Below are 288,358 nucleotides of genomic sequence, written 5' to 3'. Positions count from 1 at the left end.
CTGTGCCCATGTGTTGTAGAGTACTTCCCACTTTCTCTTCTATCAGGTTCAGTGTGTTCGGACTGATATTGAGGTCTTTAATCCACTTGGACTTGAGTTTTGTGCCTGGCGATAGATATGGATCTATTTTCATTCTTCTACAGGTTGACATCCAGTTTTGCCAGCACAATTTGTTGAAGATGCTCTCTTTTTTCCATTGTATATTTTTAGCTCCTTTATCAAAAATCAGGTGTTCATAGGTTTGTGGGTTAATGTCAGGGTCTTCTATTCGATTCCATTGGTCGACTTCTCTGTTTTTATGCCAATACCAAGCTGTTTTTAATACTGTATCTCTGTAATAGAGTTTGTAGTCAGGGATGGTAATGCCTCCAGATGATCTGACTGGGAGAAGATCTTCACCAACCCCGCAACTGACAAAGGTCTGATCTCCAAAATATATAAAGAACTCAAGAAACTAGACCGTAAAAATCTAATCAACCCAATTATAAAATGGGGCACTGAGCTGAACAGAGAATTCTCAACAGAAGAAGTCCAAATGGCCAAAAGACACTTAAGGTCATGCTCAACTTCCTTAGCGATCAGGGAAATGCAAATCAAGACAACTTTAAGATACTATCTTACACCTGTCAGAATGGCTAAAATAAAAAACACCAATGAGAGCCTTTGCTGGAGAGGTTGTGGAGAAAGGGGTACACTTATTCATTGCTGGTGGGAATGCAAACTTGTGCAACCACTCTGGAAAGCAGTGTTTCGGTTTCTCAGGAAATTCGGGATCACCCTACCCCTGGACCCAGCAATACCACTCTTGGGAATATACCCAAGAGAGGCCTTATCATACAACAAAAATATATGCTCTACTATGTTCATAGCAGCATTGTTTGTAATAGCCAGAACCTGGAAACAACCTAGATGCCCTTCAATGGAAGAATGGATGAAGAAAGTATGGAATATATACATATTAGAGTACTACTCGGCAGTAAAAAACAAGGGCTTCTTGAATTTTGCATGCAAATGGATGGAAGTAGAAAACACTATCCTGAGTGAGGTAAGCCAGACCCAAAAAAGGAACATGGGATGTACTCACTCATATTTGGTTTCTAGCCATAAACAAAGGACATTGAGCCTATAATTAGTGATCCTAGAGAAGCTAAATAAGGAGAACCCAAAGAAAAACATATAGGCATCCTCCTGAATATTAACCTTCATCAAGCGATGAAAGGAGACAGAGAGAGAGACCCACATTGGAGAACCGGACAGAAATCTCAAGGTCCAAATCAGGAGCAGAAGGAGAGAGAGCACGAGCAAGGAATTCAGGATCGCGAGGGGTGCACCCACACACTGAGACAATGGGGATGATCTATCGGGAACTCACCAAGGCCAGCTGGCCTGGGTCTGAAAAAACCTGGGATAAAACCGGACTCGCTGAACATAGCAGACAATGAGGACTACTGACAACTCAAGAACAATGGCAATGGGTTTTTGATCCTACTGCACTTACTGGCTTTATGGGAGCCTAGGCAGTTTGGATGCTCACCTTACTAGACCTGGATGGAGGTGGGTGGTCCTTGGACTTCCCACAGGGCAGGGAACCCTGATTGCTCTATGGGCTGACAAGGGAGGGGACCTTGATTGGGGGAGGGGGAGGGAAATGGGAGGCGGTGGCGGGGGAGAGACAGAAATCTTTAATAAATAAATAAACAGAAAAAATTCAAATAAATAAATAAATAAATATACGAAACAAAAAAAAGAAGAAGAAAAGGGAAAATGATGTGAGATTTCCCCTCTGTATGCTGTGAATATGTTTTATTCTAATATGTTAATAATCTGTTTTAATCTATGATAGGACAGAATATACCCAGGTGGGAAATCTGAACAGAGATAGAAAGAAAGAGTAGGCAAAGTCAAGGAGATGCCATATAGCTGCTGAAGGAGAAAGACACCAGGCCGGAAACTTACCAGTAAGCCACAGCCTTGTGGCAATGTATAGATTAAAAGAAATGGGTGAATTTAAGATATAAGAGCTAACTATAAAGATGCCTAAGCTGTTGGCCAAGCAGTGTTGTAATTAATATAGTTTCTGTGTGGTTATCCGGGTTTGGGTGGCTGGGAAACAAAGAGCAGCCTCCATTTACACCAATCAGAATGGCCAAGACCAATAAAATAAATGATATCTCAGGATGTGGACTAAGAAGACTCACATATTGCTGGTGGGAGTGCAAACTTGTACAGCCATTATGGAAATCAGTGTAACAATTCCTCAGAAGCTTTACAATGAAATATTACTCAACCATTTTTTAAAAAATGAAGCCACAATAAGTGGCTAGAACTAGAAAAAAACATTTTGAATGAGGTAACAGACACAGAAAGACAAATATGGTATGTATCTGCTTATATGTGAATGTTAGCTGATAAGTCATTGATAAGCAAACTACAATCCAAATAACCACAGAGGTTAGATATATAGTAAGGACTAGAGGGAGGGTTGGATCTCCCTAGAAAAGAGAAATAAAATAGATAGTTACAGATAGATGGATAAGAGGGTAGGGACTGGAATAGGAGGATCAAACAAGGAGGGTGAGGAAAGGGGACAGTGTAGGACATATGGTGCGGAACATATATAATAAGGCCATTTAAGGAGTAGTATGGAAACATAATATGGTAGATATATACCTACACACACACACACACACACACACATATACATATATATATATATATATATATATATATATATACATACATACATACAGGTGATTTAAATGAAACTGCCAAATAACAAAGAAACAAGATCCAGATCCGAATTAACCATCACTTGTCACCAAATGAAGCTTCTAGTATCAGGAATGGGTTACATCTAATGCAGTTCTTGACCAAAGGGGACTCATGGGAACCCCCCTCAAACAACCCAGGTTGTTGCCAAGGCTTTCTTGTGGCTCTCCACAAATTGACAATAAGGCCATGTTGCTAAAGGCAACACCTACACAAGTCATTGAACATGGAGAAGCCAAACTCATTCAAACCACTACAGCAGATGCTGACTACAAATTTAACATTTAACATTGAATGCTGGTAAAGACCAGACGCTGGAGAGGGCATTAGAGTGAGGGTAGAAGGAAAGCAGCCTTAAGGGAGAGGGGATAGAAGAACCCATACAGCATGAAAGTAGAGAGCAAGAAAATTGGGAGGGGCTGGGGAGGTTTAAGCAGAAAGGTCTGTGGAAGAATAGGGAAGAGGAACAGGGAGGAGGGGAAGGTAACTAACACTAATGACATATGAAAAAGTCATATGGAAATCTACTGTTTTATAATCTTATTTAAAAATATAAGAGACTTTGGACTGGAGAGGGAGGGGGAGGAGGATGGGGGAGAGGAGGGAAATGGGAGGAGAGGAGGAGGTGAAAATTTGTAATAATAATAAAATAAAAAATATACATATAAGAGAGTTTGGATGGAGGTGCCTTCTATGGATGGATAATGCTCATCCCAGAAGCCAGAGGCTATTAAACAAAATTCCTAGTACCAGATGTTGGATACTTCCCTGCGAGCTATTGTCTAAAGAGTCCCCACATACTCCCAGACAAGATATTGCCATTGCTCTTGGACACTCACCAGAATTTGATGGTAAGATTGTTTTGCTTAAGACCCTGCATACTTTGGTCACAGGACATAAAGAAATCAAACATGAACTGAGCTGGAAGCATCTTCCCTATTGGTTAGGCTACATGATCTGAGTTGGAAGCTTCTTCCCTATTGGTTAAGCTTCATAGTGCCATAAGGTGCTGTGCAGGCTGCTAGAGGAGAAAAGTGGCCAACAGGCTTCCCCAACCTGAGTCCTGCAAGTTACAAGTGAACTCCCAGACAACGTGTGCCCTCTGGTCCAACAGTCACATGACTGTTATGGAGATAACCAGCAACTTTTTGATTGGATTTGAGTTTTGCTCCACAGAAGGGAGCTCATGCCTCTTCCTACAAACCTGACACAGAGTCCATGATTTTGGAGGTCCTGGTCCCTGGGGGAGGCCACTACTAATGTTTTGCCAGATGGTCGTACTGTCAAGCTGCCTTCTAAGTACTCATGTTTCATAACCATAGAGTATCGCTGTGTCCAGCCTTCATCCAAGAAGCTTACTTCAGGAGGTAGCACTTAGGGAAGAAACCTGGGACAGGCTGGAGTCATGGTGGCGTCATCAGTCCTAAATGCGATAGCTGTATCACCCCCATCACGACTCAGGGAATGGTCTAGAGGAGAGTCAAAGGATGGGCGTTGCAGAGCAGAGATGTTCCAGACACTCACGAACTCGCTGCGGTTGTGGCTATCTTCACACAACCCGCACAAGATTGAGCCCCTCGACATCCCCTCACAGATGCGGGAGGGGCTGTGAGCTTCCCGCAATGGACAGTTGGCGGTTAATGGCTACTGGGGAGGGAGTGTCATTTCCTTCAGTGTGCCTCTGCTGATAAGTTACCCTTGCTCCAGCAAATAACCTTCCACCCACGCTTAGGCAAGAAGCTATAATTAAGCCCAGTGAGCCTCCCACAAGAAGACATGACTGGACGAGATGATTCGCTGAGAGGGGGCCCCAGCGGGAGAAGGCAGCGGAGGCGGGGGAAGGGGGGGGGGATGGGAGGAGGAAAGGATTCTAAGAGTCATTACATACGTTCATGACACTGTCAAACAGTAAAAACCATCTTAAAAGAAAAAAAACTATTTCAATTCTATTTCCATTACTCCCTAACCTTGGCCCATTCACTGAAATTTACAAACCTCCATTTTGTACTCTGTAAGGCAAGCAAACTCACAAAAACCTCCAATAACTTTGGACAAAAATAAAATAAAATAAAATATTCAAGGGAGCTGAGCGAAGGACAATATTTAGGATAACCACTAGACAGGAGATACAAACTAGAACTTAGTGAGAGCTTTTATAGGCCGTTATATGCATCCCAGACACTGAGATAGAGGTGTGCATTTTTTTTAATATAGTTATCACAACTTCGAGGATTTGACTATTGTTTTGATGATGCTGATGGGGAATTGAGACTTTACAGAGATTTTTTAAAAAATCACGAAGGTATCTACCTATGAAGTGAGGAAATGTGGGTTTTAATCCAGATTGTGCAGTTCTCAAACAATACTTTAAACCCTGCCCTGCTCTTTGGATAACTCATTTTGCTGTCAGAGTCCTTAACTAGTCACACTTCTGGAATTTTTTTTTCTTTGAGAACAAACTCTGTGACTCCTGATAAAATTCAATTCCTGGCGCTGTGGGCAGCCATTCACTCCATTTCCGTTCCTGCTGGCATCAGTAAATTAGCCTCCGGTGATTATCTTCGTAGGAAGCTGCCGGCAGCATACAGAACAATATAGCCGCTGGTCAGATTCCAGTATGGGAATTTAGCATTCCTGAGTCATAAATCAACCAAGCATGGCCCAACTTAAGGCTGTGTTTGCTCAAGCTTGAAAAATAGGCTGAACATCCCTGGCTATCAGCAAATACACTCCCTACACCTCAAACAGCAAAGCTTCATCTAAAGAAAAGCACAGGATGTTCGCCCCTTGCCCTCAGAGGCAACGGTTGGATGGGTGGTGAGTACCGGTCCAAGGTGTCTGTCATTCCTGGAGGATGTCTTGTCTCCGTTGCTAGGACGTATTTACGGGCTGGAAATGCAGCCCTCAGAATCACCTTAAGTGGCCAAGAAGTCAAGATATAAATACGAGAGCGGGAGAATGGTTTCCTAATGGACTTCCAACATCACTGTGATAATTCACTGAGCTCCCACACTGAGAAACAGCCAGGGTTCTGTTTCTGTTGCTTACTGTATTGTTTTCTCAAACCCAGGGCAAATGGAAGATGTAGAACTAAAATGATCCAAGAGTCATGGGCAGAGGTTCCGTGAAATGTGAAGCTCAAAATGAGTACGCTATGGCCCCTCAACATGAAAAGTTTCTGGCCGCCAGCTACCCAACAGCGATTTGGAAATCCTGAAGTGCGTAAGGCCTGGAAGTTTCTGATAAGACTTCTCCTTTAAATGAGAAAGCCAGATACATCCAGACCATGGTACCCATTTCATCTCATTGAAGACACTGAATCTCAGAACCCAGGACCCGGAGGTTAGATGGGCCTAGAGGGAGAGAAGAAACTACTCTTCCAAACAGCAGCAGGTCTGGTAACAGATGGTAACAAGCCTAGCCCCAGAGAGCACAAAGCTCCAAATGCCAGCACTGAAATGGCTCAGTGCTCCTGGCAGAGGTTTCTCCTAATACCCCCACACTTCCTGAGACAAAGGCAGAAGAGAAAGGACAAGGGTCAGTCCCTGTGGAAACTGCACGACACTGAAGACACATTTCACCACTGTTCCTAGGCCCACTGTCGATTAGATTTCTGCTGTGGTGATAAAAATTATTCCAATAAAAAGCATCTTAGGAGAGAAAGGGTGGGTGTTAGTTCACAATTCCTTCTTACAGTCTGTCGCTGTGAAGAAATCACCGCAGCTGGAGACAGCTGGTCGCAACGCGACTTCCGTCAGGAACAAAAAGAAATGAACGCATGCATGTCTGACACTCAGCTAGCTTTCTCTCCTATTCAGTCCACGGCCCCAAACCAAGGAGTGGTGACCCCCACTTTCACTCTGGCTCTTGGCATCCTAGTTAAGGGCACCCAAGTCAAACCCAGCAGGCCAGCCTGGTCTAGATAGTGCCTCATTGAGGCGTCTTCCCAGGTGCTTCTAGCCTGTGTCCGTCCCGTTACCAGTTTAACAGTCACATCTGATCACAATAGTCTCTTTAAAGAGTGTGAAAAGTAAGAGATCGTATGCACCAAACCTCCTCTGAGGCCTGAGATCAGACCCTAAAAGCAGTGAACAGCAAATATGACCCTTTGGTCTGAGTGAAAACCAGACAGAAATGAAACAGAACCCAAATGGACCCGAATGGACCTGAATGGATCATCTTCTGGGAGCAAAAATGGTTACAACTTTCTACTGAGATACTTTATTATTTATTAATCTTTCAAATTACCCCAGTCTCTTATACTCCCAAACAACAATGGGATTATTATTACACTGACAGATAATTAAGGGAAAAAGCAGAATAATATTTGCATTTCAAAATAATGCTCTCAAGATTCCCAAATTTAAATATCTACCTAACTATGAGGTGGCACACCACACATTGTGAAGTTGGTGAACAGAAATGAGCCATGGACACCACACATTGTGAAGTTGGTGAACAGAAATGAGCCATGGACACCACACATTGTGAAGTTGGTGAACAGAAATGAGCCATGGACACCACACATTGTGAAGTTGGTGAACAGAAATGAGCCATGAACACAGCCAACAATCCACGTTTTCATCTCAAAATAGCTTCTTGGTTCTCTCTTCACCTTCAATATGAAGCAATAGGAAAGTGGTACCACCCAAGGAGAGCCACGCACTAAGACTAGCAGAAAGAAATTAAGGGCTAGAAAAATGATAGTCCTCCAAAGCCACAAAATAAGGGGTATAATGTTGGAACATGGTCCAGGAATAGAGTCAGATGATAATTCTGAGTGCTTGTAAGAACACTCCAAGAAAATAAGGCAAGGATCCTATGAACTCGGTCTCTTCAAAATGCAGAATTACTCTTGGAATGTGTTCTCATGTTCCACCCAAGGAGTAGCAAATGGGTGAGTTTACTTCTTATTATTCATTATTGTTTATTGATGCTGCCGAATTATTTACCCATCCTTTATTGAACTCTATGGACAGACATGTTTGCCACATGCAGCTTGTCCTTGGGTTTGTCTACTTTGAGTTTGAACTCATGAGAACTTTGCTCAGGTGACCTTTCTTAACCCTCACTATAAATTGTCTAAAGCTCTGAATAAAGTTGGTGATTGCATGAGATTTCAATCCACGTCATTTATGGGCTCCATTCTTCCAGCTCCCACTGCCTCAAGAGCAGTGACAGGAAAAGACCTAAGATTATGTGCATTAGAGAATATCGTGACTGTGAGGACATCAATGTTCTACTTGCTCGCTGAGCTCTGCATGCGTGTCACAGGAAGAGGTAGGATAGAATGAATGGGCAAAAAGATTATACATCCGGCTGTGGGACTGCTCATCCTGGGGCTTGAAGGGTGCTCTGCATATATGCCTAACGTATCAAAGGGTTTAGCAGTGGTCTATGATGCCTCTTGGCAGAAAACCAGTTATGGATATCTTGGCTCCTAGGGGGATTCTATCCATAAACCAAGGGGGCAAGAGCCATCTTCACATACTATCATGTTGCTATAGAATAGATCTAAAGGGATTTGAAGAAATTTTACAGGGGAAAAAAAGGCAAGGAGGTGCTGGGGAAAAGTAAAGCAAGACCATAAAAGAGATTTTGCCTTGGAAGGGCCAAGATAAGGTCAGATATGTGAAAGTCACCCACTACAGGGTTCAGGAGGCAACTTCAGTAATTGTTGGAGTCTCAAGTTTAAGTTTTTGATTTCTGCCATAAGACAAGAAACACAACTACTCTCTGAAAGGACAGATCATAACAAAAAAAATTAAGGTGTGGTATAATAGTAAAACTGTAATAAGTTTTGAAATGGAAGTTCAAAGAGGAGCACATAGAGGAGCTGGGTATGTTGGGCGGTGGTGGTCCACTCAGAATTCAAACATCTTATCTACTCACTGATTTCCCATGATTATTGTTATTTTCCTGTCTTTAGAGGAAAATGTGTGCGCATTTTGGGGTATATACCAATTACTGTCATGGGACACAAACATATTGTTTAAGTAAATACTTTCAAACAATTTCCACAGTGGACGGTACCAATTACATTCCCATTAGCATTGTACAAGTGTTTTGTTGGCCCTATCCTTGACAGCGCTTGACCTAAATGGACTTTTTCAATTTAGCAATTCTAATATGTGTGTTAGCATCATTTGACATCTTCATCTGCATTTCTCTGAGGGCTAACGCTGTGGCTTGAATATGGTGAATGTCCTCCAACTGCCTGTGTTCTGAAGGTTGGCAGTGCTAGGGTGTGCTGTCTAATTTTAAGAACTGGAGCCTTCTGGGAAGACTTTAGGTCACTAGGGGTAAGTTTAAGGGAGCACAAGGAATTTAGGTCTCTCAGTAGCTCTGTTTCCCAGTTAATGGTGTGAATAAAGGTTCCCCTGAGAGGAATTAAGCTGGAACTGACCTGGAACCCTCCTCCCTGGGGACTAACTTCTGGAGTATCAGAAAAATAATCAAATAGTACATTAGTAAAGTCTATGAGCCACAACAGTGACCACCATGGCAAGATATTTCCAACAGCAACAGTGACAGTTACATCTTAGGGGTAACCCATGGCTGTCTAACTGGACTTCAAGTCCACTCCAAAGGAGTGAATTCACGTTTTTATTGTTAAGAACTACCTACATCAGAACTGAGCCCGACTCTCTTCCCTCCTTGAGTAACCACAGGTGATGTGCAGTGATTGAATACAGTTTCTGTGCGGTTATTTTTGGAGTCTAGGCGGCCGAGAAACAAACAAGCAGCCTCCCTACTACACACAGGCAAAGATATATCTCCTGCCTTCCATCCTCCTACTGTGAGATTATCTAGTGTATTCGTTACTTGTCTGATTTCTGGGACAAAACTGCCCAGAGCAACTTAAGGAAGGAAAATTTAAGGCTGTAAACCGTCATTGCAGAGAAATCGTGGAACCAAAAGAATGAGTCAGATAATCACGTTGTACCCACAGCGAGAAAGTAGAAAGTGAGGAATACTAATGCTGTTTACTTTCTCCTTTGTTCTAGATAGAGAACCTCAGTCCAGGTTATGCCTGGGAGCTAATCTAATACACAATTCTGCACAGGTGTGCCTGGAAGCTTTTCTCCAAGGTGAATCTAGATCATGTCAGATTATCAAGTGAAGTTTTGCCCCCCTCATCTCGTACTCACCATTCTGGAGACTTCAGCAGCTTCATCCTCCCAGACACGTGTCCTGTCACGTCAACGGTCTCCATCACTGTTGGTCCCACTGCGGGCACACTACATCGAACACATAACAGCTCTCTGAGGACCTCTCCTCACAGTAGTCTTGGGATTTTCAACGGTGCTCTCCTGTGTTGAGCCTTTTGTTTGCTGTTTTCTGTGTTCTTTCTTTATAAAAGAGATGATGACTCTGCCAAGTACTACTGGAAAGAATGCAAGAAATGTTTGAGGCCTTGTGTGACTTGCATCATATAACGTTGCTTTCATGTTTAATGAGTAAGTAGGGAAGTACGTGTTGAAATAATTTTCATCCATATTAAAACACTGACTCTTCTTTTTTTTAGTTTCCCCTCTCACCTTATGAATATTTTCCACATTTTTTTCTAAAAATATTGTTTTTCCTTAGATATCAAGTTCTGTGATTTGTCCGGAACCTAATATTCTACATCATTTGAAATGACAACCAAAATCCATTTTTCTATATTTCTATGTAACTAAATCAACTTATTAACTAAAAGGGTCTTTTTATCACCAAAATAGCCACCAATCAAGAAGCCACATATATATGGGCTATAATGGACATATTTATGATATTGAGTCTTCTTCTACACTGGTTCTGATGTAAGGCTACATGGACCTAAAACACACTTATCCAACCTCATGTCAAAGTGAGAGTTTAGGGAAAGCAGGTGCCAGGTTATGGTCTAAGTCTGCCGTCTGGTCAGTCTATTGGGATGCTGAACCTATTCTAGAAATGCCTTACTTGTTTCTTTGTGTATGACTGGAATACACACGAATCTACTACATCCCTCCTGGGCTAGTTCCAGAAATCCGATTATGGTGGCGAGATAATGAAGAAAGGACAGACACACAGACATTCATACAGAAAACCTGGGGTCAGGTGGGCCATGCACACTCCAACGTTCAGCGTCCCAGAACCTTATCACGTATGTATAGCATAAACGAGAGGAGTCTTAGTAGAGTATCTATATTTGAGCAGCCTCAGGTTATAACTATCAGGAGGAGGAGGAGGCTGAAGGTGTTACTTCCTGCACACACTGCCAGTAATGAACACTCTTACCAGAGGGAGGCTTTGCCATCCCTCTGAACCTCATCCCTGGGATGGGGGCGGCGCACTTTGCCAAATTCCCATCAGCCATGCTCATGTCAATAATACTCACTCAGGCCTTCATCTGCTCTTTACACATCCACTCATGGGTTCCTTACCTCCCTACTGGAATCAACCGACAGAATACCCACCATGGCTTCCTGATCCATTTGATAAAAGTTCTTATAAGAATAAGGATTACCTAGAAGCTTCCAGGGCTCCCTCTCCTCACCAAAACATTAAACCAACAATTGGTGTCTGATTTAGGATGTCTATTGCTGTGATGAAACATCCTGACAGAAAAACAACTTGGGGAGGAAAGGGGTTATGTGGCTTACACTTCCACATTGTAGTTCATCACTAAAGGAAGTCAAGACAGTAAATCAAACAGGGCAGGAACCTGGAGGCAGAAGCTGATATCGAGGCCATGGAGGGGTGCTGCTTACTGGATTCCTCCTAATGACTTGCTCATACTGCTTTCTTATAGAATCTATTACCACCAGTCCACAATAGGCAGAGCCTTATCCCATCAATCACTAACTAAGAAAATGCCCTAAGGTCCAATCTTATAGAAGCATTTTCTCAACTAGGGTTCCCTCCTCTCAGATGACTCTGGTCATCTAAAACTAGCTAGCACTAGTAGAATCCTGTATTTACATAAAAGCATGGACTTGATGCTGCCATTAACAACTTGAAAGATACAGGACTGGGGACTCCTGTTACACTTGTTTGATTCACCACTTGATGTATGCCAGAAGACAACTGGAGCGTAGAGATGGCACTAAATCACTGATAACTCAATCAGGTGATGACTTTAATTGGAGAGGCTATTGCACATGTGTCTCTTTATTTAAAATCAAATCACAGTTAAAAAGGAACAAAGTTATTGCCAGTGACAAACACTGTTCTGGGAACGACTTTTTAATCTATCCACAAGACTGAAGACACTACAAGTTTTTCTGTGCATTTGGCAGGGTCCGGAGCCCAACTTTCCAAAATTTGGACACATTGACATTTCACATCTCTAAACGCAACAGCTTCAGCACACTTGATATCTTGATAGGTAGCTACAGTGACGTCATGCTCACTGGACCTCCCAGGCAGGGATTCCATAGCAAATACTCAGAGGTATGCATGCCAGTCAAGAAAACGTAAAAACAAAGCCTAGTTCAGTAAGGTTTCTGGGGTCCACTGGTCTGTGACATACTAGACTATTCCTTCAATATGATAAGTCGATTCACATTGTGTCACCAATGCAGCTTGGGTAATTTTGTGTGTGTGTGTGTGTGTGTGTGTGTGTGTGTGTGTGTGTGTTAGTTAGTTTTTAATGAAAAGTATATGCCATATTTGGGTGAACTGTGTTGGTATTTTATGGTGGGTTTTAATGTCAACGAGCCACAAATTAGAACCATCACCTGAGGAAGTGTCCTGACTACCTTGATTGATGCGGGAAGCCTCACCCTGACTGTGGGTGTTATGTTCTGGTAGCAGCACATATACAAGAGAGCATGGCAGAAGAAAGATCATTTTGCCTTTCATTTGCTCAGCCTTTGGGATGGCTATTCTTGGTTGTCATCCTGACTATATCTGGGATGAACTACAATCCAAAAATGGAGGGCACACCTGTGAGAGACTTTCTGCTTGGTTTGAAGAGGATGAATCCACTTCTAGTCCGGACCTTTGAGGCAGGAAGACGTATGCCTCTGATCCGGATCTTAAGGCTAAGAGAGATAGGCCATTGATCCAGAACTTGAGGTGGGAAGACACACCTTTAATCTGGACCACACCTTCTGCTGGAAGTCTGTATAAGGACATGGAAGAAGGAAGCTTTGATCTTTACCTTCTTGCCCTCACCTTGCTACCACATCTATTCCTTCACTGGCATCAGAGCCTACTTCTTCGGGATACTAGCATATACAGAAGACCACTTGAAACATCCAGCTCATGAGACTGAACAGCTACTAGATTCTTGAACTTGCCATTGACAGCTAGCCACTGCTGGGTTTGCTGGACTGCAGACTATAAGTCATTCCAATAAATTCTAAATGTGTGTGTGTGTGTGTGTGTGTGTGTGTGTGTGTGTGTGTGTGTCAGAGAGACAGACAGACAGACAAACAGACAGAGCTATTGTGGGACTACTATGACTGTTGGGTACCAGCCTCAAGGACCAAGTAGCTATCAGTTTCCCAGTTTCTCCAGTAAAACTAACAATAAATTCGGGTTTATGTGTTGTACATTCATCCCCTTGGTTCTGTTCCTCTAGAAAATCCTGAATAAACAGTTGCCTTACTTTAAATGGACTCAAATGATTCTCAAACATGAACAGGTTCAGAGTAAAGACAGAATCCCCAGCTGTGCACTGGCAAACAAATAATGCTGATGTTTGAACTTCAGGACTAAACAATTTCTTTTTTAATCTTTGTTTTGAGAATTCCATACACGAATACTATATTTAGATCATTTTTACCATTTCTTCTCCCTCTCCAGTTCCTCCCATACCCCCCACCCCATCTTGAACCTCTTGTTTATGACTGTTACATCTGTATGTGTTCAACCCTTTGAGTCTAACAAGCATCAGCCATACACATGTGCTTAAGGTTAACCAGCTAGAATTATATAAACCATTAGGAGGCCTGTCCCTTGAGAAAACTGAATCTCCCTCAGGATCCACTGATTGCCTACAGCTCTTCATCTAAGGGTGAGGTGTTGTGAAGATCCCACCCCTGTTCACACGGGAAAGCTGACTGGTGTTGTCATTGTTCAGGTCTTTAGGCAACCGTGCAGTTGAGATTTCACGGATACAGCTTTCCTGTCGTGTCTAGAAGATACTATCTAGAAGCCAGTATCTTGGTCCTCTGGTTCTTATTGCTTTCTGCTGCCCTCTTCCACAATGCTCTCTAAGCCTTATGTAGAGGGGTAATGTTGTAGATGTACCAAATTAAGGATTTGGACATTTATTCTCTACCTTCTGACAAATTATGAAACTCTGGAACAGACTCCATCTTCTGAAGAAGAAAAAATAAGCTTCTTTAATGAGGGGTGAGAGCCACACTTATTTGTGGGTACAAAGATAAATATTTAAAACATAGCTGGAAGGCATATTAATTTAGTAAAATGGCAAAAGCAGGTTCTCCTTTAGGATCTATGACCTCCTCAAGCTACAGGTTCTTGGTTATGTTAACAGTACCAGACATGAGCTGCGTCCTATTGAGTGGACCTTAAATATAATTAGACAACTATTGGTTACCCCCCAGGACATTGGTGCCACTATTGTACCAGTGGAGATCTTTTGCCGAGGTGGTCATTGTTTTCAGGCTTTACAGCTGTGTAAAACAATTGATTAGTTTTCTTCCTTGGTAATTTGCATAACATCTTCAAATAATGATAACCAGCCCTCAGGGAGGAGGCTGCCAATACCAGCTTGATCCCTGCAAGTCTTGTATCCAAAGGATGTGATATCTTCAGCAATAAAGTCTTAGTCATGTTCAAAGCAGGATCCATGTGCCTATCTCCTCTCAAACTGTTATCATTTCTTCAAGGTGAAAGAACTGGCAATCCTTCCTCCCTCCTTCTTTGAAATAGACAATACCTTATCATTGTCTATAGAGGCTTTCAACCTTCCTAATGCTGCGGCCCTTTAATACAGTTCCTCCAGTTGTGCTGACCCCCAACCATAAGATTATTTGTGTTGCTGCTTCTTAACTGTAAGTTTGCTATTGTGATGAATCGTAATGTAAGTATCTGTGTTTCTTGATGGTCTTAAGTGAACCCTGAGAAAGGGTCATTCAGCCCCCAAAGGGGTCATGACCCACTGCTCTATAATCCCTACTGTCCACAGGAACACCAGAACTTATTTCTGCTAGCTACGACTTAGAATCTGTGGGTTGACGTTTCCCCACCTCTGCCTCTCAACTCTCCCAGTCATTTCTGCCCCACCTCCATGTTCCCTTCTCCTACACCATCCTTTTATAGACAGTACAATAGATTAAGCCAGGAATTAGCATAAGCTAATATACCAAATTTGTAACATTTGACTGTAATGTAAACAAATATTTAACACTTCCCCCATTAGAAGTACACAAAGCATGATTCTGATTACATTTTTCTTACATAATTTTTTTTAGTATCTCAGTTGGAGTTTCTATTGCTGTGACAAAACGCCATGATCAAAAGGGGAGGATTTATTTCCCCTTATATCTTATAGCCTATCACCCTGGAAATTCAGGGCAGGAACTAAATACACGAGCCTAGAGGCAGGAGCTGATACAGATGTCATAGAAGAATGCAACTTACTAACTTACTTCTTTTTTGTTGTTGTTGTTTAAAATCTTTTATTCTCGATGGTATCACCATTCTTTTATTTCTTGGTATTTTATTGAGACTGAAAAATGCAAGTTCTTCTTGCTACCCTCATTTTTCCTTCCCCCCAACCTCGGTCTTTCTTCTCTTCCCTGTATTTCTTCCTAGACTTCTTCCTCCAGCTCTCTCAGTCCTGATGTTTTTCATTTTGCTGTTTAGGGACTAACTTACTTCTAATGGCTTTCTCTGCCTGCTCTCTCATGGAACCCAGGACCACCAGCCCAGGGATGACAGGACTCACAATGGGCTGAGCCTGCCCACATCCATCACTAATTAAGGAAATGCACTACAGGCTTTGCTACACACCAATCTAATTTTCTTAATTGAGAGTTCCTCCTCCCAAATAATTCTAGCTCATGTAAAATTTACATAAAACTAGTAAAATTGACTCCTTGTCAACTTGCCTTGCAAACACATCCGTATTAAACTAGAACCTTTCTTTTCTCATTTGTCCCCAAGATAGTATGTTAATATTAATATAACAGTATAAAGCAATTTTTAAATGTCAAATTTTAAATCCTACAGTCTTTAAAAATTCAAACACCTTAAAGGTTGAACCTCTTAAAAAACATCCAAAATCTCTTTAGAAGTTCAGACTCTAAAATATCCAATGCCTCTCTAAAATTCCAAAGTCTCTCTAAAACTCCAAAATCATTTTAAAAGTTCAAAGTCTCTTAACTGTGGACTCGTGTAAAGCCAATTATAAATAAGATACTCTTTTGCCCAAGAGGCACTAACCTGGGCATAGTCACAATCATTTCGAAGAAAACCAAAGTCTAACAGTGCAAAGAGTTAAGTACTTGACATCTGGGACTCACTCCTGATGTCCAAGGAGCTTGGCAGTGGCACTTCTCCAACTCTGCCATCCTCAGCACACACAGCTCATCTCCAAGGTTCACATCAGCTCTACTCTATAGCTGCTATGACTTTGTCTTGATCTCACTGATTATTTAGGTTGATATCCCTTCTAATTAAGAATTTAAAGCCTGGCTTGGTGGCATATGCCTCTAATCCTAGCAATTAAAGGAGGCAGAAGACAGTCTGCTCTGTATAGTGAGTTCCAGGACAGCCAGAGCTACAGAGATGCTGTCTCAAAAAAGAAGAAAAGGAAGGAGGAGAAGAAGGAAGAAGCAGGAGCAGGAGAAAAAGAATTTGAGGGGGGAACTCTGAACAGCTAATGGGCACTGTGAGTTGACTCTTTGTACCCATACAGACCATTCGCCACCGTTAAATTTGGAGGCATCACAGCCACCCCTCGGTAAGATGCTTTCACCAGGTGTTTTGTCAAAGTGACAGGAAAAGCTCTGCCATTCCCAGATAATTCTGCATTTTTAGCATGAAGAGATAAAACTGGGTTGTGTCCAGTTGACAAGGAGAACCAACCATCATTGTTAGTGTACTATGACTTTGCCGATCGTGTTTATCTTTTCAAAGAACAAACTCCTTGCTTCACTGGTTCTTGTATTGTTATTGTTATATGCGTTTTCTTTTCATTAATTTTTGCCCTGATCTTTATTATTTCTTCTGTGTAATGAATTTTAGTTTGTCCTGTTCTTGGTCTACTAAAACCTTGAGTACACCATGGAGTTATTTACTTGAATTTCTCTGGTTTTTAATGTAAGCATTTATACCTAAAAACTTTCAGAAAAGCTTCCACTGTCGCTCACAGGTAATGAAACGTTGTGTTTTTATTTCACTAGATTCTGGGAGTTTTTAGTTTTTCCCTCCTGATTTACTCAATGGCCCAATCATCACTCAGTATGGTGTTATCCAACCTTCATATGATCGTGTATATTATGTAGTTTCTTTTGCTGTTGATTTCTAGTTTTATTCCTCTGTGAGCTGGTAAAATTATTTCTGCTTTCCTGTATCTGGTGAGATTTGCATTGTGTCCTAAAATGTGACTTATTTTGGAAAACATTCATCTGGTTGCTGGGAAGAGTGTGTATTCTGCAATGCTAGAGTGGAAAATTCTAGATAAGTCTGTTACATCTTTTTCATTTATAATGTCATTTGATTCTGGGTATTTCTGTTAAGTTTTTTGCCCAGATAACCTCTCCGCTGGTGGGAGCAGGATATTGAAAACATCCATTATTGCATTGATATCAGTCTGTGCACTTAGCCCCAGTACCATTTGACTTATGAAATTAGATGCATCACTGCTTGATTGATACACATGTGTGGAATTGCAACAGCAACTTAATGGATTGTCCCTTTAATCAAAATAAATTTATCTCTTATCACTAAATTCAGCTTAAGGACTATTTGGTCAAATATTAGTACCATCACACCTGCTTTCTTTCCTGGTCCTTTCTGCTTGAAATGCCTTTTCCTATCTGCTCTCGCCCCAAAGCTGTGCTTGTCCTTGTGTTGGGGAAAGTTTCTTATACACAGCAAACAGATGGGTACTTTCACCATCCATCCTCCTTGTAGTCTATGTCTGTTGGTAACTGAGGCCGCTAACATTTGGAGTTATTGGTGAAATGTGTTATAATTGCTTTCGTTTGGTCCTTCTCTAGTCTTTATTTGCTTATACACAGTTCTACTGGTGTTTCTTCTTTCCTGTGGTTCTCGTGGGTGTGTTTCTCTTTCTCTTCAGCGTGGAGGATTCTGCAGGTGTCTTCTACAGTGATGGCTTCATGGTCATGGATTCCTTTAGTTTGTGTATATCATGGGAAATCTATTGTTCACTTAGGAGAGATAGCTTTGCTGTAAATAGTAATCTGTGTTAGTTGCTACAATATTACAGAGTTTGAGATGAATCGTCCCATGCCCTCCTGGATTTGGGAATCTCTGTTGAGGAATCTGCTGTCATTCTTCTGAGTGTGCCTTTATATGTGACGTGGTGCTTCTTAATGGCAATATTCAGTATTTTGCTGTTGTGTATGATTTTTGTTTTAACATGATGTGAAGTTCTCCTCTAGTTTTATCTGTCGACACTCCCAATGCCTCCTTATTTAAATAACCAGCCCTTTTCCTAGAAGTTGGATATTTTGCTTTATTATTTATTTGTTTGTTTGTTTTCTACAGTCAGTTTGAACTTATTCTCCATTTTCAATGTCTATGATTTGTGGATCCCATCCTTCAACCATCATGCCCCATGGTTTTTAGATGTTATGTGCAGATGTTCTTATTTTATGTTTGTCATTGTCTGAATGCTCTAGCTCTTCTGCTTTATCTTCATGCCCTGATATCATTTCTTCCACTTTACCTAGCCTATTGGTGAGGCTTTCTGTGCATGTTTTTATTTTGTTAGCTTTTCAGCTACAAAATTTCAGTTTGATCTTTTTCAGTATTTTTATCTCTTTATTAAGTTCTTTCATATTCTGTACTGACTAAGAATATCTCACTGATAAAGGTACCAAGCCACAAGGCTAACAAAGACAAGAATTATGGGTTAAAATGTAAGATATAAGAATTATTGGGGCTGGAGAGATGGCTCAGAGGTTAAGAGCATTGCCTGCTCTTCCAAAGGTCCTGAGTTCAATTCCCGGTAACCACATGGGGGCTTACAACCATCTGTAATGGAGTCTGGTGCCCTCTTCTGGCCTGCAGGCATACACACAGAATATTGTATAAATAAAGAAATAAATAAATATAAAAAAAAGAATTATTAAGAAGCCTGAGCTAATAGGTCAACCAGTTTATAATTAATGTAGATCTCTGTGTATTTCTTTGGGACTGAATGGCTGCAGGACCAGGCAGGACAGAAAACTTTGTCAACAAATAGCATCAACATGGTCAGATAAATCCACTTAAAACCTGAGAGAGTCTGGAAAGGAATTCTAGACACAAAAAGTACAAAGTTAAGCATGGCTTCTTGGTAGCAGCATTTTCTCAGGTGGGCTCTCTTTGCTAGAGGCAAGTGTGTCTCATTTAAGAGAGGCTTCTTGACTCGCATTAGCTGAAAAATCTTTGTAGCCCTGTTAAGAGACCCTGCCACAAAACACTTAAATGGTGTTTATGAATAGCCTACATCTTGCTTCTTGGTGGCAGCACAGACCCTGAAACTTCACAGAGTTGTGGCAATAAACATGGCTCCAGGTGGTACCTCTGCCATGAGGCTAGACACTAAGAAAGCTAAGGAATGGGGTGGATCCAGCCATCAAAGCCACAGTTTTAATCCTAGTCCTATTGCTTAGCAAATTAAAGACTCATGTAGTCAGAAAAAGAGAGCTATACAGTAAATTTAGATTCAGTTGAAGAAAACCTCTAAATGGTTTACAGTGTATTTAAAAATATATGCTGGCTTGGGAGAGAAAAGAAAAAGGTTAAAGTCCTTAAAATAAAAAAGAAAGAGAGAGAGAGTAGTTGGGTGTGGTGGCACACACCATTAATCCCAACACTTGGGAGGCAGAGGCAGGTGGATCTCTGTGAGTTCATGGACAACCTAATCTATAGAGCGAGTGCCAGGACAGCCAAAGATATACAGAAAAACCTACTCTCAAAAAAAAACAAAAATTAAAAATAAAAATAAAAGAAATAGAGTTTAAAATAAAGTCACTTAAAGATGGAAAGTACACAGAAGAGTCTGGATATTGTATCTTATTGTGTTATCTTTAAATGGTTTGATGGCTGAGAATGGAACAACAGTTGCTAAAAGACACTTGATTACAAATGCTGCTTGACTAATACAACACGTATATTTTACAAATGCTTTGACTTCAAAATTTAAGTCAAAAGATATATTACTTTGGAGAAGAGGGTTTTGCTTTGTTTCCACAGGTAATGAGAGACTGTGGGTTCATTCTGGGCTAAGAAGAATCAAGTTTGATCAAGGAAGACCCTCTGAGAAATCTCCATTAGGAGCGGATCGCCCAGATGTCTGAGTTCTACATCCAGAACAGTTTTGACGGTACTGGCTGAGATGATCAAGCCTCACAGGATATTCCAGCCAAGACTTGATCATAATTCTAAATTTTCCTTAGGTCCCCATAAGATTATCATCACCACCAATCAGCAGGAAGTAGCCTAGAAAACTACTGGATTAGAGGATTGGATCGTTCAGCACCCACTGCACCCCAGCACCTGGGCTGACTGAGACTGATCACATATGGCCAAGGGTTTAATCATATACACACTCTGGAGCCTCCACTGAGAACAAAAAGACAGACCTGGAGAACTTCCGGGCTGGTGAATTTGTCCACAGCTCCAGGGGGGTTGTGCACTCAGACTCCATGGAGACCAAGGCTCTGGTGCTGAACACTCTTCATCTAGTTGATCATTTTGTATTCTTTTAAATCCATAATCAACTGGAAATGTAAGGAAAGTATTTCCTGGAGCTCTGTGGGCTTCTCTGGACAGTGACCAAGGACAAGAATGATTAGCATTGTCTTCATTAGAGCATCTATTGCTGTGGTAAAAACCATGACCAAAAAAACACAGGGAGGAGACGGTTCATTTTGTCTTACAGCTGTGTAGTCCTGTCAGGGCAGGAACTCAAGGCAGAGACCTGGAGGCAGGAGCTGATGCAGGGGCCATGGAGGAACACTACTTCTTGACATGCCTCTCATGGCTTGCTCAGTCTGCTTTCTTATACACCCCAAGACCACGCCTGCAGGGGCATCACTACCTACAATTGGCTGAGCTCCCACATTAATCCCTAAGAAAATGCACTATAGACTTGCCTGCAGGCCAATCTTGGGGAGGCGTTTTCTCAACCAAGATTCTCTCGTCTCAGTTAACTCTAGCTTGTGCCAAGTTGATTCGTAAAACAACAGCTTACCAGGATACATGTAAACCCTCAATTTAGCCACTTGTCTCTAATTCTTGAGATTCAGATTTGCAGCTGGCATCTGAAATAAGGACAGCCTAGGGAGATGGTGGAGCCCTTGCCCTGTAGTGTCTGACCTAATTGCAGGTTGTGTCAGAATTGAGTTAAGTTGTAGATAACCCCGGGTGTAAGAGAGGAACCTGCATATCTGGCCACAGGAGTGTTCTGTGTTATGTTGAAAGGAAAAGCAGGAAAAGATTATGTGATTTTTCTACCTCTCAGACATCTTCCTGGATTGGTAGCCTCAAAGACCAAAGTCTGTCCATGGGGATGTCTTGACTGACACAATTTTACCTGAATGTGAAACTCATTGCAAAGAGGTAAAATAATAAATCTTACCATAAAAATCACATGACAGACTTCTCTCCAAAATTAGTAGACAGAGGAAGACTGGTCCAGGAGTGATGGATTATCAGGCTGAGTGTGGTGGTGTACACCTTTAATCCCAGTACTCAGGAGGCAGAGGCAGGTGGATCTCTGTGAGTTCCAGGACAGCCTGAAGTACAGAACAAACTCCAAGACAGCCAGAACTACATAGGACCTATCACACACACAAAAAAAATTAATGCTATAGTTCTCAACCCATAGGTCTCCGCCCTTTGGGTGGGACAAACGACCCTTTCACAGGGGTCGCCTAAGACAATTAAAATCACAGATGCTTACATTCAATTCATAATAGCAAAATTATAGTTATGTAGTAGCAACAAAAGTAATTTTATGGTTGAGGATCACCACAACTTGAGAAACTGTGTTAAAGGGTCGCAGCGTTAGAAAGGTTGAGAACCACTGCCTTAATTCATTGTCAGGAGTAAGCTGCCTTCTCTCCATTATTGCCAACGACCAGAATGTTTGCTGCACTGTGCGGTCTCCTCTGCTCTTCTGGGAAAAGCTCTTTCGTTGCCTGAGGCAGAGCGGACGTGAGCTGGCAAAGCTTCGGACTCTAGTCAGCTTGCACTGCTGAGCAACCGAGAGCCTAGAGTATACTTCTATTTCTTGACGCTGTGGAGCATCACTAATAGAATTTGCCAACAGTGGGATCCACCTAATGCTTTAAAGCCTCTAATCTCTGAAAGCCAGCCGTGTTGACAGAGTCTAAAACACTACACTGAGAGGTCAGAGAGAACTGATCATGTGCTTGCTCAGTCCGCAACATCTAGGAATAAGCAGTTGGCTGCCACACTGCATGATAGCTATTGCTCCACCCACTCCATTTAAGTGTTGAATGCTAATCATGGATCTAAGAGGGTAGCTCAATCAGTAACATGATTGTCATATAATCACAAGGTTCTAAATTTGAATACCAGAAAAAAGCAGGTGTGAGGTGTGGCAGTACATTCTTATATTGCTAGAACTGGAAAGTTAGAGACAGGAAAAACTCTAGGGCTTCCTGTCCATTAAATCTACATGAATCTATGTCTCAAAACATAAAGTAGAAAGTAATGGAAGAGGATACTACACCAGTTTCTGGTCTCCACAAGTGTGCACACACATACCCATGTAGCTGTGCACATAAGCGCATGTGTGCACGATCAAGCGTGACACACACTACAAAAGCTATCTTGTTAAATCCACTTCAAGTGTGAATGTACTTAGAAAAGCGTACAGGAGAGTGATCCCTCCACTCAAGGGAGATCATCCCTGGTCCCAAAGGGTACTACAACATTAAGATGCCAGAGGTTCATAACTATGTCACGTGGTATCATCAAATGACCATTGAACTTGGAGCAACCCTGCATCCAGATAGACAAGAAGTATCTTGACCAAAGAAAACATAATTTTATAGCTCCACTGGGAATTTAACTAAGGACAGACAAGGCAAGACTTGAATCAGTCAAGCTAGACCCCTTAGTGAGAATAAGTCAAAATGGTGACGACTTTCCTTTCTAGAGAAGTATGGAAAAAATCTGAATTCTTGACCCTGATAAGAAATATAATCTTTTGTACTAATATACTTTAAATTCAAAGTGTCAGGACCGTAAATAGTAATGATCAACAGAGGAATCCTCATCACAGAGGTCATGTAGGCATGTTCGATAGCCTTTCTTCTTCAGGAGCACTGGCCTTGGCCAAAGCAAGTAGAAGGAAATGAACAATGGAAAGGTGGCCTCGGGAAATCAGACAATGTGCTGAGATAAGAATCTCAGGTTCTTAATACTGGATAGTCTCCAATAATGATAAGATAAACCATCTCACTGGAGCCTTGTGGGAATGAGGTAATCAAAATTTTGCTATGGTCTATTATGCATAGAACGATGAACAGATGTTTCCAATCCCCTCTGAGGAGCCAGCAAGCAGGAGAGGGCACATGCTGTGGCATAAAGTGTGCGGCGGTACTTCTGTGACTCTAACTGCATCGGCCTCCCCTACTGAGTCAGTCTCTCGTGGCGGGGCCAGGAATTAGCTTTTTTACAAGTGTTGTAAGCGAGGCAAATGAAAGCGGTCTGTGAAGCACGGAGAATAGACATAAACCCAACAGCAGAACTTCCTGGAAGCTCCAGGGAAATGATGGTGGGATTTGCTGAGTCTTAGAGACTTATGCAAATAGGTCAGGAATGCTTTCCTGAGACCTGCATGTGAAGTTCTAGAAACAGAATGAAGGGGGTTTGGAGGCAAGGAGGCACTAGTCAGTTGTTTGCTGTGTGTTTGTTTGTTGTCTGGGATGAAACCCAACTGGTTACATTACAAGAGGCTGATAAGTCAATTTAATGAGGAAAGTTTATTCGGGCTGATGGGTTCAAAGGTCACTTGGCTCCATTGTGGTCCTGCAATGAGATAGAATACTGTGGAAGGAGCACATAGCTGAACAAAACTGTTAACTTCATATCAACCAGAAAGCAGAGATGGGAGGACAATGGGAGAGAAGAAGGAGGAGGGAGAGATTGAGAAAGAATGGGAACGAAGGAGAGATGAGGGGAAACGTTCAAGAGAACATCTCCAGGGACCTGCTTTCCCTAACAGGACCCTTTCCCCCAGAAGTTCCCACTTCCTCCCATTACCCCAACAAGCCAGGATTCTATCAACAGATGGGATCACAGATGAGCCCCCTCTGATGGCCCCACCTCTCAACATCGCTGCCCTGAAAAGGAAATCTTCCACATACGAGCTTTAGGGGGACATTCCGAATCCAAACCATAACAGTAGTCCTGCCTTTTGTGACTTTGGCTTGCTTGTTTGTTTGTTGTTGTTGTTCTCAGACATAGGTCCCAATGGCAGTTTCCCCTCCTTCCACTCCTCCCTGTTTCCCTTCAAAATAAGGAACAGGTCTCCCAAGGATATCAACAGAACACTGTATAACCAGACACAGTAAGACAAGGCACAAATCCTCATATCAAGGCTGGACAAGGCAACCCAGTAGGAGGAAAAGGGTCCCCAGGGTGGGTAAAAGAGTCAGAGACACCCCACTCCCACAAAAACTCCGAACTAACAACTGTAACATATATGCAGAGGACCTAGCACAGACTATGCAGGCTCCCTGATTGCCTCTTTAGAGCCCCTATGAGCCCTGCTTGGTTGATTCTGTGGGCCATGTTCTCCTGGGATCCTTGACCTCTCTGGCTTCCACAGGGTTCCCCCGATCTCCAAGAGGAGGAACCTGATTGAGATCTCCAATTCTAGTTATGGCACTCTGAGCAAACTATTTCATCTCCCAAGCTCCCGTATGCTTTGTCGGAGTTCAGTTACTTACAGCTGTGGGAATAACATTTGTTTCCCTGCCGGTAATCAGTCAGGGATTGTTTTCATCTCCTCATGCTCACACTTCTTCTCACACCGTCTCTTTCATCTTCAAGTCAGTAACTAAGAAATTCTCATTTCAATTATTTTCTTCCTACCTCTGATCAAGATTCAAAGGGTTCAGGTTAATAGGTGAGACCCAGCAATATAGTCTATTTTGAGGTCAACTGCTTAGAAAATTTAATTATATTTTTTTTAAAAAATATCCAAGTAGTGGTTACCCTGGTGATTACTTGAATAATGGGGGGAATTATGGATGCACCACAGTCTATGAAATTTGGGGACCATATTAGATTTTTTCTTACCACACCCTTCCAAACATCAGCTAAATCCTAATGTTCTATATTCTATAAAAAAAATTGGGGTTTTTTGAGACAGGTCTTCTCTGCATAATAGTCTTGGAACTCACTTTATAGATCAGGCTGGCCTCGAACTCACTGACATCTGCCTACCTCTGCCTCCCAAGTGCTAAGATAAAAGGTGTGCACTACCATCACCCAGAATTGTTCTATAATTTTTTGGTGTACATAAAGTTCTTTATTCATCATTTTACTTTTCTTTATAATTTCATATCCTAGAAAAACTGGTCACATTACAGTTTGCCAGGTCATTATTCTTATTTGAAGAGGTTATGTAAGACAATGATTGCTGCTTTTTTTCAAAAAATTAAAATTAAAAAAAAATACATTTGAATATTAACTCCCATCTATAAAAGAATAAAACTGGAAATATTGAAAATATATTTTGGCTAAAGAATAATTATGAAGAATGTCAAAGAGCAAGTTATTCTGCTTAGGTCGATGCCATCAGATCCATAGCAAACACAGAAGCAGACCATATTGGCAGGGTCTGAGAAGTCAGATTTATCCCTACTCATTCTCTGTGCTGTGACTTTACACTTAGAGATAGATGGGCCTTGTTCCATTTTATATATTGGACAGTGGTAAAGTGGCTTAGAATTTATTTCCCAGGTTTTAGCTGAATGTTCTTTACAGTCAACATATTAGGAAGGTTACAGTTCTATCCTTGAAATTCTTACGCCTACTCAGCAAAGAGCTGCAAAGGAGCCTCTTTGCCGCAAATCCTCCTCCCTCTGTTTTTTTTACGATTTTGTACAGGCCTCATCAAAGCACCCTGGTCTATTTGCTAAGGTCTCTGAGACTCAGTGGTTCCTCTCATCATTTCACTCCAGCTTGTAGGAAGTTGTTTTTATTGTGAGTTTGTTGAAGTGGATCCAGCCTCTAGCCCCAGAAGTGGGTCCACTACACCTTGACTGAAGGTCAGAGAGCTTGAACCTACTGTTTCTCTTTCAAAGTTATTAACAAGAGGTCTGACTTAAGAAGTGGCTACAAAGAAGATATCCTGACCTAGGGTGTGGTTACTTGGTGTTTTGGATATTAAGATGGCCCATAGAGGTTATATACAATTATACAATAAAAATGTAATTATTTAAGGTGTCTATCCTCTCACTTCTGGACACAATCTTTGGCATCTATAACAATTTCCTCCCTGTGTTTGTGTATTTCTGTGAACTAGGCCTGCCATCTAGTGGCTAAGGTAGGAACTTCAGCAACAGACAAGTGCACAGTTGCTATTCACAAGAAATTATCCAGAAACTTCAGCTTGCCTTTAACTTTCTCAGTTGAGACGAGCAGAGAAGGTGGATGCAGAGTGGGACTGGTGAGTAGAACTGTAGCTTGGTGGGCTTGGTGGGCCACCTTTGCTTCCTTTTTTGCCCTGTCGTCCTTATCAGGTGCCTGCAAGGTCCCAAAACTCCCCACCTGCGGCCAGCCTCCACCGCCACCGCTACTACGGGACCTGCTGAGCATCTGCCTCTCAGCCAGCCTGCCTCCTTCAAAACACACAGGGAGTATTAGTTCCCAAACCCATATTTCCCTAAAAGCGTTCTTTCTCTGGTACGTGTTCGCCCAGGAACGCAATTCATCTTCTGGGCAGACACATTGTCCAGGCATGGGCCCACACGGCACTCATATCTTAAGTCCACCCAGATCACCACTGGAGTGTGACTCCTGTATTTCCAGTCCTCACTGTGGCCACTGCCACTACAGCCCTAGCTGATTTCTCTGTTCCTCTTCTTTTCCATCTGCATTTCTCCACTCTACTCTCTATGTTTTCTTACACGTATTTTTAAAGTGTATTCTCTCTGACTCGCTCGCTCGCTCATTTTGTGTGTGTGCCTGCCTCTCTGTCTCTTGTGTGTCTGTCTCTCTCTGTCTCTCTGTATGTTTCTATGTAGTGTGTGTATGTGTGTGAGTGAGAGTGTGTGTGTATGAGAGTGTGTGTGGTGTGTGTGTGTGTGTGTGATGTGATGTGTGTGTATGTGTGTGTGGTGTGTGTGTGTGATGTGATGTGTGTGTGTGATGTGATGTGTGTGTGTGATGTGATGTGTGTGTGTGTGATGTGATGTGTGTGTGTGATGTGATGAGTGTGTGTGTGGTATGTGTGTGTGTATGTGTGTGTGTGGTGTGTGTGTATGTGTGTGTGTGGTGTGTGTGTGGTGTGTGTGTGGTGTGTGTATGTGTGTGTGTGGTGTGTGTGGTGTGTGTGTGGTGTGTGTGTGGTGTGTGTGTGATGTGATGTGTGTGTGTGATGTGATGTGTGTGTGTGTATGTGTGTGTGGTGTGTGTGTGTGTGGTGTGTGTGTGGTGTGTGTGTGTGTGGTGTGTGTATGTGTGTGTGTGTGTGGTGTGTGTGTGTGGTGTGTGTGTGTGATGTGATGTGTGTGTGATGTGATGTGTGTGTGGTGTGTGTGTGGTGTGTGTGTGTGTGTGGTGTGTGTGTGTGTGTGGTGTGTATGTGTGTGGTGTGTGTGTGGTGTGTGTGTGTGTGTGGTGTGTGTGTGTGATGTGATGTGTGTGTATGTGTGTGTGGTGTGTGTGTGTGATGTGTGTGTGATGTGATGTGTGTGTGTGATGTGATGTGTGTGTGGTGTGTGTGTGTGTGGTGTGTGTGTGTGGTGTGTGTGGTGTGTGTGTGTGGTGTGTGTGTGTGGTGTGTGTGTGTGGTGTGTGTGTGTGGTGTGTGTGTGGTGTGTGTGTGTGATGTGATGTGTGTGTGTGTGTGGTGTGTGTGTGTGTGTGGTGTGTGTGTGTGTGATGTGATGTGTGTGTGATGTGATGTGTGTGTGGTGTGTGTATGTGTGTGTGGTGTGTGTGTGTGTGTGGTGTGTGTGTGTGGTGTGTGTATGTGTGTGTGGTGTGTGTGTGTGGTGTGTGTGTGGTGTGTGTATGTGTGTGTGTGTGGTGTGTGTGTGTGGTGTGTATGTGTGTGTGTGGTGTGTGTGTGTGTGTGGTGTGTGTATGTGTGTGTGTGTGGTGTGTGTGTGTGTGTGTGTGTGTGTGTGTGTGTGTGTGTGTGTGTGTGTGTGTGTGATGTGTATCCCACAGCAACTCATGTGGAGGTCAGAGGGCAGCTCTATGGAGTCAGTCATCTCCCCTACCTTTATGTGGGCCCTGGAGTCTGAACTCAGTTCACTAGGCTTGCAGCAAGTGACTTCCTGCCAAGTCGTTTGGGCCACCTCTTTCAAGCATTTTTAGCGAGCTACTTTAGATGGACACTTGGTATAGTTTGAGGTAGAAACTTACCAGAAGTATAAGTTGGACCAAAGATCAGAATGAAGCCATAGATGTAAATACCCATGACGTGAGCCTGTGTGCATGTGAGGGCAATGTGTGTCAACACAGAGACACATACAGACATGTGAGTGAGGACAGGCCTCTCTAGAGTAATATAAGTACTGAAGATAAAATGTGAGGATAATTTGACAAGAAGATACATTTCAAATTTAGTAAGCAATGTAATAAAGTTATTTGTGTAATTTTGTGGCCAAAGACCAGGGCCTATTTTTTTTTTTTAATAATTTTTTTTATTAAGAAAAGAAGAAAAAAAAACATAAACAAAAAACAAGTTTCCACCTCCTCCCAGCCTCCCATTTCCCTCCCCCTCCTCCCACCCTTCTCCCCCTCCTCCCACCCTTCTACCCCTCCCCCCACTCCTCTCCCCCTCCCTCTCCAGTCCACAGAGCAGTCCAGGTTCCCTGCCCTGTGGTAAGTCCTAGGTCCTCCCCCCTCCGTCCATATCTAGGAAGGTGAACATCCAAACTGGCTAGGCTTCCACACAGCCAGCACACAAATATATGAACATGAGAAAAGTCAGAACTCGAAGACAGCGGTGAAAACCTGCCATCCCAATGATTGTTAGCTTCTCTAGTTATCATGAAGTAATAATCGGGTTGCATAAGAACTGCTTCCTGAGGCCTCCTCCTATGAGGTCCTGTATTTTCATACACATGTTTGAACAGCAGAAACCTCCTGCCAACCTTGAGAAGGACCAACAGAGCAGTTTGTCTGCCATTGAAGTGCCAAGAACAGGAACTGCTTCTCACCCAAGAGGAAGCCACCTGTTGCCACCTTATACCCAGATTTGCAAGGATGAGGTAACTTAAAACTGGCCAATAGGAAGTCACCTGTCACCAGATTCCTGAGTGAGGTCACTTAAAAACTGACCAATAGGAAGTCACCTGTCACCAGATTCCTAAGAGTGATGTCACCTAAATCTGGCCAATAGGAAGTCACCTGCCACTAGATTCCTAAGAGTGATGTCACTTAAAACTGGCCAATAGAAAGTTACCTGTCACCAGATTCCTAAGAGTGATGTCACATAAAACTGACCAATAGGGCTGGGTGGTGGTGGCGCATGCCTTTAATCCCAGCACTCGGGAGACAGAGGCAGGTGGATCTCTGTGAGTTCAAGGCCAGCCTGGTCTACAAGAGCCAGTTTCAGGACAGGAACCAAAAGCTACGGAGAAACCTTGTCTCAAAAATCCAAAAAAAAAAAAAAATTGACCAATAGGAAGTCCCCTGTCACCAGGTTCCTAAGAGTGAGATCACTTAAAGCTGGCCAATAGAAAGTCACCTGTCACCAGATTCCTGAGTGAGGTCACTTAAAACTGGCCAATAGGAAGTCACCTGTCACCAGATTCCTAAGAGTGAGGTCACTTAAAGCTAGCCAATAGGAAATCGCCTGTTGCCAGATTCCTGAGTGGGCTAGCAATGCTAGTCTTCCTCTGTTTTCTAGTAGCTGCAGAGAATCACCACTAGACAGAGCAAATGACTTGGGGGGCATGGGCTGCATTTCATCCTTGTGTTTCTTCTAGAGCTTTCTGGAGTGCGCCTGCTCAGGTCTTGCTTTGTGAGCAAAGACAGCAACCTGTTAAGCCATACTTCTTTAGGGCTGGGAAAACTCTAAAAGGCAAAACAATGGTCCTGGCCTGGCCCTGTGCTACTTATAGAAAGTCTCGTGACACAGAACCAAACAGTCAACACAATATTTTATGTCACTCTGTAGCCCAGGACTTCTCCAATCTTGTGATCCTTCTTCCTCAGCCTCCCAAGCACTGAAGTTAAAGACATGTATCACCACACCTAGCTAAATTATTAGCTATAATAATTTAACCTCTACACAACCCATGAAAGTCATGGCAGAGACCTGACCTGACTCAACTACCTACTATGTGAACACTGAGAAACTGGAGAGCCAGGGCCACCTGCCGTGAGCACAAATCTGAGACGCACCAAGTCTAACCGGATGGCATATGGAAAGAGACGCAAACCATACCAGGTCCACACAACAGCCTCCAGCAGATGAATCCTTCCTGACAGAAAAGCTGGGTACACCTAACATATGAGCCCTCCCTAAAAGGAAGAAAAATGGAGAGAAGCTCACTTCACAACAGCAAAAATAAAATGGCTTCTGTTTACCTTACACACCCAAAATACCTCTCTATAGACACTGTACTGGCTACATGTTTTTCTTTTTGGTTTTTCTTGGTGTTGTCAAGTTGATATCCCTGGGGTCATCTGGGCAAAGGAATTCTCCATTGAGAAAAAGGTTTCATAAAACTGTCCTACAGGCAGTCTTCGGGGAGCCTTTTCTTGATTGGTTGAGGTGAGAGGGCCAAGCTCATGGAGGACAGGACCACACCTGGACAGATGGTCCTGGGTTGTATAAACAAATAAGCTGAGCAATCAATGAGGAGAGAGCAGTAAACAGGACTCCTCCACAGCTTCTGCTGCAGTTCCCGCTTCCAGGCTCCTGCCTTGGCATCCCTCAGTGGCCTATGATCTGGAATGTGTAAGACAAGGAAATCCTTTCTTCTCCAGGTTGCTTTTGTTCCTGGTGTTTACCACAGCAATAGAAATCAAGCTAAGATACACACACACACACAGAGACACACACACACAAACACACACACCCTTTAATATTACCTCCAAGCTCTAAGTTTGCTGTGAATCAATATATATATGGCTGCCTCTCTCAAGAGAAGAAGCCTAGACTATCAGGAAGTCGGGCTGCCTTTTTCATGAGCTTCCCATGGTTATTTATCATTATGTCTCCTATATACTTCTTGGACTCATGTGGGTAAGACTTTTATGCCCAAAGGCTCTGAAGTAGCCGAAACTGAACATTTACTAAAATAACTTCAAGCTCAAACTACACCCTGAGCCAACATTCACTCTCTATCCAGCTCCAATTATGCCCAGTCATACAATGTAATACACCTGGCAGAATAAAAAAAATGTTCAAGGAACACAAAGGACATTTTTGAATCCCCAAATCCTTCGGCAGCAATAGAAAAATGCACTAAATTGCAGAAGTATGAATAGTAACTGTCCAGGGAAAAATTAGACTCCAGAAATAAAATACTCTCCTATAACACAGATGAGTGACTGAGCCTAAACTGTTGAGTCTCTCCAGAGTTCTCACAATCCCTGCTTTTAGACTGAGCATTTCATGAAAATACTAGATGAAGTCCAGTCCCTCCTTCCGTAGCTACAGCATGAAATCCCAAGAATAAGTTCTTCATCACCTCCGAGATAAATCACCCACCCAAGACTCTGCTGACACCATTACCCAAAGGTCACCCCACGTAAGCAAAAGGTACCAGCCTGGGCACATTTAGAAAACGTAAAGAGCTGGCCCTTCTTAAAGGTGCGCCAAACAAATGACCTTCTCTAAACCTTACATTTAAAATCCATCCTGAGTTACATCAGGAGAAATAATGCATCAAAAACCTAACTATAAGCAGGCAGAGAAGCACATGTCTGTAATCCTAATATATGGGCAGTCATGAGTTCAGGTCTGGGCTGCATAGGGAGGCCTTGCCTAAAAAGAAAGAGGGGGAAAAGCTAATGTGTCTTTGTCTTTGCCATTGTCTTTGCCAAGAAAAATACTAAGTGTATCAGACATGCTCCCAGGTCAACTTGAAGTGCTTCTGTATGCCTTATAATAAAGACAGGGATTAGTAGGGGCCATGGTCCAGTCCTCACATCTTACCCGTACCTCCCTCCCTGCATGCATTCTATAGCTGTTAAAGGCTTTGATGTCCAGTTTCCCTCTGTCTTAGTTGTGGTTTCCTATTGCTGTGAAGCAAAGCGACACTATGGCCACTGCAACTCTTAAAAAGAAAGCATTTGATTGATGAAGGTGGCTCGCTTACAGTTTTAGATGTTCGGTCCATTATAACCATGACGAGCATGGCAGTGTGAAGACAGATACGGTGCTGGAGCTGAGAGTGCTACATCTTATAGGCAATAGGAAGTGGACTGACTGTCACACTGAGGGAAGCTTGAGCAAAAGAGACCTCAAAGCCCACCCCTAAAGTGACACTCTTCCTCCAACCAGGCCACACCTCCTTATCGTGCCACTCCCTTTGGGGACCATTTTATTTTAAACCACCATACCCTCTGACCTTCTTCTCTGGCATCTTTTTGCCTAACTTATTCAAAAATCAAACAAAAACAATGTATAGACTGGCTGTTCTCACCAGAATCTATTATGAGTCCTAAGTGTCTCTTCTTTCCTGGCTATTTTCTGCCAGCCTGACACGAGCCATAGTCCTTTGGGGAGAGGGACTTTCAACTGAGAAAACTTCCATAAGGTTGGCCCATAGGTCTGTCTGGCAATGTCTTGATGAATGACTGATATGGGGGTGGGCACAGCCCACTGTGGGTGCCATCAACCCTGAAACGTGGTCCTGGGTTGTTTAAGAAAGCAGGCTGAGCAAGTTATGGAGAACAAGCCAGTAAGCAATGTTCCCCCATGGCCTCTGCTTCAGTTCCTGCTTTCAGGTTCCATTCTCTTCAGGATGGACTATCCTGAAAACTGTAAGTTAAAATAAACCCTTCCCTCCGGGAATCACTTTGGGCCATGGTCTTCACCACAGCAATAGTAAACAGACCAGGACACCTCCCAAGCCCCATTCCTAAGGGAATATGAATGAAATGTATTCCATATGCGTCTAATTGAGCCCTAAGATCCCAACCTTTCTCCGTTAAGAAAAATCTCTTCCCTTTGCATAACTGGCAGCCATTCTTTGTTTTTCCCTTCACATCTCTATAGTGTAAGGTCACGCCTAAAACCAATTTTTAAGCCCTTCTGCTCTTCCTTGAGTTTTGGGACAAATGTGATGAAGTCACCTAAATCCCACATGTGAGCCTGTGGTGGTTTGATAGGAATGTCTCCCGTGGGTTTTTTTTTTTAAACAGGGTCACACACATAAACCAGAATAGGCTCAAACTCATAATTCTCATCCTTCACATTGCTGAGATTATAAACACATGCTATCACACTACAAATCAACTTTTTAAAAAAACGAAAGCTCTATTTGGGCTCACAGCTTTGAATGTTGTGTTCCTCTGTCTACTGGACCAGTTGCACACTGGGTCCCGTGGGAAGCTCAGTACATAATGATCTGCTTACCTTATGCATCTTGCTCCAGGACACACACAAAGAGAGAGGAAGGGACCAGTGTCCCACAATCTCCCTCAAGGGGATGCCCCTAATGATGTAAGATCTGCCACCAGACTCCACCTCTTTTAGATTTCTACTACCTTCTAATAACACTAAAATCAATGCAAAGCATTTAGCAGCTGGGCCTTTGGTAGATGTTCCAGGTCCAAACCAAAACAGAACAATAATTCTTTCATAGCTGTGCTTTTCGGTCTTGGGATCATTCACTTCATTAGATCAGTTACCTTTGGTACCATCCTTTCCCTCCACAGTTCAGCCCAGAGGGCATAACTTCACATAACCAGATTATTTCTATGTATTCCACACATGGATGCATTAATGTCTTCATATCACCTCAAGCCACAATGTTTCTTTGACCTTCCCAGTTCCCCTACCTTGGTGAGAATACTCACTCCTCTGATGAAGGACTAGGTATCACTAAACTACTCACAGTACACAACAGACACAGACACACATTTTCTTACACACATAGCTGTGACACACTTAAACACTACCAGTAATTTCATTTTTATACTTCCATTATAGCAATTGGCATTTTAGCCTCTGATAATTATGCAAACCTGTTTTGGGTTTTGTGGCGAGGGGCAATGAGATTTTTTACTCTATTTCTTTTGTAACATTTTGATTACCGGTTTTGTTAACCTCGATGAATGTTCAAGTCAGTTTTCTGTTCATCTATAAATCAGGGCAAATTCTTTCATGTAACCAATATTTCTTCAATTCCATGTCCTAGATTGTTTCTTTGCCAGTCTAAAAATATCGCAACCAGAAAAGATTTCCATTAGCTTTGAACATCTTTCATCATTTCCCTGGACCTCCCACAGGAACTCCAAGACAGGCATAATAGTCTCCTCCATATGGGATGAAGTCATTGGTAAGGACAACTGTTAGAACAGGGGTCAAATGGAAGCTTGTCCTCTGAGACATAGGACAATAAAAATGCAGATCACTTCTCGGAGCATGAGAAGCATAGAGAGCCAAGACTGATGTAAAAATAACCCTCTACCTCACCGAATAGCAGCCTTATCAACACCTTTCCTATCACTTGTTCAATAGCAAGGGAGCAACTGTTATATCTACAGAGTAGTAACTGTGATCTACCTTTTGCCTGCTACCTTCTTACAATTGTGCTCTTCCCACGTTTTCCACGATGGATATGCAGATATCAGTGGAATCCTGCCAGCCACTTGAAGATAACACTTCTGTGATAGTTGATCTCCATTGTCAACTAGAGTTAATTTAAAATTGCCTAGAATACACATGGTGACGTCAGTGAGGGTATTTATAGAGAGAGCTTTAACTGGGGTGAAGAGATCCACACTGAATACAGATGGCTCTATACTTTTGGAAATCTTTCAGAGTAATTAAATGTATTTTGCATTAATGTGGGGGCAATAAGCATTTGACAAAGAGCAGAGTTAAGTTATAGTTAAAAGTGCCATATGTGGATGTCAAGTCGACACTGGGTGGCTGTGGAATAATCCTTTTGTACACTGTAAAGATGAATTACTCCCATTGGTTTAATAAAGAGCTAACTGGCCAATAGCTAGACAGGAAGAGATTAGGTAGGAGAGCATGGAGGAAGAAGGAGGGCGGAGCCACCAACCAAATGCAGAGGAAACAGGAGATGAACATGCCATGCTAGAAAAAGGTACTACCATGAGATAGAGTGTAGATAAGAAATATGGGTTAACTTAAGATGTAAGAGCTAGTTAGTAATATCATCCTCAGGATCCTCAGAGCTTTGAATTTGCTCTCAGGGAAAAATCTTATGGGTTTGTTTTTTTTTTTTTTTTAAGATGTAAGAAAATACAAGAAACTCTGCTCCTTACAACTAAGACTACAATAAGCAGTTACTCTGGAGAGTTTCCTCGGGGCTCCTGCTGTGTTGGAATATGGCCTGTCTCTCTGAAACTCAAGTTCAACCTCTGTATTTTGATGCATCAAGAGTGTGGAAACAATATGGCTATGATGTTGAGGGCGGAATCCTTGGGAAGAAATTAGAATTAGATAAAGTCATTCAACTGGAGCCTCATGACCAAGTACCAGTGGCTTCAAAAGACCATGAAAAGACATACATGCATGTTCTCTGTTTCTCACCAAGTGATGCTCTGTGCCACCTTGGGGTGGTGCCAGAAAAGTTATCGCCAAATATCATCCACCTGGTCTTGGTCTTGGACCATAACAGTGAGTCAACTGAGCCTCCTTATAAATTACCTGTGGTATAAAATACCATGCTACAGTATTATTAGCAACAGTAGAAGCCCTAAGGCAATAACACTTCATGAGAAGAAATGCCAGGGAGAAATCATGGCAGGCATGAAGGATAGAATACCACCTGTTGCTGGAAAAGGAGAGGCAGGAAGGCCTGAGACTGCCTATTTTCTTATTACTTTCTGTAATTTCTTCAAAACAAGATCCTTGGGAAGTTTGTCCAGCATAAGCTTTTGAATCGCTAATGTTATTTTGAGCTATTTTAAATCACTGTCATGAGGGACAAGCTCCTGCTTTCGTTATTGCTACCACTGCTAGTGATCTAGACAAACAGGGCAACTGAAGGTGACCTCAAACCACACGTGGTTACAGACCATAAAGTCTCATTCTACAAGGTGAGGTGCACACCGAAACTGAAAGCAGATGGCCCAAGGAGCATGACATCTGGCCCAGGCCTTTCTAGTAAATCAATTCAGAAACTGCAGTGTAGGTCCGAGGAGAGAAAAGTCCCAAAATCCTTGGGCAATGAGACTTCTGGTGGTCCCGGGAGGCACGCTGAAGGATTTTGTTCTGCAGACAGGCTCTCCTCTCCTTCTTTTCTTTGTGGCTTTCCTTGGGGAGCATTAGAAGATTAGACTGGAACAAGCAGGCTTTTGAACAATGGGTGGGTTTGATAGATGGAGAAGCTGGCTACCTACCAAGACCCGCAAGAATGTTAGACCAGCTTCTTAAGAGTCCTGGCAAACTGGAGAAATCCATGCACAACCCCCAAAAACAACGCTTAAACAAGCAGAGGGCTGCTGTCCCCCAGGAAGTGGGAACTCACTGAAAAGAGTGAGTGATTCGGAAATAAAGATGGATTTCACTGGGGGCCAGGCTAGCATGATGGTCCCTCCAGAAAGTTCAGTTTCTTCCTGGGAAAGAGGAGTGCGTCATTCATTTCACAGCTTGAGCACAGGCAAAACACTGGCAGGCACCATTTACCCAGACAAAAGGCAGAAAAGACCAGGCTAATTACAGCCCTAGAAAGAGAGAGGGCCAGCGCTTCGCTGCCTGTCCAAGTGTGTGACATATTTGGAACCCGCGGCTGTGGTCATTGTGGGGAGCAGCAAGGCCAGCTCCAGATACTGCATTTTTAAGAAATAATCATCTGGGCCAAACCAAGGACAAAGTGTGACCCAAAGTAACCCCCTAACTATTCTCCCAAAGCATCCTTTCTGAGCAGAAGCAGAATGGTGATTTCCTTCATCTTATAACCACGTAAGCAAGGGCATGCATGGTGAAATTACAGAACTGGGCTACTCCATAGGCAGAAAGAGAGGTTTACTGGGAGGTCTAACTTCTATCAGTTGGGATAGAGGGCAGAGAGAAGCAACCTAGTGGAAAAGCAAGCAGATTTTATGTAATAGTCATCAGGAGTGGGGATAGGGGAATAGGGGTTGTGTTTAAACTGACGCTGTCTGTTCCATTGACCAGAAACTAGATGCTCTAGGCTTAGTGGGTGGATTAAGGGAAGTTCCTGGAAAACATAAATCTGCCTTTTTAGGCTTCTGTTTCTGGACCAGAGTCCTTCTGTTTAGGATGTTTTCACCAGCAGAGCCATTTGTGGTGGGGTGGAGCAGTAGGGTAGCACATGGGTCCTAACAGTCCATGATTCTTCCAACTTGTCTTATTGCTGGGATAGACAATTTAGCTTAATCTCCTCTTCTGTCCACTTCACAAAGAATAACTTGGAGCCTCAATTGCCTTCCCTAGATTAGAATTCTCTCCTGTGATGTGGGATTCTCCTCTGTATGCTTTGAATATGTATTATTACTATTGTTAATAAAGAAGCTGCTTTGACCTATGGCAGGGCAGAATGTAGGTAGGCAGGGAAAACTAATCTGAATGCAGGGAAAAAGAAGGTGGAGTCAGGCAGATGCCATGTAGCTGCCGAAGAAGAAAGATGCCAGAACCCTACCTGTAAGCCACAGACTCATGACGATACACAGATTAATAGATATGAGTTAATTTAAGATTTAAGAACTAGCTAGGAATACACTTAAGACATTGGCCAAATGGTGTTGTAATTAATACAGTTTCTGTGTGATTATTTGGGTCTGGGCAACTGAGAAACAAAAGTACAGTGTCTGTTTACACTCCTGGGTTTCCAATGCCTTTCTCCTACATCTATAAAGCAGCCTCCTTGCACTGCAGTCAGGATGTCTCAGCTCAGTGTGGACCCAGCTGGGCATCTTCTCAACCCCTCCCACAATACCTTGAGCAGTCTCTTTCTTGGCTACAGCATTACCATCCAACCTCTTACCCCAGCGAGAAATAAGGCACAATCCCAGTTTCTTCCCCTCAATCTGGCTTCATTTATAACATTTATAACATCTAAATCTCCAAAACCTTTTGTTAGAGTAGCAAGAAAGCACTAGTAAAGGAAAACTCCTGGAGAAAGAAAGAAAGAAAGAAAGAAAGAAAGAAAGAAAGAAAGAGAACTGCCCTGGGTAGAGACTTAACATTCCAGTTGGGTGGGCCAATTCCCTGACCTAAAGTCCACCTCTCAGGAAGGAGGGACCACCCCTAGGAAGGCAACTGTGCTAGAGAGATGGGTGAGATATTTGTTCCTTTAATAAAGTACTGTACCTTCCTTCCCAGAAACCTGTTGTCCTGCCACAGTTATACAGGCTAAATAGCTGTGCTCACCCTTCTGAGTACTCAGAAAGTCAGACCTTTCCTTTTTGTTGTTCTATCCTTCGTGTGTGTGTGCATGAGTGTGTATATTTGTATGTATGAGTGTGTTATGTGTGTATGCTTGAGTGTGTGTGTGTATGTTTGTGTGTGAGCCTGTATATGTGTGTGTCTATGTGTGAGGGTGTGTGTCTGTGTGTATGTATATGTGTGTGAGTGAATGTGTGTGTATATGTGTGTGCATGTGTGTGTGTGAGTGTCTGTGTGTGTGTGCGGCTTTGTTTTCTCTCCCCTGTTCTCTTCCTCCAGGTAGCCACTGAGGTTTACAGCTTTCCTGTCCAAGTAGATTCTCCTTTAAACTCTAATAAAATTATCCTCAAACCTCTGCTTGAGTTCATTCTGAAATTCTCTTATTAATGAGACTAACAAACTTAAGAGGGACCCAAATCCTCCAGTGTCCTCTGGTAACCACAAAGACACTCCCCAAAATTCTGGTAACATTGTCTCACCTAAAATCTCATTGATAGGAGATGTGATGCAGGAACGCACGGAGCAAAGGACACCATCCACCCATCTCCACCCCAAGCACCATTTGAGAGATACAAATATCAATGCATCAGCTTCCTCTGAGAAAAAAGGCGGAATTATTGGTCACTAGCCGGGCGATGGTGGCGCACGCCTTTAATCCCAGCACTTGGGAGGCACAGGCAGGAGGATCTCTGTGAGTTCGAGACCAGCCTGGTCTACAGAGCTAGTTCCAGGACAGGCTCCAAAGCCACAGAGAAACCCTGTCTCGAAAAAAACCAAAAAAAAAAAAAAAAATGGCGGAATTATTGGTCACTAATAGAGATTACTGTTATACAGGAGGTATATTTTAAATACTATAACAGAAAACCAAGCTGCTTGTTACACATTTTTCATGCACTGACTTTCAGTGGCTGAGTTAAACCGACACACAAGCATTGATCTTTTGGTAAGAGACACACGCTACTTACAAGGTTAAAGATAAAATAAAGGGCTTTAAACTGCCCTCAACAAAATAAATAAATAAATAAATAAACAAACAAACAAACTGCCCTCAAACTGCAGAAGAAGATAAACTGACAAGAATAAATGCAGTCAGTTGTCATTACAATACATTGGAAGTCCACTGAGGGAAGCTATTATCAACACGCTCAGCTACCTAAAACATAAAAGTTAATCCAACTGGGCTGGTCAGTCACCTGGCTAAGAGATTATACCTCAGGAACACCGATTCATTGTAATCCATGCCAAAGAGATAGGAGGAATAATTACCCTTTAATGGAAAATGGGCCTTTTTTTCCCATAAAGTTCAGGCCTGGTGCAGTCCCTAAGGACTCTGGTGGGCTTGCCTAGCTTTCTGAATCATGGGAAAGCATAACTTTTTTTAAGGTTTTTTTCAGATACTAGCCTCAGCCTGGGCATGGCCTCCCTAGTACTTCAGGCTTTCTTTATTCGAAGCCCCCACCACTACCACCACAGGCTGCTTGTCCATCATGTGGCAGAGTCCATGCCAGCTTAATTCAAACCACATGACTTTCCTCTTCCTCTATTCCAGCTCCCAGGGTGCTGGCTAATTTATGTCAACTTAACACAGTCTAGAGTCATCAGAGAGGAGGGAACCCTAATTGAGAAAATGCCTCCATAAGATTGGGCTATAGCCAGGCAGTGGTGGTGTATGCCTTTAATCCAAGCACTCGGGAGGCAGAGGCAGGCAGATCTCTGTGAGTTCAAGGCCAGCCTGGTCTACAGAGCTTGGTCTACAGGACAGGCTCAAAAGCTTCACAGAGAAACCCTGTATGAAAAAACAAACAAATAAAAACTGGGCTATCAGCAAGCCATTTTCTTAACTAGTGATCGATGTGGGCAGGTTCAGCCCATTGTAGGTTGTGTTATCCTTGGTCTGATGGTCCTGGGCTTTATAAGAAAGCATGGGGAGCAAGCCAGTAAGAAACATCCCTGCCCCATGGCTTCTGCATCAGCTCCTGCCTCCAGGTTCTGGCCCTGTTTGAGTCCCTACCCTGACTTCCTTTGATGATGAACAGCAATGTAGAAGTGTAAACCAAATAAACCTTTTTCTCGCCAACTTGGTTTTGGTCATAGTGTTGTGTCATTCCGATAGCGGCTCTAACTAGGGTGCCTGTCTTCTGGCCATTGCCAACATTTACAGCCCTGTTGTTTTTATCTTAATCTCTAGAAAATATTATCTCCTGTGGGTTTCCTTAAGCCTTGCTCACACCTTATAAATTTCGTTTTAAAAACTAATCTGAAAATACCAACTCTCTCTTTGGTAAGACCCCCACTGACACAGTAATTGCTGCCTGAAGTGGATCCAGGAAAATCACCTTCCAAAGGGCTTCTGAGTTCACCTTATCATATAGCTGAAACATCCACAGACAACCTCACTGTGGTGAAAAAGTGGGGCATTAATATTACAAGGGAAGAATATGAAGATATTGCTATGAAAAGGATAGTACCCACAGCGGTTTGAAAGAAAATGGCCCCCAAAGGTATTGGCACTATTAGGAGATGTGGCTTGGTTGGAGTCAGTACGGCCTTCTTGGAGGAAGTGTGTCACTATGTAGGTGGGCTTTGAGGTCTCATAAATGCTTAAGTCATGCCCAGTGTCTCAGACCACTTCCTGTTGCCTGCATATCAAGATGTAAAAATCTCAGCTCCTTCTCCAGCACCATGTCTGCCTTCATGTTGCCTGCTTCCCACTATGAAGACAGTAGACTAAACCTCTGAACTATAAGCCAGCCCAGTTAAATGTTTTCTTTTATAAGAGTTGCCATGGTCATGGTGTCTCTTCACAGCAATAGAACCCTAACTAAGACAGTGTGCAGAACAGTAAAAGGTGGATCATAAAGATTGTGCAGGCAGTTGGTTTCTTCTGATTCCCTAGCTGGTATGCTCATGAAAAAGAAATTAAAGCTTGTAACTACCTGACTCAAAACACAAGTAGAAAACTAGAAAAATTCTATGGCAGAGCTTAAACAGTGCTTCAGCTTGCGCAGTGCCAGAAAAGCAAAGGCTAAGGACCAAGGGCAAATCCCACTTTAAGAAATGTGGCAGTGGGCTGGAGAGGTGACTCAGAGGTTAACAGCACTGCTTGCTCTTGCAGATGATCCAGGTTGGATTCCTAGCACCTACGTGGCAAGTCATAATTATCTGCTGTTGGGACCATTTGAAGTCCTGGCCTCCAGCTGCTCTTCCCTGCTAGAGATCTTTACTTTCCTTCTGATTTGAGTTACTAAAAGCTGTGTCAAAGTTGTTTACCAGCTCTGCTTCACGAGCACGTGGCCTTGAGGATCAGAGGATAAGGTTTTCACATGTTGGCCCACCTGACTGTTGGGTATATAAGCGTCCATGGTGCTATTGACTAAAAGGCTTCTTACCAGTGACTAGAGGTCTATGTTTCTGTCTCTCTGTCTGTGTGTGTGTGTTTCAACCTCCAGCCCTTTGCACGAAGCTCAGGAACTATATGGTAGCGCATAGAATGCAGACAGGCAGTGTGCGCGGCAATCTGTAACTCTAGTTCCAAGGGATCTCATGCCCTTTTCTATCCTCCTAAGTACCAGGCACACATGGTATTCATGCACACATGCAGAAAAATATTATATATATACTTTGTTTTATGTATATATATGTATATATATAGTACATTTTTTTTTAAATTACAGAACTGCAAAACCTTATCAAGTTCCCATCTCCCTCTTATCTCTTCACTGAGATAAGAGCATTGGCCAGCAATGGAGAAAGGGCAACCCAAGTTTGGGAGTAGTTCATTTGAGCAGGCACAATGAGATTTTTACACCCCAAAACTCATTTAAAACCTTCCATGAAACGGAACCAATATTTCCTCTCTCTCCTTCTGAGGGAAACATACTTTTCTTGGACAGACAAAACAAAAAGAATAAGAAATAAGAAACAAAACAATAACTTTCCTCTGACCATACCTGGTGCAATTGTCTCAAAACTTGATGCTGATTCTCCTTGGGTTCTGTGTGTCCCTCAACCTTTTCTTGTCTCCAAGGTCCCGAAGGAAGGTTGATGCTGGCAGCCAAATAAAGAAATGCTAGGTCTGCTCCAGGACTTTAAGGAGTACGTGTGTGTAGGATGTGACACCAGGCAAGGTGCAAACAGAGTTTAATCAGACTGAAGGCATTGTTATGGATTCACTGGTGCACAGGAATTAGGAGTTAATGAACTGGCTTTGGCATCAGGGGATAATGTTAATAGGATACTGGACTGGTTAGCTGAAACCTGAATCCTACAGTAAGAAGCAGTTCACCTGTGAACCCACGATGAAAACTACACAAGCGGCCGTGGACAGTATTTTTCAAAGAAACAAGGAAAGGTTATGGTGGAGATTAAGCAAGCAGATTTCGCTGGACCTTGAGCAATTATCAAAGAAACGGAGGAGAAAATGAAAAGAAAGATGGATGTATACGCAGAGGGTGTTGAAGGCTCTTTTACATTTAAAGTGAATTATAAATATTACATAGGACTGGCCAAAATCCCTAGCTGAGAATCGAAATTTGTCATGACATTTGAATGGAATGGGCCTGACCAATGGAAGATGAGGGGAAATGCATCTTCAGAGGAGATAATAGTAGCTATAGTGTCATTGATTAAGTTAGTGCTACCAGCTCAAAATGTTAATTTCTTCATTTTTCTAAAAATACCATGCTTCTACTCGCGGTAGAGTGTGCAGGAATCAGGAGACGCTAGGCGAGGCCGTGATGCTAAGTTCCAATATGCCTGTAACAAAAAGATTCATTTCTTTTGTCAAAAGTCCAAAGTGTGTCAGGAGTGAGGAGCGGTCACACCACAAGGAACAAATGGCTGCCAGGATCTATGCAGAAAGGTAAGGGCTGGACAAGGCAAAAGAAGTTCTGTGTTGTCAAACCTGAAGTTGGTCACATCACTTCCCTTCTGCAGCTGGTACCCCCTGACCTACCTAGAAGGGAAGGTGGGAGGTACGGTCTGCCTGAGAGTACAGACAGACATATGGGCTCCATGTGCCTCAAGTCAGCTGTGGCAATGACGTTATGAAAGACAGTGTTCACGATGGCATCAAACCACGTTCTCTGTAAGTATCAACTGATCTCCCCTCAAGACATGCGCAGTTTAGGATAGTTCTACTCCAGGATTCCTCTTCCCGCCTTTCATTGACCAAGTTGGAATCAACTTGAACAGCTGGTACCCCAAATCTATTTTTTTCCTACCTTTCTCTTTCCTTTTTTATTACCTACTATTTATTTCTGAGCACTCATTACTCACCTCTCCACCTTGGTACAGTTTTCTTGCGGGGGTACCTCACATACTCCATTGTATATCTGCCCATACTTCTGTGTCTTTTGGGGTACACCTGTTGTTCCCACGTTGTGGTGACACCAAAGGGAGAATGGGAAGTATGCAGAGGGAGAACAGGAAGTACCCAGAGGGAGAAGAGGAAATAACCAAGTAAGAATGTTGAAAAAGAGACCAAAGAGAAACCAGAGCATGTGTTCCAGAGCAGAGAGTCGGAGACATGAGGCCTAACCTTTGTACTGAATTACAGAACAGCAAATACCGACCTGAGAAGAGTGAAAAGAATACGGCCTCAGCAACATCTGGAAAACACCTGTCACCACATTAAGGTGTTTGCTTTATGTCCAACTTCTGCCAGCAGGCTCTAAGCAAGCATAGCTTATGTTCTCCAGTTCTTAAAGATGCAAACTTAACTGGTGATCGTGAGGACATAAAGCTTAGCCCTACAAGCAATGAAAATTAAATATCAGTCCGTGTAGAGAAGGGATGGCTACAGTGCCATCTCACGACCATGTGCCCAGTGGGAGTGTTGGCATGGTAGGTTTGCAGTGAAGATGAGTGAGTCCATAGTGAGGAATGGCCTCTGCTGACATTTCCTGCCGTGATAAACATGGGAAGAAATAGTTTGGCTAAGTTATGAAGGTCAGGGCTGTATAACTACCTTGGTGCTTTTCATAGCTAAAAATTAAACTAGGGCTGAAGGTATGGATCTGTGGTAACTCCTTAAAGAGTTATCCATGAAAAACAAACATCAATGAAGAAATTGATTACATCAGATTGCCTGTAGGCAAATCTATAGGTATTTTCTTGATTAATGATTGATATAGATAGGAGGCCCTGGCTCACTGAGGACAGTGACACCCTAGGTAGGCGTCCTGAGTGATACAAAAAAGCAGGCTGAGCAAGCCAATAAGCAACCTTCCTCCCTGGTCTCTGATTCAGTTCCTACCTGCCAGTTTCTACCTTCAGTTCCTGCCTTGGCTTCCCTGATGATACACTATATCCCAAAGCCAAATAAATCCTCTCCTCTGCGGGTTGCTTTTGGTCATGTTGTTTTATCATAGCAATATGTCTAAGACAATTGCCTAGCATGTATAAGGCCTTAAAGAAAGAGGGAGAGAAGACTTTGGAAGGGAGAAAAAGGAAGGAAAGAAGGAAGGGGTGGAGGGAGGGAGGGAGGGAGGGAGGGACCTCTCTAATGACTTGTAATTCAATGGGGATATAGCTATCACAGCTGGAAGGAAGCAGCCTGCATATAGGTTGTATCTAAGCAGAATGATATTTAAGGACATAAATGCACTTCTTCCTTCAAGGCAGTAGATTTGGACACTAGAAATAATCATACAATTAACCAAGGATGAGCATCACTCTCATTCTGTCTGTGAGGCTTTGGGCTGTGGTGGGGACAGCAGGGAAGAAAATTCAAGAAGTCCCTAAGAACTGTGCTTAGCCATGGGACTGTCTCACTATGAGTGAGATTTATGAGTGAAATCTAAGGAAGATTTCCACATGAAGGCAGAGAAGTACGCGCAATTCCACTCTGCCCAAAGGACCAGCTGAGTTAGATTTAGATTCCCGCTGCCCAATAAATGAATCAATGGTTTCAGCTTCACTGTGGCTCAAGGAACTTGGCCCAGAGTAAACAACACTCCTCTCCCCATGAATGTGGGCACAATGGTAATTACCTGAAGCTTACAGCCTCCTAAAGCCCTGGGGTGCTCTGTCATGCAAAGAAGGCACGTTAAGCAGAACAATGGGCCAAAGAAAATCCGTAAGAGCACACTGCTTTAAATTCCCTCTAGTTATTCTCAGAAATAAAATCAATTATTGGCAAGCCAAGGGCAGCCTTAGAACCAGAAGCGTTCACTTTTTATTTCTCCACAAATCAATAATTACCTCTATCTTGTTCTGATTTTTTTTTCTACAGGTGAGCACTGCAGTAAATTCTCAATAAAGACAGAGTCTGAATTCTTGAATCTTAATAGGCAGAGACACCAGCCTAAGTCCAGGATGTACTTTTATTTGTGTGTCTTTGAGTGTGTGTGTGTGTGTGTGTGTGTGTGTGTGTGTAGGGGGGGTAAATACACGCACAAAAAGCCAACCACTAAAGAATTCTACCACAAGGAATTCAAATACTGATTCAATTTTACCCTAGTCTGAGGTTATCAAGATTATTTGGCATAAGAATAAAGCCAGTACTCAAAAGGAAAGGTACAATTAATGTTTTTTTTTCTTTTCTTCTAAAGGGATTGTGTAGTTTTTCATAATAGCAGGTAAGTTTTTTTTCCTTCCTTTTAAAAATTAATTTAGGCGTAATTATAAAACCACACATGGTTCCTACAGCGCCCTATGATAACATGGACTATGGGCATCAACACAATTCCCAGCTGCAGTAGGACAACAGACCCTTAGCAGCAACCCGGGCCTGGATGTCACCATAGCCCTTTCTTTCCTTTCTTTCTTTCTTTTTGTTTTCGTTACAAAAAAAGTCATATATTATATTCTGATCACACTTTGCCCCTTCCCAACTCTTCCCAAATTTTCCTACCTTCCTCCATGCCCCTTGTTTCTCTTTAAAAGACAGGAACAAATAACAAGAAACTCATGTACACACACACACACACACACACACACACACACACACCACAAAACTGGAAACCAAAATATACGAGTAAAAGATCAACAAGACAAAAACTGCCCAAGCAAAGCAATATAAGACAAAGGGTCTACAGAAATACCCTTGTTAATTTTGTGTTTGTCGCCTAAGCACGGGTTACCCCTGAGCACAGGGTCTGCCCTAAAGTATGGTTAGTACACTCAATGAGATTCTATTGAAGAAGACTAGTTTTTCCTTTGCTAGCAGGTACCAAACTGCCAATTGTTTCTTGGTTGGGGGTGGAGTTCATGTCAACCCCACCCCACCCCCATCTCAGTGCTGGAACCCTTAAGTTATAAGGTAGTGGGTTTCATTGTAGCATCTGCCTTTTTTTTTTTTTTTTTTTTTTTTTTTGCTTAATAGGAAACTGCAAACTCCATGACTTAATTGATGTGGGAAGACTCCCCCACTGTGGGCAGCACCATTCCCTAGGCAAGGGAGTCCTAAACTGTAGAAGAGCGAAGAAGTCAAGCTGAGGGCAGGTAAGCAAGTGAGCAAGTGAGCAGGCTGCATGTGCTCACTGCTCTTGACCATGGGTGTGATGGGACTGTCTCAAGTTCCTGCCACCTCCCTTCTCTCCTGTGATGGATGACGATCTGGAATTGTAAACCAAAATGAAGCCTTTCTCCTGTAAGCTGCTTTTGTTGGAGTGTTTATTGCAGCAACAGAAATGACTGGGGAATAGAACAAATAGAGCTAAAACCCTCTGAAACCACGAGACAGTAAAATTTTCCTTGTTAAACTGTGCTTTACATTTTTTTCTATTTTATTCATTTGGGGGAGGAGGGGAGCACAATGCCATAGTTACGCGTGGAGGTCAGATGATAACCTACAGAAGCCAGTTCTCTCCTTCCAGGAATTAAACTCAGGTTATTAGGTTTGACAACAGGCAATCTGAGCCATCTCAGCATACCCGAACCATGATTTGAAGAACAGAGAGACATGCTGCTGGTGGACTAAAACCCCACGACCAATGTAACTTAGAAAATGAAGGGTTTATTGGGGACTTAAAGCTCCGAAAGGATAATATATTATTCCATGACGGCGGAGCAGAGTCACCAGGCACCTAGAGCAGCAAAGAGCTCGCAAAAATGGCGGGAGTCTTTTGAACCCTCAAAGCCCGCCCTCAGTGGCGCCCACTATCCAGGAATGCCATGTCTCCTAAGCCTCCCAGGCACCAAGGATTCAAATGCCTGGGACTTAATGGGGGGCATCTCCTTCAAAGCATCTCAGAGGGCTTTCAGTGAGTAAAAGAAATCGTCAAAACAGTGGAGGGAAAAGAAAACGGGCGAAAGAGCGGCTGGAGCCAGTTCCCTGACCCAGCACACCCAGGGTTTGCTTGCCGGTTGTCAACCAGGCACAACCCACCTTACACTTCTGTTTCTTGTCACTCCCAATAACGTCCTGTGTGTGGACTGGCTGGCTGTTCCTGAAATGCCCCCTAGTTCACACTTGGACAGTCCTTACCTCTTCAGACGGGACAGATCTCTCTCTCTCTCTCTCTCTCTCTCTCTCTCTCTCTCTCTCTCTCTCCCAGAACCACTATTACTGTGAACAAGTTGTCTACTCTTTGTATGTTTTTTGCATTTACGTCCTATTCAGTCAAGATTCTGAGAGCTTCCATGTTTCTCGACTCCATTTCCATAACCAAATGACCCAGCCCAGGTACAGAGCACAGACAGGGTTTCTCTGTGCTGGCTGTCACATTTGCTCTTCATTGAGTGTTGAACTGCCTACGGCAGGCTATAAATTTAAAATTTTTGAGTCCCCATTGTTCCAGGACAGAAAGGTATATATACACCATGCCCATCTTTCCCTCTTGATTTTCAGTTTTGTACTAGATAAGTGATTACATTGCTAAGTGGATCCACCCAAACCAATTAAAACCCTATCAACCTATTACCTGAAATTGCCAGTTTTGACCAGCAGATGGTAGCCTTGAACCAGTGTGGTAAAATGCTAGATCGTTTTGCCAGTGTGAAAATAAGCCAAAGCAAATAAATAACGCAACATGGGCTCACATGCTCTTAACAGATGCCTAAAATAGTATAAAACGCAAGTGAGTCAACGAAAATTATAAATTACTCCTTCCAAAACTAAGAGCATTTGGGGGTGGGGGTGTTTCAAGACCCTCTCCTCCTCTCTTAGTCAACATTCTCTCTTAGTTTAAATATCCATAATCAGCTAGGATAAGCCTTGGGAGAATTAAATGTATACTTCAGACTGAGAACTCATGGAGATCCACTTCATCAACCAGAATATTCCATGAAAACCAATTACTGATTATTCTGATAACTCCTTCCACAATATCCATCCCTCTCTCTTTTCTGTTGTTATGGTTAAACAGAAACATTACCTAGGTACTCTGAGAAATTGAGCCAAGTGCCCCTAAGTGTCCAAACTGTCTGACTGACCCACCTACATCAAGCTGTTAGGCGGCCTCCTGATTGTTTTCTCCTGCAGCTTGCCTGTAGGAAGAGTGACAATAGCTACTGTTCACTGGTCACAAGCACATTCTGTTCTCCAAATGGTCCAAGCCTGCTTCCTCTTTTATATGGTAATTGTAAGAGTCTTATGGTGGATCGATGTGCTTAAGGTTGGAATCACAAGTCCCAGTCAATTCTCACGGCTCTGTAGCATCTCCCTTCGCCCACTATGCTCTTACCCGCCCCACAACCCCTCCTTATCCTCTTTAAGGGGAGCCATATATTGCTTTTCCTTTGGTCACTGTGTCCCCGGCTCCAGAACTACGCTCTGCAGACTAAGTACTCATTAAATGTGTTAAACCAACTAAGAGCCAAGAATCTGCCTTGAAACAGGAGTCCACTTCAGGCTGCCGGCACAGATCTCTGGCTGAGCACGAGACAGGAACAGGAAACAGGACCATGGTGATGTCCAGCAGGAGTGTCTCTGAGATAGGCTGCCTGACTCTGGATACCCAGATGCTGTCTTCTCTCGTAGATGGCTTCTGCAGTTACAGGGAGGAAAAACTACAGCAGGGACAAATTGTTTGCTTATCTGAGGCAGGGTCTCACCGCAGTCAGGTCATTACGCTGCACCTTGCATCCTCCTGCATCCACCTCCCAAGTGCTGGTATTGCATGCATAATTTACTGTGCCCAGATCTGACTCTAAACATTAGTGTGGAGTTCAATGAGGCTTGGCATTTCTAAGTGATTTGCCCAAATCACCTAGCAAATAAATAGCAGGGCTATGGACTTTAATGTGTGTTGCTGATGGCTAGGGTTACAACTGGAAGCTTTTGTGGTCCGTGTGATTTGAGACCAGACGTAACCCAGCTATCTCAACAGAAGTAAGACCTAGGACTAGTAGAATTGTAGAGATGACTAAGGGACACGGCTCCGGGTAGATCCTATAGCATGTGGATACTCCCGCTCATTCATTCAGCATTTGCTGGTTTCCTGCCTGCTGTTACTCTTTTCTAGGGGGCAGACACAGCCGTGGACAGTACAGACAAAAACTGCTCCTCCTCCTGTGGAATTTATATTCTAGTGGGACATGATACACAAACAATTGAGCACAACTTCTAATACATTAGAAATGGGATGTGGTACTCTTTCATAAATTGAAACAGTTAAAAGAGACTGCACTGCAGTACACTACAGTGTTAAATAATTCAGGCAAGATATTGTTTTGTTGTGGCAGTGCCTGGGATAGGAGCCACAGTCGTTAGTTAGTGTACTGGGCAGTGCTGGGGTGGGAGTGACAGTCTTTAGGATACTGGGCAATGCTGGGGTGGGAGCCACAGACTTTAGGGTACTGGGCGGCACTGGGGTGGGAGCCACAGTCGTTAGTGCACTGGGTGTGTTCCCCACCACTGAGCTGTACCCTGAGTCCCTTCAGTTGAACAGAAGGGAAGGACTGAGGACTTTGCCATAGTTCACAGAGAGTCTTAAAAGAGGAAAGAACACCCAGTGGGGACATCCTGCCAGCTTGGGCATCTTCAGGGACAGTGCAGGATGGAACAAGAGCTAAATAGACAGGCAGATCCCACAAGGCACTGCCTGTCCTCCTGCAGGAGTTTCAAAGACGTTCAATCCTGGAATAACCTCAAAAAAAAAAGTCAAAGCAACATTGTTCAACTTAGCTAAAAAAAAAGTATTCACTATCAAGCAATATGAAGCCAGTTAAATAATTTATAATATACCCATGTCAAAGAAAATAATATACTATAATAGTTTTCAAAACATGTCATAAGACCCTCCATATTCTTAAAAACAGAGGGTCCTAAAGACCTTTTATTAATGTGGTTTCTATCCATCAACATTTACCATTTTAGAAATTAAAAGTGAGAATTTTCAAATTTGATAAAATACCTTATTAAATTTTTTGAGAATTTCATACACGAATGCTCAATTTACAGCATTTCCACCCCCTCCCAGGCTGCCCCCAGCCCCCTCCCCGAACTCGCTCTCAAATTCATGACCTCCTCTTTAATTACATTATATACATACACACATGTATATATGAAGTCCATTTAGCATTGCTTTTATGTTCCGGGCTGACCACTTCGGATTGGATAACCTATTAGAAGGATGGTCCCTAGAGAAGACTCAATTGCCCGCTCTCGGCAGCCATTGATCCCCCACAATTCTTCACCTAGGGGTGGGGCCTTGTGAGATTTCCTCCATCAGCATTGGCATGTCAACCGGTGATGTCATTACGCTGGTCTTGTCTCAGTGACCGTCTCATTGAGATCTCATGGGTGTAGCTTTCATCATGGGTATAGAAGTCACCATCTCACAGCAGAAGTCCTGGATCTCTGGCTACTACAATTTTCTACCCCCTCTTCCACAATGTTCCTTGACCCTTACTTGTAGGGGTTGTCTTGTAGGTATTTGATTGATGCTGGGCAACCCGTAGTCAGTTCTCTGCATTCTGGCCAGTTGGGGATTTCTGTAAGGGTCTCTGACACTATGCTGCTGAGGGGTGAGAGCTGCACTTCTCTGAATAAAAGAGTAAGTGTTCAGAGTGGAGTTAGAAAGTGCACTGGTCTAGGAAAGCAGTGGGGTAGGCGCTCCTCTAGGATCCATGAACATCAGCCATGGTAGTTGGCTGGGTTTATAGTACTGGATGTGAATTCCCTCCAACTAAGTGGGCTGTAAGCCCCTTAGACAGCTGTTGGTTACTCCTGAGATAGAAATGTCACTACTGAACCTTGAAGGTATCGTGTCATACTGGTCACAGCCATGGTTCACAGGCTTCACAACTGGACAGGACTACTGATTGCTCCTCATTCTCGACAGTTTGCACTGCGCCTTTCAGTGCTAGGAGAGCTAGTCCCCAGGAGGAGCTTCCATGTCAGTTCCAGTGGGGTTTCTCCAAATCTCATGCCCAACGTGTGTGGTGTCTTCAGTGACAGGCTCTTACCTTCAAGCTCCCGGAGGCAACTGATGGTGAAGGTAATAGCCTGTATTGTTTGGGGAGTTGCTTGGACTTCACTGTCCAACAACTTGAATGGAGGCTTCTTATGCTTAGCACTGGAGGTTTTATAAGCAGTCTCTAGTTCCTGAGGGGAGGAGCATTGTCACCCGAGGTAGCATAACTTTATTTAAACCATACATGAGGGAGGAAGGTCATTGGCTAATAAAGGAACTGCCTTGGCCCATTTTATTGGTTAGAAGATAGGTGGGAGGAGTAAACAGAACAGAACGCTGGGAGGAACATGAAATGAGCTCAGACTCCACTGCTCTCCTCCTGGGAGCAGACACCTGAGAGAGATGCCATGCTCCCGGCTCCTGGGCAGACACACGCCATGAAGCAAGCCGCCAGGTTAGACATGCTGAACCTTTCCCGGTAAGACCGGTGCTCACAGATTATTAGAGATGGGTTGATCGGGATAACAGAATTAGCCAGTAAGGGCTAGGGCTAAAGGGCCAAGCAGTGTTTAAAAGAATACAGTGTCCGTGTAATTATTTCGGGGCATAAGCTAGCCAAGCAGGCGGCCGGGGTGCTGAGGACACAGTCCCGCCACCCTTATTACTACAGATTGGTGCCCACGTGGACAACTGAATCCACAGAAAGCCTGAAAAAGCTTGGGAAAGAGTAAAGCATGTTTTCTTGATAGTGACAATTTCTCAGATCTACTCTGCTTGCTAGAGGCAAGCAAGCGCCTCATCTAAGAGAGGCTTCCTGACTCAGCTTTAGCTGCAAAACCCTGCAGCTCATTAAGAGGTCCTGCCACGAAACACTTAAATGGTGTTGACGAAAAGCTGAATGCATGCTCTTCGGTTTTCAGCCATAGCAGGAAAAAAGCTGCGCCGTTTAAAAATGCCGGCTTTCTGGGCTGTCCTGCCAGGGCAAACTCTTGACAATTATGCAGGCGGTTCGTGCAGTTTGCAAGCACAGGCTGCTGAAGCTCGCTTGCTGGCAGGGACCTTGAAATGCCATAGAGTTCTGGCAGTAAACGTGGCTATAGCCAGTACCTCAGCCATGAGGCTGGAAAGCTAAGGAATGGGCTGGATCCAGCCGGCAAAGCCACGCCTTTAATCCTACTGAGATTGCTTGGTAAATTAAAGACTCATGTGGTCAGAAAAAGAGAGATATACAGTAAAGAGAGATTCAAAAACAAAGAAAATTTTTAAATGGTTTACAGTGTGTTAAAAATATATGCAGACTAAAAGTTGAAGTTCTTAAAGTAAAAAACATAAAAAAGGAAGAGAGTTGTTGTGTGTGGTAGTACACACCTTTAATCCCAACACTTGGGAGGCAGAGGGAGATTGACCTCTGTGACTTCAAGGTGTGGTAGCACACGCCTTTAATCCCAGTGCCTAGAAGGCAGAGACAAACAGTTCTCTGTGAGTTCAAGGTGTCCTAGCATACATCTTTAATCCCAATGCCTGGGAGGCAGAGACAGGTGGATCTCTGAGAGTTCAAGGACAGCCTGGTCTACAGAGTTATTCCAGGTCAAAGATATACGCTCAAAAAGCAAAAAGTTAAAAGTAAAAATAAATGAAATAGAGGTTAAAACAAAGCTGCACAAAGATGGAAGATACACAGAGACTTTTGATACTGTATGCTATTATGCTCTCTTTAAATTATTTAAATGCTGAGGAAGGAGCAACAGATGCTAAAAGATATTTATTTATAAATGCTGCTGAACTAATCCAACATAGATATTTTGATGCCTTGACTTTGAAATTTGGATCTAAGGACATGATGCTTTGGAAAGGAGTTTCTTATTTTGTTTTCACAGAGGATGAGACGCTGTTCATTTCTTCTATTCCGATTTGGTATGATGGACCACGCCCTCCTGAAGGGTTGCAGTGAACACCTTCAGAAAATTGCTTCACTCAACTGCCAACTGAGCACACAGGTTATACCATGAAAGACCTAATTAACGACGCCCCCATTCAGCAGGAAGCAGTTTGGAGAGAAAAAACTGCGCCCATGTTCCCAAATATGGTTTATAAACGTCCTTTTACATTTAAAGGGGGATATGATATAGATATGAATAATTTACATTAGTATAGATTTTGCTTTATTGACAGAGATTTAAGGTCAATTTTGTTATATATATAAGTGTTTCTGATTTTGATTAAGGTATTGTGATTGTGTAGTTCATTTAAATATGTACTGTATAATTAAGAAATATAGGTTGTTAATGGATAATCATCGATAATAGTAAAGCTTGTAGTCATGTTAGTTAGATTTTCTAGATATATAGAGATATATTTTAGATAGACATTCTTCATGTCTTTCAAAGATTACAGAATAGGACATTTAATGTTTTAATAACTGAGGATTTTTCATGACAATGAGACACTCTGCTCCTGGCAGCACCAATCTACTTCAAGAGGAAGATGGGCATCGAAGAGGCTCGTTATGGAGTTTGATAGCCATTTGGGCAAGAAACTGCCCTTGCCTGGACTATTGCATACACTGGACACAGAGAACCCACAGAGAGAGGACTACTGAACTTGCCTAAGGTGAGATGATCTTTCGGGGTTCCTGATTCATGAAAGAGTCTGCGAGACATTCTGCAGGACACAACAGATAGTGACTGAACTGACTTTGAATTTTCCTGCTTTATGGAAATGTCTGCTGGATACCATGGGCCTGAAGGCTGAAGATGGATGCCCCAACGGTACAGAGGAACTTTGAGTGACTGTCTAGGCAGCGAGATGTCTCTGTCATTTCTAGAGTTTAAAAGTTGCTTTTTTCTTGTTTGCTTAGGTCATATTGTATCTTTCTGGAGTCTTTGATGGAGTTAAGAATAGTTAGTTATAGTTTTCCTTAGTTATGATAAAGATTATCGTAACTTTTACTTGATAACTGTTTTGTTATATGTAATTTTGCTATGTTAAAGCGTTTTTTTTTTTTGTTTAAACAGAAAAAGGGGAAATGATGGAGGAAGGCCATTGGCTAATAAAGGAACTGCCTTGGCCCATTTTATTGGTTAGAAGATAGGTAGGAGGAGTAAACAGAACAGAACGCTGGGAGGAACAGGAAGTGAGCTCAGACTCCACTGCTCTCCTCCTGGGAGCAGACGCCTGAGAGAGACGCCATGCTCCCAGCTCCTGGGCAGACACACGCCATGAAGCAAGCCGCCAGGTTAGACATGCTGAACCTTTCCCGGTAAGACCGGTGCTCACAGATTATTAGAGATGGGTTGATCGGGATAACAGAATTAGCCAGTAAGGGCTAGGGCTAAAGGGCCAAGCAGTGTTTAAAAGAATACAGTGACCGTGTAATTATTTCGGGGCATAAGCTAGCTGGGCAGGCGGCCGGGGTGTTGGGGATGCAGCTCCGCCACCGCCCCTAATACTACACATACACACACACGTGTACACACACACACACAGAGGGAGAGACAGAGAGAGAGTGCCAGGTCAGCCTGTCTACATAGTGAGCTCCAAGCTGAACAAGCCTATATTGAGACCATCTGAAGAAACCAAACCAAGCCCAATATGTTTAAATAATCATAAAGTATGCTTCCCTGTGGCTTTTCAGACATTGTTAGTGCTAGTTTTGCCCCCTCTTTCCCTCTTCCTCTCGCTCAGCAGTTAAAGTCCCTGCCTTGTTCTTCCCACTGCCCTTCACAGCACCTGTGTGTTTCTACCCCACACCCACCCCTTGCCCCGCCCCCAGGCTCCTTCTTCAGTGCCCTCAAGGTTACTTTTGACTTTCCTGGTTTCTGCAGTTACTCAGCATACACTCATATACACAGATATATTCTCAGATATGAGACTTTTTCCAAAGATTTATTGATTTATTTAAAAACAGCCATAGTAAACCAATTACATTTTAACATAAATACTGTTTGTTTTAAAGGGGTATTTTCATCAAAGCTTGACAAGGATGGCATTGTTTCATTTCTGTAAACTTTCTCATTGTGTAGATGAGCTTAGAAGAAGAGGCTGGGGTCCTGGCCTTTGCATTTTGCCTGAGCTATGTGAGGAAATCCCGAGTTCACACAAATATGTGGTTGGAAAAGACAGGGTATTTTATTCAAATAACAGTAGAGAATCTTCTTTGAAGCTATACCAAAACTGTAGATGTTTCTTAATGATTATTCGTGCTGTGCAATAGGAATCTACAGCCATCTTTTCATTCTTGGTTACATTGAGATTTGCTGGTCCCTTTTCTGCCTCCATCAGGTCTGGTAAACAATGTATCTCTATATTACAGCATGTCTGTCATCCATACATAAAACACGGATTTCTTGGATTACTTAGATGCTCCAGATATAGAAAAAAACTTTAGATAGCATCAAAAAAATCAAGTGTTTATTTTATCCATCTCATTAGAAAAGTCTTCAGGTCAAGGAAAGCTGCCCAGGTAGGTTCCCAGTGAAGGACTTGAGTTCACCAAGATTGTAAGATCTACTAGAAATTTCAGTTTTATTACTGAGAATAAATGCTAGTAAGTAATTTTCTTTAAAGCAATAGGCTAACTTCATTCAGTCTTGAGGAAAACTCTGCTAAATAACCAGGTCTAAAATTTTTGCCAGCAAATTTTGTTTTTCATTTCCATTTAAAAAAACTATCCAATTCAACACATAATTCAAATAATTAAGCAGGTGTTTTCCTAGAGACGGCCTCTATATCCAGCATGAAGTTTGAGGTCAGAGAGAACACCAGCTCATATGTTGTGGAAGCACACGTTAAGGCACAGACATATAGAAGTAACTAGACAATATCCATGGCAAACTTAATGGGAGCTACTGTCTGTAATGGGAAGCAGGAAATTGAAAACATGGGGATTTTATATTTAAGTATAATCTGAATGTTTTATGATAAAATTCATCCACACATTATAGGTACAATAGGTTAAGAAAATACATATATAAAATTCTGGCAGGTTACAAAAAGTGGCTTTGATTATCTCCCAGTGGAACCCTGGGTGGCTTTTCCCCCAGCTACTCTGCATTTCAAGCATGTATTTCTTCTGTATTAATAACAGTCCATTTCTATTTACAAAAAAATTAATCGAAGGTTAAAAAAAAAATAAGCTATATGCTAAACTGCCTAAAGTTAAATAACAAAAGTTTACCCCGAACAGAGCTGAGTTTTAAATTTTTAAGTTCTTTGTGAAACATAAGATATATTCATTTTTGGCATCTTCAAACATTGAAGGTACTCATTGTAAATAAATAAATGAAAATTAAATATATTTAATATTCAGTATGGAGGACATTGATTTTACTTGAAAAATAATACACATTGTGTGGAAAATGCATAGCATTTAGTTGCCTTTGTAACTGGAACCCTTCCAACACTCGCCAATGTGTGGGGCGCTGGCATCGTCTGGCAGCGCACACAGAAAGGAAAGGTAATCTGTAAAACCAGCCTGCTGTCGTCATTCACAGGAAACCATCTGGGCAACTCAAGGCTGCTTCCTATCAGTCAGCACACAGCTACTAGCCCGCTCCGAGGGCAGAGACACAGCCTACATTCCCCTAGTCCATTACCGGGGGAGTAGAGAGACTGTACCGTGAGACGGAGGCAAGGGTTCTGAAGGAAAACCAACATTAAGACTCCGGCTTGTACTCGGGGTCTCTGATGATTCAGATGCCTTACCTCAACTGTGGACAGGTGATTAAAGACTCAACGCTCGATACTTAAGTGGGTTTTACTTTGAACCTTAAGAAATTTTAAAGTTAAAATATTTCTTTGTATTCTTTACAGGATGAAGGACAGCAGGACACACAAGTTGTTCTGCAGCTGTCTCTTAACTAAAAAGACCTTTCTTTTTCGTCTTGGCCATTGATGAGCTGCCAGTATCAGCTGAGGACATATTTCCTTTGGCAAACCAGTCAGGTAATTTTCTTTTTGACATTTCAGATGACATCTACAGAGAATAGAAACACAAAGAAATATTCATACAGCTGAAAAAGCACAAGAGCTATAAAAACAACTCAGACACCCTGAACAATTTTCCTCAAAGTGAAATAGAAACATCTATAGAATCCTTTTGGGGATGAAAAATCTAATAAATAAGTAAAAGAGAAAAAAATTAATCATTTCCTTAAGAATTTACTTATAATCCCAATACCATTCACTTTAAAGATGATTTGTTATTATTATTAAAGTGTGTGTGTACATGTGAGTGTGTGTGTGTCTACGTGTACATGCTACATCGACTACAATGGCCATGTGGAAGACAGAGGCATCATTTAAGGCTTCTTTCTCTTCTTTCTAGAATGTTGCAGGACAGTCTCTCTTATTGTTTCTGCCATGCTGTGAACTCCACGCTAGCTAGCCTACAAACTTCAGGGATTTTCCTTGTCTCGACCTCCCTATCGCCATAGGCGTACCAGGATCACAGATGCATGCCACTGCATCTGCCGTCTTCATACGGGTTCTAGGAATCAAACTCAACCGCCGGCCTCACGTAGGCAAAAGCCTTTGCCCACTGGCCATCCCACTGGCTTCACTATTGACTTTTGAGATACTCAAGTTCAGGTACTCATTTGCCACATAAAAACTGGACATTATTTCTGATCTACACAGCATGACACATTTATTTTGGGTTGAGCAAAGTGGTGAATTTAAAGGGTTAAGTGTTATAAGACTCATCTGACATGCACAAGGTCCCAAGAGCTTTCACAGAAAACAATAAAAACAAAAACTCTAAAGATGACTGTGATGCCCTGAAAAAGATATATATATATATATATATACATATATATATATATATATATATATATATATATATATATATACATGTGCACACAGAAAGTTTATTGACCACATGAAAAAGAAAACAGATACAGACATCTGTGGTGGCAGGCGGTCAGGAGACTGACTCAGTTGGTGTTCGGCTCCTTGTGGGCGGTGGCCAAGAAGCAGCAAGCGCTCAAAACCACTCACTGAATAAATAAAAGAAGTCTGAATAAAATAAAAGAATGATATGAGAATTTCCTGATGACTGTAGATCCCCTTCTCAGAAAGAACAAGTACACACATGCATAATGCTTTGCATATGATTTTAGGGTCTCATCTACCAAAATCCTTAGGACCTGGTCAAAAGTCTCTGAGAAAAACATTTAATAACATAAAAGGAATGTTTTGTGCCACTCCACCCACACATGATAAAGCAAACAAAAATTACTACATGAAATAGGGAGTGCTCTACAAACCGACAATGGTACAAATATGAGCACGAAGCTGAGTCTCAGTCTTAGAAAGGAAATCATGCTAATCAGAACACTACTCAGAATTTAGCCAAGTTAATTTACTTACTGGAAACATTTGAAGACTTCTATAATACGGTAGCTTTAAGTTAAATGTACATAACGTATAACTTACACCATTTTAAGAATGATAACTTTATATGCTTTATCAATTACTTGCTATATTTTATTCTGTTTACTGCCTTTAAAAGGTTTCAAAATATTCAGTTAAAGGGGAAAAAGCCAAAGGTAATTAGGAAAAGGAATTGTATATTGAAATTTCATATTGAATATTAAGATATTAACATTTTATATTTAAGAAAACAAGATAGCACACAAAGCTAACTAAAGTAAAGAATTTTAAAAGACCAGTTTAATTTTTTAAAAATATCAGTTCCCTTTATTTTGACACTATTGAGGAGAGTAAGAGCCCAGTGCTGGAAACCCTACAAAGATTACCGTAGTGCTAAAGCGTGGAGCCTCTTTTCTAACTCAAGTGTTAACAGCTTCAAGCCACCACAGCAAGCTTGCCGTGGGAGAACTAAAGCACTTAGTGAGTTATTAAGAGCTCAGCAATTACTATCAGTGTGTCAGGTATTAAAGGTCACACCTGCAAATGTATAGTTGTTGGGACCATTTGGAGTCCCGGCCTCCAGCTGCTCTTCCCTGCTAGAGATCTTTACTTTCCTTCTGATTTGAGTTACTGAAAGCTGTGTCAAAGTTGTTTACCAGCTCTGCTTCACGAGCACGTGTTGCCTTGGCCTTGAGGATCAGAGGATGAGGTTTTCACCTGTTGGCCCACCTGACTTGTGTTGGGTATATAAGCCTCCAATGGCGCTATTGAAGAAAGGGCTTCTTACCAGTGGCTAGAGGTCCATGTCTCTGTCTGTGTGTGTTTGTGTATTTCAACCTCCAGCCCCTTGCCCAAAGCTCGTGAACTGTATAGTAGCGCATAGAGTGCAGACAGGCATTGTGTGCTGCATATAGTCACACCAGAGAATGATTCTTCTCTGGTACCATCTGCCATATAGCACAGATGTCATTTTTTAATATCATCTAAAATAACACTGAATGTGGACTTTTTCTAACTATGCAAAAGACTTCCTGTGTTATGCTCATAACCATACCTATCAACATGTAGAGTACAAATCTTCACACGAGAGCATGAGGATGACAGATCAACTGGCGGGAAGCATCTATAATCAAGTTTGTCTTCATTTCCATAGACCATATACGAGGCCATGCTACACAAAGCTAACTCCATTAACCACATCTCTGGAATGAGGTATATTTCTCCAGATCACAAAGACAATACAGGTAAAATGTAAGCTGTGATTGTGTACAACAAATTATACTTGCTTTACTGTCTTTTAAAACTAGCTTTTCTCACATCATATTTTGCAAAGCAAAGGGAATAGCACACAGAGATTTATATATTACACAGATCAAAGTGTATCCACTGTGCATGCGAAGGGAACAACGTGACACTTTGTAAACATGTAATAAATACCTTGGTATCGGTGACCACATCCTTGCTTTTCTTAACGCTCACACTGCTCTCTTCGGAGCTGGGCAAACATCTCTTTCTGTTGGGGTCACAGGAGGGCTGGCTTCTGCTGTCCCCACTCTCAAGGATCTCAATTACCATGTGGATAAGGTACGTGTCAATATTCTCAGGAACTAACATTCTAATGAGTTTAACTTTATACATATCTGTAAAAGATAAGAAAACCAAACCAACAAAAGTTAAGCAAAGCATTTAGAAAACTATGAGGTGGAAATGATGAAATACTATATGGGAAGAAAGAAAATTGCTTAAGAAAATTTTTGTCTTTCACATGGTAACAGCGTTAAGGAAAATGGGGTAACCTTCTGGATCCTCCTCATGACTCCATGCAAACTTAGCTCAAGGACAGGTCAATATTAAGAATTCTGTAAGCAGTCTTTCATAGGGTTCCCTGCGAATAACAACAACCATGCACAGACCCTTTGTTAAAGGAAACTGTGCTTCAATTTCCAGATGTTGGTTACAAATTTATTTCCCTTAAAAATATATTCTCAGGCCTGGAGAGATACTCAGCAGGCAGGAGCACACCTGCTCTGACAGAGGACCCACGTTTACCTTCCAGCACTCACAGAGTTAACAACCACCTGTAGCTCTAGCTGCAGCGAATCTGATACTCTCTGCAAAGACATGCCCATGGGCACACACACACATACAAAAAACAAGCCGGGCGATGGTGGCGCACGCCTTTAATCCCAGCACTCAGGAGGCAGAGGTAGGCGGATCTCTGTGAGTTCGAGACCAGCCTGGTCTAGAGAGCTAGTTCCAGGACAGGCTCCAAAGCCACAGAGAAACCCTGTCTCGAAAAAACAAAAAACAAACAAAACAAAACAAAACAAAAAAAAACAAACACACAAAAACAATAAATTAGTTCTTTTAAAAATTACTCTTGCCGGGCGTGGTGGTGCACACCTTTAATTCCAGCACTCAGGAAGCAGAGGCAGGTGGATCTCTGTGAGTTCGAGGCCAGCCTGGTCTACAGGGTGAGTTCCAGGACAACCAAGGCTGTTACAGAGAGAAACCCTGTCTCAGAAAACAAAACATTCTTAAAATATAAGTAATTGACACTTGTAAATAATATCCTAAGATAATTACATCAATAATAGATAAGATAACAAACCACACTATTTACTTAAAATGCTTATCCTGGGTGAATTTCCCAGGAGACTATGTTCAACATAACATTGCTTTAATGAAGAACTGGAGACGTGCAGAGCTCAAAGTCGACCCTGCTATATACACAGAACAGAACACCCCGTGACAGTTCTGACACAGGATTTTGCTTCAAGGAGCTTACATGTGTTGTGGCAACACGATGAACGCATGTGGTATCAGTCACTCCCATGTGTGCACCATGGAGGGTCGCCTGCAGATGAAGGAGGACTTCCACTGGAACACCCTCTCCTTTCCATGCCGTTCTCATCGTCAATGTCAAGGACAAGAGGACTAAGCAACCTAGAACCTTTGTACTCCTCTCCATTTTTATAAAATACATCGAGCATTCCTGACACTTAATCCAACTTTGTGATCAGAAGCCAAGAAATTTTTTAATGATACCTTGAAAACATGAATTTAAAATGTTGATATTTTCAAGTTTATTTTTTTCTTTTCTCCCAAAGACTGTGGCTTGCTACTCAAGGACTCATCCAAAATGGCATTTTTTTTTCTTAAGGCACAGATAAAAATTATATACACCTAACAAAAAGTAGGCTACTTACGTACATTACAGGTTTAGAATGTAAGACTTGTGTTAGGCATAGTCTTAGAAAGGACTATGCACAATACGTACTGAAGCATTAATGAGCTTATCATATGACCCCAATTCCAATCGTCTTCCTGGGGTCAATGCACCATACTAACGATCCCAAACCCACCAGCTCTACTGCCGCGGGTGAGCACTCTGCTCTCTGAATGTAGCAGGCTCCACTGTGAGAACCCGGCTTCAATTTAAAAAAAAAAAAAAAAAAAAAAAAAAAACACTATGTTCTGATGAACATCATAGTACATGTATTTTTTCCATATCTCTGGACTGCTGGAGGTGGGGTTGCTGGTTCACAGGTTAGATACATTGTGGTTTGATGTATACTGGTAAATTATGTCTAGATTGTGCTGTATCTAATACTATACCCATTAACCAAGCACATACTACTGAGCATCTGAAATTAAGTAATTCAAATTAATCATTAAATTTAAAAGTCAATACTATACCAGTTCACTTTGTTCAACTTCAAAGTTTATGAAAGCTAAATATGGATCGCTATTTTTTTTTTGATGCTGCTATTTTCTCATCTAGCTCAGGCTGACCATGCACTCACTGTGTGGATATTAAAGACCTTGAGCTACCAATGCTCTTTAGTCCCATTTCTTGGGCTCTGGGATTAGACACACACACCAGCACGCTGGCTAAGTATTTCTAATTAAACGTTAGCATCAGAAAGCATGTTATGAACATAATCGCATGCCTGAGAAGGCTTAGTAGAGAAAAAAATGTAAAATAGCTTGCTAAAAACTTTGGATTAATTGAACATTAAAATTATATTTTAGTATACAGGACAGACTAAACTGTTATGAAAATTAATTGTATCTATTTAGTTTTTAATGTAGATATTAAAAAATTAAGCTGTCCTTGTGGTTAACATTATATTTCTATTGGGTAGTGCTGTTCTGGAGAAATCACTGAATTTTCCCACATTTCAATCAATTAATATAACAATACTACATTATATCCATTTTCTTCTGAGTTATTAACATTAGATAATGAAAATACATATCCTTAATTTTATGGTGGAAGTATTCAAACTATTTTTTTAGAAAATCATAAAGCTACTGAACTATAATGTTATATTAAGATTATTTTAAAAGAAACTTACTTCATTTTTAAATAAAATTCACTTCTAAAATTAAAAAGGGTTAAAAAAATTATAGCACACAAACATTTACCTCTAGATTAACTACTTATAGTGATATTACGTATAGAGTCTCATGAACTAGACATCAGTGGTATGTGACACACTTCTGCATGTTCTGTCTTTAAGGTATGACTGTCCTGAAATCAGCCTGCACTTGTCACTTGCAGTTTCGAAACTACCGATCTCCACTTCACAGCACGAGCTGTGCTCCTCCAGTGCTTCAGAAGAGATCATGTTACCCCTTAGTGCAAGGTCCCTTGGAAGCTACCCTTAATTTTCCAGTTCCATGCACATAAAGAATGGAATAAATTATTCTGAGTATTATCTAGGTACCTCATTAAATAACTGACTTAATGTATAAGCATAGTTAAAATACTCAGGTAAAAAAAAAAGAAGTTTAAAATTATAGACACATAGACAAATTAACAAAAATCACAGAATTATAAAAACACAAAGTTATAAAATGAAAATCTAGATGGGAAACAAGAGTGCACAAAAATAAGATTTCAATTCACAGCTACTCTATTTTTGAGTTAATATTATATTATAAAAACTAGAGAAAAAAAACTAGAAAAAATCAGTTTAGGATTGTGCACAATTTAAATTTCAAACAAGCTTGTTCATTAAAATACTGAATTAGTTTAAAAAGTTATCAGTTTGGTCCTCCCTACAGATATGTACACTGAGAACATTAAATGAACTCAGTAGATTCTGTGTCTATGGTGTGTGTGTGTGTGTGTGTGTGTGTGTGTGTGTGTGAGCTCGCAAGTGTGCATGTGTGCACATGAATGACAATACTTAAAGAAGAGGTCCTGATTTTGAGTTGGGATGGAAGAAATGGCAATGAATTGCACAAGAGAGAGGAAGGATTGGAAATGATGCAAATACAGTATTTATACATAAAATTCTCAAAGATAAATATTGATTTAAATATTAGTTATCTAACACCATAAATTGATATTACTAAGCTCAGACTATAGAGGACACTAGTTGGTACACAATATTTAAAGACATCAGAAAATATTAAAGGAAATAAAATGAATTCACTTTAGTCAAACAAGAGCCTTAATAAACCTGAATCTTAATAAAAATTGCAAGTTACATTTTATTTTGATAGCTTTTAAGTTATTTGGTAGTATGACAAAGCGGCACAGTAAAAATTAAAACTTGGTGCTGAATTATGGTATTGATGAGGCCCTGGTATGCCTTCACAAAGATTAGTATGATGTTAGGAATGAGTAAGCAGAACTCTTCAAACACACTGGGTGTCAACAAGTGAGAGGCCTGGTTTAAAATGGTTCCTAAAGTAAATTGGTTTGAAGAAGGCACCAGAATTGTTACGGTGAAAAACTGAATTAGTCATGAGTGTTCTGGCTTAAATTCAAGGAGAGACGAGAACAAAAGAGCTAAAGAGTACAATCAGACAAAGTGAAAGAAATCTCGAAACCATGTGACTCAGGATGGAGAGCAATGAAATAAAATCCCTTAAATAAAAATTTATTTACAATAAAAAAAAATTAAAACTTGGTGAATCACCAATCTTATACATGACACTAAAACTAGTTTTTGCAACTCCCTAGGTCCCCAACATGACGCAAAACTGCTTGGGAGTGCAAAAGAGAAATAGATTTCTACTCTTGTTTTGTAGTCAAAAGTTCTATAACTTTATAATAAGTAATTTACATAACTTAGAAACTAAATTAACAGCAACTTAACTCTTTACCATAGCCAAATCAGACAGTTTCTGTAGATACGCAGCAATGAGTTGAGGTTAGTACAGTCCTGTTGTTGTTGTTGTTGTTATTCAAGAATATTGCTCGATTATTTAGTATATAAATATATAAAAGGCCACTATAGCTTGTAGAATTCTCAAACTCACACAGTTCTATAAAATGCAATTTATCATGTTACCTGTTGGCTCTTTACCAAAGTCACAGGTTCCATATCCTGGTTTCACCAACCACGAACTGGAGTGGTGGTACACGCCTACAGTCCCAGCCCTCAGAAGACTTAGTCAGGAGGGTGTGAGGTCAAGGTCAGCCTAGATTACACAGCAAGACCTTGTCTCAAAACAAACAAAAAACAGCAACTGTACTAAACGTGCACACATATTCTCCTTACTATTTCTCAAACAATACATTGTAATGACTACTGAAAAAGCATTTAACAGTGCAGTAGCTACATATTATATGTAATATGTGATTTAAAGTATATAGGATACATGTTACATGCATTTGAATGTTACTATAGAAGAGTCTAGGACATCTACAGACTTCTATATCCCTGTAGAGACAATCAATACTAAAAATCCATACTGAAGAGTGATTATGTGGTTTCTGAAATCTTCTTTTATACACACTTACTTATTAACTTCATATGTTTTTCAAGATCTATTTGTATTTTATGTGCCTGCATGTATGTATTGCACTATGTGGGTGTGCAATGCCTGAACAGGTCAGAGCAGGACATCATATCCCCTGGAACTGAAGTTACAGACATTTGAGAGTCACCATGTGGATGCTGGGAACCCAACCTGGGTCCTCTGCAAAAGCAGCAAGTGCTCTTATCCAGTCATCTCTCTAGCTCCAACTTCATAGATTCTTAATTAACTATCAAAAAGGATGAAATATAAAAGTAATGAGACTTAAAGGATATTTTTAGAATGTTCTTAGATATTATCATTTACTTCAATCACCACCATCCTCACTAATTCCACAATTCACTATTTACCATGTCCCAAGGCTCTCTGTCTGGTATCCAATGTATTTCTCACAGTTCTGTAAAAGATAAAAATAGTGTTCCTTTCTGTTTCATACATGAAAAACTGAGCCCTGGAAAGGTTTGGGTCATGACTGACTCACTAGTGTGTCACTGCCAAAGCCTTTGCATCTACCTGTCTAGGCTAACTCCATCTGTCAGTCCATGGTTTTGGGAAGGCAGCCAACATGATTGCCAATATTTCGTTTTTTGTAAAAAAAAAAAAAAAAAAAGCAGTGCTGCATAACACTGCCCAAACATGTTATCAAAATGTGCCTGAGTCCCAAGAGACAGTGTATTTCTAGCAGCAATTCCAGTCCTTCGCTTTCCCTAAAACAATGTGTCATTTTGCAGTAGACAGGACTGATACCACCTTACTGTAATCCTGCACGGTAAATGCTGGTCTCCTCCCTCTGCCCTCATGTCTAAGAGACTGGCTACTGATGTCGGGAAGTCATCGTCTTCTCTTAGGATGACTCACAACTGGGTTACTTTAGACATTTTACCACAAAGTCTAAATCTGGCCCTTGGGTCTTAATATTTACAAACTGAAATTTAACCTTAGCAGATCTATAGTGACCACGTTTCAAAAATAGGAATTCATTAACTTATAATTGTAAGTGTACAAGTATCAGACTTACATGTCTAGACGTGCTTTCTCTATACACATATGTACAGAAAATCATATTATAGCCAGACTGTATTTGAGAAAGACTCTCACTAAGCAATTCTGTTGCTTTATCACTTTACAAATCAGAGGGGCAAGGGACACAACTCAAGTTGTTTCCACGTGAGAAAGAATTTCAGGGAATAAAAAGTAAGAATTCATCAGCTTTGCAGGTAAATTTTGTTTGCTTGTTTCTAGGATGACCACTGCTTTAGTCTAACAGACATAAAATCTGAAAATCAGATGTATTAACATTCTGACCATATATTTGGGAATTTAAGAGGAAAATTCTCTAATGTGCCTTAACTTTACTTCTGTAAAAAATGCATCACTTCTTAAATATCTCCGCAAGGCAAGCAGGGGACTGAGCTCCGTGCTCAGCGAGACTAGAACAAATGCTTTTCTACTTGATGTGGGTATCTTGCCTGCATGCATGTCTATGCAACAAATGTGTGCCTGGTCCCAACAGAGGTCAGAAGCGGGTGTCAGATCCTCTGGAACTGGAGTTACATGTGGTTGTGGATCACCATGTGGGTGCCAGAATCAAACTTCCGTCTTTGGAAGAGCAGCCAGTACTCTTAACTGGCAAGCCGCCTATCAAGTGTGGCGAAGACTCTATGGAGCTTGCCATGTCAGGACCGATGCCATTGACGGCTGCTTACAGAGAGAACCAATGGCAGAGGCTTAGGGGAAATTTGAGAGTCGCTCAGCTGCTGAAAACGAACACAAAAGAAAATGTAGTAAAAACATGCCTGATTTGGACATGATGGGAAGATTATAATCTGAAAAGAAATTTGCAGCACACTTCCTGTTGAGGGAGAAATAATTTTTTTCCTAAAATAAAAAAAGCTACCAAAGTAAAGTTTCACCACAGCGAAGGGTCAGAGCTGTTAGTAAGAAACTCTGAGCAAATCACTTGTTTACTTCATCTGAGTTGACTCGAGTCATTAGGCTGCAGAAAGGGCTGCGCTCATCACCTGAGTTGATGGGAGGGTTTCGGATAACATCAGTAATAATCTTCTGAACCTCTGGGGTCAGGCCCGCTCGCTCCATATCCAGGGGATAGCCAGCTTTCGCTGCCTGGGCTAAGTGCATGCCAATTGCTGTGAGAGGCAGAAGCCTATTCTCAGCTATGCTGTGCTGCAGGGGAATAGCAAAAGAACCAGAGAGTTAGAACTTCTCCCGCATCTCACAGAAAGAAAATATCTTCAGGCAGCAACTAGTCACTGAGAAATAAGCAGTGGACAAAATTTTCATTTTAAATATTTCTTTAAAACTACTATACATAGACCACCACAGATTCTACTCTGTATACTGATTAAAACAAAATCAGCCAACTTTAGCCAAAAATCCAATGCCCCCACCTTCCCTCTATTCCCAAAGCGGACGGGGCTGGCCATCAGCCACTTTATAAGTCTGATAACTGTTTCAGTCCTTTGAAAACATAGAAAGCTGTACTGTGATGCTCCTGAGATTGGACATGGTGCTTTGGCTACATGAATTTCCAAGAAGACAACCCTTCCGTGCTCAGCAATGCTGCAAGACTGCAGAAACACTCTTTGGAAGGATACTGAGAAGACTTCAGTGTTTTAAATAGGCTCTGTTCATAAAATAATAACTATAGTTTAATAAAAATGCTTGTTCACCCTTATCATACTACTGAACTTAAGATAATAATGACCAATTTTGGAAAATGTTTCTATAAAGCTTTTTAAACATATGTGGTTCCAAATACACTTACAATTTGTATTAGCTAAAAATGTTTCTTTAAACAAAAAGCATTGGTACTCAATTATGCTAACAGTCATATTTCTTTCACTATATTTAGAAAGTCTGTATTTAGACTGTATGTGTGAATGTTGATTCATTCACAGAGCAAACCATCTAGGGCACTATTTTCATCCTTCACAAGTAGGTGTTGAATTGCTTTCATTAAATTTCCACTATCTCCATTAAAAAATCTGTTCCATGTGTGTATATTATTGGGGTTATTTGATACTAGGCATCAAATTACCTCCAACTAATTGTATTATTGCTCATCACTAATTAGTCCTCAGATGCATTTAATTTTGTGGTTAGCTAGCAAGACCCTCTTAAGACTCCAGGGAGGTATAGATAATCAACAATCATTTTTCAAAATCAAACACTTCATAATACAGTAAGACATAAATAAAAGATATTTCATTCATCACATAATGAATCATAAAGTGTAATGTATTTTAAATATTATTACTGAGTACCAGAATATACTTTATTCACAAAATCTGGAGCCCATTCCAAACTTTCTTGGCAACTATATTCAGTTACTGTATATCCATTGTCAAATCATACATATATGGTATATTCAACAAGTACACAGTAATGTTTATGTAAGAGTCAACTTAAATTCCTATTAACCATGTATTTTATTTAAAAAGTAGCTAATGGAATCACTTGCTTTCTTGGCTGGTGGCTTTTTCTAATTTTAAGTGAGGAACTTGGCTACCTAGATATTCTACGTTAAGGCCTGGGCATCCTTCTTTCCATCTGACCATAAGATAAATAAAGTGTGTCCTGATGCATGCGGACAAGAAAAGCAAGCCCTGACCCACATGAGCTGCTGCGAATCAGTTAAGTATCAGAGAGGTCAAGGATGCAGAGCAGGGGTCTCATACTGCCCTGTTCTAGTGACATACTCTTCATCTTACAGAATAAAAACTCAAGAGCCATAAAGACTATGTTAGAACAAGGAAGAAATCTGAACTATGATCATTTTTCACAGTAATAAGATTGTAAAAAGAGTGGCCAAGATAATTTGGGAGGAGAAAATGGAGTAGTGCATGCTGGAAGACACAGAATAGAAAACAAATTCTTAGAAAGTTATTTTCGGATCTTTGAATAACTTCCAAAAACAGTGTACACATCATGCTTTCACAGCTTTGTGCTTTGTTTCTGTCTAACTTACAGGATTTATTTTCTCTGGCAGTGCTTGGATAGAGCCCAGGGGTTCCCACATGGTGGTAAGCGAAGGTGCAAGAGACTAAAGCCTACAGACATTCACAACGCAAAACTTCTCATATTTCATGGTTAATGATATAAAGAATGATGTATGTATATTAGGTATGATTTGGTCATATTTTAGTTTTCTATTTATTATAATATATACACTGATAGTTTTTTTTTTTTTTTTTTTTTTTTTGGTTTTTCGAGACAGGGTTTCTCTGTGGTTTTGGAGCCTGTCCTGGAACTAGCTCTGTAGACCAGGCTGGTCTCGAACTCACAGAGATCCACCTGCCTCTGCCTCCCGAGTGCTGGGATTAAAGGCGTGCGCCACCATCGCCCAGCCTACACTGATAGTTTTAAACTGGCTATAAAATGCTTCTACAGCACTTGCTCTGAGCTACTGCTGTGTTCTCCCTAACTGTGAGACAGTCTCTGTTAAAATAACCGTGGTCACACTAGACTTGCTCCTGTTACCTGACAGAGACAGAAAATCAAAGACGAGACTCACTGGATGCCAAGAAGTAGCAAACCCCGAGTCACAGTTTCAATACTAAACAGCTGAGCAAGCACAAGTGCAAACTCACTGAAGGCACACTTACTTACCAAGGACATTTTATTTTCCTGGAATAAAGCGTACGTGACAGCCACAGACTGGGGGAGTGAGCATTCTCCATTTTTCACTTCCTGACTTTTCTGGTCCTCTTGAGGTTTTGTACTCGAAAAGAGGTTTGTCTACAGAATGTCAGATGCAGCACACATAAGAACAATAGTATGGCAGACATAATAATACCGTAAGTCACCAGAATGATGCACATGTGTCCGTGAGGCATGACAGGAACACAACACAGAATCTCTAAATAACAAGGTTTCCATGGGTGACGCAAAAAGCCGTTGAACTTTTTACATGTCGATTTAAAAGGCTAAATAAGCTAAAGACCATGCAACAAATTTTCTCATTTCCTCTTTGGCTCATAAGAAAGACTACGTAAGAGCTATATAATGTTCTAATTAATACCTCTAAATTAATCCCCTAATCCTCTGGAAGTGAACACTGAACAGAATGAATATACGAGTTTGCATGTTATAATCACACAATGGGCAGACACACATCATACGGAAAGATACCCTCACTATACTGGTATATGTATATAATTGGTGTGGGAGCTCCTTCTGTCTATGTGTTAATTTTATTGGTTAATGGATAAAGAAAATTGGCTTGACCTATAGCATGAAGGAGGAAGGCAGGGTTGGAGAGAAGCCATGGAGCTGCCAGAGATAGATGCTGTGAACTTTACCCGGTAAGCCACAGACACGTGGTGATATAGTGATTAACAGAAATGGGTTACCCAATAAGAAGCTAGAGCTAATGGGCCAAACAGTGATTTAGATAATACAGTTCTGTGTGGTTATTTTGGGTCTAAGCTAGCCAGGCGGCCAGGATGAACAAGTGGTCTCCCTCGAACATATAACTATATATGTATATATGTATTCATATATATGCATTTATGTTCAAACATTAAATAATTAGTTGTAAAACATACAACCCAACTAGAGCTCTGGCCTTTAAGCTTCATATGAAACCTTAGCTAGAGGGCTGGATAGATGACTCGGTGGATAAGAGCATGTGCTATTCTTCTAAAGGACTTGAGTCTTATTTCGAGCACCCAAATCAGATGGATCCCCCCCCTACACACAGATACACATACACACACACACACACACACACACACGATTAAAAATAATAAAATGTTTAAAATATTTTTTTTTAAAAAACCTTCTTAGATATAGTTTTCCATGAAATACCCAAAAGAACATGTTACTATAAGCACTGATGTAAAACACCTGAGCTCATTGTCTAGCGTCCAGGCAGATTTCACATAAAGGAGAATGTGTTGCTTCTGACGTGGTCAAAGGTGTTTGCTCTAAAAGCTGCTGTCACTCGAGGGCTTTACCTGAACACTGTTCACTTGACAGAAATGTTTGATGACTTCCAGCAGAGGGGCCAAGAGAGCAGCCTTGCCTTCCGAGACCCCATCGATCTGTTTCACATCTTCACCAGTAGTTGGTCTGTTGTTTACAAAAGAGGAAGGAAGAGCTGTGAGGAAGCCACTGAGACAGAATCACTCCAAGAACACAGCTGATGCTCAGTCTCACACTGTACTGGATAACTGTAAACATTTCTGCAATCAAAACCAGAGCTTTCTACAGATGGTCATGGCACATAATCCCTTTCTTCACCTACAGATCTGCTGTATAAACAATTAACAAATGAAAGCGCCACTTCACTTCTAACATCACAAAAACTCAGTGCAGGTATTAAGTATTAATTAACAAGCCATTATTAGAAACAAATAAGCTAAAACCCAGTGCTCCACTTGGTTACCATATTACTCTCAGAAATGAAAACCATGAGGCTTGGAATGGAACAGTAAGGAAGGCTAAGAAACTCAGAAAGTCTCACTCATATTTCTCCCCTGTGAAATGTCTCTGGTAACAGCAAACGGGCTCACCAGGCCTTTAACTCAATGCGTTTGAGTCTTTGCTTCTTGAGTTTCAGGTCTGCTTTAAGTCCACACTGCTAATTAGAACATTTACATACTAAATGTCCTTATCATTCTATAATCTCTATGCTGCACCTCTAAATCTAAACAATACCCATAGAATCATAGAGCTCATTTTTTTGATTATGTCCAATATATCCAAGACTACATGATGTCTCCTTCCTAAAATCCACCAGTGATTACTCTTGCCATCTCTGCATAGTAGCCATCTTAGAGTCTGTATTTATTTACTTAACAAAATACTAACATGTGAGTTACTGTGTGTTATCATTAGAACATCCTGCATTAAAGTTATTCCTATTAAGTGAAATTTAAGAACAGAAACAATTTTATTTATTTATTTATTATGTATACAATGTCCTGCCTGCACATATGCCTGCACACCAGAAGAGGGCACCAGATCTCATTACAGATGGTTGTGAGCCACCATGTGGTTGCTGGGAATTGAACTCAGGACCTCTGGAAGAGCAGCGAGTGCTCTTAACTTCTGAGTCATCTCTCCAGCCACAGAAACAAATTTTTAAAGGAACCAATAGACAATACTTTGAAAATAAGTTCTAATTTATTTAGAACTAGCTGAACCCCTTGTGTTTCTTGCTAGGTGATATCAAAGTCAGAACGAGGTGGGAAATTGGTAATTTTACACAGAGTTTAAGTTCTAATGTATGATATATATTTACAAAAAATTATACAGAAAAGTAAATGAAGCAGTCTTCACCATAGAAGTATCTTTAGCAGTCACCTGAAAGGCCCTGATAAATTCAAGGGAGAGGAATTGGCTGATTAACACGATGGGAGACACCATGGAGGAAACAACAATCCAGCCAGACCTTGAGGATTTCTTCAGAGGAACTGTGAGGAACCAAGGAATTCAAGGCAGAAACAACACACATGAAAGGAAAGGGGACACTGCCTAGAAACACTAAGCAATTCCAGATTCTGTACTGAAATGAAAAAGTAGTTTTAAGTCAACAAATAGAAGGGCTTGAATTCAAAGTCCAAGAAGTCAAGGTCATGTAATTAGTTTGTTATTAGCATATCTGATGTGAGGGAGGGGTCAGTGGAGAGGCTTCGTCAGTAAAGCAAGTCTGGAAAGGTCTGAAATAACCGAATATGAGGAAAGGCACAGCCTGACAGACACAGGAGTGCTGAACGGAAAAGAGAGACTCAGAGGAATGAAAGCAAAAACAAGGTTTTAAATATGGCATTAGGAACATCATAGTATAACTAAAAACTTTGAAATATAGAAAGAAGAAGGGTTCAGGTGACCACTGGGTACAGAGGGGGAGTTGTGATAGATTTGGTTTTATAAATATTGAATATGGTTTACTCACATGGAGATACAGAACTAAAGGCACCTAAGATCAGGGCAGCAGCATGGGGGAGGTGACAGTCACATCGCAGGCTGAAGTCATGGTCATACTGTTACCTAGCAATAATACCTTTTGGAATATATTATATGAGAGAGATTGGAACATAAACTGTTTACCTCATTTTGGCCATATCTAGTAGAATCTTGTTTGTTGCCAGAATAGCCGGAGGCACATCCATTTTATTAGCATGTTTCTGTCTCGCTTCTACCAACTTGGCATATAATACAGTCTAGAAAGAAACAAAGAAACAAAGGAGCTTTTGAAAATGCAGTAAGAAAGAAGTTGCCTTTACTTTTAGAATTCCAGGTACCGCTTTCTTCCTTAAGATGAGACAAGCGGATGCCCATCCTAGATTGTTGGCCACCCACTCATAAGCTGATCACATGTCAGACAAGTCTTACCCTTGTATCCAGCTCTTGGGCTGAAATGATGGGTTCTGAGGAGCTGGAAGATTTTCCTGGTGATTGCGTCCCGACACTAAAATATTTAAAAGAAAATAAATATACTTTTCTTCTTCCCTCGTTTACTTTTTATTCCATACATCAAATAAGAATCTTTCCAAAACTAACATTTACTCTTCACAATATAAGTAAGACGATTTGTGCTTCAATTGCAACAGCCTCAACTTTAAGCATTTTGGATGAGATAATGCACGATAATGCTATAGCTAATAGTGCCTCTTAGTTCTTTCACAGTGCCTTAAGGAAAGTATCTACCAGTCTTCCTTCTCAACATGCACTGTTTATCCACAGAGAAGATAATGCTTTTTTTTCTCTTATCTAAAGTTCTTTTTTTTTAATTTATTTATTTATTAAGGATTTCTGCCTCCTCCCAGCAACCGCTTCCCATTTCCCTCCCCCTCCCCCGATCAAGTCCCCCTCCCTCATCTGCTCAAAGAGCAATCAGGGTTCCCTGACCTGTGGGAAGCCCAAGGACTGCCCACCTCTATCCAGGTCTCGTAAGGTGAGCATCCAAACTGCCTAGGCTCCCTAGATAATGCTTTTTAACCAATGGGAAAATAGTCTGTTCTTGCGGTGAAATCACTGATGCTGGTTAGCAAGCAACGACAGCAAAGAATTAATAGTTATTAAGATTTTTTTTCAAAATCAAACAAGCAAAAGATACAATTTTGTTTTGAATTTTCAAAAGCTGTAGAGAATGTATGAAATTATCAGAAAGGAAATGTACTGGGAGGCAAACCAGATATCTCACGAGAAGCACTTCTCACTGATCGGCTAATTACAAATAAGAAAAGCTGGAAAAATGAAATTGTATTAGATAGACTTCTATAAATGATGTCAGATTTTAAGTTTCTATTTCTTGAAAATAAGAAAGTAAATGTATTTAGGATTCTAGAAACGTTTGTAAATTTCTTTGTTCCAAGAATTCATAAATTATAGTAAAAAGAATTCATCCCCACATTTATCAAATCTTATTGTACCTGACAAAACATAGGCAGCCCAAAGAGATATTGCGTTAATCAAGAAAATTCTAACTGTTCTTTAATTTGCATTACTTTATTTATTGTGTAACGTGCACACATGCCACAGTGCATGCACGCAGGTTTGAAGGCAGTGTGAGGGAGCCAGTTCTCGTTCCACTTTTGTGATCTTCAGGAATCAAGCTCAGGACATCAGGCTTATATGCCATGCCTTTACCTCCTCAATCATCTCATTGGCCTACTTTAACTTTTACCTTGGTTTTCATTGAATCTTCAAAATGACAGGCTATTAGCATAGTGACTTTTAGAAAACCAAAATTTTACTATCCTATTTTCTTGAAAACTTCTGAGTGACATCATTAACAGAAGTGTAGACAGAAGAAGTTGGATAAAAATGTGCTATAAAAGGCAACACAACTGAAGCCCTAATATCTGTGATGGTGACTGGTAACTGAACAGGATCTAGAGTCACGTAAGAGATAATCCTTTGGGTATTCACTCAGAGACTAGGTTAACTGGAGTGGGAAGATCCACTGGAATATGGGGGCACCACCCCATGCACTGGGATCCCAGACTATATAAAGAAAGGAAGGGAGGGAGGGAGAAAGAAACAGAATATGAATATTCATTTGCCCTGCTATCTGACTACAAGTCAGATCAGCTGCCCAAGGATCCGCTACCATGAGCTTCCCACCTGACAGGGGATACCCTCAAAGTGAGCCCCAACATAAACTCTGACTTCCCTAAGTTGCTCTTGCTAGGTATTTTGTCCCACAAACATGGAAAATAACGAATGCAATCTTCTATCAAAGAAAATCCCAGAAGCAGGTAGATTCACTGCTAAATTCTACCAAATCTAAAACAAACAAGCATCAAAGCTTTGTTTTATACAATATAAAGAGAAAGAACACTACCAAACTCATTTTTATGACGCTAGCATTACCCTACCATGTAGGATAAAAGAAGATAAGGGCGTGGATGTGTGGATGTGTATACATATGTTTGTGCGCACGCACACACAGAGAATGACAGAGAGAGACAGAAAGAAACACACAGGGATAGAAAGACACAGAGAGACAGAGACAGAAGGACAGAGAGGCAGAGACTGAGAGAAGCTATGAATTGAATATAAATACAAAAATAAACTTACAAACAAATTTCAAGAATACACAAGGTTATATACCAGGGTTACATTTCAGGGCTACAATGATGGTTCAACATATGTAAAACAGAATATATAAAGACACAAGGATGATCTTCAGGACACACGATCATCTTGACGTATACAGAAAAAGCCACTGACAAAGTTCAACAGCCCGTCATGAGAAAAGCCCTGAAGAAATTACAAATAGAAGGAACATACCTCAACATAATGAAGGCTACATATTGTAAACCTACTCTCAACATTCTAATAAATGAGGAAAAATGAACAGATTTCCTCTAGAATCAAGAAAGAGACAAAGTTCCTACTTTCTTCATTCTTATTCAATATAGTGCTAAAAGGCTAAGTTAGGTAAGAGAAAGAAACAAAGGGATAAAAAAGGAAAGGAAAAACAAATTATGATCCTATTCTTAAGAGATCCTAATGATTCTACCAGAAAACTCTCAGACCTGATAAACACTTTTTCAACGATGACACTAAAGCCAGTACCTTCCCTATGACTCAAATAAAAAACTTGATTAAGAAGCTGGGGGTAGGAGGGCCTCACTCACATTTGCTCAAAGCCTAGGAATAAACCTACCAAAGAAGTAAAAAGCCTTCTGCAACTTTAAACTTTGAAGAAAAATGTTGAAGACATTAGAAAATGGAAACATGTCCAATATACACAGATTGGCAAAATATGGTGACAATAGCTAAATTACAGAAACATCTGAGATTCAACATAATTTCCATCAAAATCAAAGTATGCTCTTCATAGAAAGAGAAAAAAATCATAAAATTCAAAGAGAAGCACAAATAACTCCAAATAGCAAAAGCAATCCTAAGCAGAAGGCAAATTGGAGACATTACAATAACTTATCTCAAATCATACTACACATGTACAGTAAAAAAACAAATCAAAATTAAACAGGGCGCTGACACAAAAGTAGACACAGGGATCACGGGAATAGAGTGGCAGAGTTAAAATCACAGCCATAGTTATTTCATTTTTAATAAAGTCTTCAAAAATATACAGTAGAGAAAAAACAACAAAGGATGCTAGAAAAAAACAGATACAGGTAGATACAGATAAAGATTTAGATACAGAAAAAAGGAAAATATGTCTGTATTTCTGACCCTGCACAAATTTTTTTTTTTCTGAGACAGGGTTTCCCTGTGCAACAGTCCTGGCTGTCCTGGATCTCACTCTGTAGACTAGGCTGGTCTCAAACTCACTGAGATCGGCCTCCCTCACAAGGGCTAGGATTAAAGGGCACCTGCACAAAATTTTTAATAGACCTAAAATTCTGAAATTGTTATAAGAAAATACTTTGTGGTAGAGACACAGGCAAAGACTCCACAGAGCAGGACACAACCACACATGAGGTTGAATGAAATCCAAAAGCTTCAGTAAAGCAAAGGGAGCAATCACCAATGTAAACAGAAACCTGCAAGACAGGAGGAAAATCTCAACCAATTATTACATTTAACAGTGACTTACTATCTAGAATACATAAAGAACTCTCAAAATAAAATACCAAAAATCAATAGGTAAGTAAGCCAAAGAACTGAAATGACAGATCTCAAAGGGTTAAAATAAAAATGGCAAATAAATATTTAGAAAGAAATGTTCAACATCCTCAGCCATCAGAAAAAAAAAAAAACAAACCTGTTCTGATATCTCATCTCACTCCAGTAGAATGGGTATCATCAAGGAAACAAACAATCAATGTAGACAAAGATGTGGGAATAAAGAAAGCCATATTCACTGCTTATGAGAATATAAATGCAGCCACTATGGATATCAGTCTGAATATTTCTCAAAAAAAAATAGAACTACTATATGATACAGCTTTGGGATATATATTCAAAGAACTCTAAATCATCATACTACAAAGACACCTGTTCATCCTTTTTATTGGCTTCACTATTCACAAAAGTCAGGCTATGGAACCAAACTAGATGTCTATCAACATTGAAGGGATAAAGAAAATGAGATACATGTATACAATGCAGCTTTATTCAGCTGTAAAGAATGCAATTACGACAGTCACAGGACAATGGATAAAACCAGAGATGATCATGCTGAGCAACATAAGCCAGACTTATAGTGATAAATGTGTTATTTACATTTTCTCTCATATGCAGATTGAGATCTCGTGCGCTCTCTCTCTGATGTTAAACATTTCTTTCTAAATATTTATTTGCCATTTTTATTTTAATCCTTTGAGATCTGTCATTTCAGTTCATTGACTTACCTACCTATTGATTTTGGATTTTTGGTATTTTATTTTGAGAGGTGTGTGTGTGTGTGTGTGTGTGTGTGTGTGTGTGTGTGTGTAACAAAAGTAAAGCACTATGAGAACTGGGGCAAGGGTCTGCAAGGTGAGGGGAAGTAAACATAGTAAATGGGATCCAACTGTCAGGAAAGCAGGAAGAATCCTAAGGAAGACGAAGGGGTCCTAGCAAGAGAGGAAGGAAGCATAGAGGAAGTGAGGCAGGTAGAGAAAGGAAGTATGGAGGAAGTGGAGCAGGTAAAAAACAATGAAGTACACAATACAGGTACAAAAATAACCTAAGGAAACTCATTTATTTGTATGCCAAACAAAACCTAATCTAAAAGTGTTGTGCATGATTATTACAAGCACACAAAGAAAAGGTCGAGGTGACTACAGAAAACATCAGTTAAGAGCAGATACCTCGTCCTTCAAGCACCACATTGTTAAAGAAGCAGGAATAAGTTTACATGTGACTGTAACTGAGAGGCTGAGAGGTGATAGTGAACAATAGTTTTTAGAAACGAAAATCTGATTACAAAAATCCAATCTTCCCTAAATAAGAGCAGATAAAAGGAAGCTGCAAGAAAGCAGACAGACCAAAGGGGGTTAAATAGAAGAGAAATGAGTAAAACCTAAAGTCACCTCAAGAAAAAAAACAACACTACTATTATTATTTGGTTTTTTGAGATAGGGTTTCTCTGTAGCTTTGGAGTCTATCCTGAAACTTGCTCTGTAGATCAGGCTGGCCTCGAACTCACTCCTGAGTGCTGGGACTAAAGGTATGCAACACCACCACCCAGCAAAAAAGAAAAAGAAAACCAGAAAAAGAAACTAAAGAGAGACAGTTATTAATATCAAGAAAGATACACCAGGCAGTGGTGGCGCACGTCTTTAATCCCAGCACTCAGGAGGCAGAGGCGGGCAGATCTCTGTGAGTTTGAGGCTAGCCCAGGCTACAGAGCAAGTTCTGAAACAGCCAGAGCTACACAGAGAAACCCTGTCTTGGAAAAAACAAAAAGATAAAAACAGTGTCAGTCAAAGTAATACAGTTTTCGTATTCTATTTGTAATATTTGTATATTTACAAAATTATAAAAAAGAATAATGACAAACATTATGCTTAGGGAACTGAGGAAAGGGAAACTCACCATAATAAAAAGCCAACCCCCTATTATATAAAGTTCAAAAGTGTTCAAAAGTGCACCATTTAGAAAAAGGGTTGCAAACTCCAGAGAGATCAGTTAAAAGATTTGAGAATGACTTCTAGTATAGAAGAGAACAAATTTGGGGGGGGGGGGGCATGAGCTGTTGTACTTTTTATAAGCCTCAATTTATCAACTGACTTTTTATATGTGCTATTTAATGAACACTTGACTATATTATCACATGACAATGGAGGCGCTGGGAAGAGAGCTTAGCTGGTGCTCGGCATGCAAGCATGATGACTGAGTTTGATCCTCGGAATCCACACACTGTGAAGGCCAGGCGTGGAGGTGTACATTTATTATCCTGGCACTGGGGAGATAGAGACAGTGGATCCCTGGAACTCACTAGTCAAACAAACAGCCTAGCCTACTTGATGAGCCAGAGGCCAATGAGAGAATTTTAAAAAAAAACCGGATGGGTCCTAAGCAATGAACCCAAAGTTGTCCTCCAGCTTCCATATGAGCATGCACACATGTGAGCTTTCCTCCCACAGGAACACAGAAACACACACAGAGAGCTGTAGATATGTTACCATCCTGCTTACTCCTGTATGCTAAGTCTCTATTCTAAAATGAGTTTCTGGACTATTCCATAGGTATCCAGAACTCAATATATCCCTAAGCTCTTCTTTTTTAACCTTAGTCCCTAAGTATCTACATCTCTTCAAACCATTTCTTATGCTGCCCACTGAAAAGAAAGACAACATTATCATCCGGTACTAAAAACACCTTCAAGATCTCCCTTTTCTCAACCCACCGTCTCTTCAGAGTCCTAACACTCTATTTCCTCATTTACAAGACTATTGTTTTCTCCTCTGTGCCCACAGCCACATTCCTCCTCTTGTAAAAACACTGAAGTTAACATCCCTGTTTGTGTTTTCACCACAATTCTGAGCTGTCTACAATCTATTCTTGACAGGAATGATTAAAAAATTATCACCCCAGGGACCACTACAAAAACCCATTTATTTTACTTAGACTTACAGGTAAAGAATAAAGATCAAAAGAAGAATATTTTATAGCATGTTAGGTTACACAGACTTAAAGCTCCAATGTCTCTAATTCATGTTTTCTAAGAACATAGCACATTAATTGCCTTTTAAATTATCTATGGCTGCTTTGATGACAACTGCAAGGAAGAACCATTGCAATGGAAGCTTTGACCTCAAAAACGAAAACACTGCCTGACACTTTACAGAACAGTCTGCAGCCCATGTCAATATGTCACTGTTGGCAGAACACTGGCACGTCACTGCTAGTTTACTGAACACGTGTCTTATCTCTCAGCTGCCTTCAGATCGACCTGAGTGCTTAGCAGGGTCCAGACATGCTGGCCTGTATTTACTTCTGCAGACTTCAGGTGACTGTTCCTACTACTAAGTCATCTCTAAGCCGCTGCTGAGCTGTGTAGTAATAACACATGTTTTATATTTAACTAATGTTTTGCCTGTGAGTATATACGTATGTGCACCACATGTGTGTCTAGTGCCCACAGAGGTTAGAAGAAGGCATCAGATTGTCTGCAACTGTATCTACAAACAGTTGCCAGCCACCAGAGGGGTGTTGGGAACTGAACCCTGGTCCTCTGCAAGGGCCATAGTAGTCTAAATCACCAGTCCCTCTCTCCACGGATTGTAGTTTTGTCGTTTTATGAACCTTTCTCTGGACATCCCACTGGATTGTTAACATTGGGGGAATGTGGTAACAACACTGTAATTCCCTTTGAGTCCTGGGCCTCAAATGGTGTCTGCATTACAAAGCAGGCACGTGAAAACACAGTTAACATTTCAATGTAGAAATGCTTCACGATACTGGGTGGACACTGTCATACATACTTCTCAAACTATCTAAATAAAACTTTAGTAATTGCATATCACACAGTCAAACAAGAAAGAAATTGTTTGTGATAAGGAAATTACTACTGTGATAGATGTTCTGTCAGATCTAAAGGAGTGCTATATAAATGATCGAAGCACAGGAAGTGTGTGGGTCTTACAGCATGTTCACTTTAACCTCATATGAATATAAATATAGTTCATTTGATCTTTGTATATAACATAGCCATGACACTTCTCTTATCTGGTCCTCAGACAGGATATTAGATTCTATACAGTTTCCATACTTCTACTATGTCAGCAAGTCACACAGTAAGATTAAAAACATGAACAGCTGGGTTTGTAGCGCAGCGATAGAGGGCTTATCTAACACAAGCAGGTCCTGGGCTCCTTCCCCAGCACAAGAAAACAGCAAATTAAAACTACAATGGGCATTTTAGCTTTATTCTCTAGCAATTTTTACATTTCCAGTCTTATTACTATAATACTTTTATATGAAAATGGGTTGGGAATATATATTATATATTATACATTATATAATATAATATAATGTATAATATAATAACAGTAATTAAAAGCTAGAGGTGGGCAAATATAGAAGTGGATCAGCAATCTCATTAGCTATATATGCACAAACAGGTTAATGGCCTGACCCTTGATATATTTAACTTCAGAATGAGAATAATTGTGGCCACCTCACAAATGGTAGATATCAAATGCACTGGGAACAAAGATGCCCAAGAAGCATGATCCACTACCCGAACTTCCCATTTGTCTCTTTTACTCATTCTTGATCCACAGAGACTGTGTTCTGATTTTCACCTGTTTTTGCAATGAAACAACCCAACAACTAATAGTCATTTTTCTTTAGGAAAGAAAGTAAAATAGTAGTATCAATAATATTAGCAAATATAAAATATTAAAATTGGAACTCTGTACCTTTTTTTAAGAATGTCACTCCCAGAAGATTTTTCAGACGCTTTGTACGAATACATTCTCTCCAAATTAGACTATTTTCCACAAATAAAGTCCATCAAAAAGAAATTAAAAAGCATTTAAATACAAAGAAAAGAAGTTTTTTTTTAAAAAAAAAAACTCACAATAACAACTAAGTAACCAAGTCTTCAAAGGAATAAGCTGTCAACATCACCACCTCTGAAGACTTTAAAGGCAATTTAAAAAGAGAGAGCTCCAAAGACAGTCCTAAGACACAAAAGCCTGAGTTACAGGAGTGATTCAACTCCACATTGACACTAACAGGCGGGAGTGGACACTAGGAGACTTAATTCATCATTTGCCCATCGTCATGATCTAATTAGCTAAGGACAGCCATGCATAAAGAATCTGTAGTAGTTACTAAGAGACTAGCAAAAGAAAAAAGTCAATATGTGTCCATTAGCAGATGGGATGGGTGTGGGGCTTTAGTGAGACTATTTAGAAAACGGGTTTATTTATTACCAGTAAGTATCATCATATATTAAAAGTCTCAGGACAAATTATTTATAAAATAAGCATTAAAAGAAAAATAAATTACTTTGTGAAATACTTCTCTGTTAACCCAAGAAGTCGCATCATATTTTTATTCTCGCCACATCATTTCTCCCTGTAGTTTATGCTTTTTCTATGTGCTGTTCTTCTAGCTAGCAGCAATGCAAACATAGGATTTTAAACCAGGAGTGGTATCCATGAATGAAATACTAAGAACCACCTTGAAAACAAACCTGCTCGGCAGTTAATCCAATTGGCTTGACATCAGAAGATACAGGAGTAGAACTGAAAAACGGTAAAATTAAAACATCTAAGTTAAACTGTAATCAAACAATTCATGAGTCATCATTCTACTCTGAAAACACTGATTTCCCAGACAAAAGAGATTCGAAGAAAAAAACCTGATACGTGATCACTAACATTTGCGCTGATACTAAAAAGCAGGCGCAAGCATACTACCTTCCTACATGTACACTAGGGAGGTGATTCACCAATTCCTTATCTTCACCCCATGTTGCCTTAAGCAACAGGCAAGAGAACTTGCTTGTTCTTCCTTTGATTTTATATGGCCGTGGGGGGACTGTAATTCGTAGCTTCAATGTAACAGCAGTATGTACAAAACCACAGAAATGTATTTCCAAGTCCCTTTCCTCTTTGCACCACGCGACACTGCACAGTTACGGAAGGTGAAAGGATCTCCTCTAGCCCATTTTCTTCTGTAAGGGACACGTGTTTAACCTTACCTCTGAAAGCAGCTTCCTACGGATTGCAGTCGGATACCTGACATCCTCCAGGAAACTGTTCTATAGCCTACCCTTCCCTAGCACTCCCTTCTACCACTCACGCTCCGTGAGACAACTGATTTTACCTGTACAGTGTCTATAAACCGCTAGAATTTGACTCACTTAAGTGAAACTAGAAGATTTCAAGTTAATGGAGAAAAAAAAAAACTGAAGGAAAAAAGAAAAGAAGAACCTTGGCAGCCGAACCTTCCTTGGACACATCTCTTCATTAGCCTGAAGGAGAAGACTCGGAGGAGACTGCGTACTGGCTTCGCAAAGCCATTTTCTACCCTATCAAAAGCAAGAAGAATCTTAATGCACCGTGCGAGGGACTGAGACAAACAGGTAGATCTCTGTGCTGTTTACCTTTTGTGTGAGGGAGCAAGTCTTTACAAACTTGTTTTGCTTGGGAACTTCTACCAATAATCCTTCAGCTACGAGATGGTGAGAAAGGGCCTTCCACCAGCTCTCTGCTCGGTCTTTGCCAGCGCCAAAAAGCTTATGACGGCGATATTTATCGGCAAGACGCTGAGAATTCTGAAATCGGAAAGAAAGGGTCTAAGAATGTATATTCAAATAAACAGGCCAAATAAAGCAAAAAGCCTACCTAGCAATTCTTTGGGTTTAAAAATAAATTTCAGCTTTTAAACCTCTTGGATTTTTATGTCCCTCCTTTTCGTTCTGAACACTCAATTGCCGAATGTGTAATGAAAATAGTATTCTGTCTTAAATATGGAAAAATCTTCACATAATTCAGATGCACTTCCCAGTGGATGGGTTTGGGTATGTCTGGAATATTTCATCTTTGCTATGACTAGAAACTCTGAGCAACAAGTGTCTAAAAACGGACATAATTTTAGAACAGGAGTGATAAAAGAAAATATGACCAGATAGTCGAGCAAAAATCCATGGTTCCACCACGTGGTTATTTCTCACTGCGTGGCTATTTCTCACTGCGTGGCTATTTCTCACTGCGTGGCTATTTCTCACTGCGTGGTTACTTCTCACTGCGTGGCTATTTCTCACTGCGTGGCTATTTCTCACTGCGTGGCTATTTCTCACTGCGTGGCTATTTCTCACTGCGTGGCTATTTCTCACTGCGTGGCTATTTCTCACTGCGTGGCTATTTCTCACTGCGTGGTTACTTCTCACTGCGTGGCTATTTCTCACTGCGTGGCTATTTCTCACTGCGTGGCTATTTCTCACTGCGTGGCTATTTCTCACTGCGTGGTTACTTCTCACTGCGTGGCTATTTCTCACTGCGTGGCTATTTCTCACTGCGTGGCTATTTCTCACTGCGTGGCTATTTCTCACTGCGTGGCTATTTCTCACTGCGTGGCTATTTCTCACTGCGTGGCTATTTCTCACTGCGTGGCTATTTCTCACTGCGTGGCTATTTCTCACTGCGTGGCTATTTCTCACTGCGTGGCTATTTCTCACTGCGTGGCTATTTCTCACTGCGTGGTTACTTCTCACTGCGCTTGTGCTCCTAGCACATACAAAGCCTACTTAATGCCGATCACCTGAGACACCTACACAAACAGTGCGTGCCAAATAATTGATCTTGGGGTAGTGATACTTCTTCTGAGTGATGGTGGAACTCTTAGGAGAGACTCTTTAGCCGTTAAATTCTAGAAACATGAGTTGTCGTATGCCAGTTTACTGCCCCATAACAGAGGCGACTCCACTATAAAGTACTCGTCTCTTCCCTGCAAGCTCTTACTGCCAATTTCACTCATTCTATCCATTTAACTACTTTAACAGTGCAGGGTAGTGTGTGTCGCACAGCATCACAGAAAATTACATGCGTATAATGTCATTGAGATGACGGTGATGGATTAAAATTCATCTATCATTACCTCCGTCTACTGTGCCCTCTGTCACCCAACTGGAAAGTCACAAACATTTCTAGCTTCATCCAGAATTCTGACCGTGATCTGAGTTCTGTTAATCAGATGCTATCATTTGCATGACAAGTGCAGGCAGGATGGGAGACAAAGCCCACTCCCGTACAATATGTGCAAGCACGCATGGATACAGAGGGTCGCACATAATTGTGACCCAGCCGTGTTAGGATCTCAACACAGAATCATCGCTCACAGGCTTATGCATTTGAAAAACTGGTCCTCAGCTAGAGATTCTCCTTTGAGAGGCTGTGGAATCTTTGGGGATGGAGGCATGGCAGGTGAAATGGATCACTGGTGGCAGATCTCTGAGAAGTTACAGCCTGGCAAAACTTCTAGCCTGCCATTGCTTCCAGCCTGAATTCTTCTGCTTCCTATAAGCTATGGTGATATGGTCAGCTGTACATTACCAATATTATGGACAAATCCATGTTAATCTATGTATCCCTTGAACCATGACCCCAAAATAAGCTTCTCCCTTAAGTTCCTTCTACCAGGCATCCAGTCATCATTATGAGAAAAGCAATTAATGTAGGTGGACGTGGCACTCTTTCCTTACTAATAATCCTCGTGGATGCCAAACCTCATTGTGGTCAGTCCAAGTAAATGTCTCAAGTCACACGCACGCCGGCTGAATTTGTTTTAAGCACTAATACATAACGTGGAGATGACAACTATTGAAGTGTACTGTAATCGCCTCTGACAAAAGAATGTGTTTCTGTCCATGCCAAATAAACAGCAAAACTGTGGGAAAGATGTTATTTTGTTTGATGAGAGCAGCCATTTTGATATACATGTAGTCCACAATACTCTGCCTCGGTATGCAGTCAGGTTTCCCTGATTAGCCATGAAGAGCTGCTGGGTAGTAGGAGAGTCTATTGTTTGCAATTAACACCAAAAGGATTGAGGTGCCTAACTAGCATTACTAGTTCTCGACACTAAAGATGATTGATTACTCTAGCCTTTTTTTCTTCCTAAGTGAAAAAAAAGACTAAATAGAATGTACATATTTACTGGGATGGAGTAATGAGGCTTTTCTTGATCAGCAACAAATATATCTTCCCTTTATGATCAATAATCATTGTGAATATGGTGTACTATAAATTTACTGTGTAAATACATTTATGTAACCATGTTTCCATGGTAACCACCAGGCAGAGATCGAAGCCTCTTTATTCCTTGATATGTTACATCTTTGTTTTAAAACAATCCTACGCCTGGCACAGTTAGAAGCTCAAACTAAACTGAGCAACCTGTTTCAAAACATCACAATAAAGAATGTTAAAAATATTTATTCTTTGTTTTATTCGTATCAGTGTTTGCCTGTATGTATGCATGCACGCATGTATGTACGTATGTACATATGTGCACCATGTGCACGCAGTGCCTACGGAAGCTAGATGAAGGCATCAGGTTCCTCTCAATCTGGACTTACAGAAGATTGTGAGCTGCCATGTAGGTACTAGCTACCCAATCCATGTCCGATGTAAGAGCAGAGAGTGCTCTTAATCACTAAGCCACCTCCCCATGACCACAATAAAAATTTGAACAAATACTTGATGACATCTGACTCTAAGCAAAAAATCTGCATTAACTGCATAAATGTTCTAGTTAAGCTGGATGATGGTGGTGCACACCTTTAATGCCAGCACTAGGGAGGCAGAGGCAGGAGAATCTCCATGAGTTCAAGTCCAGTCTAGTCTACAAGAGCTAGTTCTAGGACAGCCAGCGTGTTATCCAGAGAAATCCTGTCTCAAAAAAACAAAACAGAACAAAATGTTCTAGTTAACTTACCAAGTTATCCACTGGATAAGCAAAACTACTCATCAGAGATAAAATATAGTATCTATTTTATTTTTAGCCCTGAGAGCCTGTATGTACTCCGGGGAATGTAATCTTGCAAAGGAAATTTTCATACTATTCTTTAACTTTAAAACTCAACTTGAAAAAAAAAATAAGGTTCAACAAGTGGACTTATTACAGAGTGTAGAACCCAAGAACTGATGATTAAAGCTAGAATAAAGAGGACCAGGGCACCCCACCCAAGGAGTGGGCAGCTGGAGAGGCAAAACCTTTGCACTAGCATCTGATACAACAGAAAATGGGGGAGAAAAAAATGCTTCTTCTCCAAATTAACTTCCTCAAAAATCAAATTGCTTTTTGTAGTAAATTTTTTCTTGTTGGGAATAGCATTATCTTTTATCATTCTTCCCTCTTTTCATGTTCAAATCTCTACATGAACTATATTCTTCCTACAGCCTCACAAGACAGAAACTTCCTGTTTCCCCCTTCAGAAATTCCCTGACTCCCCTATGCGGGCTCTCTTCTGACTTCAGCCGACCATCCATGTGTCCCGTGTCCCTTTCTGTACCAGGTTATACTTATTTTCTCCCACGCAACACCGTCTACACTAGGTGTTGACCCTCATCTAATTCAGTACTCTAGGCTCTACAAAATAAATGTAGTGCCTAACACAAAAATAGATGTTCAATAACTCAAGAAGGCTTAAGTTTCTAGCTAACTCCTCCTCCCCCACCATTCCTGATTCCAGTTCCTATAATCCAAAGACACTCACAGCTTACATTTCAGCGGTTCAGTAGGTAATTCTGTGTGAACCAAGGGCCTTGTGCATTATAGACAAATTTTCAGTACTGAGCAAACCCAACACACAGCGATATATTTCAATCATATGAAATAATTCGTCTAGAATATTAAAATGCACAGCCATTTCCTGTCATATAATTTTAAAAATTTGGAGAGTAAAACTACCAACAGTTACAACTGACTGTGGTATCACATGCCTGCAATCCACGTGCCCAGGAGGTTTAAACAGGAGAATCACAAGGGCCAATCCAAACATGATCTTGTCTCTAAAATGCATACATACAGACATACTTACATGACACAAGCATGCATGCACACATGTATGCACACACACATAAATCTATCAACATTCCTAACAGCCGCACAGGTCAAATCTCTAAACTCAGTGGATAAAGGACTTGATGTCTAAATATGAGGACCTGAGTTTATGTCCCCAGCTCCTATATAGAGAGTAGATACGGCAATTAATTAAAAACAAATCAAATGTCTCAATGCTAGACTGAAACTCTGAAACATCTACAAGAAAGAGTATGGAGTACAGGTGAGAATACAAGCTCGGGAAACAACTTTCTGAAAAGGACCCCAGTCATCTAGATAACAGGATCCCTAATCGACAAGTAGGATTTCATGAAATAAAAAGTCTGCACTACAAAAGAAACAGTTATTCAACTGAAGAAGCAGCCTATAGAATGGAAATACCAGCCACGCATCTGACAGAGGGTGTGTAGAGAATATACAAAGATTTCAAAAATTAAACACCAAGAAAACAAACAAAAAGTAGGCTACAGAACTAACCAGAATTTTCAGAAGAAAGACAAAATGGCTAGGAAATGTTTTTAAAATATTTACCATCCTTGGCCATCAAAAATTCAAGTTGAATCTACTTTGAGGATAAGATTTTTTTAAAAAAGACAAGAAATGCTGACAATGATCTGGGGAACCCTTGTGTACTATTTGTGGGAATGAAAACTGGTGTTAAACCTCTTTAAGGGTGTAGCCCCTGGTAGGTATATCACATTCCAGCAGATGACCCCATACCCATCAATAGGTGGGAGGAGGGCATAAAGCTGGGATGGGGTGCAGAGGTGCAGAGATGGATCTGGAAAGAGTTGGGAGAATAGTGGAAGGTGATTATAACCAAATTACAGTCTCACTTACAAGTGGATCCTACCAGTGAACATTTAGAATAGTGTGTTTCATTTGGAGATCTGTAGAATCCAAGAAAATAGAGAGGGATCATTAGTAGGGGTGGGGGAAGGGAGGAAAATCTTAGCAGAGGGGGATAACAACACGTGATGTAAAGGGGGAAAAGTGCAGAGTGGGATGAGAAGGTAGGATGGAGGAGTAGCTGGGGAGGAAGGTAACACTAAACATTGTTTTAAAAGCCCATATGAAAACTTACTATTTTATAAGCATCCTACACACACACACACACACACACCAGAGAGTAACTGAAGTTACCCTACACAGGGGCTAATCTACTCAAGGAAGCCACAGGTCACCAACCAAAGAACCCAGTGTCATGTGTGGGACACCCCGTCTCAAACTGTTGCTCAGTTTGTCCTATAGATCCCCCAAACAATACAGGCCACTGCCACTCTTAGTTTCCCACCAGAACGTGGGTGCAAGGCTGCATTGCTAAAGACACCACGTGCTTTGGCCACCGGCCATGGAGAAGTCAAGTCAGTACTGACCAGGAAGCTTCCTTTTTCCTGGCTAGCTTTCACAGTACTAGAAGGTGTTATGCAGCCTGCTAGGGGAGAAAAAGGCAAGTCCTACCCAGCTGTTAATGCTGTGCAACTAATATCTGGCATGTCCAGATGTGCCCAAAGGTACAATAGTGGCATGAATATAATAGGGTTAACCAAGCACTTTCTGACAGGATTTAAGCATCTTCCTTTCCCTACCACTCCCATACCCACTCCGCAGGAGGAACTACATCCATGATAAATCTGACCAGAACCTTTGGTCAGGGAGCTCACAGGTCCCAGGGATGAATCTATTACTATTATTTTGCTAAACAGACATAGAATAAAACTCGCCTCTAAATTCCTATCCCTGTACCCGCAGGTTAGTACCACTCTCAAGCCTCTTCAGAGGTTCTTAGTGCAGTGGATGGTGTTAATGCAGACACTCCCAACTGCTCCAAGTACAAAGAACATGTGTCTGTGGACTGTTTATCCACAAGCGGGACATCTATGTTACACTCCTTCCTGCAAGGCTCCAGGTTCATCCCAAAAGGGGGTATAAACATTGTTAGAGTCAGAGGTCATACAGGACTGGAATTGGAATAAACAGTGTCTTTTGGGCATGACAGACCACTGCACCCATTAATTCACAGCATCTGTGGTTGTCTGCACACACTCAAGTTAGTATAATTTTCAGCATGGGGTAAAGAGGTTCATGAGCCCCTACTGAGCACCTATTGAAAGCTGATGGCTTTGGAAGGAGAGAATGATTCTTCTTTAAGGGTGTAGCCCTGGGTAGGTTGGACACATGCCAGTAGATGGCCCCATACTCATCGCCAGGGTTTGGGGAGGGTATAAAGTTGGGATGGGGTGAAGAGGTGGAGGGATGGATCTGGGAAAAGTTGGGAGAATAGTGTATGGGGGGGTGATTATTATCAAAATACATTGCATACCTGTATGAACTCTTGAAAAGATAATGAAAATATCTAGTTAAGAAAACAAGCTGGGTGCATGTGAAGCATTGCCTACAGCTATAGCTCTGGGTGGCAGGAACTGGAGTTGGGACAATGTCAAGGACTCCAGGCAAACCAGCCTATCCAAAACACTGGGCTCCAGGTTCACTGACAAACTGTCTCAAAAGAAAAATAATAATAAGAGCAAACAGGTGAAGATACTCAAATTCCACCTCTGGTGTTCACACGTGCACACATAAGTAAGAGCATTCACACACATACACACGTGCACACACACAGAGATGTATCCCAATATAGTGTCTAAGTGCTATCTAATTCTGAGGCCATGATAAGAATGAGCACTTTGATAAGGCATTCAGGAAGATGGCAATCTTATGGATGTAAATGATCATGTTTTTCTTTAAATTACAGCCACTGACTATGTTCTGACATGGTCAAACAATGTGAGAGGTTTTTACATGGTGAGCTGTTGAGTCAGTGAATACAAAGTTCTCCAGGCAATACTGGTGACTTCGTAATCAGGCACATTAAAACAAAAACTGAAACTCCACTTTACAAACTTATGGATAAACTGAGTTCATAATATTTAGAAAAACATGTGTGACCAAATCAAGCCCTACAGAAACCATACGTATGTTCATAAACATCATCTCTTCAAAGTCACTCCAAAACTGGCAGCTATATCATCTTACATATTAGCAATACCTACAAAGGTATTAACTTGTCCTAAATTGGAACAACTTGCTTAGTTCTCGAGAGAATTACAGTTATAATTTTCCAACAATATCCCAGTAGATACCAGGATCCGTGAACTCAGAAGCAGGTGACTCCCCTTATTCTGGCTATCGTTAGCACTCACGGATTTCCATTAAGTGATACTTTTTCAAAGCTTTCCACTCTTAGCTAGCAAGGGTAGTATAAAGTTTCACTGAGGGCGAGCTGCTTAATTTGAGGACTCCCAGAAGGCACTGTCAGTATGAGAGGTCTGACTTGGTTTTCAAATAATAAGTGAAACCCGATCCCTCTTGTGACCACTTGAAGTCTGTCTAGAAACAAACTTTATTGATATTGGATATAGCTGGATTATACCAAATTAAAACAAGATAGTTTTATAAATTGCTCACATTGGATATAAGGTTTTAAAGTGACAAGGATAGAAATTAACGTATAGGTTTAAATTATTTGAGCTGATCTGCAAAGCTGATAAAAGTAAAAATTCCTTAGCAACACTTCTATTGCTAAAAATTTAGGCAAATTTGCCATTTAAAACCAAAATCTTAAAACCCTTTTATCTTGAAAGCATCGAGATCTGAAAAGGTAATATAAGTTTTAATGAGTTTCATTAAAAATAGTTCACAACTAATCCCATAGAATACTTACTAAGCAAAAGCAAAACCATTTACAGGAAGCATTTGACTATTTAACAAGAAAATGTTTACCTTAAGGATTTTAAAATTCTATATAAAAATGAACTTTTATTTTTTACTATAAAGCATATTTTTTAACCAGGAGATATCTCTGCAAAGTATCATGCCTTCTACTCTTGGTTTACTTAAGTGATATTAATATACAGTTCTTAAGTTCACAGACTTTAATTCAGAAATAAAATTACCATATAAACAGAAGGACTAGAGAAAAGCAGGTTTGAAAGTGTGAGGGTTGGGTCTTAAGCACGTTCGTGACTGATATTTGCCAGCATAATGAGGGCACATGAATCACTCAAAACAGAAAGTAGTTCAATTAAACTCAGTTATTCAACTTATAAAGAACCAAAATAAACAAAACCCTCTTCTTGAAATGTTAAGTACTTCCAATTTGAGATACAATCAGAGCCAAGAATATGCTGCCATATACTGTTACTGAGCACAGCCACTTACAAAATAATTCCCAAAACTAAAATTTTGTACAAAGAACACAATTGTACCTGGGCACCAGAAGATACAATTTTGATCTACCAATCCCTAGATACAATGAAAGTTAACTTTCTTTAATTATCCCAAGAAACCCCAGTCTAGTGATTAATGCAATTGCAGTGTGGTAAGCTAATACATTATTTCCAGTCTGCAGTGCACAGCTGAACACCACCAACAAAACAGCATCTGATGGGATACAGGAGTTGTTCAAAGCAACAACTTCAGGGTTAAGCTGGAACTCAAGATGACTCTGAATTGCCAGTAAGTCATCTAAAGCCAGAGTTACAGTCACGGCAGCAGAAAGCACAGTCAGAAACTGTCGCAGGAGTCACTACAGATACACTTACAGATCCTCGAAGAAACAAAATAGGAATCCCAATTCCAAACTTCTCCTCTAAGATGTCCACAGCAGAGAGCAGCTGGAATGCTTGTGGACCAAAGTCTTGGAATGTGTCATCTGGGTCGTTAGTGGGATAGCAATGACTCAATCTGAAGAAAAGTAATAGCATACTAAGAAAACACAGACAAAGCATGCTCCTTTAGAAATAAAGATATAACAATGAACCATGTTAAAAATATCTCAAATGTATCCAATGTTTCTGAAACCACAAATAAAGCTTATTACAATCAAGAGGACGTGGCATTATCTAAAACACAGAAATCAGATTACAGCATCCCAGAGAGTGCTTTCTTATACCTAGAAGCTAAGTTTCATGGAGGCACTCAAGAAAACAGTGCTGTAGGATCCCAGCTCAGGCAGCTCCACATAGCCAATGATATAAATACTGGACGCTTGTGTTAATTTACACCAGAAAAGGACGCTAATGAAAAAGTTTTTAACTTAAAAAAATTGTTATGCATCAACATGCCAGTTTGAAACTTAGTATTTTTTTAAATATTTATTTATTTATGTATACAATATTCTGTCTGTATGTATGCCTGCAGGCCAGAAGAGGGCACCAGACCTCATTACAAATGGTTGTGAGCCACCATGTGGTTGCTGGGAATTGAACTCAGGACCTTTGGAAGAGCAGGCAATGCTCTTAACCTCTGAGCCATCTCTCCAGCCCCAAAACCTAGTATTTTTAAAATACAACACAGGAGCTTATGAACTTGTCATTCTGGTACATTTAGCAGTTAAATTCATTAGTTTCTCTCCAGGTTGATGCAAAATTATCATTAATGCAAATAAGTATTATTTAGCTTGAGAACAAAAGAAATTCTCAGAGGCTGTCAACTATTATATTTAAATTACCAAATTCAACTACTTTCCATGTCAGACATATCTTTAAATAGCAGTGGGAATGCAGTCAAGATTCCAGATAGAAACATTCTGTTTGGATTTAAGGAAGAAACGCCCTGCTTAGGTTTATTCTCTCACTTACCTCCATGGTAGGATGCTATATGACTTTCTCTTCAGAGTGTCTAAAGTTATTATGTTTCCATAAACTATGATCCACACTTTATCTCGCCACTTTAAATGTATGGTATTATGGTTATCACTAACCTCTAAAAGTTTTTAAAACTCTTACCCAACCCAAAATGCTGCTTCTGACATATAGCTACTGCACCCAGAGACACACCTAAGTCAAAGAAGGACCATCTGTGTTTCTTCTCTGTAGAGTAGAATACAGTCAAACTGTGCATATCCTATAAGCAGATTCATCAAACCTTCGTCACAATCAAGATCCAGCAAACACACTGTTCTCAAGTCCATTCTCCCTGCCTTTAACCTCTGCCAGCTGCTGAGCCTCCCTACAGTTCTGACTTTCAGAGAAGACACTTGTGGAACCACACTGTAGAACTGGGCTATAACTTCATTTAAGTGTGTGCCAGAATTTGTCACTGAAGCCAAGTGGGCTAGAGGGGTTCTAAAGGAGAAAGTCAGTAGTCCTTATAGTGGTTAGACAAGCATTCTGGATACATTTCACTGTGGCTGGACACTGCCCACTAGAGGACACTGAGAAACTGGCCCATGAGATCTGCCTTACTCAGTTTCTGAAAACTGATTTTTTTTCAGAGTCCCTTTGTCCCCGTGATTATGGGGTTTGCAGTAAAATTCTTTCACTTCGATACTGATAATCCGTGCTCCCCTTTTTTTCTGTCAGTCTTTTATAAAAAGGTTTTTTAACTTTTATAATGAACTTTGGGGTTCATGAATTTCCTCTACTGCTTCTGTTTTCTGTTCACTGAATTATGCACTTATTTTTATTACGTACTTCCTGTTAAGTTTCCTCTTAATTACCTACTTCTTTTTTCTTTTTGTTTTTTGAGACAGGTTTCTCTGCAGCTTTGGAGCCTGTCCTGGAACTAGCTCTGTAGACCAGGCTGGTCTTGAACTCACAGAGATCCGCCTGCCTCTGCCTCCCAAGTGCTAGAAGGCGAGCACCACCACCATCCGGCTTAGTTGCCTAGTTCTTAAAGTGAATGTTTTGTTATTTGTATGACGTGTATACTCCTAAATGTTGCTTTTAACACTACAAATTATCTTGACAGAATCATACTAGCTATATCCCAGACATTTCATATTCTTATTACATGGTTCAAAAATGTCTTCTGATTTGTTGTATGACTTTGACTCACAAATTATTTAGAAGTACATTGTTTTATTTCTAAGGGTTTGGAGAGTTCCCTTTTCTTCCCACTGCTGCTTTCTAAATTAACTTTAACTCCACTAAAGTAAAAAACATATTTTATCCAAATAGAATATTTTCATTTGTCAGGGCTTGTTTGATGACTCAGAGGAAATACATGTGCCCAAGTATTCCAGACGCCCTTGAAAAGAACGGATGAAAGGCTCTTAAGAAATTAATTAGAGCTGGTTTGCTGTTTGTTAGTCTTCCTGTCTGAACCCTGAGTCCTGCGATTACAGGCATGCCCATCACTCTTGGCGTTCCTTACCCACTTTTGTCCACTAATTCTATTAATGACTAGGAGTTGATATCACCAAATGCCCCTGTGGGTTTCTGTTCCCCCTCTTAGTTCTGCAGGTTCTTGAGTGAGGTCTGTGCATAAGCAGGATTATGACTTCAGGGCTGTATGGCTAACATGTCAAAAAGGCTATGCTATGGGGCTCAATTGTTTGGTCAGACAATAAACTGGATGCCACAGCAAATGTATTTTGTAGATGTGAACACTACTGATAAACAGATGACTTTAAATAAGGAAACTATGCTCGATAATTACTCTCTTTGAGTTAAAAGTCTTAGCAAAAACAGGCTTGCTGTGTAAGAATTCTGTTGAACGCTGTAACATCAGCTCTTGCCTGACGTAGTATCCAGACCACTGGCTTACACTATAAGTTTTAAGACTTGCCAACAAGCCGGGCGGTGGTGGCGCACGCCTTTAATCCCAGCACTTGGGAGGCAGAGGCAGGCGGATCTCTGTGAGTTCGAAACCAGCCTGGTCTACAGAGCTAGTGCCAGGACAGGCTCCAAAACCACAGAGAAACCCTGTCTTGAAAAACCAAAAAAAAAAAAAAAAAAAAAAGACTTGCCAACAATGTCCAATATCACCCCCTTCTCTGTTCTTTCTTTCTCATCCCTCCTTTCCCCTTGTGCCCTCTCGCCCTCCTGCACGCCCTCGCTCATGCCCTTGCTCTAGCCTTGATGCCATTTCTCTGAAGAACTTTGGCAATTTTGCATTGTCCAGTGTCCTTCTTTATCTTAGATAATATGCTTTGTTCTAAAGTCCCCACTGCCAATACTAAATTAGTAACTTAAGTTTTTCTTTATTAGTATTTTCACAGTATTTTGTATTTAGTTATTTTTAACCTATCTGTATAACTTTACTTGCCCTTACGGAAAAAGATCAGATAGTAATCTTTTGAAATACACTTTGATAATTTATACCTTTAATGAGTACTTTAAGGTTATTTAAAGTAACTGTTGACTAGCTAGACTTACTATTTTCTGACTTTATTGTATAAAAGTAAACCTCTTTACAATGTTTTATTTTAAATAAAGTAACTATGCCATTTTTAAAAACTAATGAAGCATGATTTGAGGAGAAGGAGAAGACAAGCATCTAGGACTCCTCAAGGAGGAATGCTTACCTGGCCCTGCAATTGTCACAGCACTTCTCCGTCCCCAGAACATCCACGGAGGCCCTTTGCAGTCGCTTGTCCTCAAAGTGGGACAAGATGATTCTGACGAAGAGGAAGTTTTAAATTAAAGAACAAATATGGACATGTTAAACCCACCACCCAGTGAGGTACATACCACCATTACTGCAGTTATTCGGGACCCCATCACTTCATATCAATTTATTTAAACACAAATAAACCCGTCCTAAAATTCAGCATGTATACAGCAATTATTCTTTAAAAATACTTTAATTGACTTTTTTAAAGTGCCATCTAAAGGTCTATGCTTCTAACCGATAAAACAAGTAATACATACTGCCGCCTGCATCGACTGGAATGAAGATATTTTTCCATTTTCGCTAACATCTTTAATTTATACAATCGGAACTTTTCGTTGTGTATCTCAAGAAGATGATGCCTGCAAATTGAAAATCACAAGAACATTTAAAATTATCCTGTCAATTTTGTTATTTGAATTTTATAACCCACAGAATCCCCCACTGCATCACAATTTCTGTCTCCCTAGGAATGGCCTGTATTTTTCCCAGTCATGCCCCCCAACAGGAGAATTTCATCGATGACTTTGAAGGTTTTCAGTTTGATTTACAGACCACATATGTCATAGTTTCTAGTGAGCTTTCGAACATATGGACCCTGAACATTTTACAGGAAATGTATCTTTTGTCTTAATGGAGGTTTTATGAGAAAGTGGAAGCATCTATGTAAGGAACACTGAGAGAGGCTCATCACTGCAGTGTGAACCTTCCTCCCACGGGCTTTCGGAGGACAGCTCAGCCCTACGTTTTCCCTCTGCACTGTGGGTACTTAGAGCAACAGGGAAGTGTTAGAATCAGGTTTCTTCCTTGGACAGTCACAACTAATCTTTGGGCCACAAAACTGAACGTGCTTCGGACTGTGAGCACTTGTTTGCATCTGTAAGAGTCAGTGCTGCTACAGCTCAACACAGCGGTTACTTTCTAGCCTTCTGTGAGCAGATTCCACCAATTTCAAATATCAGGTGATGAAATCTTCCAGGCAGTATTACACATCTTTCCAAGAATTAAAAAAAGTCTGTGTGAAGTGGTTTTTAGATTTTGCAATATGAAATTCTGATTTAATATATAAGAACTAGATAATAATGCTGAATCTCATCATTATGGACTACACTCACTAATGTTTGCAACACCCACCCTTCTGATTACTCAAAATATCCTACACAGTATTCAAGGGGTTCTAGAAAGTCTGAATGTACAATGATCCATCATTCAAAACTATTATCAATGGATGGCACTACTCACAATGTATTTTTTTCTCCAAATCCCCTAAACTAGAAACACTGATTCCTGTGAAACTATCTAATCTCATGCTTACTAGCTCATAGATTTTTTTAAAAATCAGTTTTATTTAGTTTCCCCATCCTTCTGAGATAGAATGAACAAAAAAAAATATCTATACTCAGAACTCTATCTTAGTACATTTGGTTGGGATGAAATATATTTGAATGATCTATCTCTTCCATGTTCATTTCATTTGAAAAAAGGAAACTCAATAAAATATTTATTATTTTTATTTTGCTACTACTAAATAATTTAAATACATTATTTCACAAAAAAGAAATTTTAACAATTCTAAATTCATTAATATTAAGAGAAATCAGTTGCAGATAGTCAAGGATTCATTAGATTGAGATTATTCTCCAAATTGTTCTCTTTGAAGCAAAAGATGGCAGTAACTACTGGATATGAATATAAAAATAGTAAATATAATCATTGGGACACTGCCTGTGTTATGACTCTGCAGTAAGAAATACAAAATCACATAATAAGGAATATCAAATTACATAATAATGACTGAGGCTGTGGCCCTACATATGCTTGTCTAGAATGAGTGAGGTCCAGATTTGATACCCAGCAGCACAGAATTAAACAAATAAACAAACATCAGGTAGCTAAAATCACTGCATGATCATTTAGACAACTTTCTTTTCTCAGTCACAGAATTTTAGCATAAGATAGCCTAAAACTTTTATAAATCACATTGACCCTTGCAGCTAAGACTTAGCAACTCTTTGTTTTCTTGTGTAAGTTCAATATCTTGACAGTACAACTTCATCCTCAACCCTTGTTCTACTCTATTGTATCCTTACCCTAGAGTTTTTGCCACTTTGTCATGGACACAGAGCACTCTATCTGTACTAAAAGTTCAAGCATCTCATTCTTTGCACCCACTAACTCAGCACTTAGGGATTCGGTTAGCCCCAAGTTAAACCCCTATCAGACCTAAAGATGGATGCATCTGAACTGAACATGCTGAAACACTTTTCTTGTCATTATTCCAGAAACATTTTTATTATAAAACAATTTATCCATCTTTTTTTATAATAGATATTATATGCAAGCTAGAGACAAAGAATACAGGAGAGTACACAGCCTGTATACAAATGCTGTGCTGTTCTGTACAAGAGACTTGAGCATGGTGAGAATTCTGGTATCTTGAGGGTCCTAGATCCATGGATAATAATTGACAACTGTATGGGTGTTCTGGAACCACTATTACTTCCTGATCAATCCTAATGAGATAAACCTCTTAGCATACCTTTTAAAGCCCAAGTAAACCAGAACTGTAACTATTGATGAGCTTGCATTAGAAAACCCAGGACTATAATGTTTCCAGCATGTTAGCACAATGCACAAATAAAATAAGTTCTGGTATTAACCAACTGCTATTTGATATATTCCAAATTTAATAGTAGCTTTCACAGATGTGTTCTATCCAACATATTTAACATTAGTTTCAAAAAGGCTTGATAAAGACAGAGATGCCTAGCCTGGAGAGACAGCTCAATGGTTAAGAATGCTTGCTTACAGGGAACCAGAGTTCAGCTTACATCTTACAAAGTAAAATACACTGACTATTCCTAGAAGAAAGACTTAGATTTTATCACAAAACTTCTGACTTCTCTATCCCAACTCTTGAGCTGTTACTTCTTCAGGGAAGCATTACCTGACTTTCCAAGTTGGTAAACAGCACACTCCACTCTAAGCAAGTTTCTTTCATAGCACTTAACAATTAAATAAATACATTTATCAAACTATCTGGACAACCTTTAATTCTAGCATTCCAGAAGCAGAGGGATGTTTACAAGTTCAAGGCCAGTTTGGTCTATATTCCAGAGCAGCCAATGTTACAGAGTGAGACTGTCTTAAAACAGACAATAAGAACAAAGATACATTTATATGATCTTTTAAAAAAAATTAATAATCGACACTTCCAAGTACAAAATGAGAATAATAAAAAGAACACTATGCATGCGTATGTACACAGTTCTCTAGTTAAGATCTCCCACTCCAACTAGATGGAGTCTACAAAAGCAGGCAGCATGCCTCCTTTTATTTAGCTTTGTATCCTTGGCACTCTGGCCATGGTGTTCTAAAAGGAAGATGTTCTATGATGAAGATGAACAATACCTGCATTGGGTAGGCTCAACCATCATTCTATTAAGATGAACTAATGTGTCCCCTGAAGATTCTAACTTACTCATCAACCTGGAAGAACATTTGAAAGCTCCCTCATGTTAGCAGGCTCAGTTGTTGAGGTGTACTGGCCTCTTTCCCTGGTCCCCCATAGATAAAGAGGTAAATATTACACCTAAGATTTTTGTAAGTTGGAGCTGTTCTTTCAAATATAATCTAACAGAACTTAAGTGACAACTTACTTAGTATTTAAGTTGTTTTCCTTTTCACAAATTTAAACAGTAAACACTTCCTATTTTATGATAGCACTCTGTCAATATACTAGGACATGATTATCCATATATAGTTCACAAGGCAATTTTCACAGTCTATGAGCAATGGCATGCGCTTATGAAACTAATCATGGAAACAATAGTAAATCTGGAGACATATTATTTAAAGGGCGGGTATTGCTCACTGCCGCACAACAGGACAGTATACATAAGACCTAACCTGTCCAGGAAGAGTCCTGACCTTCTCAGTTTCTCATGCTAACTGGATATTGGTAGAAATGGCTCATCCCCTATATGAGAAGACCACGGTGCTCTTGATGGACGTTCTGTTAGTTTAGCTTACTTTTCAGTTGGGACCCCTTTAAATATACTCACAGATCCCCCCAAAATTTGGACACTACCTCCAATATTTTATTGGAAAGTAAAAAAGAAACTTGTAAGGTGAAAGCAATAAGCATTTTTACCTAGTTAAGTTGAAGTCTGCTGGAGCCCAGAGTACGTGACAGGAACTCGGAAGTCCATCCCGGCCAGCTCTACCGATCTCCTGGTAATAGGACTCCATTTCCTTAGGAGCGCCATAATGAATAACTTTGCGAATGTCAGCTTTATTAATGCCCATTCCGAAAGCTATAGTAGCGACAACACACTGAGAATGCAATAACACAATGAAAATCACATTTCAACATAACAAAAACTTAAAAAATAAGAAAATGCTCATTCACTGATGCAAAACTGAATTCAGTATAACTTCAGCCAATCACTTACAGACCAAAAGATTGATTATCTATCCAAATACAGATAAAGGCTAGTGATCATAAGGAGTGATTTCTGTTTATCTCTGTGAGAAACAGCCAATAAAGAAGTTTCTCTGGATACTGCAGCTATGGGAAACAGTTGCTACAGTAAATAAAACTTGTGTATCATGAAGTTTCAGGTGTTCTGACCTGATAACAGAATGTCTTATTCTAAGAATTACACCATTCACGACTGTAGAGTAAAATGCAGTTGTAGTAGCAGTTGATGCTACATCTTTTAGATGGGCACAATACCAAGAAGATAAAACTGTCAAAAAACATAATATGAATAAACCTAGGAAAACACCATTTATATGGCTAGGAAAAAAACTCCCAGAAGAATTACTGTTAAGTACATAGAAAACAAAAATCTCTAATAACAAGAATACAAAACAATAAGCAAAAATGTAGCAATATAAGGATTAAAGTAAAATGTTTAGGTTAATAACTATATAACAGCTAACCCAAATTATGATGTAAGCCAACAGGGAAGGAAAGGGGTCTAGGTATGCACAGACATGGGAGGGAAAGGGCAATAACACATAGGAAAGACAGAAGAACTTGCAACATTTTATGTGGGGAATCAAATAGAAAATCATAAAAACTAACAAAAAATTAATATAGCAATGTAAGCAAATTATGGGGAGGTAGAGCAATAAACACCTACAGGGTCAGTGGGGCAGATTAGGAAAGGAGACAGGAAGATGTCTCTCTCACTGAAGACATAACAGAACTATCTGCAAGTACAGATTAAATTAAAGCATTGTTAATAACATGTTCTAGGATGGGCAGGGAGAATGACAGAAAAGGAGGAAAGGAAGGATCTAGGAAATCAAACTAAAACATGCAAAATAAAGATGAGAAAATAGTAATAAAGGCACAAGGGTGGAAAGTGAAAGTTTTGGCAAAGAAAACAAGTTTGATACAGCTAGGAGTTAATAAGCAATAAAATACTAATCTTAACTAGATTATTGTTTCATTTGATGTCAACTAAACTACTAACCAGATTTTCAAACTACCCCTATAAACTTTCAGGCATCAATTAAAGTTATTTTACCAAACAAGTTATTCATAATTTATTTCAACAAAAGGTATCTTAAAATATAGGAAGAACAAAACTAAAAATCTGAGAACAAACAGTTACAAAGAATGGAAAGCTAAACACACTTGTGATTTGATCTGAGTATATACTACATTTAAGAAAAGTCTATCTTTTTCTAAAATTTATCAAATAGAAAATGATTCCAAACATCAGTTTAACATATGGAGAGCTACAGCTACAAAGTCCAGCTTCTGTGGCTGCCAAAGAACAAAAAGCCATCGTAAAATGATAGAAATGACTAAAAATGGTTACACTGGCAGATTCAGCAGGCACTCAATAAACACTCAACAGAGAATAATCAATTCTAAGAGACTCCAACAATGTACACAAATGATAACATGTATTTCACCATGTTAAGAAAGGGAAAGGTCTCAAAACATATGTGAAGCTTTTGACTAACGGCCAGGAAGGATTCTACAAGGCCAGCAGTTAGACAAACACTACCAAATGTTTAACTAGAATGTCCACTATTGATATAAACTTTACTTTTTCTAAGATGGACTCAAATTAGTGACTTCCTGCATTAGAAAGGACCACTGAAGATTGTTAAGCCATCTTTTAAGATATCAATGCTCCAATCAAGTTATATATTGGCAGTGTGGTTTGACTGAGAATGGTCCTTGATGTGGGAATGTCATATATCAATCTGTTGATTTCATTGGTTAAGCAATAAAGAAACTGCTAGGCCCATTTGATAGGCCCACCCTTAGGTGGGTGGACTAAACAGAACAGAAGGCTGGGAGAAAGAAGCTGAGTCAGTGAGTCGCCATGATTCTCACACTCCAGACAGAGGCAGGTTAAGATCATTCCTGGTAAGCCAGATCGTGGGCTACAGCAGATTATTAGAAATGGGCTAGTCCAGGTGCGAGAGCTAGCCTAGAAGAGGCTAGATAGAAATGGGCCAAGCGGTGTTTAAAAGAATACAGTTTCCGTGTAATTATTTCGGGTAAAGCTAGCCATGGGGGCGGCCGGGTGCCGGGGACGCAGCCCGCCGCTCCTTATTTCAACAGGTCCTCACAGATTCATGTTGGATATTGATGGTGGCAGAACTGTTTGCAAAGAATTAGGTGGTGTGCTTTTACTGGGGGAGGCAGGCTTTGCGGCAGGTCCGGAAATTTCGAAAGCCCACGTCATTCCAGTTAGTTCTCCCTGCCTGGTGCTTATGGATCAAGATGTAAGTAAGCTCTCAGCTACTGCTCCAGAAATATGCCTTCCTGCTTGCTGCCATGCTTGTCACCATGATGATCACAGACTCAACCTCTCAAACTGTGAGCCCCAGTAAACTGTTTCTTCTGTAAGTCGCCTTCATCATGTACCTTAGCACAGAAAAGTAACTGAGACAGGCAGTAACCAGATGTGTCCAACAAAATGCCCTACCCCTGAAGTAGTAAAAATATTTATGAATGTGGACAAGAATCTATAACCAAGCAGAAGAGCTGTTCCTACCATTGGAAAGAGTAAGGACAAGAATGGGTGCTGTCAGGTGAGAGGCAAGCACCTGTACACCTGCTGCTCCTTCCTGGGGTTCACAGCCAATGCCTTTGCCCTTATTACCTACGATCTATTAACTTGACAAACTTAAGACTCTCCTCAGTTTCCTACTCCTAGACAGCCACTCTCAGGACAAAACCTACTTTGGCAGAGCTAGTGTTTCTCCTCCGTGTTGCTCAGTAACAGATACATACAATTTGTTATTTACACTAAACTGTGTAGTTCACTATCTACTGATTACCCTTATCAGAGTACCTTATCAGAGTAACTACACTCATAGCTGGTGTGGCTCTGCTGGAAGCTTTGAAAAATCTGGTGAGTAAATATTTGATGGATACTTCTATTTACTATAAAAAAAATCAGAGAAAGACAATTGGTTCTCATACCTTAATCTCATCTCTAAGGAACCAATGATGAACATCCTTCCTTTTATTAATGTTCAAGCCTGCATGGTATGCTCTGCAGGCTAAGTTCAGCTTCCCAAGTTCGGCAGTTACTTGTTCTGTCATTTTTCTGGAAGGACAATAGATGATTGTAGGACCTTCAAATTCCCAGGCATGGCTGCAGAGGGGGTGGAGACAGAGAAGGCAAACACGTGTATTATATGTATGCTTCAGGGTAGTTTGGGATTTATCTTGAACAATCTTTGCTTTCTACTAAGTCTTTAAGGAGTCAGCAGGCCAAGAAGCCAGCACTGGAGCTCTAGGAAACCTGACATTGTAAACAAACGTGGAAATGAACCGTGTAAACTCAGAATTCTAGCATTCAAGACTGGCCCAAATTAGAGCTAAAATCAGTAATCTGGCTCTTTTTAGAAGAAAACTTAATTTTTAGAACTTATAAGGTATGATCTAAAGACCTCTAGAAAGGCAGCACAGTGGATCGGTCCTTACTTAAGAGCTAAGTGAAGCTTCATTCTTGCATAAAATATTATATAAGATTTAAAGATAAAATATTACTCCAAATGATGGAGGAGGGTCATTTGTCTATGTATTACTTTCATTGGTTAATAAAGAAACTGCCTAGGCCTTTGATAGGACAGAAAATTAGGTAGGCGGAATAGACAGAACAGAATGCTCGGAGAAAGAAGCAGATTCAGGCAGTCACCATAGCTCTCTGGATGCAGGTTAAGAATATTCCCGGTAAGACACCATCTCGTGGTGCTACACTCATTAGAAATGGGTTAATCAAGATGTGAGAGTTGGCCAGTAAGAGGCTAGAGCTAATGGGCCAAGCAGTGTTTAAAATAATACAATTTGTGTGTTTTTATTTCCAGGTATAAAGCTAGCCTTGCGGGAATTGAGCAGGAACACAGCCCGCCGCTCCACATAACATCCAAAGTTTAGGGATATGTCTCCAGATGATAAACCTGAGAGTTATCTACGGACTACTACATCAGGTAGCACCAAGGATATAGGTATGTTAGGAAAGAGTACAGTAGTCTGGACTGAAAATTAATCTCAATTAGTGGAATTAACAAAAAAACGAGAAGAAAGCATTCGCATAAGATATTGTTAGGCAAACAATGCCAGAAAAATGGGAAAAGACAACATCAGAAAAGAAGATGGGGGAAGGCACTTTTTTTTAAAATATATCTTTAAGAAGGAAGACAGGGGCTGGAGAGATGGCTCAGCAGTTAAGAGCATTGCCTGCTCTTCCAAAGGTCCTGAGTTCAATTCCCAGCAACCACATGGTGGCTCACAACCATCTGTAATGAGGTCTGGTGCCCTCTTCTGGCCTGCAGGCAGAAGCATACAAAATAAATAATATAAATAAATAAATATTTAAAAAAAAGAAAAAGAAGGAAGACGGTCACTATAAGGAGAAATAGCCATAGACAATGAGAATAATGTGTACTGAAAAAAAGACCAGAGATTAGGGATTAGGCAGTGACATAACTATAGAAATGTCCAGTTTAAAAGAAGCCTTTGACAAGAGAACTTGTCCCTTTACTATAATAGGAAAGTATAGTACAATGTATTCAAGGAGATGCTAGAGTAGCAAAACACTAAACATATATAAATAAGAAATAGGAAAAAATAAGTAACTTATTTAAGAAGAATTTTTTCTGTTATTAGATCTTTACCTTGACTTTTGGACAAGAAATGGCTTTAGATCCTGAAGGATATTCCCTGTTTTTCGGCCAACTTCTAAGTACAGATTTGGTCGATCAAATCCAGTACAGGTGATCTGAGGGTTTTTCAAGTTTAAGCAATGTATGATATCTTCCCGGATTGAAGAACTTGCAGTAGCAGAGAGTGCAATGACTGGAACCTGGGTAAATACAATATAAATGGATTTTAAAGTGACAGGAAGCCCATTGATTTTCACTGTCTTCCCACAGACCAACAGTCACGACAACACGGGAACTATGGCCAAGACGTTCACATGATTGCCTTATTTAAATATTTATTTCTTTTTAATCATGTTGGGGATGAAACCCAGGATCCTGGGCATGGTATGTGAGTGCTCTACCACTGACCTACATGCCCTGAGTAAGAAAGAAAACTGTTTACAAAAGAGAAAATTATCTCCTACTTAGTAAATTAAACAGTAAATCCATAAGATTTCAATGCAATTTATCTTACCCCATTAAATTGAAACTATTTATTAGCCATCTATAATATAGTGCTGATAGAAGCAGAAATTATATTTGCTTTTTAATAATCTGTAATTAACAATCCATAAGCCCTAGCAGGGTTATAATTTAACAGCCAAGCTATATATAATTCATCTTTTGTTTGGCATGAAGATTCCATCACAAATTATACTGGCATACGGTTTTTCAGCTATAGAAGCAATGCTCTTAACAGCCTTGACGACTTGTCTTCGGTTTCACTGAGTGGTCAGTGCCATGCTGTACATAGCGAATATGCAGAAGGTGAAACCTGTACTAACTGATTCCAGAGACACCAAGTCATTGTCTATTCAGTTTAGCAGTTCTTGACAGGAGGCACAGTAGATAACAAGAAAAAATTAGTATTTCTTTCAGAAATTCACGATACCATTGCTTTATCAGAAAAAATAGGTTGTCTTAAAATTTATTTTTAAATCATTAGCCATTCTATTGCTAAGAATACAACTTTCTTTAAAAATGCTTTTTTACCTGTTGGAGATAGAGGAAACAATATCCTCATAAAATTAATTACTCAAATATACTGTGACTCCCTCACCAACTAATTTAAGCATTTATCTTGTAGCTAAGTATAAATGCATGTGCAGCTTGCCAATTTGCAAAGAAATATGCATACAATTTGACTTAAAATTAAAACAAAATACAATTTCTTGGGGAATGAGTGTGACCAAAGTTCCATAAATACGTTATGGAGATATAATGAAACCCATTATTCTAAACAATATAAATTAATAAATTAATTATTTATTAATAATTTAATGATTTATTTATTAATAAATTAATTTAAATAAAATTAAAATTAATAAAAATAAAAATGTTCAATATAAAATAAATATTGCCAGTAAAAATACTATAGATTAAGATAAAGTTTCAAGTATTACTTAATTTTTGTGAGGTTAGAAAAATAAAATTTAGCCAGCTGGAGCACACCTTTAATCCCAGCACTCAGCAGGGCCGGCAGAAGCAGGGGATCTCTGTGAGTTCAAGGTCAGCCTGGTCTATAGACCAAGTACCAAGACAGGCTCATAAGCTACACAGAGAAGCCCTGTTTCCAAAAAGAAAAATAAAGCTCATTTTCAGTCATACACAGAGAGGAACAGTTAAATGGCTGAAGTGGAGCTCAGTGGGAGAGCGCTAGCTTAGCATGTGCAAAGTCCTGGCTTTGGTCCTCAACACTAACTAAGAAAATTTTGGTCCTCACCACTAAGGAACAGTTACTCTTAAAATGAAAATAACTTAATTGAATTAAAACGAATCTGAAGTCACATGAAACTAACTCAATGAAACCAAGCAACTGGAATCATTTTTGTGTTGTCTATTATTAAATTTTGTAAAACCACTTCCAAATGTAACCCAAATTAATTTCATTTATTTCAGACTAATAAGCAAACTGTTCTCTGTATATGCTAGTGACTACGTCACAGAAAGCCCAGTTTTCAAAGAAATTCATTTGTTTAATCAAGCATTAAAATGGATATATCTGTGTTAACATAAGACCCTAACAAACAGGAGTCTGAGACTAAGGAATGACAAGTACCTAGAGGACCTTACAGGTGTGGTGGCACAGCCTGTAATTCTAGCACTCGGGAGGATGAGGGAGGAGGACAGCAAGGTTGGAGTCTGGTCCCAGCCACACCGTGAGAGTCAACCAAAAAACAAACAAAAGCCTTAATTAACATTTAAAAAAGGAAACATTGCAATTTCCTATGAATTTACGCTTTTAGCTTACATGTACAAAAACTTTATCACCATAAAGGTTTTTAATCAAACACTTTATAAATGTACTAACAAACTCCTTTCTTAACTATACATGCAGATAAAGATAGAAGTTTTGAGGATATAGCCCATTTTAAAAAAAGAAGACAAGGTGTGCTTTTATTAAAAAGAGACCAGGCTGTCTCTTATAAAGAATACAATGTATGAGTGGATAACATGTTTATAAAAGTAAGGGAATGATCATAAATACAAATCAGACAAAAGCAGGCACAGTAGTGAAACAGTCTAAGCTGGGTCCGAGAACTAGAGCTCAAGTTCTGCTTTTGTCACTCCTCAGCTGTGGGACTCGGCTGTTTATTGCCCTAAACTGCAGTTTCTCTCCTCTGTAAAATGGCTGTAATCAAAGTATCAATCACATCATGCTGTAAGTAACAAATGAGACAAAATGTGCTAGGCAGGTGTGGCGGTTTGAATGAAAATGCCCCCATCGGCTCATAGTGGCCTTCATGGAGGGAGTGTCAACTGGGGTGGGCTTTGAGGTTTAAGATGCTCAAGCCAGGCCCAGTGTCTCTCTTCCTGCTGCTTCTGATCTGGATGTAGAACTCTCAGCTATTTCTCCAGCAGCATGTCTGCCTGCACACTGCCATGCTTCATGCTATAATAACAATGAACTAAACCTTTGAACTATAAGCCAGCCCCAATTAATTTTTTTCCTTTATAAGAGTTGCCATCATCAGTGTCTCTTCACTAATTTTTGGCAAAATAAGCAACACAATGTAATACAATACAAATTAATCTTATGTCACCATACATTTAGGCATATCTTAATATATATACTTCATGACACAAAGGTTAAAAATACGGCTATTCTGCTTCCAAACTGGATCAAGTGACTAGTTCACACTGTAAAACACACACCGATTTTAGGTATTTATTCTCTTGTTCTGGTTACTCAGTGTCTACTGTGTGCTCATATTTTTAATGGATCCTTAGGACAAAGTAATGGGACAAGCCAATGTGTCTCATGGACTTCAAAAACACTTCCTCCTGGTTGGAGACACATTTTGAAGGGGAAAAGGATCCTCAGCCCTTACTTGAGGAACAAACTGCCAGGACTCTCAGCTGAAGGAATATGCTGCTTAATAACTGGAAGAACTAAAAATGATCTCATTATGTCTAGAGCTAGACATAATAAAAGATTTAATTCCACCTTTAGAGTATTCAAGAACTGCTTAAAATATTTAAACCTCCTTGAACACAATCCCAGCATCGAAGGCCTAGGGAAGGATAGCAAAAGCACTCTTCCTGACTTCCAACTGCGTAGCTCTCTCTATCTCATGAAAACATTCCAAATTACTAGAAGCCAGACCTTCAGAGCAGGGCTAGTAACATGCACCATGGAAACACCTTCACTTGCCCCCTTTGTGCTGCTGTGCTATTGCAGTGGTCATCTTTCTGTACGACCTGCACCATTCTATGCATGATGCAGCACTTGTTTCTATTGCCTCTGCTTTCCTGCATGTCTGTCTCAGCTCCCTTGCTGGACTATGCGCTACTGCAGGTTTGCCTCTTTCAGATCATTTGTCTTGAAATCAACACAGCATGCTATGGCACCGCTATTTAATACCCAACTCTTTCATAACTACCTATGTGGGAAAGTTACTTCACTAATTCCAAGCTTTCTGACCAGAATTCATTCATTCATCCAAATAATTACTGACCAACTGTTATAAGTCAAGTACTACCCCTGCTTACAGAAACCCAAAGAAACAGAAAAACTCCCTCTCATTATAGTTTAGACACAAAATTAGTCTTATCCACATGAAACAGACCCAACTACTGAGAGGTGACTGGATCATGGCGGCTCTAACCTGATCCAGTGATTTAATCCAGTGACGGATTTCATTAATAATCTGATGCCACCATTGGAACATGAAAATGAAAGCTAACATAAAACTCAGTGAAATGTGGTTACCATCCATTTTTGCCTTTTTCGGTGAAATGGAACACTACAAGAGAGCTTTGCACAGAAGCCAAAAATTTATTAGAGATACTCAGAAGTATCACACTGACTACTGTGCTGAAAAACACTGGAGGTGGAAACCAAGAGGCTGTGATGGCCTAAGAGAAAGAAGAAGTAGGCTACACAATGTAGTGACAGCACGAGATGCTGGCAGGTAGAGAGGAACTCAGGCACATCTTGGTGGTATTAATCCAAGACAGGGATGTAAAGGTGAGGATTCTCTGTCAATGGATGGTACTTAAATCTGTACGCTCCATTAGACAATCATGAAGTCGAACACAGAGGAAAGATAGACGTCTAAAGAGTGAGGCACTGGACACGCTAACCTTAATAAAACAGAGAGGTACAAAGCAACAGAAGAGACTTGAAAAGGGCATGGTGAGAAATCCAGAAAAGCAGGGAAATGTACTATCCTGCGACAAATGAAAATATGATGATAAAATGGCTATCTTGACAAATGGTCCTGAGGTCATCTGAGGCAAGAGTGCCGGACCCAAAGCCAGACACGTACCTAGACCTTGAACCACATCAGTTTTATTCTCCTTCCTATTATATCTGCTAGTGGGAACATTAAGTTTTTACTATTGTTGATGATTTGTTTTGTTTACTTAATTACTGCTCAATCAAATCTTTATGAGAAGCCCAAACAAAAAGAAGTATTTTAAAAGGTAGCAATTTGCTACTAATATGTAAGATTAGTGATTAGTGAAAGTGAGACAACCTTATCAAAAGGATGACAACGTTCAGTGTTTTTCTGTTTAACCCACTGAACTGTGAAACGTGATCAGGAGGCACCACTGTCTTTCTGTCACCAGGATCTAAACATAAGTCACTTTGTTTATTCAATCAAAACTAGTAGAACGGACTAGAGAGCAAGAAACAGACTGACATAAATACATTCAAATGATTTTCAACAAAGGGGCTAAGGCAACTGAGTAGACAGAAAGCAGACTTTTCATCCAGTGGGTGGGGGATTCCTGTTTCTACATGTCACAGCATGCAAGTAGACATACGCTACTACGCTTTATATGGATCCTGCGAACTCAAGCTTATGTATTCACACTTGTAGTATGGTAAGTTCTTTACCCGACATGTCTTCTCTGCACCCTCTTAGACCTAAATTAAAACACACATTTTAGGAAAACCATAAGAGCAAAATTTCAAGATCTAAGATTGAGGAACAAAATCCATAAAGAAAAAAAATCAATACTCTGATTTTCATACAGATTTATAATTTTTTCTTTATAAAAGACAATGTGGATAGGCATAGTAGTGTACTTGAGAGGCGGAGGCAGGTCAAGGCCAGTCTGGACTATAAACTGAGTTCCAGAACAACAAGGACTACACAAAGCAAGCCTGTCTTGAAAAATAAAAGACAATGTAAAACTGAAGAAAGATAAAATAAAACTTATAAATATTTACAAGCTAAATATCTGACCAAAGACTCATTTATAAACAGTTTTTTACAATTCTTTAAGTTCACAGAGGGCTGCGGAGACGGCTCAGTGAGCATGAGGACCTGAGTGCAGATCCCCAGCACCACGTAGAAGCCAGACACAGCACACACGTATAACCCCAGTTTTCAGGAGCAGAAAGAACCAGGGGTTTGGCAGCCAGCCTGCTAGCACAATGGTGAGCTCCCTGAATAGTGAGAGACTCTGCTTCAAATAAAGTAAGGTGGAGAGCAACAGAGGAAGACACCACCATCAACATCTGAGCTCTGCAGGTGCTACACTGTAGAGTACACCACACACACACACACACACACACACACACACACACACACAGGCACGCAAACAGAAATCCGAACTCACTTTCTCTTCCCCCTCCCTCTCTCCCCTTCTCTCTCTCCCCTCTATCTCTCTCTCACACACCCTTAACAGAAAAAAAGTTTAAAAACACAAACCAATTAAACTAGGAATTTCACCAAATCAGTAAAGAAACATACAATAAGATCTTCAAAACCACAAGCTATTAGAAAAATGCAAGTTGAAAATACAAACTATCACTCCACTCCTATCAAAACTACTAAAATAATACATAGTAGTAAGACAAAACAGCGCAAGAATGAGAAGAAATTATTGCCCATATGCTCCTGGGCGGGTGGATACAAATCACTGTAGCCATTCTGGAAATCTTCCTAAAATTCTGTGGATCTTTCTAAAATTGAAACAAGGACCTTCCATGGGACTCAGCACCCACAACCCTGACATTTCTCCCAGAAAACTAAAACCTTATGTACACAAGCTATGTAATCATTGACCTACTGAAGGACTTCGCCGGTATATACAAATGTTCACAGTATCGCCATTCACAATATCCCAAATCCAGGAAACAACCGAAACGTTTTCTACAAACTGATGACTAGGATGATATAGTGCACAGCTCATTTTACACTGGCCACTAGTGAAGAACACAGAGCAACTACAGTCTTGTGGAGCATTTAAAAAAAGAAAATGAGAGAAATATATGTCAGAGCCACATATATTTCTATATACCTGTCCTCTCCTACACACTGGCTTTGCATGGTTCAGAGCCCTGTGGTGAACCATATTAAGTGGAAACAATTCATGTCTTAAGCTCTTCACCACTCTGAGGAACATGACGGCATTTGCACTGTGTTTCCAATGTTGTCACTCCATTCTCTCCAAGTTCAGAAGACCCACGCGATTCATGTCTTTCACCAGCTAGCCATGTACTAACATCTCATTAACAAGACAAACAGTCAAGCTAGGAAGCACGGTGGCTTGGTACCCCTTATTCTACTTAAGAATGATCCTCATGGTCAAGAATAATGAGGTGGGCATTTTTATTATAGTATATCATCATTGCTATTCATTTTTTAAATTCTTCCACTATGCCTAATTAATAACAAGTAGGTAGACCCAGGCACCCAATGGGGTTCTTGGAACTGTGTCCCTGTCACTAAGGAGTAATAACTGCCGTTTCTAACTGATATTTAAAAACTTGTTTGCCGCCTCTTGTCCCAGGGAGGAGTATCCAACCTGCGCTCTAACAGCTAGGAATGTAACACAGCACAAAACAAACACTGAGATAGTTTTGTGATCATTTTTGTTTTCTTAACACAAGTTTACGGTTCTTGAGAGTGAACTTCACAGATGACAATGGAATAGCTCAATGTCAAAGGCTGCACATTCCAGTCAGAGAGCATACATGCCAACCTCCAAAGGAAGCCAATGTTAGAATTTAAACACATAAAGAAATTCGCCTGCTTACATCTGGCACCTTCTCTTTCATAGAGCAGTCTTTAGCTCTTCAGACATTACCCAGTCCTGAAAAGCACTTCCGGACAGTAACCCTGGACTCAAACCTCACCTAGGATGGGGGTGGGACAATCGGATCAGGTAAAGCTTACCAGTGGGAGCGCTGTCTTAAGAGACCCCAGGGTCCTGAATGAACTTCTAAAGTCATGGCCCCACTCAGAAATACAGTGAGCCTCATCCACAGCAATAAGTGTGATTCCTACAAAAAGAAAATATACATGGAAAAATAAGGTTCAATAGGAAAAAAACCACTATCTAAGTCAATATTGCTTTATTCTATTAGAATTTATGCCTTATAGAAAGTATAACCCAAATCAAAGTGTTTGGAACACATACACACATAAGAAGCATAAATGATACCAGATAATATCAAAACTCATAATAGAGGGAAGAAGAAAAATGAATAAAAGGCAACCGAATAAAGGAAGTTTTATATATTAATTCTACCAACATACTGTACTTCACCACTAGTCCTTAAAGACAAGAACTGCTTCCTATTGCTCTGTTCCACAATTATCACTTATAAACGATCTGCAACCATGTCTGCTCAAAAGAACTGTTCCATTTCTCTTTGGCAATAATGTTAATCTTATCTCATAGATTAGCTATCAAGAGAGATAAATAGTCAGCACATTTCTATTGAGATTAAGTGCATCATTATCCATGATCGAGCACATATCATATTGCAGGAAGTTCCTCTGAAAGGCCAGTGCATGAAGACATGACGACATCCACACTGTCGAACATAAAATGGAATGGAAAGAGCTAAATCCCATTGTGTACAAAGTAGGTAACAAGAAATATAACTCTCCCCTCTGCCCCATACCATACACTAAAACAAGATCAATAGTGCCTATCAGAACATCTTCAGGTATTTCAAAGTATTGACTAGTAATGCCTTACCATTAATTACCAAATTAATACTGTTAAGAGAAAAGCAACTTTCTGCTATTTGCTATTATGTTCTATCAGGGAGGTGACTACAAACATGTGCTCCACAATCAGACTGGCTGTGCACAAAGCACTGAGCAAGTTATAAATCTTTCCGGTCCTCAGTTTCCACAAAACTGCTGCGATGGCTCAGTGGGCCAAGGTCTTGAGAGCCTGACAAATTGAGTTCAACCCTCAGAACCCACAGTGGACAGAAAGAACTGACTCCTAATTGTACTCTGACCTCTACAAACACATTGTGGTGTCTGTACACGCACGCACACTCACACATACACACATACCATCGTCATCATCACCATCATCCTAAATTAAAATAATACACAGTAGGAAGTAATAGCACCTAACACTTCTTACTATTCTACTCTAAGATGAAGTTAGAACAGTCACATAAAATGCGCAGATAAGGCCTGACACCAATTGGAGCTTAACAAAGCTATACCACCATTGTTATCATAACATGGCCATTATGATCAAAAGCCTTTTCAGGAGCCAATGTGGCAGAACGTGAAGCACATTCCAGCGTCAGGGGTTCAAGGCCATCTCCAGCCACGAAGAGAGTTCAAGATTTGTCTGAGCTATAGGAGGCCCTGTCTAAAGGAATTATTAAATTAACCCTTTTCTAGATAGCCAAGATACATTTGTCCTCGAAGATTTCACAGTTCTTAAGAGGAGACAAAAGAAAGACTGGTGAGTCATTAAGATTATGAGCTACAGGCGGCGGTGGCGGCGGTGGTGTTAGCGGCGGCTGCAGCAAAGCATCTGACGAGATGTCTCACACCATTTTGCTGGTACAGCCTACCAAGAGGCCAGAAGGCAGGACTTATGCAGACTATGAGTCTGTGAATGAGTGCATGGAAGGTGTTTGTAAGATGTATGAAGAACATCTGAAAAGAATGAATCCCAACAGCCCCTCCATCACATATGATATCAGTCAGTTGTTTGATTTTATTGATGATCTGGCAGATCTCAGCTGTCTTGTTTACCGAGCTGATACACAGACGTACCAGCCTTATAACAAAGACTGGATCAAAGAGAAGATCTACGTGCTTCTTCGTCGACAGGCCCAACAAGCTGGGAAGTAGTTGAGTTAGAAGCATTAAGGGCTGGGGGTGGGCTTGGAACAGGTGCATACAGCATGCTGTAGTGAACATTTTGTATGATAGTAATCCTGTTTCCATTTTGTTACGCTAGAGCCAAGATTGAATGTATGACATGGAACATGAATGATACTTTCATTCTGAAAACCACCATTATTACCCCTTTACTCTTTTTCTTTTCTTTTTTTTTTACTTAAACATTTTTATGATAATTCAGAGAGTGTTCTTTGCCATTTAAGGTTGGTTCCAGTCCTTGAAACTGTTGGTGTCTGCTTTACAGCAGTGAGTGCACTAACCCCTGTGAGGGGTGGGGTGGTGACAAGCTTAGTTATGTCCTCTGGGAAAGTCTTAGTGAAAATAAAGAAATGTTCTGTAGTTGTATTTCTCAAAAAAAAAAAAAGATTATGAGCTACAATGAAGTCCTGAGTGTGTGTGCACGTGTGTATACTTCCTTGCTTTGTATATATGTGTGAGTGTTTATATATAATACATATATATGCAATACCAATGAGTGTTGGGAAATTTCCAGTGTTACTCACACACTTATTTTCACTTTAGGAATTAAAATGACTAGATTTTAAGTTAAATGCATTAGAAGCCTTCAGATACAGATCTGGAAAGCTGTTTAATGGCGTTGAACTTTGGCGTGCATAGTTAGTTCAGTTAGTTAAGCTTTGGCTAACATTCACTTGGAATGCAAAAGTTCAAGTGTCTTCCCAGGTCCTATACATATTTCATTTAAGGATACCTGTCACTCAAGCCTCATTTCCAAAGTTAAAAGACAATTACAAGTGCAGCTGGGAAAAACTCCCTTATAAAAGTATGTTTGCCATTTCTGTTATAGATCCAGACGCCTTAAAAAAAAATTTAACATTTACCTAAAAATGACAAATCTGATTACTTAAATGTCAGACTACTGTACAAATAATATCCTGGGTACATTCATTTTGTAGGCATTTTACAATTTCCTGCAAGAAAAGCCTAAAGGAAATATTTCAAAAATAATTTTCATTTGTCCTAATCCTTTTACTAAATCACCGAAAGAAAACATTTCCATCCATTAAAAGCAAAAAACTTCACTCTGATGATGAAAATATTTATCCACACTTTTGGGTGTGTTTATTTGCTTGCTTGTTTTTAAAACAAAAGGGAGCTCAGACTATGAGCTCAGAAAGCTCAGCTCGTGACCTTTCTGAATCAGTCTCCTGGAACTGAGATTGCACTTCCATACCTAGAAAATGCTTCCTTCTTTAAAAAAAAAAAGAAAAAGAAAACCACAATAAACAAAGCATATAATGTCTGGGGAGAACAAGAGGCCTCAGTGTGTGAAAGCCCTTCCTTTCAAACCTAATAACCCAAGTTTGTAATGTCTGCAACCAGCATGGCTGAAGGAAAGGGGCATCTCCCCTTCTCTTGCAAGTTATCCTCTGACTACACATGCACTCCAACACACAGAATAAAAATTAATTAAAAAAAAATAAACATGCTGTGTGATGGTGGTGCATGCCTTTAATCCCAGCACTTGGAGAAATCTCTGTCTCCAAAAACAAATAAACAAACAAAAGTTAAACATAATGAGGTGTGAACTCAGAGAGCATGCTAGGCAAACACTATCACTGAGCAATACCCTCAGCTCTGCAGTATTCACAATCTACCCAGCATAAAAAGTTAAAAAGTAAAAAATCTAACTACTTGTAAAAAGCATTTAATGTTGATTAGCTTACAATAATTATTCATTTAACATAATCATAAAACTGAAACAAGTACTAAGGTGGAATAAAATATACTCAGGATACCAGTCATGGATACCAATTTTTTAGATATAACTTCTGTGAGATAATGTCCTTGTACACTATAAATATCTGTCATTTGTATTGGTTTAATAAAACACTGATTAGCCGGGCGGTGGTGGCGCACGCCTTTAATCCCAGCACTCGGGAGGCAGAGGCAGGCGGACCTCTGTGAGTTCGAGACCAGCCTGGTCTACAAGAGCTAGTTCCAGGACAGGCTCCAAAACCACAGAGAAACCCTGTCTCGAAAAACCAAAAAAAAAAAAAAAAATTGGAAATAAAACACTGATTGGCCAGTAGCCAGGCAGGAAGTATAGGTGGAGCAGCCAGATTAGGAGAATTCTGGAAAGAGGAAAGGCAGAGATGTAGTCATCAGTCAGACACATTGGAAGCAAGATAAGAATGACTTACTGAGAAAAAGTACCAAGCCATATGGCTAAAATAGATAAGAATTATGGGTTAATTTAAGTTGGAAGAGCTAGCTAATAATAAGCCTGAGCTAATAGGTCAAACAGTTTGTAATTAATATAAACCTCTGTGTGTTTATTGGGGACTAACGGCTACAGGACCAGGTGGGACAGAAACTTCCGACTACATATAACTATAAAATTGATTTATAAGGTAATTGGGCTTAATACACAATGAAGTGCTCTAAAGAACTTTTATAGTTTAATAGGATACATCTCAATTTTTTCCATTACAGGCAAAAACATGCCAATAAGAGCTAAATAGATTGTGTAGGCACACTTTGATAGCATAGGTCCTTAAAGTAATGGGCCCCATTCACAGTGGGCTGGGCCCTCCCCACAACAATTACTAATTAAGAAAATGCTCTATAGGCTTGCCTACATCCAAAGAAGGCATTTTCCCATTTGGGGTTCCCTCCCCTCTGATGACTCTAGCCTGTGCTAAGCGGACATAAAACTAGCCAGCACAGTACAATACCGAAAACACAGCCTATATGAAATTACTTAATACCTCGTTCTTCAAAAAGATCCTACAAACTGGATAAAATTCAAATGAAGATTTCAAATATGGATATTATTTGTCTTCCTTGGAATTCTCAGCTAAACCTAACCACCACCAAACAAACAGAAACATGAAAGTGCCAAGTCCTATACTAAGAAAACAGAAATGAAGAACGGTATATTTGTCTCTAAAGAGTTTATAGTGTAACAAGCTATACATACATGCATGTACACAGTCATAACACTAACCCTGGAGTCCACCACGATGGAATGAGGAGTTATAGGGTACTATAAAATGGGCAAACACAAAATGGATCAGAATGTTCCTGGAGAAGCAAACGTTTGAAACCAACCTTACGGAATCTAGTCTCATCCATGGGTTTACTTTGTATTCACAAAAGTCCTAGGTTGTTACTTACCAGTATTAGAGTCAAGTTGCTGGAGTAGGCCCAAGTTACCAGAACAGAATTCTGGAGTCATGTATATGATCCTGTATTTGCCTCTGTAAAGACAAACCGAAACAGAAACAGAAAAGGAAACACCCCAATAAAGACAGCAATCAAGGCAAGAGCAACATATTAAAATCAAAATATGTGACAAAGGAATGTTATACACACACAGTCATGAGTGTAAGTTCTTTAATTTATCTCAACTCATCAAAATAAAACGCAGTAATTCCTGTCAGGGAGTATTTGCCACAAAGGTTGTATTACAAGCCAGATTCTGATATCTAACAGTACAGTCCCTGCCCCCTCAAAATGCCCAAGCTAGATGATCAAGTCTTTGTAAACTTTTTGTGTATATATATATATACATATATATATATGTATATATATATATATATACACACACACACACACACATGCAATTACAATTAGTGGGGAAGTTATACATGTGAAAGAGCAGAAGAGGGGTATATAGGCAGGTTTAGAAGAAAAAAAGGAAGGGGAAATATAAATATGTTACAGTTTACCCATACCTAAATAAAAATGTACACAAAATTCTCTTACACTATAAACCTCTTACAGTGTGACCTGAAATCATATAAATTACTCACAATTTAATATCTCCTAGAACATTTTTTGATTGTGCTGATCCAAGTAAACAGGCTGAAATGTTGGACAGTCTATAAAAAGACACAAATACTCTGCATCAATAATTATATTACAAACACTAATTTAATTCTCAAAGAAGAGATGTAATAATATATATTCATCTTCTTTCTAATATTCTTTCTTTTCATGTCTTGATAACTTGATATATTCCTTCAAGAGTCTAATGAGAAGGCAACTTTTTAATGCAAATCTTTCAAGAAGAAATTGAAAGGTCTTTCATAGATTAAAAAGTAAACTTTAGGGTTAGAGGAGGGGTGAATATAATCAAAACATGCATAGAATTTTCAAAGAACTAATAAAAGCATAGTTTTAAAAGTATTATATTCTTTTAATACAACTCACATAAAGCTAAAGAGCCCAGACAGCAAAACAAAAGAAAAATTCTGAAAAAGCCATAGTAAACTAGCATAAAGCAACAAATCTTTTTACAACATGATCAGGGCAGTCTGGTAGCCTTGAATCAGAGAACTCAAGAAGGGACATAAACTCATCCACCAACACTTCATTTGCTACTAATAAATGCAGCCATGTGTGGTAGGACATGCTCTGTGTGCCCAATGGTTGCAGGGCAATGCAAGAGGACAGAGTGACACCATCCTCAACTATGAACAGCAAGACTCTATCTCAATAAACAAACAAACAAACAAATAAAGGGAGAAAGCTAGGCAAGGGGGCACTGAGCTGAGAAGAATGGGGGTTTTGAGGCCAGCTTAGTCTGAATAGTAAAGTCCAGTCTTAAAATGTGCTTGCTTGCTTATCAAAAGCAATGATGTAGCAATGAAACCATTACTTACTCAAGCTGGAGAACTTGGTCTTCCATTAAAGAAATAAGAGGTGAAATAACAATGCCAATCTTGCCTGCATAAACAGGTGGGTACTGGAAGCATAAACTCTTCCCATAACCTTTATAAAAATCATACACAAGATAAAAATAATCTCTTCATGTTTTGCTTTCTTCTTACATCTTATATAACAGAATAAATACTTATAAGGTAACCATGCATAAATATAAAATCTTTGCCATGTTCACTCTCTCCTATATTTAAGTTTGTGAAAGATTAAAAATGCCTTTATGATTTTTAATGATTAAATTATTTACTTTAAATGTAACTTACCAGTTGCCATGACAACAACATTATCTCTTCTTTCTTCTAATACAGAATGAATGACTTTCCACTGAACCCTGGAAAATAAAAAGGAAAATGCTTTATCACTAACAATCCAATGTTAGACCTATTTAACTTCTGCTCTCTAGTCAACTCTTTCTGACTTTTTTGAGCTTCCTATGTAAATATGTGCAAATCCTAGAACTTTTAGACAAAAAAACACCATTTGATCACACTCTCATTCAGACTGACTGAATAACGAGGAGCTGCCATGTAGCTAACGGCTAAAATCAACTCCCAGCCTCACACTATAGACCAAGAGAACCAGTACTGCAGAGTACGGGAGAGGACTGCTGTAGGTGTGAAATGAGAAGCCTGTGTCAAGGTGATTTCAAGGGGGAATCGACTGGATATGAGACCTTCTGCTTATGCAGATGACAACCTATTCTTATTTGAGTGCTGTCTCTACCAGCATGCTGAGTTATCAGAGCTTACTTCTCTGTACATCTATTTGTGTCCTTCTGTACATAGGATATATTTTAATTTAAAAAAACTAAATTTAAAAAAAGGAAGAAATGCTTTAATGGATTCTATTTTAAATACTCAAAACTCAATCTAGATTTTTACTTTCTTACTGGACTTATTCAAATTTACTTGTTACTAATCTCACTTTTAATCATCTCACTTTTCTAGTTTTTAACGGGCCCTTGTGGTTCGGATGAAAATGGTGCCCATAGGCTCATAGGGAGTGGCATTATTTGAAAGGATTAGTTGAAATAAGTGTGGCCTTGTTGGAGGAAGTGTGTTACTGGAGGATGGGCTTTAAGGTTTCAGAAGCTCAAGCCAAGACCAGTGGCTCACTCGCTCTTCCTGCTGCCTACTGACCCAGATGTAGAACTCTCAACCATATAACCAGCGCTATATCTACCTACATGCCACCATGCTTCCTGACATGGCAATAATGAACTAAGCCTCTCAACAATAAGCCAACCCCAATAAAACATCTTCCTGTATAAGAGTTGCCGTGGTCATGGCGTCTCTTCACAGTGATGGAACACAGGTATTTGTATATGTTAAAACAGGAAAATACCACTGTCCCTCAGATTGGTCTCCTAGAGACTTAGGACAGGGTGCTATGGGACACTTGCAGAAAACAGGAAAGATATTCTCTCCAATTTTATACTTAATAAGAGGTAAATCAGCAATGAGAGAAAACTTATTTCTTACTATGTAGCCTCTACATAGAACCACCCAGTTAAGGAAAAAACAATGTTTCCTTTCTTATTAAAAGAACAAAGAAACGTCTATAATTAATACTTCAAATAACTTTGATGTCACATATGATATACATTTGACACGTATAACCACAGTAAAATTAGGCTGTTACTGTGAAAAAGATTATTTACTTTTATCTTGGTAAAAAAAAGTTAAGCACATAATGTAATTAATTGAGATCACACTCACGGTTTAAAACTGGAATGGCCGAAGTAGGTCTTGAGGCAATTAATTTGCTTTGCACTGGGTTCCGGCAATAAGTGGTCTTAAAAATAAGTAAAACAATAAAATTGATATTTATGTTCAAAAAACAAATATATCATATAAGAAGAAGAAAATTTTCATTTCATTGGCTTCTTATAAAGAACACAGTGACAGGTAACATGCTAATTTCTTTCCATTCTAATCAAGTTTGATCATCTAGGTATCGGTCAGAACACCAGTCAAGTCCTTTCACTATCATTAAAGTATCATAATTGTTCTTATGAGTCATACTTTACCAACTCTGGGGAGAAAATGCCCATTGTTTTCTAATTAGGTACACTTGCAAGATCTAGCATCTGGAGTGAACCAAACCAAAGCAACCAATATGCCAACAGAAATTTCATATTAAAAACAATTTTCAATTCATGGTAATATAAATTATATTAGTATCCCAAATTAAGTATATAAAAAAGTCAAATCTTCATTTAAGTTGTCTAAAACTAAATCTAGTTACCTAAATTTAGTTACCTTGATCTAATTTAGTTATCTATCCAATTTAGTTAGGTAAATATAGCTACTTAAATCTTTGGTCAAAACTTTTAATTGCGCTGCACCGTGACTACGTTAGCTCTGCCAAAGTGCCCACCGCTGTCCATCCTTACATGCAAAGCCCCACACAGACTCTAAGTAAGCTACCACTAAACATATGAAAAGTATTATCTCACATCTTTAACAACTCTCAAAAGAAAAATCATACAGATGGTTGCATTTATTAAAGAAAGCAGAGGAAAATACTTTATCAATATATTTATGAATACCTTCTACCTACAAAATGTCTTGAAGTTTCAAAGTTTTCAACAATAACACAGTCTGAGTATATTGAGAGTTCTACTTGTTGAGAAGACTCTACAAGTTGACAAACTGTGATTATTTACACTTAAATGAGAACTGCCCCATTTGCACACTCAGTGGTGCCTCCTTTGCTATGAGAAAGTTCCCCGGTGTGGCTCCTGGGGACAGACTGCATATAACCAGATGGTTCTCAGTGGTATTCAATATAAGCAGCTGGTAAACCACTTCACCACTGTCACTAGGACAAAACCAAGCCTATAACTGAAGGATGAAAGGTTTCCTTCACCAGTTTCCTGAGAGACAAGAGTACCAAGGAATTAAAGGGCTGCCTTATTGACCTAGTAAGTAACTATATTCCACCAAGTTGTTAACTCAAATCACTGAAACACCGGCGGGAAACCTGAAGTCAGTGAGAGATGAGAAGCTTCCGGTCTACTCTTACCCTCCTCTTGCCACTGCTCCTCGATGACTTCACTCCTGTCTTCATCTTCCCCCTCGGGAGGAAGACTCTGATGGCTTTCCATTTCCAACCATCTAGAATGAGTTGGCTCCACCATGTCACTATTCAGGTTTTCTAAAGACTGAAAGTTTAAAAGAAATTGTAAAAGCAAAACACTGACAATACCGTATCTTTTTACTGAGCACAAAAAGAGTGTTATTAACAAAGCCTACAATTTTGTTGAGAACTGGCAGATGTGCAAGCAACAGCACAAAAGAACATGTGTGCTCCTCTATAAATACGTGCTGGAGAATGGCTTCAAGGCATAAGGCCAGGATGGAACACTGCCAGCATAAACAAGGTTCATTAATAGCATATAATAAACTGCCCCTGGGAAATCTATCATAAATTTTAAATTTGCATAATTTAAACAGTTTTCCTTATTGAACTTCAATGTTTTAGATTCCCAAGAGGTAAAATACAAATTTTAATGCTATTTTTATAATGTTTCTCTATATTACATGTCAGTCACATTTTTAGATTACAAGCAAGCAATAAATGTGCTTTGGAATTGTCCAAAAAAAAAGATTCAAATAATTTAAGTAGCGAAATACTCTTTATGTAAAATAAAGTTCTTTATTTGACATATATTTTCTCCCCGTTTCAAAAGCATTAGTACATTTGAAATTACTTTATATATGAAACTTTTTACTAAGAAGTAAATTAGAAGATTCATTTAATCAAAGTTCTTCTCTTCACTTTTTATGAGGCTTCTTTTTTAATTTGGCTTTAAGAATGGCTTTAAAAGTATAATATTTCAATCCTATAAAAGGAAAATGAAAAAAGCCCAGGTAATTCTGCTTCGTTAACTCTACCACTATATTTGGAGAGCAAGGGTTATTTAATGTATAAAATATTACAGATGCCCATGAGTAGCATGTTCTGCAGCACTTGGACAGAATGCACCCGAGAAAGGACAACCAGAAAAGGGGGATGATGGAGCCAGGCTCTGTGGGGAACTCTTATGGGAGCACCAGGAATCAACAGAAAGGACAACCAGAAAAGGGGGATGATGGAGCCAGGCTCTGTGGGGAACTCTGATGGGAGCACCAGACATCAACAGAAAGGGAGGATTCAAATCTGTAAGCTAACTAGAAATTTATATCTTTATTATCTCTGTGATTGCCACTACTAGCATTCAAAACTAAAGAACTAGAAAATCACTATCATTTCACAAAAAGAAAAATCAAAATAAAACTGATAGATAAGAAAGCATACTTTCATTTCTTTCTTTCTTTTTTCCTTTTTTTCTTTCTTTCTTTCTTTGTCACTTGATTTAACTAAACTGTGCCTTTCCCTTTTCTCTAAGCCTGGTTTCTTCTGTTCATATATGATTCACGACACTTGATAAACTGGAAGTTTAGTAAGGGACAGAAATTGCACAAATTTATACTTCAGCTTTGATAACACAACAAAGTAAACAACCATTACAAAATTACATATAACCAGTATTAAAATCCCACAGTCAGAGAAACCAGGAACTGTAAATGATTCAATTAGTAAAAATAGAACATCTAAAATGTGGCAAGTACACAAAGAACAAGAAACCAATTTCATGCTGAAGTGCTTGGTCACTGTTCAGATTCCAGAGACACGGAAGGAACACAGAGCATACGTGAGAACTCATGACATTATACCTAAGACACTATTTATATATTAGGAAATATAAACTGCAAAAAAATATTGTCTAATATTAAATTATGGGTATGAATTCATTATGACAGTATCTGATTGAGAAATGAAAACATTTTAGTTATGTAAATGCTCTTTTAAAAAAACTTGGAGTAATTTTCTTCTTAAGTTCAAACATACCTTAAGCATCTCCATTTCCAAATCTTCATCACTTTCAATTACATAAGAGGAATCCTTTTCATCATCAGCGGGAGATAAGTGCTTTTTAAAAAAAGTATTTCAAAGATTAATTTTCTGTATAACTAATTCTATACCCTCTGTCATATTCACTAGAAGGATTTACCATCCTCCTCTCCTTTAATAGGCAAATGTATAAAGCATAATTATATCTTTACAGGATGAGAGACAAAGGAAAGGGAGAGGAAGAAGAGGGACTTTTCAAATACAACCAACAAGAAAGAGGCTGCATGGTTAAAAAGATAGGCAAGTTAAATAAACAGATATGAAATAAAATCTACATTCAAAATAAGACCAAAAGTGCAAGTTCTAAGGTCAATCAATGTCAAACTGAGTCTCTCCACCTATTGAATACACAAAACTACACAATGTTGAAAAACTTCGTACAAACAAAGAAAATTAATTGTTCTTTAATATATTGACTTAAAAATACCAAAGACTAATATATAATAATTATATTATTTTTAAATAAATCAGCATTAGTCTATTTGAAAAAGTACCAGATATATTATTTACTTGGTCTGTTGCTGGTGTTTGGAAATGAAGAATTTACAATATTGGCAATCCCAAAAAATCAGATGTCTAAAAAGATGTGAATCCTCCCCCTACCTCATACACACACACACACACACAAAGAAATCAAGTAGAAATAACTCCCCAAATGCTGAATATTTAATTTGGAAATGGGAAAAAGAAAATAATATTAATTAATATGATAATTTAAAGCTATTAAAGATATTAAAATGTTTTTTAACTGAGAAAGGTTTATTGCTTCCTAAACAGGGTCTTAAATAAAAAAATAATGCTAGTAATTTAAATAATAAAATAGCAATAATTGACATAAAAGTATTAGTCAAATCAAACTCATGACAATAACTCTCTGGTATATAAAAATATTAAAGTGAAATTTTTCTACAGAATTAGAATAAGGCAGATGTCAGCCAAAGTCAGTATTTTCTAAAGAGAATCTGGCTCACAAGTGGTTAGAATAAAATTATTTTGAAATTTTTAAAACATTTACATGCCTGGGGGCTGGAGAGATGGCTCAGTGGTTAAGAGCACTGGCTGCTCTTCCAGAGGTCCTGAGTTCAATTCCCAGCAACCACATGGTGGCTCACAACCATCTGTAATGAGATCTGGTGCCCTCTTCTGGCGTGTGGGCATACATGGAGGCAGAATGTTGTACACATAATAAATAAATTTTTAAAAGAAATTTACATGCTCAACAGAAACAAGAAGAAAATATAAAACCCAAGGAATATAACTAAGATTGGGTTTCCATTTCTATAACGAAATTAGGAGATATAATTCTATAAAATCACATCAAAATCTAAAATAAAATTTGTTATTGCAAAAAATTGCAAAACTCTATAGATTCTGAATGTCTCCAGTAATTTGTAAGCTAGTGAAAATTAGGAAAGAAACAAGAGCTCATTGACTCTCCAGGGGACAGTACAGATGCCTGTAAAATAAAGCACCCTTCCATCTTCCACCCTCGCAAATACTTTCTACTTGTAGGAAAAAAAAAAAAAACCCAAATCAAGTTTGAATGACTAGATATTTAGGAAGAATCCACCAAAAAGCTATTACCTGTTATGAAAAAAAAAGAAGAAAAAAAAAGAAAAGAAAGTGTAAAGCAGCGAGCAGCAATTCCAGCAAATGTTCTCTTGACAATACAAACTCTTTAAACTATGCAGTGGTATTTATTGTACTAAGTGGGTCTCACGAGTTAAGGTGGCCCTTCGTTTGTGTTTGTAAGTAAAGTTTTATTGAAGTACAGAAGGTGCACAGCTCTTTGCAAGTGTCTATGGTTACTTTTCAATCCAACAGCAGAACTGAGCAGCTGCAACAGACACTATGCACACCACAAAGCCTAAAGCATGTGCTCTGTGTGCATTTATACAACAAAGTAAGCCAGCCATTGATGGATATATTATTCCCTCTCGATTTAGTACCTCAGAAGGTTGGTGAGGAACATCATTACATTTTGTTCCTTCAGTCTGCTGTTTCAAAATTTGAAGTTCATATTCTGAAGTATCTGCCATCAAACAAGTTCTTTCCATATCACCTTCCGGGAGCTTATCTTCTGCTTCATCTTCAAAGCCACCTTCTTCTTGCTTCACTTTATTTCTAAGCATACCGACTTCACTGTGTTTCACTAGACTTTCAAACTCTGGATCCCATGCCTCTTCTTTAATTTTATGAAAAGTCCCACGGTCTCCAATTTGTTCCTCTTGTTCTCCCACAGCAGCCGAATCCTCTGATGACTTTAGGTTAGAACCACTGACCTGCTTCAGTTTAGTGTCGGTGTTTGCAGAGCCAAATAGCACCTTTCTCAAGGAACACAGATTTTCTGAAATATTCTTCAATAGTATAGGAACCCTAGAAAATTCAAGAAACATTATTCAAGCTTCATTTTATAAACCATAAAGACAAGCTTTAAAGGTTCTTGCTAAACAAAAGCTTACAAAGAAGACCCATTGATCTAAAGCTGTTATCTCCCCATGGCCACATGAGATTAGGATTAGCAGTCTACTTGCTGGTCTAATTAGGTACTTCTGATCCTAGCAGTCATCTTGCATATTCACTAAGAGTCAGTAGTTTGGTCCCAAAGTTATTTATGTCAGCTGTTTCTTTTTCTCTTAGATAATTAATTTAATAAAATATAAAGTACATCAATAAGACATGGCCACAACAACAACAACAAAGTAAAAACTATTTCATTGAATTCTGAACTAAACACACAAGAAAAGATAACAAATTTCTGGGGGAAAAAGTGTTTCATGGTGGACCCAGAGTTCTTTAGTTATTTCCCAAACCCTTTCAACCTTCCTTCTAGTCCATCTCAGTTCAGTGTGGCAACCATCAACCCTCAGAACCACAATACAAAGGACTGCCGCGGCCACACTAAGCTAGAAGCAATCTTTATTATTCTTCCTGTCCTCCATTATATCTCTCCAGACTTACTCTTAGTCCTGCTGTAGCCAGGAGCCCTCAACCCACCTTCATCCCCTTAAGACTGTGCCTCTTGGTGTAGCCCTTAGACCCTAGTTCTTTGCCTGCCTACTTGACTTTCAGCCCAGCCTTTCTTTCTAGCCCCTTTCCACTGCTGTGTGATACCTGCTGACTCCCAGGAACAATCTCTACTAGGGATCCCACAGTTACCAAACTTGGCTAAGACCCAGAATAGGCAACAAAAAAACAAAACACCCACCCAACAAAGAGATATTTACACTAAGAAACATGTCTAACACCGTAAACTCAGAAGCCTAGATCCCAAGACAAAACAAAAAACCCACAAATGTAAACAGCCAAGATAACATGCCTCCTCCAGAAGCCAGCAACTCCAATACAAAAGGAACCAAGAAAGGCAACTTAGCTAAAGCACAAGAGAAGAACTTCAAAACAGCAATTATGAATTATTCAAGGACCTTAAAGAGGATATAAACAAATGCTTTAAAAGAAACAGTACATGAAATACAAACACTGCATGGAAAAAAATTTAAGAAATGAAATTAGAATTTAACAAAGAAATAGAATCACCAGAGAAAATCCAAAATGAAAATGAAAAACATCAGAGGTAAGCCTCACCAACAGATCAAAAGACACGGAAGAAAGAAATTCTGGTCCTGAAAACAAGGCGAAGAAATGACAGTTCAGTCAAATGTTAAATCTAAAAAGATCCAGGCACAAAACATCCAGGAATTGTGGGATACTATGAAAATACCAAACTTACAAAAATAAATAAATATAGATGAATGAGAAAAAATCCACGAAAAATATTTTAACAAAATCATATAAGAAATTTTCTCCAATCTCAAGAAAGAAAAATGTATAACAAAGTACAAGAAGCATACAGAAACTTAAATAGAAAGGACTGGAAAAGAATTTCCCCACAGCACATAATTGAAATACTAAGCAGACAAAAGAAAGAAAGGATATTAAAGGCTGTAAAAGGAAAAGATCAAATAACATATAAGGCAGAGCCATTAAAATAACACCTGACTTCAATGGAGACTTTGAAAGCCAGAAAGGACCTGGACAGATGTTCTACAAGCTCCAAAAGACCACAAATGCCAGCCCAGACTACTATACCCAGCAAAACTATCAACCACAGTAAATGGAGAAAAAAAAATCCATGATAAAACCAATATTAAGCATATCTATCTATCAATCCACCACTACAGAGAACACTAGAAGAAAAACTTTCGTCTAAAAAGGTTAACTACACCCAAGAAAATGCAAGGAATAATACCAAAATAGTATATAACCACAAAATAATAAATTTAAAAAAAAACTGTCCATTGATTGATAACTCAGCATTAATGGTCTAAATTCTACAATAAAAGGACATACAAACACTGTCTTCCATCACAAGGCTGATGCACGTGGGAACTCCCAAAGACTGTGTGATAGCATGCACAAGAATGGCAGAGGTTCAATCAGGACAAAATCCCTGCACCCCTAACCAAAAAATTCTTTGCAATTGATACTACTGGGAAAGAAAAAAAACAGTTTTCTCCAATAAAGTGTCACCGGGCACGTCAACCACATTCCAGGGCAAGCCCCATACCAAGGGCTAGTTGACCAACACAAAATGAACCCCATGCTTTTTCTATAGAATTTTTGCTTTGTGTTGTTTTGTTTGGGTATTATTTTCCTTATTGTTTTATTATTGCTGTTGTTATTTGCTTTGATTTTTGTTTATTTGTTTGTTGAGAGAGAGAGGTTCAAACCTGAAGTTGGGTGGGTAGGAAGGTTATGAGGACCTGGAAGGAGTTGAGGAAGGGGGAAAATGATTAAAAAATATATATTGTTATAAAAAATAAATAAATAATATAACCTATAGTCAATATAATACAAAAGTTCATAAGAAAATACATAAAACTTCTTAGGACTCTGTATTCAGATGACTTCAAGCCATCTGAATTTTAAAGGAACTACAATTAGAAATCAGAGGTAACACATTCTGAGTTCAGCCTAAGTAAGAAACACTGTGCAGAACTACAAGCAGCAGGCCTATGCTTAATGAAAACTCCATGATGCTTGCCTGGAGTGCACAAGGCCTCAAGCTCAATCCTCAGTACTATGGAAAGAAAAATTACATAATAAACCAAGAAATTAGAGAGAGCCAAAGGAGTTTCATAAGCAAAGAGATACATTTTATTATAAAATAAGAGCTTTTGGGGATATGTATTCTATTTTTTCATTATTTAAATCAATGATTTATACAATCTGAAATGTTCATGTACCTCAAGGAAATTTTTATGTTAATGGTGCAAATGGAACTTAGCTCATCCATGAAAATAAACTATCAGTGTGTGAGTTGATCCAGGAATTGCTTCCATATTATAAACTGCATTATTACAAGACACAGAAAAATCAAGCTAGAACTGACTGGAGGCTTCGTCCTGCCAGCTAGTATCCATACTTGGAGATATTGGTATTAAGCCAACTATTGGGGGAGGGGTGACATCAAAGGAGTACTCAACTGTGTGCCATCCACACTACGAAACCAACCTGCCAGGCAATGTGTGCCCATTGTTGACACAGTGACATGACCGGTTGTGGGGCAGCCAGCAGCATCCTGATGGGATCTTCAAGAGGGAATATGTGACTGGTGCTGTAAATATGGTCAAACCCTTTGACTGGGGAGGTCATGGGTCTTAGCAAGGGAACCTACTGCTGACGTCCTGCTAAACAGACACAGTCATACTACCTTCTAAATCTTTGTGTTTTTATCACAGTGCTGCTCTCAGGCTTGGTCAGAGAAGCATCTTTTTGCAGTGGGAGATGGCTAATGAAGACTCACAATAGTCAGAGCGCTGAGTATAAATGATTGTTGTGTGCTCAGCCTGAGGCGGGCTCTCTATGGTGCCCCTTCCCAGGCCCAGGAAACATCACAGAAAGGATGGAAAGACTGGAAGAGTCAGGAGATGTGGAGGAGTGCTGTAGGAAACACGGCCTTCTGGATATGACATGGCTACTGCAATCATAAGCACACAGCCTGCCGCTGTGGGTACTGCATAGGAGCTGCAAAAGGTAGGGCCTTTCAACATTCACCCCAAGGATTAGGAAGCTCACTAGAGACCCCATCCTCCCCTACGGAGCTCTGCAGTGTATGACTGCCTGGAAAGGAGTTGGCATTCTGCAGCAGTATAGTCACTGGTAAGCTGCCAATGTCCAGTCAACAGCCTCCTAACCATGTTCATACAAATATTCCTAATCAAATTCAGAGTCTCATACACACATGTGTGCACACACACACACACACACACACACACACACACACGAGACTTGGAAGGAGAAAAGGAACTACTTAAAAAGAAGTGATTCAGCAGGAATCAGGGATAAGAAAGTATAATGGGGGCAAATATGATCATAATAAATTATATGGAATCGTCAAAAATCAAAACGAAACTGCACAATTAACAACCCTCCAAAGTTTAGCTCAACCTTAAATTGTCAAAGTCTGTATCAACACAAACAAATTCAATATTAAAATTAAAATCGGGGGGGGGGGTGCTGGAGAGATGGCTCAGTGGTTAAGAGTACTGGCAGTTCTTCCAGAGGACCTGGCTTCACTTCCCAGCACCCACATGGCAGCTTACAACTGCCGGTAACTCTACCTCCAGGGGATCTGACACCCTCGCAAAACACCAATGCATAGAAAGTAAAAATAAATAAATCATTTTAAAAAAATTAAAATCAGGGCTGAAAAGATGGTTAAGCAATTAAGAGCACTGGATGCTCTACCAGAAAATTTAGGTTTGAGTCCTGGCACCAAATTGGTAACTCACAGTCAACTGCAACTCCAGTTCCAGGGGCTCTAACCCTCGTCTGCACTCCTCAGAAACATGGCTCACAATATGTGCATGGACACATATGCAGGCAAACACCCATACACAAAAAATAATATTAAAACGTAATTAGTTAAGTTCAAAATCTAAAAATGGACTTTTTTTTTTTTTTTTTGGTTTTTCAAGACAGGGTTTCTCTGTGGTTTTGGAGCCTGTCCTGGAACTAGCTCTTATAGACCAGGCTGGTCTCAAACTCACAGACTTTTTAAAATAATAAAATGTTATAAAGCTTTTTGTTAGTCAGACTGGCCTTGATCTTGTGATCCTCCTGCCTCAGTCTCCTGAATATAGAGATTACATATATGTATCAACATGCCTGGCAATCTTATAAATCCTACTATATAGACAGCTGCTCATATGTAACAATGTGCATGAAAAATGTGGTAGGAACAGTTATGATAAAATGTAATTGTGAAATAAATGTGCTGCTATAGCAACTGTGACACAGTTCAGCTAACAATACTATAATGTCTATTTATCCTGTACTAACATCAGAGGAGGACATAAGCACTTTAACGCTAAAAGCTGGCCTGTGAAGGCACACAAGGTAGCATACACTTTTCCTCCCTTAAGATTCTTAGCATGCTCACTAGTTAGCAGCAGACAAGCTCAACACCCTGCAGAAGTCAAATCCACCACAGCAATACCGCAGAGACACACTGGATTTAAGATCAATGACTAAACAATACTAAATAACACCAATCCTATCAGGGTCCTCGGAAACAAAAACAACCTTCCTTTCTGCAATAAACCTCAAACTATTCTATCTTGAGTTCTTGATGCTAAGAAGCTTGCTGTTATGAAGCAAACCATCAGGTAAAGCTAATTTATACAAAGCATGTATTCTGTAAAATCAGGAATCATGTTTAAGAAAATCACATTAAAGGTGATTGAAATTGGTACCAGGAGTAGGGTATTGCTATGACCAGGCCAAACATCTTGTTTTGGGGAGGACTAAGAAGGGACTTTGAAACTTTGGGCTGGAAAAGCCAATGAGTGTTCAAAGCTTGGCGAGCTTTTCTATGGGAGCTTGAAAGATAAGGATGTTGAGAATAATGCAGACCATAGAGGCCCAGCCTGTAATGTTCCAGAGGGAAGTTGGAGAGACCCTTACAGACTCTGTTTTGAGCTGAGAATCTGTCTGGTTAGCTGTAGCTGAAAAAGCAGCTGTGCTTTTTCAAGAGGCAAGACCCACTAAAATAAAACCTTTGCATTACTGGGCCAATGGATGCTGGTCAGCTGGAGCTGAGAAATAGTGATGATTCAGAAGAGACCAGCATCAATGAGGTGAAATCTTCTGAGAAATACTGCCTTGGACTCAGCACACAGAAGCTGTGTTCCAGAGGTGGCCAAGGTTTTGCCTCACAATGGCAGCTGAACTTGTTTTAATGCACACACACCAGCTGATAGAAACTTGAGAGCTAGCTCTCCAGTTACCAAATAGCACATGTTGAAGAACTAAAGCTTTTCTGTCGGCTTTGGAGGATGCTTGGAGTCTAGACACATGGCTCAGGGATTAAGAAGGCATTCTGCTCTTGCAGAGGACCTGAGTTTGGTACCTAGCACACACAAGGCGTGTAGGTGGCTCACAACTATCTGAAGCTCCAGATCCAGGGGCAATCTGAAACCTCTGACCTCCGAGGGCACTTGCACTCACATGTACAGGCATGCGTATAGGCATGCACGCACACACACACACACACTTAAAAATAAAATAATTATTTAAAAAACCACAGTATTTCACCTCTGTAGAGTCTCCAAGTTTCTGCAGTTGACAGGAAAATGTGTGGCCAGGTCTCTCATTTCTTCAGAGATTGAGTTCAGCTTTTTCTTCATCTCATTAGGCAGGCTTTCCTCTGCTAGAAAAAAAAAAGAACACTACTAATATTCAAATTAAAAAGCAGAGATTTTATTGAGTCACATCATAATAGCGCTAGTACCAGATCTTCATCTAGTCCCTACAGTGAACCCAAGTAAACACTTACTTCTTGAGTTCCAAATTCACTTTCCTCACTTGTACTTTCAAACTTCTTTTTCAAATTTTTGCTATTTGAAATTTAGAGTATAATTCTAAATTTATAAACTATAAATTCAAAGTTTACTGACCTAGACAGAGGAGAGGAGAAGTGAGATTCTAACTAACACTACTCTGATTCAGAAATCAATTTAATACCATGTGAGTTGGGACTTAAAACTGTTTGAAGTCACTCTTCATTGCCTTAATGAGTCATCAGCATAAGAAAATTTGAACCTTTACATCTGTGGCACCTTCCAGACTCTCAACTTCACCCCATCTGATATGACATTCTGTGTCAACAGCAAGAAGCCTGCCTTCACTTTCGTTTTGTTTGGTTTGGTTGATGGTTTTTGAAAAAGGTTTCTCTGTGTAGCCCTGGCTGTCCTGGAATTTGCTCTGTAGACCAGGCTGTCCTCAAAGCCTGAGTCTGCCTCCTGAGTGCTGAGATTAAAGACTTGCACTGCCACAGCCAGGCTGAGAATACAGATATGGCTCAGTTGTAAGAGCACAGGCTGCTCTCCCTTCCGAAGCCATCTCCTTGATTAGAATTTCTTCACCAATTCACCTATCCCTCAAACAGCCCAGGCTCTCCTGAAGCATACAACATAAGATCACATATCTTTTTATTCCAGACTGCTAGGCATCTTGTGACATTACATCATTTTCCTCACAGATGATTGGTAACTGTCTTTCCCTCCACAATCATTTCTGTGATCATTCCTTTAACACCCACAGAGATGTTCCATCCACGTTGGGAACTCGTATTCCCAGCTCCTCCATTTCCAACGGCCTTTTCCTCATCTAACCTGAGCCTCTCATTCCCACAATCAGAGGTCTGACCTTAAAACTGCCCAATGAAACCACCGCTCACTACCTACTTTTTCTCTCACGAACATTCTGCACTCTTAATACAGATGTACCTGTCACTCTTTCCCCAGTCAACGTGCTGACACTTGAGAATGAAGCCGATTGACCCTGCCCTTTCCTCACCCACACACCATCTGCTCCCCACCATGCTTCCTTCCCTTTCTGAGCCACACCATAGTGTCCGTTCCTTTGACTCTCAACTTCCTTCTTCTTTACGCACCTCCTTATATGGGAGCTGGGTAGGGGGGGCGCCAAAGAATAGAAGAGTGAAAAACAACCCTTCACACCCTAGCTTCACACCTTAGCTTCACACCCCTGAGCTAAGGGTTATAGATTGGCCATCATTGGGCTTCTGTTTTCTTTGTTTTAGTATAAAATCTTGAAGTTGGATTCACAAAATAGGATGCCCTAACTGACCAGACCCAACCTTCTCTTCCAGATTGTTTCCTAGAAATCTTGCTCATCCTCTTGGGTTCCACTCTCTGTCCTTACACAAGGAAAGCAGTTATCTTCGGGGGCGTGGTACTTTCATTTAAGCGTTAGCACCTCTTCCTTTAGAGAGCCATATGGTATTGCCCTTGCTTGTCAAATGGAATCAATACATAATAAACACTGATATATAATAAACACTAGACAAATCTATGCCATATGAACCAGTGATTTTTCCTTTGTGGATAGTTTCTAAAAAATATTATTTATATGCACTTATAATCATATTCCTTAGATTATCTTTCTCCATCATTCAAGGTAATATGATTAGTATGACTGATATAATTTTAGCATGATTTCTACCAACATCATTATACTATTCAACTCATGCTATGCTTCTAATATTTTTGTATTACCAAAGCCTCTGGACCCTTTTTGCTCTAGAAGGACAGCCTCTATCTGCTATACTCTTTTGTCACATAAAACACTAATACAACTAAAGTATTAAAAGTAGGTGGCCAATGATGATTAATTATAGGCCCTTAGTTTGTCAAAATCTCAGCAAAATTCAGAACAGTTGATAACCTCCTCCTACGTCAAATGTACTCTTCCCCTGCTTTCTGCATACAATACTTGTTCATTTCTTTCCACACCTAGGGCAACTGCGATAGTGTCCCCTCCTCCACACAAGGATTAGACACAAGGGTTTTTCAGGATCCTTAGCCCTAGTATTTTATCTCAAACAGACTGTCCTCTGAGGTACAACCTACAGATCTAGGTGTCCACAGGCCACCACCCTCTTGCTCTCTGAGCTGTTTCTCCCTTAACATATTTCCAAGAACTGTAAAACTTCACACCTAGAGCCTGCTCTTAATTACCTGGGTTAATCTGCCAGGCCGCCAAAACTTTGGCACACAACTGTCATTACCTCAGATTCTGTTGACTCTGCTTCTCCATTAGATATATCTTGAAGCTATCCACTCCTGTCAAACCTCGACACAAATAACCAATTCAAGTTCCCATTTCTTCTACAATCCATTTTCTCTCTTTATGGCTTGTTTTGTTGGTCTGTTTTATTCTACAGATTGTTTTGTAAGTCTGTTTTAAATGCATTGCCTTTCACTTCCCTCCACAGCTTCCATTTGCTCCTCGGAAGGAAGGTAGTCTCTCCAGCACATCCTGTCCTCTTTCACTTTTCTGCTTCTCCGACATTACAGTCCTAGTCCACAGTTTGCCATACGGCACAAGTTTCAGACACCTCACCTGTCGCTCTGCACCTGTCTACCCTTTTCCCTTTGGCTCTGGTTAGCAAAGATCTGCTCCTGTTTCAGACATTACCTCAAGTACCTTTTCCAGGAAATATTTTCAAATACCAATGACTATGTAAATTATGTTATTGCTCGGAAAGTTTTCAATTTCAGAGCATTCCAGATTATGTATGAGGAATGCTCAATCTATGTAACAATTCTCTCTGGCCATCAACAGAGGGGCTTTGCATACTCTGCCCCTTTAGTGCTCACAACTAATCCATGGATGGCTTGCTATTATCCATTTTCCAAGCATGGGGAAAAAGACAAGAGAGCTAAAATTCCACCACTGGGCTATGTAGCACAAAAGCTAATGTTTACCCCCTGCTGCTTGACTCCTGCAGTCATTACCCTATCAAAACATCTGACTAGGACAATGAAGTTGAATGAAGAAAACAGCAACTTAAGCACATCTCATACATACTAAAATATTGCATTTAAGACTCTTTAAACCATTTGTAGGGAGAATGTATATGCTTCCAGCCTAGAGGAAGCTGGTTGGCTCACTGATGTTATCAACGACAGTGAGTATCAAGTCTGTGGGATTGAACAGCAGCACCACAACAAAACCAAGGTCCAGTCCTTAATCCTGATGCATTTCCCTGTCACAGCAATACTGTTCAGACATTTAAGCAGCAGCATAATACTTTGCAAAGATGTATTGACTTTTTGAAACAAGTCGCACAAAACAGCAAATTTACATTCCCTTTCACTTTGAGCCATAACACACCTTTGTTTAGAGCAAACACTTGCACAGTATCACCCAAATTTTCTAATTTTTGATAGATGATAAGACCAGCCTATAAAAAAGCAACAGAAAAACAAAGTACAAGTTAAAGATAACCACAATAAATATGTGTGTCATCTCTCTAGCAAAATCTACAAGAATACTTTCCAATACAATCCTAGATTCCAGAACGTAGAGATTATAAATATAAAATTCATCTAAGAACAGTAGCAACTAAATTTGGGCGCATTTTTTTCTAAATTTCCACATTTTAAATATACGTATAGGGAATAAGGCTAATTTAAATATAGAAAGCCTATGATTTTTCTTATTCAGAATTGCTTATATACAAAATACATTATCAGACCATTTGTGCCGGCTAAGCCTCGGCCTTTCGTGATTTCAATAAGTTCACATTCTTTTACACAGAAATTGGACATCAGTATGCTTCATGACAGTGAACAGAACTACCACTACACAATCTATTAATTGGTACTTTGTATTAACATGTAGAATTTCACTTGATGTATTCCTAGGCAATTTTTGATACCAGACTAAAATAAAATATTTTAGCTAATGACACTATCACAGTAAAACTTATCTAAAGCAATTTAGTACAAGAAATTTTAAAAAAAAATGACATAATGAAAGGTCTTTAAATACATACATAAGCATCAGTAGCTGCATACAGTTTCTGGTCGTCAGTGAGGGGGAAATTGTTCCAGTTACTACAGCGGATGGACTTGTCCTTCAGAAGCTGCTTTCCTAAAATGTGTTTAACCATGCCATTGAGGCTCCAAGTCTCCGCACACCTCAGCTGGAAGTAATGAAAAGGCAATGTAGCAGACATACTTCTTACTGTCAGCTATACCTAAGCCCCACCAAAGGATCAGGCCACAAATAAAGCTAGAAAAGTACCAGAATAAACAAGCTTCCCATCACTAAAATCTCATTTATAGTCTACATTATGAATTTAACTCTGAGATTCCCTAGTGTGGGAATTAAAATGCTTAAACTTTAAAGATACCATTCCTAGAAAGCAGCTGAGTGGTTTAGAACACTTTTTGACTTCCTGGCCAAATGAATACTTGGCTAAGTATGAGAACTTAATTATTTCATTTATTAATATTGGAATATAGGTGATGGTGTTAACGGTCAAATTGACATGCAGAGCTCTATATCAGAAGCTGCACTGCAGTCTTCTTCACAAAAGAGCTGGATAAATGAGTTTGAAATACAGTATTCACATGTGCTGATGCATGAGCTGCAGTAAGATGGAGAAACATTGGTTAGGCTACTGTGTATGCTGAGACAAATCAGAACTGGAGGTTTTCATTACCGTAGTTTGAACTTCTGTACTGCCACGGAAATCAACATGTAGCTTATATTATGTTTGTAGAAAAAAAATATAAAAAATGCATATTCTGTGAAATTCAGGTTACCATGTTCAATAAATAATACAGATATCACTTCTACCTTTTCATTGGCAATATCTGTCAACTCCACAAAACTCTCCAATTTGACGTCAAAATCACGCAGAAGTTTCCACTGGTCTCCTTCAATTCCAACGCCTGCCTTCTTAATTGATTTATTTTCTAGCAGCATTTTTAATCCCTGGGGGAAAACTAAAACATGAATGATTATTTCCATAACACTGTTATTTATAATGGATTTACTATTCCTATGCATATTATATGTATGTTAAACTGATGCTTATATTTAGCTTAAATTTAGACTCATCCATCTTAACTCTTTACTTTCTTATCTAATGCAGAGTCCTGACTGAAAATCCACTAGAAAAAATGAGGTTGAGTGCCACGTCTACTAACAATTATGGTTATTATACCTCTAATAATTATTGCTAGACTATGTACATGTCATTATACATATATATAGTTAGTTAGTTAGTTAGACCTAATATATATTGTTACACTTCTAAACTTCAGTTCTCTGTTCTCTAGCACAGGAAAAAGATATAAAGGTCAGGTAAAATACAATTACTTGAGTAAACACAAGATCATGAGAGAAGAAGGCCTTTTAATGAAAGAACTTAATTTTACAGGAAGACGGTTGATATATTATTGTCGGCCACACAGATACCAACCTGACATAGAAGAAATGTGAAACAAGTAACACTTGCTCTCAGACACACACAGCTGAATCACAGCAACTCGGCTTTGCTTCCCTTGTTTGTATATGGGCGGCCATTCCATGTCAAATCCAACCACACCTCTGTCAGACAGACGCATGCTATCAAAGGAAAAGTTGTGTGGGTTAACTGCATGGGCTTTTGTTGTTGTTCTGTTTTACTTTTCCATAGCTAATAACATCCTTCACAAATTAAAGGACAAACCAATGACTGGAGAGTACTATAGAGAAAAAGAACGAAAATTATTAAACCTACAAAAAAGAGAACCCCAAGCAGGATAAGCACAAACCTCAGTACACAAAGGTATTTCATATGAAATTGTTGAAACACTATGTAAGACACTACCATCTTACACCTGTCAGAATGGCTAAAATAAAAAACACCAAGGATAGCCTTTGCTGGAGAGGTTGTGGAGAAAGGGGTACACTCATCCATTGCTGGTGGGAATGCAAACTTGTGCAACCACTTTGGAAAGCAGTGTGGCGGTTTCTCAGGAAATTCGGGATCAACCTACCCCTGGACCCAGCAATACCACTCTTGGGAATATACCCAAGAGAGGCCTTATCATACAACAAAAATATATGCTCTACTATGTTCATAGCAGCATTGTTTGTAATAGCCAGAACCTGGAAACAACCTAGGTGCCCTTCAATAGAAGAATGGATGAAGAAAGTATGGAATATATACATATTAGAGTACTACTCAGCAGTAAAAAACAAGGGCTTCTTGAATTTTGCATGCAAATGGATGGAAATAGAAAACACTATCCTGAGTGAGGTAAGCCAGACCCAAAAAGAGGAACATGGGATGTACTCACTCATATTTGGTTTCTAGCCATAAACAAAGGACATTGAGCCTATAGTTAGTGATCCTAGAGAAGCTAAATAAGGAGAACCCAAAGGAAAACATATAGGCATCCTCCTGAATATTAACCTTCATCAGGCAATGAAAGGAGACAGAGACAGAGACCCACATTGGAGCACCGGACAGAAATCTCAAGGTCCAAATCAGAAGCAGAAGGAGAGAGAGCACGAGCAAGGAACTCAGGACCGCAAGGGGTGCACCCACACACTGAGACAATGGGGATGTTCTATTGGGAACTCACCAAGGCCAGCTGGCCTGGGTCTGAAAAAACCTGGGATAAAACCGGACTCTCTGAACATAGCGGACAATGAGGACTACTGAGAACTCAAGATCAATGGCAATGGGTTTCTGATCCTACTGCACGTACTGGCTTTGTGGGAGCCTAGGCAGTTTGGATGCTCATCTTACTAGAACTGGATGGAGGTGGGGGTTCCTTGGACTTTCCACAGGGCAGGGAACCCTGATTGCTCTTTGGGCTGAGGAGGGAGGGGGGACTTAATTGGGGGAGGGGGAGGGAAATGGGAGGCGGTGGCGGGGAAGAGACAGAAATCTTTAATAAATAAATAAGTTTAAAAAAAAAAAGAAAATTATTAAACCTACAAAAAAGAGAACCCCAAGCAGGATAAGCACAAACCTCAGTACACAAAGGTATTTCATATGAAATTGTTGAAACACTATGATCTAAAAATATATTTAATCACTTTTTTTAAAGATTTTTTTGTTTATTTGTTGTTGTTTGTTTGTTTGTTTTGTGGTGTGCTCATGCACGTGGAACTCAGAATCAGTTCTCACCTTCCACCATGTGCCTCTGGGGGTGGAACTCAGATCCTCAGGCTGGGTGGGAGGCCCCGTTACCCACTAAGCTATTTAACTGGCCATGACGTAAAAATATTTTTAAAAATTTTTATTTTTCTAGTTAGGCATGTACGGAGGAGGGGTGCATATATGCAAATGGGTACAGGTGTCTATGGAAGCAAGAAGAGGAAACTGGAGTCATAGACAATTGTGAGCCACCAATATGGACGCTGTAAATGCTCTTAATTGCTGGGCCATCTCTCCAGCCCGATGCAAAATCTTTAAAATGACAAGATGAAAGGGAATGCAAAACAAAATCTGTCTTTCATAAAATGCACACGATGCTTCAAAACATTATATAATTATATAAATCACTTAAACTTACTACCCTCAGCTAGTCTTGACTACATTTGGAAACAACTAAAACACAATCCCTGGACCCATCTGTGAGGGACTTTCTTAATAGGATCATTTGATGAGAGAACATTCACCCTAAATCTAGGTTATACTTTCTAGAGGCGGCCTACATAAAAGGACATAGAAGAAGGCAGCTTTTGCCTGCTTACTCTCACTCTTGCTGGCTAGCTCATCTATCTTACTGCTGAGGCATTCCTTCACTGGTGTTAGGACCCACTTCTTCAGGATTCTAATCTAGACTGAAGACCAGCTGAGACAATCAGCTTCCTGGAATGAGCAACTATTAGATTCTTGGCCTTTCTGTTGGGACGTAATCATTGTTTAACCAGAGAAACCACACAACCTGTAAAGCTACACTAATGAACCCTCTTCTAAGATATAAGCATTCACTCTATCAGTTCTAGTCCTCAGAGAACCATAGGACAAGATCTGACATACCATAACGAGACAAAAGGTAACATGATGAGGTTACTATGCAACCATACACAACGGAGTGACCTATTCTGTGAGTCTAATTTTACTCAGTAAATGAGCCCTGGAAATAACCAGATACCTGGAGTGGAAATAAAGGGGACACCTAAACGCTCCTTCTAGATTACATTTACCTCCAGGAGAACACTGACCGACAACTTCATTTACTTCTGCCTTATAAAACTCAAATGTAAATAGATAAACATCAAAGGACAGTATAGTTATTTCAACTAATTCTCTACTTCTCAATGTTAACTGCTTCAAGAGGCTTAACCTGCATCACTCCAGTATCCCAGTTTTACAAGATGCTAGGATATGAGTGTGGCTAGGATAGTAGCCACACTTCTGGTTGATATGTAATCCTCAATGCAATACTGCTGGGAGGGCAGGCCTAAAAAGAACTGTTTGGGCCCTCAAGGTTCTACCTCCTGAACAGACATTTTCTGGGGGAGAGTAGGCAGCTATCCAAATGGGCTTAATTTCAACCCCTCCTGCTCTCTGCCACATTACAGATACAGTACAAAGGTCTCTTTCAGATGTCAACCACATTCTCTGGAACTCTACAGCCTCTAAAACTGAAAGGAATAAATTTACTTATAAATTTACTACATGTTTGGGTTTTTTATAATTTACTCAGGCCACAGAATTTTGTTATAGCCCCAGACTATGAACCAAGACAGGCAAGTCTTAAAAGTACTAACAGTAATTTCTAATGCTCATTTTATGGACCATTTGGAGTGACTGTCACTAACTAAACATAATGGCTTGAGAGATAGCTCAGCATTTAGGAGAACTGGTTGAGGACCTAGGTTTAATTCCCAACACCCAAATGGCAATTCACAGTTGTCTGTTCAAGGGGCTCCAAATCCCTCTTCTGGCCTCCATGAACACTATATACAGGTGGCATACAAACATACATCAATCCAAGCATCTAAACACATTTTAAAAAGTTAAAATAAAAACAAAATTTAAATAAAACAGAGAATCATAACCATCACTTAATATATTGACGTTTTAGTAAGATATAAAACTATAGTTAGAGGTCAAATAATATTTTTGTTTTTACCTACATTGATAAACAATGTTCAATATTTTACCTGCACATTACATCTCAAGCACTAAAAGAAACAAAACTTAAATAAAAGTAGAAAAGATTAGTAACTAAGAACTAGGTAGCTTACTAATTTAACTTAATGAGTTTCTTATATTTTAAAAGGAGAATGCAACTTAAATATGACATATGTAAAAATACTTCTGAAACATACTTCCACTTTCAAACTTAGATATGACATATGTAAAATTACTCCTGAAACATACTTGCATAGTAAAACTTAGATATGTAAAATTACTCCTGAAACATGCTTACATTGTAAAACTTAGATATGACATATGTAAAAATACTTCTGAAACATACTTCCATTGTAAAACTAGGCACTCATAAGTTTCATCTGTTATTACTTACAAGTATCCTATAAGGGTCTAAATTTAATAGCAAGAATTTCAGATCCCTTACCTAATATCCTGAGATAGGAAAGAGCAATCACTAGATTCATAACTGTACACAATGGATCCAGGAAATTCTAAGAATGGAAGATCATCTTCAAGAACACTCTTCTGAATGTGGGCCTTGAGTTAAACACAATTCAAAATAGGCGCAAATAAATATCACAACAGTAGTTAGAAGTCTTCACTGAAATAATAAAGCCGGTTGAAGAAATTCATAGCACTGTTACATTATAGAGTAAGAAGCCATAGGTCAGTGTAACAAAGGTAAAGCTGTAGAATTATTCATCCATAACTTCTATCTTCAAACTTCTAAACTTCTTCTCATAAAGACATTTAATTTACTCATTTTTTCCTAATAATTGCATTAACATCCTAGAAGCAATAATGTGGCCTTAAAATGTTAGCAAATTACCAGCTCTTCAGTCTCCAAGAACATGAACTATGTTAACCAAAAATTCACCAACATTAATGTTGTCCAAATTATTATATGAAATGGAATAAATCAATAACATCAACCATGAAAGCTAGATATAGAAAGAAAATATAAAGTAGGGATTGTCACTTTAAAAACTTATGTAAAATTGAGTCCCGTTTGCCTTTCAAGAACTTTGTCCTGTCTTGCTCACACCGTAACAGAAAGTTTACCTAAGCAATGACCTGAAGCTTAAAAGCAATGGGTGACTCGCTGCACAGCCATGTCAGCAAAATTTCCCACCTACCTTCTGCTCCTCTGCAGTGCAGCTTTTCTCCTGCACAGACATCCATGCAGGAACTCTCCTCTGCAGTGACGCGGCTTCCATCTCATTTCCGTTCATTTTTTAAACGCCCTCATTACAAATCCCGACAAGCAATACCTATGAACAGATGTGACAAACAATTGACAGAAAGCTCAGAGACCGCCCCACACATAGGACTGAAAAATGAAACAAATGTACATATCTAGTGTAAAATAGAACACCCAGCCTCAAGAACAGAACTTGAATCACAGAGGAACAAATGTAGTAATCCAAGCTTATTAACTATGCATTACTTCTTCCTTTCAAAACAAAACCCCCCTAGATTGTTCACTCCTGGGTGGTCCCAGTTTGTGGTCCTTCTAGGAACCAGGTATTGCCTTAGGGTAAACTACTGAGATTCAGGCCTCTATTGAAAGACCCCCGTGGCTGGGTCCTATAGAAAGATTGCTGACAAGGTCATTGTACGCTCAAACTCACAGAGGCTGTGACTACAAGCACAAGACCTGCAAAAAGTTAAGCCAGCCAAATCCAGCTTCACCTCCAAGGCTGCCTCACTGGCACCCGTGTTAACTGCTAGGTGGGTGTAGGAGCCCTGGCCCAGGCCCTATCCTCCCCTGGGTGATGCACGGCAGGGGAAGATGTGAAAATGAGGAGACCCACACACAGAGTGCCTGATCTCCCAGATTCCTTCTCTTCACTGCAAAGTTCCCTGCTCTGCCCGCTTGCCCCAACTGTCAACCCCAGGGGACCCTAGGCCCCAACCCTCACCAGGACCTCAGCAGCTCTTGGTGTGCAAATAAAATAAGATAAGCTTTAAAGTGGATGCAGTCTTGGAGTTGACAAGTTACTCCTGGCTGGCAGCCTAGCCCTTATCCAACAATACAGCACCACTCTCCACAGTGAGAAGATTAAGGAATGAAAATAGACCCCCAAAGAGGATCCACAACCCACTCTAGACTTGGTGGGTTTCAACACAAGCTTCTCTGTTTGCCTCTTTGTTCCTTTCTTTAACAATAGTTTTAGTATCACCTTTATTTTTAAAAGCTCTATCGTGGTTTTTTTTTATTAATCTTTATTTAATTTTTTATGTTTTTCTTTACTTCATTATTGGATATTGATTTTTTTCTCTTCGTTTTTTTTCCTTTTACTTAAACTTGCTGCCTGTTCCTTTGCTTTATTATTTTATTAATAATAATTTTATTTTAGTGATTCCTTTTCAGCAGTCTCACTTTATAGCTCACGCTACAATAGAATTCCCTGTGTAGTCTAGGACTGCCTTGAACCCACAGTGATCCTTTGGTTTTAGCCTTTTAAACACGCTGGGACTACAGGCATGAGGCAGAACACCAGGCTCTCTCGCAGCTAATTCCATGTGATTTTGCACTTCCTTTTCTATGATTACTGCCACCACAGCAGTTGTCTTTTAACTGACACGGAGAGTTGTGATGGTGGTGTGTTTTCTCCTCGCTCAGCACTTCGAGAGGCACGCACTCACGGAGAAGGGTGCTCATTAAGAGACTGCCACCATCTAAAACCCAAAAATCTAAAACCCAAAAAGTTATCTCTCCAAACAGACGCAAACTGTAATACAGTTACACAAGAGACATGAAAAGGCAAGGGATATGACTCATAAATATGGAAATGTTAGAAATGCCTGATGACTTAAAACACTGGTTCTAAAATCATCAATGAGCCCAATAAATACATGACTAAAATAAAGATGCCAATTCAAGACTTAGAAAATAAACTTGGCAATTTGAACAAAAATCAGCAGAAAGATTTTAAAGAAGAAAAAAAATGAAAATTAAAAAGTTTACCTCAAATAAAAAATACGAGTGAAAAACAGAATATATTACAAATAAACTATACAAAGCAGAAGATTAGAAAGTTAAAATAAGTTTGAGTAATTATTACATTCAGATAGCAACAAATAAAAAGCAGTAAGCATGATTATAAGACTAATGACACACTATTAAGAGATTAAATCTGGCATATAGAAGAAAGAACAAAGACATAAAACCTATTTATTATATTGTAACAGAAAACTTCCCAAAGCTAATAAAAAAAGGAATAGACATTTAAGTATAAGAGGCATGTAGAACCCCAAATACATACAACCAGAAATATCTCTAGTTCACATTATAGTTAAACGTCGAGAGTAAGGACAATAGAAGGAATGATGGAGCTGAATAAGAGAAGCATCAAATTACTTACAAAGACAAATCTATGAGAATAAAACTGGATTTATAGTCAAAATCATAAAGGCTAGAAGATAACAGACTGATATATATCAAGCCCTGTAAGATTAGTATTTTAACCATCAAAATCATTCTTTAAAATAAAAGAAAAAGGGGGCTGGAGAGATGTCTCAGAGGTTAAGAGCACTGACTGTTCTTCCAGAGGTCCTGAGTTTAATTCCCAGCAACCACATGGTGGCTCAAAGCCATCTATAATGAGATCTGGTGCCCTCTTCTGGCATGCAAGCATACATGGAAGGAATGTTGTATACATAATAAATAAATAAATCTTTAAAAAAATAAATAAAAGAAAAAACACCTTCAATGATATGCATAAACTAAAATAACTATACAAGCATCACAAAGATAAGAAATACAACATACAAAAGAAGAAAAAGATATATATAAAAGATAATTAAAATAAATATCAATAAAATAAGTAAGAGTTAGGAAAAGAATAAAACGTTATTACCCCAGTAAACAAGTAAGAGTCTAATATAGAAAGTGGAGAAATTTACTTCAAATAATAACTCTAAATACAAATAATCTTAGCTCTCTAACTAAAACATTCAGAACCTCAGAATCAATGAAGGAATTTAGCTCAGTAAGTAGAGTGCCTGCCAAGCATACAGAACACCCTGAGTTTGATCTTCCAGGCTGGGGAAGGTGGGTGGGCGGGGATCCAACTGTTTGCTGTCTGCAAGAAACTCATCTCACTAGCAAATATATACATAGACTTAAATAAGAGCAAGGATGGAGAAACAATATTCTAAGCAAATAGAAACCAAAATTAAATCAAACAGAAACAGCTATGCTCACATATGACAAAGCAGACTTTGAGTCAAAATTAAAAGGCATAAAGGTCACTACATAGTAATATAGAAGGAAGTCCACCAAGAAGACAGAATGATTCTAAATGTACATATGTGTGTATGTGTGTGTGTATATGTGTGTGTGTGTGTGTGTGTGTGTGTGTATAAAGCATTAATAGGCCCAATCTCACAAAAACACACATATACACACAACTGGATATAATGGGATAAGCACATCTAGATCCAGACTGCATAACTTTAATACCCCACTCTCATCAAAAGATAGATACTTCAGACCAAAATATCAGCAAAGAAATTTCAAAGAAACTGAGACACAAATCAAATGAACAGACTTCCACAGAATATTTAAACCAACATCTAAAGAATACACATTTCACTCAACAGTCTAATGAGCTACCTTCAAAATAAATCACATTTTAGACTCTTTGGTGGTTTGAAAGAAAATGGCTCCAAAAGAGAGAGGCATTATTAGGAGGTGTGGTTTTCTTGGAATGGGTAAGGCCTTGTTGGAGGAAGTATGTCACTATGGAGGTAGGCTTTGAGGTCTCATAAATGCTCAAGCCACACCCAATGTCTCAGACAATTTCCTGTTGCCTGTGAGTCAAGATGTAAGAACTCTCAGCTTCTCTAGCACCATGTCTGCCTACATCCTACCTAGCTTCCCACCATAATAATGGACTAAACCTCTGAACTATAAATGTGTCACCTGAATTAAATGTTTTCCTTGATAAGAGTTGCCATGGTCATGGTGTCTCTTCACAGCAATAGAAACCCCAAGACAGACTCCACATTTGAATAAATAACAAAACAACTGAAATAACTCAGAAAATGGAAGAAAACTACAACTCAATAGCAAAACTAACTACAGAAACTATACAAGCATGTGGATATTGAATAATATTTTTTGAATGAACAGTATGTCACTGAAATTAGGGAGAATGTAAATTAGTGCAGCTATTATGGAAACTGGTTCAGGGTTCCCCCCCCCAAAAAAAACTAAAAATAGAACTAATATATGGTCTAGCCCTACCACTCCTAAAACATACTTGAAGGAAGGAGAGTCCACATGTAATAGACTATACACTTACATGTATCATAACAATATTCACAACAGCCATGTTATGGAATCAGCCTAGATATCCATAAACAAATAAATGGATAAAGAACATGTGGTGATCCTAGTTTGCTTCTCTGTGGCTGTGGAAAAACACTGAGCAAAAGCAACCTGGAGGGGGAAAGGGTGTATTTGCCTTATAGGTTACAGGTCATTATCAAGGGAAGCCAAGGCGGGACCCTCAAGACAGGAACCAAAGGAGAGACTTTGAGGAACGCCGCCTACTGCCTTGCTCCTTCTGGCTTGCTCAGCTTGCTTTCTGAGAACACCAGAAGACCACCTGACCAGGAGGGGCACTATTCAGTGAACTGGGCCTTCCCACATCAATCATTAATTTAAAAATGTTCCACAGACTTGCCCATAGGCCAATCTGATAGGAACAATTCTTCAACTAAGGTTCCCTCTTCCCAGATGGCTACAGCTTTATACCTTTAATTACAGCACTTGGGAGGCAGAGGCAAGTAGATCTCTATGAGCTCAAGGTCAGCCTGGTCTACGTAGTGATTCTGAGTCAGCCAAGGGTTAAATAGTGAGACCCGTAGCAAAACAAGTAACAGAAAACTAACTAGCACAGTGGTCCATATACACATAACGTAGTATAATTCAATCACAAAAAAAAAACCAACAAAATCATGTCATATGGTGCTAAGATCAGAGAAGACAAATATTGTGTATTTCTCTCATGTGCAGAATCTAGAAGAGAGAAAGAATGACATGAAATAGAAGGACTATTCGGGATGAGGAAGACCAGTGCAAGGATGACAATAAAAGGCAATGGTGCTATATGACCAAAATACATCATAACACGTGTGTGGAGTGCATGTATTAATATATAGCTAACACAGGTATTGAAACCTACCATTATGCATAATTAATATATGCTAGTAAAAAAGACAAAAACAATATGGATACAGATAGAGATATCAAACCCAGACAAAATAAACAAGGAATATATTTTTCTCAACACTTAAATCTCAAAAGTGCTTAGACATTGATTAGTTTCTTAAATGATGATTCAAAGAAAAAAATGAAACTAATTTGCCCAATACTTCCTTTTTTTATCCATTAGTCCTGAGTCAGAGTACTGAATTTTAATATGAATCTATTCTCTTTCTCTGCAACTACACACAAACTCTACATAGGAAGCTTCCGACTACAATCCAAAAACCATTGCTTTATTCTCATCCAACTGCTCACGTAAACAGAAAGGAACACACACAACAAATCCAATGACTACTAGGTTGATAAGACGAGGTAAGTAATAGAGTAATCTAACACAGAAAACTTATAAACCAGAGCAACTGAAAGGCTTCAGCAATGCAGTTGATAAGACGGGGTAAGTAATAGAGTAATCTAACACAGAAAACTTATAAACCAGAGCAACTGAAAGGCTTCAGCAATGCAGTTTGGTTATCATGGCTTCTAATCTTGATAAGACAATTTGGATTTCAGCGACACAATTATCTTATTTTTACTGCAAAGCAACTTCCAATAAAACCAGTTCCCGGAGCTGAAGTGCGTGGCAGGTAAGCATGAAGATCAGAGTCTGCACCGCAGGTACTACACCAAAAAGACAAAAGAAAGCCGGCACTGTGGCAGTCAGTACTGGAGCAGTATTGACAGCAGGATCCTGGGAGCCTGGTGACCAGACCACATTCATGTGCAGGCACAAACACAAATGTGCATTTTAAAGTTAACACCTTTTCACATTCGAGTTTAGTGAGGAAAAATGATATTTGCGGGAAAAATAAATGGACCTGGAGAATATAATATTAAGTGAGATAACAAAACAAAAAGAAAAAAAAGCCACACGCTCTCGCTCACACAGAGATGCTCGAATGTGAAAAGGTGGTGGTGCACGCCTTTAATCCCAGCACTTGGGAGGCAGAGGCAGGCGGATCTCTGTGAGTTCGAGACCAGCCTGGTCTACAGAGCGAGTTCCAGGACAGGCTCCAAAGCCACAGAGAAACCCTGACTCGAAAAACAAAACAAAACAAAACAAAAAAAACAAACAAAAAAAAACAAAACAGGGATTAATGTGGGCAAATCTAAAAATCTAGAAAGGAAACCATGAGAGGGTAATACTAGGCGATGAGGAAGGATGGAAAGGAGACAGAAGAGGGAATGGAGAGTGAGGAGGGAGGAGTCTAGAGGCAAGAAAGGCAGAAAGAAGGACTGAAAAGACAAAAGGCAAGAGAACCACAAAAACTCTTTATTCAAATGCTTTATATGCTGATTTAAAAAATAAAAATAAAAAACAAAATAAATAAATAAAAACAAAAAAATCTGATCTTGATTTCTTTTAATCTGTTATATTTACATATTCAGAAAAAAATGAGACTGTACACATTGGCTACACTTACTAGCAACTAGTATGCATATATATGTTTTATATACAAACGTACTGATTATTTTAAAGATATATAAATAAGAATGAGACAGGAATGAGGAAAACAGAGCAACCAAGAAATTTATAATAAAGTTCTCATTAGGTTCCTTAATTAAATAGATATTAAGACTTTCACTAAACTATCATAAGTTTTGTTAGTCTCAATTTCCCTCCAAACAGTCCAAATTAAAAAAAGAAAAGAAAATCTAAATAAAATTACCTATTGGCACTCAACCGTGGTAGTCAAAGCAATCTGAGTACTAATAGGATGGTTTTGGAGATGCCTATTTCCTAACTGTCAAATATTATATAAGACATGGGTTTGTATTAATAAGGGCCAACTAAAATAAGGTACGAATGTAAATCAATCAATTACAAGACAATGAAATTACAGGGCTAGCAACAAAGAAAAAGGAAAAGGACTCTCCTCTCCTCTGCTCTCCCTCCACACCTCGCCCACCACCTCCCTCTCTTCCTTTCCTCTCCCTCCCCCTCTTTTTCCCCCTCTCTCTTCCCATCTCTCTCCAGTATAATGCTAAGAAGCTGCACTGCCCATAAACCAGGAAGATGTCTTGACCTGAACTGAATCCATGGCACAGGGAAACACTTTATAACTGAATTTCACCATCCAACTAAATAATTCATTATTTTTAATGAATTTCCTCTGTTCTGTGAGTAGCTTTAGCAAGTCAGCTAAAATCCATCATTATAAACTGGGAAACAGCAGAGAAAGTTTTCAAGTAAGTCCATTTAAAACTTGCTTAGGTGTCTACTTTTCTTCTTATATTTATTACTCATACTTCACAAAGCCTGAGATGAAATTTTATGGGTCTCATTTTTAAGAGGACATTCATAGTTGCCTAGACAGCATCCATTCTGCACTAGACTCTCTTTATCACACCAATAAATTTAATTCAGATAATGAACAGTTACCTACTAAGCCAGGCCCTGTAGGGGACCCAGTTGGCCAAAAGGTGCCTTGCACAGTGGCTCGGAAACTCGGGCCTGAGACCAAAGCCATAGCCTGCATTTGGTTTAAGAACAAAATACACGATTCAAGTCCAAACAGACACAAGAAGAGTTTTGGAGATTTCTAGGAAAATTTCAAACAAGAAGTCTTGCTCTTTTAAGGAAATGACCTACCGTGATGCTTCTATTTGAAAATGTAACGCTGAGACCTTCTACAACCACTTTGCTGCCACGAATGAAGCCTGCATGGGGTAAAAGCCAGAAAGTAAAACCAGCACACAGAAGACAGCAGAGATGGGAAGAAAGCCTTGTTGGCGAACTTTTAATTAGTCCCAATCTCGCTTTGGCCTTCAACTTCCATCTTAATAGTACATTTCCTGCCCAAAATGCCACTTTATTCCTGTAATCTGGACACTGGGGAGGCTGAGGTACGGTAAAGGTCACTAGTCAAGGCCAACTTGGGTTACAAAGTGAGTTAGTTCCAAGGCAAGTAAGACCCTGTCTCAAAAAGAACCAAGGGGCTGGGGCAAGACTTCAGTCAATGCTTTAGTCAGAGCATGAGCACCCACATAAAAAAATAACTTTGGTCCTCTACAGCCTGAACACATCCAACTATGATAGCTTTCATTATTTTTCTAACTTTGTTATAAGTTATGCATTTTGTAAATAAATAAATAAGAAATCAGACAAGGGAGTGCCCATGTGTGAACCTGATCCAGGGGAGGCAGGGCCCAGGGCTCCAAGCGCGTGCTACCTAACCAGGCTAGCTGAATTAGTGAGTCCCAGGCACAGTGTAAGACCCTGTCTCAAAAACTAGGGTGAAAAGTGATTGAGGATCAGAGCCAACATCAACCTCTGGTCTTATCATATAGTGCAGAAAGACCATTCCCATATATAAGTATATGTTGAAAAAAATTAAAACAGGGACACAGATATGCACACACCATTTAGAGCCGCAGTATTCACAATAAAAAGAGGAAACAACCTATCTATCAGTAGTTTAAAGGATAAGCAGGTATGGTACATATACATAATGATATAGAATTCACCCTTAAAATGGGAATTAAGCCCAGCTATACACCACAGCAGAGAGACACTGAAAACATGTTGAGTCTCATCTGTCAGAAACAAAAGGACAAATATTTATGGTCCTATTTACATGAACTATCTGAAATGGGTGGATTCATAAAAGATATGCTGCAAATTCCTGGGGCCTGGGAAGAGGAGGCAATGGAGTTATTGTTCCGTGGTTAAAGAGTTTCTGCTTAGGATGAAGAGAAAGTACTGGAAATAGGGCTAGGGTGTGGCTCAGTAAAAGATATTTAGCATCCAAAAACAAACAAGAACCCAAAGCAACAAAAACAAAAAATATATTTTAGAAGTAGATACTGGTGATATCTGCACATGAAGAATGTAGTTAATATCACTGAATTGTATTTACATTATTAAACTGCCAAATTATATTATGTGTGTATTACAATTATTCCTTTTATTGTTCGAAACAGGGTATCTCTGTATAGCTCTGGCTGTCCTGGAACTCGCTCTGTAGATCAGAGGGCCCCAAACTCACAGAGATCCGCCTGCCTCTGCCTCCCTGAGTGCTGGGATCGAAGGTGTGCACCGCCGCATGACTTTAAGGATTATTCTAATAAAGTTGTTTCCCTGACAGGTCTCCAATAGCTTGCCAACTCGTCAGCATGATGTTCCAAATGCCTCAACAAATACAGTCAACAAACCCTGCACAGACTGTCTGGTCTCAACCAGCAGTCTCATTTTCTCTGCCTTAATGGCCCTTCTAGGTTGCTCTTAACAATAAGTGGCCTCCTTCAGTTACCTTTGCACTTTTCTTTTCCTCACTTCCTTCACGGGGAGGACCTATTGGGAAACTATAGCTCCCAGCACACACTGGCCTTCATTCCTCTTTCATTCCTACTTTCTAGTGCTACACTTGGCATTTTGCATTCCTCTTCCCACTAAAATTTAAGCTCTAAAAGGATAAATTTTCTCCCTGTTTGATATCTCTAACACCTTGAGCAGAGTTCAACAATGATGTGCTTAACTCACACAGGGCTGCCATGTCAGTCTACAGCAGAGCGCTGTAATAAAGAGGTGAGTGTCTCGGCCTTTCATCCTCGAGGCAAGAGAAAAAAGGAAGGAAGACTAGAATTCAACAGCATCAAGTACTCAACTGCCCTATTCAACCCAGGCTTTGCAGACAGTCTCTAACACAAGGTCAGGAGGGCATCACAGGACTGTCTTCAGTTCGAGGACAGCCTGGGCTGAAAGTAGAAGGGGCTACAAGAAGAGAAACCCTGCCTCAACAAAAGCCAAAATAAAATAAAGCCTAAATTATTATCATTTGGGGACTCTGAATTAGCACCCTAAAGAGTGTTCTCCAGGATTTTTACACATCACGTCTATCGGAGACCAGCTCATATTGAACAAGACAACAACAACAAAAAATCCATTAAGTACAATGACTTGAACTTAAGACATCCAATGCAATTTGCCCAACTGTGGAAAGCCAGCTGCTTCCTCTAACTCAGTTCTGTCAGCCGCAGCCCTCATTAGAAAGCGGGACTCTCAGGGCTTGAGGAACAGCAGCAGCAGCAGCAGCAGCAGCAGCAGCAGCGGGCGGAAGGGGCGGGTAAGTCTACTAACTGACGGGATCAGAGGAGGCCTGTGGCTCCGAGGCCCCTTTCCTCGGGATCTGAAGGAGAAAGGAGGCAGCTTTCGTTTCCAGGACTCTCCCCAACAGAACCCCAGAGGTCTGCCCGGGAGGCCAGGGGGAGACCAAGGGTGCAAGGTGCATAGATACAGCCCAGGGTACGCTGAGAGGAGAAGCAAAAGCGTGGAAGGCACGTTACCCTGAGAACAGCCACATCAACGGGTCTTCTCCTTCAGCAGGATGACTTATGGAGGGTGGAGAACCAAAGCCCACAACCCAGGCTGCGGGCGATGCCCCGCACACGCTAACTTTACACCAGCAGGCGCCAAGGTGCACTTCTACCTTGAAGACTGCACTCTGCCCGCGGCCCCGCCCAGCTTCCCCGAGCCCCGCCGCCCTCCCACCGCAGCCATCCTTGTAGGCCGCCGCAACGCGCATGCTCAAAGCTGCCGGCCGCTGGGCACGCCGGGAAATGTAGTCCCGAAACAGGTGCGGGCGAGCCGCGGGAAGTCACAGGCTCCCGCCACCTCTCCAGCCGGCTCTCACGCACGCCGGGTCCCCGCGCGCTGGCTGCCGTCAGGGCGCGCCCGGAGGCAGAGCCCGAGCCCCCCTCTTTCCGCTAGCGCGGCTGGGGAGGCGGGGTCCGCAGCCCGGCCCCGCCGGCAGCTCCCCGCCTCCCTCCCGCCTGCCCGCCCTCCCCGCGGCGTCGGGCCGGTGCCCGAATCCAGGCAGCGGCCGCAGGAGGCGCGGCGGCGGCGGTGGGCGCCGCAGGCGATGCCCCTGCCCCGCTGCTCCGGCGGGGGGCAGAGCGCGCGGCGGCGGCGGGGAAGGAGGCGGGGGGGCGGCGGCTGCGGCGGAGGGGCCGAGAGCTGGCGGCGGCGGCGGTGGTCGTGAAGGGCATCGATGGCGGTGACGGAGATGATGTGAGTGTCCGCTGGCTGGGGGACCCCTGGGGCTGCCGAGCCCGAGCTGGGCAGCCGGCGTCATGCGGGAATCGGAACGGGAGGCCCGGAGCGGCCGAGGGATGCTGCGTGTGCGGTGTGGTGCGGAGCCGGCCGAGGCCGGAGCGCGAGAGCCGGGCCGGAGTGGGGGTTCCGGGCGGCGGCGGCGGGGGCAGTGCGGACCCAGGGGCGTCTGCGATTGTTCTCAACACCCCTCCCCCATCCCACCCCGTGTGTCTGTTTGTCACTTGCAGCTGAAGATGGAAAGAGCCAGGCGAAGGGGAGGCGGCGGTGGCGGCGGCCGTGGCCGCGGAGGCAAGAATGTAGGGGGCTCTGGCCTAAGCAAGAGTAGACTCTATCCCCAGGCCCAGCACTCTCACTACCCCCACTACTCCGCGTCAGCCACCCCTAATCAGGCTGGAGGCGCATCCGAAATCCAGGAGCTGGCCTCCAAACGCGTGGACATCCAGAAAAAGAGGTTTTACCTAGACGTGAAGCAAAGCTCCCGGGGCCGCTTCCTAAAGATAGCTGAAGTCTGGATAGGGAGAGGCCGGCAGGACAATATCAGAAAGAGTAAACTGACCCTCTCCCTATCGGTGGCCGCGGAGCTGAAGGACTGTCTAGGCGATTTCATCGAACACTATGCCCACCTGGGCCTGAAAGGCCACAGGCAAGAGCATGGCCAGAGCAAGGAGCAAGTCTCCAGGAGGCGGCAGAAGCACTCTGCACCCTCTCCACCAGTGTCGGTGGGGTCCGAAGAGCATCCTCACAGTGTCCTCAAAACAGACTATATAGAGAGGGACAATAGGAAATACTACCTAGACCTAAAGGAGAATCAGCGAGGTCGTTTCCTGAGGATTAGACAAACCATGATGCGGAGCACTGGCATGATAGGTTATTTTGGCCACAGTTTGGGTCAGGAACAGACTATTGTCCTCCCAGCACAAGGAATGATTGAATTCCGCGATGCCTTGGTTCAGCTGATTGAAGACTATGGTGAAGGAGATATAGAAGAACGAAGATGTGGAGATGACGAGCCACTTGAACTCCCCGAGGGGACCTCTTTCAGAGTGGACAATAAAAGGTTCTACTTTGATGTGGGCTCTAATAAATATGGAATTTTCCTGAAGGTAAGTGAGGTGAGGCCACCTTACCGTAATACTATTACTGTTCCCTTCAAAGCTTGGACAAGGTTTGGGGAGAATTTTATCAAGTATGAAGAAGAGATGAGGAAAATTTGCAACAGCCATAAAGAAAAGAGAATGGATGGCAGAAGGGCCAGTGGTGAAGAACAAGAAAGCCTCGACTAGCGTGACATTGAACTCCATCAGGCAAAATTTAAAAATCACTAATTGGCTAAAAAAAAGTACTGATCCGTAATCATTTGAAGAAGTTTTTCCTCTTTTTGGGCCCCTTGTTATTAGTGATACCTCTAATAGTTTATACTTCAAGAAGTCTGATTCTCATGTTATGTTATCCATAGCTCACTATACCCCTCATGGGAATTCCAGCATCCCCAGGGCTAAATAGTTTAGCTGCTTCAACTGCTGCAGACGATTGAAGTATGCAGATCAGCACAGAGTGAGACATTCTGACCTTTAAACACCATAGCTGAGATTTACATTGCACTATGACATGACCCTGAAAATAATGCATATACTTAACTATGAAAAGTGTGAATTTCTGTTTAACAAATCCTCGCCCCGAAGGAAGTCCCACTCATACTTGGTTAGAAGCCGCCAAGTTTACCTGTAGACAGTTACCACAGAAATAGAAATTGACCTCAAGTATAGTATATGTCTAGCAAAGTAGGGATATGTTCATTGGGTAACTGGATATTAACTAGTACCAGTCTAAAAGATCAACTCTTACTAGATAATTAAACCTTTAAGATATTATATCATATTTCTTAACAGTTACTATATAGAGTGTTCAATAATTTCAAATTTTGTGGTAACCCTACAGTTTTAGTTGCCGTATCAAAGCCATGGAAAGGTTTTAATGGATTATTCCAAGCTAGTTACAATCTCATTTGTTTCCTATACTACGTATTTTATTGGCTTTCCAAAGTTTTGGGAATTACATTTATGTCGCTGTGGAGAGGGAGGCTTTACCCAGTGGCTTTGTATGGAAATTTTGATGTTTTAGCCTTTCATGGTAATTTGCAGTCGTTTTTCCTTAAACTCTGTCATGGACTTTCAAAGTGTTGTATTTTATGCTTCCCTACTCATGTATTTCATAGGGTTGGCGCAGCAGCTGAGTGATGTAAAGATACATCTCCTAATATATTTTAGTAGCACTTTAACATTTGCTGCACTTAAAGACCGTGTCAAACTCCCAGTATAAACCTGGTATTGATACAGATACTTTAACTCCAGAAGAAAAACCCTTTTTTGCTGAGAAGAAAAAAAAAACAAAAAGCAAAAAAGCATTTAGAATACAAAATTACAGTCTGGGAAATATAATATTTGGAAATAAGATTGATTCTAAACATCTCAAAGGAAAATTCAGGCAATTTCCAAGGTGCTCCTTACTTAGGATTCCTAAAGAGGTTTATTCTATACAAGACGTATCCATTTGTCTGTATTAAAAATCACTTTCTAGAAAGTGCCACCTGAATTTTTAAACACTCAAGCAATTTTTAAACAAATGGGTATAGAATATACATGTATCAACACCCCTTATTATCTGACTGAAATTTCATCTGTCGAGATACATTTGATTCTGAAACTGTGTTTTGTTCTGGGATTGGTTACTGCCCCACCGTAAGTCCCTATAATCATTTTTCAGCGACGACACTCATTTCAGCTCCCCAAATACAGTTCTCATTGATGAGAGCTGGCTGCAAGGATTGAAGTCAGAATGTGGCTTTTCTGTGCTCTAAGGAATTCAGAATTGATTTTTAACAATTTTCCCTCCAGAACTTTTTCCCAAACATGTTATACTTGGGTCACTAAGGAAACTATGAAATGAATTAAGAAAATTGATTTCATTGGTTTACATTACTGAAGAACAAGCAGCTAGTAACCCAGACAGACACACATAGTGGTGTTGGTTGCAGGTAATATTTGACATTTTTTGAAGTACTGTGATGGAATCTCACTCAGTTTATTATCATCCTGACCATCTGGATCACTTTGGAACACCTGAAGGTTAGAAGATAATGTTAGTTCTAAAGTTAATAGCACATGGTGGGTGTTGCAGCTATAAAAGTAGCAAGGATTCTTAAACAGTCCTAACTGTAAAATAACGTATTCTGTAGGCTTGCTAAAAGTAGCTTGGGGTATATGAAGGAGTGGTGTGCACTTGAATTACTGTACTACTGATTGTTGTTGCTGCCCATCATAGTGCCTATTAATAGTAATCAACCTGTCAGATTTCGGCAAACTGGAGCTGTGAAGATTCCATTATTCAATTGTTCTATCACTATTGCTGTGAGTGGATACACTCATAAAATCTTATCTTCCTTTTTAAAATATCTATCCATTAGGACCAACTGATTTCTTTTTGATTTTTAGTCTGATAAGGTTTGAGTGTGTATATACCTACATGTATGCATACACACAGTACTATGTCAGACATGAAGATAAATATATTTAATTCACTGTATATACATATTATTAGCTTCATTTCACATTAATTATTTAAGTAAAGAACTAGTTAAATAGCCAGATTTTCTATGTTGTATGTATACTTCAAAGTCCTCGCCATCTCAAAGCTACTCAAATTGGGTAGATACATATATACTGGCAATTGAACACACTTTAGAATCACTAAGACTTTTACCAATCCTTTGTTTGCCTTTATGTAGTTATTATATTCATTGAAAAATGGTATGATGATGTGATTTTTTTTGATACTTAAAATTCCCAAGAGTTCATTAGCCATAATTAAGTGTGATCCAGTTCAAACATCTGGATTTAGGATGTGTATTGCCATGTATCGTATAAGCTACTACTATTTTTATCTGTGCAATATAAATTTTATTTATTGTCATTTGTAACGTAAATGGAGCTGCAAATGTACATGGTTATTCTTCAAAATAACAGGATCCTTGCCTTGAAGGCATTAAACTCTTAAGGAAACTGGATGTTCGAAGTAAAAAAAAGAGCATTGAAGTTAGTAGCCAAAATTAGTAGTTCACTGTATAATGCTAAAACCTTGATGATGTTTGCACATAGTAATCGAGCATAATGTGGACAGACTCAAACTGTCATGATATAAGCTAATAGTATAAAATCTGGAAACGGGTTCCTCAGTAGTTGGCAGCGTGCTCCTAGCAATTGAAAGCAGCACGAGCGTGCCGCTTATATGCAAAAGATGCAATGTATTATAAAGATACTCAAGTTCTGCCACATTGTATTATTTTCCTTCTTAAAGCCCCAAACTGCCATGTCCCTTAAACTTGAGTCAAACACAGGCTTATTTGCACTAAAGAGCATGGCCAAAAAAAATAAGTAAATAAGTGACAGGGTGGAAAAGCTATTTAGAGCCTCTTGAAATAATTGGCTCTGATGGGAGAATTTCACATTTGTCTATTTGAAAGCTATATGGTCCAGGCAGACAATCTGTCAGTTCACTAATTTAATAATGCACTTTACCTTTTGTATATAGAAGATGTACATTTACGCCACTTGGCAGGCCGGACGTGTTTCAGTAACTACGTAGTTAGAATCTGTAGGGTGATCTCTTGCATGCATATGTTTGTGTAAGAACTATTGTAACAGGTTCCCATGAAGTCGGTGTGATGGAGAAGGGCAGAAGATGCTTTTAAAACATATCTCATTTAACAGGAATTTTAAAGTAGATTTCATATTTGTATTAAGGACTAGAATAATATCAAACTATTCCGAATCCAGATTAGTGTTGCAGTTCAGACTATATCTGCTTGAGGCTTCCCGTAATAGTCTAAAAATGAAATTGGGGAATCTGGTGAGATAACTTTTTTAATGATTCTGTTTCATTGTTAAAATGTGTTTTAAGTTACTAATAAAAAGACAGTACATGTGACAGCATTAGAATTGAAAGTACCACCGTACTTTAAGATCACCAGACTAAAGAAATAAAGTTTCAAGTAAGGAATATAAAGAGCTTTATAAGTTGCTAAATAAATAGGATATTTTAAAATCTGCGAAAGTATTAACCTTCACCAACTTAAAAGGGAACTGGGGGATTTGGTGTATCCTTCTACCCTGAACACAGTTGAAGATGTATATTTGAAAACTAGATAATTGTTGCTTAATAATAGGTTGTATGTGCTTTACTGAGAAACACTGTGTACTAACAATTCATCAAGAGTGTGCTATATTTATTGCATTCATTTTATATCTATAGATAAGAAACATTATATATAGTCATCTTATCTTAATATAATCATGTATTTATATTGTAATTTTGCAAATATTTTCAGTAAAATAAACATTTATCTGAGCTGCACAATTTGAAGAGGATGGATTGGGCTATACTCTCAGATAGTCATTTTTAATCAGCAGCAACCATTGAAAACTGATGTATTTATTGTCATTCCTTTACATTTGTTTTATAGATTATTTAATATTTAAAAGAACGAGGCTTCATTTGAATTTTAATTGGTTTTCTGAAAAATGAGATTTTTTTTATGTAAGTTTTTTTCTTGCTTCCTTCCAAGTGTCTTTTACTGAAACCATAAAATCCTCTTCCAAACTTTAGGTAAGGGCTTTGGTGAGTTGCCACCTAGTCTGAAATCTGTCTTTACCCAAACATCAAACATCTTTGGCAAGGTGTTTTGTCAAAAGAAGATAAGATTAATTCTGTGCCTCCAGAATGGTACAGATAAAAAATTTTGTCATTGCGAGATAAGATTTATTGAAATCTTTCTGATGTTTCCTTAGCAATGTCTTGGCTTCTTGGAGAAATTGTGGCTAATGGCTAGCTCATCAAAGGAAGTGAATACAGAATTAGCATACTGTTGAGACAGTATGTAGTCTACAGTATTGTCGCCCTGGAGTACAGGAAAAATGTGTTTCCCAATTCAGTCTTGTATGAAAATTGGGTTTTAAATCACAGTAAGTCTGCCATAAAGGAAATATGGTCAAATATGCATAGGTAGATCTTACAGAAAATTTTTACTATTCTCTCGTATAATGGAAAAAGTCAGTCTTTGTTCCTAATCTGTTCAGACATTTTCAGTCATTTAAATTTATTTTACTAATAAGTTTTAACATTTTTAATGGGGAAAAATATTCATATAGTACCAGGTTTATGGGACTGAGGATGTAGTTTAGTTGATGCAATGTTTGCCTAGAATGAAAAAAGCCCTGGGTTTGATTGCAACACCACAGGTCACACAGCAACACTGGGGAGAAGAGGCAGGAGGAACAAAGTTCAAGGTCATCCTCGACTGCTTAGCAACTCTGAGGATAGCCTGAGCTACATGAAACTCTGTCTCCAAAATAATAATAATAAGTACAGCAAAAAGTAGCAACTAGTGTTATCAATTTCTTGAGTTTCATTTTAGAGTCATGTGCAAACATGTGTGTGCATATGTTCTTTTTAAATGCTTAAACATATTCACCTTCCAATACATGACTATCAACTTTAGGTCTGGCATTTAAGGAATTTTTTTCCTTTTTACTAAATGTCATGTTTTATTTGGTTAGCACATCATTTAGTTTTTATGTCATACAGAAAAGACATCAAGAAAATAGTATGTAAATCCATTGCTATTGACTTAGATTACAAATGTCTGTGTTTATTTTCAGTGTACAAATATGCAGTTTCACATCCTAGTCCTTTCCCATACCTAACCACCTCACCTTCCATATCACCCTATTTTCCTCTCTCAAAAACTATTGCTGTTTTCTCCCGAAGTAACACATTAGTTCTTGGGGATCAGGATATTAAATAATATAGCCAAGTGGTGCGTGAGGTTAACTGTGTTCTCTAATGAAAAGCACTGATATTTAAAAGCTTTAACAAATGATAGCTTTTGGTTTTTACTAACTGTGCTACTGTTTTTCATCCAAAGACCTTGTCATTATGAGTACATGAGCTTTAGAACTGCCGTGAAAGATTTTATGTCATGGCTTTGTTGAAACTCCTTGCGTTATTAACATGAAATATTTATTTGTATAAGAAAGGTATAAAGTTGATTTAACAGCTCTTCAAATCCAAGATTCCACAAAGAAACAGCACTGTTGCTAATCATTTAAAGCACTAATTCTTCTGTTTGTTTGTTTCTTGAATTTGTTTTGGGGTGTGTGTGTGTGTGTGTGTGTGTGTGTGTGTGTGTGATGGGTCTGGGGAACTGAGGGCCAAGCCAGTGCTGAGCAAGCACTTAGCCACTGAGCCACATTCCCAACCCTGAGAAAGTTGGGCCTTTTTTTTTTCACCTTGTTTTTTAATGCCCTAGAGTCTGTCAGAAATCCTGGGACTATGATGATTTGGGGGTAACTCAGGAAGAGGCCATGAGTACAGCTAAGTCACCTGCTGGACGAATGTGGCAGAGCAGATGGAACTGTTGGAAAGGAAGGTTAGACCAAAGGGAACAAGTGGCGAGTGTTAGACTACTCCAGTAGCTCTCCCACGGTCCTGGGGGGATGGGGACGGAACTCGTGTTCATCAGGTGTGCGTTATCAGACCCCTTCTCTTTTCTGTTGACTACCCAGAAAAGGAAAGAAAAAACCTGAAACATTAAATATTTTGCCCTTGCATCCCTCAGTTTTATAAGAGAAAGCAACCAGGGTAAAAGATCTAACAGAATTAGAAATACATCCTAAACATGGATTGAGGGATTCTTTTTTAATTATTTTTATTTTGTGTGCATTGATGTTTTTATCAGCATGTATGTCTGTGTGAGGGTGTCAGATCCCCTGGAACTGGAGTTGCAGACAATTGTGAGCTGCCATGTGGGTACTGAGAATTGAACCTGGTCCTCTGGAAGAGCAGTCAGTGCTCTTAACCACTGAGCTATCGTTCAGCCCCGGAGGGATTCTTTTAATAGGTTGGTATTGGCAAACTTTCTGAGAACAAAATATGAAAACTGTGGAAAGGCACGGTTTAAACTTTATAGTAGTATCTGTGCGGTTGGCATAATTTGCTGTTCAGGAGAAAGATAGTGTCAGTAGGCATGATCTTTTAAACATTTTAAAATCATGAGAGAATTGCATCGTATTTAATGACTAACTCACCATCCTTTGTTGGATCTGTAAAGTTGGCCAAGATCTTCATAAATTGTTTAAACTTAAACGGTGTGTTCACATTTCTCTGTATTTATAGAGAATAGACCCAAAAAAGGCAAATTCATCTTTAAAAATTGTGTTTAAATTTAATGCAAAATTATTAGTAATTTTTGATTTCTAGTTAGAGTTCCCTTGAAGTTCTTGATAAATCATCCTTTCTAAATTTTATCTTGTTCATGTTTCCTTTGTGAAAATTGTTTGTTTTTGTTGGATACAGCGACAGCCACCAACACGCTGACTGCAGTAGTCACTGCGGCAGGGAAGGTGCTTCCTTATACGAGCATGATGAAAATAGCTTGTTCAAATAAAAGTGTCTCTTAAGATTGACTCGGACACTCGATAGCAATTGTGTGTCTTCTTACTTTACCCTCTTATACTTTGTTCTTACTACGTTCTATAAAGTTTCTGGGTTCCAGGAAATAAGATTAAAACAACAACAACAAAAAAAAGGAACTGACCTTTGAGATTTCCTACAGTATTTAAGTATTTGAGTTGTTCAAAGGGTAATTTTGAAGGAAAGTTTCTTTTCTTAATCTTTATTAAATTAATGGTATAAATCTGGCTGATTTAACTAACCAAAGCCAGAATTTCTCACATCAGAAAGTACTATAGAGAACATGGTTCTGTGGGATAATACTCTTTGTGATTTTATTATATATTTTATGAGTTTGCATAAAAGTAGCAAAAAGAAAAGAAACTAAAGGGCAGTAGCTCTTTTTTTCTATAACAAGAAATCCATCTCATGTGAATAAGGAAAACAATTCCCAATCCTGACTTAACCCTGAACAGAGGAACTGAGAAAGTCGTAAGACCTGATTCTATTATACATGAGCTGGCCCTGAAGAAGTAATTCAGTTTCTGTGAGGTACATTCTTCATGTGGAAAAAAAAAAATAACTGTGTTGGGTCACTCCTGAACTTAAAATCTGCATCAGTGGAGTGTGAAAGAGTCAGTAGGTGAAGGGTGCGAGTGCTGGAAATTAGCCAGAAGCCACAGTGGTGTCAATTGTGTGGCATCTGGATCTCCTTGGCCACACAAAATATAAGTCCTGTCTTGGACCCTTCAGAACAGTTGCTGCATACCAACTACATTGTCTTACGCTTTATACTACCGTTATCTTCTGCTTTATATTTCGAGGGGAGCATTTTTAAATGTGAAGTCTCATTTTTGAAGGAAGTGTGGCTTGTTCTATATATTCTATAATCATCTCTTAATTCCACATGACAAACTAATTCTTAAAACCTAGCGACATTGTCCAAACGCTACCCCTGAAATAATCGTAAATACAACGCTAAGTGTATGTGGCTAGTGTCATCATAGTGTCCCAGAGCGTGGAGTGCTGACCTCAATCATCTGTTCCTTGGCCATATTGAATACTGTCCTTCAAATAATCTTGAACACAAGGAAGAACCCTTACCTGGAACAGAATGGATCTGTTGTATACGTCTATGCTTGCTGGAGTGTGCAAAGATTAAATATCCTAATGGTTTATTTGCTGTTTAAGCTTTGAGAAAATCCAAGGGTTGCTGAGTGGAGAGTAGATAGGCTGTGGGCATTTTTGCGGGCACTCTAGCCCTCCATTGTGCCGTGCCACCACCTACCAAAACCATGTTAAGAGAATGATGCCTTTCTCGGCAGACTATTTACCAGAGACAGCATTAGGAGTAACTACTTGTGTTTTAAAGAGCACAAGCACACAAATATTTTGATTGTCTTAGAAACACTGGTACACATACAATTCTGTTTTTGCAGAAGGTTCCATGTCTTTGGCCTGGTGGTGGTTGACAGTAGCAATTCAGCTGGTTGGTTTTGAACAAATTCCGTAGAGTGAATTGACTGTTGTAGACAGAATTCTTTGTTTGCTCCTTCCTCTCCTCAAAATAGCAGTATCTTTGCGGTTCTCAGTTGCTCCTCTTGGTGGTGGTTGGAATCTCAGCGGAACAGGAAAGAGCAGTGTGGTTTGTTAGTTTTTTGCATTTGTCGTTTTGTAGAAATTTCCTTCAGCCTACCGCCAAACATGGTAAACAGCTTTCCCTAAAAGTACACATTTGAAGTGTGAAAACTTCACAGCGGGTCAAAACCATACAGTAATGAGCTAAGAGTAAAGAAAACGGGGACCTAAATCCAGAACGTTCTTGCTAATTTGCTTCAGAAACTGCTTTATCGGCCTCCACGCCCTCCCACTGGCAGTAAAATTTGTAACAATGATTTCACAATCTAGAACTCTTAACAGGATGAGATCTATTGTTGTTTAGTAAGTACTCTAAAAAGTTTACCATGTTATAACCAGGTATAAAAAGACTTGTAGAATTCAGCTCACCAAGAATCTTCCCTTCCCACTACTGTACCCGAATGGGATTCAGTAAGAGCATGGCTTTCTACCGCCATGGCCCTGCATTCATCCTATTTATTTTTCAACTAAAACATAATAAGGCCAGAGCTGCTTTTTGAAATAATCTAGCTCTATATGGACTGTAAGAAAGGAGGACTAGTCCTTCACTTGACCACTCTTGGCATCCTTTCCATAGATAGCTAATAATTTAGGATGAGTAGAAAGTTCAGGATCATTCTTGACTATACAACAAATTAGGCCAATCTGGAGGTGGGGTAAAAGCATCAGTAAAGGTTTTATTAGTGCTAATAGCCAATGTTGAATACCTGCTTTACTATAATACCCTTCATATGGACTGTTTGTAATCTATATAACATTATCTTCATTATAATTTTCCAGAGATTTAAAAATTGGCTCCATATTTCCCAACTAGTATATTTGTCAAACAAATTGACACCCAAAACAAAGATTATGGTCAATTAGGCCCAGCTACCTGTAAGACTTTCTCAGAAACACACCAATTGTAATAAAACATAATCCATCCCCACTCAAAATAAATTAGTTTCAGATTACTGAGAACTCTATTATCCAAAACTATTCCCTATAAATGAGATTATTAATCTCACCAATCTTAAAGGAAAATTTATTCACTTGGTTTAAGTTGCTGTTCACAAATAGAACTCACCTAATCTTAAGAATAGATTCTAGGCTGAACTTCAACCTGGTCAACTATTTCAAGTAATTATCAGTAATGTTGAAAGGGTTCTGATGATGGGACCATAGATGGATCATTCTGATTGTGTCCTTAGGGACAGAAAAGACACTGCTCACTATATGGGGCTACAATTTCATGTTTATGGACTGAAGATAACTGGTTATGTTAAATTAGTTTGAAAATAAATCTTATCAATATTATGAGAGGTTTGCTTGTTTCTTACAACTTTTTCCTGCCATCTGACTGACAGCTCACCCTTCCTCCATACTCTGGCTATGTGATTCCAGTCCCTGTCACATGGAATTGCCAACAAGACCAGTGCTCCATTGACAGGCCCATGTTTTTCTCCATTGCTTTAGGATGATGGTTTTCAAAAAGTTTAGGGCTTGTTAAAACACCAGACCGCTGGGACCCACCTCCATCTCTGTGCACTGGGAATGATGGAATAAGGAGAAGTCTAAGACTGCATTTCTAACACATCTCAGAAAAATGGTTGCTACAGATCTGAGGCATTAATACTACTGTGATAGATGAGAGACTGTCTGACCTACAAAGATAGTAGTAGACAGATTTAGAACTAGTATCCTGATAGAAAGAACACTGCTATTTCTACTGACTTGAGAGATTCACAAATAGAAAGCAACATTTTCTAAGTTGACTAGAGTTTTATAAATTATTCTCTTTTTATACTCATTACGTCTAGTGACCTTTCCAATTCCCTCTCACTTTTCAACAGCTATCTCAAGATATATCTGGCAGGGATGAATTATAAAGACATGAAAATCATCTTGCAAACATATGGATACTGAAGCATGTTTTTAATTTATTAAGTAATTCTGGCATATAAATCTTAGTAAAGGAAAATAAATGATTGCTCAAAAAACTACTTACAAGCTTACTGAATATAAGATACTAAGACCTGACGGAACCTGGAAATTACTTTAGTCTCCAAATCTTAAATTTTATAATGTGTATCAAGTAACATGAATGATTCATGGTTTAGGTAAATAGGCTTAAGGGCTTTAAATGCTGATTATTTCTTGAGATATATATGTGAGACAAAATAAACTCATTTCCTTTAAAACACTATCTTCACAATCTTTCTGAGGCTTCCCTGTACTTACAAGATAGAGGAACAATATAACATAGTTTATGGTACTTAGTGAACAGTTGGACCCATTGCTTTCAATGTAGATTGTTCCCCTAGGGCACTCATTAAGCAAATTATCTAAAATAATCAAATGAATAACACTTAAAATTACTTAACTTTTAATGATTGACTTACTCCATGCTTGCCAGCCTAGTAGAGACTGTATAGGCAGACTAGGTGGGTACTTAGTATAGTATACATAGAGGAAAGAGCTGTTATCTACGTCTTTTCAACCCTGAGAGTTTATTAGGAATAATACATGGGACTTTTGCATTCAACTGTTTATTAGCCAAATTGAATAAAGACGTATGATATCAAATTGCCAAGGATTGTTCTGAAAACTTGATCCAAATAAATACCCTTTCACCAGTTTCTAACTACAAACACTAGTTCTGAGGGCTGTACCTCCGCGACAGAGCATTTGCCTAGTGTTTGCAAGCTGGCTTCCTTCTCCAACACTAAGAAATGTTTTTAAAGAACTAGTTTTTCTTGGGCTTTACTAATTACGAGTTGCTTATAAGTTATCTATACACACAAATAGCTTTGACATCCATATAGATTCCAGTCCTGTGCCCCTGTGCCTTGCTCTTGATGAAGTAATGGAAACAGGGTTTTTCTCGTTTGTGGTTATATTTGATCCCCTGCCATAAAATGTTGTCTTAAGCCTGGAAATCTGTATCTAGAAGGAGAGGAGGGAACATTCATGCCAAATATATGCCATTTGCTATCCCAACTTCAAAGCAGCACAGAATCCATGTGCTCTAAGGAACTAGAAAACCCAGTACCATAATGAGGTCAGAGAATATACCCTTAAATGTTATGTTTGTATTTGCTTCTGGAGAGCCCTAAGCACCATGAAAATAACAGCATTTATTTTCTCAGCAGGGAAGGGTGCTTGGTGCCAAGCCTGAACCCACCTGGTAAAAGGAAAGAACCAACCCCAGTAAGGTGTCATCCAATAACACACATGCATTCACACATGCTCAAGTAAATTTCAAAATCTCTTAAGTGGAGGATTTTAGTCCAGTGATACTCGGGCATTAGTGACATGGTTTGTTAACAAGGTCAGTTTGGTTTCTCATCTCCGGGGATTATGATTTAGTTGATGGAGTGGTTCTGAAATTAGCATTTTAATTGTCTTGTTCGTACCTTGTTATCTGAAGTTTAGTGTGGCTGGTGGTGTTTTTGGTAATGGTAGGGGTGACGGTTGTTGTGACAAGGTCTCATGTTGTCGAGGGTGGCTTCACAGAGTGTCTAGGTAATTTTAGCTGGCCTTAAACTCCTGCTCCCACTGCCTCTGCCTTCAGAGTGCTAGAAATATAGGTGTCAGCCACCACCTCCAGTTGAGAGCTGTTCATTTTACCATCAATTTAGACTGTAAACTTTTATTTCGTTTTTGTAGCTGAAATTGCTTACATTCAAATACTGTAGCATGGTATCGTAGATGGTGATTTTTTTAATGGTGTTAACAAATAATATTCGCTGCTTGCTTTAAAGATATGAGTCTTAAGGCGTAAATCCTGGTGCTCAATTTTGTGGTGTCACGTTAGCAAGCTTTTTGTTACAGCCAGTGAATCCCGAGAACCCCAGTGTCAGCCTCCATTCCCCTCCCGACATGTAGCTCAAGTTCCAGCATCCCTTCCCTTCTTCCCACTGGTTGCATCCTCCCTGGGTTTCACAGCCCAAACGTTTCTGAAATTCTCTGCAGCCTGAGTTAAGTCTCTCCAGGTTCTCACAGCTTGACCCTCCAAGTCACACAATTTTTCAGCGTTTTCTCTTAAAATATAAGGAATATAAAAAATCCTTAATTGGGGATATTTTTGAATACCTCACTTCCAGTAGTAGCTTTTTTTCTGTGTCCAAAAATGCATATCATAAAGTTAGACATTTAATATTTTCCAACTGTTCAATCATGTTATTTGTACAGAGCCAATCTGAACTAAATTTCTGTCTGGAAAAACTGAACTGTACCGTTAATCTCCCCACTTCTCCCTAGTCCAGCCCCATCATGTTTTCCTCACAGGCTTTTTTTTTTAAATGTGCAAAGAGCTTCTTAACCCCTCTTCTCTCAGTAATGGATTTATAGTTATTGTCATTTTGCACCAAATAAGAACCTTATCTATTTACAGTTCTAACATGCAAAAAGAATCGGAAGCACAAAGCCATTGTGCGCGTCTGAAGATTGCCCACATAACACTTGCCATTGAGTGGAGGGTATTTTGTCCTGGGAGTTCTCCCAATAAGAGGAAGCTTTGATTCTGAGAACTGGGGGACTTGTGGCCATTTTGTGCTTGCTTATTTGTTCGAGATTGAAGCTGCAGTCGCCAGGCTTAAATACTAGACTTTGTGTGGCTCTTTCCAGTGGACAGCAGAGGTTTATGTTCTTCCAGCAATGCATGTATCAGATTGAATGTTTTCCTAGAGCTTGACAGAATTAACACTCATTAAATAATTTCAATCTGTGATTAATATATTTGGGTATAAAATAATATGGGCATAAAATAAAAATGAACTTTTTGACAGTAAGCTCTCAAATATTATTCTCAGAGACCCTGGCCATAAGAATACTCAACAAAGTATTTCTTTTCTTTTTTCCCATTAGGGAAATTTTTTTCATTAAATTAAAAGGATTTAACTAGGGAGGTGTGTTAACACTGGTTAGTCCTATAGCAAAGCAAGCAATTACTTTCCTTTTCAAAGCTCCCCCCACTATTTCAATCTTCCTTTGTTGTATATTATTAGCAGACCTAAATCCCAGAGCTCCATCTTCATGCTCTGCACCCTCCAGAGTTCAAGCTAGCAGCCCCACCATTTAGCCGTTCCTCCATTTGTAGTCTCTGATGTAGGATTATCACTACTATTTTACAAATAAGAACCTGTAGGCGACACTGATCAGATTCCAGCCTGAAAAATCCCCAAGTTCTGCGCTTTCATTTTAAAATCATTTACCTACCTTATTATAATACTAAATTTATTTAGGATATAGAATGCCCATAGCACTTAGGGGAACTAATGTTAGTTTGAATTCTTGTTCTTTAAGCATTATAAACCATATTTGTAGTCAAGGGAGTTTATGAGCGATTAGGTCAGTATGCGTCATTCCATTTGTTAGTCACCATTTGTTAGCGTTTTTTAAAGGCTCTACCTTATATTTGAAGATACAGCACAGTGCAGTTCAAGCAGTTCTTGCATTAAGATGTTTGCATCTGATGTTAGGCTTATAGAATCTACATATTATTTGTAGAAACTTTGACATTTTGTATAGGAAAGAATAATCTTGGGTAAACACAGAACTTGATTCTCTAGACTTTTAATAATTCTCAATGGTAAGTTACTATTAGTGAATTTGTTACACAGCATAGCTTTAAAGTGCATATGAATGCTAAGTGCTATATTTATATTATACTTAAGAAAGCCAAAGGATTTTAGGTGTTTATTACTTCCACTGTTATTTTAAGTCTTTGTGGAATTTACGAGAATCCTCGTCTTCCCTTTGAATTCATGATGTACAACAGTGCTGTACACAGTGATGGCCGATGTCTAGGGGTCAGATCTGGGCTTTCTAGCTGGGCCTGGGCTTAGGACAGGTCATCTAACTCTCGGAATGTCAGTCTGCTCACGCATCGCTTGAGAGTACTGAGGGGATATGTGAACTCTAGTCCCTTCTAATGTCTGTATTCCTTGAGCCAATCAGCTTCTTCGCTCTCTTTGGCTTCCTTCTCTGGCGCCCATCTTCTCCAGCCACTCTTTGCTGTATCTGACATTTATTGGCCTTTCTATCATTAGCGTTCTTCACATTTAGTTAGTCTGTTTTATAGTTTCACTTCTAATTTGTCCAGTCCCCCATGATTAGCTGTGTGTGTGTGTGTGTGTGTGTGTGTGTGTGTGTTTGTGTGTGTTGAAGCTAACACAGAAATTAGTTGATGGTCATAAATTTTAACTAGACACAAAAGCTTTAAGTAGGCAGTTCTTATAGTTTGATGAGATTTTTAGACATGTAACCTAAATCTTGATTAAATAGACTTTAAGCTTAGTTTCCCATATGAAAACTCTTTATCTCCTTGGCTTGAATATAAATGCCAAGAGTCTCTTTCTTCTTCCTCTGCATTCCCCTCCACACCTTGCCCTGTGCTGATTGCATAAATCATCTCTCCTCATTTAATTACCACTGTTCCTCTTCCTGTTCCTTTGCTGCCTTTGGAATCACAGTACTTAACAGAGTTCTAAATGGTGGCAAGCAGTAATGAAAGCGATCATTTAAAGCCTGCTAGGGAATACTGTGTCATTCTTGTTTCAGAAATGCCTCACAAATTAAGGTGCAATTTGATAGAGGGTCTTCTGTTTCCTACACATTCTAAATTCTAGTTAGACACTTTTGGGCTGTGTCCAATGTTACTTGATTCTAAACATCTTTTGGAGCCTAGTCAAACTTGTATTTTCTTTCAACACATATTCCTTCTATCTGCCATGTTCTAGGCAGTGTATTCATACATAGGAGAAGAGTATTTGAAGTCATAATTAGCTGTATTTACTTTTAGCAATTGATCCTTTAAATACGATTGTTTATATACTGTCAGTGCTCTAAATATATTTCACTCATGCAAACAGACAAATACAACAGTACTATTTTAAACAGTAATTCCATTCCAAATCTCTCTTGCTGTCCTCAGATGGAAATAACAATCTGTTCCCTCTCATGCCTACTTTGTTCAAGTGGTAATGACTCCCTGAGCCACAAGCATGAGGGGTGATCATGCAGCCCCGTGAAGTCTCATCATATGATGCTGCCATGATTTCTGTAGTTGGAAGGCAAAGCGTGGTTACATGGATTCCATAGTTGCTCTCCCTGCCTTGGGCTTTTGTGTTCTGCCTGACCACATGGTCTTTAGGCTCAAGTCCACACTAGCTTTATGGTGGGTTTGAGCTCTGGTAGAAGACACAGCTACATGGTGCTGTGGTGATCGTGTCGGTACCTAGAACACTTAACTGGATTCTGGCCTATCAGCACTGTAGCCTGGCTTTCCAGCTTCAAGCTAGCATTAATCTCCCTGCCTGAGCAACCTAATCCCGCCTTGTCCTCCGGTCATTTACTGTCTTTGCACCTGCGTGGTGATTTAGCCTCCTCGTTTGCACAGGAGTCCTCATAAATCAGCTAATGAATCTTTTCCCTATGTTCACTTTTTATGTCTAATTTATTGGCTTTTTCATGTATTTTTGAGGACTTCATGCATGCTGTGGCCCTGTGCTCTTATGAACAGGAGATTTACAAGTGACTATATTGTAAGTTAAAGGCAGGCTTTTTCAAAGATCTCTTTGGAGGTAATGTGTCAGTTTTTGATCAGACTAGCTTGAGAACCCACATCTCTGTCCCCTGCACTAGGGTTCACAGTGAAGAGTCCAGCTCGCTGAAGCTTCCTCAGTCATACGCACGATGTCGGTCATGTTCATTGTGCCATCTCCCTCAGAACACGGAAGAAACACAACAGCAATACCTCCAATTCAGTAGGGATAATACCAATGTGATCAAAGCTTTGAGTAGGAAATTCCACAAAATCAGTTTACCAGAGGGGTAGCATTACTGAGGAATTAGCCATCTTAATTTCTGTGTTTTATATGCAGATTGAATTATTTTTGACCTTATATGTATGGCCATAAAAAGTCTCTGTGCAGGTTGGCCTAATCTACAAAAATTATCATATATTTATAAATTACCATATATTTAAATATGATATATGTAAATTGCACTTTGAAATGCTGTATATGACTAGAATTATCAAGAAAGGAATTTAATAGAATTTCCACAATTGCGTTTTTACTATGAAAAGAAAAAGACAAAAATCATTATAATCTACTTTCTCCACTCTTATGCAATAGCAAGGATTTTAATAATATTTCTAGGTCCTAAATCTCCCTAAATCCTCAAGCACTAGTACAGCGTAGTAAATAGTACAGACATTGGTGGCAGCCAGTCCTGGCTTCAAGTCTGAATTCTATCAGATGTATAATTTGGGGCATCTTACTAAACTTAATAGTGTTCTGAAGACGTATTCATTCAGCATTCAGTTTGTGCTTAGTGATTATCCACAATGTCTTGAACAGCCTTCTGTCTCCAGGGCCATGTATCAGTTCCAGAACAAGAACTGGTAGTGATCCATAGCCTCCTTAAGAAAACTAAACCTTCGGGCTGGAGAGATGGCTCAGCCGTTAAAGGCTGGGCTCACAACCATAAATATAAAGAAAACTAAACCTTCTAAGATACATGGAACCATAGCAAAGTGTCTGTCACATGCTGACACTTAAGAAACATTAGCAACATTATTAATTCTTTCCAACCCATAGAAATGCATGGTTCCACAGGAAGTATAGCAAAATGATGCCGAATTGGGAGGCAGCCTCACTCAGTTACCACAAAAACTCCCAGGTAGCAGTGGCAAGGAAAACTGAACTCCTCCTAATCTTAGAAGTGTTTTAGTTATTTGTCAAGGGCATGAATACTTAAGTGAAAATCGCTTGGACAGAAAACCAAAAGCATTAATTGTACAAGAAAAAAAAATATACGTAAGACTCCATCAGAATTTTCTGTTCATCCAAAACATCATTAAGAAAATGAAAAATGTTTAAGAAATTTAAAAAAATGTTTCCATTAATAAAAAGGCAAGCATTGGGTAGTTCACATGATGAAGACAAGTTGCCTCTGCACTAAAAGAATTACTTTGCATGTTTCCTCATCCTGACCTGGCTAGCCATAATGGCTTGACATCCTTGTCTGCATACGCCATCCACTTGGATTCATTCTGAAGGAATGCCCTTTACCCTCGTAAAAGATAGGGAGAAATTTCAAAGATGTTATGTGGTTTCTTCAAAACCACTTAACTACTCACTTCAAAACTTGCCCTAGATCTTTCAAGTGGTTTCTCTTCTAGCCGGTGTTCATCTTTTGCTTCAGAATCAGTGGAAGTGTTTTCTCTCAACTGCTAGAATTTTCTCACCCTTTTTCTAAACTTGAAACCAACCGACATCATTCCAAGTGAAGTGTGGTGACAAATACCTGTGATCTCAGTCACTCCAGGGGCAGAGGCAGGACTGCTAGTCCAGCTAAGGCCACAGAGTTCAAGGCCAGCCTTGGCTACTAGGTTAAAACCCTACCTCAAACCAAAAAACAAAAAGTGGTAAGAACATGAGTGGGCTCATTTTAAGTCCTTGAAAGGGAGACGCTTTCCACACGTGAACTGCCGGGTCTTAGGATCCAGGGAGCAGCTACAGTGCGGCCCCAGTAGTTGTAGAACGCTGTGCGGATCACGGGATTGCACTTCCCCTTGGATATGTGATCTGTATTTTTTTTTTTTATCTCGCACAGGAGCCCTGTTTTTTTGTTTTGGTTTGGTTTGGTTTTTGTGGGTTTTTTTTTTTTTTGATACGTAGAGATTTGTAAAACTACCAGGAATGTTTACTGGAACCATCTTCTGACTGTCCATTGGGTTGATTGCACAAGTGTCTAGTGTTTCCTCGGAGAGGTGCGCAGGCTGTTAGTGTAATTGAACTGTCAGAAAAAAACTTTATAGCTAAGAACCTGCGTTATCTTCTTACTAATTTATTGCTTATACTATCAACTTAATATTTATACAGTTTTGTGTTTATGGCTATGATCATAAGTGTGGATTAGAAACGTCAGCCTTCTTTTGTTTTTGGTTTAAATGAATTGATGCCTGCAGTTTCACTACTAATCAATTAGAATTTGTGATGTGGAATAAGAAGCCACTTTTCAAGTTAAGGAATAGTAGTTTAAGGGAAATTGGGTTATTCATTTACTTTTCCAACATACCCTTACCATAGCCCTCGTTGTGCAGGGACATTGTACTTGCTCATTTTGTCCCTCTACTCTCGAGTGGAGGTGATTATGAATAGTAAAATTTTATGTTAGATGTCTTTGTGTGACATGTGGATGTGGGACAGCATTAAGTCTTTGGTAGGTTTTAGTTGAAATTACCAAAAGGAATGAATTGGAGAAATGATTGGCTTTTGATTACTGTTTTAACTTTACAGATGAATACGTGGTGTCACTTTGAGAAAATTCTGTTCAGTGTATTAGCATTTTCTCCTCAGAACTAATATAATTTTATTTTATTTTTAGAATAATCATAAAGTGTAATAAGGTTATTTCTGTAGGAAACTAATCATCCATTGGATATTTGACTCAGAAAGTAACCTCTTTAAAACTGATGAACACAGGGCAAATCATAATAGTGAGGTAGTCATAAATTAGGACCCAGCCACTGGCATCCCAAAGTTTTTAAACATGGAATTCTCTCTCTCTCTCTCTCTCTCTCTCTCTCTCTCTCTCTCTCTCTCTGTGTGTGTGTGTGTGTGTGTGTGTGTGCGTGCGTGCGTGCGTGCGTGCGTACATTGACATGGTGCCAAATGCTATACCCTTCCGTCAATACCCCATGACTATGGGGACATGAGGTTTCCATAACCCAGAAAGTTCCTGTATTCTCACTCCCAATCACCATCCCCACAGCCCACTTACCTTCCTAATTTCCAAAAGCATCCATTGATTTAACTTGACACATATTTGTGTTATTCTAGAGTTGTATTTAACTCAGCTTGTATTGTTTTCATTTTGGTTTCTTTCGTGTGCCTACTAGACCATCCATGTGGTTGAGTTTCACAGTGGTTTCTTTGTGTTGCTGATATCTTCTTAAAACATCTGAGCTGTGTATCTAATGTATTAATATCTTGACAGTAAACATTCAGTAAGAATACAAGGTGAGAAAATACTGTCCAGTGGTAAGTGACAGTCCCTGTAACTTCCAGGCACCTCTGCCACTTTAGCTGGGTCTGTATGGACCACGAAATACTCTTTGGGACCCTAGAGTTATTCTACTGAAAATGAGAAAGTGGGTGAGAACCCATCAGCGATGACAGTGGTCACCAAACTGTTTCCGTCCCTGAAAGCTGTGCTGTGGTTTCATAAAGTAAATGTTAGCGATAATCCCAAGGGAGGAGATTCTTACTGTAGCATCTAGTTTATCAAAACACCCTGCACTAGAGCTGGGCCTGGTGCTGCAGACCCGCAATCCTAGTGCTTGGGAGGCTGAGGCAGGGGAATTACAAGTTCAGTACCAACCTAGGCCTAACTTTGTCTTACAAAGATAGACAGAATGCTTCCATCGTTTATTGATGCAGGGATGCCTAGGGAGCTGTTATGCACTGTAGATGATGTGACATGGACCAGCAAGCTCAGTTTTATAGTTAGAAATCCAGCTTGATCTGTAATTCCAAGAAAAGGGTACATAAGTCCGAGGTGAATAGGTACATCAAGATGGGCATCAAGATTATATCTGGGTTTTTCTAAACATCCAAATGATATCCGAAGTTTTGCCAGTTTACTCAGAGTCTTTAAATTTGAGCAAATGCTTCCTGCTTTGCTATATTCCAGTATGCCTAAAGGGTGAAAGTTTACCTCTTCTGTTGTCTTTTGCAAGAGTTCTATCTGTGTCCTGTGCATAGCTGAATTTGATGTTACCCTGCATCCTTAACTACCTCCATCTCCAACACCAGGAGCTCAGCGGGATCTCAGCTTGTTGTCCTGTACCAATCACATACACACAACAGTACTCTCTTGACATTCTAGAAGGATAACACATCATTTTCAATGTTTAAATAATTATTTGGCAATAGAAAAGAGTCCTATAGCAACATAATGTTTATATCAGTTCATGGGAAAAGGTACCCAAATGAGATAAAAAGTAGCCAGAGTGGTAAGAGGATATTAATAAAACTTACTGTTATTTTAGTTATCCAAATCTCATATCCACTTATGTTCTTATTCCTTTTACATTCCCACCTAGCACTTAGTACCCCTACAGTCCCTCTTTGGTCTTTTGGAAATGCGTGTGTATGTGTGTATGATGTCTGGAGGCGGGCACACATGCCGTGATGCACACGTGGAGACCAGAGGACCACTGCAGAGAGTCACTTCTGTCCGTGCACTTTTAGGTGGCTTCTGGGGATCAAACTCAGGTCACCAGGCTTGTACAACAAGTGCCTTTACCTACCGAGCCATGTTGGCTGTCTTCCTTACCCGCTCATACTTACCCTTCTCCTGGTTTTACTCTCCATATTTTAGTCTGATACTGTCAAAAACCCTGAAGTGACGCTTCTCTTTAATGTGACCTACTTTTACGTAGAATTTGGCCTACGTTGTATTTCTTATTTTTAAAAGGCTGGTTAGATTTGAATTACCAAGAGAGCCTCATTAGTATACTCCAACCTGTAAGGAAAACTTCCAGAACCATCAGAATAAGCCTCAAGGATATATCCACAATTCTACAGACTGCTAACTTCTTTTGTGCAATATCTAAACAGTTCATTATTATTTTAGTTGTCGTAATTAATTTTTAACTAGCTGCCAATAATATTTCTTGCCAGATGGAAAGAATGAGAATATGCCCCATTCCCATTTGAATACGAGAAATGATATCAGCTTAATGTGAGGAAGGTAAAGAGCTCATGGCGAGAGAGTCACAAACTTCATGTCTTGGTGCCACAAAAAATGCTGGTTTTGTGCCGGGCGGTGGTGGCGCACGCCTTTAATCCCAGCACTCGGGAGGCAGAGGCAGGTGGATCTCTGTGAGTTTGAGGCCAGCCTGAGCTACAAGAGCTAGTTCCAGGACAGGAACCAAAAACTACGGAGAAACCCTGTCTCGAAAATTCAAATAAAAAAAAAAATGCTGGTTTTATGTACATTTGAGTGATTTTAAGTTAGAAAGTCAAACTTAAACATCAAAAGCCACAATCTTTCCACTAATTTTATTTAAAACCACAACTCTGGTTTTCACAAGAAATAATTCACCTTCCTCTCTTTATAGTGGAAAATGAGGTCAGAAAATGACCTGTTCCTTAGCCAGTGAGTTTGTGGAAAATGGTGGGAGGAGGGCAGCTTCCTAAATACTAATTTTATTGACAGTACAAAGTATTATTGTATGCACATGCTATTCCAACTTAAATAGGATTATTCAGGATTTAAAGTACTTTTTTCAAAATTGCTACCAAAGAAAATATAGTGATAATTTATTGAAAGAAAATGTCTAATTCTCAGAGCTGGGTGAAACTTTCAAACCATCAAACTTTTGAGGCTTAACTTGCTTTTTTGTTCCTTGAAAAGAAAAACCATTTTTGAGTGCCACCCAGATTCCCATTTTGTCAGTGTAAGAACCAGTTATTACCATAAAGAGCTTCAGAGCCAGAAAAGACTGTTGGCATCTAGTCTAATCTCAGAAGTTGCTCAGTCCAAGGAGATCACGGTCTTCTCCTGGCCTTGGCTTTCCTACTTTAACCACAGTCTTCCGATCCCAACTCATGTGGATATGTAACTGACTCTCCGTTCCTTCTGATAGCATCCATATGCATGCTAGTGGCTGCAGCTGTGTGGCTCATTGTCTTGATTCACTTCTATGTCTGAATTAGCATCAGGAAAGCATTGGCTGCTGTGTGCAGCAGCTCAGCTTTGAGCTAGAATGCCTGGCAAAGATAAAGATGAGCAATTCAAAGTTTTAGAGGAGGTTGTAGTCAGTGGTGTTGCTGGTACTGTAAAAAGAATATCCTTCAAAGAGCTATGTCACAGCGACATAAAAATGAGGAGAGCTACCCTGCTCATCAGATGGCAGTGCCGCCTACCATACTGTAATGGAGGCCAGCATGGAGAGCCAGTACTAGGCAGAGTATAATATAAATGTTATTTGTCTTTTTTCTCAGTCCTGTTTCAAATGCATTAAATCAGCAGGTATTATTTTGTATATTCCATGAGCTAATCCTTCTGTTGGGTCTAACTATTAGAGCAGACTGCAAGATCCTGTCTTTTACACTGTGTAAAGATGTGTCCCCGTGATTGGTTTACTAAAGAGCTGAATGGTCAATAGCTAGGCAGGAGAGAAGAGGCGGGATTTCCAGGGAGAGAGAGAACTCTGGGAAGAAGAGAGGCAGAGGGATGCCGTCAAGACACAGAGCAAGTCAGGCATGCAGTACAGAGGAGGGGTAGCCGAGCCATGTGGCTAAACATAGATTAATAAAAGCAGGTTAATTAAGTCATAAGAGCTGGTTGGGAAAAAGTCTAAGTTAAGGCCAAGCTTTCATAATTAATATCTGTGTTGTCATTTAGCGAGCTGGTCCCACAAAAAAAAAAAAACTTACTACGGTTTTCAGCCCCAAATATCATAAAATATACTTGGCATAGAGTGATGGATGCCATGTCACTACCTACAGAGCAGAGAAGCTCTGCTCTTACAAGCTCTATGCAGTTCAACCACCGCCCACACAACTGATTGATGTCGCCAGCCTCAGCCAGATACAGTGAGAAATGCTTACTCTAACTGTTGTGAGGCATTTTACAACTGAGAGTTCTCTAACCACAACAGCTAAGGAAAAGACAGGCAAGATTAAATAGTAGAGTAAGACTGGGTCCCTTGCAGATGGTCAGTATCTCTAGCAATGCGTAGACCTGCCACCACCAGCTATATCTAGGTAAACACAATTTTCTAGCTCCTAAACTGTCAAAAATGTGTGTGTTAGCAAGAAAGACTGCACAGTATGAAATTATTTGGAGTATTTGATCAGCTAGATATAGTTGGAATATTGTACATAATGTAGAGTTTCCGTGTCTGCAGTTTTGATTAATAATTCCATGCATTTCAGTGTTTTGTAAGTATTTCTCTAACCAATTTTAAATGCTGAAACTATCAAAATCCATTACTTAACATTAAAAGGATTAATTTTATACTCAGAAGCTGTGGGAAGCTTCTGAGGATGGCTATCTACCTGTCAGTGTATTGAGCTAGGGTTGGTGGAGGAGGAGGAGTATTACCAAGAATTTATCGTGCATGCTCCTTTCTATCTTGTCAGCTTCCTTGGAAGACTGCCATATCAATTTCTGTCCCATGCTCTAGCCACAAAAGATGGAGCGTTTATATAACTGGGCATTTCTTTCAGACAAATTATTAAGTCGTTTTTACACTGTGGAACAGTGGTTCTCAGCCTATGGATTGCAACCACTTTGGGGGTCTAGTGACCCTTTCAAAGGGGTCACATATAAGATATCCTGCATATTATGATTCACAACAGTTATGAAGTAGCAACGAAATAATTTTATGGTCGGGGGTCACCACAGCATAAGGAACTGTATTAGAGGGGCGCAGCATTAGGAAAGTTGAGAACCACTGCTGTAGGAGGAGGGTCTCAAACTGTAGAAAAAGAAAGGGATCCTTCTGGAGAGCCATTTGGTGTTCTGTGATGATGAACTAATCCTAACTGCAGCGGCAGTACTTCCATATTCTAGCCAACCTTCTCACTGTGGAAACAGAGCATTCTGCCCAGCTAGCCTCTGGCGTAAGAGAACCCAGGGACCCTGCACTCGTGACCACTGGATTCACAGTCTCACTGTCCCTGAATGGTGGCATTTTTATCCCAGTTTTCAGAGAAACGGTTTCAAGTTTAAATTTCATCACACTCAGAAATAGTAGAAATATTCAAAATTTAAATTTGTATGTATGCCAGGTATTTGAAGCCTATATTAATACAGTTATTAATGGCAAAGAACCATCTTTAGTTCTCACCCAGTGAAATGGAAATTCAGCAATATGGGATCTTCCACACAATTCTTTGGTCTGTTCTATATTTTGGTGCTTTGGTCTCCATCGTCCTTTTATCCTTATTATGTTTCTTCTGAAGATAACTTCTAAATATAACTCCTAAAACACATTTCCATTTAGTGTTTCTGCTTAAATAAGAGAGAGAGAGAATCATGTAGCATCAGTACCACACATTTTTGCTGTGCTTCGTAGGAATGAGCAGTTAAGATGGGAAACCTCGGTATTTAATACTGTTTTCCAAATGGGTTATTAGCTCATACTGCCGCTCCATTGAGTGGAGATAGTAAATATAATATGTAGTCAAATAGACAAAAATAAAAACCGTAGCTAAGCTGATACGTTTTTTAAAGTGTAAGACTTCTGTGCATCGCATGGCGGAGTATGACTAACGTTTGCCTGAACAAGCTCTCCGGGGTCGTCAGGTCTGTGGAATGCTTTCACTACACTTGGACATGAATCCTCATAAAGACGTGGGCTCTTAACCGTTACCACTTAAAAGCACTATGCTGCATTTTACAGTTAGAGTTCACCTTCCCTGGTAATATTCGTGACGTTTGTGAGACTGTACTAGTATGCAAAAGATGAACCTATGTACGTATTTAGAGTTTGAAAAAGTAGAATTGTGTGCATCTTAGAAAAATATATGGTAACTTGTGGCACTTTGAAAAGGAATGTGCAATTATAAGGTTTATACCACTTTGACCATTTTTTAACCCTAGAATTACTCTTCCTGAATCTAGCACTTTGTTCTTACTGGTAGTTCCTGTTTGGTTTGTGATGTGGAATGTCTCACGTAGACTATCTTCCCACTGAGTTTTCTCTTCATGTGTCCTGACCTCAACACCTTCAAAGAACAGTTTGAATGAACCCAGTGATGGTCAGGAAAACCATGACCATTCGGTATCGTGAGCATTTGCTCTCGTGCCGACTTAAATATGAGCAATTTTCTGATTAAAATTCTTTAAAACAATATTGAAACCTTAAAGTAGTGTTTATTGAACAAAGATAATTTGGTAGAAATCCTGATAGTCACAATTCATCCCAAAATCTAAATTTTTCCACACAAACAAGGATATAGTTGTGCTTAAAGCACACCCTTATTCCCAAGGGGAATAAGACATAATAAGTGGATTTCTGTGTGGATATGGCTCCTATCTATATAAACTGTTCAGTCACAGGCATTTTACTGCGATATGCCGATGGGTCATAGCAAGGTGGGTATAAATGCTAACATTAGGGGTTGGCATCAGCATAAATTATGCATAAATGTATTGCAGTAGAAGGCATCTATCATGCCTATATCTGAATAATTTACCATTGATTTTTCTCCAGCCTTCCCCACTTAAGGCTGCACAATCATTTTAAATAAAGGAAAATAGAATCTGTGAACAAATAAATTTTTTAAATGGCCTCATTTGCCACAGTTTGAAAATTCTGTTGATTTTTTTTTTTTGAGGTTCAATGACTACTAACAACTTCTGAGTCTTACAAATAAATCACAGTGCTTAGGAAGTATACATTTCCCCTTCCCTTCAAAATGCATTCAGAATTAATGCAAATTCATAGCTTTTATAATTGTTAAAATTGCCATCTTTATTGAAAGATTAAATGATACAAGAGCTACAAAAAGATTGCTAATTAATAATGTAGCCCCATTTGCTATCAGACTTCTGGTAGTGCTGGGTTTCTTACAAGGCCTTAAAATATTTTAGGGAAAAAATTACCTGGAAAAAGAAGGCACTTTATTATCTGGAACTATTTATCTATATAGAACTTGTCTAAAAATCCCTTAAAATAGTCATTATCCTTTTATAAATTTATCCTAGGTATACATTTTTCTAAAGTCACTTAGAATATAAAATGATAAAGTAAACTATTTTAATTTAACAGAAAATTGTTACATAGTATACACAATAAATAATACAGAAATGAAAATATTTTAAAAAGTATATGTGAAAATGGCAAAACTGCCTAAGTTAACATACAGTTATTTGAAATTACCATGTAAACTATAAAAACATTCAGTAAAAAAAATTTAGACAGTTTTTATTTGTTAATTCTTTTTAATTATTTCTACCTTATCTTGAAGTAATTACCAAATAAGAGGGCAATCAAAACTATCAAACTAGCCTATCATAACTTTGTTTTGTTTTTACCAAGTTTTAATGTAACCGTAAAGCATTAAGAATCCATTTTGTTTCTTATTTGCTCAGGTCATCCAGACTTGATAATTACCAAATTTTAATCATTCCTATAAACATGCTGGTGTAGAAATGGTTCCTCTTGGGGCAATCAGTAGTCAATTTATACAATGGATCTAGTCAGCAGAAAAACTTACAGGTTTTTTTTTTCTCAAAAGTATCAACCCTCCTATGTTGATCCCTTAACATCTGCCAACATAAAAATGATAGGCTCATAGTTTCCAATTTCATTTGTAAACAGTGCACCTAAACATTTTAAGGAAACATTTTCCATGATATCCGGTTTTAGGTCTTTCTACACTTTAGCCCCTTTTTCTCTCTCTAGTTTTAAGTATTTTAATAAATGTAAATGTTTCCTAGACAAGCTCTCATCATTTCGTGATATAGAAGAGTCAAGCTTATCAGGTCTTTCCTTACCAAGGAGAGACTAAAAACAAATTCTGTGTCAATTGTTTGGTTTGTGTCTTTGTTTTCTATTTTAAAAATAAGATCTATTAACCCAAAGGTGTGTTAATGTCAAGGCATGAACAATCTTAAATGTAGATCTATTGCGTATTCTGTGATGCTGAGTAGCAGGTTTTCCCAAACTCTGTGATGCTAAGAATTTTCCTTAGAAAGTTTGTTTAATGTTAGATTGTTGTTCTGAAAGATGTTGGTCCTAGTGGGATTTTTTAAGAACTGGAAAACAAACGCATGTATTACAAGTATAGAAATGGTGAATCGTAAACCTCCCATACAGTACTGATTCTATTTTCAGATGTTTCACTGTTAACTATAGACCACAGAACATTGCTGCCATGCCGTTACTGAGTACATTTTCCTAATGACCCTGTTATCACTATTCCAGGATTACATGTTGGGCAGATACATAATTGAGTCCTGTGTCTGCATAGATATTCCAGGTATATTCTTCTCTTGGCAAGTAAAAATGTTCTTTCCGTGACGCCAGCCACTGAGGTCTGAATATACCTGTATCAGTGCTTATTGCACATTACTTATACATTATCTTCATTCGCCAAAATTGGCCTAGGCTAAAACTGGAGTGTTTGTTACATGCTTTCTACCAGAAAGGTTTTCAGTTCCATTACTAGTGGGTTTATACTGTGAAAATAGTGGGACTCCCTTTATAATTTCTTACTCGCTAAATTTAAATTAATATTTTTTCTTTAGCTCACAACTTACCCTAAAGCCAGAGAGAATCTCAGCCTTTTTCACTGTTGTCAGACCAAGCATAAGGAACAGCCCTATGATACTACAAACACAGTTGAGGACTAAGGACTAAGTCCCTTATGTTCCAGTCCAGAATAAAGACATTCGGTGAAAGAAATGAACCCAAGTTCATCATGAGTGCAAGGCTTCTGTACTTGGCATTCCTGCACGGAAGGGAAGACAGGTCTCCACGCCATTGGCATCATTTTCAAACTGACCTTATTCAGAAAGCCCTCCACCACACTGGAGGACTGACTTCTTGACTCAGTCGGGTTTGCTGCGGGCGGGGTTGTTTCTTTAATTCTTTAAGGCTTTCAGTTTCCAAATCGCTGTTTGCCAGCTTTGAGGGAGAAGACAGGTAGACTTGAAAATGCTTTCTTAAGAGACCATGTAACTATATAACTATGAATTTAAATTTTGACGGGGGTGGGGTCATTTTAATCCGCTGCCTCGTATAAGAAACATTTTTTTTTAAAAAAAAATCTGTAACTGCTTTAGTGTTAACAGGGTACAAGGTGTTTTTGTCCTGTATCGTATTTCAAAGGTTCTCATCGGTTGTGACTGTATTGTACTGTATGAAAAGAAGTCGGAAATTGCCTTGTATTGTTTCTAATGGACCGTCACACATACCGATTCAGTTCTCATGTTCCAAGTTTCCCAGTGATGCATGTTCACAGTTAGGTCCTAAAACCCTGTGGTGCTAACTCCTCCATGACTCAATGGTGCTGTTGTGGATGCTAACTGCATACATGCTGAACAAAGCTTGAACTTCAACCTTCCCGCCCTTCCTCTGTTTATATGAAGTAAATAAAATAACTTGAATCTGTCTCAAAGTATCATTGACAATCCAATAAACTGGTTTATATGTGTCATTGGTCTGGATTCTTATTTTTCAGAAGTCACCTCAGTCACACTGGGCCCCAAATGCTGATCTTGCCATGTGTTTATGTCATTATTCATTTGTGCCTGCAAATTTACGTTGTCTCTAGAAATTTAAATCCAGTCGGTCTAACTTGGGAAACCATGTGTAGAGAGTGCTCATGTAATCAAACCCTGTCATTCCTCAAAGTGTGTTGAAAAGAACATCTATGTGCCAGTGTGGTGCCTTTGTCTGGTTTAGTGGTTTGTTGACAATTGATCATTGAATTGAGCCGGATGAAAACATTTGCAGAAAAGTGAGTGCACCTTCTAAATCTTCATTTCATCCCAGACCACACTAAGAAATATTGTAGTACGAGCGGCGGGGCTGCGTCCCCAGCACCCCGGCCGCCTGCTAGCTTATTCCCCGAAATAACAACACACAAATTGTATTCATTTAAACACTGCTTGGCCCTTTAGCTCTAGCCCTTACTGGCTAATTCTGATATCCCGATCAACCCATCTCTAATAATCTGTAAGCACTGGTCTTACCGGGAAGATTCTAGCCTATGTCCATCCTGGGTCAGAGCTTCATCACTTGTGTCTGCCCGGGAGCGGGGCATGGCGTCTCTCTGAGGCGTATGCCCCCCGAGAGGAGAGCTGTAGAGTCTGAGCTCACTTCCTCTTCCTCCCAGCATTCTGTTCGGTTTACTCCTCCCACCTATGTTTTAACCTATGAGGGCCAGCCAAGCAGTTTCTTTATTTTTTAACCAATGACCTTCCTCCATCATTTCCCCTTTTTCTGTTTAAACAAAAAAAAAAAGGCTTTAACTTTAACATAACAAAATTACATATAACAAAACAGTTATCAAGTAAAAGTTACAATATTTACATCTATTTTATCTTTTTTCATAACTAAGGAAAACTATAACTATCTAACCACTCTTCAAGTTTATCAAAGACTCCAGAAGAATATAATATTACCTAAGTAAACAAGAAATCCAAAACTCTAGAAATGACAGTGACATCTTGCTGCCTGGACAGTCACCCAAAGTTCCTCTGTACCGTTGGGGCCCATAGTTTCCAGCAGACATTTCCACAAAGCAGGAAATTTCAAAGGCAGTCACTATCTGCTTGTCCTGAAGAATGTCTTGCAGACTCTTTCATGAATCAGGAACCCTGAGAGACCATCTCACCTTTAGGCAAGTTTAGCAGTCCTCTCTCTGCGGGTTCTCTGTGTCCAGTTTATGCAATAGTCCAGGCAAGAACAGTTTCTTGCCCAAATGGCTATCAAACTCCATAAGGATCCTCTTCGATGCCCATCTTCTTCTTGAAGTAGATTGGTGCTGCCAGGAGCAGAGTGTCTCATTGTCATGAAAAGTCCTAAGTTATTAAAACATTTAAAATGCCATATTCTATAATCTTTGAAAGATATGAAGAATGCCTATCTAACTGAAATGTATCTCTATATATCTAGAAAATCTAACTAACATGACTACAAGCTTGACTATTACTGATGATTATCCATTAACCTATATTTCTTAATTATACATTACATTTTTTAATGAACTACACAATCACAATATCTTAATCAATAGCAGAAATATGCATATACATATAACAAAATTGACCTTAAATCTCTATCAATAAAGCAAAATCTATACTAATGCAAATTATTCATATCTATATCATATCTCCCTTTAAATGTAAAAGAACGTTTATAAACCATATTTGGAAACACGGACGCAGTTTTTTCTCTCCAAACTGCTTCCTGCTGAATGGGGGCATCGTTAATTAGGTCTTTCATGGTATAACCTGTGTGCTAGTTTCATCTCAGTTGGCAGTTGAGCGAAGCAGTTTTCTGAAGATGTTCACAGCAACCCTTCAGGAGGGCGTGGTCCATCATACCATATCGGAATAGAAGAAATGAACAGGGTCTCATCCTCTGTGAAAACAAAATAAGAAACTCCTTTCCAAAGCATCATATCCTTAGATCCAAATTTCAAAGTCGAGGCATTTTCAAAATTATTAATTAAAATTAAAAAAATTAATGTTGGATTAGTTCAGCAGCATTTATAAACAAATATCTTTTAGCAGCTGTTGCTCCTTCCTCAGCATTCAAACAATTCAAAGAGAGCATAATAGTATACAGTATCAAAATTCTCTGTTTATTTTCCATCTTTGTACTGCTTTATTTTAACTCTATTTTGTTTATTTTTATTTTTTTGCTTTTTGAGACAGGTTCTCTGTATCTTTGACCTGGAATAACTCTGTAGACCAGGCTGTCCTTGAACTCTCAGAGATCCGCCTGTCTCTGCCTCCCAGGCATTGGAATTAAAAGTGTGCACCTTGAACTCACAGAGATCTATTTGTCCCTGCCTTGTAGGCACTGGGATTAAAGGCTTGTGCTACCACACCTTGAAGTCACAGAGGTCAATCTCCCTCTGCCTTCCAAGTGTTGGGATTAAAGGTGTGTACTACCACACACAACAACTCTCTTCCTTTTTTTTACTTTAAGAACTTCAACTTTTAGTCTGCATATATTTTTAACACACTGTAAACCATTTAGAAATTTTCTTTGTCTTTGAATCTCTCTTTACTGTATATCTCTCTTTTTCTGACCACATGAGTCTTTAATTTACCAAGCAATCTCAGTAGGACTAAAGCCGTGGCTTTGACGGCTGGATCCAGTCCATTCCTTAGCTTTCCAGCCTCATGGCTGAGGTACTGGCTTTAGCCATGTTTACTGCCACAACTCTATGGCATTTCAAGGTTCCTGCCAGCAAGTAAGTTGCAGCATTATGTCCACAGACAACACACAAGTCCTCTCTCTGTAGTTGGCCCTCCTGCCTCAGTCAGAGTTTGCCCTGGCAGGACGGCCCAGAAAGCCGGCATTTTAAAACAACACAGGTTTTTTTCCTGCTGTTGAGTCAGGAAAATTTCAAAATGGAGGACGTACCATTTTGTGCTAGCTCTGGGGCTGCCAGGTAGGAGCGGCACTCAGCACTTTAATTCTGAGACTGAGCGTGCAGCACAGAAATTCTTTTCATCCAAGTTACAGCCAAATCTGACACGCAGAGCACTGCACAGTCTGAAAACACATCTCTATGTGGTGGCAGGAATCCGCCATGCTCTTCTGCCTGCCTAAGCCTGATTCTGCAGTCTGCCCAGGTGCAGGCGAGGAGTGCTGAGCCATTGGCATGGTCTCAGAGCACTCTCCTTCCGATCCCAAGCAGGAATACAAACATCCAGTCCCAAGAAAGCCATTGAAATGCTTTAAAGCCAGAGTTCATGCTGGCAGCACAGCCCCAAGAAGCTGCGCTTTAAAATGACACAGCGTTTTTTCTGCTGCTGATGCCGAATCAGGAAATCTCTCTTACGGCACGCCACCAACAAAGAGCAAAAATCTGTGTTAAACTCTGTTTTTTCTCTGTTTAAAATTAAGCTCTCTCAGGTTTTTAAGTGGATTTAGCCCATCACGTCTGGGCGCCACTCACTTCTCCAAAGCCATATTTAAGGGTTTGGGGATTGAAATGTGGTTCGGTGGCAGAGTTCCTGTGTAGCACTCATGAGGCCTTGGGTTCCATTTCTGTAGTGCAAAAGTCCGAAAGAAAATTTCATTCTTCGAATATGATAATAAGGACAGAAATAATCAAATTATAATTTCTCGGAACAAAGCAGTATCATTTTTCAGAATGGATAATAGAGACACGCATGATGGTAGTCTCATGAGATGTTAAGCTTTGCAAGCTATACTGAGAGCTGCAGTATAAGGAAAGCTGCTGAAATCACAGAACATGTCTCCCAAGCCACAGATAAAATCTGATACTAAAGCCATATGCAGATTTGCAATCCAACCTTATATCTTACCTAGCCACTGGGGATATTAAGTTTTGAAGAAAAAAAAAATGGAAGCAAATTACCAAAGCTCCTCGGCCCACAGTCACTGACATAAAAAAAAAAAGGACTCAGGTTTATTCATCTTTACCACTGAGGTTCTTTGTTACACAATAATTTCATCTCGAATAGGTATTGGCTCTCATCCGGCTTCTGACATCAGAAACTAAACCCGACTACCTGAATAAACGCTGTGCTCCTAAATCACAGCCTCGGTTTTACAGCACAGCATCCCGTGTGCTACACAGTCATCCCACGGCGCTCTCATGGAGGAGGGAGTAAGGGAATATATGAATATTTTGGAGAATATTTCTAGTAATACTCGTTGACATGAAAGTTAATTCTACCTTCAAGAAAGAGTAAGAGACTAAGTTTCTTTTGTGGGGGTAAACGAAAACTTTTTATATGAAAAGATTTCCAACCTTAACCCTGAAGCCAATTAGATTTCTGTATTAATGTTCACTATAGTGTTTGTACCATCAAAAAGTTATCATCTTTGGGAGGTGCTCTGACTTAGTGAGACCATGCTTTGTCTACCATTCACAGAACATGGTGTTTGATGCCATGAAAGACTCAACAAAAGACAGGACATGCGATGATTAGTGGCTTCTGAATGGGGGGATTGGCTCCCAGCTTTGTGTACTTAAAAACTCGGTTTTGGTAGCTCATTCTAAATGAATCCTAAGAAAACCCTTCTAAACAAAATCGTGAAGAAAATATTTTGAATGCCACATATCCAGTCAAGAAATGAAGTAATTTACAGCAACAACAAAAAATCGTTACTCCTGGGGAAATTAGAAGAAGCTGTGTCTAAGAAACAGATGTTGGATTTTGCTTTCCTCCTTGTCAATTTTTATTTTATGATAAGCCTTATTTTTTTAATTTTAGAAACTACATTTTAAAGGAAATAAATGAACGCTAGAAAGACTAGAATTCCTTAATCAGTTGGTCAGCATATTCTTTTTTCAGTCGAAAATTCTACTCAAATGCACAGGATGTTCCTTGGCAAATATAAACTCGGATAAAGGAGAGTGTGTGATATTCACGCACAGCATCCTGTCATGATGGCTTCGTGAGGCAAACCTCCAAAGAAGTTCAAAACAGAGCACAGTCCCTCTAGCCCAAGAGGAAGAACATTAACAAACCCTTACGCTTTGATTTTTTTCTAGATTCCATTGACTTAGCATCTTTCAATGTGGGGCTATTATGGCTTTTATAATTCAGTCACATAATCTCATTCAGTATCATTTAGGATCATTAATGATATGATACAATGGATGGTTATCATTAAGCATTATTATTGCTCATAAATAATTAATGACATATTACTTAGTTTTTCGATGCAGTTGTTACTCATTAACCGTCAGCATTAATCCTTCATTATCATTAAGGATATCCTTCGCCATTACAAAAGTTTTACATACAGTGGCTCTCTAACCATGCCCCCCCCCCCTTTCCTTTTATTTGTTTCCTGGGTCTGGCTTTGGGTTTTGGTGTTTCTGTAACAGGCTCTCACTTATCTCAGGCCATCTCACGCTCAGTGTGACCTTGAACTTCTGATCTAGATGAACTTTCTGCATCCATCGCCTCAGTATAGGCATGCAGCGCCATCCCTGCCTTTATACAGTGCTGGGGATTGGATCCAAGGCCTCACGCAAGCTAAGTAAGCAATCACTCTACCTAAACTGAGTTATATCCCCAGCTCCTTATTTTGTTGAGACAGGACCTCAGTTACACTGTGAAGCCTTAGCTAACCTGGCACTCACCAGGTAGCCCAGGGTGGTCTCAAATTCACAACCCTGCCTCAGCCTCCTGAGTTCTGGAATTACAGGCATATACTACCACGCTTGGTTGGACCATTTCCCTTCATGATGGGACTTCGTGGAATATTTCAGTTCAGCAGTAGTGACCAGTGAAAGGTCAAGACCCAGCTCCTTTGCCCTCGCTGTGGCTCTTCCCAGTAGACCACAGCATGCATTTCAATGGACCAGATACAATGCTAGAATATTTCTCAACACCGCTCCTGGCAGCCACTGCAAACTGACCACACTCAGTATGCGGGATTGGCATATTTGCCATTCTTTCCTAGACACCCACCAGCATGTGTCCAAGCCATCTGTGTTTGTCCAGATCCTCCAAGGTACAGATGCCAAAATGAGATTATTTATTAAGGGAAGTGCCAGTGAGAATGAACTAAGGGGAAAGCCGACAGACCATAAATCAGGTCCCTCTCCTGTGAAGAAAAACCGTAGAGGGCAGGGGAGAAAGCATGAAAGAATAGGGAACATATTTCTTAAACTGCAGTGTAGTTCTATGCAAATCTCATCCAAGCTGTGGGGAGAGTTTAAAGGAAACCCACCCTTCAGTAAAGGCCAGCATCTTGCAGATACAGTCCTGCCTAGCATCACTATCACACTTAGTCAAAAAAAAAAAAAAAAACCTGAGGGGAAGCAGATGGCAGTGTCAACCTGGTGACTGATTTTGGAACATGACAGCTGGGTCAGTGGGTCATTTTTGCAGAGCTGTAGATCTGGACAGTGCACACAGGAGACCATGGTTGCTGTGAGGAAATCCATCCCTCAGATTTCCTACTGCAGATTGCATGACTGAACTCCAGGCTGTTTCTGCATTCTATGGGGCTGTCTACTGGATAGTCGACTATTGGGGTCGCAGACCTGTGCCATGCACCTCCCTTACCATGAGGCAAATGCCCTTGTGGGAGATCTATCTCTGCTGCCATGCTCCAGTGTCAGTTCTGAGATAATCAGGGGCAGCGTTAGTCAGGTCAGCTGGCCAAGCCACATTGTCTACTCGGTTGCTCCGTGCCTCTTCCATGACAACACATGACATGAAACTTGTTATAGTGCATTTGCAATTGAACATGTCTCAAATTTCTGGTCCCTCCCTTTTAAAATACCTAAGCGGATAGCCAGGCTGTTAGCCAGCATCTGGGAACTGGAAACACAAAGTTTATGACCACATACCTAACTTGAAGTTCTTACATAGCCACAGATATGACAAAGAATTGCTGTTTCATCAAATGAGTGTGAGAAGAATGAGACCATTTGGCCAGACTGCTCATACCACATGGTCATAGTCTCTGGTCCCACTCAGGTTTATAATTGGATGTACCAGGATGTGATCATGGACTTCCACTGCACGCGTCCAACTCTGAATTAGAAGCTTCATTAGACTCCAAACCATATAATGGGCCGTTCTGGTCTCATAATCCAGAATCATTATCTCTGCCAAAGCTTGATAATATTCCCATTACCATTTCTTCTCTACAGTGGTTGGCATGGTTTTATCCCAGAGTCCCAGGGGCGGCACTTTGGGAGCTGATTTTCTCCGTAAAACCTGCCATTGCTCCAGCTTTGCCCACTGCATCCTTTTTCTATATCAACAGCTCCAAGCCATTGGGTCTATTCAAGCACCTGCATAAACAATATGGCTATTGTCCATGCCACACCACCATGCCCTGCTCTGAGCCTTATTAAAGACTGGCAGTTATATATCCATCACACAGTACATAGGTATAGGTCAATATTCTTTTTGTGGACCATATTGTCCTCCAGTCCAAAGAGGTTTCTCAGGCTGACCTTCCTTCATGTAGGAGGGACACAAGATACAAATATTTGTCCTTTCTTTAAAGATGTCCTGGCATGGTTTTGACTGTCAAATCCCCCAAAAGCTTCACTGTCATGACAGGGCTCTGAACGTCCGTAGGGTACATTCTGGAACCCTCATTTTCTTCAGCCTCCTCATCTTTTCCTCTGCCCGGTGTTAATCGTGCTACAACCTCGTTAATAGAATGGACACAGAATTCTTTCCTCTGGAGAGCAACTCAAAAATCTCCCCTTCTCTAGGTGTTGCTGTTGACTTTATAAAGCCACTGTAGTTAGTTTTCCCTATTCCCTAAGGTATAGGATTTGGGTCCTGAGAAAGTTGAATTCCAGGACATTTAATCAAGCTCTCAAAAATTATAGCCTAAAGGGTACTCCCTCAACTCCTGTCAGGATAGCTGACTCTTGAAACTGATTCCTTTTTTTGGTTTGGTTTTTTGTTTTTCAAGACAGGGTTCCACTGTTCCATTGTTTAACTCTGACTGTCCTGGAACTCACTTTGTAGACCAGGCTAGCCTCAAACTCACAGAGATCCGCCAAACTCTGCCTCCCGAGTGCTGGGATTAAAGGCGTGCACCAACGCCACCCTGCTTGAAGCTGGTTCTTGAAACTTAACTGTAATGTCTCCTTCCTTAACAGATTCCAACAGGTGCCTACCCAGGCTTCGCTGAGTATGAACCTTGATAATCAGGCAGGGAAGCTATTGAGGAAAGCATGTCCTTCTTTTTTGTTTTATTGAGAGCAGCGTCATGCACAATACAAGCTAAGCACTAGCATTTACCAGGAGGTAAACACCTTATAAGCCTAAGAGATTAAGAGGGGCAGGGGTGGGGGGGAAAGGGAGTATGTTTTCCTAGAATATATATTCAAAGGCATCCATCTACATATCAATTTTCAGTTTTCAGGGCAGGGTTTTCCCAGGGTCCCATAATCTCTTTGATCCTTGGCCCAACATCTGTTCCCGGATGGACACCCACACACCGAGAGATCTTTGCAGTTCCAATTGGTCTTTGGCTCGCTCAGTCCTGCCTGCTCCGTCACATCGCAGAAGGTAAGAACCTCTTCGGAAGCCTCTCAGGAGACACTGTGCCTCGCACAGTACGCTCTTTATCCTCCACTCTCACGAGTTCAGCTTGGCAGCAATAAGCCTAGCTCCGCCATCTCTGAAGATATTTCCCACTGCATAGCTTTCAGATGCCTCAGCTAGCACATCTGCATCCTTCTTCCCTGCCAGGCTATATCTGAAGTCTGCCATCAATGGAACCTCTTGTATTTGATTCACTGCCTTTTGATAGGAACTGTTCATTTGCCAGCTGTCAATTAGGTTTCCCTCCTCTTTGCCTTTTGGACAGTTAGGGAATAAATTTCAAGTTAACATCTAACTACCTGTCCCCTGGGCACATTCTTGGCACAGCTTGCGTTAGGTCAGGTCACCTGAGAAACGAATCCCAAAACAGATGCTGCTCTCTGAATGTGAAATGTCATCACGGAGCCGTATTAGGTGCTTGGACCCCGGGTGTTGGCTCTATTCTGGAAAGTTCTAGGAGAAAGCAGGTCACTGGGGATGGTTCTTAGGCGATGTCTCCTGCTGAAGCACCTTCTGGAAAACCCCTTTTCCTGTTTTCCTGGCTACCATGAGTTGAACAGCTCCACTTGACATGTTCCTGCCGCCCAGGTATTCTCCTATGCCATGGACCCAAAATCAATGGAGCCAGCCATGACCAATGGAAAACTCTCAAACTGGGATCCAAAATAAATCCTCCTCTAAGTTGTTTCCTCAGATGTTGATTACAGTGGTATGTAACCATTGCATAGGATTGGGTATGTAAGAGATTTACTGAAGGTGAAAATTGGTGAGGAGATAAAGGAGACAAGACATGGAGGAGCCTCAGACTTTTCCCTTCTGTGCCAGGTTTAATAGTTCACAGAGCATGGGTGTGTTCACTAGCGTTCCAGATCGTAGGACATCCTGTTCCTCTTTGTGCGTGGCATGCATTTCACCCATGGAATTGAAAACATAGTGGATGACTTGATGCATAAGAAGCAGGACAGAACTCAGGCCTTCAAGAAGCAACACAGCAGGAGAGTGGGGCCAACTCCATGTGTGCATGATTTATGGTAGCATGGGAGGGAACTGGCCTCTAAAACATGAATCCTCGATTCTGAGGAGGTATCCCACTTCTGGTGCCACAGTATCCCCGGCAAAACTGCTACCCGAGGCTATGAGTAAGGGAGAAAGCTAGCTTACTTGGCTGTTAGTAACTGGTTACTAGATAGTTAGTTAGTAATTAGTTATCCCAACTGAGGAACAGGTACTTTGACTCTCAAAAATAAATGGGCAAAGCTTACGTGCTCACACCTGCATGTGCGCACACACACACACACACACACACACACACACATACAAAGTGAGCAAACCCAGGTAATGTATGCATATATATATATAATCCCAATTTCTCAGGAATCAGAATCAGGAGGATTTCTAGTTCAAGGCCAGCAGAGGCAACATAAGCTATAAAAATAAAACAGATGTGAGAGGATGTCCAAGTCCCACCCTTTACTGAATGGCTATTGGCAGTGGAGAAGGGAGAACCATTCTTTTTTGAGGCTATGGCTTGGTAGGTTTCCCATGCTCCAGTGAATGACTTCATACCCATGCACTAAGTGGACAGTTCCCCATCCTCCAGGGGATGACTTCAAACCCATGCACTAAGAAGACTTATTTGGATGAATCTAGAAGGCAGGCATATTGTGGGACAGTTGGCCAAGAGCCATAGGAAGAATAATGGCAAATTTGTGCCTCTGTGATCATATTTTGTTTGTATATGAATTTCTCAAAAGTAAAAAAAGGAAAATGAAAGAGGGTAGGCAAAGAGGTCAGCTCTGCTTTCCCAGGGTCACCATGCTATATGACACCCACACCCATCTACCTGCCAAGACACAGCTCACGACAGACTCTGCACAAACATACACATGGTTAGCAACCAAACCAAGTATTTATTTAATGGTGACAGAAAGACTTACTGAAATCTCCCAGAAGGCATCAGTATCAAGCTATGGATTCTCAGCTGGATTGATCCCATGCCCTCTCTACCCCGGTAAGCTGTGATGACATTCTTCATTGAGCTCATGTACATGTCTCTCACCATCCATAATGATACTGAGGGTGGTCGCATGTACACACAAACCAGTCCCATAGGTAACAGTGTGCTTTGGGGTCCTTATCCATATTTACAGCAGCCTGGACCAGGAAAGCAGGTCCTCACTGCGACTGACAAATAAGGAAGGACGTCTGGTTAACACAACCACAGAAGGGAGTGGCAAACATGAATGAGAAGGTAAGTCACCAGACTGCATCTGGAACACATTCTACTTGGAACCCTAGGCTGTGTCCATCCAATACCAGGAGAGACTGAGTCGTGATCTACCTGTCAGTGACAGTCTGCCAAGTCTGAAACACCTGTCCAAGGCCTCCGTGTTTACACTAGGTGCTCAGTTGACAAGACTGTCCGAGCAAAGAAAGCCGAGCAATCTTGACCCTCTGAGGATGCTCACAGTAGAGATGACTTCCTACATGGCCCTGTTTGGCATGTCATGGGCTGTGGATAAACTGGCACAGTTCATCTGGTCCCAATCCTTAGGTCTCCGATAGAGACCCAAGTCCATAAGCACAGAGGAACTGGAAGGGGCTATGGATTCTAACTCAAGATAAAATGGAAAATCATGAAACTATTTTGGGGATAATTTACAAATTAATATTTGAGAGAAATGAATTCCCTTCCTCTACCTCAAGTGAGTGGCTCATTGTTTGTCAGAGAGTAGGGCCTGATGCACATGGTATGGCCTAGACCTGATGTCTGACTGTCCAGAGGGAGACTCCCGACTCCTCTCTCCTTGGGTCTAAACTCACTCACTGCAGATTCTCTGCAGTCACTTTGGAGTTTCTTCATCTATTCTCTTCAACCCTCAGTAGGCCCTAGGTATGTTCCATATCAGTAGACTCATATAATATATGGCCTTCATGCCTAGCTTTCTTCTTATGTCTTACGGTTTCAGTTTAATCCATGCTAACCAGAATGTCCCAGGGTTTCATCTCTCTCCCGGTCAATTATAATCCACTGTAATTGTGTAATCCACATTTTGTATATCCACTTAACAGCAAGACGTTTGGATTGCTTCCATGTTGAGCAACTCTGACTAATGTTGCTATGAAATTCACGTCCAAGTTTTTTTTTTTGTTTTTTTTTTGTTGTTTTTTTTTTTTTGGTTTTTCGAGACAGGGTTTCTCTGTGGTTTTGGAGCCTGTCCTGGAACTAGCTCTTGTAGACCAGGCTGGTCTCGAACTCACAGAGATCCGCCTGCCTCTGCCTCCCGAGTGCTGGGATTAAAGGCGTGCGCCACCACGGCCTGGCCACGTCCAAGTTTTTATGAAGACATGTTTTCAACACTTACAGATGTGTACCTAGAACAGGAATTTGGAGGTGACGTAATAACTTCATGTTCAATGTTGAGGAAAAGTTAAACTTATCTACAACTGCCATACCATTTTATATCCTTACCAACAAGTAAGTTACCTTTTGTGTTTTAAATATCTTGAGTGTCTTTGTGTGTAAATATTAATAAAACTATTTTAATAACTCAGTGTTCTATTACATGAAAGCATCAGAATTTATTTAAGTATTGCCTTATGGTAGACATTTTTACAATGCTAGCCAAGATGGAATAAACATTTCACACATATTTTGCTACTGGAGTTATTTGGTCAAAAGTTACATATGTTTAAACTATCCTTAGTGATGTATAAAGCAACATTTAAAGCCCTCTGTAATTCTGGTGTACAATTTCATAACTTTTGGTTATGTATGTGACCACAAGAACTCCATTAAAATCGAATAATAAGTCCACCCATCACCTGAAGATTTGACTTTCAGGACTCGGGGGATGGCTCGGTGGTAGAATGCTGGTCTAGCATGCACGAAGCTCTGAGTTCAACCATCAGCACTGCAGAAAGTCTTCTCCTTTCTTTTCTCCCCTCCTTTCTATCCTCTGTCAACCTCTTTCCCATCCAATGAATTTGCATCAAATCAGTGCACATTTTCTACAATTTTATATAAACTGATTCTTGGGAAACATAATTTTTGCCTAATTCCTTTTACTCACTATAATTATTTTGAGATTCGCCTATACAGTCATGTGTATTGATATCTCACGCCTCTGCATTGATGTGTCATTCTGCCATATGGATACACTGGATCTGTTTGTTTTTATTTTTGTGTTGATGGGTTTATAGGTTGTTTCCAGTCTTCGATATTAAAAATAAAGCCACTGTGCCAAATTAGTTCCAAATATTGTTATATTCATTTGCTTCTATTTTTCTTTGCTGGGTGTCTAGAAGGGGATAACTAGATCATATGGCAAGTATGTGTTTCACTCTTCAAGAAACTGGAGGTTCAGATCACTGAGTAGAGCCAACCTAACCAGGCATTGCCTCAAATAGGTGGTGGAACACATGCCTGTAATCCCAGCATTCCAGAGGTGGAAGCAGAATGATTGGGCCTTTGGAGTCATCTTCAGGTTCATCCAACTCCTGGCCGACCTGGCCTATGCGAGACTCCGTCTTAAAAGCAACTTTTAGAAAACTGACAAACTTCTTCAAAGTCATTGTTCCATTTTCATTCCCATAAAGAGTTCTTCCCTGTTCTTGCCACTTGATATTTCTTGATGTTCATCATAATCTACAAAGTACATTTATATTTATATATCTTGTTTAGAATTGATTTATTGTGTATCTTGCTAATGTGTACATGTAGTTATGTGTGTATGTATTATTGGATTAGACATGTTTGGCAGGGTACTACATTAACTACTTGGTTTGTGGGGTAAACTTTACAGAAATGTAAAAAGACATACATAAGTTCTCCAATGACATCAAGTCAAGAATCAATATTATATATGAGCATGTAATCATATGAATTTAATCCCAGCAACTTGGGAAGCGAACTTAGGAAAATATCTGTAAGTTTGAAGCCATCCCAGTCTATATAGCAAGGCCAGTCAATGCTACACAGTGAGACCTTTAAAAAAAAATAAGATAACGTTATATTCCAGGAATAAATAGCAGAGATTCATCTATCTTTAAAGACTTTAAAAATACCAAAATGACTGGCCCAAATCATATATCTATTCATTATCTAGTGTGGCTCCTACAAAAATTGTTTCTTGGAAGAAGACAGCAAAATACCACAAATTCAATCAAATGCTGCACCTGTCATCCCAGGTATGGTTTCTGTGTTTTGCTTCTAGGATGTTTCACTGAGCTGTGAAATGCCCTCTGTTGCATCTGTATCAGAAAGATGGAAAAGAAAACTTGAATTCTCTTGGGCTAGACTACAGTGTATGCATGTGCTGTCTTACCATAGAGCCCTGTGAACTAGTTTACTATCTGTCAAAATACAGCCTAAAAGGAACTGGGTTTTCTGGGCCTTTGATCGAACATCACCTCAGTCCACTATAGCATCAGACCAGTAAACAAAAGGGGCATGTTTATCTTTTACACTGTTTCCATCCCCTCTTTCACAATGATCCCTAAGCCTTGGGAGGAAGGGGTGTGATACAGATGTCCCATTTAGGGGTGAGGATTTTTCAGTCTCTTATCCTGTGCATGTTGTGAGTCTCTGTGTCAATCACCATCTATTACAAATAGAAACTTCTCTGATGAATGATGAGAGAAACACTCACCTATGGGTATAACTGTAAGTCAATAGGAATTGGTTTAATGCTGTGTCCACTCAGCGGAGTAATGGCAGTAGGTTCCCACCTAGTAGGCCCATGACCTGTCTAGCCACAGTTTCTTGGTGATGATAATGATGCCAGCTCTAGGTTGCATCTTGGGGAGTGAGCCTTAAATCCAATCAGAAAGTGGTTGGTTACTCAGATGATTTGAGGGCCAATATTGCAGTGGGAATTTCCTGTGAATCCACTTGTTCCTGTCACTCACAGTGTTCACAGTTGGGGGAGACTGATGATTGCTTTTCTCCTCCAGCACAGCACCTCCCAGCAATACACAAATTACCTGGTCAGGATGAAGCTTCCAGATCAGCGCCAGCTTGATAGCTCTACATTTTATGCTTCAAGTACGTCATATCTTTAGCAGTAGGTGTTTATTGTAAGGTTGTAGGGGGTAACCAAGAGAACTGGTCATATAACCTATAATATTTTATGGTCTACAGCTACATAAGTAGTAACCTATTCTTGGCTTAGGCTTTTTGATTTATCTTCTTAGACTGTGCTGTAGGGCATTACTATCCCATTATAAGGTAATTCCATTTAACCATATATTTTAAATAAAAATGGAGTTGTGCATTGTACATACACACACTTTAGGAAGCTTCTAACATAGCAGGTTTCCAGGTGACTGATTACAGGGAAATAGTGTCTTCTGGACACGGCAGGACAGCTGCACACGTAAACTTGCAGTGGTTATGACAGCAAGCACAGACCTGTAATGTAACCAGAGACTGCTCATTCATTTCCCAGCTGCCCAGACACAAATGAGAGTTAGGGAGACGGCTCAGTTAGTTAAGCATTCCTGTGAAAGCCTGGGGACCTGAGTTCAAGTCCCAGAACAAATATAAAAAGACTGGGTTTGGTAACAAGCCCAGCACTGGGGAAACAGAGACAAGAAGATCACCAGGGCTTGCTGGCCAGCAAGAAACATCTAGTTGATGAGAGAATCTGTCTCAAAAAAAATAGGTGAGGAACACCTGAGGAACACCACCAGACATCTGCCCCCCCACACATACACACACCTACATACACACAAGAAAAACATAGTCAACCAAGAAAAGAATGCTAAAAACCTAAGTAGCTACAATAACCCACACATGAATCTTTTACCAGAAGAATTGATCTATGACAAATAGATGGTCTTTTATTGTTTATCTGATTATATTCAATACCAACCCATGTATTTTCCACAAACTTATACCATCGATTACAGAAGATTTTCAGTGTCTTCTCTCCACATAATATACCATTTGCATGAAAAGAAAACAAAATGCATTACATACTTTTGTTTTTATACACACAAAATATGTCTGAAAGAGCATACAAGAAACATAAAACTGGGTGTCTTAGAGAAGAGGAACTGTGTGTGACTCATTCGGAAAGAGTTTTTCATGGGATCGCATACTGTGTTATTGCCTCAAATCATGGCCACAAAGAAAGCTACAAATAAATCAAGTCACTTACTCAGGCTCTCGGTCCTCCCCCCACCTCCCCTGCCACATTTTCTAATTCCACACTCGCACACACCGTCAGAGTCGCCACCAAAGTGCTCATCCGCGCTCCTTCGGAACCTTTCAGAGTCGTTCCAGGCCGAATAAGAACAGAGGCTTCTCTTTACCTCAGCACACTTTCCTGAGGCCCGCCTTTCTCATCTTCCAATACAGCTTCGCAGTCGCTGTCGCCAGCTCAGTGATCTCTCCGTGTCCTCCAGCTTGTTCGTGGCCACTCTTTCCACTATTTCAGTCCGTGTGAGCCTGTTGGGCTTCTTCTCGAGACCTTCTTTATCGCCTCCTCAGCATCAGTACCAATTTTAAAAGCCTTCATTTGGTAGGTTTTTCCTCAGGGCCTAAGTCGGGGCCTGGCGCACACTTGACTCTCATTATGTAGTGAATTATGCGCAAGCATGAAAGTAGTGGACGGATGGATGACATATTCCGTGCGCAGAAGGTCAGCTCATTTCGTCTACTAACCTTAAAATAGAAGCTGTCACTCTCAGATTTTACGAAGGTTACAGACTTCATGTTTTGTTGTAATAGGAGCTGTGGGCTGCGTCCCCGGCACCCGACCACCTGCACGGCTAGCTTTACCCGAAATAATTACACGGAAACTGTATTCTTTTAAACACTGCCTGGCCCATTAGTTCCAGTTTCTTATTGGCTAGCTCTTACATATTGACCTAACCCATTTCTAATAATCTGTGTAGCCCATGAGGTGGCTTACCAGGGAAGATCTTAACCTGTGGCTGTGTCGGGAGTGAGAATCATGGCGACTGCCTGACTCAGCTTCTTTCTCCCAGCATTCTGTTCTGTTTACTCTGCCTACCTAATTTTATGTCCTATTAAAGGGCCAAGGCAGTCTCTTTATTTAACCAATGAAATTAACACAAAACAGAAGACTCTCCCCCATCAATGTTTGTTCTCAGGACTCCCTGAATGTGATTTGGACATCTTCATCACCTTCTCAAGGTCCTCCATAGCTCCCCAACCTCCACTCCCTACCCCCACCATACCCCACCCCCACATCCAAGCTGGAAGGTGTTGCTAGATGCTTGTCAACTCGGGATATTTAATAAAAAGCCAAAGGTGGCTTTGCTGTGCTCCGTGTTTTCTCTGAATTCCCTTATCTCTCACTGCCCCATTACTGCTGCAGGTCAAAGCAATTTGGCGCGGTAGCTGGGTACCTCTCTCAAATCAGCTTGAAGGCTCATGCTGCTAATTTGCAAAGTGTTTTCATCTCCCAGGACATTCTGCTTCTTCATCTTCTTGATCTGTGGGTCTCAAACCAGAAGAGTGAAAATTAAAACATCTTCTGCCAGGTCTCAAAGGAGATGCGAGAGTGAGAGGTTAAACACGCCAACCAAATAGATGGGCCTTCTCTTCTCCACGCTGACAAAGTGTAGGTGCTGCAAAGAAGCCATGATTTTCCTGCATCCTCCCCTCTTGCCCCTGCCCCAATAAGCGAATTGTACTCACAACCACTAATTGCACCCTCAATCTCTCATATGGTGATATAATAATTATGCATTCGTGAACGGCTTCCAGCAGAAGCCTGCTTTTTATTGAGCAGGAAGCAGCTCCCCTCTATTTATTAAGAAACTACTGTATCATTTATTTCTCACATAGCTACCATATGCTAGACACTCTGTTATTTTCTTTAACGTATGTGAGTTCCCTTAATGTACTTCTTGGGCGCATTTATTCGTTCATTTCACAACTGGAAACGAGAAAGAAAAACGTACAGGGATTATCCTCTTGACTTGCCTGGTCCCCAACAATGGGGATAAAGATGTTTTAGTGTAAACTGGCTTGGATTGTCTACAGATGGAGAATTGTTATTTAAATATAATTTCCTTTATGCTGGAGTTCCTGGTTTTAAACAGACTGCTTTCTGGCTGCACTAAACTTTGCTGGGTGGCAGCAGCCATTTGCAGTCTCCCCCTGCACTGGGTGTGAGGCTGAAAATCTCTGGCCACCCTCCAGCTCTGTGAGAGATGAGATGTATAAACATTTGGGTGTCACCCCTGAATAGCTCTGAATGCAACCGTGTGAGGCTGCTATGCCAGGACCTGTGAACATAACCACTACCACATGCAAATCTGTGGGGCTGACGGAGTGAGGGTGGGGGCGGGGATAGAGAAGATGAGTCCCAAGCATCACTGCTTCATCTCAGGATATGTCCATCACCCTCCCTCAAGTACACAGCTCAAAACCACATGCTCAGTAGCTGTCAATCTCCACGTGTCTCAACTCCTTCCTTCACAGTTCTACACAACCAAAAACCTTCTTTCTGTCTGTGGAGTTTTGCCTGGTGAGTACATTTCATGTAAGTGGCACCAATGTTTCTCCGTGCAATATGAGAGTAGTGTTTTTTTAATATCTAAAACTCAAATAAATTCTTTATGAGGCAATGAATCAGGTATACTGAGGATAAACATGTAATTTAGTCATATTTCCAGATACCTTATTTTGATTGTATCAAGGTAGGAATATTTTGTTTGCACATTTTGATAGACAGCTATATAATTTAAATTCAAAAATGATAATTAAAGAGAAAGATAAAAATAAATAGGTTGTATTTTGTACCTTAAATCCGGTTACATATTTCTCTATTTTGGCAAATTCATGGGTATCATGGGACGCACATAGATTTAATAGATTTACAAAGAAAAATTTGAAAGGTTGGGGGAAATGATCGCTGGAAAGCTCATGAAGATACTGTGTTTTCTTTCATTGGATACTGAGAGCTGAAATTTTGTTTTATTGTAAAAATATTCAGTTGCCTTTGACATAAAGCAAGGCCGTGTGTTTTCTGCTGTGTTAGAGGACATGACAATGGCAGGCCACTTGTCGGAAGCCCCAGGCAGTGGGCAGGGATCTGTTCTGCACTTCTAACAGCTTACGGTTTCTCACACGCCCCTCCAGGGTTCTTTGCTGCCCCAGCCTTGACCCTCAGTTGCCTGTCTCCCATCCCTCAATCTCTCTCTCATTATCAAATGCATACTGGATGGAAAAGAATGCCGCTAGTAACTGGTCGTGGGTTATCTTACTTTTTCTAGAAGCCTAAAGCGACGATGACATACCTGTGGACATTGCTGTACCTCAGTCAGCTTGAGTTGCTCTAGCAAAGTCCCGTAAGTAGAGCAGCTTGTAGAAAAATTATTTCTCACAGTTCTGGAAGGGTGGAAGTCCAAGAAGGTGCGTCAGGGCCAAGTTCTGGCGGGGGCCACTTTCCGCAAAGCCTCGTTCTACTATTGCACCTTCACTCTGTGGCAGGAGAGCGAGCTAGTCTTCTAGCCTTTCTGCCCTAATTACTAAGGACTCCACCCTCACAGCCTAAATCACCCCCAGAAAGCCTCCGTTACACGTCTATCGTGTTGGTGATTAGACTTCAGCACGTAAATTCCACCAGCCTACTCTGAGATTTCAGCTCTGCCTGTACATTAGGTGTGTCATGTTGGACACAGAAATCATCCCAGCCACAATCCCTCACTGTGTATATAACAAAGGCAATGACAGTGCCTGCAGCAGTCGGCTACTGTAGGGGTAAATGGTGTGTGGAGTGGTGCCAGACACCTATCGAATTTTCAGTAAATAGCAGTGGCTAACATCACTCCCGCCATCGTCATCACAGGGCTGGTAGCTGGAAAGTCTTAAATATCATCCACTCAATATAAAACATTTAATCCCTGAAGACAACGGGCTTAAATAAATAACATCCAATTTGCCAGTCATCTGTGAGATCCCCTTACACTTATTTTTAGCGCATTCATTTCGGTATTGTAGAGGAATAAACGATGAGAAGGAACCTTTCTTCCCTTCAATCCAGCATTTTCTGTCTCTGAAAACTGCTGCCAGCATGAATAGTCATTCAAATAGCAAAGATGGCTCTTGCCATTCTAGGCAATTCTCGTCTCTACTGGGCTTTATTGGTCCGTTGATGAGGTGGCTCTGAAAACAGGTCACTGTGGGAGTTTGGCATTTGCATTTGATTCTCTCTCTCCCTCTTTTTTCCTCTCTCTCTCTACACACAGACACATATACATACACACGGACACACACACACACACAGAGAGGAGAGAAACTAGAAGAAAATTCATTCACTAAAATTTTTCACTTTTCCTTGGAAAACAAAGCAGGTTTGTTTTGTTCCTGAATCTGCTGTGCTCTGTGGATTTCTTACATAAATGCAAGCAAGCTCCATCCTCCAACACCCTTTCACGTTCACAGAATGTCGCCCTTCCTGTGTGCTGTCTCATAAAATTGTCCTGTGTTAGGGCAGGTCGAGTGATTCTTTTAATCCAGCCACATCTTGTGCACACCCAGCTCTCTGTAGCTTCCTCTCGTTTCCAACTGGTAAAAGTTAGGACGACTATCTTTATTCCTCACTTCGTCACACCTTTTCCCCAAAGCAAAATCTCGACTTGACAAGTTTCTCTCTTGGAAACTTACAGCATTTTCAAGGTGTTTTCAGGGTGAGCTTGTTAGTGTCTTACTACCACATCCCTGACACCTAAGCACATAGGTGTTTATTACAGCAAAGATACATAAAGGCGTATGCATTTAATTAAAAGATAATTCTCAGACCGTAATCTTGATGGGTTGCTGGGAAGTAGATAGCAGAATCTTTCTGTTATTTCACCGAGATCATCACTAGAACTGATGATTTATTAGAGACAAATGAAAGAGGATCGGGAAGTAACTAAACACTTGCTAAAATCACAGATAACTCCTGTTTGCAGGGGAGGGAGATGTTAGCTTAATTTTGATTCTTTTTTGTTGTTGTTGGTTTGGGGTTTCTTTGGTTTTTTTTTTGGGGGGGGGGGTTCTGTTGTTTTTTTCTTTTAAATAATTATAGCAACAAGTTATAAAATACCAAAAGACCCCAAACTTTATTCTGCAATCAAAGCAAAATTAAACAGCATGTGAATATTATCACACAAGTTTTAGCTCTTTCACTAAGAGAGTCTTCGGGTTTTTTTATATTTTGTGTGTGTGTGTGTGTGTGGTGTGTATCTGTGTAGATCAGAAAACAACTTTTTTTTTTTTTTTTTTTTTTTTTTTTTTTTTTTTTTGGTTTTTCGAGACAGGGTTTCTCTGTGGTTTTGGAGCCTCTCCTGGAACTAGCTCTTGTAGACCAGGCTGGTCTCGAACTCACAGAGATCCGCCTGCCTCTGCCTCCCGAGTGCTGGGATTAAAGGCGTGCGCCACCACCGCCCGGCTCAGAAAACAACTTTGAGGTTCAGTTCTCTCCTTCCCCATGTGGGTCCTAGGGACTGAACTCAGGTTGTCAGACTTAGTGGCAATCCTCTTTACCTACTCAGCCATCTTGGTGGCCTCCTTCTTCCATGTTCTGTTATATGCAATCCTCCCAGCATGTATGCAAAAACAAAGCATGTAAGTTCCTATGGTATGTGAACATAAGATTGTTTTAAAAAAAGTTAATTAATTGAAAAAATAGTAGAGACCTTTAATTCAGGCTATGGCATCACACACACACACACACTCAAACCTTAGGTCTCTGCTGTTTTTCTCATGATAAGCCCAGCTAGCTGGCCCACCTTTCATCTCCATGTAGGAGGGCTTTAAGTACTTTCAATACTCTTTTTAAGGACTCCTGAAGGCTTAGGAGTAGGTTGGCTTACCAATGGGGAAACAAAGGAATGATGCATCCATTGGTGTTTCTAAATGTGAGTATTAAACCGGTTTCACTGCCTAATGAAGGCTTTTCTGTTCTGGGCCCTTCTAGAATATTAATATTAAACTAAAAGGTATTCAGGGTACAACAAGAGTATGTCCATTCAATATGTATCCTAGAGAAATAGCTCCTCTGTGACCTGAGGATGGATTATTTCTTTGCCCTTACAAGTATTGCTTTCATAAGTTAATTTCGAATAATGGTTTTTGTAGGCCCCAGCCATGACAAGCTCAATAGAGGTTGAGTCTCAGTAATTTGTGTTATGCCCAAATCTGTGGGGTCCCCACAAAAGCCAACAAAAAAGACCGAGTCCCATATCTAAAAGCAAAGAGCCTTTATTTTAATCAAGTTTGAAAACTCAATCTCTCGGCATGTCCAATGTATTGGAATATCTGGAGAGCCTCGAGCTCAATTAGAATTGGGTTTTTATAGTAGTAAAGGTGAGGGTGAGGGGTTTCTGAGGTTTAGAACCTCTGATTGGCTGACATCTGTCTAGGGGTGTCCTGGTGAATGTGTGCTGGCAGGAGATCCTATCTATAATGGTTGAAATGCCAGGCATTTTTTTTGAATGGTCTGTTCTTGGGTGAGGGTAGGGGAATCTCAGTTTGTGGTTCCTCCAGCAGCCAGGCATTGCCTCAGGGTAAACTACCAAGACTCTGGCCTCTTATTAAATTTATCAATGGCCAAGTTCTACTCTGGCAAAGAACTTTCTTTGGGTGACCTGTCCATATTTAGCTTATTATGGCTGGCCCCCACAGCTTACCCTAAGGCAATACCTGATTCCAAGAAAGACCAAAAACTGAGACTATCCAAAGGAAATCCCTAACGTTACAAACTTTGTAGATAGGATCACTGGCCAGCACACACCCAGTGCTTTCCCCAGGCCACCCCTAGACAAATGTCAGCCAATCAGGGGTCCTGAACCTTAGAAATCCCTCACTCCCCCCCCCACCTTTGCTGATACAAAAACCCAACTCTAACTGAGCTTGGGGCTCTCCATCACTCTAATAACTTGGACACATGGAGCGATCGAATTGTATAAGAATAAAGGCTCTTTGCTTTTACAGACAGGATGCGGTCTCCTAATTGGTTCGGGGGGGGGGGGGGACTCCGTAATCTGGGCATAACAGTTTTGAACCAGCATCCAAGCAAATGACTAGACCTCTTAGAAAACAGATTGTAACAAAAAGAATTTAACTCAAATATTGCTGTTTTTGAAAGGTTCAGCTTAAATGGATAATAACAGAGGTACGATCCTGGGAGTGCATTAAGCAGTGTTATAGTATACACCTAAAAGAGTTCTGCATAGTTTATCACAAAAACAGGCTGATGTTATATTAAAACTACACAGCCAAGTCAAAGAAAGCAATAGAAAGAAGCCATCAATCGATAAAAAGCGACACTAGTCATACTCTTGTTCCCAGATATAAGAAAAGGCAACTTAAATTTGTTTGCACACAAAAAGGGTATGTTGGATCATGTCACTGGAAATAAACAGCTTATATTAAATCAAGGTTGAAATTCAAATATTCAAGTCATCATGACTTCTTTTGAGTCTGCTGACCACGCCTTCTTCTGTGTTCATTACATTCTTGTGTGAACTCTTACTGTACCCAGATGTGATTAAAACAAAAACGGCTTCCTACAGCCCTAGGTGGCCTAAGAATCCATAGTATCCTTAGCAACCACATCAGAAAGAAAGCAATTCTCTTCTAATAGACCCAGTAAATGTCCTGGGACTGGATTTTATTGGCCCAACTTGGATTAGATCAATTCCTAAGAAATTTCTTTGAGTGGGGTTGGATGGGGGTGGACCATTCTCCAAGCATAGGATGTGTTCTCTGGAGCAGGTTAGAGTCAGCCCAACCTGACCCACCAACCGAGAATATGGAAGTCAGAGGAGACACAAGGAAGGTTAGAGAAGAATAATAAAACAAAAATATTAAGAGACCGAAGATAGGCATGCAGCTGTGTCCTGAAGTGTAGGATAATAGGAATAAAAGCTGGCATTTGTAGACCAATAGTAGTTTATGTCAAGAGGTATTTAGGAACTTCATGCCCATGAGTTTGAACCTCACAATCAGACTGTGAAGTGGGCACTATTGCTACTTTGGGTCCATAGATGAAGCTTAAGCAGGGAGGCTTGCTCTAGATCTCTGGTTTGTACATGTGCAGTTCATAGTTTAAATCAGGAAGGGTATTTTCTTTTATTTTTATTGTTTTTATTGTGCTATATATTTTTCTTCACTCCCCTCCTTTATTCTCCCCTCTCCTCTACTTTAATTTTAAATAAATTTATTTTAGTACCCAAACAATTTACTTTAAATAAAGCATTGAATAAATACCAGACAAGAGAAATTGACTAAAAGGCAGAAACAAGGGCTGGAGAGATGGCTCAGCAGTGAAAAGCACCGACTGCTTTTCCAGAGGACCCAGGTTCTATTCTCAGCCCCCACATGGTGGCTTACAATCATCTATAACTCCAGATTCTGTAGGGGATCTGATGTCCTCTTCTGGCTTCTGTGGGCACTGCACCCTCCTGGTACATGGACATACATGCATGCAAAATACCATCCTTGTAAAATGAAATGACGAAGAAGAGACGAAATACTCATATCTAACAGTATCTGAAGGGACCTGCAGACTGAGGGTTGCTCCCCTCTGGACTCTGGATTAGGCACAGACCTCACCCAAACACCAATTTCCAAGAACAAATCAAACACAGAGATCCTTTATTGAGCAAGGCAAAGAGAAAAGGTGGCTGACTCTGAACCAGGTGGAAACTGCAGCAAATAGCTTTGCAAGTGTTAATTTTAAGGAGGAAAAGTAGATCTGTGTTAGAATGAGTTAGGATGTGCTGATAAGTTCTGATGGGGTATTTTAAATGGTCAGGCAAACAATGAATTTTCATAGCTGGACCTTGATGTTTTGATAGTTGGACCTTGGTGATCAGTCTCAGGAATGTGTCAGGTGTAACAAAGAGGCCAAACAGACCTTGGTGGCTAACTTTAGGCATGTAGTCTAACAGTTTAGCAAGGGAGCGGGAAGGGGCTAGGGCAAGACCTGCTGGTGTATCTCAGAATGGGGTGCTCTCTTGCTTGCTAGGTTTTTGACCTTAGGTCCTTTCATGGCTCCCATTCTATTGCTTGCTTTCCCTTCTGGCTAAGAGAAATGTGCTCTTGCAGTTTCTAGTTTAGATTGTATTGTTTTCATGTGAACCCTAGCCCTGCACATGCTCAGCAAGTTCTCAGAACTGAATTATATCACCGTCTCTGGAACTGTTTTCTGGAGCATAAAAATGCCAAATCTCCACTCCCTTCCCTCTTCCCCCACCAGCAGCAGCTAATATAATGGTATACCAACTGTTTCCCAAAGCGCAAATAGTCAGTAGTGAGTGATAGATTGCGTCTATGTCTTTGACCCCGGATGTCATTACTTACTGTTTCCATGGTTAAGGAGGAAGTTGCCTTTCAGTGTTTAGAAATACAACATCTTCTTGTTGTTGTTGTTGTTGTTATAGCTGCTTTTGGCTTTGTTCATGCTAGCTACTTCCCACAGTCTTGCCTGCTCCTCCTGGTGCATCTTTCTTTTTTTTTTAATTTATTAGATTTTTAAAAAACATCAATCCAAGTTTCTACTCCCTCTCTTCCTCCCATTCCCTCCACATACCCTCCTACCCTACCCCACTTCAATCCTAAAAGAGGGTAAGGCACATTGCTTTTTGGAAGGTTCAAGACCTACTATATTTATGCCAAGAAAGCTATCCATCCAAAGAGAATAGGTTCCCAAAAATTCAGTACATGCAGTAGGGATAAATTCTGGTGCCACTGCTAGTAGCCCCTCAGTCTGCCCCAGTCATGCAACTGTCAACCACATTCAGAGGGACTAGGTTGGTCCTATGCATGTTCCTTCCCAGTTTGGCTGGAGTTGGTGAGCTCCCATGAGCTCAGGTAGACTGTTTAAGTGGATGTACGCTTAATGGTCTTGACATCTTTGCTCATATTCTCATTCATCCCACTCTTCACCTGGACTTTGGCGGCTCGGTCCAGTGCTCCGATGAAGGTCTCTGTCTCTGTTTCCATCAGTTGCTGGATGAAGGTTCTATGGTGATATTTAAGATAATCATCAGTCTGATTACAGGGCAAATCAAGATCGGGGCCCCCTTTCCTCTATTGCCTAGGGTCTTAGCTGGAGTCAGCCTTGTGAGCTACTGAATGGGAAAAGATCTTTACCAACCCCACATCAGACAAAGGACTGATCTCCAAGATATATAAATAACTCAAGAAATTAGACATTAAAATTCTAACTAACTCAATTTAAAAAAAATGGGGTACAGAACTAAACAGAGAATTCTCAACAGAAGAATCTCAAATGGCCAAAAGATACTTAAGGAAATGTTCAACATCTGTAGCCATCATGGAAATGCAAATCAAAACAACTCTGAGATACCATCTTACACCTGTTAGAATGGCTAAGATCAAAAACACTAATGATAGCTTATGCTGGAGAGGATACAGGATAAGGAGAACACTCCTCCATTGCTGGTGGGAATGCAAACTTGTGCAACCACTTTGAAAATCAGTATGGTGGTTTCTCAGAAAATTGGGAATCAACCTACCTCAGGATCCAGCAATACCACTCTTGAGCATATACCCAAAAGATGCTCAATCATATCATAAAGGCATTTGTTCAACTATGTTCATAGCAGCATTATTTGTAATAGCCAGAACCTGGAAACAACCTCAATGGAAGCCCCTCAATGGAAGAATGGATAAAGAAAGTGTGGAATATGTACGCATTAGAGTACTACTCAGAGGTAAAAAAAAAAAAAGAATGACATCTTGAATTTTGCATGCAAATGAATGGAAATAGAAAACACTATCCTGAGTGAGGTAACCCAGACCCAAAAAGATGAATATGGTATGTACTCACTCATAAGTGGATTCTAGCCATAAATAAAGGACATTGAGCCTATATTTCATGGTCCTAGAGAAGCTAAATAAGAAGGTGAAGCCAAAGAAAAACATATAGTTATCCTCCTGGATATTGAAAGGAGACAAGATTGCCAGACAAAAATTGGAAATTTGGGGGTGGGGGTGGGGTGGGGGTAAGGAGATATGGGGAGAAAAAAGTGAGAAGGGGAGGATGGGGAGAGCTTGGGGGAATGGGACAGTTGGGGTGGAGGAAGGGTGGATATGGGAGTAGGGAAGTATATATCTTAATTAAGGGAGCCATTTTATGGTTCGCAAGAGATTTGTCTCTAAAGGTGTTCCCAGGTGTCCATGGAGATGTCCCCAGCTAGATCCTTGGGCAGCTGAGGAAAGGGAGCCTGAAATGGCCCTCCCTATTCTATAGCCATACTGATGAATATCTTGCATATCACCATAGAACCTTCATCTGGCGATGGATGAAGCTAGAGACAGAGACCCACATTGGAGCACCGGACTGAGCTCCCAAAGTCCAAATGAGGAGCAGAAGGAGGGAGAACATGAGCAAGGAAGTCAGGACCACGAGGGGGTGCACCCACATACTGAGAAGGTGGGGCTGATCTAATGGGAGCTCACCAAGGCCAGCTGGTCTGGGAATGATGGAGCATGTGATCAAACTGGACTCTCTGAACGTGGCGGACAAGGAGGGCTGACTGAGAAGCCAAGGACAATGGCACTGGGTTTTGATTCTACTGCACATACTGGCTTTGTGGGTACCTAGCCTGTTTGGATGCTCACCTTCTTAGACCTGGATGGAGGGGGAAGGAGGACCTTGGACTTCCCACAGGGCAGGGAACCCTGACTGCTCTTTGGACTGGAGAAGGAAGAGGAGGGGGAATGGGGGGGGAGGGGGAGGGAAATGGGAGGAGGTGGAAATTTTTAAGTAAAAATAAACAAACAAACAAACAAACCGACAAGCCTTTAATCCAGACCTTGAGACTGAAGGCACACCTTTAATATGGGCCACACCTTCAGCTGGTCGGTGGAGGAAGAGAGTAGAGTTATTCTGTGTCTGCTTGCCCGTCCCGTGTCAGCACACTCATTGAAGCCTACTCTTTCGGGATTCCTGCATATACACAGAAGACCAGCTGAGACACTCAGCCTCATGGGACTGTGCAACCACTAGATTTTCGAATTTTCCATTCACAGCTAGCCGTTGTTGGATTAGCTGGACTGTAGCCTGTAAGTCAGTCCAATATATATATACAGGCTCACATGCTACTGTCCTTGCCCTAAATCCTGATTTGAAAGTTGGCTACTGGGAGTTCAGAAACTAAAACATGTCATTCATAATCTATTTAAACTGAGAGCTGTTCTTTGGTTCTTGCTCTGATCTTGTAATTCTATGATAGAGTCTGCGACTCCTGGGCTCAAGTTAACAGACAGAGGGAAATGTGACTTGAAATCCCATGACATAAATTTGGTTATTCGTCATTCTGGCTGACTAAAACCTGAATAATAATCAGAGTCTATTGGTTATAAAGCCAAAGTGAGAAATCAATTCATTAAAAATTCTAAGGTATCTGGGTGTCAACCTATGTTGAACCTGGTTTGGGTCGCTTTAAGGGACAAGCCACACCCACTTCCTCCCCCATCCGCTGAGGCAGGCTGATCTTCAGCTTCCAGCCTGAGCTCATTCTCTTTTTCCATCTTCCTCTCGGAGAGGCAGCTTCGCTTCTGCCTCTCTCCCCACTTCTCTGCTTTCCCCCTACTCTGTCTCTTCTCTCCTCTCCTCTCCTCTCCTCTCCTCTTCTCTCTCTCTCTCTCTCTCTCTCTCTCCCTCCCTCCCCTCTCTCTGTCCCCCCCCCCTTCACCCTTCCTCCTCCATAACGCCCTGAATAAACATTCAACCTCACCCTGCATGTCGTGTCTATCCATGTTTCTGTCTTCTGCCCGCCATGTATCTCCCTGCCTGGAACCAGCCATTGCTCAGGGACCAGTAGCCGTCTCTGCCTGGGGCCCGCTATCTGCTGCCACATGGCCTGCCACTGCTCAGGCCGCTGCTCTGGGACCGGCAGCCATTTCTGCCTGGGACTGGCTGCTCCCAGGGCCCGCTGCCTGCCACCACATGGCCCGCAGCCACCATTTGGGACCTACAGCATTTCTGCTGCGTACTGCCACGGGGATCTTGCAGCATTTTTTTTAAAAAGAATAACAGAACCAATCACTCATAACTGCTCATTTCCAAGACAGATGTAGTAACGCCAGTATTAATCCCTCCACGGGTTCAAGCTATTCTCACCAAACCACTTAGCCTCTGGTGGCTACGTTTTTCTTATTTGTGAAATGGGAATAATCATTGCTCCCCAGCTCCTTCACAAGGACGTGAGAATGAGTTAGTGCTGGGGAGGTGTGTTTGTGTCTTGGATGTCGTGATAAACATGCAAATGACTGCCTTACAGCTGGGCTTACACATGAAAATGCAAAGACTTTTAGATCCTAGATTCTCTCATAACCCGGAGAGGCATAGTTTCCTCAACCTTCCGTCTGAGAGAAAAAAGCACTCACTATCAAGGGTGAGCAAGCGAGACAGAGCCACCCTGACACTTTCTCTCCTGGCATTTCTCCCTGGCTTCTGATTGCTCAGCAGCTACACCTGTGGTCTCTCCATCTTCCTTTATTACCTCTTACGCTGTGAGCTTAAGCGAGCTCCACGTGAGTACGGACAGATGCGCAAGAAGCCGTCTTTGAAGCAAAGAACTCTCCTTAGGTTCCAAATTCTTAATCTTGTCAGTTTGAGAAATACTTAGGAAAGTCGTAAGGCACACGTCTGGGTATATCTGTGAAGGTGTTTCTGAAGATGATAAAAGCATCAGGCTCTAACCTAATGATTGATGTCATGTAACGTCTTAAAATTTGAATCAACTATTGGGAAATGGTAGAGCTTCCTGCCTTCCTGCCTGGTTAGAGGAAGTAGGTCACTGGGGAATGTTCTTGGAGGAGGTGGTCTGTTTTTGCTGGCCCTTGCTGTGGCAGCTCTCTGTATCCTGTCTGCCATGAAGGGACTAACTCTGCTTACAATACTGCCCCATGATCACAATGTTCCGCACAATTGCCCAGACGGCCACATGATGATAAATTGAGACCTCTGAAACCCTGAGCTAAAATAATCCCTCCTTTTAGTGGGTCTCGCCAGCACAAGCTGCTGTGGGCAAAAGAGAACAACTCTTTCTGCCACACATTGTGCAGGGGTGATGAGTTGAGTAAAAATTCAGTGATATGGAGGGGTTGGAATGTTACCAGTCCACAGCTCATTTATCTTAGGGCATCTCTAGCCCTATTAATGGCCTCTTTTGTCCCTGGACTAACAAACTTGTGACCATGATGCCAATTCCTTGGGATGTACAGAAAGTCCACTGGTTTAAAAATCAAAGGGTTAAGAACGCTGTTGATAGCACCTGAAGCCCATTGTGGAGGTGTCCCTGCTTTGTTCTGTCTGTCTGTCTTTCAAGACACATTCTCACTATGTACCCCTGCTGGCCTGGAACTTGCTATGGAAACCAGACTGACCACAAACTCCCAGAGCTGCCTGCCTTGGTCTCCTGTTAAAATGGGTACACCGCCACACCCAGTTCCCCAATTTGCTATAACCACCCCCCCACACACACACACACACACTCCCAACGTAAGCGTTCCACTAGGGCATTTTAAAAGTGACTTTAGTTAGCCTGTTACTATAAAAAAAAAAAAAAAGAAAAAAACTTCATCAAACTATCACCACATTGAAGCATGGAATTTGGGGAAATCTAACTCTGTGTTCCCCGGGCTGTGATCACTCATATATGGCTACGGAACAAACTCTTACCTCTGTGAGGTGAGAGCTGTGTTTCTGCATTGACTCCACATCTGAGTTACTAATAGGGCTTCCTAGAAGCCTTCCTAAATGTGAAGCCTACGTTTCTGCTTACAAACTCTCCAGTTTGGGGTATTTTCTTAGAGTAGTCCCTATTCCTGATTGATGCCTTGGAAGCATGACTGGATAGATTCTAGGCAGTTATCCAAAAGGAGCAGAGTCATGACTCTCCTGTGACTTTGATCTCCTCCCTCCCAGAGGCATCTGTATAATAGTGTTCATTCACCTGACCCTCCTAGTCAGATCATTATCTTCCCAGTGCCTGACACAAAAATACAGTCCTTCCCTTATCCACCCTCCTGAGGTAAAGCGGTAGAAAGAGAACTGGATTTCACTCCTCCTCTGTAGAGATATGTAAGTAAATTAGCCTCTGTGTCCAGCTTTAAGTGAAATGAACAGGAAGGCCTTTGTGCCTGGCTTTGAGAGAAATGTCTCAGCAAAGCCTTTACTCTATTTGGGTTCATCAGTAGAGCCTGAGAAATGGGTTTGAGACCATTTGAACCTTGAAGAAAGGTTGACTCTCTGGAGACTTTGCACTTGGTGCTCCGTGAGAGCTTGCAGCTGTACCGACTTTGGTCCTAAGACACTCCTGGCAGACCTGGTTAGCCATAATCAAAAGGCACTGAGATCCGTGTGGGTTGTCTGCTCTCACGGGCAACAAAAACAAGATGACTTTGGTAGTTGGAACCTTTTCCAGCCCCAGTTTGCCTTGGATATATGTGAGTAAAGTAGCTGGAGTCAGCTAGCTGGGTTCAGTCTCTTCCAAGAAGGAAAAACCCCTCTGCGCCTTCAGAAAAGGAATGGGTGACTGGAATTTTTATAAGATCAAGGATAGAGAGATTTGAAATACACAAACACACAGGAAAAGACTAAGAGGAGAAGAAAACTCTGTAAAGACGAAGTGATGTTGCCCAAAGACAAGAAACTCAAGAGTCACTGCAGGAAGGATTTTTATCTTATGTCTTTAGAGGAAGCATGGCCTCACCAACACCTTCATTTTAGACGTCCGACCTGTAGAGCTGAGGGGAAATTTTCTATTGCTTTCATCAAGTTGGTGATCATTTGGCATGGTACCTCTAATCAATGAATATTCTTGGATAACTTCAGAGCATTCTGCATCTCTCTGCCTGTCACATTCATTAATGTCCCTCAAATTAGGTCCTCCTAGTATACAACTTCATTGACTAATATACTTTCCCTTTGTAACAGCACAGTTTTCATAGTCTACTTGCTTCTGTATTGTTTTCTATAAACACAGCAGGCGGGACATCATTGTTCTTAGTCAATCTTGTATCTTACATGTAGTTGATGCTCAACTCACTCATTTGTTACTTTGAAATATCCTTCATTTTCAGTTCTATATCTTTGGTGGTATAGCTACAAAGCCCTTCCTTATGATTATGAATATGACTGAATACCTGAGCCTGTAAAACTGTAATTACTTTTTCATAAAACATAATTTACCTCCCCAACTCCATAATGAGGTCTTACCATTTGCTTACTTCCTCGTTTATCTATAAATATTTGGCATTTGTCATCTACATGTAAATTATTCTACAAGATGCTTTAGAGAGCACCAGATAAATGAAATAGAGCCTCTAAATCCAAAACTCTGACACACACGTTAGGAAGGTGGCACAAATTGCAATATATTATATAGTGTGATAAATGTCATGGGAGATAGACTATACAGGAATAAAATTAACCATAAAGTCTAGGAAGATTTTTCTAAAGCAGGTAGCCTTTAAGCACTTCCTCCCTGCCCCAGCTGGTGGTCATCACAAAAGGCCTTTAAAGAATCAGTGACAGTTTAAGCCCTGTCCTTCTCAGTCATCCTGAAGCTTTGGCCCTCAGAAGCAGACACAAGTTCATCTCTGTGGAGAAGGAACAGAGACTCCAGGGTCTTCTGTCTCTGTCATCTGTCACCTTCATTTTCATGAGTACTCTTGAGGCTACAATAAGACATCCTCAAAGTAGCTATATATTATATAGCTTTTGAGCCCATTATATCTCTATTTTTACACACAGTACAACGGTCATATATAGCTATATGTTTATGTGCCTCTGCAATTAATTTTTAAGCTTAAGAAGACCTGTGGACTATTCGTCCCCTAACAAAATTTTTGACATGTAATAATTTTACAGGATATGCCTTCCCAATACAGGACACCACTTGGTCAACTTTATGCCACTTCTCGCTACCAGAACTCCAGAAGTTTGTTCTTATTTGGATAATTTCTAAGAGCTGGCCTTTGGTTTGGTTCTTGACTATGGTAATCTGTGATCCCAACTGAAGCACTGGTAAACAAGGCCTTGGGCTGGTGGGTATGCATCCAAGGATGGTGCCCACTGTTTGGTTTGCTTTGTGTTGCTGTAAATAAGCATGATATAGCAATTCATCCACAGAAGCAAAGGGCAGAGAAGTAGTCACCATGTTCCTTTGTATTATTAATATTGGAACAAGGGTACATTTGTTCTAATGGCAAATGGATAAGGGGAAATACAAGTATGAAACCAGAAGAAGCTCTCTGACACGGAGGAACCACAAAACACCACTACATGCACACACACACACACACACACACACACACACACACACCACATGCACACACAGACTCCTCATCACCCTGATTCAATAAACACACTACAAAAGACTTCTGGTTTAGCTCTACTGTCTCCCATATGCCTGCAGCCCTCTCCCACCCTCTATCCAATCCTGCACCCACAGGTCCAGCTAACCAGTTACTTGAGACTCTGTCTTGGAATAGATACCAACTTGCTCCACTGTACTAGTTTTCCTGTTTGGTGTAGAAAATGGGCACTGGGGAGGGGGAGGGTGTCCCTTCAGATTCCATTTGTCCTTTAAAAGCCATCTCCTTAGTTTGGGCTTACACTGGTGACCCCTTTCAGAACACTACCAAGGACTACCGGTGCCAACTGACCAAACTTGCAGAGAAACAAGACCTGAGAGACTAACTCTGCCTATAAGGTTTAGTCAATGACGTGTGTGTGTGTGTGTGTGTGTGTGTGTGTGTGTACAGGGGAAATCCCATCTCCCTTGTGTTGTGTGGGTCTACCTTCAAGGTCACTTACACTCCTAAGTTCCTAACAAACATGTGTTGAAGCTGAGGCTTTGCCCTGAAATCGCACCCTTGCCTCCTTTTTCCCTTTCTCCATCCTGTTTCTCTACTTCCTCCTGTTTGGCCTCTCTCTGGGGGACACCTAGAATTAAAGCCCTGCCTCACAAATCCTTGTTTCAGTCTGCTCTTGAGAAACAGAACCAGAGGGAGTAGACTCTGAAGGAGACTGACTCTAAACATGGTGTGGTGATTTGAATGGAATGTCCCCTCCAAGACCTCAGGAGAGGAACTGGATTGTGTGTGTGTGGTTTTTATTTGTTTGTTTGTTTTTTGAAGATGAAAGAAATGGTGATTACAATGGACTGGGATGGCTGTGTCTGTGCACCACTGAAGAGAGAATGATGAGCTCAGGTGTAAAAGTCAGAAGCCTCCTGGGTACCACTTAAAAACATCTCTACTTCCAGAAAGCAGAGGGTGCAATGCCTAAGACCAGGCCAGCCCACAACTGGAAGAGCAGCATAGCTTCAGGGAAATCTCAATTTGCAGCTTCATCGAATCTTCAAGGTCAGAGACAGGACCACGTTGGAGGGGAGTGTAAGCCTGATATAGGATAGCAAGATCTGATAGATGCTCTTGGGAACCTCAAGCCCTCTGTGTCTGTGGATGGGGCCTTTCCCTTGCTACAGAACAGCCATTTTCCCCCTGCTTACAGAGAGGCTTTAAGCAAAGCAGATGCCATATGCTTCCCAAGAGAGTACTTGCTCGTTTCTGCTCAGTGACCTTCTCCCTTCCTTGTCACCGGACCAATAATAAGAGACAAATCTTACTGCGACCTGTCTAAGGGGTATTGGCCCTGCCAAGGAAATAGAGTATTCACTGAGGGAGTCTCAAGATCAGAAGGTCAGCCCAGGAGGCAATCTGGAAATGCAACGGAGGTCAGTATGCTAAGCTAGACATAGGAAAGTACTAGCCTGTGGCTTACGATCCATGCCCTGGCAATGGAATCCAGTCTGACGTGCTCTTGAAATGGGTTTTGGAAGCTTGGGGGGGGGGGTGGCCCACATTTAGAGATGGGGATGCCAGAAATGCTTTGGCAGAGTGGTGAGGGTGGTATTAAAAGTCTCAGAGACAAATCTGTGTCAGGATGAATCATTACATAAGGATCACAAGTCTTCCAGTTATTCATGTCCCTTGCACAGAGCCAGAAGACACTCCTTTCACTTATAAAATATGTGCAATAAGTTTATACTATACTGTTTTATATATTATATTATATTATACTGTACTATATATTATACAGTTCTATACTGGGAAGAAGATCACAGAACCTTTAAACTAATTGTGCGGTCTTGACTTCCCAGATGCCATAGTGGAACTGTTTTCTTCATGACAACAAGGATAGTGGTATTCTAGAATAGTAAAGGTAAGAGGGTGTCTCTTATTGGCCAGGGACATGGTGAACTTAATGACTATAATGAATCATGGAGCCATAGATGGACTTGGCTGGACTACAGTTCCCCATGAGAAGTGGTCCTGGACACTAGCAGTGAGGGGAAACCCTCCCAGGGACCTGAGGCTCAAAGAGCAGATCAGACTATCTACTTTGTGTTGAGAAAAGTGGTCTTGGGTAAGGTCATCATCATGACCTTATGCTGTGCTGAGTTGGAGTGGACATGTACACTAGGTTGGAGAAATAGGTTAATACTGACACTATTTTCAATTGCTACTACACAGTGATAATAAAAACCAGACTGCCTTATGGGTAGTTTTTAGGATTGTTCATAAATCCTATGCAGGTGATATGTGTTCTTCTCTCCTGTGTGGGGATGCTCCAGTTCCCCCACTGTATTAGTTACTTTTCTATTGCTGTGGTAGAACACCACGACCAAGACAATTTAGAGAGGAGGGGTTTATTTGGACTTATAGCTCTAGAGGGCTAAAGAGTCCATCACCATCATGGTGGAAAAGTGTAGGATCTGGAAGAGCAAACTGAGAGCTCACATCTTTACGAACACAAGCAGGGAGAGTGACTAGCAAATGACAATGTGTGGGTTTGAAAATCTCAAAGCCTACCACAACGGCATACTTCCTCCAGCAAGCCACACACCCTAAACATATCCAAACAGCTCCACCAATTGGGATCCAAGTATTCAAATGTCCAAGACTGTGGAGGGACATCTCATTCAAACCACAACAACCACCCTCTTCTTGCTTCATTATCGTTCAAAGATTGTGGTGTGGTGAATAGTTCAGGTCCTTAGTCAGAAATCTGAAAGGAGAAAGAGTAAAGATATAATAGCCTCTAGGCCTGTAGGAGTGGGTTTAAAGAGAGCTCTGAGGGAGGGGATGTGATGGAGATCTCCAGTTTAGACTTTCCTAATATTAAAAAGACATTGCATTTCTACTGTGAAGAAAGACATTATTGTAAATTCTAAAGCTGCAGTAAGGTGAGTCTTACCAACAACTACAAGTGTAGAAGTTGACCTTAAATCCCAGGTAGACCACAGCTCCACATGAGACCCTAGACAGAGGAGCCCATTTCCTATGACTGAATTTGAGGGTTTTTTTTTTTTTTTTTTTTTTAGAAACTGTGAGAAGATAGAAATCATTGTCACTAGTCTGTGGCACAGAAATAAGAAATTAAGGTAGTACTAAATTCTCAGCTTTGCTCAGCCTCTTTCCATTCTTTGTCCCACAGCCCCTACTCCTATGCCAGCTTTTCTTGGAAGCACTTCTTTAATAAATGACATACACACGAATCCATGATACAGAGTCCACTTCTGGGAACTCAAACCTGTGACAGCCGTCTCCCTTTCCCAAGTATATCCTTAGCCACTGTTCAGAAAATAGCCTCACTTCACTCTCCTCTCTCCCTTCCTATCATTTAACTCTTGTCCTCAAATGCTCTCTTCTTGAAAAGTATAGTTTTGGGAGCAGATGGCTCAGGTCACTTCCTGCCTCGTTTAGAATCTGCACAAAAGACAGGCATGATAATCGAGAACTCGATCCAACTTTCCCCTCTCCGCCACAAGGCTGAATTCAAACAGCCCATCCAGTGTGTCCCATGAGGCACAAGGAAAGTCTCATTAGGTGGTAATGGGAGGCACAGGAGATGCACATCAGAACTGTGTCCAGGGAGATTTTCAAGCTTGGACAATGTTTCATAGCGGAAATGAGACGTCGAGTGGGCTAATGATATAGATCAGCGATAGGGTCTATGCCTTGATGTACAATGTCTATCCTTAAAACTGGAAAAAATAAATAAAACAGGAAACCAAATCAATGGCACACAAACCAGTAAACAGAATACAAAAGAAAAATTCCATAGCAAAAGGAAAGAAGAAGTCACTGAAAGCAAAGTTGGGGAACATCATTGAATTTGGCCCAGCATGAAAGAAGTAACGTGAGCAAATTGTATTTCCAGTGGAGGTTAATGTGAAAAGCCATTCCATCCCAACTCTTGATTCATCCTAGGAAGGTTACTTTGATTTATTAAAAAGGAAATGGAAGGGTAGCTCATCCTAGCATACGTAAAGTCCTGAGTTTGGTCCAATCTCCAATATCACATGAAACCAGGTGTGGTAGTAGACACCATTTTTAGCTACTTAGTGAAGTTGAGGCCAGCTTGGGATAAGAGAGATATCATCTGAGGGAAGAAAGAGGAGGGATAGAAAATGAGAACTCAGTTAGTCTGTCTAATTTAACCTCTCACTCAACATAAGAATTCCACCGACTGCATTCCTCACAGGTCTTAGACAACTCCTGCTTCCCAGACAGAGCCAGTCTGTCTAGCAGACCCACTAAGTTGCTTGGCCCTGTGCATCCCTCTCTCTCCTGGAAATAGACATTAGTCCTGAATCCCTGTCTGGGAAACTATAGTCCAGATTGCCTTCACTGAACTTATTTGACCCTCCTCCATGGCTCTTGGCAGTTATGGCAAAGACTACTCTAATAGTCACCTCTGGTTTGCAGTCATGAAAGTCCAACTGATAATGACTTGCTGTTATCCAGAAATTCTACACACAATGCTCTCAGTATCAAGTTCTTTTTTTAAGAGAACCCCGCTGTGTTAGTGCAGATCACCTAGAGGATGCTAACACACATGTGTGTCAAAGGTGTGTCTATCACCTTTCTCTTAGCGGAGTTAATAAGACTGTGTGTTATCTCCATCTCTAGTCCCTGGCTTTTGTTCATAGATCCTACAATTTGGAATGATCCAATGCCACGCAGCTCAGACTGAATTATGGCATGTGGTGCTTTGAATAGGTATGATCCCCACAGACTCATATGTTTGAATGCTTAATTTATAGGAAATGGCATTCTTAGGAGGTGCGGCCTTGTAGTAGTAGGTGTGGCCATGTTGGAGGAAGTGTGGCACTGTGAGTGTGGGCTTTGAGGTCTCATATGCTCAAGCTACACCCAGTGTGGTAGACAGTTCACTCCCTGTTGCCTGTTGATCAAGGTGTAGAACTCTTAGCTCCTTTTTCAGCACCATGTCTGCCTGCCTGCCACCATGCTTCTCTCAATGATGATAATGAACTAAACCTCTGAAACTGTAAGCCAGCCCCAATTAAATGTTTTCCTTTATAAGACTTGCCGTGGTCATGGTGTCTCTTTATAGCAATAGGAATCCTGAATAATACACAGTATGTGAAAGAGAGAATTTAAAAATAGAAAGAATTTTTTTATATATTTATTATTTATACAGTGTTCTGCCCGCATGGATGCCTATACACCAGTAGAGGGCACCAGATCTCATTACAGATGGTTGTGAGCCACCATATGGTTGCTGGGGATTGAACTCAGGTCATCTGGAAGAGCAGGCAATGCTCTTAACCTCTGAGCCACCTCTCCAGCCCAAATAGAAAGAATTTTAAAAGTCATGTCCTAAGGTTTTCAACTTTCACTGTGAACCATGTATCTAAGAAGAAACCACAAACAGGATCTGGGAATGCTTTTCTTTTTATAGATCCAAGCCAGGGACCTCCAAGGGAGCAGACCGGAGCTGGGGACATCTGTGAAAACAGGCCTGAGATAGTGACCTCTGCTGGAGCAGGCCTGAGCTAGTGACCTCAGCCGGAGCAAGCTTGAGGCAGTGACCTCCATAGGAGCAGGCTTGAGACAGCAACTTCAGCCAGAGCAGGCCTCTCCCAGGCGGTGACCTCCACAGGGGCAGGCCTGAGCCAGTGACTTCAACCAGAGCAGGCCCAAGGTAACAACCCCCACAGGAGCAGGCACAAGGAAGCTACTGCTGAGGGAGCAGGCCCAAGCTGGAGACATCTGTAGGACAGGGCACAAATCAGTGACCTCCAAGGAAGCAGCCCCAAGCCAGCGACCTCCACTGGAGCAAGCCTGAGCCAGTGCTAGAGCAGGCCCAAGGTAGTGACCTCAACAAGAGTAGCAACAAGCAAGCAACCTCTATGGGAGCATGGCCAAATGACCCCCAGGATTGCAGAGCAACCCCCGGGGAGGGCTGAGCTACCTCCAGGAACACCGAGTGACATTGGGGTGACTAGAACCGTGGCCCTGACTGCACCACGAGGAATAACCATTTGAACCTTGGATCCACTGGCACCTGGAAGACTGATCACCAGAGACACGGCACCAACTACACCAATCAGGAAAAGATGGGTAGAGAAGGTAAGAACACACTCAACACCACAAAGAGCAATACAACACCAACGAAAACTAGTGGCCCTACAATAGCAAGACTTGGACACCCAAATATAGATGAAGGATGTATATGTAACTTTAGGAGGATGTTTGAGGCACTTAAAAAGGAAATGAAAATTCCTTCAAAGAAATCAAGGAAAACACAAACAAAAAATTGGAAGAAATCAACAAATTCCTTTTTAAAAGAAAAAGCAATAAAACAGATGAAAGAAATGATTAAAGACTTGAAAACCGAAATAGAGACAATAAAGAAAAGACAAACAGAGGGAATTATAGAAATGGAAATTATGAGAAAACAATCAGGAACCACAAATACAAGTATAAACAGCAGAATACAAAAGATGGAAGAGAGAATCTCAATCACTGAAAATACAATAGAGGAAACAGACTCATCTGTCAAAGAAAACATTAAATCTAACAAAAGTTTAACACAAATATCCAGGAAATAAAGGACAAGATGAAGAGACCAAACCTAAGAATAATAGGGATAGAAGAAGGAGAAGTCCAACTCAAAGCACAGAAAACATATTCAACATAATTATAGAAAAAAACTTTCCCAATCTAAAGAAAGAAATGCATATGAAGATACAAAAAGTTTACAGAACACCAAAGAGACTGGATCAAAAAAAAGTTCCCTCCTCCAGTGGGAGGAGGGGGAGGGAAATGGGAGGCTGGGAGGAGGCGGGAATTTCTTTTTTTTTTCTTTCAATAAAAAAAAAAAACCTTAGTCTCACATGTCACTAATTAATTAATCAATTAATTAAAATAGCTTCTTTATAGCCTCCTTCATGCAAAGTCAATTCTAGGAACCTAAGGCATTTGTCAGTAAACATGTTACTTACTGGGACAGTTTTATATAATATAGTAATGTTTTTTCAAAGATTAAATTATTATTATACTTAAAAAAAAGTTCCCTTAGCCAGGCGGTGGTGGCGCACGCCTTTAATCCCAGCACTCAGGAGGCAGAGGCAGGTGGATCTCTGTGAGTTCGAGACCAGCCTGGTCTAAAAGAGTTAATACCAGGATAGGCTCCAAAGCTACAGAGAAACCCTGTCTCGAAAAACCAAAAAAAAAAAAAAGTTCCCTTGCCACATAATAATCAAAACTCTGCTCTAGGAAGCTTGTTGTTTCTGAAATAAATTTGTGCATTTTCCTTAGTGTCAGGATTTTCACATCAAGAGAGTTTGAGGAGATGCAGTGGTTTTCAAGTCATAGCAAAGTTGACACTATGGTTGAATTTCCCTAGGGAATTAGAAGCCTGTTTGACTTTCAATTGTCTCTTTTCCATCACTTGGCATATGGAGAAGATTCTAGAAGATTCAAACTGGAAGCTTTCTCGCCAACAAACAGACAGCCACTCCACTGAAGTTATCATTTATCTGGATTTAATTCAACAGTGTTTGATGAACAGTACTCTTTCTATGCACCAATAACTATCTTGAAATTACAGTTAACTGGTTCAAAATTATGAAGACTTCGGTTTATGAAGTTTATAATATGACTCGTATCTTAAAACTCCCAACAAACTAGTTTGGGGGCTTTTAGAGAAAATTATTTACCGTTTGTCAAACTTCAGCTGAGGAGGAAGAGTAGAGAAGAAGTAGGCCTTAGATCTGATTCCTGTAGGTTTGAGCTCTCCTCCTTCCACATATTATTTGTGTACATTCAGGAAATTATTTCACCTTTGCCTCAGACTCTTCAATCAAGAAAAAAAAAGACATGAGCAATGCCACTTTGGGAGGACAGTTGTGACGCTCAGATGAGATAGCATGATGTAAGGGGCATTTGTCTGATTACATGGACCAAGAACTGTTGTCCCCCTGCAAAGCATGAAAGTCTAAAGGTCAGGATGCTGGGCACCTGATTTCCACACTCAAGAAGCAAAGGTAGGAGGGTGGGGAGCCAGAGCGAAGCCCGGGCTACAGTGAGACCCTGAAACAAACAAGAGCAATGACAAAAATCTATAAAGGGCCAGAAACTTTTGCAGTGAAAAACTATTTTAATGCTTTTCCAAGTATGTAAGTCAGTTTTATTTAAACCATAAGGAAGAAAGATAGGGAGACAGGTTAAGAAGTAGGAACAGAGACAACAGGCCAGTATTTCTTGTAAAGATGTCCTGAGTTACAACCCAATTAGGAAAACAAACTATGAGGCATACCTAAGAACTGACACTTATCTTTATATATCTTTGCAGATTGAATACACTCTCATTTGAAATAGAGGGCAAAGCCCGAGACAGTAAAGAGATTGGGGACCTTTATGGGAAGACAAAATATGGTGTAACATAAATATAAATATTTACTTTTGTGATAGCTATGTGGCTTCTGGCAAAATAAAAAAAAAACTTTTGGATCTCAATTTCCAGATTCTGAAAGGATCTTATCAAATATAAACATGACATTTTAGTGTCTGCTATAGGGTTCACTGTGACCTTGACTAAATTCTTGTAGTGAGTGCTAATGCTACAAACTTTAGATTAAATATTCCCTTTTATATTGTTAACATCTGAGAGCTCTCATACCTAAGGGAAGGAATCAGAGTTAATTTTGGAAATTATTTTTAAGGTACCATAATTAAAGTAAAAATAGAACTTTATAATAGAACAAAATTTCTCCCATTAAGATTAAAGATAAGCCAGGCGATGGTGGCGTATGCCTTTAATCCCAGCACTTGGAAGGCAGAGGCAGGCGGATCTCTGTGAGTTTGAGAACAGCCTGGTTGGTCTACAGAGCTAGTTCCAGGACAGGCTCTAAAGCCACAGAGAAACCCTGTCTCAAAAAACAAAACAAAACAAAACAAAAGATTAAAGATATAGGGCTTGGAGGTAATTCAGTCAGTAAAGTGCTTGCTTTGCAAGAATAAGGAACTGAATTTGGCTCCCCAGCAAGATGGAAGATCCAGGCCAGGTGGCACGTGTCTATGACCCTGGGGGGTTGATGGAGAAACAAACAAATCTCTGGTTTTCTCTGGCCTAATTTTGCTAAACCAGTAAGTTCCGATCTTAGGAGTCAAGGTTGATTTAAAAAAAAAAAAAAAAAAAAAAAAAAACTTGACTCAACAAAAACGGTGTGTAGTTAATGAAAAAAACCAACGTCTGACCTCCAAATGCATATATATGCATCAACACTGCACACACACACATACACACACCATACACACATCACATGCATAGACATGCATGAGCACACATACACATACACCACATCCATAAGCACTGCATGCACCGTGTACACACACACACACACTACATGCATTACACATGCAGACAAACACACAAAGAACAAAAGTATAGAGTAAGAAAAATTGTCATTCTAATAACATGAAAAGAATATATGGACAGGATTTGGTGAGGTTCCAGCCAGAGAAAATACCATCTTGTTACTTGTTCTTTTTGCTTGTTTTAAGCCTTTTGAGAAAAGGTTTTGCTATGCATTCTAGGCTTATCTCAAACTTGTGATCCTCCTGGCTCTCTGCCCAGCCCATCGCAGATGCCATTTAACAGCACAGAACGTTTCTTGTATTGTCGAGGAAAGCAGTAGCAAGGGGCCAGACACATCCTCGCCTTCTTGCAGATCTAACTGAGAAAATATTCAGTGACTTGGCAATAAATATGATGATATCTATAGGGTTTTCATTAAAAATGTTAAGACTGGGAGATGAAAAGATGACTTAGCAATTAAGAGCACTTACTGTCTCAAAAGTCAATCAAACAAAAACAAGCAAACAAAGAGCACGTGCTGCTCTTCTGGAGGAACAACCAGCACGCTGATCCCAGAACCCATATCAGGTGATTAATTACTGTATATAATTTCAGTTCTCAGGGATTCAATGTGCTATCCTGGATTCTTGAGCACCTGTATGTGTGTGGCTTTCATTTACACAGACACAGACAACTAAATAGAAATAATAAAAGTAATCATTCTTATTATTTTATTTCTCATAGGACTAAGGTGACTCAGCAGTTAAGAGCCCATGTTGCTCTTGCAGAGGACCTGAGTAGAGTTCCCAGCATTCTGGTATGCCTGGTACGCCAAATGCCAAATGCCTATAACTCCAGATACAGGGCATCTGAACACCTGGCATCTGTGGGCACCTGCACATACATAGTGCACATAAACTCACTATGACAAACACCCATACAAAAAATAAGACCTTTTTTTAGTCCTTTAAAATATTAAGCTTATGAAAATAAGATAAAGTCAAGAAAGTGTTCTAGGTTCAGTAAAGAGCCGTGATGGTAAACTGTACTGTGTGGTCACAGATGGAATCCTCACTAGAGGACTGACTTTAAACAGTGCTGGGCCAGCAGTACACTGTGACTATGGATTGTACTGTAAGTTTAATTATTATTACAAGATGTGTAAGAAAATCCTTGCTTTGCAGACGCAGAAGATGAGCAGATACAGTCATGATGTGGCTTGTAACTTACTCGCTCCTATTCCCACAAATAAGGGTACCATTCAGGAATGAAGCAGTCCCTGAAATGGCTCATGTACTGAAGGACGGCTCCACTTGGGTCCACTTTTATGGGAGGTTCTGGGAACTTTAGGAGGTAGAGACTAACTGGAAGAATAGGCCACTGAGGGGCATGCACTTGAGGCCTATATCTTGACCTAGGCTTCTCTCTACTCATTTCCTCTCTCCTTCTCCCTTCCTTCTCGCTTCTTCATCTTGCATTTTTCCCTCCCTCCCTCCTCTCTTCCCATCTCTCTTCCTGTCTGCAGTGATGTTCACTGTCTCCTCTTCTATATGTTCTTCCCATCATTATGGACTGAAACCTTGAAGACCGTGTGCTAAATTAAATCTTTCCTGGTTTAGCTTGCTTTTGACAGGTACTTTATAATAGCAATAGAGGAAATGCTAACAATTTTATTATTAAATATTATTATATGTAATAAATATATAGATTTTAATTGATAGTTTGACATGACAAACTGTCAACAATTGGTGAGTCCGGATAAAGGTACCTAGAGATTAGCAGTGTTGTGGAGACTTGTTACATTTTTAAAAACACCTTTTGCAATAGAAATTTCAAAATGGATAGTGAAGAAACAATCTGAAAGACCCCACAGACTGCTGAGAAAAAGAACAAAAGGAGGCGATAAAGAAAGACAAAAATCCTCCCTTCTTCAGCTGTTTTCTTGAACTAATAAACATCTTCGTGATGCAAGCAAACATGTCCGCAAATGTCTGTCTGCCCCAGGATAATAAAGAGTTGCTGAAGGCAGGAGTGTGGACTCGTCCTTTATACTGTGTGAATATATGTCACTCTGATTGGTTTAACAAAGAAGCCGGCTGGCCTATAGCTAGGCAGGGTAAGGTTAGGCAGGAGAACCAGACTAAGAGAATGCTAGGAAGAAGAAGCAGGAGTCTCAGGAGACGCCATGAGATGCAGAGCGAAAAGGACGGGAAGTACACACTTGAGGTAAAGGCGCCTTGGGACAGCACACAGAGGAATAGAAATGGGTTAATTTAAGTTATAAGAGCTAGCTAAAAGCAAGCCTAAGTTTTTGTCCAAGCATTTATAATTAATAAGTCTCTGTGTAGTTGAGTGGGCAGGTAGGACACAGAGGTCACCTTTACCCAGCAAAATTAATAACAAAGACACTGAGGCAGTAATTGAACATTTAAAAAGATGTAAACACAGAGAATTAATTTTGAGTAGCAGTTCTGACCATAATTAAAAACAGAAGATGATAATAATTATCTTTAAGGGAGAAATAATTTAAATAAAATATAGAAACCAAAATTCCAGATGATATTAACAAATGTAATAAAAATTAGATTAATTTCTTTAAGTGCAGGACTAGAAATTAATAGACAGTATTTTCATTTGAGTCGATGTAGTCTATGTACATATAGTCTATGTATGTTTTAGTGTTATTTTGCTAACAAACATGTTTACATTATTACATTATTAGTCCTCTAAAGGAAAACAAAAGAAAATACTGCATGCATACCAGAAGACATAAAGGAAATCTATTTCGGTTGACATAAAACTAGCCACTACACCAAGACTGTAAGTTTCTCTCTACAAACAGACAAGGCCCCTTTGCTGAAGACAACACCTACACAAATCATTGAACATGGAGAAGTCGCGCAGATGACACCATAGCACCTTCAGCCCTACATCCCAGTGTCTTTGGTACAGGAAGGTGCTCTGCAGCTGCCAACGTATGCTTGGCAATTGCATTTATTGATTTATCTCAAAAATTATTTTGGAAAAATACTTGCGTGTATGTGTTGTATGTATGTGTAGTGTATGCATATGTGCTTGTGTGTGTTGCTCCCGTGTGTGCACATGGAGGCCAAAGAAGGACGTGGAGTACACTCCTCTGTCGTTTTCTGCCTTCTTCCCTTGAGATAAGATCTCCTGCTGAACTTGGAGCAAGGCTGGCAGCCAGTAAGCTCCAGTAATCCTCGTGTCTCTGTCCCCTGAGTGCTTGGATCACAGTGGCATGGACCACAAATAGTTTTTTTTTAAAGATTTATTTATTTATTTATTTATTTATTTATTTATTTATTCATACAGTATCCTGCCTGTAGGCCAGAAGAGGGCACCAGATCTTATTATAGGGGTTGTGAGCCACCATGTGGTTGCTGGGAACTGAACTCAGGACCTCTGGAAGAGCAGTCAGTGCTCTCAACCGCTGAGCCTTCTCTCCAGCCCCCAGAGTTTTTTTATATAAGTGCTGGGAAATCAAACTTCTGAAGCAAGCCCTCCTACCCTCTAGGCCATCTCTCCAGTCTGGAAAAGACTTTTTAATTTCCAAATGATTTAGATGGGTATTTTTCTTCTGTTCTTTATCTTTCAGAATAATTTTTAGCATGGGCAGAAAGCTTGGTATCCGCAACTTTGTTTTGGGAAAATTATTGGGGTTCATTTAGTTGTGTTAATATTTATCTTTTTTCTTTTATTGAAAATATTTTTTTCCTCATATAATAATATATCCTGACTATGGTTTTCCCTCCCTCTACTCCTCCTAGTTCCTCCCCACCTCTGCCCATCTGGACTCACTTCCTTCTGTCTCTCATTGGAAAACAAACAGGCAGCCCAGAAAGATAGCTCAGAGGTTAAGAGCACTGACTGCTCTTCCAGAGGTCCTGAGTTTAATTCCCAGCAACCACATGGTGGCTCACAGACATCTGTAACAAAATCTGGTGTCTTCTTCTTTCTGGACTGTAGGGACACATGCAGGCAGAACACTATACAAGAAGAAGAAGGAGAAGGAGAAGGAAGAAGAAGAAGAAGAAGAAGAAGAAGAAGAAGAAGAAGAAGAAGAAGAAGAAGAAGACAGGCTTCTAAGGGATAATTATAACAGTATAATATAATATGATGAAACAAAAACTAACACATTGGAATTAGACAAATAAGGGAAAAGAAGCCAAGGAAAGGCACAGGAACCAGAGGCCCACTTATTCACAAACTCAGGAATCCATGAAAACTCTAACCTGAAAGCCATAATATATATGCAGAGGACCTGGTGTAGATGCACGCAGGCTCTGTGCAGCATGCTTCAGTCTGTGTGAGTTGATATGAGCACAACGGTAGGCTATTCTGGTCATCTGTTTTGGGTGATCCTTGACCATTAATCCACGACAATGTCACAAAAGCAGTATATATGTGAGGATATACTGGAAAAGACACAATTTAGATATCAGGCAGAATGAGCTAGGGCCAACATGAAATGTTATAATACCAATGAGAATGACAAACAATTTGAAGCTTTTGAGCTGTTTATTCTGGATTTTTTTTATTACTATTTTAGGTCAAAGTTTAGGAAACCGAAACAAAAAAGTTATTTTTAATAAAGTGAGATATCATTTTTAAAAAATAACATCTAGTGTTCCCTGCCAGAAATAAGTAATACTTGTTGACTATTGAAAATGTAGAATCACAGAAAAAAAAACCCACAAGCCGGGCGGTGGTGGCACACGCCTTTAATCCCAGAACTTGGGAGGCAGAGGGAGGCGGATCTCTGTGAGTTAGAGGCCAGCCTGGTCTACAGAGCTAGTTCCAAAAGCTACAGAGAAACCCTTTCTCAAAAACAAAAACAAAAAAAAAAGAAAGAAAGAAAAAACACAAAGGAAAAAATGACTATCATCTAGAAATTTTATAATAAGGGACTGGAGAGATGGCTCACCAGTTAAGAGCGCTTGCTGCTCTCCGAGAGGACCCAAGTTCAGTTCTCAGCATCCACGCGTCAGGCAGTTCACAATACCCTAGAGCTCCATCTTCAAGGGATCTGAAGCCCTCATCTGGTCTCTGGGAGCAGCTGCACTTACATGGTGCGTGCACACACACACACACACACACACACACACACAAAATAAAAATAAAAACAAATCTTTAAACTTACAACACACTGATGAGGCTGGGCGGTGGTGGCGCACGCCTTTAATCCCAGCACTCCGGAGGCAGAGGCAAGTGGATCTCTGTGAGTTCGAGACCAGCCTGGTCTACAAGAGCTAGTTCCAGGATAGGTTCCATAACCACAGAGAAACCCTGTCTCAAAAACAAAACAAAACAAAAAAACACTGATGAGAACTACTTCCCTATTAGTGGAACCATCATTCTGATTTCCATATAAATTGCACTTTAGTCATGTTTATTACAAATTCCAAAGCATGATTTTATGTTTGCCTATTAAATGGACAATCATATGTATTCCGTCTGACTTCCTATCAACATTATTTCGTGAAATTCCTGAATGCTTTTGCATCTAGCTACATTCTGCTTCTATTACTCTCAAATATTTCAGTGGATGAACAAGTTATAGCTTTTGCTGATGGATATTTTAATTGCTTCCAGTATTTGGCCATTACGAATAGGTATGAATTGTATTGCTATAAAATTCTCATCCAGGTAAATGTGCTACAAATTTCTAAGAGTACTATTGTTGGGTCCCCTAATCCTGAGGTTTAGAATGAGGAATAACAGCCATGAAGAAGACAAGAAATAAATTTGAAACATTTATTGCCAAAATAGATTATTAATGGGAACAATTAATGGCGTTTAAAATAATGTCTAGAGATACAAAATTTATGGGATGACAAATATAATAGTTCTTAGTGTTTGTTTGGAAGGGTGTTAAGATCTGATAACTTCTTATCAGGTTAAAGTGAAGTTAAGCCTCTTCACTCAACTGAACTAGAGTGAAAGAAGCAAACATTTCCATTTTTATATAGCTAAGATGTTCCCACATAGCTTAAACTTTGAATCCCGGTAAAGGCAAAAGCAGCATATAGGCCAAAATGTTAAAGCACCACCTCATGCTTCATTCCATTGGTAAAATAAACTTCAATTTTGTTTTCTAATGAAAGATCGTTGAAAGATTCCTACGTACAATTTTTTGAGCCCCTCGTCTCAGGTTTTCTGCCCGGGCATAGTCAGTAACTCTCCTGTCATCTGTAACTGTGAAGTTAAAGCTAAGTGACCAGAGTGAAGGACCTGGATTCTGTGACCCATAGGAGCCTCCCATCAGGTCAGTATGTAAGGGAGCATTTCACTTCCTGAAAGCACGGAGTCTTCTAAGAATACCATTGTTTCGGAACCCCGGAACCCAAATGTATTTGCGGCTGCAGGCTTAGGCTTTATGTAAGCAATCCTGTTCGCTGGAGGCTCCAAATTCAGATCCCAGCACCCATGTCAGGTTGAAAGCAATCGCCTGTAACTTCATCTTCAAGGAATCTGCAGCCTCTTCTGATCTCTGTGAGCACCGGCATTCATGTGACATACGCACAGGCACACATGCAAAAATAAATCTTTTTTTTTTTTTTTTTTTTTTGCGGGGACTGGGGCTGGGGAGGTTGAGACAGGGTTTCTCTGTAGCTTTGGAACCTGTCCTGGAACTACCTCTGTAGACCAGGCTGATCTTAAACTCACAGAGATCCTCCTGCCTCTGCCTCCGAGTACTGGGATTAAAGGCGTGTGCCACCACCAATACAGCGGAAGGACACGTTGGTAAAAACAGAGCCCTGCAGCCTCATTTCCCTTTCAACCCTGTCCCTGCGTCTTGACCTCCGCTTCCCACCACGCCCTGCTCAAACCCCGGGAAGTCTTCACGTTCCCCCTACTGCGCGCAGGCGCAGGCAGGGCCCCGCCCCTGGCTCCACCTCTTCCACGTGCATGCCGGGAGGTATAAGAGACGTGGTCCGACGCGCTCGTGCGGGAGACGGCAGAGAAGCTTGGCAGAGTTCTGTTCCCGCTGAGAACTGAGTTCTGAGGAGCCGAGGGGGCAAAGGAACGCCAGGTTTGTGGGGGACTGGTGGACGAGGGCGGGAGTTGGGGTGCAGCTAGCAGGTTTCAGGGTAAATTGTGGACGTGGGGTTTTGTTTGTTTGTTTGTTTGTTTGTTGGCTTTTAATTTGAGAAGCCGGAGCTCCCGGTGTGGACCCGGCTGCCCTCGAACCCGCGACTCCCTCCACAGCGTCGAGCGCCGAGCCCGCGGCGGCCGGCGCCGGAGCGAGGTGTGAAGCGGTGCTTTCGTGCTAGCTCCCCGCCGGCTCGCTGGTTCCCACCCTGGCACCGCAGGCTCCAGGCCCTGAGTTCCGACGGGCGCTCCTCTGCGGCGGCGGCGCACCTGCGCTTGCGCACGTGGGCGAGCGGAGCCGGCCGGAGCGGAGCGGGCGCCCCTGGCTGGCTTTTCCCTGGTGGTGTCCCCGGGTCCCGGGGGGCTGGGCGGGTCTCACGGCGGCGCCGCCCACGCGCTCACGTGGCGGGCGAGGGGTGTCCCCAGCTGAGCTCCGGCTGCGGGCGGTCGAGCTGCAGGAGCCGGTGGACGACGTCGGACCCAGGGAGGGAGGGAAACGGGGCTGTCTGGGCCTGTCTCCTGCAGCAGACCCTGCTCGCCGGGTGCTGTGACCAGGCAAGGGCCAAGCGGAGCTTTGGTGAGTGGGATCGCCTTGGGGGTCTTTGCCTTGAAGCTTGGGTCCGTTCTTTGGATGCTACCATATTGTCACCTGAGCGTCCTGTGTGGATGGGAGAAGAGCCTACTCGGGTATCTTAAATCCCAGTCGCTTCCCATCTGGACCCAGATCCTCTCAGTTTCTTATGTGGTCAAGTTTTGGCCGGAGAGGGGAGCGGAGGTGTTTAGGCAGTGAAGGTAAAGAAAGGCTGAGGTTGTTGGCTACTCCAGCTATTTGAAGATGTCACAGTGCCCTCCTGTTGTCAAAGCGTGAGCTGCTTTTGCAGTGTACAGACTGTGTGTACTGTTGGGCGAAGAGGGATGAATACCTCCTCAGGGTAGAAAATAGAATGCCAGAGAATTATTCATTGTCTGTTTATAACTTTGAATTTCCTTTTTTGCTAGTTGTGTAGAGGGATAAAAGCAGTACACGCTTTAAGGATTGTGCTACTCAGTTCACTTTTCGAAAATAATTGTATTTATTGGCTGTGTTTAAAAGCTTTCACGTTTTACATGATATTGGGTGGCTGGTGAGAGAAAAAAAATGGAAAAAAGTTACATTACAAAGACCGAAAAAGCCTCCAGTTTTCATTTAAAATTAAGCCTGGTGTGGTGGCAGACGACATTAATCTCAGCACTCTGAAGGCAGAGGCAGGTGGGTCTTTCTGAGTTGGAGGCCAACCTGGTCTACAGAGCAAGTTCTAGAACAGCCAGGTCACATAAAACTACAAGTAACTCATTTTCTTTTTTTGAAATGTTTAACCCTAGGAGCTCGTACTTTAAGTTACCGTATTTTATTTTTACAGTTCAAAATATTAAGACATTTTACACCTTTCTTTACTCAAGTGATCCCTGGGTCTTTTGAATTTTTTTCCTCATTGTACTAACTAATCTACTTGGGCATTTTCAAGTATAAAGTTATGTTTTATTTTCCTAAAGAATGATGAATGGCACCTGGACCATATTTCTTTAAATAGGGGTAAGCAGCCATAATTTCACAATACTGGAAGATTGATGTTAGAAAATTGGTGGGATTTGGCATTTTTGTTTTGATTTTTGCAAATGTTCTAATTTAGTATCCTTTTGCTTTGTTCTGATTTGACTGACTTTCACCTTTACGTCAGGATGTTTGTCTTTCTGGCCGATGACTTAGTAATTTGAAGCACCAGAATGTGACCTGTTAGATGTGTGAAATCATTTCTCCAGTCCCTGAATGTTCTGAGATTGTGGTTAGTTTTGCTGAAAATCTATAAAATACTTATATTAAAGATGAAGAATGGCCTCCTTATTTTGACCAAAAATGGACTTCTTGTTCAACTGGTATTTCTTGAACTCCGGTATTTTATTCATGGATTTGATGTGTTTAAAAATGCTTTCCCAAGAGTACTTGGCTTGGCTTTTGCTTCTTTATACTTAGCTTTTTGAAGTTAGTTTAGTGTATACTTTGTTAGATTGTCAGAAATTAGTGTTACAGACAGCTTTATGTTAGTAGGTAGGGTGGAGTTAGGACACAAACTAAGCACAATTCAAACAGTTTAAAACCCATATGCATATAAGTGAGTTGTAATAAACAAAGTCTTTCTAGTCTGTTAGCAATTCTATATCCTGGGAATGTGTAATCTACATCATGCAAAGCCTTTGTGATTGCTGCCCTTTGAAATGAGTGCTAACCGCTCTGGAGGGGTCTGTTACTACAGCGGAGGCTTTGCTGCAAGAGAGCTCTTACCAGTGTAACTGACTTGAGGCAGACAGATCCTTATCGAACTTAGTTCCCATTTCGGGGAACTTTGTCCAATGCCTATTAGACCCAAGATAGACGAAAAATACTTTTACCCTCTAGGTTTTTCTGATAGGTGGAACATACTGTACTTCAAACTGGAAAAGACTTAGGAGCATGTCTTGTCAGGATACAAATCAGAGCTGTACACACTCATTCACTCGTGTGCCTCAGAGAGGGAAATACTTTCAGCCAGTGAACTTAGAACTTCTTTTATACGCTTGTTAGCACTAGTGGTTTTATAAACTGAGCATCAAGACTAAAGTGAGAATGTCTTCCTCCAGTCTTGGTAAGGTCGAAGTTGGTGGTTCCTTTTTTGCAGGGGGTGAAGTGGTGGTGCTTTTCCTCACCCACTGTAAGAATTGTGGTCCTGTAATGACCCATTTTGTTATGTTTTCTAAGAGAGAATCAACGTTTTCTATTACAAAGAGTCATGGAAAGCTGTTACCAGTAGGTTCAACAAAGAATTGAGAGCTGTGTGAACACAGTGACAAAGGTTATGACATGTGTTGCTAACAGGTGGGCAGAAAGCCCAGCAGAGCCTGTTTCTCTTGAGGGTCTGCTCTGTAACACTTCGTCCTCCCATATATGAAGCAAGACCTATCTGGGATGAGGGTCTTTAAAAAAGGGACTGGCTCTCTTACTTCGTGGCTTGCTTTGGGAAACAGGATTTCTAGTTTCTGTGACTTAGTCTGGGGGAAGAGGGGCTAGTTCCTATGAGCTGCTTCCTAGAAGAGAGAATGGGAGATGCGATCACAAGAGGTCAGGAAGAAACTTCTCTTTTGAAGCCTTCAGTCTCAAGTTCAGAGTACTTAGAAAGTCAGGGTGTAGCCATACAGTGGTGTGTTGTTTCCTGAGCCCCCAGCAATACAAAGGCCTCTAAGATAATGTGTGTATTGTGTTGATTTTTGTTAAGGTAAAATGTATGACTTTATCCAGGTCCTCTAAATCAGTGGTTCTTAACGTGTTGGTTGCAACCCCTTTGGCAAAACTCTACTTCCAAAAATATTTATATTACGATTCATAGCAGTAGCAAGATTACATATATGAAGTAGCAACAAAATAATGTTACTCTTGGGATACACCACATCATGAGGAACTATTAAATGGTCGCAGCATTAGGAAGGTTGAGAGCCACTGCTCTAAAGGGTGTGAGACCCTACCCCTCCCACCAAAAGCAATAGAAGCGAAAGAAGTTGTTTTAGGAGTCATTTCAGTGTATCTAGTGTCAGAGCAAAAGTCACAATAGGCTGTGATTGACAACCTGTGACTGTTCCCACTGGTGCATACTTTACCTTGGAGTGACTGTGTTGGCTGGGACAGTGTTCTGTCTCTCCTGAGGCTGTCAGAAAAAACCTTGATGAAAAAGACATCTCAAGTTCACTAAGCATTTTAATGTAAGATTTTAGCAAGAACAGTGAATGAAGAACTAAAAGGTATAGAAGCAAATATTTCTCAGTACTTATAAAGAGGTTGCGGTAATTTTGTGCCATTTATCCACCAAATGAAGGATAGACAGAACTCTCATTAAATTAAGAATAAAATAGTTGCTTGTGTAAGTAAAGTAAAAGGGAAGTAGTAGTGAGAGAAGTCTTAACCCAGTGAATTTACAATGATGTTGTTTAACTTGTACATCCTGAGCAGTGTGTGGTGCAAAGGACAGTTGTTCGAGGACTAGAACTGAAGTTAACATCCAAAGGACCAACTTTAGAGAAAACTCTACGGATCAGTCTTTCTCTATGGTGTGTCTTTCATGTCCATCCCAGTCAGTTAAATCTCTACAGTCTTTCTGTGCCTCTCTTTTACTGACTGAAATGGAGTCAGGTAGACTCTTAAGGCAAATGAATGTTAGATGTAGGTAAATAATGTGAAAGAAAATTGGTAAATGGTGGACTGATACCTTTTCAAACTGAAACTCATTCAAAATATTTTAAGTGACCATTCTGCCTCGTTCATGAGAAGGACATAAAATTTGGTAAAGATTAAAGAATTCTAATTGTGTATTAGTGATTTTTTTTCTAAACATTGAAGCCATTACGAAGTTAAAGTACTTTTTTTTTTTTGCATATGTGTGGAGGTGGGGTATCTTAGTCATACCTGAGGGTACACATCTGCAGTTTCAAAACTCAAAAGGCCAAGGCAAGAAGATTGCCAGTTCAAGGAAAGCTTGGACTATAAAGGAAGATTATTTTGAGAGAAACGGGGTATGGAAGGATGCCCTCATTGGTAACTTCTCGGGTTCTCAGCAGACTGAATGGTGAGGAACATTAGTGGCTAGACTACCGATATCAAGCTGTTTAGAAAATGGAACCACTATTTCATTTTTTTACCTAACACAGAAAGATAGCTTAACATTAAAAAATGGAGAAATATCTTGACTGGCAAGAGCGACTCTGTACACAGGACATGCTAATAACTACATGGTCAAGGCCACGAAGAGTGTAAGATGTGAAGGTTTTGTTGTGCTGCCAGGCTGTGCAAGGTGGAAAGATGATAAACTATTTAATAAAGCCCAAACTGAGTCCACCCTGCTCATCAGATGAAAATTACGCAAGGAAGGAACTGGGAGTTATTGTAAGTCATGGGAGTAAGATTAGTAGCTAATTCATCACAGTATGACACTTCTTAGAAGACATTAGGGAAATCCAGAGAAATAGATGATTAAAGATGAACATTAAAGGCAAATCTAGAGAATACATTTAAATAGAAAGCAGGTGGTAGAGGAAAGGTCATGTCAGTGTTGGTCAGCTCTCGTTAGAAATTTGTCACCTAATGAGGGCTGCCAAGAAGCCAAGGACAATGGCACTGGGTTTTGATCCTACTTCATGTTCTGGCTGTGTGGGAGCCTAGCCAGTTTGGATGTTCACCTTCCTAGACCAGGATGGGGGGGGGGAGGACTTTGGACTTTCCACAGGGCAGGGAACCCTGACTGCTCTTCAGACTTGAGAGGGAGGGGAAGAGGAGTGGGGGGACGGGGAGAGGAGTGGGGGGGAGGAGTGGGAGGCTGGGAGGAGGCGGAAATTGTTTTTTTCTCGATAAAACAAAAAGAAAGTTAAAAAAAAAAGAAATTTGTCACCTGATTAGTGATTTTTTTTCCTACAATGATTAAAATGAATTTTTGGATTCTTAGATGTGACAGATTTCAGAGATAATTTTGGTATTGAGGAAAGTACCTTATGTTCTCTACAAAGATTAAGTAAACTTCTCTTGTTACTGTTCTTTTCTTCTAGGAGTTTTATGTTATTCCCTTGAAAATTCTGTCATTATCTTTAATCATTTGATTATTTCTTTGTATTTCCCTAATGTCTTCTAAAAAGTGTCATAACTGTGATGAATTAGCCACTAATCTTATCCCTGTGCCTTACAATAATTCCCAGTTCCTTTCTCATATAATTTTCATCTGCTGAGCAGAGAGTGCGCTTACTTTGGGCTCTATTGATTAGTTGATCATCTTTTCACCCTTCACAGCACAGCAAACCTCACACTTTATACTTTTCCAGTCCTTCTAATTTCTAGGGCCTTGATTAAGTAGCTAGCTCTGTTTCTATCTATTTTGAGGTCTTCATTCTCTGTGTTCTTAACCAAGTTAGAGGGATACATTTGTAATTAATACTTGGGCTCAAAAATAAAATAATGCTAATACATAAAAAGTAGGCGATATTTGTTGTGGAATAGGTGCCCGTTATCCTTTGCTGCTCTACTCTTTGGTAGACTGGTTGTGTCAGCTGAGCTGGGTGGAATTTGTCCATTCAGTAAGGTTGGAAGAACTAGCAGTAGAGGATTGATAGATGAACTTAGGTGTTTTCTTGCCTTTCTCTGAAGGCTGGGTGACTTCTGGGTCTGTGGAACTTGATCTGTTTTTACCAAAGGTTGTAAACTCCAAAGGGAAAGAAATGAAGGGAGTCGTAATCCTTGGGGACCCCTTAACGTTAGTTATTCCCCTGATGGAAAGCAGCTGGACTGAAACTACATTTTCCCATCACCTAGACTCTTGGGACAGATGTTAAGCATGTTAAATTACATTTAACTTTATTCTCATTTGACTTATATAATTAAGATGCTTAGACCTGAAGGAGAGCCTGTCCTAGAAGTTTTAAGGGAAATCCATCCTTACAGTGTGCAACATTAAAACAAAATTGAAACTTTTTCATCACTACAAAATTGTGAAAATGACTGAGGATGAAACATGGATTTATTGCGTTACTAGTGTGCTTCTTCGCTATAAAGAGCTTATTACCTATGTGTTCTGTACATACATGAAAACATGTATGACATAAATGAACGGCTGTTAAGTTGTGTAGATGTGGGGCTAGAGAGATGACACAGGTCCTGAGTTCAATTCCCAGCGACCACAAGTTTACTGGATCCATCCTATAATGTAAGATCCGGAGGTCTGTAGATTTAGACTGCAAACAAGTTCTTAGGTGATGCTATCACCCAGGGATTACTGAATACTGCTGCCTTTAGTAGTCTAAACCTTCCACAGATCATTGCCTGATGCAGGAGGTTTTATTGCTGTGCTAGTTAGGTCCCGGGGCTTCCATAACCAGTGACTATGAAGTGCTGTTATGTATCATGCAAGATCCCCTGTTTTGGTAGTTCTGGGAATTGAACTTGGGGCTTCACACATGCTGGTTAAACACTGCCACTAAGCTATATATCTAGCTTCCAAATAGCATTTTTCTCTAATTTTGTGCCTTTGTATATTTCAAAGGTATCTATTAATGGGTTTTCTTTCATTCAGCATGAGATATCTTTAAAAACTGATTTGAACCTCATTGACCTAAGTAGTTGGATCTTAGTAGAATCCACACTTGACCTTACGCTTACTGTGCCGACTGCTTCCTCTACTTCCCTTACCCTTCTTACCTTATACTTAATTTTTCTAATATAATTCTATTCTTAAATAAATGTTGTGTGTTTATGATATGTTGATGTTTTCTGTTCTTTTGTACAACTTTGAAAAGGAATAGAAAATACACATACAGACAGGAAGAAGGTGTTGATGAGCTTAGGCCATTTTATCCAGTGGTAGGTATTTTTTTATTTTGAAATAGCTCAGGCTCGCCTGGAACTCACAATCCTGTTATGTCAGCCTCTAAGGAGTGTTGAGATTGTAGCTGTTTCACCACCACATTCAGCACATGTTCATTGTTGTTTGCTCTTCCAGAACGGAACATGTGTGAATAGATAACCAAACCGGAACTGTCTCTGTTAAAACCTGTAGGTTTTTGTTGCTTTGATGTAGCAGTGTTCATGGTAGGTAGCTGCTTTTTCCTGTCCAGGAATTTTGTTTGTCATTCTTCTGCCATTCCAGTTTTACAACTTTATATGACCTTTAGTGGCTAGTTCTTACCCATGTTTTGAAAGTGGTTCCTAGTGTACAATTACCCAAAGTGTAAAGGTTGTTTGTGAATCTTCGTCCTCATTACATTTTTCTGATCAACAGCACGTGGTCTAGCATGGGCTGGATCCTACTTTGTGTTAATATTGCACATACCTGGAAATCTTTTTCCTTGGTGGCAAATTTTCAACTCTCTTTGAAGGGTAAAGGCATGCTTCGTGAAACCCACTTCGATGTGTTTGCAAGTATTGTGATAGAGCGTTCTGTGTCACTGTCCCACTGCAAATGGGGAGATGCATTTCTTTGTGGACCTCTTCCAGACCCAAACTAGAAAGGAAGAGCCATCAAATTATAGTTATGTATCACATACAATTAATACTAAGTATTTTATACTATTATTAATATCCTCTGTGAATGACAGTGAGGCTTGGACTATATTACAAATTCTTCAGTACTTCTGATTCCCAAATTCTGTAGCATTTTGGTACTAATTTTTCTTTTTTTCTTTCTTGAGACAGGGTCTTATGTAGTCTAGGTTGTCCTCAGGCTTGGTGTATAGCTAAGGATGGCTTTGAATTACTGATCGTCCTGCTTCCGCCTCCCCAGAACTGGGAACAGACATGAGCTACCATGCATGTCTGCCCTGGCCTTTTGCTTTCATACGCCAGTTCTTTTTCTTAATACCATAGTACATAACTACAACTGCCCAATTGTTTCTTCTGTTTTCATTTTTACTTTTTTTTTAAGATTTTTGAGCACCTTTATTAAAAATAATTGAGTAGAGCTTTGGCAAAGTGGTAAATTAGAGTCTAAAAAGAAATAGCAGCCGAGCGGTGGTGGCGCACGCCTATAATCCTAGCACTTGGGAGGCAGAGGCAGGTGGATCTCTGTGAGTTCGAGGCCAGCCTGGTCTACAAAGGGAGTTCCAGGACAGGCTCCAAAGCTACAGAGAAACCCTGTCTCGAAAAAAAAAAACAAAAAAAAAGAAATAGCAATTTTTTTTTCAAAAATTGATCTACGACATTTGCATTAAATATCCTTCAATTTTCTTGAGTGGTTTAACTTGAAGAGAACTCTAGGATTTTCGGTAAGTCTCAAAGATTGTTTGATATTTCATTAATAAAAAATGGATTTCCTTGAAGAATATATAATATTCTAATAAATTAGTATACTGTACATTTTATCATATAGTTGGCAGTGTTTGTTATTCTGACATTAAATGTAAGTCAAAATTGTCTCATTTCACAATAGCATAAAGCTAACTGTAATATATCTTTAGGATAGAAACTAATCACAGCTGTTTAATGTTTCTTTTCATGTTACAGTCAATCCAAATTAAGGTTTATATTCCCTTGCATAATATTTAAGGACTAGATTGGGATAGTGTAGTGCTTTAGAATCCAAACTAAGGCAGCAAGCTGGACCTGAAAATAAACTTGCCAGAGTAGGATAGAGGTGGGCGGTCCTTGGGCTTCCCACAGGTCAGGGAACCCTGATTGCTCTTTGAGCAGATGAGGGAGGGGGACTTGATCGGGGGAGGGAAATGGGAAGCGGTTGCGGGGAGGAGGCAGAAATCCTTAATAAATAAATAAATTTAAAAAAAAAAACTTGCCAGAGTAACCTTAAGCAAGTTCCTTAAACTTTCTTGGTCTTTGGTGTTGTTTTTGTTTTGTTTTGTTTTGATTGAGCTATATATTTTTCTCTGCTCCCCTCCCCTTCTGCCCTTTCCCATGGTCCCCATGCTCCCAATTTACTCAGGAGATCTTGTCTTTTTCTACTTCCCTTGTAGATTAGATCCATGTATATCTCTCTTAGGATCCTCATTGATGTCTAGGTTCTCTGGGATTGTGAATTGTAGGCTGGTTTTCTTTGCTTTATGTCAAAATCCACTTATGAGGGAGTACATATGATGTGTATTTGTCTTTCTGGGTCTGAGTTACCTCACTCAATATAATGTTTTCTAGATCCATTTGCTGCAAATTTCAAGATGTCCTTATTTTTTCTGCTGTGTAGTACTCCATTATGTAAATAAACCATATTTTCTTTATCCATTCTTTGGTCAAGGGGCATTTAGTTTGTTTCCAGGTTCTGGCTATGACAAACAATGCTTCTATGAACATAGTTGAGCACATGTCCTTGTGGCACGATTGAGCGTCCTTTGGGTATATACCCAAAAGTGGTATTACTGAGTCTTGAGGTAGATTGTTTCCTAATTTTCTGAGAAATCACCATACTGACATCCAAAGGGGTTGTACCAGCTTGCGTTCCCGCCAGCAATGCAGAAGTGTTCTCTTTTCCTCACAACCTCTCCAGCATAAGTTGTCATCAGTGTTTTTGATCTTGCCATTCTTAAAGGTGTAAGATGGAATCTCAGAGTTGTTTTGATTTGCATATCTCTGATGTTGATATTTCCTTAAGTGTTTTTCAACCATTTTAGATTTCTCTGTTGAGAGTTCTCTGTTTAGGTCTGTATTCCATTTATTTTATTTTATTTATTTATTTATTATGTATACAATATTCTGTCTGTGTGTATGCCTGCAGGCCAGAAGAGGGCAGCAGACCTCATTACAGATGGTTGTGAGCCACCATGTGGTCGCTGGGAATTGAACTCAGGACCTTTGTAAGAGCAGGCAATGCTCCCAACCCTCTGAGCCATCTCTCCAGCCCTGTATTCCATTTTTTATTGGATTATTTGTCCTTTTGATGACCAATTTCTTGAGTTCTTTGTATATTTTGGAGATCAAACCTCTGTCTAATGTGGGGTTGGTCAAGAGCTTTTCCCATTCTGTAGGCTGCCGTTTTGTCTTGTTGACTTGGTCCATATTTTGTCTTCTATCATAGAAGGTAAAGTGAGGTACTAATATACAAAGTATATACACCATGCATAGCATGTATAATAACTGTTTGCTGTGAATTTGTACTAAAGTAATAATACTTGATGTTTCGTAGTTTTCCTGTATGTAAAAAACACGAGAGCAAGCGTGTCAATGTCATCATGTAATTTTGTTAGAAGTTGCATAAATGGTCGGCTCTGATTAGAGATGAAACTATGAAGGAAAAAGTAAGAAAAATGTAATGAAAGAAGAAAAGGAGTGGAGGGATTTGAGAGAGAAAGATGCAGACACAAAAATGAGTAAGGAAAACAGACATCAGAAGAAGAAAAAAGCAATGACATGGACAATAAAGAAATAACTCTGGGGGAGCTTTTTACCATATTTTCCAACATCCTATCTTTTTCTCTTTTAAATAGCTGCTCCTTTATGGTTCTTCATGTGTGGAATGAGTCCTGATCATAACTGTATGATACTAAATACCCTTGCAGAGTGGTAAGTATTTCAAATAATGACTTTGTTACTGTTACTTAAGTTCTGGGATGAATTTTAAAACTTCTTTAATTGATTGGTTCTCATTTATAAATAGATTTTCAGTAGAAGACACATGAAGGATATAAGTTAGGAAAGTATATTAGAATACTTTCAAAGTAGATGGTAAATATTTATTGAGTTCTGTCTTAGTCCATTTAAGGTGCTATAATATCCCTTAAACAGGGTAATGCGTAAACAGAAATACACTTCTCGGCTGTGCATGGTGATGTATATATATATATATATATATATATATATATATATATACACACACATTACTAAAGAGGCTGAATCAGAAGGCTCTGGAGTTCAAGGCCAGCCTTGGTTACATGAAGAGACTCCTGCCTTTAAATGTGTATTATATATATCCAACAGTTCTGAGAGCTGAGCTGTAAAATCCAGAGTTAAAGCAACAACAGATTTCCTTGTCTGAGCAGCTTTCTCATAAATGACATCTCACCCCATCCTCAACCGGGTAGAATAGATTTCCCTAGCTTTTTTGGGTGTTTTTTAAAGTAGCATTAATCTGAGGCTAGAGAAGATCACTCAGTGGTTACTGTTTGTCCAGAGAGATGACCCAAGTTGGTTTCCTACACCCATATCAGGCAGTTCACAATTGCCTGTAACTCCAGTTCCAAGGGGATTTGATGCCGCAAGGCACACACACACACACACACACACACACACACACACAATCAAGACAAAATAAATTTTTTGAAACAGATAACCATCTCATTTGATGAAGCCTCTGCCTGCAGACCTAGTCGTCTTACTTAATACTATTACATCAGTGGTTAAGCTCAGCATACAAATTTGGGGGGGGGGATATAGTCAGACTACGGGATATACCTAATTTCATAAGAACCTGTATTTTGCATGGGTAATAGAAGAAATGGATAAAGAAAGTTACATAGAGAAAATTGGCCTATTTATAATAGCTAATTATAATTATCATTAATATAAGAAATAACACTCATAAACTCAAGCTGGTTCTGCTTAGGATGTTTGTGGTATGTAGAGTTAGAGTTTGCCCTTGGACACACTATATAAATAGGAGAAGAAAATATTTTGCAGTCAGATTTTTTCTTAGATTTATTTATCTTCTGTGTGCAGACCACAGAGCATGGGAAGGTCAGAGGGCAACTTGCAGGGGTCAGTTCTCCTCTGCCCAGTACCTTTATCTGCCGAGTCATCTCTCTGACACTGGTTTTATATTTTTAATCAAAAGCAATGTTGCAGAATTTTGTTCACTCACATGCTGATTAAATGAATTTTAAATATTTGATTAATTCTACATGTGAAATTCACTATCGGGATGGAAATTGAACCAACTGTTGGTAAATAGAAAAAAGTACTATAAAGCACAGAGAGGAATACTCAAGTTAAATACATTTAGCTGTTGGAGAGGTGGGAGAGAATTGGAGTTGGTTAACTTAGGAGGACCTCCACTTGAGCATAATGTTTGGCTTCTCATATGTCATCCCTATATGTGGACCCATAGAGCCTGAAAGTAGTTGGAAGGGTGATGAGGTTGCTGTCAGAGCAGCAAACTGTCACAATTTTCAACTATACAACTTACAAAGCACAGATGAGAAGATGAGCATTTAGCCAACAGCAGAGTCAGGACAAACTCCTGTCTGCTTGTACAGAATGCATTCTACTAGATTTTAAATTCTTTCAAAGAATTTTAGACAGTGACCTCCCCTCCCCCAGATTCTATCAGTAGCTGATAGTTGAGCTTGGAAGTGTAGTAGTGCTCCATAGGACCTTCCATGATCCCTGTTATGATCCCTGTTTATTGATGGGTCCAACCTTGTATAACCTGTAGAATGTAGCCACAGCTTAATCTTTTAAACATAAATAAAACGGGTTAACAAAGCAATACGAGTCTCTCAAGTGTCATTGAAAGATTGAAAAAGGCCTCCCATCACTAGTTGAACAGACATTTGATAGTCACTTATTCAGTTATATATTTACCTGGAACATTATACTTTACACACGTGTTTTAGTCTGAGCCTTCTTTTCTTTGTCATGGAAACTATAACCTTTCCCTGTAAACTTGCTGACTAAGGGTCAATGAACCCTGCCCATAGGCAATCATCTGAAAGTCTCTGCCTTAATGCATCTTGGCTGGTTTAACAAAATACCACAGATAGGACAATTCTAAAAGAACACAGATTTGCTTTTTATAGTTGGGAAGTTAGAGAAATCTTAAGCTTCTTGAAGAAACGGTGCCTTGATGAGGGACACATCTTCACTCACACTGTGTCCTCACTGTGAAAGGTGCAAAGGAGGTCTATGGGATGATTTTTGTTTCCTTTCCCGAAGGCATACCCGTCAAGACCTAATTCTTTGTAAAGGTCCCATCTCTGCAGTCTGACATTACCTTTATAATTTACCTCTGATCTTGAGATCTTGAACCCATTTTGGGTTAATCCTGAACACACTTTAAAGTCCAGCTTCATTCTCCATGTGTAGATAGCTAATTTTCCTGGCTTTATTTCAAAGACTGCCCTCAGAAATGGGTTTGGCATCTTTGTAGGACATCTTATTCCGTATGTATTGAAGGTTGATTTTGGACCTCTTAATGTAGTTGATTGGTCTAGATGTCTGCCAGGCTCCAGAGAATATAAAATTAGGGAAATAAATTATTAAATAGCTATATGTGTATATATTATGTATATATAATCATATACATACATATAATGAAGAAAACAAAGCATTATGAACAAATAACTCAGACAAAAAAGAACAGATTTATATTTACTAAAATTAAGATGGTAGCATTACCAGGTGCAAGTACATTTAGGGTCAGTGAATGCTTCCTATGCAAACCTAATGACCTCCATTTGATCACTGGAACTCAATGTGGAAGAAAAGAACTGATGCCTGGAAGTTGTCCTCTGACCCCTACTTCCATGCTGTGGCACAAGTGTGCCCACACAGCATAGTACATACATAACATGCACACACACACACACACACACACACACACACACAAATAGTTTAAAGATAGATTTATTTTACATTTAAAGAAAAAGCAGCATTAGGAGGCAGGGAAATTGGGTTTAAGGTCATCCGTAGCTACAAATAGAGTTAGAGGCCAGACTATATAAGGCCTGGTCTCAAAACAATTTTCTTTAAAGAATCAAGTGTATCTCATATAAATGAAAATAGTAGTAATGAAAAAATTCTAAGCTCATCAGTTTGTGGGTGATCTGACTTACTCAAAGATAAAGACAATTGCCGTTAAATATAAGACTTGGGTTCTAGCCTTAGGACCTACATGGTGGAGAGAAGATCAATTCCTGAAACTTGTGCTGTGACCACTATTCGTGCACGTGGAACTTGTACAAATATGGGGACACATGGGTGGGGGATAAATAAATGTAATTTAAAATTCTCAAAAATTTATTATTTGTATTTTCGTGTATGGATATGAAACTGCGTGAGGTTTTTTTGTTTTGTTTGTTTTTCCAGACAGGGTTTCTCTGTAGCTTTCAAGCCTGTCCTGAAACTAGCTCCTGTAGACCAGGCTGGCCTCAAACTCACAGAAATCCACCTGCCTCTGCCTTCTGAGTGCTGGGATTAAAGGCATGCGCCACCACCACCCTGCGAAACCTAGTGGGTTCATCTGCATTGCATGCATGTGTCCTCCGAGGCCAGAGAATATAAGGTCTCCTGGAACTGGGAGTTACAGTTTTGAGCTACTTTGTGTGGGTACTGAGACCTGAGCCCTGCTCTTCTGTAAGAGTAGTATGTGCTTTTAACTACTTAACCATTTTTCCAGCCCTATAGTTTAAATTTGTTTTTTTGTTTTTTTTTAAATATTTATGTATTTATTATGTATACAATATTCTGTCTGTGTGTATGCTTGCAGGCCAGAAGAGGGCACCAGACCCCATTACAGATGGTTGTGGTTGCTGGGAATTGAACTCAGGACCTTTGGAAGAGCAGGCAATGCTCTTAACCTTTGAGCCATTTCTCCAGCCCCTTAAATTTGTTTTTTAAACTCAGTACTCAGTAGTCTGGCAGATTAAAATCCACTGAAGAAGCCATGAACTAGATTTTAGATGGGAATTAGGGGCTTAGAAACATTAAGGGAAAGGGTAGATATTTGAACGTAAGTACCACAACAATCAAGGTACAAAATGCTGAGACTTTCATAACATTTTCTTTTAATTAGAGTTGTTTATTTTGTGTGTATATGTGCATGTGTGTTGTGTTTGTGTGAAATTGTACATAAGCAGTGAGCATGTAAATGGATTCCAGAGTACAAACATACAAGAATCAGCGCTCTCCATCCACATGTAGGACCTGGGTATTGAACTGGGGTTGTCAGTCTCAGGAGTAGATAGCCATCTGTTGAGCCATCTCACCAGCCCGTCATAACTTTTAAAAGATGCTAAGAAAATATATTAAAATGGTCAGTCTCATAAAACATTGTGCTAAATGCAAACTACAGATGTATTAATTAGATTTCCATTGCTGTGATAAACACCATGACGAAAATCACCTTGAGAAATTGGTTTATTTCATCTTACAGTTTTTAGTTCATCACTAAGGGAAGCCAAGGCAGGCAGGCACTCAAGGTAGGAACCCAAAGATGAGAACTTGAGACACAGACCGTGGAGGAACACAGGCTTGCTCTCATAGATTGCTCAGTTTGCATTCTTAAGTGCCCCAAGACCACCTGCCCAAGCATAGTACTGCCCACAGCAGACTGGGATTTTCCAAGAAAATGTCCCACTGACTCAAAGGCCAGTGTGATACAACCAATTCCTCAACTGCGATGCATTCTTCTAGCTTGTGTCAAGTTGACAACAAAACAGAAACACAAGCAATAACACAAAATTTGTACTTCCTAGGTGGGCAAAAAAATAGTCTGTACTTCTGTCAATGGTAAGTATGTGAGCAACTAGTACTTTTTGGTTGTGCTTTTGTTGTTGGTGTAACGAAATACCTAGTGGAAGGACATAGGAACAAGGATGTCTCAGCTCACAGTTTGAAGAGAGTTATCATCCATAATGGTGGAAAGGTATGATGGCAGAAGGATGAGACAGCCGTTCATTTTGCATGCCCAGTCAGGAAGCAGAGATTAATGAGAGTTTTCAACTGGCTTCCTCCTTTTTTCTTTTTATTTAGGCTGAGACTCCAGATCATGGGAGGGTGCTGCCCATATTCAGGATGGGTCTTCCTACCTCAATCTGAACCACTTTGGAAACACCCTCACAAACCACCCTGAGGTGTCTTATAAGTGATTCCGAAATCAGTCACGTTGACAAAAGATTAACTGTCATGACTTACATCTGACGACTTTGTAATAAAAGTTTGAGAAATGAGAAAACACGGGGGGTTTTTTTGAAAGGAAGGGTGCCACAAGTATAAATAAAAGGCATTAATATTATACATGTGACAAAGTGGTTTTCTATAGGTGGAAACTATGATTAAACAAAAGATATAAATATTGTATCCTATATGATGAAGAGGCTTTACAGTCATTAAAAGACTCATTTCTATGTTTAAAAAAAATAGTAGTGGAAGAAAAGGATAATTCACAGAAAAATAAAACTAAACCAACCTCACAGATATGAAAGCCAAATTAAAACCACAAGATTTTGTATAGTATGATATGACTTGTCTCGTAATGCTGGAGACCAGGTCCGAGGCATTATACATGCTAGCCAGTTTCTCTGCCAGTGGCTTCATCCCTCAACCTCATGATGTTTGAGGAGCTTAAGTTTAAGAGGTTACATTTGATGAAATATTTTTAACTAATTAAAGTTTCTGGTTTGTTGTGAAGACCAGTTTGAGAAAGATTAGTTACAAAAAAGCTAAGAAATCAATTTTTTTTATTGATTTTTATTGAGCTATACATTTTTCTCTGATCCCCTCCTTTCCTCTCCCCTCTCCCATGGTCCCCGTGCTCCAATTTACTCAGGAGATCCTGTTCTTTTCTACGTCCCATGTAAATTAAATCCATGTATGTCTCTCTTAGGTTCTCTGGGATTGTGAGTTGTAGACTGGTTTTCTTTGCTTTATGTCTAAAAGCCACTTATGAGTGAGTACATATGATATTTGTCTTTCTGGTTCTGGGTTGCCTCACTCAATTTGATGTTTTCTAGATTGATTTGCCCGCAAATTTCAAGATGTCTTTATTTTTTTTTCTGTTGTGTGTACTCCATTGTATAAATGTACCACATTTTCCTTATCCATTCTTCAGTTGAGGGTCATTTAGATTGTTTCCAGGTTCTATGAACATAAAGTTGAGCACATGTCCTTGTGGCATGATTGAGCATCCTTTGGGTATATACCCAAAAGCGGTATTGCTGGGTCTTGAGGAAGGTTGTTTCTTAATTATCTGAGAAATTGCTATACTGATATCCAAAGTGGCTGTACCAGTTTGTACTCCCACCAGCAATGGAGGAGTGGTTTTTTTTTTTTTTTTTACTCCACATCCTCTCCACTATAAGTTATCAGTGTTTTTGATCTTGGCCATTCTTACTTTAAGATGGAATCTCAGAGTTGTTTTGATTTGCAAAGAAATCAGTTCTTAAAAAGTAACTATAACATCAGAATTATGAAGTTATAGATACCTGGGGATGACTATATTCCAAAAGCATATTAGATTATCAAAAATAGGGAGCCAGATACATAATAAGTTAGACATAACTTAGGAACATAAGAGGCTGATGTGGAAGTCATCAAGGACCTTGCAGGTGTCTTTAGGTGGAGTGACATAGGTGGAAATCAGAGTAGAGTGAGCCTAGCAAGAGATAGACTATGGAAAACATGACCCTTGTCAACTTTGTTTTGTACATGAGTCTGAATAGACTTGGGGTGGTCCACAGAAAGGAATCAGGTTTACATTTCACTTATTTTTGTGCAGATCCTGTGTGCCAGGTCCTGTTGTAACCATGTAACATAGATGTTGTGGTAGAGAAGTTGGATACTCTGCTCTGGGTGGCATTCTTTGGATAGAACCAGAATTCTAACGCATTATTACGTTTGCCTTCCTGACTAACATTCTACCTAATCTGCTTGTCATTTGGGTCAGAGCTTCTCTCAGGAACTGAGTCAGTCTCTGTCACTCCTGAAATTCCTAAGCCGGGGGTATCCAGTCTCACTTTTCCCAGTTATTTTTTAAAAGTTCTTCACCCATTTTATTTCTTCTGCTCTTAGGAGCAACTCTAGTACACTTTTAATAAGTGTAAAAGCAGGTATCCTTGTTTTATCCTTACATTTTCAATTTCCTATAGGTTTTCAGTAGCTTATATATAAAATCAGGTTATGGATGTTCCTATTCCTGTCTGTTAAGCTTTATAAAATAAATGAATTTTTAATTTCCTTTTTCTGCATTTGATGAAATAACCATTTTATGTAATAAAAGAGTGGAGATTTTTCTTGTTAAATCACCCTTGATTTTTGGAGATAAGTTTAGATTACAATGATTTATTAATAGTGTCAAAATTTATTTTTACTACTTAGTTTTTAATAGATTGTCAATTATTTTTATTTTAGACTTAATTTTAATAAGTTATATTTTCCCAAGAATTTATTTATCTAATGCTTAAATGTATTGGCTCAAAGTTGATCTATGTAATAGTTAAAGGATTACTGTGTATGTCCTATAATATACAATGTTATACATTTTATACATGTGTGCAAAGATTAATATAAATATAATGGCTATGAGCCTCTGATACATAAGTTAGTATAAAAATGACTTATTAATGTGACTGACTTATTTGGATTGAAGTTTAAGAAATAATCTTCATATAAGAAAGTTGTTAATTGAAAAGGTAACAACCTATAGCTTAGCCAGTGGAGAATATTGAACCCATTGTTTCTTGAATGACATCCTTTGTCAGCTTTAAAATTAGCTTTTTGTGATACTGTCCTAAGCACCAAGAAACAAAAGTGATTTCAGAAACCTTACTAGTAAATTCTACTAGAGGAATGTTTTGTAAGATAACGCACAACTAAAATCATTCAGTTTCCCTGAATTTAACTATAATGGCAATATTGAGCACTTTTGGCCCTTCAAGTACATTCAGCCAGGCAACTGTTCTATACCTTATTTGCAGCGCATAATAAACCATGACTAATTGAGAGGTTTTTATATTATGTTTTTCTAAGTTATTATTCCTTTTCTTTACTAAGCTGCCAGGCAGAGATAGCCTTTTTTTTTCCTGCATCTGGATATTATCAAGATATTCTTGTTTGAGACAGGGTCATATATATGTAGTCCTGGCTGTCCTGGAATTGTAGACTAGGCTAGCCTCAAATTCACAGAGATCTGCCTGCCTCTAAGGTGCTTTTGTTAGGAGGAATTAGCTTGCTAGTGTTTGCCACTGTGGGTAGATGAAGGGAAGGTTTATTTTCTTACTGATTTCCTACTCTGTGGTTGGAACATGCAAGATCTCCTGTAGAGAGCACAAAGTAGAGGCTAAGAACTCTGTAAACCCTTTGTACACTCTTACCCTTTGTGACTTGTCTACAGAATTTTATCATCTCATAACTTGCATTGTGATTTAATGTTTGAGCTAAGTGGTTGTCAAGCAACTCATAAACCATATTATGAAATGGTATAAAAATGGCTGCTCACACAAATTCTGTATGGAAGCATCACAACTTATTTGATAGCTACTTTGAGTTCTATTTTGAGAGATAAAGAATAAGTGTTTGAGGAGGACCTGGAGAGCTGTCTCAGCAATTGCTCTTCCAGAGGTCCTAAGTTAAATTGCCAACTCCCACATGGCAGCTCACAACTGTCTCTTAGCTCTAGTTACAGAGCATCAAATGCCTTCTTCTGACCCAAGTGTGCCTTGCATACACATACATGCATGCAGGCAAAATACCTGCACACGTAATATAATATAATATAATATTATAAGAAATTTTTTAAAAACATATCTTTAAAAAGAAAAACAATCTGTTTGAGGAATGTGGTGGACTTAGAGGGATAAAAGGGAAGGAGGAATCCCTTCATTAATACTAGTATAATATAGAACCTGTCTTAAACATTGTGGACTATCTTGTGGAGCAATAACCAGTTGAACAGTGACTTGTTAGCTACTAGCTAAGTGTTGAAATGGTACTCAAAGCTAGAAATTTTGATATAAAGAAAATTGTTGTAGCATAGCATATAGAAAAATGAACTTTTACAGAATAGAATTTTTAGCAAAAATTTCACCATGTTTATAAAAATTGTTATTGGTGAAGTTTTTAAGCTTTTGGGGAATGGAGAGGCATTTGGCTACCCATTATAATCCAGTAAATTACAAGAGTGTAATCTACTGAAAAATTTTAAAGGTATAACATAAAATAATAAATTTGAATTTATTCATTTTCTATTTGGGGTAACCTGGTAAATTGTAATTGAAACCTGTTGACCGTATGACTAAAAATATATTGTCACTCAGTTTTCTTTGAGGGCTTTCAGATTACTGCCACATTATACTGCCATACTTCAATAGAGATCTTAACTTGGGGTTGATTTTAGGTCACCAACAAAATGGAAATGAAAGAGAATGATAAGTGTAAGACATGGAGAATGAACCCAGACAGTGACTCTTCATGGCCCACTGATGGAGAAGCCGGTTCTGGGAAGAAATTCACTATTCCAAAGATCAGGAGGACAACTGAGAAAGGTAAAATTACTCTACAAGATGAGAGTTTTTATTTTTTAAAAAAAATGTTTCTTGGAGTCATTTTTGTTCATTCTTACTCTGTATTAAACTAGGTTAAGTCAAATCTTTGGTTCCCTCAGATATGCATATGCCTCTGAGCTGATAAAAAATGGAGTAGACACAGTGTCTAGTCTTCTGTATATTTTGCATATAAAACAAGAATAAAACAGGTACAAAGAAGAAAGACCTACTAAGGAACCTGAGGCTAGAGTTAATGATATGTTTTCTGGACTCTGTGTTTGCTCCAGCCAGACTTGTACCTACCATCTAGAAATATCACTTGGCACAGGCTTCTGCAAAAAATAAAACAAATAAAAATTATATTTTCTGTGCCATGGGGCTAAAAGTGGGGCAGCTTAGAGAGATGGGAGCTATTAAATACATACTACTACCGTGAAACACCAGAAATCTGGGTGAGGGGCATGACCACTACACCTTTGTCAGTAAATATTAAGTAAAGGAGACAAACAGGTGCACCTTGCCACCAAATATGGTGTCAGAAGAAGCCACGTAGGAAGCCTAGACTACAACAGGTTAGCATTCTCTTTTCTTTACCAGGAGTGACCAAATTGGGAGCCTGGACTTCCCATCTCTGCCATCCTTTGCTTACAACATCAGTAAGATTCCATACTCCCAAAACCCCAGCTTTGTGGCAATGAGTTGTCCCTTCTAACTAGGGTGAGATGCTGAAAACAAAATGCAGAGCTTGGTCCTCTACCACATCCAGGTATTCATCCCCAGCACAAACCAGTGGAGGCTGAGTAAGTAGGCCACATTAATTTTCCTGCCTGCAGTAACATCAGGCAGGGCACATCCTCCAGAGTATTGGTGTATGCCCTGTAGAGAACAAGGATGTCAGCCTGGCCTTGTGGAATTAGCTGTTCACTTTGACTACCAGCAGTTCCCCAAGCAGCCTGGTGTTAATAAATAAAGACTTGCTAAAATACAGGCTAGATATACTCTAGAGCTTCATAATGGTACACATTCTTCTTACGCTCACATGAAACACAACAACAAAAAAGACCTCCTCTGTGCCTTAAAAAATACCTCATACAAAGCCTGCTCTTTGATCAGAATGAAATTTAAATGTTGAAATCACACAAAAAGATAGCTGGAAAGTCCCAAAATACTTGAAGATTAAGCAAAGCCTTCTTAAGTAACATAGCTCAAAGACTGAATAGCAAGTGAAATTTTAAAGCACTTTGAACTAAGTGAAAATGAAAACACAAGATTTTGGGAACACAGTAAAAGTAGTGCTTAGAAGGAAATATACAGCATTCTATGCATATGGTAGAGGAAGATAAAGATCAACAACTTAGGTTTGTTAAGAAGGCTACAAAGAGAAATATCACTGTAGATCTATGGACATGATCATCTGGACATAGGCTAACTCTGTGCCCAGATATTTTATACGCTAAATATTGTACAATCCTTGAAATACACAGTAAACCAAGGCTCATACAGAGAAAAGGCAGGACCACTGAGATGGCTCAGTAGGTTAAAGTACTTGCCACACAACCCTTGCAACTTTAATCAGTAATCTCTTAAAAAGGATAGACTCAAGCCAAGTATAATGGTGCCTGCCTTTTAATATCAGTGCTCTAGCTACAGAAGCAGGCAGATCTCTAAGTTCAAGGCCACCCTGGTCTATATAGTAAGATCTTGTCTCAAAAAACAACAACAAAAAGTAGGATCAGGAATCTAGTCCCAGACCCATAAACCCTCTTGGATACAAGCCACATTTCTTGGATAATTAGATCTACCTATCACTCTTCATCAAAAAAAAAAAACTTTATAACAATGGAAAGCATCACAGAAAATATCTGGATACAGTGTGAGAGCTAAGTTCCAACAGATACATCTACAGCACAGCTTCAGCACCTGTGACTGAGGAAATATCTCACTCAGAAGAGGGTGCAGAAATGTTGTAAAGCCCAGAATACCAGAAGGTCTACTGTGAAAAAGTCTCTCCTAGAAATGATTTTATAAACAAAGCTGGAAAATTGGAAATATCCATGGACATGTTAATATGGAATGAGAAAGATTTCAGGGGGTCCCATGCTAGACAAAGGCATCTAATAACAGCTGGTAGACAGCTGGTCTAGTGACTTCCAGGACAGCCAGGGTGACAGTGTGACCATGTCTCAAACACAACAGACACCTCAGGATACTGACTGGTTTTGTGTGTCAACTTAAAACAAGCTAGAGTCATCAGAGAGGAAGGAGCTTCAACTGAGGAAATGCCTTCATGAGATCCAGCTTTAAGGCATTTTCTCAATTAGTAATCAGTGAGGGAGGGCCCAAGCTATGGTAAGTTGGCTCCTGATCCGGTGTGCTGTAAGAAAGCAGGCTGAGCAACCCAGGGGATGCAAGTCATTAAGCAGCACCCCTCCATGGCCTCTGCCTCAGATCCTGGTTTCCTTCAGTAATAAACAGCAGTGTGGAAGTATAAGGCAAATAAACCCTTTCCTCCCCAACTTTTTTGGTTGTGCTGTTTTGCCGTGTCAATAGAAACCCTAACTAAGACAAATAGCTAACTTAAGAGAGATTCTAGATCTAAGTGTTGATTTAGCTGGACTTAATCAGATTGGAAGTGTGTGCTCTGAAAAGTACTGCCAGTGGGGTGAAGCACAGGGACCTGCTCAGTCTTTTTTGTTTTGTTTTCCCGAAATGGTTTCTCTGTATCTTTGGAGTGTGTCCTGGAACTAGCTCTTGTAGACCAGGCTGGCCTCAAACTCACAGGGATTCGCCTGCCTCTGCCTCCCGAGTGCTGGGGTTAAAGGCGTGCTCCACCACCGCCCTCTACCTGCTCAGTCTTACAGGTAGTCTTGGTGCTGGCCTCATGGTATGATGTATGTGACACCCAGTCTGGTTTTGAAATGAGCAAGCTACCTGATTATTTAGAACTTGGTGCCAGTTTGTGATAGATGTGGAAATAAGAAAATTTGGGGGGCTTTTGCCTGAAGCATAATGCTGAACCTTGTAGACGTAATTACGGAAGTCCACAGGAGCATGGAGTACTGACTGATGGGGGATCCGGGGGTCAGAGAATACCTCCAGCTACAGAACCTCTCAGCAGGTGGTGCAGTTGAGAGTGGGAGCGTACCTGTTGACAAGTACAACAGTGTTTTACTGTCTTTGTAATCAAGGAGATGAAACAGGCTTTGGATTGCATTCAGAAGCACCTGAGGAACTCAAAAGGAACCAGAGGGACACTCATTAAAAGCCCTGTTACACTCCATAGCGTTCAGTTGTAGACAGTTACTTTTCCAGAACCATACTTGGAGATGTTTTTTGTCCCTTTCTTTTTGTACAAAAGCTGATTTGAAGAGTAATCTGCTATATCACCCTCGTAACATTCATAATTATTGCAGTTGCCACCAAACATTTGCTAAGGATTCTAACCAGGTCTTCAGAGAACTGATGGGCACATGAAATTGGTCACCATTTTTCCTTATGATTACAAAACTGCCACTACTGATAACAAAACCTTGTAAGTCTCAGGAAGTTGAAGTGAAGTAAAGGCTTTTTTAAATGTAAATATTCTTAATAATAATGACTTTTTAGATAAAACTTAAGGTATAGTACTACAGAATTATGTTGATTTCAGATTTTGAAAGTCAAACCCTTATTTGCAGTTTGTAAAAACATGAATAAGTACCTCAACTTATATTTCTGTCTTATACCTCAGTAATGATTCAGAAATTGGGAAGGGAGGTTTGTACATGAACAAGTACATTATATTAACTTTAAAATAATTAACCTTAATCATAAAATTTGAATTTTATGCAAAAAATAAAAAGCCACAGACTTTGAGAACCTATTTACAAAACATATATAAAAGACTATTAACAATTCAAGTATGGAAAGAGCCCTTAAATGCACAGTAAGAAAACATACTAAAAACTGGGTCAGGCACCTTAAGGAAATGTCAGCAAAGATGATAGAAAATAGTGTGTAATAAGATGATTTTACCGAGCAGTGTTGTTGGTGGTGGTGCATGCCTTTCATCCCAGCACTTGGAAGACAGAGACAGATATTTCTGTGAGTTTGAGGCTAACCTGGTCTACAGAGTAAGTTCCAGGACAGGCTCCAAAACTACAGAGAGAATCACTGTCTCAAAAAAAAAAAAATTACATCGTACATCATTGAGGATATGAAAGTTAAAACAATTAGATACTACCACATACCTATTAAAATGGCCAAAATTTAGAGCACTGATCACATCAAATGCTAGGGAGGGTGTGGAACATAGCACCACATTGACTTCTGCTGGGGACCCAGAATGCTGCTGCTGTTTTGAAAGAGTTTAGCAGTTCAGCCATATTCTTAACATACACATTATCTTTACGTGGGAAATACCAAAAAGTGCTAACAGAAACTACCAGGTGTGTAATTGTTAATGATCCACATTGTCGAGTCACTGTGATTTAAGTTAAAAATTAATTAGTAACCTAAATTCTAGGGCTATCTTTTGTCTGTATGTGGTAACCATTGATAATTCCAATAGGTGTGGAGAAAAGCAAGGCTAGTGTTCTCACATACATCAAGTGTAGGAGGTCCACAGCACTGTGGTACAACTTTCACTGTAGATTGTTGCCTTCATCCGTTAATGAAATTTCCAAACTCAGCAGTGCTGTTACCATTGTACAAATGTGCATTGTCATTTTAAGCACAAATAACTCTTCTCCCCTCTTTATCTTTAGTTTACTTGTCCTCTTGTTACACCAGTAGTAGAGAGTATGGCTTCATACATGGCACTCTGAAGCAGTGCAGGCTTGATACAAGCTGTGACCTACAGCTCACGTGGCAGTTTGGAGATACAAAGCTGGTTTGCAATGAATATCTGGAAAAGCAGTTTTCTGCTAAAAGGTGAGTGTGGAGCTGAAGCATGTTTGAGATTGTGTTGTTTCTAATCATGGACTCATCCTAATTTATTTTTGTCACTTGAAACTTAAGTATTACTAAGAAAATAAAGATAGATTATGTAATAAGAATCACTAAGGAAAGACTAGGGATACGGCTAAACGTAAAATGCCTGCTCTGCAAGCGTGAGGACCCCAGCACCTGTGTAAAATTCAGGCCCAGCAGAGAGCACGTTTGTAACACCAGCTCAGGGTGGGGGCAGGGATACAGGTGGAACCCTGAAGCATACTGACAACCAACCTGGCCAGATGAGGAACTCCAGGTTCAGTGAGTGAGAATACCTCTAAAGCAGTGGTTCTCAACTTGTGAATTGTAACCCCTTTGGGGGTTGAACTACCCTTTCCTAGGGGTCGCCTAAGAGCATTGAAAACCACATTTACATTGCAATTCATAACAGTTACAAACTTACAGTTTTGAAATAGTAATGAAAATAACTTTAAGGCTGGGGTCCCCACAACTTGAACTGTATTAAAGGTGATGGTGTTAGGAAGGTCGAGAACCACTGATCTAACAGTAAGGTGGAGAGAACCAGGAAATAGCCTGGTGTCACTTCAACCATGTACACATATGCACATGAACACATGCATTTGTCACACAAAGATTTACTACAGAAAATAATAGAGTATTTCATCCTCATAATCTCTAACAGCACTAAATTTTCAAGTGATTGTTTCATGCACTAACCTAGTCACATTTCACACGCCCTCTTCTAACACTTACCTCTGTGTGCAAGTTAGGGGGGAGAGGTAGACTTCAGGTAACTACCTGTATCACTGCACCTTTTTTTTTTAATTTTTACTGTGTTGTACTTACTTTACATACAAGTCAATTCTTCCACTGTATGGGTCCCAAGGTTCAAACTTGGGTCATTAAGCTGGCAACAATGTCTTCACCCAATGAGCCACTTTACTTACCCCATTACTTTTTAAATAAGTTTTTATTTATGACAATTTCATGCATGTATATAATACTTTTTGTTCTATTTCCTTTTCCACTATTTCAACTCCTCCCAGACCCAACCACTGTGTTCTGCTCCCAACCTCATCCTCTTTTTTTTTTTCCTTTTTGTAATCCCCCAAGATGTGTTAGTGCTGCCGGTATGTGCACAAGACCATCCACTAGGAACAAAGGTAGTTAATGTACCAAAGGCCAAGCCCCTAAAGGAAACTCACCATCTCCCCTCTCCCCAGACATCAACTTCCATTAGCTCCTTAACTAGAGGAAAGAGCTTGTGAGACCTCCCTCATCCGTGCTGGAATTTTGGTGGCTTTATTCTGTGTGGGCGACCAGAGCTGCTGTGAGTTCCTAAGTATAGTGGTCCTGTCATGTCCAAAAGACGCTATTGCAGCATCCCTCCAGAACTTCTGGCTCTTAACAGTATTCTGTGATGCTCCCAGAGCCCTTGGGGAGATGTAGTACAGATATCCTATTTAGGACTAAAGAGCTACATAACTGCTTTGAGATAGATTTATACTTCTTAGCCCAGTTTGTGGCAGTTTGTTACAACAGAAAACGAAATACTGCTTTATCTCTTGGAGCTAGCGAGTTTATTTTCTAAACTGTTACATTGTGGTTTTGTTTCCACAGCCACCATGGTCTAAAACTCCTTAACACAAAATTCCTAAATTGTTATTCATAATTCTAACTTTCATATTGCTGTATCACAGTGAGATTTCACACTGTACTGTCCCATCCTGTCTGGAATGTGAACAGTTCTTTTGCCCAGTATATCCATGTGCTATACATTAACGACACATGGTCAATTTGTAGCTTTCTCCAATATCAGATCAACTGAAGCATCACAGTGATCTTCCTCAAAGGTAGCAGTGATCTGCTAATTCTGATATATCAAAGAAAAGCCATAAAGTACTTCCAAGAGGTAAAATTGAAAAAAAAAATTTTGTGTACTGGGGATTCTTGGGTCTATGGTACACATCATATGTTCATGGATTATAAACAAGGAAAATAGTTTTGTTGTCATACTCAGACCACAAACATAACAGACAGCAAGCATGATTATATTCTTAAGATAGAGATTTCAGTGCAAAGGAGGTTCCTTGGTGGTTAAACTGCTTGCAGTACAAGTGTGAAGATTGGAATGTAATTCCCCAGAAACCTACAAAAATATCAGGTGGGCATGGTAGCCTGTTTTAATTTCAGCCTCGGAAGGTGGAAACAGGGATTTGCAGAGTAAACTGACTAGCAGACCTAACCATGTCAGTGAGTTCTGGGTTTGATTGAGCAAGCCTGCCATGGAAAGAAGGTGGAAAAATGATGGCGGAAGATCCCTGACAGCAGCTTTGGTCCTCCATGTGCATATGTGTGCATGCATACCTACACACGTGCTCAGCAGCAATAGGGAAATTTACAGGGTACTCTCTGCAGTTTCAGACAGCTGAGATTTCTTGGCAAATTTCCCAAGGCTTAAAGCAGAAATAATTATATTACACTTTCAGCTGGCTAGATGTTATGTATTTCTTATGGCTATTGAGTTCCCTGTCAAGCTTTCCAAAGCACCTCATTTCATTTTTTTTCTAACAGACATATCAAGTATATAATGCTTTTTCTCTTTATTCACACCAAGGACCTGAACAGTTTATATATTTTTCTGTTGCCAATTAAATTTAAGCTATATTTACCTTATAGGCCATATATATTGATCATACATATAAAACTACTAGTTGCTGACTACCTACTATTTGCAAGTTGTCTTGGAATCTATTTGGGATGATGTAAGTAACTATGGCATAGGCAATTAGGTGAAGCATTTGCACCATAGTTGGTTTCAGAGAGGTGGCAAGATAGTACAATGTTAACATTCTTTCATCTTTGAAAAGACACGCAAGATTCTAATTTTGTTTCTCCTGGGCATTAGTTACTCTATGCAAACTAGCTTCTTCGTAATTGAGTTTTCTAACAAGTCTTTTATTAATATTTTTTTGCTTAGTAATTAATAATATAGTAAAAGGGAAAGGAAAAAGGCGTATTTTGCAAATTTCAATACTTGAGTGCTGGGTTAATTTTGAGCTTTTTACTTTCAGGGCTTAAAATATTTAAGGATCAGGCTCTGACACATTTGTTCCTCTTTAAGATTGTTGCATAAAAACATGAGAAAATTTTTCAGAAAGTCATTAGCTCAAATATTTTTAAATATTTTTAATTTTGAGTGTGTGTCTGTGTGTTATGTTCATCTGTGTGCATGTATAGAAGCTGAAGGACAACTGGAAGTGTCTTTTTCTCTTGCTCTCCACCTTATTTTTATTTATTTATTTATTAAAGATTTCTGTCTCTTCCCCGCCACTTCCCATTTCCCTCCCCCTCCCCCAATTCAGTCCCCCTCCCTCGTCAGCCCAAAGAGCACCTTATTTTTTGAGACAATCTCTCAGCTAGAAAAGCAGGTCAGGAGGTCCACATGACGCACATCTCTCTACCCCTCCAGCATGATTTACAGGCTTAGGACGCCATGTCTGGCATTTCTGTGAGCGCTGAGGATCTGGACTAAGGGTCTCATACTTGCCTAGGAGCACATCTACCCAGTTTCTTAATTTTTTAATACTCAAGATAGATATGACCTGAAGTGTGGGCTCTGGTGAGTGTCATATGCTTACCTGGTTATACGTTACTGCACACACACACACACAAAAAAGCCTATTCAGCAGGTTCGTTGTGTCTGCCATCTCTGAAGGAGACATACTAATACTGATAAAGTCAGAATGACTGCAGAGTGTCCAAAGGCATAGCAGAAATTGCTGTGTGAGTTTTAGAAATTTCAGACAACTTGGCACATAAGTGCTATATTGAAAACTAAAAACACCAAATGAAGCATAATCACTGACCTTGGGAGATTCAAGAGAACAAAGGCCGGAAGTTGAAGTGGTATATGACTCCTCCTCCAAAACAGTCATGCAGACACAACAGGACTGATGATACACAGATGAGCGCACAAGACATGAACAGATCCAAACCAGAAGAAACAGGGTCAATCCCAGCACAGACAGAGAAGGGGAAGTGGCTGCAAAGTACCATCCCTAACAAAAGAGCTATTTGAAATTGATATCTGCTGGGAATGGGGAATTGAGTTTTCTCCAAGTGTGATTGGGTAATTGGCTACACTCTTTTGTCTTAGAGGAAGAGAAAGAACATGAGGTTGGGGAGGTTGGGAGGATTTGGTAGGGGAAAGAATATAATAAAAATATATATGAAAAAATTTAATTAGAGAAAGATTCCAGAGTGGCCCAGATTTCCCAGCACAGTTGCAAAGTCTATAGCTCTCCTGACTAGAGTCACTACTCAGTGCCTGCCTTGCTCAGTCTTTCTGGTCTCGAGCATACTGAACCACACATGCCCCTTTCCTTTGTCTTACTCTAAACACCTTAGGTCCTTCTTGGTGGAATGTCCTTTGTTTTCTAAGTTAACTCTTCTTCAAATTTGCACCTAAACAGAACTTTTCTGTTTATGAGATTGAGAGCTGTCTGCCATTTGACACTGTGACATTATCCTAGTGTTTGAGTAACTTTTGAAAGTCAAACTCTTACACAATTTATTGAGCCAGTAGTAGTTCTAAAATCTGATGGGGGGGGGTAGCATTTTTACAATCTTGGAAATTCTACTTAGGCCCTAAAATGTTTTCAAATTCTGAAAGCATTTGACAAAACTGAAACAGACCCATATTACCACAATTGTGAAACTCTAGAGAAAACTTTTAAGACTTTGATTAACTGTGATTGTAAGCCTGAGACTTTTATTGTTATATATTTTTCAGTCAAAATATGTTAAAATGATACCATGCTGTCAAGATTATAAGCCTATAATCCCAGTACTTGGAAGGTAGAGGCAGGAGTGTCAGGAGTTCCAGGCCAGCTTTAGCCACAGAAACCCTGAATCAGGAAAGCTCAACAGCAGCAATAATATTGTGATGTTTCAAACAAGATGCTTGATTAAAATGATATTTTGGGCCAGTGTGGTCAGTAGCACTCTTTCTGTACAGCCCTGCATTCTATCCTTATCACTTGCCATGCTGTGAATTTATGTGCCATGCTCTTGTCCAGCCTTCCTTATCTCATAGAGCAGTGACAGAGTAATAATTCATTTTCATTCTCTGGAACCCTAGGATTTTCAGACAGAGAATGAATGGGACTTGGCCTTAATTTAGTGTCCCTAGTCGCTTTAGCCACTAAATAGAGAGGCTATTCTTTGAAGTAGATGTTAACTCTACTAGCTGTGGGAGTTGTAGATCATAAATTCAGTAAAAAATACTCAGCAGAAGACTGGTGTCTGCTGGGTGTCTGCCCTCAGCTGATCTTGTAGATGACTGACTGCAGCTTCTGCAGCAGCACTCGGTATGTCACTTGACACTGATGCTATGAAGACTTCTTAAACTTGGTGAAGCAGCCTGTGGCCAGCTGCAGCATCCCACAGCTCCATCATCTCAGCCCCCCAGCACTGTAGTGTCACAGCTTGTTCTCTGCCGGGCTTTAACCTAAGGGAGAGTTGTAACTGTTGGTCTTTCTGTACAATCTACTAAGATTTCTCATCAGCAAAGAGTATTTTACTTACACAGATGAGTATTTACTGGGTTGTCAGTTTTAATAATCTTTAAGACCAATTCTTCTGTCTTCACAACTAACTGCTGTGAAGCCTTGTCTTTATCCCCTTCCAGCTTTCAGAATGCATTCTTTGGCTAAGGTAAACATTTCAGGATTTATATCTAAAGGTACATGATTCTTCCCTTAAAGGCCATTGTAAGGTTATGAACTGGCCAAATTTTAGTAGTATTTTGTCTGGGGACTGGGAAGGCCTGAGAAGGAGAGAAATGGGAGAATGGTCAATCTACAAAATGTTCAGAATATGCATACACATACACACATATTACACCATCCTTTGTGGTATGCTTTATGGCATTCCCAGAAATTTGAAAAGTAGATCACTAGACTCAGATCATCATAGAAGATACAATTAAAGAATGTTTATAATTTTGACTAAGGTGGTAAAATATGATAAGAGATATAATAAATGAGTATATGCTTTTGAAGTAAAAAGAACATGGATTGGATAGACAATACTGGACTGCTATAAACTGTGGATGCCAGTAAAATGAAATATGCTATGTTATTCCAACCCTGTCACTATTACTTTGGCTAAAGAATAAGGTAGCTTAGTACATTTTGAACCTTATTCTTTAGTTTGTGACAAAATTTTGGTTAGATATTTGAGAACAAAACGTGTGTAATAAGGCTTAAGATTTTGCGCTGGCTACATTAAAAGTGTTACCAGAATTGTTACCCATTCAGGCTATCCATAAATCATAGATGTGTAATCTTGAGCTTGATCTTTAGATGGTTTTCAGTCCTAACTTAATCATAATAGTGTAAGTTAGTACCTCTGATTAATGTCTGTGCTTTCTGTTTTCTTTGATAAGCTAAGATAGTTTATCTTTTTGAAAATACTAGTTTAACTATGTACATCATTTGCTTTTACTTAGGTCAGAGATGCGTGAGAATGGAAGACATGGCAGAGAACTGGAAGAGCATTTCTGCTTCTTAGCACTTCCTCAGAGTGATGTGGTAGAGATCTACCAGAATGGGCTAAGTACCAGAGCATCCACACTGAAGACACTTGGGAATCCTCTTCTTGGAATTTATATGTTTAGACATGTTGATGTTGCCCTGAATTATGCTCATAGTCGAAGCACTACTATAGAAAATATTGTGATTTTTAAGGTAGGTAAGGTAGTAGCATAAAACAAATACTAAATATAGGCACATTTTTCTTTAAGTCAGCATGGACATAGTTTGCTTTCAGTTTAAATTATCTCAAATAGAATTCCATAAACTACTTCGTTATCCTTTGGAATTTTCCCTTATTCTTCACACTTTACCTGACTGTGGCACAATGTAAGGCAGCACTTATCATCATTGTCTTCCCAATACATACTTTTTCTGGATTCATTATCCTTCCTTTTATTTTTTATCATACTCTAGCACCATAGCAGTTTATGTCCTCTGAATAATTAAAATATGATTGTAGCGTTAGCTAGGTTTATTGAGCTATGTCAGTTTAATAGCATTATACTAATGTCTGTTATTTTTAACAAATGTGCCATGCTTATATAAGATGATAAATTGGAGTAAAGAGCAGAACAAGACCTCAAATCACAAATCTGTTTGTGCATAAGTATTGTTTAGAGTAAAACATAATAGCCACCATTAAAGTACCCACTTAGTGTATGATAGAATTTTCATATACCCTGTCTCTCAAATATGATATATTCATTATGATATGGGCAAGCATTTTTAAGTTTTATTTGTTTTTATGTGTATGGCTGTTTTACCTGTGTGTATATAAGTGCACCACATGTATCCCTGCCCACAGAGGACAGAAGAGGCCGTGTATCCTTTTGAACAGGAGTAATAGCTGATTGGAAGCTACCATCTGATGCTGGGAAAATGAACCTGAGTCCTTTTCAGAGCAGCAAATCTTAACCATCACACTAATTCTCCAGCTTGTACAGAGTATTTTTAAAGCCTTGCAGAAATGCTATACAATCATTTACTTTAGAATATTATATGGGCCAAGCTTGTCTGTATCAAGCATATAGAAGGTTTGAGCAGGAAAATCTTGAATTCAAGACCCCCTGGGCTACATTGAAAGTTCTGGGTTGCCTGAACATGCCAAAAGAGAAACAACATAACACACATTGTTGGTAATTATCAAGATGTTTTTTCAGTTGTCCTCTTTGTTGAATTAGCTGCCTCACTTTGTTCAAATGGTACTTATAGTTACCATATTTTGGACCTGATGACGCATGCCTATCATCCAAGCACTTGGGAGGTAGAGACAGGAAAGTCATCACAAGTTTGAGGCAAGCTTTGTCTACATAGCATATTTTGGGCTTGACAAAGCTTTTCAGTGAGACCATCTCAAAAACCCAAAGCGGAAAAACAATTCTAAAATGTTTTTTACTTCCTACATTATGTCACCTCATCTCTCCCACCATTCTCTATTTCTAGCTTAGATAGTCATATAATCTTCCATATACACTTTCACAGTAAACCCTCTTCTAAAAGCAGAATTTCTGAAATTTTTATTAGAAATAACTCTAGTCTCAGATCTTAATTTGGGAAATAAGTGGTATAATTACCATATTAAAACATCACTCCGGGCAGTGGTGGCACACACCTTTAATCCCAGCACTTGGGACGGAGAGGCGGGATGATCTCTGAGTTCGAGAGCAGCCTGGTCTACAAGAGCTAGTTCTAGGACAGGCTCCAAAGCTACAGAGAAACCCTGTCTCAGAAAAACAAAAACAAACCAGAAAACATCCCATCCAAGGCATGGACTAACAGTTTTGTTAATATTTCACTACTAAAAGCATGAGACTTTAAAAGTATTTGGGTATTGAAAAGTATTTGAATATTGTCTTTTGCTTTTTAGGTTCTCTTTGGAAAAGTAAAGAAAATTCAGCCTTCTTTCGACAAAAACAAAGTTTCTCTGGATCCTTTCCCTAACTTTGATTGCCATATATCAAGAAGTATGCCTTCTCTTAAAGATACCATTGAGCTGCAAGCCTACAATTCATTGGTATGTTAAGGCTAGGATTCATTTGATGAGTTAAAAGACACATGCTTAGTTCAGAAACTGTTTAGATGCCATCGACCTAATCCCTAAGTGACTTTTATGAGGTAAATGCCATATTCATGGGATAAGGTAACCTTTTTTCTCACAAATCATACTGAAACCCTTCATCAAAATCACATGGTTTGTAATGAAGCCATGGTCCTTTAAGATATAGATCCCTGTGTTGTTGCTCATGTGGGACAGTGCTCTGGTGCCATCGGTTTTGACAGAGGAGGAACAACCTCTATGCATACTCGAGGGCATTTAACCACAAAGCAGTATTCTGATTATCAAGAGGCAGAGCTACGGAGATAAAAGTATCAGTTTTTATCTGACTCCTTTTTGAGACTGCTCAAGGTTCATGATTAATCTTATGGGTTAACTCTGCTGCAAAGCTGGGGTCAGGGTCTTACAGTAGTAGTTTGATTTTCTTATGTCTTTCAGGTGTACTTCTATGAATATGATTTTTTCTCAAAACCAGTAGATAGACCTAGACAGTGCCTTCCATATGCAACAGTAACAGTAAAATTTATTGGTCAAAAGGCAGGCAATGGACAACTTATGACATCACTGAGATTCCCCTCCACAGGATTTCCTAAGAGGCTTGGTAAGTTACATTCATTATTCAACTCTGCTGCTCTTAAATTCTACGTATTCTAATACATTGTGCGTCTCTAACTAAAATAAACTGTGTTTTACCTGTATTCCATTTTATATATCTAGGATCATATGCACACATTTTTACCTCTTTGGCTTAATATATGTTCATGTAATTTTTATGTGTTGATAGCTGAATAGTTTATTGCGTTGTGCGACTACACTATTGTATTGGAAAAATTTGGGTACCCTTGTAACTTCTTATTCCACATTGCTATTTATATAAGGGTCTCGGTGCTAGAGTGCTAGTTTCACTTGGAGTTTTTATTAACACTATGAAGGTATAGTTTAAACTAAGATGATGTCATGTGCGTTTCTAAAGTAGTAGCAGGTGCATAAGGTTATATAATCACTCTACATTCTTAGCAATACACAATTTTTTTAAAGTATCATTTTCATTGTAATTTTAATTTTTAATGATACTAAAAATCTTTGCCAGTATTTAGTTCTATCAGAATTTTTTCCATGTTTAGTGTTGCTATAGTAGATTGCTTCTGATTTGGGCTTTTACCCAGATTAGAGGTTAGAGTCTCTTGGTAGATTGATTGGCCAGTTGAATTCTCACTTTGTGTGTAGGTGCATGGTGTGTGTGTGTGTAGTCTCTATGAATGTGCCAATACTCCTTCATTATGCATGCTTAGGTCAGAGCAGGATATTCAATGTCTTCACCTATTGTTTTCTTTCTTAGAGCCCCAACACAGGGTCTCTCACTGAACTGAAAGTTTATCTTACCAGCTGTGCAGATAATCCCTTTTAGGATTGCCTGTCTCCACACCCTAATGCTAGGCTAATACTTTCTCTTTATATATTTTTACAGCAGGTAGTTGGGGTCAGTCTCACACTCAGTAGCAAAGGATCTTCCTGCTTCAGTCTCCCAAATGCTAGAATTACAAGTGTGGACCCTCATACCTGGTTTTAGGCATTGCTGGAAACTGAACTCAGAGCTTCCTGCATGGTGGTAGCACATTTACCAATTGAGCTATATCTCAAGCCTTTTTTTTATTATATATTTATTTTGTGTGTGTTAATGTCCTCACATGTATGCCAGGCACATATATGAAGATAATAGGACAATATTGTAGACATAGTTTTCTCCTTCCATTATATGAGCCCCAGGGACCAAACTTATAAAAGTCTTGATAGCAATCTTACCACTGAACTATCTCACTGTTCTCTCCAGCTTTCTATTGTAATGTTTCTAATTTTTATTCATCAGAATTCACTTCTTATCAAATACGTTTTTTAAGTTAAATTGCTTACACTGAGATTATATTTTATATTGCAACATTTTATTTTTTTTTACATTTATTTATTTATTATGTACACAGTGTTCAGCCTCCATGTGTGCCTGTAGGCCAGAAGAGGGCACCAGATCTCATTACAGGTGGTTGTGGGCCACCATGTGGTTGCTGGGAATTGAACTCAGGACCTCTGGAAGAGCAGTCAGTGCTCTTAACCTCTGAGCCATCTCTCTAACCCGCAACATTTTATTCTTACTAGTTTTTTTTTTCTTTCTTCTTTTTGTGCTAAGAACAATCACCACTAAGCTATTCAAAAAAACTCAGCTAAAATTACTCATAATTTTTGTCTTTTTGTTTCCATAGAAAGAGCATGTTCTCTGAATAACTGTACAATTGCCAAGAGAATTGGAAAAGGGAAAGATGCTACAGTCATCTTTGAGCACTTCAGGAAACCTGTTGATCCATTTAATCAAGAAAATTATCTGTGCAAAGTACCAAATTTAGAGAGGAGTCCTTCCAACATGGATACTTCTTGTTCTTATGGAAACAATTTTGTGTTGAGAGAATACAGCAGACAGACAGATAATTCATCAGAAGTTAGAGATGCTTCTCATGTACACACATACAATTCAGGTCTTTCTTTCATGTCCACTGCTAACACAGCAAGTGGTGATGGTGACCTATTCAGTGTGACGTACCTTCGAAGTATTTTAAATAGTATTTCTGCTGCTCTTCCCTCTCAGAGCAGTACTAGCTCAAGTACAGTTATTACTTCAAAACTTATTAAGGACCCAAGACTGATGAAAAGAGAACAAAGCATGAGAAAACAAAGTAATTCTGCAGATTTAAGTGATGGCTTGCCACTTGATAAGAGTGTGGGTCATGGTAATTCAGAAGTAAAACTGGCATGTATGCCAACCAGTTCTATCTCTTCACCTGAAAGCATTCCTGCTGATCATGCTGTTGCTAATTGTTCAGATGCCTCTTGCTTCAGATTCTCTTCTGAAAGTTCACACTGCCAGACTCACACTATGGGCTCAAAGGACTCTGACTGTACAGCATCCAGTAAAGTTGCCATTACAGAACAATGTAAAGAGCAAAGCACTTTCTCCTTTCCTCGTTACTTGCCAAATGCATTTTCAGATGTTGGGAAACAAACATACAATGAAGAAGAGGCCCAGAGAGCCCAAAAGAGAAGCAGCTTCCAAGTTTTAACTGAGCAAAGCAACAGGCCACAGAACTCCTTTGAGTCAGAAAAAAATACTTATTGTAAAGACTCTCAAAGTCACATCTCTAAGGCATCATGGCCTTCGGATTTAAGTCTTGTATTTAAGTTTGGTCACCAGATGTCTACAGTCTTCCCAATCCAGAAGAAAGGAAACATAGATGAATATGTGCAAAATACTGAAATGATGAGAACCTTTATCAGCCCAGAAGACAGTTCTAAACATGTAATAAGCCAAACTTGGTTGAAAGAAACTGTTAATTCTTTTACTAATGAAACTAAAAGTATCCCAATTGCTAATTGCATTGCGTTGCACCAGGAATACAAAGAAGGTGAAAATATTAATTCTTTAACGGAAAATTGTGAAAAAATAGCAGATACTCATAAATTACAAATGCCCAAATCTCCCATATCTACCACAAAGGATAAAAATGAAGTAGATCATGCAGCATTGGAATTAGAGTGTAATCTTACTCCAAATACAGGGTGCCTTTCACAAAAGCATCCTCAATATTCTTTGGAGCCCAAAGATAATATTCATACAAATTTTGCCATAGCCCAAGGGCTGATAGAATTAAAAGCAATACAAAATAATCAGAACTTGATTAACATTATGACTGATGCTTTCCAGGAAGCAAAAGACGTTCCCCTGGCCAGAGAACAACTTGTTGATAAAGTGATTTCATCTGATGCCATTGACATATCTCTTGACAGTTCAGGTTGCAACTTAATTGGAGAATATATGTCCATCCAGAGGGAAAATGAAAATGAGGCAGTGTCATTGTATAACATTCAAAAAGACTGCAAAGAGTCTTCTCATATTAAAGACAGTGTGCAGGACCACACCCTGCCTTATGATGCAGAGTTAAGCTCTGATCTAAACTTGAAAATTATTTTGCAAGAACAAAGAAATGATGAAAATCCAAATGAGGCTAAAGAGAAAGATGGTGCTTCTTCATCTCCAGAGTATAATACAACTAACAGAAATGAAAGTAGGAAGCAAGATTGTTATGCAAATATAGTTGAAATGAGTAACACCAAAGTAGAAATTGTGAATTCTGAAGAATGTACCACGTTTAACTCAATTTGGGGAAAGAAAGATAGACCAGCAAAAGCTGCATCATCAGAGAGTGAAGATAGTATGACTGCCATAAAACAAAAATACACGCCAAATGATGGAAGAAGTGTGGAACGCTTGTCCACATTTCCAGAAACTGAAGAGTCTTCAGTGTGTGTAGCTTCAGATGCTACAAAAAAGGTAGTTAGTACCACTGTTCTTACAGAAAGCACAAATCATGGGGATCATCAAAAACATCATCTAAAAGAACCTGAGATTTCAGGTTTGGGTTTTGTAAAACAAGGCATTTCTGATTGTGAGATTGATACTGATAAATTACAAGACCTTTGCCATTTAGTAAATGAGAATTCAGTTCATCAAACTTTTGCATTGGGAAGTGAAATTGAAGTAGAATTTGAAGAACGTAATGATGCTCCTTTGTTTCAACAAAATATAGGTAACAATGGAAATGATGTTTGTGAAGAATTTGAGACCCTGAAGTCCCGGATTGATTGGGAAGGCCTATTTGGAAAGAGTTACGAGGAGATGGAAGCCTGGAGTTTTACAAGGAGGGAAGATACTGCAGAATGTAATTGTGTTTCTTTCTCTTCACAAAAAGGCAAACGAGAGCATCAGAACTCAGTTTTTCTTCCAGATCTACAAGTTACAATTACCAACTTAATTAGTATAAAAATCAGTCCCACTGATGATTCCTTAGAGTCAAAAGATAATTTTTGTAAGCCTGTAACTGAATCCACAGAACAAGAAGCTAATGAAAAGAGGAAAGCTTTTGGATTTGGCATTTATTCCCAACCTTTTGAAGAGAATTTAGGTTTTTCATGTGAAAATAAACTTGGTAATTCAGTGCAAGAATCAGGACATGTAAGCAAATCTGCAATCTCACATTCTTCCAGCTCGAGTCATAATACACATGTGAATCACACACCTGGAAAACCAACCAGTGACTCTTTGTCTACTGAACCATCTGATGTCACAGTAATCAGTGATAAGAGTAAATGTTCCACAAAATCAAAACCTGACTTTAATGACACTAGGAATAAAAAGGACATGGAATCAAGAAGTAGCAAAAGAAACCAACATGCAACTTCTCGGGGTCAGAACATATCCCATAAAGATTTAAGGGAGCATGAAACTCATGAGAAGAGGAGGAAGTCAAATCGTTACTCATCTGAACGGTTTTCTTCCCTATCCCAAGGACGAATTAAAACATTTTCACAGTCAGAGAGGCGCATTCGGAATGTACTGAATATTCTGAATAATGAAGCATCTTTATGTAAAAGCAAACGTCTATCCAGAAAACTGAACAAAGCTGTTCTTCACTTGAAAAAAGCTCATAGAAGAGTTCATACATCTTTGCAGCTTATCTCTAAAGTGGGAAAAAAGAGAAAGGGCCCATTACCAAAAGCGTATGCAATAATTTGCAATAATTTCTGGGAAAGTTGTGATCTTCAAGGTGATAGTTTGATGTCAGAAAGAAGAAACTCTGATAGGCATTTTTTATCCAAAAGAAGGTATGACAAACAGGGAGAAAAAAGATTAAGATTTGATATTGATGAATCATTGGCTTCAGTATCAAAGCACAGAACTTACAGAACAAACAGAGAGAGAATCACAGAGTGCCTTTCCAGCGAAACTATGTCTGGCCATGTCTCCAGTAGTCTTACCACGTTCCATGTGAGAGAATTTTGTGAGGAAGAGCAACTTCATGAATCACAGTCACCCATACCCTATACATCGCAGAGTATAAGTCAATTAGAATACACTAATAGCATTGTGAGAACTGCAAGCTCTTCTGAACCTGAGAATTTTTCTGAAACAAGTGAATATACACTTTACCCAGATAAAACACTAACTGAAAAAGAGTATCAAACTGGCACCCAGTTATCTAAGAATGAAAGCCATACAACATGCAATACTAAGAATATAACAAAAGAAAATAATTCTGAAGATAAAACAGTGGTATATGAAAGTAATTCAGTGTCTCTAAGTTTCCTAAAAGACAACATAAGTCATAGTCAAGACAAAAGTTACAATACAACTTTTAAAGCTAACACTAATAAACTTGTTTCTGTTTTAGACTCAAACAAGCCCTTTTTAAATGTTGATATCTGTGAACACGTATCTGATGGTACTAGAAACAGGGAAACAATTTTTCCTGTAGAAAAGTGTACAGTTCTTATGGAGATCACACCAAACATTCCTACAGGAAAAACAGCAAACAGAAGGAACACAGTTCCTCCATTGTCACCAATTATAGTGACAGCTGATGAGGAAGAGTCTTCTGTGGGGGGAAATGGACTCTTCCATGTGAAGGAGAATGAGGTGAATATTACTAAGCATTCTAAATTGGATGTAACATCAGTAACTGAAGAAAGTCAGAGTTGTAAGAAAAATGTAAAGAAACTATCTTTCAATGATAGTTCTCTGCTCTTAAAAGAAAATATAAAGGGTCCTTCAAAAGCATATATGGCAAAATACAATGAGGAAGAAAAAATGAGAAAAATTGAGCAAGCAGTTTACCCAAAAATGGTTACTGAAGGATCAGCTGTTATTGGGTACAAACATCAAAATAAGATCCTAAAAGAAGACTCCTTCCACTTACACAAGAAAATAATTAAAAACAACTTAACTGATTCTCGTGTAGGTGTTAAGAATTCTACTCTAGAGACTACTGATTTGAAAAACATTTTTAGTCAGCTTAGTAAAAGACAGAAAGGGCAAATTAAACAACTTAGTAACAACTCTCACTCTAACTGTCCTAAATCAGCCACTGCAGGAACCAGTGATAGGCTTGTTGTACAGGAGAACTCTGAAGTCACTGTTTCTCAGATGAAGCCTCTATCACACATCGAAGAATTACAAGAATCCACATCTCATGTAACAGAACTGTCTCAGATTTTACAGAGAGTAGATGAAGCAGCATCTTTGCAGGTGTTAGAAGAAGAGACTAAAGTTTGTCAAAATATTCTCCCTTGGTTTGTTGAAGCTTTTGAAAGAAAGCAAGAGTGTTCACTTGACCAAATCCTGATTTCAAGAAAGCTGTTGGTAGAGCAGAACTTGTGGAGTAATTGTAAACTTCAATTGAAACTATGTGCCATTGACACTTGGGTAGAACTGCAGATGGCAATGGAGACTATTCAGTTCATTGAAAACAAAAAAAGATTCCTTGAAGGTGAACCAACATTCCGAAGCCTGCTGTGGTATGATGAGAGTTTGTACAGTGAGCTACTTCTCAGGCCGCGTGGATATCAACTGCAGTCCAATTTCTATCCTGCTTTTCAAAGACGACTAAAATATAATGCATTTTGTGAGTTACAGAGGTATTATTATCAGTTAATTGAAACAAAAAAAGAAAAGACTTCATATTATACATTCTTAAAATACAAACGACAAATGAAAGAATGTGAAGCCATCATGAAACACCATTCTGATTGCTCTGAGTTTTGTCTTTCTGTTCCATTTACCTGTGGAGTTAACTTTGGTGATAGTTTAGGAGACTTGGAAGCCTTAAGAAAAAGTGTTCTGAAGCTGATCAGTACACTTAGGGGCTCTCCTAAGGTCAATTCTTATCCAGGAAAGGAAGATCATTTGTGGATCATTTTAGAAATGGTCTCCTCAAAGATAAGTTTTATCAAGAACAATGAAGAAATAAGTATCAAAATCTGTCTTTATGGTCTGGAACATATCTATTTTGATGCTGCAAAAAGTCTTGTGTGGAAAGAAAAAAGCCACTCTTTCCCCAGAAGACATTCTGAGATGAACAGAGAATTGGAAGAAATAAATGAATGTGCTTTTTCTGAGTGGAAGAAGATCTATGATGACTTATCTAATGATTTAAACAATGAATCAGCTCAGACTATCGGACTTGAAGAAAGTGATATGATTACTTCCAGACAGTCAGCTCTAGTTAGTGTACCAAACTGTAAGCTGAACACCACTTGGCTTTCATACCCAGATATCTGTTGTATTAGTGAGATCCTAGATCAAGCTAAATCTGCAGACCTGGAGAAATTACAGGATCTCACTCTCAGATGTACAGTTCACTTAGAAATTTTAAAAAAATACTTCCAGATGCTGCAAGAAGATAACATAGATAATATTTTTATCACTGAAGAAAATGTTTTGGATATGTTAAACCACAACCATGGAGCTGTCATTTTAAAGCCTGAAGCTATTGAAATTTATATTGAAACTGTCATGCTTTCAGAAACCATTCATTTTCTTAAAAATTCAATAGCAAAAAAACTACACAATCAGAGGTTTCGAGGTATGCTCTGGTTTGATTGGTCTCTTCTTCCTGAGCTTGTTGGCTGTCAAGAAGAAATGGCTTCCTTTTCACTTGATAACAACCAGACAGATTGTCTTTGGAAAGTGATAGAGAATGCTATTTCTCACCTTAAGGAAGAGCTAGGTGTTGTCTGTGACTACAGTGAAGCTGTTAATTGTTCTTATGCTCTATGTTTATTCTCCAGAGAACTTAAGGAACTTTCAGGAATTAAACGGCTTCTGAATACTTCTGAGTATTCAGTTTCCACATATATTGACGTGGTACCACATACTGCATCTGTAAACTATGGAAATACTGTGACAGAATTAGAACACAACTACAACCAGCTTTTTATATTACTCAAAAATATAATGTCTGTCCCTCAAAAAGATTTTGGGAAAATGGTTCATATTATAAAAGTTCTGAAGACAATTGAACATATGAAGATGATAAGTGCCAAAGATACTAAATTGTCCACGCGTCTACTCTTTTTCCAAATGTTGCGTAACAGAAGGAACACTTTGCAACTAAACAAAAAAGAAAGGGTGGCTACTCCCATTAGAGAACCTGAAGAGAACAGCAGTGAGGCCGGTGTTTCTGTGCAGACACCTTCTGCTGCAGAGTGCACAGTAAGAAACATTTCAAGTTCCTCTAAAAAACGACCTGTGACTGCGGACAGACGTGAAATCTCTCAGGGAAAAGGAAATACTGGTGCTGTTTCCAGTCATAAAAAGCAAAAGGTACAACTGTTTTAAAATCAAACTTGAAAATAATCTTGAGAACAAGCTTACTCTAACCAAAAATATGCCTTATAGAATACAAAAGTTGAGATTAAATTATTCATACTCTACAAAATTATGCAATTGAGATAACTTGCAAATACATGATTTTTAAACAGTTTAGTCAATTAGAAAGTATTTCATGAAGGAATAAATTCCAATACCTAATAAGGGGCAAGTTTATTATTGTGAATGTGAGGTATACCAGTTACCAGTTATTTATTGAGTGGGGTTTTTTAAAATATTTTTTTATGGTTTATTTAACTTTTATGTGCATTGGTGTGAAGGTGTCAGATCCCCTGCAACTGGATCATCAGACAGTTGTGAGCTGCCATGTGGGTGCTGGGAATTGAACCCTGGTCCTCTGGCAGAGCAGTCAGTGCTCTTAACCACTGAGCCATCTCTCCAGCCCTTGAGTCAATGTCCTGAACATTAAAAACTGGCTAAAGAAACACCTATTTACATGTTAGAAAAATAGGGCAAAATTGATTTTTTCAAGACAGGGTTTCTCTGGGTAACAGCCCTGGCTGTCCTGGAACTCACTCTGTAGATCAGGCTGGCCTCGAACTCACAGAGCTCCACCTGCCTCTGCCTTTTGTAGCATGTGTTACGACTCCCCAGTATACTTTTTAATATTTGATGTCAAAGAGTTAGAAAAATCTCATATGAATACATTTTTATCAATATATAATATATAAAAATAAAAACCATAGGATAAATGCTTTGTGGTTGGCTTATTTAAAGATAAGGGGTCTATGTATTTGTTAATTTTTATAATATTGAGGTTTGAACCTAGACCCTGTATATGCTAGGCAAGTAATATACCCATGGAACTGCTTCCAGCCAATTTAAATTGGTGGCCAAGAAGAACAAAAGTAGGATTAAGGGAGAGTTTGTTGCGCATGTGCATGCACAGGATGTGGAGAAGATATTCCATATCCTAAATACAGGCCTAAGGAATGTGAACTTCATCCTTAAAGTATAAATATCATGTGAATATGTTGTTAATTAGGGTTTTCTTTGGCTTTGTTGGTAATTTAAAAGGTAATGAAATTCTGAGTATAGTTAGAAATGGTAAATCAGCCGAGATTAGAAAATGGTGCTGTTTATAGCATAAAAGGCAGGCTGGTTGATAGAGCGGACCCAAAAATGTTTTAGATTTTGGCATTTTCCAGATTTGATTATATTTGCATATATGTATAGTCAGATATCTTGGTAATAGAACCAGTGTTTTTTTTGTGTTTTGTTTTGTTTTGTTTTCGAGACAGGGTTTCTCTGTAGCTTTGGTGCCTGTCCCGGAACTAGCTCTTGTAGACCAGGCTGGCCTCGAACTCCCAGAGATCCACCTGCCTCTGCCTCCCGAGTGCTGAGATGAAAGACATGCGCCACCACTGCCCGGCTAGAACCAGTATTTAAATATAAAATTTGTTTTGTGTTTTCATGTATAACACCAAAGGTAATTTTGTAGTAATTTTAATTTCTGCATGCAGTAAAAGGTTCCTGATGTGAACATTTACAGAGTGTTGTGCCATAGCTCAAACCACGGAATTTATTTTTTAAAGCAGTTGCTGTAAACGTGAACTGCTAAGCTTAGCAAAGCCACTGGTTTTTAAATGGGTAAATAGATTGACATTTTAATGCAGTTTGTAATCACTAATGTAAAACATGGATTTTATTTCTATATTTTTATAGGTTACCATGAACGATATAAGCAGACCAAAGACAGTATCCGAGAATCCAAGGTAGGAGTTGCATCAATCTTCTTTTCATAAAATCTGAGGAAAAAAGATGAGCAAATAATACAAAACAAATACTGAATCATACATGTAGCTTAAAAGATAAGTGGCAGATTAAGTGAGGCCTGATGCGCTTGAACTTCACTGTGTAAGTATTGAAGACAATGCTATGTAGAATGGCTGTTTTCACTGATGGAAAGAGTGAGTAGGTTCTGAGAACAGATTGTTAATGTTTGCTGGGGCTTAGAAATTCTTAAATCTAGAAATCATATTAACAGGTATTGCTTCAACTGTTTTCTAGAAGTACATAAAATAATAGGGTAAGTGATTAGTTTTTAAGTTGTGGATTTTACATACCAACTAAATTTCTTTTTTTTAAAGATTTATTTATTTATTATATATACACTATTCTGTCTGCATGTATGCCTACAGACCAGAAGAGGGCACCAGATCTCATTACAGATGGTTGTGAGCCACCATGTGGTTGCTGGGAATTGAACTCAGGACCTCTGGAAGAGCAGCCAGTGCTCTTAACCACTGAGCCATCTCTCCAGCCCACCAACTAAATTTCAAAATTGATTAAAGAGAAGTTGCCATATTACACCAGTGGTACACTAATTAAAATGGTGTATATTTTACAGACATTTATGATACAAACATTTATTTTATAGAAGGATATTCTAACAGTATAAAATAGGAAGACTGTCTCAAAGGCTATTTCTTTAAACTGAATAGGTTAACTATAGAAAATTCACTACATCACTTACACTTTTATCATTTTGTGCTAAGTAGTGCCACTGGGGTTAATTGTTATCCCTCATTTACCTGTGTAGAATTTAGGATTTCTCACTATCTCCATTTTTTCAATTCAATGAAAGAAAGATAATGAATAACAAAATAAAAGGGAGAACAAACAGCTCCATTTCTTTATTTTCTTCTTTTAAAATAATGCATTTCTAGAATTGTTCTCATAGCATATGCAGCTGTATTATTATAAAATGACATATACAACAGGCCTAAAGAGTAACATACACCAGCACAATTATCTTCAGTTTAATAGCTAAGTATTTGCTATTTAAAGAATTAAAACTGTAACTTGACAAAAAAATTAATTCTGCTATAAGATTGACACAGAGGACTAACTTTATGAAAATGAATATCCTCTGAAGGGACAGACCATCTAGGCAGCTGTACATCTACGCAGAAAATCATCACAGGCACTCTGATAGAGACGACAGAGACAGATTACCTGCTCAGTTTATATAGCTTTAGATGGCAGTGTAAGTTGTCGTTAAAATGCCTTTAAAACATGAACCTGTTGATTTCCTCAGAAGGGAATAGAGACTCTAGGCCAAAGATGAATTCCTCTTAATTCTGGAGAAATAGTACTACTTTTCCTTTCTCAACATACTTTGGTTCTTCATAGTGCCGTAATTGCCTAATTGAGACTAAGCTTAGTAAGAATGCGATGGATATTAAATTGCCAATAATACTGCAGGTCTGCTTTTCTTACTCTCAGAAGATGAACAAGCAAAAATAATATTTGTTTTAATAAGAAGAAAAGGAGATGTGTTGTGTGTAGGGACCTGCAACTATAGTAGTTATGCCAAAAGAGATGGGGAAAGAACTATTCATGAGTAATGAAGTCAGTGGGTCGAACATAAATGAACTAGAAAGTATACTGAACAACTGAATAATGGTAGGTTCCTACTCTGAAAAGCTTTTAAATTTGAAATCAGCTGTCTAATACAATATTGGGGATTTTTTTGTTGTTGTTTTGTTTTGTTCTTTTGTTTTTTCGAGACAGGGTTTCGCTGTGGCTTTGGAGCCTGTCCTGGAACTAGCTCTTGTAGACCAGGCTGGTCTCGAACTCACAGAGATCCGCCTGCCTCTGCCTCCCGAGTGCTGGGATTAAAGGCGTGTGCCACCATCGTCCGGCTTGGGGATGTTTTGAAATGTGGAGTGTACCATCCTCCAGTGTGAACCATATCTAAATTGAAACCAAATGAGTAAAACTAAAAGGTATTTTACCTATATGGTCTGTGTGAAATGAGAAAATGTCAATCCTATAGATTCTTATACAATAAAAATTCAAGTGTGTATCTATTAGAATGTTATGACTGTATCTGTAAAGTTGCTTGAATTTATATTATACTCAATAGGACTACAGAATCTCGTCCCAAAGATGACAGTTTGAAAAGAGACTCTGCATCTCCAGAGACAGTCAAAAGACAAAGCTCAACACCTGACTCGCTTTCACCTTCTGAGAATGTACAAGATTCTTGCACACCCAAGACAGAAAGCAAAGTAGAACTGACAGATAGTTCATCTGATGTTTCAGAGTATCTCACTGAACAGCACGAAAACTTAAATGGCATAATGAAAAGAAACGTGAATTTTAGTGCTGCTGAAACAAATGATAAGGAAGACCATCTTTTGGTAACTTGTGACCAAAATGATATAGATACCACTTTCTCACCTGACAGCACACCTGCACAGAAGTTGCATGAAAACCCTACAGATATAGGAGCAGGAAATGATAGCCCTCTTGTGCCTAATGAATCATTGCCTACTTCCCATCCTATGAGGGCTATCCATAGCCATCTTGAAATGAGTGATACAATCTTTGAACATGAAGATAGTGAAATACTAGATTTGTCTATTAAAGATTGTACATGTACGAGCTCTCCAGAACCTGTGTGTATCCAGGAAAAAATTCCTGTCTTGCAAGTATATGAAACACAGCCTATAAAAACTGAGTCACCAGAAAAGTGTATTAAAGATGCACTGAATCCCAGCACCACACCGTTTGGCTCATATGAGAACTCAGCCGTTGGTGTGAGTCAAACAGCACGGCACACTGAAAAGGGTGGAAAGAGCCCAGAAGTCCTGACTCAGAAAGTTGGCACATCCTGGAGTGCACCTCCGCAGTCCACATGCACTGCAGTGTATAATTCTCCTGAGTATGCATTTGGAACTTCATATCCATACTGTGCCTGGCGTTTTTATCAGTACAGCAGCAGCAATGGCACTGCCGTTACTCACACATACCAAGAGATGACAACATATGAGACAGCTCCTCCTCCCATGGTGACTGCAGTTGCAAGTGCTGTCCAGAACACGCATCTTAATCATTCATACTCCGAACATTTTGGTTACTTTGCTATGCAACCACAAGCAAATGCCTGCGTCCCAGGAAATGGCTATTCTCCATCTCCCATGCCTGTTTCTTACAATTATCAACAACCAGTTTATTCACAGTTCGCATCTCATCAGCTGGTACCACAAGCTGCGCATCCTTATCCTCCTAACCCTGGTGTACTTCCACAAGTGCCTTGGACTTACGGTGAGTTGAAAGATTCAATGCTTGCTTCATTTTTACTTTTGGCTTTACATTTATGTAAAGGAATTCACAAATGATGGTACATACAAGTTTTCTTTGTGGACTTGTAGACTTGTTCATATTTTGAGCACAGTTGAATTTTGTCATAAGTTATAAGTCTAGTCTGAAATCAGAAAAGAAAAATTGTCGACATCACTAACACATACTTCAGTAACCATCCTTAGGAAACAGCTAAATTAATTGCAGTAAATCATAAAATGCTGAAACCATTAAAGAAGTATACATGTTTTTAATGACATGACAGTATTTTAAAACTAACGTCACATGTGAATAAAGCAGAAATAGAAAATATTCCAAAATTTTAATTATCCACTTGCCATTAGTAATAGGTTATGTGAGAGTCTTCCTTCATAATCTGCATTTCATGTTGCAAAACTTCATTTTGGTAAATGGAGGTAAGAGTAAAAAACAAAGCTGAAAAAAGGAAAAACATCAATTATTTAAAGCAACCTTTTCCTTCTCTCCGTTTTTTAATACCTTCATATAAGTGAATTAAGTAATTAATTGGAAGGTATTAGTTTAAAAAGAACTTTGACATTTGCCTCTTGAACTTAGATTGTCTTCTCTTTAAAGCACGTGTTTGTAAAAAAAAAATCACATTAAATACAGGTTGGGAGAAGAGTCTAGTTCGCCTTGCAGTTCATAGAATGCAGTCAATTAGAAAAGGAAAGCCTGGCAGTAAGAGCGTGCGGCAAGCCGGTCACCATGTACACAGGCAGGAAGCAGAGAAATGCTGGTGCTTCAAAATGCAAGTATTTTTACATGTTTCAAATTAGCCAGAATCAAAACAAATTTCTTAACTAATTACTCTGCTGAAACTAGTTTTACAAAAGCACCCAAATACTCTTCCATCAGAGATGGAATGTCCTTTAAAATATCATTATAGAAAAACACAAGCAAATTTCTTTTAAGCAGTTGTTTAAAACCCTTACTAATAAAAATTAATTGTCAAAGCTTATTTGGAGGTACTGTTTGGAGTGGAAATATTGTTGAATAGGTCTATTCTTTTTTTTTTTTTTTTTGGTCCTACTAATGGGGAACCCAGGGCCTTAAACATCCTTGGCAAGTGCTCTTTCCCAAGCTACATGTAAGCCCAATATAATTCTGCTTATAATTTAGAACTCTTAAGTTCTTGGGAAGTAGAAGCAGGGTAGTCAGGAGTTCCAGGTCAGACTTGGTTATATAGTGAAGTTGAAGCCTGCCTTGACCACATGAGACACTCTTAATTTAAAAGTTTTTTTTTTTTCATTTTACATACCAACCACAATTCCCCCTCCCTCCCCTCCTCCCACTACCCACCCTGACCTTTCTCCTACCCACGCCCTGATCCACTCCTCAGAAAAGGTAAGACCTCCCATGGTGAGTCAACAAAGTCTGGCATATCAAGTTGAGGCAGGACCAAGGCCCTCTCCCCTATATCAAGGCTAAGCAAAGTATCTCTCCATATGGAATGGGCCCCCAAAAAGCCAGTTTATGCACTAGGAATAAATTTAGGTCCCATTGCTAGTGGCTCCACAGACTGGCCAAGTCACAGAACAGTCACACACATATTCAGAGAGCCTAGTTTTATCCTATTGCAGGTTTTCTTGCTGTCAGTCCAGAGTCATTGAGCTCCCACTAGCTCTGGTCAGCTGTGCACATGAGACACTCTTAAATAAGAAAAGGAAATCAGATCATATCAACACCACTACATTGTAATTATTACTATTCATTAAACTGTGGAATTATTAGAGCCCAGGTGAGAAAGTCACACACAACCACACATGTAAGTCTAAAGTAGAGTCCTTATAGCTGGCAACCAATAGCAGAATTTCCTAAAGACCTCCCAGCACTAAAGTTCAGGAATACAGCATTTATACAGACAAAAACCACAATGACATCATTGTCAGAGGTAAATCAGGAGACCCTTCTAGCATTTGTTTTGACAGAACACATTAGTTTTTCTGGATATGCATCTTGGCCATGTACAGGGCGATGGAAAAGTCCCAAATGTGTTGCCAAGGCCTAAACGGATACAAGGTCAGAGTAAGATGAAGACAAGAAGACACTCTAGCTCAGTTACTTCAGAATATCATTCCAATTCTTTCTTGGAATACAAAGTTGTTGAAGTCCTGTATCCCAGCCTCAGCTCCCACCACTGCTGCCTCCACAGGCAGGTCTCGTTGAAGCGGTTGCTCTCCTACTTGATGGTTTCTCTGTCTGCATTGTTCTCTAGTGTGAAAGGCATCTATGAGGTGGTAGTGTAATCTAAGTTCCTTATCCTTCCCTCCCTTCCTCCCTGCCCTGCCAGATGAGTTCAAACAGGACAGTATGGTTTGTCTGAGAAAGCCTGGAGGGGAGAAAGTGCCATTGATGATGCTGTTAGGTAAACACCAAACAGATGTGGCAGATTTATAATTTAGACACTTGAAGCAGGTGATGGAGGTAGTGGAGGTGGCACATGACTCTAATCCCAGGAGGCAGAAAAAGGGCAGATCTCTGAATTCAGAGTGAGTTTCAGGACAGCCAGGGATACACAGAGAAACCCTGTCTCAAAAGAAAATTATTTAGATACTTCAGTTTCTGAAATGGAGAACCTTGATTGTAGTTTCCACAAAGGTAGTTACAGTTTAGGCATTCTTATGTTACTAATAGTTATACCTTTTGTGATAGTAAGAAAAGGTCACTCCAGGATCAAGCCCAGCTGTGACTCAGAAATCTTACTTACTGCTTCTTTGGTCCAATGAAAAAGAAAAACAATTAAATATTAAAATATTGAGAAATTACTCTTTAAAGTACAAGACATTGTATTTCAAGCTCATCTTTTAGTTTTTAGGGGAGGTTAACAGAAGACACCTGTTAGTGTGTTCATATTTAAAAGATGTATTACACCAGAAATTGGAGCTAAAGGAAAATACTTGAAATTTGTGTGCCAGACAGTGTGTCCTTTATTATGTTTAATTCTCTCAAATACCTGAGATACAGATGAGGAAACTATTACCTAGAGAACCTTAAATAACTTCAAGATCCTATAACTGGTAAGTTGCAGATGTACAATTTGATCTCAACCTCTCTGACTTTAACTTAAGCTAGTAGTATAGTGGTATACTATACTATTGCTTAGTACTATACTACTTCTTTCTACTATTCTACTTAGTATTAGTCTGTATCATTAATATACCTCAAATCGTTGTTTTGTTTTTATCTTCCAGCTCCATGGCAGCAGGACCCATTTCCACCAAGGCATTACGAATAAATCTCTTCATATTGAAATAAATGCAATTTAAGTTTTCCCAAGTATTTTTGTCTATGTGTTATTTTTTATACCTGTATGTTTTCTTACTTTAGTATTTAGTAATTTTAAATGTATATAAATGTGGTATATAACTTTTATAAAATGTGTAATTATAATAGTGTATCACATAAGATAACGGGAAATTAATTTTTAATATCTGAACTAAGCAAACTTAAGTTCTGTGCAGTTATAAAGGAGCTTTCAACATTCAATATTATCAGCATTAAGCAGCAATGGCGAAAATCTTTAAAAACCAGGCTTTGTTTCTGTTTTCAATACACTGTGTTTTACTATTTTATTGGGCTTAAAAAGAGGAAATTTTTTCTTGCATTAGTCAATCAGGTCAGTTATTTGATAAGTTTTTATGCTTTATTTATATAATTTATAATCTTACTTTATGGTGAGCTCC

General features: G+C 39.9%; 4 protein-coding genes across 7 annotated transcripts; 3 read left to right on the top strand and 1 right to left on the bottom strand.

Annotated features, from left to right (window-relative positions):
- Positions 1-55,847: 55,847 nt before the first annotated feature.
- Positions 55,848-155,675, bottom strand: Wrn (WRN RecQ like helicase). 3 transcript variants are annotated; one of them, XM_041673882.1, is made up of 34 exons: positions 155,498-155,675; positions 145,071-145,205; positions 144,359-144,471; positions 140,254-140,399; positions 139,626-139,774; positions 138,817-138,966; positions 138,153-138,222; positions 134,547-134,661; positions 127,898-128,324; positions 125,886-125,966; positions 124,017-124,155; positions 122,708-122,783; positions 121,253-121,320; positions 120,932-121,040; positions 120,080-120,148; positions 119,442-119,524; positions 114,309-114,415; positions 106,645-106,832; positions 104,945-105,119; positions 101,636-101,817; positions 97,743-97,844; positions 97,397-97,489; positions 93,690-93,831; positions 84,626-84,796; positions 84,453-84,550; positions 83,711-83,762; positions 82,929-82,999; positions 74,491-74,566; positions 74,206-74,318; positions 72,108-72,222; positions 70,759-70,887; positions 68,151-68,313; positions 60,787-60,989; positions 55,848-57,952 (listed from the first exon to the last, which is right to left on the bottom strand). In XM_041673882.1, exons 2-34 carry the CDS (start codon positions 145,164-145,166, stop codon positions 57,833-57,835), a joined length of 4,191 nt encoding a protein of 1,396 aa, XP_041529816.1. In that variant the 5' UTR covers positions 145,167-145,205; positions 155,498-155,675; the 3' UTR covers positions 55,848-57,832. The 3 variants fall into 3 exon arrangements, with proteins under 3 accessions (XP_041529816.1, XP_041529818.1, XP_041529817.1); XM_041673884.1 differs by having other exon boundaries at positions 128,231-128,324; XM_041673883.1 differs by having other exon boundaries at positions 134,547-134,658.
- Positions 115,887-116,296, top strand: LOC121462349 (enhancer of rudimentary homolog). Its single transcript, XM_041673886.1, has one exon. It carries the CDS (start codon positions 115,935-115,937, stop codon positions 116,247-116,249), a length of 315 nt encoding a protein of 104 aa, XP_041529820.1. The 5' UTR covers positions 115,887-115,934; the 3' UTR covers positions 116,250-116,296.
- Positions 155,676-155,985: 310 nt separating the features above from the next.
- Purg (purine rich element binding protein G) lies at positions 155,986-186,574 on the top strand. 2 transcript variants are annotated; one of them, XM_041673538.1, is made up of 3 exons: positions 156,007-156,221; positions 156,494-157,369; positions 185,673-186,574. In XM_041673538.1, the coding sequence occupies exons 2-3, from the start codon at positions 156,500-156,502 to the stop codon at positions 185,775-185,777; spliced, it is 975 nt and encodes a 324-aa protein (XP_041529472.1). In that variant the 5' UTR covers positions 156,007-156,221; positions 156,494-156,499; the 3' UTR covers positions 185,778-186,574. The 2 variants fall into 2 exon arrangements, with proteins under 2 accessions (XP_041529471.1, XP_041529472.1); XM_041673537.1 differs by lacking the exon at positions 185,673-186,574 and having other exon boundaries at positions 155,986-156,221; positions 156,494-164,786.
- A 49,722-nt stretch (positions 186,575-236,296) lies between these two features.
- Tex15 (testis expressed 15, meiosis and synapsis associated) lies at positions 236,297-287,952 on the top strand. The gene is made up of 11 exons (XM_041673986.1): positions 236,297-236,552; positions 246,941-247,016; positions 256,561-256,708; positions 261,454-261,619; positions 268,155-268,392; positions 270,107-270,253; positions 270,734-270,896; positions 272,551-279,497; positions 281,229-281,278; positions 283,435-284,618; positions 287,867-287,952. The coding sequence occupies exons 3-11, from the start codon at positions 256,573-256,575 to the stop codon at positions 287,908-287,910; spliced, it is 9,075 nt and encodes a 3,024-aa protein (XP_041529920.1). The 5' UTR covers positions 236,297-236,552; positions 246,941-247,016; positions 256,561-256,572; the 3' UTR covers positions 287,911-287,952.
- The last annotated feature ends 406 nt before the right edge of the window (positions 287,953-288,358 follow it).

The sequence above is a fragment of the Microtus oregoni genome, unplaced genomic scaffold (genome assembly GCF_018167655.1).
Source record: "Microtus oregoni isolate MIOR12 unplaced genomic scaffold, Mior012 000024F_ref0000369, whole genome shotgun sequence".
Lineage (NCBI taxonomy): Eukaryota > Metazoa > Chordata > Mammalia > Rodentia > Cricetidae > Microtus > Microtus oregoni.
The sequence above is the reverse complement of the archived record's forward strand: the minus strand, read 5'-3'. Positions and strand labels throughout refer to the sequence as shown.

Coding starts and splice junctions, on each gene's coding strand:
- LOC121462349 (XM_041673886.1), top strand. CDS start 115,935: ATGTCTCACACCATTTTGCTGGTACAGCCTACCAAGAGGCCAGAAGGC.
- Wrn (XM_041673882.1), bottom strand. CDS start 145,166: ATGAACGGAAATGAGATGGAAGCCGCGTCACTGCAGAGGAGAGTTCCT. Junction 101,818..104,944: donor TCCTTAGAGATGAGATTAAG/GTATGAGAACCA, acceptor TTGCATTCTCAG/TGTGTTGTCGCTACTATAGC. Junction 97,490..97,742: donor TCCAGTCGATGCAGGCGGCA/GTATGTATTACT, acceptor CCTCTTCGTCAG/AATCATCTTGTCCCACTTTG.
- Purg (XM_041673537.1), top strand. CDS start 156,500: ATGGAAAGAGCCAGGCGAAGGGGAGGCGGCGGTGGCGGCGGCCGTGGC.
- Tex15 (XM_041673986.1), top strand. CDS start 256,573: ATGGAAATGAAAGAGAATGATAAGTGTAAGACATGGAGAATGAACCCA. Junction 268,393..270,106: donor AAAATATTGTGATTTTTAAG/GTAGGTAAGGTA, acceptor TTTGCTTTTTAG/GTTCTCTTTGGAAAAGTAAA. Junction 270,897..272,550: donor AGGATTTCCTAAGAGGCTTG/GTAAGTTACATT, acceptor TTGTTTCCATAG/AAAGAGCATGTTCTCTGAAT.